The 265,346-nt window shown below is 40.3% G+C and overlaps 7 protein-coding genes across 10 annotated transcripts; 3 read left to right on the plus strand and 4 right to left on the minus strand.

Moving 5' to 3' along the window:
• Positions 1-2,317: 2,317 nt before the first annotated feature.
• ankha (ANKH inorganic pyrophosphate transport regulator a) lies at positions 2,318-17,846 on the plus strand. Its single transcript, XM_049565339.1, has 12 exons — positions 2,318-2,897; positions 3,957-4,173; positions 4,384-4,502; positions 4,770-4,853; positions 4,961-5,131; positions 5,306-5,440; positions 6,169-6,261; positions 6,358-6,450; positions 12,959-13,088; positions 13,226-13,349; positions 13,562-13,661; positions 15,878-17,846. The coding sequence occupies exons 1-12, from the start codon at positions 2,802-2,804 to the stop codon at positions 16,004-16,006; spliced, it is 1,491 nt and encodes a 496-aa protein (XP_049421296.1). The 5' UTR covers positions 2,318-2,801; the 3' UTR covers positions 16,007-17,846.
• A 1,185-nt stretch (positions 17,847-19,031) lies between these two features.
• Positions 19,032-38,740, minus strand: LOC125881692 (uncharacterized). The gene is made up of 12 exons (XM_049564971.1): positions 38,620-38,740; positions 38,427-38,504; positions 36,892-37,229; positions 34,158-34,784; positions 32,523-32,720; positions 31,853-32,200; positions 29,020-29,087; positions 28,769-28,872; positions 28,519-28,662; positions 25,764-25,895; positions 22,976-23,245; positions 19,032-22,394 (listed from the first exon to the last, which is right to left on the minus strand). Exons 3-12 carry the CDS (start codon positions 37,038-37,040, stop codon positions 22,185-22,187), a joined length of 2,250 nt encoding a protein of 749 aa, XP_049420928.1. The 5' UTR covers positions 37,041-37,229; positions 38,427-38,504; positions 38,620-38,740; the 3' UTR covers positions 19,032-22,184.
• Positions 38,741-39,489: 749 nt separating this feature from the next.
• On the minus strand, positions 39,490-43,249 carry otulina (OTU deubiquitinase with linear linkage specificity a). The gene is made up of 3 exons (XM_049564972.1): positions 43,028-43,249; positions 42,677-42,798; positions 39,490-40,953 (listed from the first exon to the last, which is right to left on the minus strand). Exons 1-3 carry the CDS (start codon positions 43,136-43,138, stop codon positions 40,533-40,535), a joined length of 654 nt encoding a protein of 217 aa, XP_049420929.1. The 5' UTR covers positions 43,139-43,249; the 3' UTR covers positions 39,490-40,532.
• A 16,904-nt stretch (positions 43,250-60,153) lies between these two features.
• On the minus strand, positions 60,154-162,047 carry pou6f2 (POU class 6 homeobox 2). 4 transcript variants are annotated; one of them, XM_049564976.1, is made up of 12 exons: positions 161,983-162,009; positions 159,100-159,208; positions 156,312-156,392; positions 153,246-153,433; positions 129,172-129,269; positions 118,163-118,382; positions 98,374-98,705; positions 85,269-85,406; positions 78,765-78,974; positions 76,822-76,975; positions 70,445-70,613; positions 60,154-63,494 (listed from the first exon to the last, which is right to left on the minus strand). In XM_049564976.1, the coding sequence occupies exons 4-12, from the start codon at positions 153,415-153,417 to the stop codon at positions 62,987-62,989; spliced, it is 2,001 nt and encodes a 666-aa protein (XP_049420933.1). In that variant the 5' UTR covers positions 153,418-153,433; positions 156,312-156,392; positions 159,100-159,208; positions 161,983-162,009; the 3' UTR covers positions 60,154-62,986. The 4 variants fall into 4 exon arrangements, with proteins under 4 accessions (XP_049420933.1, XP_049420934.1, XP_049420931.1 ...); XM_049564977.1 differs by lacking the exon at positions 156,312-156,392 and having other exon boundaries at positions 60,154-63,386; positions 161,983-162,047; XM_049564974.1 differs by lacking the exon at positions 156,312-156,392 and having other exon boundaries at positions 161,983-162,047.
• Positions 162,048-162,056: 9 nt separating this feature from the next.
• vps41 (VPS41 subunit of HOPS complex) lies at positions 162,057-189,766 on the plus strand. The gene is made up of 28 exons (XM_049564973.1): positions 162,057-162,269; positions 162,645-162,683; positions 169,396-169,503; positions 170,905-170,982; positions 175,039-175,113; positions 176,106-176,168; positions 177,721-177,786; positions 179,352-179,471; positions 179,551-179,697; positions 179,782-179,848; positions 181,175-181,272; positions 181,694-181,823; positions 181,958-182,073; positions 182,170-182,288; positions 183,733-183,814; positions 183,952-184,044; positions 184,149-184,276; positions 185,073-185,217; positions 185,311-185,352; positions 185,436-185,486; positions 185,570-185,707; positions 185,788-185,842; positions 185,928-186,068; positions 186,170-186,306; positions 188,854-188,953; positions 189,044-189,088; positions 189,186-189,265; positions 189,410-189,766. The coding sequence occupies exons 1-28, from the start codon at positions 162,249-162,251 to the stop codon at positions 189,488-189,490; spliced, it is 2,565 nt and encodes an 854-aa protein (XP_049420930.1). The 5' UTR covers positions 162,057-162,248; the 3' UTR covers positions 189,491-189,766.
• Positions 189,767-191,454: 1,688 nt separating this feature from the next.
• Positions 191,455-203,771, plus strand: LOC125881713 (titin homolog). Its single transcript, XM_049565005.1, has 10 exons — positions 191,455-191,522; positions 192,222-198,711; positions 198,807-198,894; positions 199,128-199,206; positions 199,293-199,401; positions 200,052-200,183; positions 201,538-201,627; positions 201,756-201,899; positions 202,015-202,199; positions 202,293-203,771. Exons 2-10 carry the CDS (start codon positions 192,223-192,225, stop codon positions 202,459-202,461), a joined length of 7,485 nt encoding a protein of 2,494 aa, XP_049420962.1. The 5' UTR covers positions 191,455-191,522; position 192,222; the 3' UTR covers positions 202,462-203,771.
• A 36,091-nt stretch (positions 203,772-239,862) lies between these two features.
• sox17 (SRY-box transcription factor 17) lies at positions 239,863-241,978 on the minus strand. The gene is made up of 2 exons (XM_049565379.1): positions 241,488-241,978; positions 239,863-241,103 (listed from the first exon to the last, which is right to left on the minus strand). The coding sequence occupies exons 1-2, from the start codon at positions 241,786-241,788 to the stop codon at positions 240,199-240,201; spliced, it is 1,206 nt and encodes a 401-aa protein (XP_049421336.1). The 5' UTR covers positions 241,789-241,978; the 3' UTR covers positions 239,863-240,198.
• Positions 241,979-265,346: the final 23,368 nt, after the last annotated feature.

Here is a 265,346-nt window from a genome sequence, read left to right on the forward strand (position 1 = left end):
CAGTGACCCAGGGGCTGTTGGGTCTGTTTGGGGTGGGGGCTGGAGCCTATCCCAGCTGACATTGGGCGAGAGGCAGGGTACACCCTGGACAGGTCACCAGACTATCACAGGGCTGACACAGAGAGAGAGACAGCCATTCACACCTACAGACAATTTAGAGACACCAATTAACCTGCATGTCTTTGGACTGTGGGAGGAAGCTGGAGTACGTGAAGAAAACCCATGCTGACACAGGGAGAACATGCAAGCTCCACACAAAAGGGCTCCCCCACTCTGGGTTTGAACCAGGAACCCTTTTGTTGTAAAGCGACAATGCTAACCACTGCACCACCATACTACCCTATTTTGTTTATAGTTCCCACCTTGTTACAAATCAATAAAAAGGTAGACAAAATCAATACAAATGTGTTTCCTAATTGAATAAGACCCAATGTGAAGTCACTGAGTGAATGTTTACTCCATGAACTTCACACAGGCCCACATTTTAACCCCTGAACATAGTTTGAATGTGCAATTATTTAACTTTTCTAACTTTCAAGTTGTTGTAATTGACTTTTTTTTCTCTTTTTTGCAAAACTAAACCAACTCAATAGCCTACATAAACCTACTGGCTACATATAGTCTATAACCACATTGAGCTGACAGGTGCCATTGAAATAAAGACTTGGGAGACTAATAAATTCCATACCTCAATAATTTATTTAAAAAAAAATATATTAGGCTAATTTTACAAATGTCATCTTTTTCTCAAATAAATGTGTAAACAAGTCACATTGTAAATATGTGGTGTTCAAATTTAGAACACCACATATTACCCTCCCCCCAATCCCTTCCAAGGTCGACATATATAGGCTACATGTACATTAAAATAGCAAAGTTTAAGTCTTCTGTTTTCACAGTCTAGCAAAGACTAGTGAATAGACTGTACATGTTAATACAAACAGACAAACCGATATACAGAACAAAACAACCAAAGTGTGCAAGATGCAACTTTACGAAGTGGTCAGATTATATACTCCCTTCTTTAATGTCTTAACACTATAGATATAGTAGTTAAGGGGACACCAGTATATTGTGATATGAAGGTTTAACTGAAGTGAAGGACAGGGTTCCTATGTATCTTACAAAAGGGGACCAGGTTGTGTAAAACTTTGTCTGAGACTCTCCTAGTGAATATTGTTTTTACCTTTTCTAATTTAAGAGTGGTCATCATCTCTATGATCTGTTGTATAAATGAGGGAGACTTTGTTGATTTCCAGTTGAGAAGGATGATACAGAGGGATGAGGTATGAATGCAGGCTATACTGTCCAGATCTGCACTATAGTTCTTTCCCTGTGTCTTCTTCCCAAGCTTTGTTGTTGTCAGCCCAAGTAAGTGGGTGGATGTTTTGAAGTCTTTCACCTTTTGGGTTGGGCTCTAAAAAAGCTTTGTAAATTGTTAGCTGACACCTCTATCTGTTCTGGGATCAGATTATTCTAATTACTGGTAAAGTGGTCTGTGAGTAATGGATGATCTCATGTCGATAGAAAAATGACCCAACCAACCCTGCTCTCTTCCTCTGCAACATGATTAGGCAAAATAACAACACATAACTCAGTTAAAGAGATTACAGGGTTATTCTTCTTGTTTGTCATGTTAGACTCTGAAAAGCTGGTTCACACTTTTATTTCCAGTTGGCTATATTACGGCAATGCACTTTTTGCTGGTCTGACAAAGCAGACATTAAATAAACTCCAGTTTATTCAGAATGCAGCAGCCAGTTTTAAGAAAAACTAAAAGGTCTGATCACATAACTCCTGCTTTAATCATTAAAAAAAATCACCAACATAAAAAGTAGACTCATTTCATTTCTCTTGTTCTGTCCACCAGGGGTCAGTGTTTCACTAGATATTGCCACCAGGGTTGATTTGTTTATCTGACATATTTCTATCCCCACAGCAGAGAACAGTGTAAACATTAAAAAAGTTTAAGACTTCTTTGGGACCAAACTATCATTTTATGTGGTGGTATGTCATAACTTTTAAGTGTATGGGGGATTGTCACCATGTAAATCCAGCTGAGCGCTGTTTTATTCAGACTTTGCTCCAGAGTCAAGTTAAATTTTAACAAAATTTTGGTGTCTTGTACAAACAGAAATAATAAAAAAAATATATGTTTATTCACCATCTGAAGCAGTACCCAATCAGAACAATAGTGTTTCTGTGTGGCTGCTGCAATGTAAACACACATTATGCAGTGCTGTGTGTTCAGGCAGTAATAATAAAAGCCAGGTTTAGACTTGCTGATGATGTCACGGCCGGGATGCCTGGCCCACGTGCGGGCAGCAGTGTGTTCCAGCCTCGGGGAGGGTCGACAATAAGCGGCACAGGCGCAGTCTAATACGGAGCGAGATAACTAATCCAGACCAGTGTCGGATTATCGTTTTCATCCACAGATATTTCATCGTGAGATACCGCGGGACGCCTCCTTCGCTCCAATCCGGCGCTGTGTTTGATGTCACCTTGCGTCTCCCTCCACCCCCTTGATGATGATTCGCGAGGAAGATGCGCCGGTCTGAAATTTCCGTTGACCTTCGCCTCCGCTCAGCAGCATCGAAGCATTGTGAAGCGCTGCTGCCGCCGCCGCCGCCGCCACAGGAGCGCCCCGGCTCCTGCCGCTGCCCCACTTAACCTCCCCTTGTCTCGCTAGGAACACACACAGGTGCTGTGACTGCCTCCTGAAGCCTGCTCATCTTTGATTTTCTCTTCAATCAATCAAGACCGAGGCAGATGCCCCTCGCTCTCTCATCCCGGCTTGTACTATGGTGGAGTTTCCATCTCTCAGTCCTTACTGGCCTCTCATCCGCTTTCTGGTGCCTTTGGCTATCACCAATGTTGCCATCGACCTCGGGGAACAGGTAACGTTTGTGTTTTGCTAACCGTTGTTTTTCGCCCAGTAACTGTAGCGGTGCCTGTTTGCTAGCAGCGGCTAAGGGTTATTAACGGTTTCTTTTCCCTCGCTGTGGGAATTATGTCTCAGTGTGTCAAACACTGCTGTTGCACAGCGGTCATTTTTTTAACACACACACACACGCACACACACACACACACACACCGTTTGTCCAACACTGACACCGGGAAATTTCCCCGTTAAACACGGCTGGCTTGTGTTTGTAGCTATAGCTAGCTTAGCTGGCAGGCTGAGAGGCACTGTGAAGACACCCATTAGGTTTTATATACATTATTTAGGAGGAGCAGAGACAGAAGGAGGCCCTTGTTTATTCTGAGAAATGTCACTTCTGTCACCAAATGAGCCACTGCGGGTTTTTGTGTATCACCCAGCCTGAACAGGACAAGCAGCTCACATACCTGCCTGTGATTTGTTTGACATTTGATTAATCAGTACATCTGACTGAGGGCCTGTTTTGGGATCATGGCGGATCATGTGCACACATTAAACCCAATGTCATGTTTTCCTGCTTTGGCCATTTCCTGTTCTTTTCTCAGCCATATATGATCTGCTGGCTGCCCTCTCCACAGAGACCCCGAGCAGATAGTGTGAGAGAGTACAAGAAAAAAACACATTCTAGCCGGGAGATGTTGGGATTAAGCTTATGTAATGTCTCTGTTAGCCGGTATAAATAGCACACAGTCCTGCAAAAGGAGAAGGGCAGCTGGAGTAGTACTTGTGAATGGAAATAATTCAGGGATAAAGAGTTGTAGGTGTTTCCTGTTCAGACTTCTGCTTTGCACTCAGTCAAAGGCCTCTTTTTTATTGTGTCTGCAAAGCACATGCAGGCATTCAGTTTTAATGCAGCACCATTTGGTCAGAGATAAAGTTAGGCTAAGTCATGGTCATGTGGGCTGGTCACGCTGCCATACTGAACTTCTCCCCCCCACCCTCCCCTCCTTCCCCATGTGCTGTCTCATTCCCCTGTCACCTCTCCCTTGCACCCACTCTGTAATATCTCTCCCAGGCCCTCAACAGGGGCATAGCCACAGTCAAACAGGATGCAGTGGAAATGTTGGCCAGCTATGGCCTGGCCTACTCCCTGATGAAATTCTTCACCGGGCCCATGAGCGACTTCAAGAATGTGGGTTTGGTGTTTGTCAACAGCAAGAGGGACCGGAGGAAGGCTGTGTTCTGCATGGTGACGGCCGGGGTCATCGCGTTCATCCTTCACATCTTGATAGGTGTGTGTTTAAAGGGTTGTTTGTGCACACGTGATGACACGCTGCGCTTAAACCGCATCCTGTAAAAGTGGAGTTTTGGAGTATTTGTGGCAAACTTGAAGTTTCATTATTGTGTGGCGACCTGTGACAGCTTTCTTTCAGCTCAAAACAACGGGTAGAGACGATCTCCTTAACCTCCACTCACCCGTTGTTTCCTCTTTCTCTCTGTAGCTTACACAGATTTAGGATATTACATCATTAATAAGCTCCACCATGTGGATGAGTCTGTGGGGCACAAGACAAGAAAGGCCTTCTTATACCTGGCTGCATTCCCTTTGTTGGATGCGATGGTGAGTGGTGAGGATGGTGAGAATTATTCTATATGAGAAGTCTGACGTTTTATCATGCAAGCATGGATTTAAACACACCTGACCTATAAATAGCTGGTTTTTAATCCTCTGTCCATGCTGGTGTCAAGTGGTAGTGTATTCACTTCCTTTCATATATAGCCAGCCATCCAGCTTGTGGTTGAGGAAACGGCCAAAATAGAGCTTTTGTTTTTAGTTTAAAGCTTGGTGTCTGAGGATAACATCTCTGTCCATTGTTCTGTTCTGAAGGCATGGATTCATGCAGGGATACTTCTCAAGCACAAATACAGCGTCATAGTCGGCTCAGCCTCAATCTCTGATGTTGTGGCCCAGGTAATGAGATCCATTCCTTTCTTTGTAATGTGACGCAGAAGGCGACTATGGAAGAGTTTTGTAGTCAATGATCATTGGAGTTGAATTGCCGCTGTTCTGTCCCCCAGATTGTGTTCGTGGCCATTCTCCTCCACAGTAACCTAGAATGTGTGGAGCCTTTACTCATCCCGATCCTTTCCCTGTATATGGGTGCCTTGGTCCGTTTCAGCATAGTGGGTCTGGGATACTACTGTAACATTCACGACAACATCCCAGACTCCAGTGGACTTGATGTGGGCGTAAGTGCTGCCTCTTTATTGTTAAACCCTTAAGTCTTTGGTGAGGAAAAAAGACAAATATGACAGAAATAAATTAGAGATATGGACATTTTACCTGCACTAAAAGAGCCAGAAGAATTAGTTGAAAATTGTAGTAATAAAATAAGGAATTAAGCAATGTATTGATCCCTGCAGGGCGATGCCACTATCAAAAAGATGCTGAGTTTCTGGTGGCCTCTGGCCCTCATCCTGGCCACTCAGCGTATCAGCCGACCCATCGTCAACCTCTTTGTGTCTCGCGACCTCAAGGGGACCTCTGATGCCACAGAGGTGGGTGTATCAGGAATTTAAATCCACCAGTACTGTTTATTTAGAAAGCATTTTCCTGTCTTTTATGTATACTAACTAACAGTCATGCCTGATTTAAAAAGAACTAAAGTTTGTTTTTTTTACATTTAATCTGGATGTTATTAATAAAGCTGCCAAAAATCACTTAATAATAATGCTTGTATAATTATAGGCTATTTTCCGAGTGCCAGTAAGAGAGAGACTTTACAGCTTTGTGAAGCCAGTGGACTAATTTTTCCCTCAAGTTATTGCAGATGAAAAGCCAGATGCTAGCAAACTCCCGCTGGAGCTTTCTGGCTTACAGAGACCCTAACTACTAGAGACAATACAAAGCTGTTTACCAGAATGAACTGGAAATCATCGACAACACTGGCTGCCAGTGGTTTGGGTGATTCACCATGTACATGTGGAACTCAGGGCATGATTACACTGAGTGAAAACATTCCTACATGGCCCTACTGTCCCTGCGTAAAGCCTCACACTGCCCGTTGTTGTTTGGGGCACAATGACGAGCTCAAGGCTGTTATCCAATCGTAAACTTGTGAAAAACCACACGCCGCTGGGAAAGTGAGAGACACACGTGTTGCTTTCATGCCTGCTATTGTTAGACACCTGCCATTAATTTAGCTGTGTGTGCCGCGTGCGGTATTTTCAACATTAAAGTAGTGGTGTGCCGATGACTTATAGCTGCTGTGTCTTTGTCATTCCAGGCTGTGGCTGTCCTCACAGCCACATACCCTGTGGGTCACATGCCCTACGGTTGGTTAACCGAGCTGAGAGCAGTGTACCCTGCATTTGACAAGGTAATTCAGACTCCCCCAACTAATGTGTGCTGCACTGCTAACAGTTGATCACAGATGGGTTTCTTTATGGCACTAATGTTGCTCTCTTACCAACAGAACAATCCCAGCAACAAGCTGAATGCTGGCACCCCCGTCACCAAGTCACATATTAAAAAGTTTACATTCTGCTGTCTGGCTCTATCACTTACGGTAAGACGAGGATGAATCTTTGTTTTTCTTCTTATTCGTGCACTTTTTTAACCCTCAGAATGTGGTACGAGTTAGCTCAGAAAGAAGGTGTGGTCAACAGTTTGTTTTTGTGGGCTGTGTGGAAAACAATGCTGAATGTCTGGCTGGAATTTTTGAAGGAAAAAAAAGGAGGTTGGTGATGAAATCCAATTGACATAAAATGAATCAGCAACAATTTTGATGACGGAGTTCAGTGGTTCTCAACCAGGGGGATCATAGAAAAAATAGGGAATAGTTTATTTTTGCTTTTTAGTTCACTATAGATGTGCACTGTGAGTAGGAGTCATAAGAGCAACTACTGTGATCATAGGTTTCAGTTCCTCCACAGTTGCCTCATAAGCTATAGTCGACTACTATAGATTTCTGGTCTTAATCATATCTAATGACCAGAATCTTTTCAGATGGAGGTCCCTGAAGCAAAATCAAATGGGACTCCTTGAGCTATTGTGTATCATTTGAGGGGTCCTTAACACAAAAAAGACTGTGAACCATTGTCACAGATGGGAGGCTTTGACATTGTGCATGCTTGCTCACTGGAATAGCTTACAGTGACACTAACTGGAACTGAACCATCATTAATGTTATCATTTCACCTGTGCTTCTTCTCCTATGACAAATCAAATTGTCAGCTGTGGGAAAAAAGGTCTATTATTAAATCAAACTGCCAACTTTTTTGGCCTCCAGCTTCACAAATGTGAAGATTTGCAGGTTTACTCTTTGTTACATCACCAAAAATTAAATTGAATATCTTTTGAAGAAATTGTAAGCGGTGTTTTTGACTGTTTTCTGACATTTTGTAGGCTAAACAATTAATTTAAAAGTTGCAGCACTTATTACGTTTGCTGAAATTATTTGTTTCAGGCATTGCTGTAATTTAGATGGTGCTATTTAAACATGTAGACCCAAGCTGGAAGGTGATACAGCTAACATGAAGGTCCAGTATTCATTTCATAATAGGCTTTCCTACACTTGCAGTGTATTTGTTTACAGTCTAAGGTGTCCTTCATTGAGACTTGACCTCCCCTACAGTAGGTGTTAGGTGTCAGTTGTCCTACCAAGGTGTCCTACAACAACCTCATATCCAAAGCAAGTCATTTTTCCTTTAAGAAATTCATTTAAAAATGCCTGATTATACAGCACACAGCATTTTTAAGCAGATGTTTTTTTTAGCAAATATTATGGCTTTTTTTGGGTGGGGGTTGTAATTCTATTTCTGTACATGCTGATAATAAGGTAAAAAAAAACATCACCAACAGGCAGAACATTTTCCCCAAAACACAACACGTCTGCTTTGTTTACCTTTTTCTAATCCCATTGTACCACAGATTGTAATGTAAGTGAGAGTAGGTCAGGGTTCAGCTGAGCACTGACACAACCAGTTCAGTGTTGTGCCGAAACATGTCTGACATAGTTTTTGCAAAGCTTGCTAAAGGCAATTCCATCAAAGGTTTCCCACTATACAAGCTCTGAACCTGACTGCTTCCTCAGAAACTATGACAGAACGTGGGGGTTCTAAAAAAAGGTCCCACATTCGAGTTAATTATGATGGTACAGCTGTACGCTAATGTACAAAGTGATGGGGGCTTAAAGCTTTAGTTGCAGGCGTACTGAATGTACTTTTCCTTTGCCGTCCTGTCGCGGTTTCAGGTTGCAGAGAGAGAGACACATTAGGGTGGAATTTGTGAAGAGGCTAAGGGGCTTTTGTTTCCCCCTAAACACTCCCACTCAAGCTTTAAGAGCGTATTAAAATAGGCATTCACGTAAAATATATCAGTTAACACATTCCAAAAGCCGCTCGCAGGTGTATTATGTCTTCTAAGTAATGAGTGCTGCAGTCACACCATGTACGCTGCTGCTTTGTGTTTTTGTTTTTCAGCATACTGTTTAGTATGCCAGCAGACCTGCATGTACACTGTATGATCCAAGTTCTCTCATCATATTTGTTAAGTGAATTTGTGTCAAGTCAAAAGCAGCCTTTGACCCAGATAGTTGTCGTAACAGCCCGAATAAGAAAAACAGGAAGTTTGTGGCCAAGGTTGGGTCTTATAGTAGGCGGGGGAGGAGGATGAGGGTGGCACTCCAGATGTGGAATACCAGAGCTGTACACATATATGTGAGCTTGCGTGTGCTCGACACAGCAAAACAAGCAGATAGGTATGTCCTGTAGCGGCGTTGAAAACACAAGCTGACAGCCCGCATGCCAGGGCTTGTTCTGATTACACACAGAAGAAATCCAACAGAATGAAAAACAGCAGAGGAGGAAGACGAGGTGTATTTGAGAAAGGAGCTGAGTAATGTTCTGTAACAAAATAATTTCATCTTATGAAAGCAGACTGTGTTTAGGATGTCGAGGCAATGAGTGTGGATGTCTCACCTTGTTTAGAGAAACCGCAGCTGAGTCAGGGGAGACGGCGGTTTCGCTTGAGCCAAACAAATTAGTTATTATGTGCCTCCATCTTACTAAAATAATGATAGATGGTAAAGCAATACCAAATGAAATCATCAGTTACAAGTAATCTAGTCCTATATTTTGGGCTACGGATCTAAACCCACAAAACCACATCAAAGGCACATCATTTCCTACTACATGTGTAGTTCTTTAAAAAGGGTGAGATGGCGAAATGTTGAAATTACTCCGTGTGATTATTCTTTCAGTGGACTCAAAATATTGTAGTAGTGCTTTCGTCTTGTGCTGTGTTAGTTTTTCTCCTCCCCTTACCGTAAAGTAATCTCAGCAACATAAAATAATTTTACATTTATCCATTTGCAGACTCTTTTGTCCAAAGGGACGTACAAATGATGTCAAATCCAAGCCACATTTGATCAAGGAAAAGCCTCAGAGAATAAGTAATGCAATACTCCACGTCTTGAAGCGATTGTTTGAAGAGAAGAAGGGGTTCTGCTGACTGAATTGAGTTGCATTTAGCGGCATAATCATATAGGACTGAAAGTTCGTGAAAGTTAGCTGGCTGTCAAACAGATGTCCAGATTTCTTGCAGCCTTTGTTGGAGAGAGTGAGGTGGAGCTGAGGTGGATGCTTATGTTGTGCTGAAAGACTGGCTGGGAACAACAGGAGTGTCATCAGCATAGAGACAGTGCGCATATATGCTACCTCTCTGGTAGATATAGGGTGCTAAAATAATCCTTTGACATGCTGAAATCTAATGTTTTAGCTAGCTACAGGCATTTCATTAGCATTTCAGCCCTTGGTTGCATATTGTGGCGCCGGTTATTTTCCCCTTCTATGGGGGTGGTTTTAAGAGTGTGACAAGTTGCACTTTGACTCCATAGCAATAGTAGGAAAAACCTAGTGAGTGGATAATTGGACCAAGAGAGGGGCTATGTATTGAGGAGACAAGGGGACCAAGCACTGATCCTTGCGGTACCCCAGTGGGGAAGAAGTGATGATTGGCATCTTTCCTTAACACCACTTTGAACAATCCCCATGAGAACTGAGCCCTGTGAGCTAGGACTCACTCAAGAGTAGTGCAGCACTTGAGATGCCTAGTTCAAATGGGGTGTAGGGATGTACCCAACTGAGAATTGTGTCAGTCAAACCAGATTCGTCCCTTTTCTCTGTATAGAGTTGAAGAGTTTGACAGGGTTCAGCAGGACATGCAGGGTGACAGTGACTTTTATAAGATCGTACACAGGCAAAGTTAGCCCTAGCGAATGCAACCAAACTATGCTAACAACAGTTAGGAAACAATATTTTTTACAAAACTAGTCATCAAACAAAAGTCAGAGACTATCTGTTAAGTCACTGTGAGCTGTGAATTCACCACTTCTAAGCAGAAGGCAGAAGATAACGTTATCTCAGAGTCTGGCCGTGCAGAGCCTTTCTTACTCCAGCAGCACCCTCCATTTCACTAAGACTTACCCCGGGTTTGTGTCTGCAGCATGAAAGCAGAGGAGCACTATCTCTGCAGTTTATTCTGGGAATCCGTCCTGTCCCTAGAAGTACACTGAACATTGACTGACAACAAAAACCCAAACAAACACAAAAAACTGCTTAAAGGGATAGTGCACCCAAAAATGAAAATTCAGCCATTATCTACTCACCCATATGCCGACGGAGGCTCAGGTGAAGTTTTAGAGTCCTCACATCCCTTGCGGAGATCGGCGGGGGCAGCAGCTAGCACACCTAATGGCTGACGTCGCCCCAGACTAACGTCCAAGAACACAAAATTGAATCAACAAAGTATCTCCAACATGCTCATCCATAGTGATCCAAGTGTCCTGAAGCCCCAACGTAAAAAGTTGTTTCGAAAAACGCCATATGAACTCTGTTTTTAGCTTCACTGTAGCCTGTAGCGCTGACTGCTTCTCTGTGCTCCGAGCTCACGTGTGCGCACTTGCGTGAGACCAGCGAAAGCATGAGCTTTGCTCACCCGTGTTTACATCACGTGACACGTGCACCGCAGGGAGAGACAGCAGTAACCACAGAGCTAAAAGATAATTTGCAATAAGACTGCTGCTCTTCAGAGATCACCGATCACTCTGAGCGCGCACACGTGAGCTCGGAGCACAGAGAAGCAGTCAGAGCTACAGGCTACAATGAGGCTAAAAACAGAGTTCATATGACATTTTTCGAAACAACTTTTTATGTCGAGGCTTCTGGACACTTGGATCACTACGGATGAGCATGTTGGAAATATTTTGTGGTTTCAATTTTGTGTTCTTGGATGTTAGTCTGGGGCGCCGTCAGCCATTAGGTGTGCTAGCCGCTCTCCCCGCCGATCTCCACAACGGATGTGAACCTTCACCAGGGCCTCTGTCGACATATGGGTGAGTAGATAATGGCTGAATTTTCATTTTTGGGTGCACTATCCCTTTAACTGAGAGGTCTCTGACTGATGATTTCAAACTGTGACTCGAAGGAAGCAGCCCTGATAGGGTGGACAGGATGATTTGGCGGTTCAGTGTCTGAGGCTGCCACCAGGTTTAGCAAGATGAGACCTCAGCATTCTATCAGTGACAGCAGTACAAGTGGAAACCATTTTGATCTGAATCACAGATTATGTTGATGGAGAAAATCTGAAACAGACACCATTTTTCCTCCTTGACACCAATTCTGATACCTGAACCTAATTATCTGCCAATACCGAGTGCCGATGCGATACCATTGTGCTTGGAAAAAAGCGATATACTTCAAACCCTGTATGGATGTGAAATGATTGTTATCATTGTTGTATGGCATTGCTCAAATTAAAGCCTTTGCAAAATATAAGTAAATACATACTTGTATCTAATATAAAACTATTGCCAAATTGCTGACATATTGCTCACAGTTAACATCACTCAGTTTACCAGAAATCAGTTTTTCTTCCCTATTCAAATACAGAAGTTGCTGTGTAGGCCACTTTTTTAGAGCCACAAAGAGGAATTGATTTCTAGAAAAACTGTGGTTTTATCTGATTGTGACACTACTTTAAAGTTTGTCAAAAATGACATGGTATCAGATTGGTGCGTAGACTTGTGTTCAGCATTTTGGACAGTATTGGAGGCCTTTCTGATATTTTTATCAGTTTCGGACCAACTCTAGTGTTCAGGATCCTTTTTTTTTCTTTTCAACGGGGTAACCTGGGCCTATACTCAAAACTTGTGTTTAGAGAGGGAAGATAGCAACATGTCCAACTCATCAACAAAACTGCACAAATGTCTGATGAACAGGAAATTAAAAAAGCGATGTTGATCACAGCTGATTGCATGGTATTCAAATGAGGGTAAATTTCCATGTGTTGGAAATTAGAGAACCTGTCTCACCTCCTCGCTTATATGCATGAGCAGAAAGGATGATTGGTGGAAAGCACAGCTGGATTAGCAGTATTGTTTTTGGATGTATCCAGGTGTCAGTGGGCTTGTGTGTATGATATGTGACTGGACAGCCAAGACAGAGATGAGATTAGGTTTATTGACCGCATACAGGAAGCTCCACTGACCAACTAAGAAGGAGGTACAAGCAAGTGGGGACTGCTGTAAAGTCTGGAGGTTTTAAGGGTAGGTTGCATTTTTGCATCAGAGCGAGATTTGCGTTTGCTTTGAATAACAGAAACATTATTTAAAAAAACACCTTTTATGGGTCTCCAGGCCTCCTGGTGCTCGTTCTAAGTTTGGAGTGCAGAGAAACTATCTTAATACAATTTTAAACAAACTGATGTTTTATTCATGCTCAGATCAGTCGGGTTCATGCTAATGCTTAACACTCACTAACTTGCTTTTAATACAGTAATAGCTCTGAGATGCATCGGTAATGTTGCACATGCCTCGGCAACTGCTTCCAGAAACAATAACATTGTCTGTCATGTGTTTGCTCACTCGCTTGTTTTATGTGAGCTTCAAAGGCCCACATTCAATCCGAAACCCCTTGAGTTAATGAACTAATGAAATCTAATGAGGCGTGCCGGGCAACTCTTTTGTGGTGCAGCGAACGCAAAAATTAATTTGCTTTTGTCCGTTTTGTGTCCAGCTTTGCTTTGTGGTGTTTTGGACTCCTCATATATCAGAGAGGATCCTGGTTGATGTCATTGGAGTGGAGTACGCTTTCGCTGAGCTGTGTGTGGTCCCGCTCCGAATTTTCTCCTTTTTTCCCCTGCCAGGTAAGACACTTGATATTAGATGTTTTTCAGCATCAGAGTCCAGCTGCATTTTCCTTTCTGCTGCGGCTTTAGCCGGGGCGTAACACGGACCAGTGGGGTGATGTTTCCACTTTGTGTGTGTGTGTGTGTGTTTGCAGTGACTGTTCGGGCTCATTTGACTGGATGGCTCATGACCCTGAAAAAGACCTTTGTGCTGGCCCCCAGCTCGGTTCTACGCATCATTGTCCTCATCACCAGTCTAGTTGTGCTGCCTTATATGGGGTAAGTCAACACTTCAGAGAACAGTGTCAGGGTCACAAAGGTCAGCACTGTGACTCAGGCTTGCTGTGTTATTTCATGCAGTATTGTGTGTTGTTTCTGGTAAAATATTTGCTTTTTTATATTCTTCCTTTTTATTCCTGAATAGATCAAACAGGAGGATGCACTACCACACTTCTAAAATAATCGTGTATTTATAATCCTTTGTATTTCAGGGTTCACGGGGCCACACTGGGAGTTGGATCCCTCCTGGCAGGCTTCATAGGAGAGTCAACAATGGTTGCCATAGCAGCGTGCTATGTTTATCGCCAACAGGTGAGCACACCTGTGTTGAGGATGTTGCAAACAAGAGTGTACACATCTTACTCTGTACTTTCTGCAAATTCCACGAGCAACCGGTTTTAACGAGGCACGTCCCTCATGTATTATGCTCATCCTGTTTCGTGTGAATAGGAATTTAACGGAAACTAATCCATCATGTGCAAGAAAACCCCGCTAAAACCTTTTATTTATGACTTCCTATCTTAACTCACACACGTTTGTTGTATTTGACACGTATTCCTCCGTAGTTGAAGAGAGATTGGCACATAATGCTACATGTATACTCCATTTTGGGTCTGAAAAGTCACACGTTTCTGTCCCTGCAGTCCATTGCAAGTCGGGAGTCGATAATCCCTTTTGGTATTCCCAACTTCTAAATAGGTCCCAGTGCAGCTGCTCAGGACAGCATAGACACCAGCAGCAAACTTATGTCTGTGTGGTGAGGTTATGAGGTTCACAAGCATCTACAGAGGACCTGTTACCACAGTGCCGTGAACGTAGAAGCAAGAGCGAGAAACAGCGTATAAAATAAGTCAACTGTTCAGCAGCTCAGAATTGTGTAAACAGGTGTTGCGTGAGATACACGTTTGCAAAGACTTCTGTCGAGCACAAATCAACGAAATCTGCTGGTATTGCTAACAGTGGCTAACCTGGCTAGAACTAGTATTGCTAACAACATCTTGGGTTTCCGACTTGTTGTACTGGAACGTGGTCAACTCAGGTGTGATGTTATTCCCAGCTCCGACCTCTGACGTAATTGGAAAGCAGCATATGACAGAGAACTTGGGCTTGATGGATCTTCCAAACTTCAAGACTTTGAATTCTGACTTGAATGACAGTTCCATTGCACTTGTACTGTCGGTGGTATCGACAGTATAATGAAGATGGAAGACATGACAGTAAAGTTAAAACGTCTCGGATCGCCCCCTGGTGGCTGGCTTCAGTATGGGTCATAAACGCCACCGCCTCTGTTAGCAGATGGGACATAGGCTAGACAAAAAGTTCAAATGTCAAATTTTTCCCAAAGATTTAGGTAGTTCTTGTCACAAGTGTTCCTTCCTATGAAAAGTGGGTTTGATATAATTAACAGCTGTTTGTGCCAATTTGTGTGATCAATGGCGCTGCTCGCGATTGTTCGGGTGGATGTATGGGTGGGAACTTGATATCATGAAGATCACGACCGCGCAGACTTCGGCTCCAAATGATGTCACCAGCACACGAAATCAGCAGCTGTATCCAGAATATTCTGGCTTCATTTTTGTACAACAGGAGGAAGTGGAGACACGTTGTCCATCTTTACATACAGTCACTAGTCAGAGGAGTTCCAAGTACAGTGTATTGCAGCATATGCTCCTACTAGAAAAACAGCCAGAGTAATTATTTGGATTTATTTTTTAAACTTCCCCATAAGAACCCTTCTTAATTTACTCTGAGTGCATATTATTAATTTCCCAGTTCTAAGTTTATCATAATAACATCCAAGTCTTTTAAATATCCCAATTTATGTTTACAGTTTGTAATTAGTGCTGATAAGCAGAAGCGTAACCTAATGAGGTTATTGTGACCAGGAGACTGGTCACAATAACCAATGGGTGGCAGGCCAATGGGTGGCAGTGTAAATTTGCAAAGCAGCACTACGGCATGACGCCATGCGCCTGCGCTGAAGCACCTTCCTCTACAACGCAGTGATTACAAACCAAAACAAAGAAGACACAATGGCAAAAGCACGCACAGATAACTTTGTCTGGACGGACAGCGAGGTGGAGTTGCTACAGTAACAGATCTACACTTCAAATTAACAGGGTGCACAAACAGAGCTCGGCATTGTTGTTGTGACAGTCGACTTTCTCACGCATGCCTAGTGACTGGAACCGTAATGGGCGTGTGTGAAAAGTCTCCGTTTTCAGAGGAACTGCATATTACAAGTTTACATGACAACGGAGACGCTGCCGTTTCCAAAAAATTGCACTCTGGAACCCGTTTTCAAAATGTTGCATTTTCAGGGACCCAAAACACCACTGTCGTGTAAACGGTTGGCCAAAATGCAACTAAAGTTTACCGTTTTCAGTTGAAATCGTTGTCGTATAAACGGGACCTCAACCTGTAAAGCTGTGCTCCTCCGATTAGTCTCAGCTGCAGTTTGTCGCAGTGCCAGTTCTCCGTTTCTCAGGGACTTGTAAGGATTTCTTTCTTGTCTTTTGTCTCCACAGAGAAGCAATGAGATGTCCAATGAGCTGGTGGTGGAGGGCGAGGACTCCGCCCCGATGAGCGAGGTGTGCTCCCGGACTCAGATGGACGCCATCGAGGAGCTCCAGGAGGAGGAGGAGGAACAGGAGTGAACTCTGATTGCAGGGGAAGGTAAAGCCGACCTCCATGTGGAACTTTGCTGAAGAGGAGACGGCCGAGTGTTACAGTGCTGGAGAGGAGAGAGGACCCGAGTATGGTTTTGGTTTCAGAGGTTCTCCCCGACGGACTAAACTTTGAATAAGAGTGACGAGGTCTCCTTCACGTTGATCTCACACACCATTTAAACGCACACTGTAAAGAAAGCCATGCACCTCCAAGTGTTCATCCATCAGTGTAAATACCGTTACGTCTTCCGATCTTCAACATCAGCCGGTGTATTAACCACTATCATGTGTTTACTGGTAAACAAGGGAAAATGACACAGGAGAACTTTTCCTCCTCAGCAGTGAGAATGAAACGTCTGTCGAGTGGTAGTGGAGTTGCCAAAATACAGAGTTCATTATTTTATGTTATTTTATCAAGATTAAGCGGCAAGGCCTTGCTTGACTTCAAATATAGACATGTTGTGGGACTTGTTGGGTTGTGCAATCGTATTTTACACACAACGGTGTACAGATTATTGTTGTTTTATATAGGTAATGCAATGTGTATATTTAATTGCCCAGAGGGGTCAGGAATCCCTCGTTATATCATTGCGTGTGTTACCGAATACAAATATGATTGTTCACTTTTAATGCAGTCTGGGAGTCCATCTACTTTTGTTTTGCCAAGCATTTTCCTGGTAGTATTCAGACTGTCGTACGTACTGTATATACTGTATAGGCATTCTTATTTGGCAAATAAATTGCTTTATTATTAACCCTTGTGTTTTGTTGACATTGGCTGAAGGTGGTTCATTTTTTCCTTTTTAAAAGGTCCAGTGTGTGGGATTTAGTGGCATCTAGTGGTGAGGTTACAGAACTGAAATTTCTCCCATATGCCAACTGTGTAGGAGAACTACAGGGGCCGATGACAAAACACAAATATCGAGAGCCAGTGTTTGGTTTGGCCGTTGTGGGCTAATGTACATGGCAGACTCCTTGGATGAAGACCTGCTCTGTATTGTCACGGCAAACACAACCCTGCGCACTTAATACTATTACTTAAGGTAAACGCTTGACTAGGGCTTCCGGGGCTTGGCTGCCTGTACATATATTAGCAGAGAGTAAGCATGCGGCTGCCAAGCTAAAAGTAAGGGATGTGGGCCTACCTGTTGCTTTGCTGTTTTGGCCCTCATCCAAAAGCTATCACTCAATCAGCTCGCTCTCTGTGGTACTACATTGACAGTTCATTTGTGGACATTAAACACACGGATAACTAGAAACAAAACTTGAGAGGGAAGGGAGGAAACTCAGAAAATGATTTGGTACATCCCAATACATAGTATGTCAAATGCAGTATGCCAAAAATACCAGGATATTCTAACACTACTACTACTGCAACAGCATTCTTTATGGTACACAATCCAAAGTCCTAAATAACATCCAGAACTCTGCTGTCTGTCTACTCACCCGTTCCCACTCCCACAATCACATCACCCCTGTCCTGTCCCTCCTCACTCCTAAAGCCCTCCATAACCGGCCCTCTCCTACCTCACCGATCTGCTCCACCGCCACACTCCTTCCCGCAGCCTTCGCTCCTCTGATGCCAGCCTCCTGACTCCACCACTCAGGACCAAGCACCAGACCTGGGGCGACAGCGTCTTCTCCATAGCCGCCCCCTCCCCTCTGGAAGACTGCACTGACCTCTCCTGATTCAGATCACTCATCAAAACTTTTCAAAATGGGTTTTAATGTGTGAATGATGTTGTGATTGTTTTTATCTCATGTAAAGTGTCTTTGAGTACCATGAAAAGCGCTCTATAAATAAAATGTATAATTATTATAAACATTACTACATCCAGTCCGATTTTGCAGTATACAAGCCAGCATGCTTTTCTGACCCACAATCCTCTGCATGGCAGACAATTTGTTACATCATCTGAGCCACAAAGAGATGTCAGCTTGACAGCAAAATAACTGTCAGAGAATTGCAGATGTAATTTCACTGTCCCAAATATGTTAGAATCTACAGTCTGTACAGTTCTAACTTTAACGTTAAACTATACACATTACAAAGTAACAACAGCAGATCTCCATCTCGAGTGGCACTTGTTTTTATCTCCAAGGTAACGTATAAAAGCAAGAGAAAGTATGTCCTGAGTGTGTGCATACTGCTGGTAACAGTACGTACTTTTTAAGGGCAGCTGCAGTACATACTAAAAGTACAAAGAAAAAGTATCCGACTGGGAACACCCCCCCGGGCTCTATACCTAGCTTAGCCCAACCCACCAACCTGACAGTATAACCCAATATGTAGAGAAGCGCCCTCCCCCCTTTGACACAAACCTGTTTTGCACATTTGATGCAGGTGACAAAAATACATTACCATAAAGTGTTCCTGTTTTTTTTTTTGAGTTATGAGGGCTATGCATGAACACATTCATCAGACAGGCAAAGTAAATACAGTTTGTTGTCCTACTGTAGTCCTACAGTGACATTACTTACTAAGGGTATACTATGCAGGATTATTGGTTGATGTTAATGAACTTGCCTAGCGGCAAAAGTCAAGGTAAAAGCCAACCCCAGTTTCCCTCTCATTTGGCCTTTCACCTCACTGTATTTGCAGCATTTCGGTGCAGTGTTGATTGAATGCCTCCTGCTCAGGGCCTGGCACCTGGTCACTACCTTTTTATAAAGCCAGGATCATCATCTGAGCACTGTGGGTGCCACGTCCTTTAGCGTCCTGAGCACAGAAAATAAGAAAAATGCAGGCAGAGGGCAGAGAAAAATACACCATCACACACTTCTAGTGAGTCGTAAGAGATGACTGAGAGGGGATTACATCTGTATGAGTCTATGATGCATTGTTTTTTAAGGAAAATGCTGCATAGTATATCTGTAAGTTTGGAATCACTTAAGGTCCTGAACAGGTTTAACTGCCCGTTACACGTCCTACTGAACTGTAAGAACAGAATGAGACAGGGATTTGAAAGGAATAGTGCAGCTAAGAGAAAGAACAGTCAACACCAGTAACAGATTTAGAGGATAGGAAAATTGTATTCAACCATGTTGTACAGATTGAGTCTGAGACCCCAAACATTTGAAATGTCATTTTCTGTAGCATACTTCTGAAACGTCATCAGCTCAAATTCCTGTTTATAGTTTTCATAAAATTAGGAAAAGCTATAACAAGCTCAAATCAATCATAAAGAGAAAAAAAGACTTTTACAAAAATTGTACTTTGATTTCATCTAAATGCCGTCCAAAAATCTGACAGAGAGAGAGAGAGCATTCCTGCAAACGGCATCATCGATGTTTTACTGTTAACAGATCACCTTTGCCTGCTCTGGAATTAGGGCAAGAAAATGGCCTCTTAATCACTGATAACCAACATTCATTCTTATTGTGCATTATTTCTAAGGCAACATGGAGGACCAAGCGAGCATTTACTACTGAATCCAGTGGCTGGTGGTTGGGACTGTTGCCAGTATTTGCAGCAACATTGGCACGTTGTTCCCCACAGAACAGCTTGGTTAAAGGCAACATGTTACACATTGAGTTTGACACACACACACACACACACAGACACACAAAACTGTCACAAAACACACCTCTGACACAGAGGCGGCGACAAATCCTCCAAGTCCTCCGATCGGGTGTGAGCTGTTGTTAAACCTGATAAATCATCAAACCCTTCATTGACTGATTCATTCGCTTCACTTAATTTAAAATGACTGATGAATGATTTAAATCTGACACTTTTAAAAACAATAAATTAATAATACACAAATCAAAGTGCCCAAATTCCAGTGTAAACACCAACCATATAATGATTTTGGCGCTGTTGGCAGCTTCAGTTTTTTACAGAGGAAAATGTAAAACAAAAAAAGGTTGCTAAGAAGATCTGGGCTCCCCCCACCCACCTGAACGTCAAAATGACACCCTGCAAACTAATTGGGACTTAACTGAGATGATCCTGCAATATCGGATGCACAAATATGTACACATACCCAAATAGAAAAACTCTGTATACAGTACAGTGTGTACAGAAGTGTGTAAACCACATCTTGTACAGGGTCTCAAATCAGCATATGTTTTTTTTTTTGTTTTTAAACAAATAGAGCGACATTTTGGGAGCTACGCCTTTTTGCTTTCTTGACTTAAGTTCTGCTGCGTTCACATGGAATCAGGAAGACAGTAGATTGAATGGCAATGCCATCTAACATTACTGTTACCAATATTTTTTGCTGCCCTCTCCTCCCTTTACCGTCCTGCTCTCTATCCAGTTTGCCATTTACCATCTCCCTGATTCCATGTGAACTCAGTTTTAGATAACAAAGATCTATACCACTCTGAAGTCTGTGCTCTGAAGCTACTATTAGCAGCCGGTTAGCTTAGCTTAGCACGTAGACTGGTAACAGTGAAACAGCGAGCCCAGCTTTGTCAAAAGCTAATAAAATCTGCCTACCAGTACTGAAGCTCATTAATTAACACATTATGTCTTGTAAAGGCTCACCGTGACGACAAGACTCCGGGAAGTGACTGCTAAGAAATACTGTGTAAAGTAATGTTGAATTTTTATACTTAAAAGTTCTGCATGTAACTTTTGGAAAATCCTTGTTAGTGGTGACCCCTCTCTCTGAGCCCGTTTAGTTAATTGTGGTCAACATCCTGTTGCTAGGTGAGAGGGAGCACCTGGGCATCAGTCACAACAGTGACAAACAAAGACTGACTGTGACTGGCCGACATCTTGTTGATAGATTGCTGGAAACTAAATTACAATCGTATTTAGATTAATGTTACTATCTGTATGTTCCCATATTGCATTTGGACCATTGGCGTCATGATACTAGCTTGCTTGCCATTTGCAAATTACTTTATCAGCTCATGTTGCAAAGCAAGCAACAGCAAATCCATGCAGATGAGCTTTGAAGCTAGTTAGCTAAATTTAGCTTTGGTTATGGTTAGCTTGTTGGCAGCCCATAAGCTAGCTGCAACTTAGCTATTGATCTAGTGTTGGTTGATCTGAGCTGATAAAGTAACTCGCAAACCAGTCCCAGGAGTCTGAATGCATCAGCTGACGTTATCCACTCAATAACGTATGTGCTACATTAGCTAACTAGGAATTCATCTGCGTTAGCAAGCTAAATTTATCTAACGTTAGCAAGCAAAACCCACAATATATTTCACAAAAGTGTTTCCTCTTCGATGCTTTTCAGCACTGAATTTGACAAATTTACTGTTTATCAGACGACAAATGAGACAAAAATTAAGGCTCATTTATGCTCCCTTTACGTACAACAACAGATGCATTCATTTCGCATGTTGTAAATGTCACTGCCCTCATATGTTCATGCTTCTTTTATGATAGCGTAGATAATAGATGGCACTAGAGAGTCAAAAGTTTCACCAAGTTAACACCAACAAACATGGCGACGGTAGAGGGGATCCTAACATTGTACCTTTAAATAGACTGCGCTGTAAAGTGCGGTGGTCTGTGCAGCAATGATATACATCCACATACATACATGGATGGAGAATTCTTTCCACCATTTGTTCCATTTTGCCAATATTTAAATTTCTTCATTTCGTCATTTCTTTCAGTTGCATCTCACGTGAAATATGCTACACTGCCTCCACGATCTCCAGTGGCTCAGTTTCATTTGTATCCGTAAGCTTTCCGAAAATGTGCACAGATACAGACGAAATGAACTCAGAGTGCAGACAGAAGGCTCTGTCCAAATGTGTCTTCGTATCTAACACGGAGCATAAATAAGCCTTTATCCAGTGTACCCTGTGGTCATTTCTGCTGCAAGTCACATCTTTTGATTTTTCCTGGAAAATTCGCTCTGAGTCTCTTCCACTGAAATCAGTACACAGGCTGCTGGAGGAGACTGAGAAAGTCTCAGTTTTTAAGTTACATTACAACCTGTTCACTTATTGGCAACAAAAAGGATGAATACTTGTTAAAAGTAACATAAGGAACCTTTATGTTTCTGTTCAGATAAAACAAGATATAACCCATTTACTGGACAGACATGAGTGGTAGCAATCTTCTCATCTAACTCTCAGCAAGAAAGCAAAAGTCCTAAAATGCTGAACTATTCCTCTAAGTGGCGTAAATCTGTTCATCTTGATCGACCTGAGGAGTGTTTTGTTTGTATGGCAGGAGATTTCTCTGCAGTGGCAATCAGCTTGAGTCGAGCTGCTTCTGCAGTTCTGCAGCTTCTACAACTGGCACATTGTAGTGGCGATCATCCTCTGTGACGAGGCACACGGACGGCCAGTCATCTTTATGGTCGTCTGGGTAGTACGTGACAAACTCCTCTGTGTCGGCCTTGTACAGTCTGTAAACTTGAATGGTGCACTGCAAGGCGTAGCCCAACAGGAACATCTCCACCTGCAGAAGAGCGGTGAGATAACAGCACAGTTACACAAGAGCCGAGATTAAAATGCACGGTGTTAAATAACCCACTCAAGCACATATTTACAGGCGGGGATTCTTTACGGAGACCGTGCCTGTAAAAGCTTTAATCAAAAGGAGTGAAAATAACAATTAAATCACTCAGCAGCTCGTCCTTCCTGAAGTCTCCACACCCCTGAGGGCGATTAAGTGGAGACGCTGTGGCTCGAAAACAAAAAAACAGAACAAGCGCCAGCATGTTTTATAGTTCAGATCTCAGATATAAAGAATGTTATTCACTCCGATCTCATGACATCTGACATTAGCGGTTGTTTTGTTAGTTACCAAGCATGCCACCAGATTATTCAGCAGAAATGCATCGCTGGATTTAAAAGCACAAGACAATCCCTGCAGCTAGTTTGTTGTAAGTGTTGTTTACCATAAAAAGGTTCATGTAAATGCTCCCTACCTGCCAGGAAACTACTGTATGTAGCCTATAAAATGTCTTTATATGCCTGTTAAAGCGAGTCTGCGGTCGGCTGGGCCACAAATAAAAAGAAGCACTGGGTTTCTCCTACCTGCTCCAGCCCGGCGCTGAGGCCCACGTGGCTGAGGTGGTTGTCAAGGAAGGAGCGCGGGCAGTCTGATGAGTCCCGAGCAAACAGCAGCCAGCAGAAGAGCGGGACGTCTCCGCCGGCCTGCATGCAGCCGTGCAGCTCCACCGCTCTGCCCAGCATCAGCAGCTTCAGTGCCTCAAGCAGCCCCAGCTCCTCTTCTCCTCCCTGAAACACTCGCTCGCACAGCTGCTGCCGTTCCACAGCAGAGGAGCAGTCCATTGCTGCCTGCCACTGGAAACAAATCAATGAAATCAATCTATACTTAATTTTTTAAGCATCTAATCATTGGAGTCATTTGGCATGTACACGTGAAACATTTTGCTGGTTATAGCTTTACAAATGTGAGGATTTGCTGCAGTTTTCTCTTCACTTTCACTTTAGACTGTTGCTGTCAGAGAAAATCTAGTCTTGCATTGCCAGAACCACCTCCATGTGCTGTGTCAGCGCTAGAGAAAGGTCTGAAAGCACACATTCTGCTATAGGGGAAAATAACACTCTGACTTGTTTGTCTTCCTTTAAAGCAATTACAGTCATCTTAGGTGGTGCCAAGCACCGGATGCAGCGACTGTGCCCTTGCAAAATAGTGTCAAGAACTTGTTTTCGTTGCACATTTGCACATGGAGGCGAGCGCCGTCGTTAAAATGACTAATTCCCCACAAAAGAAAACAGCACAAAAAAAAAACAGTAATAGACATGTGTCAACTGTGTGATTCAACTTTTGCGAATAAAAAAGATTATTTGATTATCGCACCCTACAGGTGAAGCCTGAATATACGGTGTATGCTCACTGGACCAGTTTAAACCGCGGACAGTATGCTGGCTGAATGAGGCTCTTGATGAACATTATTACGATGCCCCCGACTAAGAATTTTCCTAGTTGACCAATAGTTGTCATTTAAGGTCATGAGTCGACTAGTCGCCCGCATGTTTATGATATCAATTTCATTAATAAATGCTGTATTTTGGGCGGGGCAACACAATGGTTTGAGTTGAAGGTGTGAAAAAGAATAGTATCAGTAACAGTGTTAACACTGTGCTACATTACAGAGAAATACAAAACCGTACTAATGAACCTTCATTAATATAGGCCTATATTTTATCTACAAGTGCACGTCACACACTGAGCGAGCCGCCTGTTAATGACGCTGTCGGCAAAGCAGTAATGATTGTGCTAAGTGGCTAATGGGCATGTAGCTACTTCCATGTTTCAGATGATACGTCATGTTTGTAGTCGACCAATGAAGATGAGTTTACATATCACTTTGGGTTCGTCCTTCACCTTCTCAAAATGATCCCACACTTTGGATTTCCTGCCTGACATGTTATTAATTAGCCTGTGGAATAACCGCAGGTACCAGCCCTGGAAATTAGGGGCCGTACACACATTATGTCTTTAACCACCTCAAAGCGCAAGGTTAGGCGCTGGGTGCTACTCTTGTGCCTTTTCTGTGCCAGCTTTCAAGTGCATGGTGGCAGGTTGCGTCTGAGGTTGCTAAGCAACCTTAACAAGCACCAAATCATAGCCTATGATAGTCTTTTTTTTGTTTTTCTTCCTGGGTCTAAGTGACCAATTAAATCTTGCCGACTAATGACCTTTCTGGTCGACTAACAATTGGTTGACCATTAGGGGGCAGCACTATTACGATGAATTCACAAAAGCTCTTGTTAAGTGGAAAGAATACTTGTATTGGTAAAGTCAATGTCACTGGCACATTGCAATACCAGAGTAACATGATGTGGCAAATTATCTCTGGCTGGCCAAATCAAAATGATGGAGCAATATCTTCCTGCGAGATGGAGTTTAGGCTTTTCTGAGGCATGCTGACAAGTTGTTTTAGTCGTTGTAGATCTTTACAGCAATTCACAGAGAGGAGAAAGCATGTCTTATTGCACAATCCAAATCTTCAGCAAAACTAGCCATTTTTAGGGATTAGGCTGTTAGCTTAGACGTTGTTGTTTCCTGTAGCCAAGGGAATTTTGAAAACAGTAACATACAGATAACTGAAGGTGGTAAAATGCCAGCCTGATAGCAGCAAATAGCAGGCTTGTAGCTACAGTCTACATCCACTGAGTCAGACTAGACAAAATAAGACAAAACTCACAAAAATATTTTGTTTGACTAAACTGAAATTTACTGATGAGCTATTGGAAGTGTCAAATGTGTTTTTCTCCCATTTCCCCATTCCCTACATAAACATTAGTGAACATGAAAAGTGATTTATGTGCAACCAGCTCTGACCTGAATAACAGCACAGAGTTTATTCTGAGTGCAACTGTATGGAATCCATAATGTCGGGCACAAATCCAGCACACAGCAACCTCTCATAAAACAGAAGAGGCCAGACTTTTAAAAAACGCATGTGCTGTAAACACAAGAATTCCTCACAAGCTAGCAGCAGCAGTGAGCGACTATAAATTCAGCTCAGGGCCTCATACTGTTACAGTAAAGAGGCACTGTGGTTTTTACAGTTGAATCGGTTTCTTTGAGGCTGAGGGTGCATCTATCCCTCCAAATCCTTTAGAGCACGACTAGGCGGTGTGCTAATGACACAGAGGCAGAGCAGTGCAGCATTTAGAAGACCACCTCCCTTTAACATATGGAAGCAATCACAACTGAAAGCTCTGTGGAAGACTATCAATACCCTCAGTGTCTACGGACAGCAAAAAATAGTCCTGTGGTTTACTCGCTGTGTGTCTTTAAATACTTTCTCACTGTATGCATGTGTGTGAGCAGATCTGCAGCCAGTACCTTACTACGGAGAAGCTCCATGTAGCCTTTTAGCTGCAGGGTGGCATCTCCTGTCCCATCTCCCTGCAGGCACTCTCCAGGAAATGTCCACTGGCTTATCAGACCTTCCTGTGCCTCCAGTTGCTTCGGGAGCTGTAATTAAAATGATGAGATTTAAAGTGTGTTCAAATGAGCTGAAGCAGTGGCATCATTAATGCATAGACTGTGTATAAATTCATTCACTCATTCACAACTCCCTGCTCACCATCTATGCAGAGGACTATATGGTGAGCTCATCAGCAGATGAAAAAGCACTTTTGGACACTATTCTGGTAATTCTTGACACTGTTGATTACGTCATTGCTGGTGCATGGTAAAAATATGCTATATCAACATCTGCTCGTGGATCATCCATAATAAATACCAACATGCATGTAAAAATAACTACGTACTTTGTTGCGATATGCTGCTCTGCTCACATTAAACATTATTTATTGCACCACAACTCAGGGATCTGGATTATGCCTGTCGTGATAAGGCAACACAAACTATACTCCTAATACTCCGTATAAAACAACAACAGCTACAACAGGCTGCAATCCCGTTGCTGGTTTGGGCACCCCAGGTCAAAGTTTCATGTACTGTGAATAGTTAAGTAAGTAGAAGATGGACTTAAGTTAAGGATGAAACATGCTTTTCAACATTTAAAGCAAGATTAGTGTCTTATTTTTGTTTTGTACAATTTTAGGGTGAAAAAAAAGGAAAGGAGCACTATGCAAAAGTTTGAGCACCCCAAGACATCTTAGTTCTCAGACAACGTTTCCCAGGGTCTCAGACCTTAATTAGCTTGTTAGGGCTATGACTTGTTCATAATCAACGTTAGGAAAGGCCAGGTGATAAAAATTCAGACTCCTGAAACCTTGTCCCAACAATCAACAGCCATGGGCTCCTCTAAACAGCTGCCTAAACCGGCTACAAAAAGTGTTAAGGAGCTGTGATGCTTGCTAAGGAGGCACTACTAGTGCAGGGGTGCACTAACTTTTGCTTCAGGCCCTTTTCCTTTTTTGTTAGCTTGAAACTGTAAAAGATTGAAATTAAAAAGTAATCTTGCTTAAAATATTGAAGAAATGTTTCATCTTTAAACTCCTGCATGCTAGTGCTTGTTTAGTGACCATCAGTTGTACACTGGGCTACTTTTCACAATGCATTGTGGGATACTTCGAGTCCACCATATAAGGCATAATAATTCTCATATCACGATTACAGTGACTAAAATTGTCATAGTTACTGGTAATGTGACTGTATTGTTAAAATGTGCTGAAAAATGCTGACACACAAACTGAAATAATTACACCATGATCTATATTAAAACCACAAAAAAATAATTCAACAGCACTTTTTGACTGCATAAACATTTAAATACAAGCATAACCAACACCTTATGTCAACGTATATAAAACCATATCAAACATGCATTAACATTAAATATAGCCTGTCTCTGAAATGCGTGCTCGAGTGTCTGTATCACTGTACATGAAGACAATAGACCATTAGCATCACTGGGTTTGCCTGCTGCATGCCCACTCTGTAAACAAGGGAAGAGCAAAACAAACATGCTGCAGCTGCAGCTGGGAGACGGCTGCTAACTTTGGTTAATGCTGGACAGTAATTACAGTGAGTTTTTCAAAGCACGGAAATCAAAAACACTTTTAAAGATAATAAAAAATTTGAAAGAGTAAACTGTGAAACCAGTAACTGTTTCATACCTACTTACAGTAAATTTAGTATTTTGGGGTTTGGAAATGTTGGTTGGACAAAACAAGATACCTGCTGAACTCAGTTAAGGCCCTAGAATGTAAGTGTCAAATCCCTTTTACAGCACTCTTATTTTAAAGTCACCTAACTGAACACAGTAAAAAGTCAACGAAAGACAGGGTATTAAAATCAGACAGCTTAAAGCTATAGTGCGTAACTTCTGTCGCCTCCCAGCGGATAATGCGTTATTACAACTAATAAGCCGGTGGCACTTCCATGTACACAGAGTAACACTTGCCAGTCGCCACACACCATACACAGAGTAACACTTGCCTTTGTGGCAGGATCCATTTAGGCATTTACGGACCTGTAGAAGTTACGCACTATAGCTTTAAATATTCAATATGCAACATTTAATATAGCAGCAACTGTTTGCTACGTAAAGATATAGTGGGGTAATGGCATCCTGAGCAGAGAATGAAGTCACGCTATCTCCGTGTGTGGTTTGCTGTGGTAATCCAGCCTGGCCGCATGTTCATGTTAGTGCATGTGTGTATTCCACTGGTTAATTTATCGCCATGGCTTCGCACTGCGTTCATATGGTGGTTACTGCTGATAACAGGACGGCTTCTAAACAAAAGTTTAGCGTCCACCCCTCTGGTTACACCACCACCCGTTAACACACTGTTCAGCACTGTTTATGGAGTCAGCACCAGCAGCTGCTCGCCGCCGGCTCGGCCACCTCTATGTTGAAAGCTATGTCCAGACACTCCGAATTTCACATAGAGACCCTTAACTTGACTATTAAGCCAGTTACAGCTAATCAAATCTGGTAGCAACAGTTGGACTTTTCAGTCATTGTCTGAAATCAATGATGCATTTGTTAAAAAATTACTAACAAATTCGATGGTATATCTTCACGTTTATCAACGAGAATGGAATGCCTGACATGCATAGCAACAGTAACCAAGGGCCATGGGACAATGGTCAACTGATACCAACCCATTAAGTGAGTATTTACCATATTAATGTCCTCGTCCTGCAGCCATGTGGGCAGTTGGGTGCTGTGGGAGAGCACCTGGAACAGTGTGGCTCTGAGGGCGCAGTAGTTGTCTCCCCTCACTCTCCTCAAGCTGCCAAACCTCTGGGACATCTCTTTATAACCCTGCAGCAGCAGCAGCACACCACAACACCATTAACGTGAAAAAAACAACAACACAACAACCAGCTTTAATCTGAAACACTTCTTCCCAGGAGCCACAGACACCGACCTTTCTAATGAGAGCACTTTTGGCAGTATTTCCTTTCCACTCTCTCTCACTATAAAACAGAATATCCACCGCCGGGGCCAAACTGCATCTGTCCTCCTTTAAAACTGAGACAGAGAGAAGAGAGTGAGAGGAAATGAGGGGCAAAACAAAAAGGACTATTGTCTGCGTTTTAAATGACAAAACAAAAGTAGTGTTGTTTGAAAACTGTGGTGCAATTTCACAACATGGATGTGTGATTTAGATGTACTAACGTGTAATTTCTGCTTTATTTTTCTGTGATGCAGACAGCTCCTCCGCTCCTCTGTACAGGTCTTCTTCACTGAAAGGAAAAAAACCAACATTTATTCTGCAAGTACAAAACTTAACCCATAAGACTGGCAATGATTTATATTTTTCTTATTGTCAACACCTCTTACTAAAAGACCAAAAGCATCAATAAACTCATCTGACTAACAAGTGTCTTTGTGTGCAGAAAGACAGATATATCTTACTCCTCTGTGCCATAGAGCTCCATTTTTGTTCCAAAACTGCAAAGCTGCACTGGGTGATGCGTTCCTTCAATTCACTGAACATGGGCAGTGTAGTTTATTTTGAGTTAATCCCACACACACCATCCTGCTGCTGCAAATACTCATTAGCGTACCAAATTGGTATTAATCCACAGCTGTAAATAGTCTCCAAAGAATGCACTATTTACTCCTGTTTATGTAATGCTTCCTCACAAACATAGCGCCAGGCTATTTTAGGAAATAACTTGGACTGTTTTAAAAAAGTGAAAATGTGCTGCATGTTTGTAACCCATGTTCAAAGAGTTACAGGAAACCACTGACAGAACAGGGAAGACAGGCAGTGTGGAGAGACAGGCTTTGGTGTTTTTATGGAATTTGTTGACAATAAAAAACATACGGAGAAAAACACAAACATTTTCCCCTAAGCTCAAAATAAACACAAAAATATTTTTAAATTTGTTAATCTTCCAAAACCATGACAGTAAACACCAAAATATCTACATAACTTAGTATTTTCTAATTACAAATTACAACCACTGTCACATCCACTCTGTAACAACGTGATGATGTGAGAGCTGAGGATTGAACACATGGTACTGAGTCTATGTTGCCACACAGTTTTGAAAATTCTCTTCCTGTCTTGTGTCCCACTTTAACATCCTGTCTCAGAATAACAGAGGCATTAATACATTCTGACAAGGGATGAAAGGCTGACCAGTTTCTCAATAAACCGCTGTTTAACTCCAGATGGTTGGTAATATGATCTTTTAAACAGCGTTTGATAACCGCATGGGGATCTCAGTCTCGATTAATTTTGCTTTTGACAGTCTGACACCCAATAACCAGAAATGTTAACTGTTAAATTTTATCATTCTATCAGACAAAAAAAGAAAGAAAAAGATTTGAAATACAAGACGCCTTTCCTTTTAGTGTGGTGCTGCACTGACACAGTGAGTTTAAGCAACACATTTCAAAACGCTATCCAGTAAGAGGTGGTGAAATTAGGACATTTTGTGATGTCTTGCCTTTTTTAGACAGCCGGCTAGCCACAATAACAAGTGGAAATCCAGTGCCCTCCAGTCTCCTCTGGTTAGCAAAAGTTAGCCTTGACTGCTCTGCACTGCACACCACCCATTTGAAGTGGGATTTATACTTCTGCATTGAATTGACACCGTACCTACTGCATAAGTTCTGCGTCAACGTAGAGCCGACGCCATACTCTACGCCATGGCCTGACGTCTAGCCTTGCATTGCTATGTAAAAATGGTGTTCACCCTCTTGTCACCCCCATGTAGCCTCGCTGAGCAAGCAGCTTCATTTTGAGCTGCAAAACCCCTTTCGCAATGTTAACTATGTTAGCACCACTAACTGTGCTGACACTGCAAATGGCTCTATCAGAGCTACAGTAGTAACCAAAGCTGAAGGGGTTTGCGGTGTTAATTGCCAAATGAGCTGTGCCACTAGCTTCCACCAGACCCTGGTGGTGCACAGTGCAGTAAACTGAAGAGTTACAACATAACTTGAATCTGACATGCGTAACTGGTCAACATATTCTTGGTGGTTAATTTACTAACAGTAAAACCACTGATATCCCATGCTTTGAAAAAGTTTAATACTGTCCAGCATCAAACAAAGTCAGTAACGGTCTCCCAGCTGCAGGCGCAGCATGCAACGTTTGTTTTGCTGTTCCCTTGTTTACAGAGTGGGCGAGCAACAGGGAAACCCAGTGATGCTGCTACTGGTCCATTGTGCACATTAACAGTAGCACTTCAGCAAGCATTTCAAAGACAGGCTATCTTCAGTGTTAATGCACATTTTAATTTGATTTCATTTGTTTATTTTGTGGCTTTGCTATTTTTTTTAGGTTTAGGCAAACAAAAAGTGCAGCTGATTTGATGTATGGCTTTCAAAATAGAACTTGGTAAAATGATTTCAGTGTGTGTTTTAGTACTAAGTGGACATTTTATAATAATAATAATAATAATAATAATAATAATAATGATAATGATCTTTAATTATATAGCACCTTTGAATGAATGAACTAAGAGCTGGAGCTGACAAGTAGCGCCAGATCTGAAGATCTCAGGGTGCGAGAGGGGACATCTGGCAATAACAGATCACATAAGTAACCTGGAGCGAGGCCTCTCAGGGCTTCATATTAAAATCTATTGTAAAAGCAGTATGTAGCCAGTGTAAGGAAGCCAGGTTTGGTGAAATGTGGTCATGTTTCCTGGTTTGAGTCAAAATCCTGGCAGCAGAGTTTTGGATGTACTGAAGGCGGGAGAGGGATTTTTTTTTTTACTGATGCCAGAGAGGAAGGAGTTACAGTAGTCTAATCGAAGGCGTGGATAACACTTTCCAGATTTTTGGTGGAAAAGAAATGGTCTAATCTTTGAAATGTTTCTGAGCTGATGACAGCAGGATCCAAAGCTTTCACCACATTTTAACAACACCATGATAATACTGACATCCGCAATCATTTTTGTGTCTATAGTCATGATATGAAACTTAAACATAGCCAAGACATGACTTGATGTTAACTTTATAAAGCAACTACAAAAGGATCATTACAAACCTGTTCCCTAGGCCATCTTCAGCAGCAGAGTCTTCCTTCTCTGTGACTGGTATCTCTTCGGCCTTTTCATCAGTAGATGTGCTCCCTGCTGGCTGCTCCTCTTCCCCAGTAACCTCCTGAACTTCAACATCTTTTCCAGCCTGAGTCTCGGCCTCAGCGGGAGCACTCTCCACCTCCTCCTTCCTCTCATCGTCCTCCTTCGCTTTGGGAACATCACCATCTTTGTCCTGTCCTTTCGGCATAATTTCCTCCCCAACATCCTGTTTGATGCTCTCCAAGGAAGTGACCTCTTTCCAGCTCGTAGTTGTACACTCACGATCTGGCTGTGCATCCTGATCGGACTTTGAGCTGCAGAGAGAAAATACATCTTTGATACTTTCCCTGACTTATATATAAATCTAAAGTTTACTGCTTATGTCTTAAATGTGTTACTTAGATGACATGTTATATCATAAAACAGTTGTAAAAGGATATAAGAAGGTACAAAGAACAAAAGGATAGTGGCATGCAGTGCAAACAAGAGGTGAGTCTTACAATCATTTTGCTTAATCAACAAGTTGTAGTGTCTACACGCCCCCTAGTGGTCACAGGGAGGCTCACAAACACACAGGTTCTCAGTTTATGTAAACAGGCGTCTTGTTTTGATATCACTAACTCTGAACCCACTGACCTCTCGCTGGCGTCTGCCTGAGTTGTGGTCTCTGGCTCCCTGACAGAGTTGGCGGAGTCTCGTTCCTCACCACTGTGGTTGAGTCCCTCAGGCTCTGAACCAGGAGAAGACTCACAGACATCATGGCTTTTTTCGACTTCAGGACCAGGCTCCTTGCACAATGACAAACTCCCATTCTCTGAATCCTCTGCCGCAGCACTAGACACAGGACAACAGGAGAGAGATATTAATCATTTATAAAACAGGATCAGTCTGCTGATGCACACCTCTGATCGTACAGAAGAGAGGTTGTGTGATATGAATTTTTTATTTTTGTAATATCACTGTGTTGATAATATGGAACTAATCAGAGTGGAATTTTGTTTTTCCCCTTGTGTATTTATGCTCAACAAATCAAGGTACTTCATCACATTGGCAATAATGACATCAGCGCCGTTTAGATTGGTTCCCTATAAGCCTCCCTTTCACTACACAATCCTGTCTGCCACTGGGTACTTTCTCCTGGGAAAATCTATGCTTTGATTTACAGCCCAAAGGAAGTGCGTCAGCCATTACAAAACCAAAACAGGAAGTGGATAATGCTTTTGTTTACCCCGGCAGAAGCTATCCCCTGTTATCAAAGAGTATCTGTCTAAGTTCTTTGCAGTTTCTATCCCCAGTAGCAGAGATGGGAGACGCTCATCATAACAATCTGAGCCTGTCAGTGGCAAAAACGTAAATTAATGGTGCAATCATGCCCCGACTGATCACACTGCAGCCTGTTTCACCGCTGCCAGCTGCAGCATTCTCTCTCAACACTGGACTGATCTAAAAAAAATGTTGTTCCCATTAGTCAGTTAGACACAAAAACTTTAATACAGCAGCAAACCACTATCTGCTATGAAAAGATATAGTGGAGTAATAAGAGAATTAGTCACGCTTCCTCTGTGTGTGTGTTGTAATCCCAACTTCTCTGTCATTTGCTGTTATAGATGGTGCAGCTGCACATGCATGCTAGTGCATGTGAGTCCCTGTGTGTGTGTATCCCACTAGATAGCTAATCACCACTGCTCTGTGCAGTGAACTCACACAGCTGTTATTGTTGATATCATGCTGAAGTTAACACAGAAGTGTAACGTACACCCCCTGGTTTCCTCCTGTTGCTGTTGCAGGTGCTATCTATAGAGACAGTACCATACTGCCAACTCCATCTTAAGAACAATGGTCAGGCGACTCACTCTAAATATCTCATAAAGCTCATCTAAGTGAACTAAAGAGGTCAGAATATGAAATAATTCAACAGTAAAAAAAACAAAGGAAAGTCTGAAAAAATACTCCCACAAACTTGTTGTGTAGTTGAAATGCTTTTTCTTTCTTTTCCTTTTAATCAACCATCCAACACCTTATATTTAACCCGCTAGCAGACCACCATATTTGGAACCACTGTTCTATAGCTGTCAGATTTACAGTACATTGTTTATTTAGACATAATTAAAAATATGAAAATGCAAACTGAATGATATGAGATCAAAATAGCTCAGCCCTAATGACACATATTCCATTTCAACCTCATGACATGCTTTTTAAAACTCACATCTGCAGCAGCAGCAGCAGCAGTGGCAGAAACTTTACAGTATGTCTTGTTAAGTGACTCACCAGCTCCGAGACTGTTTGTCGTTCTCCTGCCTGACCACAGAGATGGACGACACCTGACAAGCTGCTGCAGTGAGCTGAATGTTTGGCACAGATAAGACTTCATTGTTTCGACAAAACTCCCCCGATGGCTCCACGGCGGCGTTTTCAATACTGACTCTGGAGCCTGCTTCTTCATCATCACCATGAGCAGTGTCCAGTGTAATGTACTCTCTCGTCGTGTTCGCCTCAGTGTGGTTTTCAGGGCAAACTGCCTGGGCTGTTAGTGAGCTGCTGTCAGGGATTCTGTCCTGCACCAAGGCTGGATTTTCTTCTTCTGGCACCGCATTTGTTGCAGTAAAAACTTCCCAGTCAGCTGTAGCGTGTTTCTGCAGGGAGTTTAAAGTGCAGCGCACAAGTTCAGCTTGTCCACTGTCGGCAGGACGGTCCTTCGTGTCTTCATCTTGTGCTCTGGTGGAGTTTTCCATGAGTTTGGACCGTTTGCTGGGAGAAGGCGATGCTGTTTGTATGACCTCCTTCTGCAAGGGTCCATTCTCCTGAGTGGTGTTGGGTTCCATCTCTGCGACCTCAGGGATCTGCTTCACCTGCACAACCTCCTCCACCTTTATATTGGCCTCATCAGGCATTTTCCTGAGTGATTTAACACAGAGAGGATGAGTAATGTCACACCATACAACAAAATCATCATTTAAATCCCAACTCAGCTGCACTGGTATCTTGAGTAACAGCATTTTTTACGAACAGGAAACCCAATGAGATACTATGTGACTCAAGATTTTGCTGCAAGATGTTTCAAGGAAGTGGCACATCTATAATCAAAACAGTCATCTTTTATGTAGTTTCTCTGCACTAACCACTAGTGCATGAACTGACAAAAAAACCCGGTATGACATCGGGGAAGTCCCCTCACCCTGTCCTTATGTACTCTTTGATTTGGTCACATAACACACCCTACGCAAAGCTTTGGGGGGAAAAACCAAAATGTTATTTTTTATACCTCCTATCCAGCAGTGTGCCACATCTTTAAAGGAAATTTTATGACCTTGTCTGAGTCAAAACCAGCGTTTAAATACAGACAGCACACACACACACTTCTAAACTTCCTTAAAAAGTTAGTTTGGTGTTGAAAAGTCTTTAGAAAATGTTCCATACATCTGTTACTGAGTAAATTCTAACTCCCACAATAATCCAAGTCTGAGATTAGACTAGAATAACTGCCTTGCAGCTGTGTGCCTCCGCCAACCAGTTGCAGAGTACATACATGTCTGTCCAGACTCATATGTAGCCATGACAGTTAACAATGCTTCAAATACAGATGTTGCTACAAAGAAGCTACAAATTCTAAAACGTGGAAGCTTCACACTCATCTTCAACCCCGCAGCACAGAAGCTCTATATACAATGTCAAAGTGGACATCTGAGAAAAGAGTCACCAATTCAGTATCTGACCAACTGTCTACCCTTCTGTTCCTGAGGTATGACATTGAGTCATGGAAAGAAAAGTGTCCCTGCAGACCATTATGATGTCACAGCAAAGCTGACCTTTGACCTTTTGGAGGTAAATGTCATCACTTCATCATTTTATCCTGTTAGATATTTATGTGAAATTTTGTCATAATTAAAGTATGAATTCTTGGTTTATGGCCCAAAACATGTCTTGTGAGGTCACAGTGACCTTTGATCATTAAAATCTAATCAGTTCATTCATGAGTCATAGTGGATGTTTGTGCTTAATTTGAAGAAATTCCCTTTAGGTGTTGAGATAACATGTTCACAAGAGTGGGAGGGACGAAAACCCGAAAACACAATGCCTTTAGCCAAGGCTACCACTGGCCTGGAGGCAAATGTGTGTTTCCTTGGATAGCGAAGGAGTGGCCCACCCTAACATTTACATCCTACCCCAACAAATCCCACTCCTCTTGCCTAAACCTAACCAATCCAACCAACAAAGGCAACAAGTACTGGCCAATCATTGGGAGAATAGGGCAATTAATGTCTTTGCTATACTTGGATTTACAAATTTATGGTCTACGTCATAAAAACTGCAAATATCTACCAAGCAGTCAATGATGTAAATTCAAATTATCTTTTACCATGTGCATCATGTTAGAGCCACACAAAGCTAATATTGCACAATATTATCATTTATCATTATTTGTGCAGCTTATTTTGAGCTTTCCTCCCTCTTATATGTTTTTTTGCTTTATTTGTCTATATTTTATTACCTACTCTATGTGCCTACGTGCTGCCTGGGGACAAGTTAGTTGTTACAAAATTGAATTGAAAAGTGGCATTAACCGATACATGAGGTATGTTATTTCATTGGCTACTGTTTTTTTTAAACAAAATGTGTGATCTGTTAGCAGCTATGAATGTTGCAGTGTCCTCCTGGTTTCTGGCTTCTTTTTGTAGCCTCATTCTAAAAGTGCAAGAAGTGACAGTGCCACCAGTGACAGTTTGTATTTTTCGTATCCATTGTCTTTATTCACTGGTGTATATTTTTGTATTTGGCTGCTGTCTTTTAACCAAATCGACCTTCTGAAACATTGAAGGTTTACTCTACTTTCTACTCTACGTCTGTGGGATCACGTAAATACCTTTGAGGATGTAACTGACTTTGTTTATTTTCCCCTGAAGTTTGCATAAGGAAACACTATGTCACCTGCAATGAATAAAAATGATGCTGGAGGTCTCCAAACTCCCCCCCAAAAAAATTGTTACTGCAGAAGTATTCTCACCTGATCTCGTCATCTCCATCAGGACCGCAGGTGCCCACCACAGCTGTCTCACCAGTGGGCACCGTGGCCTTCGAGTCATCTTTCAGCAAACCACTTCTTTCCTCCGCACTGCCACAGGGACTCTCAGCGCGACAGCAACTGTTCCCCATCTGCTCGCTCCCTCTGCTTGGGAGGTCAGACGGGTTGTAGGCTGAACGGCGACCTCTGCTCCAAAACAAACGCAAGCGACCAGACGAGTCGCTGAAGCCTGAAGACTTCAGGAGTCCATAATGATGAGGGTCAAGCTGCTGCTAAAGCCAGGAAGCAACCATGTCTATGTCTTGTTACTGGGTTGACACCTAGAAGCACAATGTGTAACATCACCACATGAATGAATGAATGAATGAATGAATGAAAACACTCCACACTGTGTGACACAACAGGCAGTAGTGGAATGCAACTAAGTACATTTAGTCAAGCACTGTACTTAAGTACAAATTTGAGGTACTTATACTTTACTTCAGTATTTCTATTTTATGCTACTCCACTACATCTCAGAGGCAAATACTTGTGTTCCTTTAAGGGTTAAGAAAATCATCCTACTTCTTAAGCTAAGTAAACTCTTTAAAAACCCTCTCGGATCAGCTGGAAAATGCACCGTCACAAAGCTGAAAAGGTGTCTGTTTTTCTGACACCATGAACAGCAGATTTTTTAAAGAGGCATGGTTCTCACAGGACAGTCACGCTACAAACACGAGGATCCTATAGAATACGATGCATTGCTGTAAATTAAACTACCCGCACATATATAAAGGAGTTAATATTTGCAGAACCTTACACATGTGGAGCAGTAAAATGCAACATACACACTAACGCAGCAGCAATATTAATTAAAAAAAACATTATCTATAATACTAGAACACTGACAGGGAACATTTTACTGCAAAAAGCTTCTGTGTTAGTTGTCCGTACCCTATGTGAGCCCTCTTTTAATGTGATCATTCCAACTCCCAGCTATGTATTAATGTTACTGTTTTAACTGTATCCTGTTATGTCACACCCGTCAGGTGCATGTATTACCTTTGAGCATGGAGAGGTGCTCACTAACACAGATACCAACAAATTTGAGCCCAAAATTTAAGAGAAATATATCTATTGAGTGCATTAAAAGAGTTATAGGTCTTTTGCTTTAACCTGTGAAAATAGGAGCAAAAATTAAAGTGTTGCGTTTGAGTTGTTAACCACTATAAATGCTAAACACTAAGGGGACACAATTCATGGTAACACCTGTCGACATACAGTATGTGGTTACAGTATTAAAGCACGTTTGCAGTGACATTATGACTGAATTTATAAACCGGGCCACAGTATTTGGTGTGACACCTGCTGCCATGTTTTTACAGTAACGTCATACATTTAGTGTCGAAATGGCTCAAATCCCTGCTACACCCCATTGTTAATTTAAATACAACAGAGAGAAATACCGACAATGACAGCACACACCACAACGCACATTCAACTGTCACTCCCATATTAGTAACGACACAGAAACATACCTCGGTCGAGTTCAGCTAGAGAAACACTCCGCAGGCTCGAGACCATGTAGCTCCGAATCCTGTTTCACTTTTGGTTAGCTGGAAAACAAGCTTAAGTTAGCTAGCAAGCTAGCTGAGGTAAACTTAAAATATAAACACGCGCTACTAAATACGGACCGCCGCTCATGTGAGTCACTGCCGCCACGCTGCTTACCTTCTAAACTCACTACACCGTTACCGTTCAGCGCGTTACACGTCATAAATAACGGGTATTTGCTGGGTTTTATGTGGAACATCTGTTGGTACGGACCCCTAGCATAGCCGGAGCAGCAGGTCACGGCTCGGTCCGAACGCATGACGTCATACTCATGTGCGCCGAGAGTTTTGCTGCCTTCAGGTGCTCCTCAGAAACTCGTAAATTCACAATAACTCCTGCTTTTTTTGACGTATAGAAAGAAAATTAATAAGGTGGGTTGATCAGGTTTTCGAAAAGATCATTTAAAATTATTCAGTTATGCAAACTAAATCAAGAGGCACAGTTTCCAGCCTGGTAAATGTGACGACGCTGCTTTGCTTTACTTTGTGTTAAATATCTTTGGGCATGGGAACGTTTGTCAGACAAAACCAGGAACATGAAGGCATCACCTGTTCCTCTGGCTCTGAGAATTACACCGTTATCTGTTAAAGACTGAACAATAACTTCAACTTTATTATTATCCCGAAGTAATTTTGCTCTACAGCAGTCATCAAGACACAAAATTACATACAGGACAATATCATAAATAAATGTAAAATTCCCCAGCTCAAGTGAAAACTAAGTTAACTGATTAATTAGTTAATTTAAAATGTAAATATTAATTAGTAAACAATTAATTGATAATAGAAATAGTCAGTTGAAGCCCTACAAGATGTGAATATAGTACATTGTTGGCTAGAAAGTTTTGGGGGATTTTTAGTCCTGTTTTGTGGTTTAAAGTTGTCATTTATTTGTTAAGAAAATGCTGTTTTACAGTATATTTTGCACAGTGTCTACATCATCATGATTAAATGACAACATATATGAGACAATAAGAGATTAGAGAGACTTTATTTTCATCCATTGCAGGTAGTGGAACAAAAATGTGTTTCCCTGGTCCCTGGTGCAAAATAAAATAAACATAAGAGCAAAAACAGAACAAGATACAAGACGAGGTACACACATATAGTGCAATAACAAACAGTTGAAATGCAATAATAGAAAACATTAAATCAAACAAACAATATAAGACTCATTTAATATCTGAGGAATTATTAGTGAGGGAATAAAGTTGGCCATATTCTCCAGTTGTGGGAAAAGAAACAAGTGAACAAATAAACTAACTTAAGCTGTCTGAAAAATTAGGATTTTAGTTTAAATGTTTTTTGCTAAACTGTTCAGAAATCCACGTATCATGTTAATAAATTAGTTATTCATGCTCTGTGTTGTGGTAGGTTTTGTAAAATTTGGCAGTAACCTCAGGTTTCTCATATTTGAATTGTCACTAGTATAAATTGTGACTTCATAAGGTATCTGAGGCTTAACCCTCTCAATGAGTTTTCATGTTAAACTTTGCAAATCTGATCATAGGAAAATAATTAATTTAGATATTTTATTATTACTGCTACTCAACATAGTTGGTGGTAATTGTTTTGGTGCAGCATGGTTGCTCAGCTCCAATGCAAATCTACCTTGTGGTTTTCTCTGGCACTTGCAATACTTTCATATGCCTTTAAAGAAGGATGTATGTTTTGCAAAGGGGCAATATATATATATATATATATATGTTAAAACAAATTAATGGGAATTTCTATTGCAAAAAAAAGGCCAATAAAAAATAAGGGGTGACAAAAATATTCTTCTCTCTTTTCATGGGGAAACAAAATGGGTGTGAGAACAGAAATGCAGTGAAAATAGCAAATCCATTTTTATTTTCAAACACTCTTGAACCATTTTATACAAATCATAACTGCAAAATTATATTTTACATTATTTACATCAAAAGCACTTCATTTCCCTGTAAGGAATTTACAGTAAAACCTGTTTTAAACCATAGTTCATGTGCCTGTCCAGGTATTGTCCAGCACCACTGCGATGCTAATTTTCAGTCACTACAAATTCTTCAGCTCCTGTATATGACTCATCAGCTCCTGCGGCAGTCTGAGCTCTGACACTAGATCCATGCAGTGCTGCACAAGGTCGTTCATGTTTGAGTTGGAGGAGCAGTCAGTGGAACCAGAGCGGAGCTTTTGTTGCTGGTGAGGAATGTCCACGTCCATATTTTCTCCTTTCCTGCAGCAGTCTGTTTCTTTACACCCCTCTCCTCCACAGCAGTCTGAACCTGCCTGCTCCACCTGCAGCTCCTCCATGCTCTCAGACACGCTGCTCACACTGGGAGGAGGATTCTCCAAAGCCCTCCTGATGCCCTCTTTGATTGTGTCCTCATGCTGTGAAACCCGCTGCAGGAGGTCAGTCAGCGAGGCTGGGAGGGGGCTTCCTGGATGTTGGATCTGGCACCAGCACAATATAGCACTGTGACGTGAGACACAAAGAGGCAACAGTGTCAGAAACAATAGCACAGAGAAGTGACTGGGACAGGAATCAGCTGGACAGAAAAGAGTCTCCAATAATGAGCAGAACAAAAGAGGCTCATGATGTTTCTGTGCAAAAAAAGAGACTGAAAGAGTTTTTTAAAAGAGTGTTTTTTTTTTAAAGAAGTGAATAAAAATTGAGAGGCAGGGAAAAAGAGATAATGCTCTTTTACAATATATATGATTATGAGCAAAATCACAATATGCTGTGATTGATGTTTACTAACTGGACAACCACAACAACAAAATCCTTCAGCATAATTTTTAATATTTAAAAAGTGACACAAACACATCAAACAATATACTGAACTGCTCAGCCCTACTACACAGTTTTCAGTTTCTCTCCTCATCCATTATAAAAGGCTTTACAGAGGGGTGCTAACACCTGCCATGAAACATATATTCAATGCAAGTACATCAACCATCATTTCTGTCCCTATTGTTAGAAGCAGGAATCAAACATTTTTTTTGAATCAGCAGACATGAAACCATATTAATATTATATTGTGAGATGTTTGGGATTTTACTTATTGAAATATTGTGACATTGCCTAAATAAAATTTCCTGAACTCACTACACCTTTCTAGCTGAATGGGGCTGTGTTTCAAACCTCAGTGTTTTTATACATGGCACTAAGTGAAAAGTACAGAAGTGTAATGCAGTCATGTTTCTCTGAATGAACAAGATTACTATCTCGAGTTCAGGTAAACAAGATCAGATTTTTTTCTTGTTAAAACTTTTCTCAGATTTCTGAGATAATAATCTCGTTAATTCAGAAAAACAGAACCAACAGATTTTTTTCCTCAAGTGAATGCATTATGGAAAGTGTCCAAAGCACAGAGGATTAAACGCTGTCCACCACCATTTATTGAGATTAAATGTTTGTTCAAATTCATCCTCTTTTTTTAACTTATTCATTATTCATTAGATTTGTTTTAATCTGACATTTAACTTCAAAGATGTTAAGCTCATTTCCTAAAGTGGAAAAAGGTGTTTGTAGAAAAACATGTCTGTAATCTTTAAAGTAGTACACTGAAGAAAGTTTAATTGTGGCGTAAACAGAAACTTAGGTATTATAACACTAGTATCAAAAACTATCAAGTTATACCTGGCACACATAATGAGAAAATATTTTATTATCAGTGATTTACGATCTTATTTAAAACCTTGGTGATCTTATCACTTAGCCCTAGTTTCATTGGAATCAAAAGCACATGGCCATACAGAAAATACTGTCAGTGAGACTTGACTTTTCACCCAAAATTAAGATCAACAATAATCACTCCGTGGCAACAACATATATCACTTTACTGTTCAAAAATGGTTAATATAATACAGTCTATCTGCTCAGATGGAGGTTACTTAAACCAGTGGTTCCCAACATGTTTGGCTCATGACCACTTTGAAATGAAGCAGTGTGTCTCTGTGACCTCTTTTTAAAGACCATGGGGGAGCTTCACCAAACAATGACTGACTCATGTTAAGGACGGTTTATAAGGGACAATCAAATGCAGATATCTTACTAACTTAACATGATTTTGTGTAATATATGTCATGTCTTACACCTTTAATCAAATTGGCACTTCATGGTTTTACCCACTGTCCTGAATCCAACAGTAGTATAAGGATATATCATATGTGGGATACATGATGTAATGGTTTACCTTACAATCCCTTTGAGTCGGCCCACAGCTACAGTCTGAGCCGCTCCTTCCCTGAACCCCAGGTTAAACCCGGCCTGCAGCGAGGCCTCCTCCCCGGCATCAACTCCGTCCACATACCCGTCCTGTCCGTAACATCAGTGAGGAGAGAAGACTCACATTATCATGCTGAACGCAGCTTTATAGCTCTGTTACACACAACGAGTTACTGGAATACAAACATGAGGCAGCAGACTGAAAGTTACTACGACAATATAAACACACAGATAAATATTCGTAATAAAAGAGAGCGAATACATCACATTCAAAGGTTAGTTATGGAGGTACGTTATGCTAATGCTACATTAGCTTTACCCTGATTCGCTTCTTCATGTTGGAGGTCCACTCTCTACTTTGCAGACTGAGTTCGTCCCCATCCTCGTCAAACACATCTACGCTACCCGACACAGCTTTGACCCAAGACATGGTGAGTTTAAAATTAATCCTATGTCTAAAAACACTGTTGATATCTGAACAACACTGACATGCAGCAGTCAACTTTGTTGCCTCAGCAGCAACTTCTAGCTAAACTACGTCATCATCCCGCGCCCGAAACAGGAAATCCACCATAAAACAGAATTCTTCGATGGTACATGATAAAAAACGTTACAGCTAATTAATTTTCTTAAACTTGAGTAGAAACTTCACCTTAATAGTTCTTTTAATTTTAATTTTTAATTTAGTATTATTTATTTATTTCCATTATAGGCTATGTTTGTGTTTCTTGATTTTGCATCGTCTTTGTATCCTCTCCTATTTTTTTTTTAAAGTAGTTTATTTTCATTTCCAATTAAATAAAGAACACAAAATCACAAAATACACAAAATATCCTTTCCATATAAACTCAACTGGAAAAATTCTCTTATGTTTATTGTTAGACACCAAGGTAAATCACCTGAATATGAAAATCTGTTTGCCAACAAATCTGAGTTTTTTTGTTTGTTTGTTTGTTTTTTGCTCATGAATTTGAATGATAGCCAACAACACAAAGCCAATTCAACTGATCTGACTTTAATTGTGGATAAATAGCTCATGCATTGCTGCAGATAGGAGGGTTTTCATGTTTCTTTCTTTCTTTCTTTCTTTCTTTCTTTCTTTCTTTTTAAAAATGCATTTTATCAGCATTATCAAAATCCCTGAGAAATGTCAGTTAAAGACACATAAATAAAAAATAAATTAATTGCCTATTCCAAAAGTTGCTATTTTGCAAGTGTCCACTGATTGACACAATTTAAATATGTAAATTATATGTTTGTTTGTTTGTTTAATTTAATTTTAATGTGTTTTATGTTTACGCTTTTTTTTTTTTTAGTTTTTTTTCCTGTTTTTTCACTGGAATTATTGAAGCTTGCAAAAATAAAAGTTTTGCATTTAGGGTGCACCCTTCTTCTGTGGTGTTTATGGCCACACTGTGAAGTCGTGGTGCACACTGACATCTAGCGTCGTTACACATCAGATAATTAAAATCATGATAAATCCTGCAGGGGGCGCTACTGCCTCACTGTAAAATTGAGTGTGGCTATACAGACAGCCGAGAGGACTTGTAAACATCAAACATCCTCAGCCATCAGCTGTATATACAGAGGATGGGAGAACAATTTAACCACCTGAACATTTACAGCTTATCATCATCATCATCATCATCATCATCATCATCATCATCATCTTCCTGTTTATCTAATTCTTTTCTGCACTTACTCAACACCCTGATTTTGTCTCCTAACATCTTTTATTTTTCTCTTAGAGTTCATATTTATCATCCCAACAACACTGTCACTGTTTGACATTGTTTGTGTTGTCTTTAATCAAATAAAGGCACAAACAATTAATACAGTAAAACACACAGAAGACATTATTTTCATTTTAACTGTGCATACACTGTAAATGTTTATTTTAATTGTGTTCCCCATCAAAAAAAAAAGTCAAAACAGGTGTCAGGTAAAAGATGGAAAATGTGTCATTGTTGTTTAACAATAATGTAACTGTTTATTTATTTATTTATTTATTAGGCTATCAGATAAATTGTAAGATTTAACTTGGGCTCCAAAAAATGCCTGAAATTAAATATCTAAAACAAAACAATGCATCATCTCAAAGCTTTTACAGTGCTGTTTTATTTGTTTCTCATTTCATTATTGACAGTTTGCATCTCAAAACAGCAGCATTAAGACAGTTAAAATCAAATCACAAATTACTTAATTTAAATGTGTCTATGAAATAAAACAAAATAAAAAGGACACAGTTTTGTATTTATATTATGAAGACATATCTGTGGTTTTAAACAATGAATCAAAATTGATAAGTTCCACATGAGGAAAATGATGCACAGAAGGTCATATTTTATATACATACAACTGATAAGCAAAACATGCAATTTAACAAAATTGACAAACAAATGCAAGTTTGATGTTTTGGTCAGAAACATGTTGTCGAGGTGTCACATGTCGAGAAATCATGTCTGCTGTTGTTGTTGTTTTCTTCTTCCATGAAACACTTAGTGCAGCCTGAACGCTCCGGCTGTTCAAATCACTGTCCACTGCATCTTTACAGCTTCCTGTTTAAGTTTTCAAACAAGAAAATGTCATCTGTCATGACAAACACATTATTCACTCATCAATAATGCATCTCACCTTCCTCTTTTCTCTCCTCACTGTTGAGTAGAGAGTTGTTTTATTTTCAGATTTTCTTAATGCTTTATGGAAAACACAGGAGAGAGTGTGGACACGTGCCTCTCAGCTTTGGTGGAAGACATTTGCAGCCGCCGGACAACAATGGCCTTGAGAATACTCGGAGGCCACGGTGGAGTTGTCTCCTGCTCTGGAAATGGAGGCCTCATTCGCGGCAGCCACACCTTCAGTCCCCCCCGCTCAAAGAGTCGAAACAACAAACCGGGGCAATCACCTGACACATTTCCATCCAATTTCCACTGCAGAATGTGTTCATTTTCAGGCTAATGGCATGTCATTTTGCTGGAGCCTTTGGTCAAGAATTAATCCTGGAATCAAAACAGATTTTCCGGGGAGCAATCTTCCATCAAGTATTGATTTTTTTACACTCACGGAGCCTGTACTCCCTAATTTAACCTGACAGCCAGCAGCACAATGGACTGGGAGCACCTTGGCATCTCACAGAGGGAGCTCTCCTCCTCCTCCTCCTCCTCCTCCTCTCCATGAAGTGAAAGAGAGATTGAGAAGGAGAGAAAAAAGGGACTCCCTGATGTATAAAACAAAGAGCATTGCTTACAGAAAACACAGAGATAAAGCTTCCGTCTCACTGTTTTACCTCTAATTATGTTTTCTAGTATAGTGCAACTTGGGCAGGTAAGGCTGAGAGGGAAAAGGGGAGAGTGTTCTGGGGCCATCAGCTATCATTATGTGCCTGTTGACATCTCCCTGTCTTTGAGTGATTCTCATCTGTGATTTCCCCTGGCCATTTTCTGCAGATGCACGAAGAGGGGTTTCATCATGGCCCCCATAAAAAGGGCCCAAAGTGTCCGCACAGACCCCCACTAATAAGAAAGCAAAGATGTGTCCGACCATGTCACTCCTCTCCCATCCATATCTGCTCTCTCGATGCCTTCAGATATGCAATCATTCTCTTTCCTGGCCCCCCTCCTCTGTCTCTTTTCTCTGTGTGCTGTAAGTATGCTATACCATAGGTATAGAGGTCAGCAGGATGAGAGGATGATGGAGGGCAGGCCCAGTTATTTTCCTCGAGCTCTTAAAGCTGCGATGACCCATGAGCAGGAGAGTTGCACTTTGCCAAAGGGTTTTCCATGCACTGCTTACAAACTACCTGACAGGAGGGGAAACAATTTCACTTTTCATCTGCTGCTTTTAACTCATAATCGTCCATTTCAGGCAGAATGGTGGTGTAAAGTTTCTATTTGGTCATGTAGCACATTATTACACATCAGCAGGGCCGTAACCAAGGAGAGCTTCAGAGAGGGCGGACCTCTGAGGACAGACACATAAACCCTGCAACCACCATCACCCGCCCCCTGCATCAGTCCTGGTTGTTCTGCATCTTTTTCTGAGATGTTTTTTGTAGGTTAACCGCAAGCAGTAACCTTGGGGGCTGAAAAATGAAGCCAATGCAGCAAGTGCCAAAACTGCAGTTCCTCTAATGGCCGCTTAAGGCTGGCTCCAAAACAAAGTCAGTCTTCATAGACCCCCATTTTAAAATGCCCAGCTTTACAGCAGGAATAAACATGTTTAGAGCCTGGTACAAAAATAAAAAAATATCTTGAACCAATTGTCCCCTTCATGACAACTGTATGGGCATGAATGTTTGTATAACTCTACTTAAATTATACATAATTAAGGGCACAAACACTTTGAATGGCAGGTGGATGCCGTCTGTTGACAAGTTGCTACCACAGCAACAAAGTTGGTTTGGTGATGTAATCATGGTGTAACCCCAGTCAGTTCATTTTTAATGGTAATGTTTTGGTCATTTAAAAAAGTCGTGTGCACTTGGTTACACAAAAAGACCCTTTAATGCTGCGTTCACACCACAGAGTGACACAGAAACAGGCTACAGGTCATTTTCAGTGGAAAACGGTGACATAATGGTACAAACTAACATCCTACACTTGTCGCTGCGAATGGGCGTAATGCGCTATTAATCAAAGTTTAGCTGTTCTCGACTTTTTTTCAGCACTCCAGTGATGCAGTGAAGCTCCAACCGATCACATGTTCTTGTTTCTAGCTGTGCTAACGTGTTATTTAGCTTGCTTAGCTAATGCTATGCTAGCTTTCTGTGTATTGCGGCATACACAGTTATGCACTGGGGTGGTGAATTGTGACGTTAAAATGGAGCTCAGACATTTAACAAAAGAATAAATGTTTTTTGACCAAATAGAAACTTAAAGAGGACATTTAGCAGAGGTGGTCTGTGGCAAGGAGCAGACACAAGCTAGCCTGGTTTGAAGTACGTTAACAAGCGTTTGAGCAACACTTAAATGGCAACTTGGTGATAATGTAGCTGGTAACGCTGTTGCGTTGTCACTCATAGTGTGAATACAGTTTTTCTGGTGAGTACATTTTGTTTTAATACATGTAATTTGCTGGCAAAAATTTGTGTTAGTATTACAATTATGACAGTTAACGATAGGCTACTGTAAAAGCACCATGCTACCTAAGCTAGCAGCTAGCTAGGGTTAGCTCCACCCTCTCATTCAAAAATGGTCACTTCTGGCTCAAAAAAATTGAAGTTGGTAACGGCGATCATGCCAAACTCAAGGCTTCAAAACAGGAGTCCACAGCTAATGGCTGACATAACGGTAGCTACGTTCATTATTCAATGGTTTACCACAGCCCCAAAACTCTGTTGCTGGTTGCAAATGAGAGAATGGCTTCTCGCCACAACACATAAAATAATATAAAACAGTGACTCCCAACCATTGTTACTTAATGCCTGAAAATGTCTTCTTGGCTGTTCTACACAGGCAGAGAAAATACAGGAGCTGTGACGTTGAGAGAAAACGGCGTAAAAGACAGAAAAGCTGCAATGCCTTCATTTTAGGCCTATTTAAGCCAACATAACACAGGAAACATACCGAGCAGCAGCGAAGTGCAGCCTGCAGCAAGCTGCCATGCAATGTCTGTAGAAAGCCGCTGCCATTTGATTCTGCAGTGGAGTGCGGCCAAACTAAAAGTTACTTATCAAGTAACTTTCAGCAACAAATTACAGCCAGAGAACACCTGCAGTAAATCGCTAAACAGTCCTGTGTGACTCCTGTGACATGTTGACTTGTTACAATAAATTTCTTCCCTGCTTTATGCGTTTTTGGCAGAAGACATAAAAATGAAGACACTGCCTTCGGACAATCTGTACCTATGAACAAAATGTGTTTTTATTTACCCATCGAACATGTTCAAATTGCTTAACAAATTAATAGTTAATTGAATTACTACAACCCTAGTGATGCACAATGCTCTTTAGGGTCCAGTTGGTAATCCAACCACTAACAGTCTGGTGGGAAAATACTGAATTCATTCATCAATTTGTGCTGAAAGAAGTCACATTTAAATATAGTGAGTCTGGAATCAGCCCATAATATACCCTACAATGTAGGGTATATTATGGGCTGATTCCTGTCACCTTCTATAATGTAGGGCCTACATTACAGAAGGTGACATCCTGCAGGTTGATACAACCCTCAGATTCACAGAAAAATCTTGAGGACATGACCTCAGTGTTCTCACTATATACGCCTACTACAGGGGCCCAAACGGTTGGGGGCCCCTGAGCAAGAGCCTCTGTTTGAAGTGACTGGGACTTGTTAAAAGAGGGGATGGTTTTCGTTCATTCTTTTCTTTTTAATTACAATCCTTAAATGGTGAGTATCTGCTGATACAAAGTCCGGTATTTATTTTTACTGAATTTTGTCATTTATTCCCTAACACAATAGCACAGTGTGTACTTAAGCCACAGTAAAGTTCCTTAAAGAATAAGTACCAATAATGCATGTCATCAACTGAAACAATAAGTCTGTTAAGGTGTGTCCTACATTATTATGTGTCTTGGGACTTGTGTCAAAATTAACATACCATATGTGTTAAATCAGAAAAAAAGGGGTCAACTGGGGCCAACAGCAGGTTTATTTGTTTTGTTTTGTTGTTTTTTTAACACGGACCCCCACTAGCAGGTTAATCCATCCATTAGTGCGGCTTTTAAAGCAGCATTAAAATTTACAGATGAAAAATTAATAATTAACTGAATCAATTAAATATGAAAACAAACATAAAGTCCTGACTACGCCCTGCATATTCAGGGATTGTATAAAATGATTGGGGTGGTGTTTCACTTTTAATAAAAAAGCAACCACATCCCTAGCTTTATTAGTGTTTATATATTGTAAAAAATGTTTTCTTTGGTCCTCGCCTCCTTTGTCTGACCTCCTGCTCTCCCAATAATAACTTTCATACAGTCCCTAAATAGAAAACCCAAAGGCTCAAAACACCCACTCTCGTATATACAGTAAACTGCTGCAGTGAAAGATTAGTTAAAAAGAGTTATTGGTTAAGTCAGGATTTATCTTATAAGGTTAATTTATAATAAAAAGTTTCTTTTTTTCCAAACCTAATGAATATCAGGTGAAAACCAGATGAATACACTTTAAAATGAACCTGAGGACATAATGTAATGAGTCGGATAAAGACATATGAAAATAATGGACTTCATGTTCAAGGTCAACACAAAGAGAGTCATAATTTTCATAGCAGCATAGCTATTGATTTAACACACACTCTGCTGTGGACTCTAACCATTAAATAAATAATGAAACTATTGAAACTATTTACTGACAAAGATTTGAATGTTATGATTGTGTCCATCCCGTCCTTGTGCTCCTGTCTGTATGTTCACTGTGTGTTAATAAGAAACACTTTCAGTATGTGTAGGACAAGGATGTGAACTCTTAAATGAAGTGTTTCAGTCGTTGCTTTTATCTTCAAAAATATAGAGAATAAAGGAGCTGTGGAAGAGGTGTTTATATGCTTTACACAAGTAAGATTTGCAATAGCACAGTAAAAATACTCAATTTACATAATAATCACATAATATAACTCAGTTCACAAAATAATCCTGCATCTTATTTAAGTTAAAGTATCATCAACAAAATATACTTACCGCAGAACAACTGACCAAATGAGACAAACATTAACTAGAGAATTAGATTATAACTGCTGATGCAGAAATGTGCATTTCACTGTTGTAGCTGGTTGAGATCGAAATAGGTTAACACTTTATGTAATTTCCCAGAAAGGATCTCATAAACTATATGTGGACACAATGTTTTATTTGTTGTAATTAACTGATTAGTTATGTAATAATAATAAAATTTATAAAAAAAAAAATACCATTATGATTTCAGTTGTTTCTATAAGGAATTTTCTCTTTAAACCAATACCTCTTAAATTTCATTCAACACAATTAACTGTCTCAGGACATTTCCTATAATTCCTTGTATTTGTTCTCAATTACATAAATATTTCTAGAAAATTCCTAGAAATCTGTAAAATGAAAATTTACCTCTACTAAGCTGTTGGTTAGTCAGTGGTGGAAAAAGTAGGCAACAATCTCTTTTTCTGAAGTAAAAGTCGCAATACAGTGTAGAAATACTCTGTTACCAGTAAAAGTCCTGTGTACAATTATTTACTTAAAGGTACACTACGCAGGATTGTCAGTTACTGTAAACCCACTTGCCAACAAAAGGTAAAGTAAAAACAAACCCACATTTACTCTCATTTGACATTTGGACTCACTATATCTGCATATTGTGCTGTGTCTGTGTCCTGACCTCAACGCTGTGTGGGTACATGCTCATAAACATCCTGTGCAAAGAAAATAAGAAGTAAACAAGAAAAGTCTCTGCAGAAAAATGCACAGACACACACCTCTAGTGAGTCATAAGTGATGACTGTGGGAGATTACTTCTGTATGAGTCTGTACAATGTTTTTTAGGAAAATCCTACATAGTATCCCTTTAAGTACAAAAGTATTAGAACCAACATATACTTTTGGAGATTATGCAGAATGGGCTCTTTCAGAATAATATATAGCCTATTATATTATTTGATTATAATTAGTGATGCAGCCATGTCCATGGACAACTTTACTGTTGCATATACTAGCAGTATACTCCAATAATAACATAATTAATTCAATGACTATTTTTCTTTTTTGGAATATGTTTCTGACTTTTTTGATAGAACAGATGGATAGGAAAGGGGGAAGAGAGAGACAGTGACACACAACAAAGGACCACAGGTTGGACACAAAATCAGGAGGCTGCTAAGGACTCAGTCTGCATGGGGCACATGCTCTACCTGGTGAGCTAATGAGACACCCCATTAATTATAATAATTGATTATGTTTCGTATTAACAATCTGAATCTGCAAAGTAACTACAGCTGTCAAATAAATGTAGTAAATAATAAAAAGTATAATATTTGCCCTTAAAATGTAGGTGAGAATGGAAGTACTCAAGTCAAGTATAAGTGCCTCAAAACTGCACTTAAGTGCTTAGATAAATGTACTTTCCCCACCCCTGGTATCGACTGTATGTGCAGGTGGAGAGCAGGTGTGCTTTACCAGTCTCACCTGTGTGTTTGCGAGACTTCTGGGAAAGATTCCCGCGCAGCAACAAGAGGCAGAGTTCGAGGCTGCTTGAAAACGGAGACATCACAGCCTAAAGACATGCATTCAAAAACTGGGCTGCTAGAAAGTTAAATGGACTATGAGCCGATGCAATCAGCTGCTCAAGTCAGACAGGTGTCTCTGTAAAGACCCGGGCTATTAACTCCTCTACCTGCAAATACCTCACAGTGTGTCATTGCTAATAACGCTGGGAAAAAAAAGAAAAAAGAAAAAACACACAGGAACAACGGTGAAAGCAAAAGGGATCATATGCATGGCCAACCTCGATTGCATGTGAGGATTGGTAATTGCACCCCCAGAGGCATCTGGGTGTGCAGAACAGCAAAGTGGGAGACGCCTGAGCAGCTTGGGCTTCACAGTCAGTGTACCAACATCTCAACCTTGAGGAGGAAGTGAAAACAAGAAGGCGGAGGAGCAGGAGGGTGAGGGATACACCGACAGTTCATTTACCCAGAACATCAGCCCACCGCGCATTGTCTGAAAGATAAGGAAAGTGAATGCTTCATGCCTGATGGAAAACAAAGGCAGCAATTTAAAACCATCTGCATCCAACACATGCACTCTCTCTCTCCACCTCTCTGTTTCTGTGTCCTGACTGATATTGAAACATAATCCATTTGGAGCGCCGACATGTCATAATATTTCTATCCGGCCTGCCTCTCCCCCATTCAGGACAATTTCAGGTGGCTGCAGGTTGAACAGGAATGTTACATCGCAGCAAGTCAAACTGGCGTCTTCACTTTGATTCTCTATGGAAGAAGGTATTCTGTATATATAGAGAACAGGACTTATAGTTCACTTTAAATCCTCCCTAAAGAGACTTCAGCTGCTCCTGTGGGTTCAGAAAATGATCATAAACCACAAGATTCAGAGGTCAAAACTCTTCTTTACTGGATTACTAGAAACATCATACACCACAAGGGCTCGGGTGTAAATCCTCTAACTACTGTACTGCGCTCTGCCAAGTTAACAAAAGAAGAAGAAAATGTATCTTGTCCACTCTGCGTAGAAGAAAGCAAGAACTTTCTTCAAAAATATGTTTGTCCCTTGTAAAGCACATTGAACACTTTAACTTTCACTTACTACACTTCATCTTTACTTACTATCATACTTTAGTCAACATGATACTTCATTTGATTGTTCTCCTGCTTTCTTTTATTTGTCCTTGTGTGTGAAGCAATTTGTCCCGATAGTGTTGACAGGTGTTAACATAAATAAAGTTATACTTACTTTCTGTGGGTCCTCTCCTCCATCCTTCCTCTGTTGCTCCTTCTACTGAGATTTCTTCAAGATTTTTTTAAAGTTTTTTTTAAGGTTTTTCTTTTCCAAATCAGGGGTCTAAAGGTAGAGGGTTTACTATGTTTATTTATTTGTTTACAGAATTTAATGTTTTTTGAGTACAAGTGCATAGTGTGGATTGATGCCACACATCGTAGCATTTATGGCTTAATCTAGTTTATAATATGAAGTCCGTTAAATGATTTGATAATGGTAAATTAATCTAGCACAACGTGAGCTTGTCCCCCCATCCCGAAGGGGGGACCAGAGGGCCATGGTGACCCTGGAAGTTTACAATTGCTTGTCCCCCTGGCAAATATAATTGGAGGAGGATATTAGTGTCTTTACAACCCGGTCTCACTCCGAAGTCGTCGAAATCCAGCGCTTGTGCAGTGACTTGTGGCATCAGACATAGATGAAAAAAGCCGTCCTTTAATGTTGACATGATACGCAGCTGGTCGCCATTATGGTTGAACAGTGAAACCCAGTGAGTGAAAGGCAGCAGGACAAGGACACATCCTGTAAGATTATAAAACCAAACCCTGTTCTTTTTTTCTAAACCCAACCACGAGTGTTGGTTCAATGTGTCAATTTGTGGTGTTGTACCCATGTAGTGCATTTATTTTGAAAAAGACTGTATGTCAATGATAAATTTCCTGTGAAGTGTATTTTGTAACAAGACAATGCATGTAAAAGGCAGAACTTGACACAGCATCCCAGAACGTCAACAATCAATGCACCCAGGGTACCTTACACATTGCATCTGGACGTGGAAAGTCCATGACCAAATGTCAGTATGTGACGAGGTTGGAGTGAGAATGTGCTAGTCTTTAAGAGGCTGTGGCACACTGATTTTTTTAAGATAGCGTTAAGATGGTGGTATCTTGTGAAACTAGACAACCTAGGGCATTCACTGGTACCAACCATAGAATGTGCATAAAGTTGGACAACGCATCTCCACTTATTCCCACTACACAAACTAAAGCCAAATATCCTGGATACGATCTCTGCCATCTTGCACTGGTAAAATCATTTGGAGCCAGAGTCTACTGAGTAGTGATCTCTGGGGTTTCAAGTTCCTGCCCATACACCTGTCAGTCCAATTGCAAGCAGCGCCATTGACTGCAAGACGATTGGCACACAGCTGTCAATCATGATGTCAGAACCCCTTTTCATAGCATCAAATAACTAATTAAAATCAAACTTAGAAGAAAATTGAACACTTTAACACACATCAGATCACTGTTTTGCAAGTCACAAATAAGTCTCAAGTCTTTGCACTCAAGTCCCAAGTCAAGACTGACAAGTCCCAAGCCCTAAACTGAGTTTCGAGTCCTAATGAAGTCATAATGGGCTCTTTGCCAAGTTTAATGCCAGTTTAAAGACTAATAATATATAAATCAAAAAAAAGTTATATATTAAAAAAATATTTTCATTTATGATTTTAAAAATCTAAGTTTAAAATTTAAGTAAAAAGTTAGTGAGCTGTTAAGCTAACATTAGCTTAACATTGGCTTGTTAACTATTTAAACATTAGCCTTGACTGACCATTCTTTAAATGTCAAACAATGTTGGAAATTATTGTGTGTCCGTCTGTAATGTTTGACCCCCATGTGTTGCAAATTGCAATCTGTTTTCTGTTATCCACTTGTAGTTTTTGTACGCAAATGAAATTATCTTTGGTATCATTTTTTTTAAACTGGGATTCAGTAACGTATCGTTCATGGTTCTCACGTGTAGCTTGACTGGACGTTGTCGCATTGGTGGATCTGAGGAATGAAGTGTTAGCTTGGTAGGAATGAATAGCGTTAATGTCATTTAATTCGGGAAAAGAAATGTTCAGTGTTCCACTTTTTAAATAACATGCTACTAAATCTTTGGACTTGGGGGAAGTTATCACCAACTCAAGACTCTAGTGCCAAACCCTGTTCTTTTTTCCTAAACCCAACCATGTACTCAATTGGTGTTGTACTGACAATAGTGCCTTTATTTTGAAAGAGACTGTATGTAAATGGAAAATTTCCTGTGAAAGCATAAGTGTATTTTGAAAGAAGACAATGCATGTAACAGGCAGAACTTGACACGGTGTCCCAGAACGTCAACAACCAACGTACATCCAGATACGTCGTATCTGGATGTAGAAGGTCCATGACATCGATATGTGACAAAGTTGAAGTGAGTGTTAACTGTACCGGTATTAGTGTGTGCACATCAGACAATTGATCATTTAACTGAAAAATAAGAAACCAAAGTATGTCAGTATGCGATTTCTTGACTCTCATGCTGACAAAGTTTTAAACTAGCTTATACCTTAACAGCATAATCAAATTTCGGAAATTCAGTTAGGGATTTTAGTTTTGGTGTGCCACCCCAAGATTTTCAGTGGCCCCATCTGGCCACCCCTATAAAAGAAAAATCTAATTTTAATGGCTTTATTTTACTTTATATTTAGCTAATGGTCCTACATTAATTTGGTATGAGGTGACTCAGAAATTCTATAATCATTTACATTACCACGAACTAACTGCAAATGAACTGGGTGCCTTGAACCTATGGGCCCACTGATTTAAATTTCTTTACATTTCTGCAGGTTAAAGTATGACAAGGACGGTTTTTGGAATAGGCTACGACTTTCTTGTATCACAATCTTTCTGGGGATTTAAGCTGTTAAATCTTGGATACTATAAAACTTAAAAACTTGTGCACAAAGAGGAACTTTTTTAGCATCTTATCAGACTCACATCCAAGAATGATTGATAAAAAGCTCAAACCCTGACATTTACTCTATAATTCTGCACCAGGATTCCTTTTTAACTGTGCTGTTAAACCTGCCATGCTGCTGCAGACAGAGAATAGAAAGTAAACTTTTATCAGCTGCAGAATACAAACAGTTTGAGAAAACAGATATGGGTCAGGCGCTGCATCTGCACAATTACATTGTTAATGGGGAAGACAATGAAGATGGCGCGGCTGGAAAACAAAAGAACATCAAATAACTGACTGGAGCTGTGTACACCTCAGCCATCACCACTCAAAAATACATCCAGTGTTTTGAAATGAAGGGGGGGTAGAGAGCTGAAAGGAAGACGAAAAAGCATCTTGAACATCAGTTTTCAGTCTAATGTTAATAATTTATGTTGTCTGTGCTTTTTATTATTATTATTTATTTATTTACTACTTTCTTTTCAGCAGCCTGCCCGTTTTTCAAAGGCATCATGGACAGGGAAGCCGTATCAAACTTTTGAGTTTAGTTTCAAAAGGCTTTCTCCGCGTTTATTTATATATTTCTTCTTCTTTACACTTGTCTTGTTGTTATTTGGTGAGGCAAACACATGAAGCTTTGATGAGAAGCAAACCTGACATGTATTCTTCTCGACTGACCCCAAGGAAATCTAAATAAATAGCTAAATATTGTATGTAAGGCGCTTTTTGTAGCCTCCTCTCTCATTAAACACATCAAATAGTCAGTTCATCTATTTGCCATCAATAGGTTAAATGTCGAATAACACCTTAAATTCGAAGGTGTGTACAGGATGATTTAAGATACACTTGACCATGACCTCACAGAAAGTGAAAGTCAGGACAAGTTTGATTTTATCTGACGTTTTTCAATCACTGTGTTTATGTGTTTAGTTGAGAAAGATGAAAAGAGAAGTCAGCGATGTTTGAAGAATATTTGTGTTACTGAAACCTTTGAACTCCACAGCAAACACTACCTGTGTAACTTACAGTTTTTAAACCAAATACAAAATATAAACTCAAATCTTGATTATATCTCAATCAAATATCTATCTATCTATCTATCTATCTATCTATCTATGATTAGCAGGCTTAGATTAAAATCAATGATAAATGAATTTATAATTTAACACATTTAAATGCCATTTATAGGTTACCCATACCAAATTGCATACATTTCATTTTGAAAGATGATCACTCCAACACATTCTCACTCCGACCTTGTCACATATCAGCGTTTGGTCATAGATTTTTCACATTCACATAAAACGTCAAAGGTACCCTGGGTGTGTTGTTTTTTGAAGTTCTGGGACACCGTGTCAAGTTCTGCCTGTTACATGCATTATCTTCTTCCAAGATACACTTCCATTTTCAAAGAAAATTTACCGTTTACATACAGTCTCTTTTTTTAAAATAAACGCACTATGTCGGTACAACACTCAACTTGAGGTTTTTTTTTTCCTTCAACAACTAATGCATGTGTTTGGGTTTAGAAAAAGAGAAAAGGGTTTGGCTTTATAATCTTACAGGATGCAAACACCGCTCTCACGGGTCAAAGTCAGTGTTTGTTGGACCCACCCCACTTGAACTTTTGCCGCTTTATCTTTAGATCTTGTCCCACCATGTTTGCCTCTAACGTATAACTGTGACCGGCTGCATATCACGCCGATGTTATCATCGGTGTGTGACGCTGCAAGTCACTGCCCAGGTGCCGGATTTTGACGACTTCGGAGTGAGACCAGGTTTTTAATCATGATTGAATTCAGGTACAGTAGGCTACTGCATTTTTTAGTTTGCCTATGTGGACAAACAAACTGGATTTCCAATATTAAATTTATCTACAATTTGATGCATTTTATGTGACTTAGAGGTATCTTAACCAAACCACATCACATAATTTTCACTACAGTCAAAAGCTGAGAGAGCTGTTACTGCTACTCTACTAAGCCGTTAGCATGAGTTTAGCTTTTTTTCTTTCTCGTGCATGATTTCATTTAGCTTCTTTTGCAATTATGCGGCCCAACATGGTGCCCCAGGGATGAGTCCTAAAAAACTGGAAATGAGTTAGCATTTCACCACTCACGGTTCCCTCGTGAACGTTTTGTTCTACAACATAAAATATGCCAGTAAATACCCCGCTTGTAAACTTTAAAGCTTCTATGCATCTTAAAAAAGGTGGTTGCTACAAGTGGCGAAATGAGACGATAGAATGTCATCATGTCGAGCCGTGTTGAACACAGCATTACGGTCTTGTTTTGGTGGTGACGTTCATCATGCAACCATTGTGTGGTTCGTTATGTTAGCTATAAACTTCTGGCAATTGCATTTAGACTTCAATAATCATGAAAGTGGTGTTCATTTGTGAAGAACATTATCTTATTATCTATTTAGTTAATAACACATTGACTTTGCTCGGCGCTCTGCTCTGTCTGCCCAGACAGCATTCCCAGAGTACGCTCTGCTGCTCGAAGAGTGTAATGTCTTGAATAACTGGACAATACATTCCAGCAGTGCTTTGAATTTACAAACAGTCCAGCGTGCGCCAGAGTGGGCTCCAGCTCTCACAGTGAGTATTTCCGAATGCACTCTAAGATGGTACTGCTGCTACTCTGCTAAACTAGTTAGATTCAGCAGCCCCCCCAATAATTATTCAATAAGACAGCTACCTCATTTAGTCATGTGGAATAACAATTTATGTACAATATAAATATGTGATTTAAAGGCTGCTTAATCACTCCAAATCCTGTGAATTCCACTTGAGTCAAAGGGCAGTTCACGTTAGCCTACTGCTACTCTGCTAAGCTGGTTAGCTTTAGCAACATCAGTTATTGCTACACTGCTAAACTAGTTACCATTAGCAGGAGTTTTTTTTTTATCGTAAAAGATAATTTTATGATAATTGAATTTAGCTGCTATTGCATTTAGTTATAGCAAATAAACTGAGTGACTAAAATTCTAATTAAAAAAAACTTAAAATACAATTTAATACATTTAAATATTTGATGTGGGCCGACAGCTAAAACTAAGTTGGTAGTTACTGCTGCTACTCTGCTAAACTAGTTAGCCTTAGCAGTAGTTATGTTTATTTCCATCATTATTGAATTATCTATTGCTTCATTTACTTATGTAACAATTACTTTACAAAATAAAAGGCTCAAATATATGAATTTAATGCAGTTTAATCACTCAAAATGCTAAGAATTCCACTTTAGTCAAATGGCAGTTCACATTAACCTAGCAAGTTGGATTTAGCAGTCAGTTACTGCTGCTCTGCTAAGATAGTTACCGTTAGGAGTTTCGCTTGCTTTTTTTTTGTCTGTACATGATTAAATTTAGCTAGTCTCTTTTAGTTATATTAAATAACAAATTGAATGACCAACATTGTAATCAATAATAATTCAAACTACAATTAAATACATTTAAATATTTGATGTTGGCCTACAGTTAGAAGATGGTAGTTAGCCTACTGCTGCTACTCTGCCACACTAGTTAGCTTTAGCAGTAGTTAAGCTAAGTTATCTCCATCATTATTGAATTTAGCAATTGTTTTATTTAGTTATGTGGAATAACAATTTATTTCACACATAATATATTCACAAAATGTCATTTAAAGACATTTTTAATTACTTAAAATCCCATGAGGTCTGCTTGAGTGAAATGGCAGTTCATATGCTGCTTCTCTGCAGCGCTGGTTAGCTTTAGCAGGAGTTTAGCTGGGTTTGTTCCATCATCACATCGTCTTTTGTTACTGCCTCATTTATGATATGGAATAATAAACTAAATACTATGAGTGTTCATATTTTTTAATTGCAGATTACAGCAAGGGAAAAATTGGTGGGCCACATGGCTTATTTCTAGCTTACGGCTAGCAGTGGCTATCTCCCAAGCTAGTTGTCTGTCTCTTGACTGTTGTACATATTGTAAATTATACATTTCTATGTCGTAGGCCTAATAATTTTTTATATGGTAAAACAGATGCCAACACGTATTTTGGCTTAATGGGGCTGAATCTTTAAAAAGTAATTTCACTGATAACAGGACACAAAGTTCATGTCAAACAATTGTTTATTACTAATTATGGTACAAATCAATGTGACAGACTTGAAGCTTTTTTTTTTTTTTTTTGGGAAATACACAAAGTGCTGCTTAACTGACCAAACAGATATTGCTCTATAGATTAAGTACAGTTTTCAGTCTATAAAAAAATGAAAACCAACCTCTGCAGGCTCTTCAGCTTTGGTTTCGAGTTCTTTCGACTATTAACAAAACGTCAAACCAGTTTGTTTGTGTTAGTAAAATTTCACAAAAACATTTAAAGGTGATTAACAAATCATCCAAATTGGGTTAAGAGCAACATTACTGTAATCTCCTTTTCCTCTACTCGGGTCTACAGGTCTGTGAAAACTGAGAGGTGAACATCACAACGAATGAGAAATAATGCAACGATAATAAAAAACTGATGACCAGAGAGTCACACGTGGCTCGGGCAACCACTTCACAAAAATAAAACAATCATGTGTCACATAATAATAAATAAAACACAAGCCTCTCCCTCCACATTGAAGGTGAACATCGACACACACAGTGCAGAGTAACCATCTGTTTTTTTCTCTACTGACCTGCTGCTGCTTGTATGGCGTTTGTATGATTCTCACAAGAACAGTACTGAGGTAAACCTTGGATGAACTACTGTACATTTCTACTCTTCAATTATTTTATCTCAGTTTTTAAAGATTGTCAACATCATGAATCTATTTCTCTGTACAATGTGCATAACTATAGAGCTTTGGTCCAGCATTGAAAAGTTGAGCAAAGGCGTAACTCCTTTCTGTGTCTTTTTTTATTTATTTCTTATTTGGTTTTGGTTACAGCTTTATTGATAAGCCTCAGAACAGATCCATAATCTACCTGCAGGAGCCTGCTGCTTTCTCACGTTTGTCTGGTGGGTGGGTGCAGACATGTAGTTTCTTGGCCAAAGATTTGCCTGAATGAAGCAGTGGAAGCAACTTAATGTGAAAATACAATAAAAACAGAATTGTGAAGTAGCTGTTGCTGTGGATGAAAATTTAAACACTTAAATATATCATCAAAATTATATTAAACATCTCTTTAAACCAGAGTAAAGGAGAGTCTGTAGTTACATTTCCTGCAAACCTCACTTATTTCTTTAAAAACACAGACATGTAAAGCTTGCTCATGTGTTTTTTTCTAACATTTACCGAGTGTGTGTTGTGTGCGTGTTTTCCAGGCAGTGAAGAAGAACACAGCGGTGCACAGGGGAATGAAAGACTGAGATAACCAATGTGACATGGAAGGACAGATATCGAGCAGACACATGATTCTGAATAAATTGCATCATATTTCGCCTCACTTCAAATTAAGTTCACTTGTTCTGACATGTGACACTTATTCTCAACATTCACCTCTTTTTTTTTTTTGTCTTTTCCTGTGAGGGTTTTTGAGCCAAATATATGTAGGGACGTTCTTGCATGGAATATTGACAATTCTTCACAACCATATAAAATGAAGAGTTTAGTACACAGTGATGGAGAGTCAAGTAATTTCTACCCCCAAAATAACCACAAATAAATGAAATCTTGGTAATAATCTGCTGAAATAAACATTATAAAGCATTTTACTGCAGTAGAAAGCAATTCATGGGTGCAGAAAAGAAAATATTTCCATTAAAGTGGCTGATTGTAACATCTGTAAACCTTCACTTGGTTGAAAAGAATGACAAATATAAAGGAAACAACATTTATCTTGGCAGAATAGCAAGTTGAAATATAAAACAGCTAAACTGGAATGAGCTCAGTAGTTTGGTCAGTGGCAACAAACAGGCTTTAACCACACGTTCACTTAATTTCAGGGCTTAATTAAAGGGTTTATCGTGTAAAATCATGTGTTTTCTTTCAGTTAAATTTCGGGTTGCCTGGCGAAATTGGCTGTAAATGATCCTACATGTGGTTTGAGTTGAAGCATGCAGAGAAAAATTCGTTTAATAGAAAATTCAACACATTTTGTATATTGCTGTGATAAGTTACAGCAGACACCGTCGCAGCTGTTTGACATGGTCATGTTTTTTTTTCCTTTTTCGTTAAAGGTGACCCACAGAGTAAAACACTTTAGAAAAAGGGGGGGAGAAAGCCGTGTGAACGTGTAAATAAAAAGGTAAAATCTTCACCAGTCCTTGAGCTGAAATTTATGTGTTCTTTGGCTATCAGGCTTTGGCAACAGAATGACACAGTAGCTCAAAACAAAGCTGCAGTCGACTTGACAGACACTGAAACCCCTCATCATCATCATCATCATCATCATCATGTGAATGTCCTTAGTTTACTCTTGCTCTGTCCATCCGTCCGTCCGTCCTCTGAAACAATCTCATGAGATTATTAATAAATACCTGTAAAAGTTGTACAAAGTTACACTGTGACTGAAAATATTTGCAGATGAAACACAAATCAGAGGCAAACAACATTATTATGCAATTGTTAAACAGCAAAGGTTCATTTTTTTTGTCCAAAAGAGAAACTTTATCAGTGTGATTTCAATTCGAAGACAGCATTTTTTTTTTTTAGATATTTACATACAAACAATGAAGAAAAAAGTAAGCGAGACAAAGATAAAATGTATACTCAACCTCACACATATAGCTTAGATTTGCCAGTACAAATGTAAAAATTTAGAGCACATTTACATTACAAAATTATTCTTAGTACTCAGATGCAACAGACTTTGGTAAATAGTGTTTTGATTTGGTATGATCTCTTTACTAAATCCCTCCTCATGGGAACCAAAATTTGGGCAATAGTCTGGTCTGTAAGGCCAGAATCTAAAACTCTTTGAAACAGCACACCGTATGTTTTTACATAATTCTCAGATATTAATCTCTTTTTTCATGTTTTTGGTTTCGCCAAGGTCATTTACATAGCTGTGGTAATCACACTGACAACACATAGTTTTTGTTTGCAAACTCATGACTGTCCATCCAGGTGACTTGGGAACATTTTTCATTTCAAGATGAGTTCATCCACCTTTGTTGTTTTTAATGGCTGCCACTTTTCCACTCCACTGTTTGGCCCGAGAGCTCGTTCATTTCGGGAGCTCCTCTAGAGAATCAGTGAGAGGGTCCATTGGTGCAGCCGGGCCGAGGTCTGGCTGTTTCAAACGCTTTATTGTGTTTTTCAAGGCTTGCCTCTTGTTGCAGAACCACACACGCACCACCTCCCTGTCATAGTTCAGTTTCTCTGCGATTTCCGTCATTTCCTGTCCGGAGGGGTGTGTGTTCTTCTCAAAGTGGCTGTTGAGGATCTCAAGCGCCTGTGGGGTGAAAGAGGTCCTCCGCTTGCGTTTTTTGGAGGGCTCGCTGCCGATAAACTCAGTCAGGTTCTGCATGCCGGATCGGTGGCGGGCCTCAGCCTCGGCCATCCAGCGCTCCAGAACGGGCTTAATCTTCTGGGCGCTTTTAGGGGTGATGTCCAACTTCTCAAACCTGGCAGGATATAAAAGGCCAGGGTTCAGTTTGCCTGTCAGACTGCTACCTATAGTGTTCTCTTGGGCTTCCTGTGGTAGGAAAAAGTGGCTTCTCAGGATGGTGTGTCTGGGGAGAATTGAGAAAAAAGAATCTTACTTAGGTGCCCTGCCAGAACAAGGGATAAGCTGCCTGCCTTTTAGTCTCCTCAACCAGAATGCCACAGGGACTGAGACTAATGTCCAGGTACACATCCGAGCCAAACTCCTGAATTCTGCACCTGGAAACACCTCAGCTGCAGCAGCTGGAGGTGACGGTTGCCAGTGGTGTGTTAATTTTCTGCAGGAAGCTGTGCCTCTGTCCCAAATTGGCAATAGTGGAGCAAGGAGATATTGCCAAAGACTAAAATCAGGTCCAGCTGAACCAAAAACATACCAAACATCTAACTAAATACTGCACTTCAAAATTCTCATAAATCAAAAAAAAAATAAATAACACAACAGGAATTACTTCCAAACATCCCATTGCTTTTCCTCAGGTGATAAAAAACAAAAATCCACTAATGCATGCAGTTAAATATGGCACCATCATTTATTTACAAAAAGAGCTTGAATTATTAATCAAAATGTACATTTAATACATTTTTCAAACTTTCTTTCATCCTCTAACAACGCCTCATTTTATATTTAATAAGAATACATTTACACACTCTAATCCTGAAAGTTCCTGCAACTTTACGTGACACGTAATTCTGACTTCACATGTACTCTACGCTTTTTAGCAAGTCACAGTAAGAATGGAGAATGAAGCTTTTTATAAAAACACTGCTGGCTGGCGGCTCAATGACTCTGTCAGGTGCTTTGGTCTGTGATAGGAGCAGATACTGTGGATGCTATTAGAATCAGATATGACGGAGATGATTGTTCTATATTTGACAGTAAAAAGATTCCTCTCATGTCTGTTACGTTTGTGGTTTTTGGCGGGCTGTCCTGATGCACTGCCACTTTATCTTTATTTTATTCAGATGTTTTTATGACAACTGATACTAAGATTAATCCTCGTGTGCTGAAAATGACTAAAACTTTGGTTCAGTTTATTGATTTAATTTACTGTTACTGAACTGACCTCACCAAAAGTGGATTTTTGAAATCAACACCAACATTGATAATTGAGAGTTTAAAAAAAATCTGCTAATGATATATACATATAGAAGCAGATATGTGTTCATCAATCACGTGTACTCCGTGAAACTTTTAGTGCCATCACTTTACTGAATAATTTATTTAGGAAAAATCTTTTAAAATAACTGTGTATCTCTGCAAAACCTTGAATGAAAATTTCTGTTAATTTAATGTTTTTGCATTTCATTTAAATTAGGATATTTGACCTTCATTTCCAGTTTGTTATTTTACTGTTTTTGTTTTGTTTTTTACAGTGATAATATCAGCACACATTTTTGATAAGGATCCATTACATTTGATTAATGATTGTAACTTTGACAATGCAAACGCACCAAAGTTCAGGCTTTAATAAGTAAATGTTTTTTTGTAAATATTTCAATGCTGCTTTGTATTTCTGGTGATTTACAAGTTACATGACTAATTAATGGACTTTATGAACACCACCCTGACAGTTAATATTCACCAGTAATGTCTTCAAAACTTGAAGTGATGCAACCTAATCCGACTGAATAGATTTTAGTCTTGATTTGTTTTTGTTTTTTTTGCTTGTTGTTTGGCAATTTTGACACTGAACACATAGATTGTGTATATTCTATTTAAAGTATAAATACACCATTACCAGCTGCACTTTCTGACTCTCTCTTATCGTTATTGTTTACTACAGTCATTCTATGATGCTACTAACCAAGAAAAGTCTTTCATCGTTGTCATGTTATAGCCTCATTTTATTTTCCTTTTAATAACAATTTTAAATTGTACGTCCTCAAATTTTTTCACATGGTAGAGAAAATAGTACTGAATTTTGTTATTTTTCCAAAGTATTGTATAGACGTTGGCAATTCAACTATCGTGACAATGCTATTTGACAAGCTGACAACAAACATGGGAAGAAAGATTAAGGATGATATGTGATAAAGCTTCAACACACGCTGAGTACTTCAACTTTTTTAATGAAAGGACTGCTTTTTAATGGGTGTCTCTGTGTGAGATTCCTGTTTGTGAGACTAAGTCGTCTTGCTGTGACCTTGGTCGTCTTGTATATTTGCAGTTCATTCTGTAGTTTCTCTCTCTGTACTTTGTCAGGATTTTTTTCTCTTATTTGATAGCAAATAATACAGAGGCAGCATAATATGAAGGGAGAGAAAAGATTGATGACAGAACAGAGGTGGACTGCACCCAGGGACAATGTGACTATACGGTCAGCGTCTAAGATGCCTAGGTCATGAGGACCCACCCTCAGGTCTCTTTTGCAAATCTTGATCTAACAGAGATGTCCAGAATAAATAGCAATTAAATTTAAGTTAAAATCTTCATTAAACATTACGTCAGTTAACAGAGGAAGATTTCTTACAATAGCTGCTTCTAAGCTCTGATTTCCAAACATTTAAGCAATTTTAATATTGCAATAATACAATGGTTACCAACAATATAAAAGATATAATCAAAGTGCATTAATAGTGAGAGGTGATTTGCTCTCTAAATAAACTTTATGCCAGTATAATCTCCATTTCCATGGTAATCCATGGGGTCTGTCTGATAACGTCAGTAGACGTAATGAACCTAGTTTATTCCTCCAGCAAATAGGCCGACCCTAACGACCAAACAGAGACGATTTCTAGTCACTGTAGAGTCTGACAGCTTGAGCTAACATTAATGCTGTGTAGAGATGGTGGAATTTCCCAAACTGAATAGACATATAAATATAAAACTGCCTTGCAAACTCAATATTGTTGTAACAAAGATATTTGCTGATTTTTTTCTCTATGACAGATTTAGCTACTTTAACTTCACATGGGCTATTTTTAAGACAGCGCCTTGTCGCTGATTCACCAGCACAGTGGATGTGATCAAACATTTCCAATACCAGTTAACTCCAGAGCACTGTAAAGCTCCAAAGTCAAAATGTATTGAAAAAAGACGGATGAAAACATTCTCGAAAATTCATAACATGTTTTTATCTAATGAAATATTCTACTTAGATCCATATTTGTTGGCGTATAGGCTTTCAAAGACAACATTTTCACTGCGGTCACAAAACTGTTTGCTCTCCGGCTTGCTGCACACGAGGGAGACACACGCCTGTATTAACAGAGCGGTCTAACAGCAACATAAATGATATTCATTAAAGAAAGTTGATTTAATAATAATAAAAAAAAGAGTTGTGTTAATATCATAGCTCCAGGTTTTTGATTCAGCTCTGGGAGTGTTGATGTTGCCAGTGAAATGGAGTAATTGTGATCACTATCTAAATGTTGTGCTTACCAGTCAGATTACCTGTTTGGATCTACTTGTCATATAATATTAAATAAATAAGTGAACATGAGTTAGCTGAATGTGTTTCTGGGACAAACGTGAGTATGTGAATGCTTTTAGTAAAACAACTCCTGAGCTGACAGCAGCCCTGACGGAGAGACAGCAGAGATCTACTCTGCTCTCTGTGGAACAAACAATGCACACGAGACGTTTTTAATGGCGAGGTGAGCTGCTGCAGACAACAACCGTGAGGGAGAGATGACCAATGCGTGCACGAACTTCCTCTGCTTCTACACCTCGTTTGGTGCATTCCGACTTGTCGACAGGCGGTATTATTTATAACCTCCTCCTAAACAGTGGAAAGAGGAGGGCTCCATACTGCGGGGAATACATTAGTAAATATGAGGAGTCACCAGAGACAGGACATTTCATGGATCAACAGGAACCGCAGATACTAAAATGAGTTGAGAGCTGCTCAGCTGGGGTATGCACTCCCTCCTCTAGTGCATCAGCGCGTGGGAGAAATGGCCCTGAATGCACCTCCAGCCTCTCTTCTTAAAAGTACCTCAGGAGCCTGCTTAGACATGCTGTGTGTTTAGGCCTGAGTTACAGTTTGCCTGAAGGTCTGCAGCGGTGAACCAGAGACTTTAAGAGGTATGTGCTTAAAATCAGGGCTGGATGATACGCATCCCTTAAAATCTACAGTGTAATTATCAGATTTAGCTCAATAACAATAAAAATAAATTTTTATTATTATTATTTTTTATTATTATTATAATTTTTACACACCTGCACGTCACTTTTCTAATGTTGGTTCACTTCTGATATGTTTGTACTGCTGATTGGTAAAAAGTCACTGGTTCATGTAGCTACTGTCTGTTTATAGACATTTATTTAAACCTGTCAGGAAGGAATACCTGATATAAAACACAATAAGAGAGAAATATATCTTTTTAGCTGTAAGAGATTTTGCGACACTGTTTAAATTGTGGTGTCTATCCTCTTAGTATCTCTGGTTGTTACAGTAAAGACTTACGGTCCCTAACCTTTTTCAATAAGGGCCCCTGACTGACATATTTTATAGATATTTCGTATTATATTCAATGCTTAACAACAACAGTATACAGATCAACTGATAAACTGTAAAATGAATCCAACAGTGAACTGCAGGATGTTTGTGTAAAACAAGCAGATTATTTCCAGTGAATGTCACATCAGAGATGAGTTTTTTGATAGATTTATGAACATTGTAAACAATTCTCTGTATTTTTAGGTTTTATTTGTAACAATCATATACATTTCATAGGCCTCTTTTCGACAAATTCAGTGTTTTCTTCTCCCTGACACTTGGTCATTGTCCTATTGTTGTTTTAACTGCAGGACGAGGCTGTTAAGCAGACACAGACTGAGACTGAGAAATTGTTTCTAAGTTTAGGTCTACATCTTGAGTAATGCTCTAAACTTTAAAAAATAACGAATTTAGTTTTCTTCACATACGTGAATGAAATGCTGAGATATAGGCCTACTGTATATTTTTTTAATACGTTTTCTTACACCCCTTAAAGTCAAAAAGGTTTTGCGACCCCCCGAGAATCCTTGGTGACCCCTAAAGGGGTCCCCAGTTTGGGAACATGTTGTATAGACTATTGTGGGAAATGTCATTGATATTAAATGCTATTTATTGACATAAGATAACATATACTGTAATATTTTATCCATATCACTTAATCAGACAGTCACATACTCATGTTAGATACTTGATACCTGATTTAGGTATTAATTTTGATAATTTTAGACTGTATTTTATCAGGCAAAGTTCATGTAAGGCCTCTGTTTGGCTTATTTTTGTTTAATAGAAAAAGAACTTTGTAGAAAAGCATTTTTAGATTGTGTTGTTTTAGTACAATATTGACAAATTCTGAATGTTAACCTGTCTGATTGAAACATTTGGATCTGTAAAACATTCATAACATCAGTGTGTTTATTGTCTAGCTCAACTTAGAGCTGCTGATAAAATATAAGATTATGTTTTTATAGGCTGGTCATGTTTATTTATGCTGGGTCAAATATGTCTGTTCAAGAGATACCTGATGAGGACATTTATAACATCTTTATAATGGTGCACTGAATCCTGGCAGTGAGAAAACACTAATTATGGTGAGTTATTAACATTTTTCATTTTCAATTGTGTAATTAAAATGAGAAATGTGTGACAGTTTCGACATTTTTTATATTCATATTAGCTAAACTGAGCCAGATTTGAGCCAGGAGAGGACACACTGGCACATCATTGGTTTGATGATGCCCTCTTGTAATGCCCGTGCCTGTTAAGATAAACTAATAAAGTGCCTGGAAACATACTGAGCAATGAAAGCAGACAAGATGGAAGCATCTGTCAGTGTCTGTTCACTGTCTGGGTTCAGAGCTGGAGCCCCAGAGCTAACGTGACGTCCCGCTTCTCCTCAAACTTCATGTCCGTGTTGATGTTAACTAAACTAAAGCATGTGAAGTTTGCCCCTCTACTTAAAACATCAGGATGTCATGTCCAATGTCATACAAACAAAAAAATTGTCTTAACGGCATGAATAACAGCCCACAGAGTGTTTATTTTTGAAGCTAATGGCTTTTAATGTATGTTATAAATATTTGAATTATGCCTGGCCGTAAATATTTCATGTGTGATTTCAAGACTTTAAACATTAGTCAGAGATGGCTGGGCCTCATAAGAACCCCAGCTCCTGTACTGTTTCACATTTTATCGGCTGTTTGATGTTGATGTGATGAAATTTTTAAAAGTGCGTGGCAGCGCCGTGTCACATAAACAGTACAGGTCATCAGCAGCGCACATGTAGAGGGACATTAAAATTAATACAGGACTGAGAACTGAAAACAGAAACGAATAAAGATTGATGCAAAACAGGCCACGGTTAGATTTTACAAGATATTTAACATTAACTTCCATTTGTCAACTTAGTTATTAACGTTAGACTTTAAATTGTTTTTAGCATTGTAGAATAATTTATTTTACTATTTGGTTCTCTTTAAAAATAATATTTGGACATGATGTAGCCCGATTATTCTGACTTGAAAGGGAAACGTGGCTCATTTGGCGTTTTCATGCAAAACGTAAGTCAAGTGGAAAAACAGGAGGGATGAAACACTGATTGTCTGATTGTCTCATGAATATATAATGCCCCATTTATGACTAAACTGTCCTGGTGGCAGCTGTAAAACATGGCAATCTTATTAACAGATCATTGCCATCAAGCTCTCTCATGTTCAGGCGGAGTAGGTGGCGTCGGGCCTTAGTAATAATTAAATGCTTTAAGTGCTTCGTGTAATACTTGTGTATGTATTTTGCATAAGTAACGCGCGGCTGTCATGTCAGCGAGTGAAAGAGATGGGAGAGGCAGAAGCGTAAGTACAGACATGAGAGCTTCGTTTGTCAGGGTGGTAATAGTCAATTATGTATTTTAATATCTTAATAATGTCTGTTAAAACACGAAAAAGAAAAAGAGATGGCACCAGACAGCTCAGTGAGGCTGCATGACTTTATCTGCTTTCATCTGACAGATTTAGGACATGTTGATCAGAAATAATGAGCCATTTATTGTTAGAGTTTTTCCCCTCTTTGTTTGCTCTTACCTGCAGATGGCAGACTGGCTGTATGCCGGCCCCTCAGCGGCACTGAGCGCCTGGCCCACCTGAGTCTGTGTCAGGCCCAGGGACAGCCGGCGGATCTTGAATGCTTTGGCGAATTCACGAATCTCCTCCAGGTTGACCCCGTCCACCTCGCTGGGGGCGGTCTGCGGGTCTATAATACAACACACACATCTCATTTTATTAGCCCTCTGCTCCTCTGTCGCTTACCTCATTTTCCAGAGTGAATGAAGCAAACATCCAGACATATGTGATCATGAACGTCTCTAAACAACTTTAAAAAAAATAGTCCAGCTCGGGGTCAGGATTTATTATTTCTCTCTGCCCCTCTGCTGTACACTACATGTATCTAAGAGATGTTTGGAAGACTAAATCCATCTGAGGTGTGAATGCAGGCGTGTCATGGCTCTGACTTGCAAGTGTAAATCTTTAATCTCACATACAAAAGCATATGGACAAGACCACATGACACAGAGCTTGTTGATTCAATAGATGGATCGATGTTGAGCAGATAGATACTGTGTGTCTGTTTCTTGTATCTCATCTGTATGAATACACATATATTCTAAAGTTGGCGCTCCGAAATAAACATTAAAGAATATATAAAGACATTACTTCATCCATCTGACCCTATGTGAAGACAGTTCGGGCCTTCAAACCTCCAGCGAGCCTCAAACACAAACGATACCCGGCTCCAGCCCAACAGAGAAAACTCTTTATACAAAGAAATGCTGTTCGTGAATCTCCCCATTTGAGCAGATCTGAAAAAACTTCAGTGAAGCATTTTGAAGAATTTCCCTGCTAATAAAAAGTGATTTCACATTGTACATCAATGTCAGGTGCCCTGGCATCCTGCTTACTAAAGCAAAGTTTGTGCCTCTGAATTATTCATCTTGGTCATTATCAATGAATTATTAAAGGAATCCTCCAAGCGTATTTAAGCAAAAATCTATGGGGCTGCCATCTCGTTGTGCCTCATAAGTGACGTGTAGCGTATGCGGCGTGCTCCAGACGTGTGAACACTTGGAAGATGAGGGACTGGAGACGACTAAATGGGAGGGATGAGCACTCACAGCTTCGGGTCCCATCATCTCCACATTGATGAGCATCTCTTCATCATTCCCAACAGAGTCTATTTACTCAGTGGTTTGAAAGACTAATGGCACTCTCCAGCAACTGGTCTAACCTCTGGATCCATATTTGTCTTTAGACATGAAGTCACAACCCAAACATAATTTAACATTTAAACCCTTCTAATCTATTTTGGAATAATGAACGGTGGAGTAAAGCCTGACAAAACAAACAGAGACGTAAATAAAATGTTTGAAAAGCCAAATTAAAAAACAACTGAAACAATGGAGATAAATCAATATCTCCACCTCCAAAAGCTACTTTTCTTCACAGCAATAATACGCTAACAAGCCTAATAATTACAACAGGACAATAGCAAGTTAAACACTCAATTTATCTGCTGAAAAGGAATATGAGAGAGAACACTGACATAAATTACGGGCAAAACTCATGTTATTAAATGCGAGTCCCACAATGAAGTCAAGCTTTTGTCTTTTTGTTTTCTTTTGTTGAAATGTTCATAATCAACCTGAAATAGACTAAATGAAGTTTGAAGTTGTGACCAACTATTCTAGAAGTTAGAAATCTCAACCCAATCAGTGGAATAAATGTTGGCATTGCACATTTCTGCAAAACACAGTAACTTTTGTGCATTATAATGTAGTGGATATGTTGGTAAAAAACAAAACAAAACACTTTTTGTGGTAGTATCCCTGCTGGAAATACAGCGATGTCTGTAAAAAACAACCGCTGTTCGTGGTGCTATCCCCGCTGGAAATGTGGTAATGTCTCAGTAAAAAACAAATGCTTTACGTGGTGCTATCCCTGCTGGAAATGCAGCAATGTCAAACTAAAAAACAACTGATTTTCGTGGCACTATTCTGTCAGGAGATGCAGTAATGTCTCTGTAAAAAACACCCATTTTGGTGGCTACAGATCTGCTGGAAATGCAGCGATGTCTTGGTAAAAAACACACCACTTTTTGTGGCACTACCTTGTCTGGAAAAGCTGCAATGTTTCAATAAAAACGGCTGCTGTCCGTGGTACTATCCTGGCTGGTAGACTCACAAGTCAGTCTTTAGACGCTTTTCTTAACTAAAGACTGATGTCTTTCTCCCTGATTTTGTGTTTAGATGGGCGGTTTAAAAAAACTCCTCACGTTGCAGAACCAATAGTAAATCTGCAGGGCGGTCCTTCGGTGGCTCGCTGAACTCTTGTGCTCGTAAACATAGTCTGACTGCATTAAAAGTTTTAAACAAAGTCGCTGTAAGTCCTTCATTTCCACAATCTTGTGGACTGAGCACACGTTTGATAAAACGGAGTTAAATCTCTCTGCATCCATTTTCAAGCTCTCTGTGTGTTTGTTTCCTTGCGGACGAGAAATGGGGGAGCGCACATTTCCAGGAGGGCGTGTCCTTTTCAAAAATGCAAGAGGCGTTGCTTTGTTGCTGGCCGTTTTCTCCGGTGTGTTAAACACACTTTAGAAAGGAGTATCCCCAGACTATCAGAAGGCGGAGATCTCTGATTGTCTGGTGGCGAGACTACCTGGCTGGAAACATAGCGATATCTGTAAAAAAACAACCGCTTTTTGTGATACTATCCCCACTGGAAATGCAGCAATGTCTAACTAAACAACAACCGCTTTTCGTGGCACTATTCCATCAGGAGACACAGTGATGTCCCTGTAAAAAACACCCATGTTTGATGTCTAAAAATCTGCTGGAAATGCAGCGATGTCTTGGCAAAAAACAACCACTTTTTGTGGCCCTACCCCGTCTGGAAAGCTGCAATGTTTCAATAAATACAATTGCTGTTTGTGGAACTATCCTTGCTGGAAACGCAGCACCAAACCCACGTTTGGTGGCTAAAAATCAATCAGTAAAAAAACAAACATTTTTTGTGGTACTATCCCTGCTTGAAATACAGTGATGTTTGTAAAAAACAACTGCTGTTCGTGGTGCTATCCCCGCTGGAAATGTGGTAATGTCTCAGTAAAAAACAAATGCTTTACGTGGTGCTATCCCCGCTGGAAATGTATAAAACATCAACATTAACACCTGCTGGAATCGCACCTCTTGATGACAAAGTCAGCTCAAACACTAGGTCACTTTAAACACAGTGATATGTAGGACTGCACAAAATATTGAAAATTTACCTTCGTTGCGATATTAAGATGCACGATATAGGTATCACAAAGATGGCTTGAACGGCAATATAGTATATTTATAGTATATAGTATATAGTGTTTTGGATGTTATTAACATACATACATATTACAAATCTGACACCTGTCCATCCGCTCACCCGCTCTCATCCCTGGCTCTCTGAAGCTCGGTGTGCCACAGTTTCCTGGTATCGCTGGTAGACAATGACCTTGTATTTTAAGGTTCATAAAATACATCTAAATTCACAAATATGTAGAATATTACCACAGACAGTCCTGTTATCTTACATCTAGGATGGTGTTTTACCATCCAGGGGATGCGCCACGTGTTTTCCCCCTGATAATGCTTCATTGTGACAATGTGACTGTGTTACTGATCGATGCTGTCCTGACTCATGTCTGATGATATTTAACTGCCAACAGAAAAAGAATATTCTCACCGGCAGCTGCCATTTTCTTACCATATATGTCATAGATGTCACACGAGACCTGTTTTGTTGTTGTTTCCTGTTTTGGTCATAGCTTTAATAAGTGAAAAGAAAACAAAAAAATCTTCTCAGAATGAAAGAGTTTAAGTATATCTCTGAAAATGTTGAACTATTACATTTTTTTTTTAAATTTTAATTGATTATCACATATTATAATATATATCACATCTGATTGACCTTATAGTGGGTTGATGATGTTGGTGCTCTCTAAACTCGGTTAAAAAACACAAATGTTATTGGAGACCCACTCAAACGACCAACACCATCAACATCATTGCATTTCTTTCTTTTTTTTATTCAGCTTGCATACATTGGCTATTCATTGTCTGTTGTCTATGTTGGCAGCGCAAACCTAAAGCAGAAAGACATCAAAGCTGTATCCTTCAATATTTATCACAAGTCATATCGTCATCCCAATATTCAAAGTTATCACATATCACATGCTTTTCTGAAACTGTGCAGCCCTAGTGATATATGTATGTATATATATATATGTATGAAATGTACATATGCAACGTATTTATCATCTCCTGTCCCTCTGCTGTGCTGTTTTAAAGCTGGTATTAACATACGATCTGTATCTGTATCCGTTATCTGGATGTGGACATCAGATTCAAGGTTTTGTTTAATTTAAACTGGGTATTAATGTGCATCCTTGTTATGTTAACTCTAATCACATGAGATCAGATATCACTGTAAATGTTTAGTTGCATTTCTCTGGATAAATAAAAGTTAAAATAAAAACAAAGCCAAAGCAAAACACTGCTGACATTCCTCTTTCTCATTGACATTTTCCCCATCTGATTATTTTTAAATAACAGTAACAGACATTCTCAGCTTTTTAATCTGTTTCTGGCACTTTTGTTTGTGGCCAGCGAATGCAATGACATTTCATCTTCTCTGCTCGGCAGACGACTCTGATTCTGTCATGGGATTTTCCTTTGTGTATGTATGCTGTAAGTGATATTGAGAGGAAGTGATATGGCTCGTACTCAGCATAAAGCATTAATTCTATTTACTGCAGAACAGAGCCACCATGATTTTGTGCAGACTCAAAAATGGTTTATAAGATATTTTCCGAGCTACGAGTAAACACAAACTAAACACGGTGTCTACAACAAGTTGATCAATGGCGACTTGTTTTTTTATTAAATTCAGTGGCATTGTAGCTGCCTTTGAAATGAGTTTACATGGAGTTTAGGGGAATCGACTCTGACAAATGAAATTTATCTGAATAAAACAGAGTTTTTAAAGGCAATAGCTGCATGCTGACAGGCTGTGGCCCAGTGATTTATAAGGTTCTGCCAAAGGCCCACGCCTTGGGAGAATGAAACCTATGTTCATTAAACATAACACACGCCACTTTGGATCGTCTAATAAACCAAAGAACTGACAGTCAGGAAAAAATAAAACAATCGTAGGAGGCAGGGATCAGTCAAAAGCTGTCCACACTGATAGTAATGGAGATACTGGGTGTCCGCCATGTTGGATTTTTTAAGGGACAGTTCACTGAAATTAGAAAAAGACATTTTTATTCTCTTACGTCTGGTGGTATCGAGCCATACAGATGGTTTTGGTTTTATTTTGAGATACCAGTCTCTGAGACTTTAGCCTCCAGCTCAAAACAGTGGAGCTAGGACTAGGCATTACACCGATATCTCAATGTGAGACTAAATATCGCCTTAGATTTTGGACGTCATTATATTGTATACTGTGTCCAATCTCTTACCATTAAATCAAAAATGATCAGAAGCTCAATTCTGAAATTGTTGTGTAAATAGTTTTCTAATAAATAATAAATAAAGCAACTTCTGATCAACCCATATCAATGTCAGGTTGAAATATAAACGTCTGGTTTGGCCCCACCCATTTTTTATTTAAACCCCTCCCACTTTGGATTAAACTCTGCCTATTCCAAGTTTGAATACAGATAATTTAGTTGGCTAAACAGATATATACAAACAATATACAGATAGTGGTGTACTCGCTCATCCCTATCTTATGGCCAATGTAGCCATGTCTTGATATGTCTTATTCCTCTGTTCCATAGAGCGCCATTACTACGACTACCATTTATTGTGAGTAAATACCAATACCACATGCGTACTCCTGCTGCTGTACATTATTCGCCAGAGCATCATTATTAATCCGCTGTTAGCTCCTAACAAATCCACTATTTCCTCCTGTCTAGATAAAAGCTAAAAGCTATAGTGGTTTTAGGGAAATTATTTAGCCTTCTTTAAAAATGAAGGTATATATTTGTGACCCTTTTTGTATTTACCTCTTCACTAGAAACAAATTAGTTTGGGGCTGCATGGCTGGAAATCATGAGAGGTAAGTGAGAAAATGGGCGACCTAACCCTCTTTTCATGTGTTTTCTGTCTTTAACTACGTGTTTTTATTTATGCTGCTGCCCATCTTGGCCAGGTCTCCACTGAAAAAGAGATTATTTTTCTCAAGGGGACTCTCTTGGATAAATAAAGGTTAAATAAAAATAAATAAAATTTCATTGCACATTCGCTGTCATATGATCATGATACAAGAGTCAGTGGACTTGTATAAACAGAGGAGGGTTACGGTTCTTTCTTCCGTGTATTTGAGGGCATGTTGTGTTTTTGTGAGCTGTGTCGGACACTTACTGCTGACCAGCTGCCCCACGCTGAGAGCCGAGGAAGAGGAGGAGGTGGAGGAGGAGGAAGAGGCCTGGTGGAGAGGACTCTGTCTGTGGGGCATGTGGAGCAGGTTGGGCTGAGACGATGCGGGGCCTGTCTGACCCTGCTGAGCCTGAGGCAGCTGGACACACACACACACACACACACACACACACACACACAGCTGATGCAGTATATTGACAGCATGTAGTACAGAAAAATATCCATTATTCCCTCCCTCACATCATCACAATAATCATCATTTACAGTAATCATGTCATTATGGTGATTGGGCGATAATATTAAATCTCATCAACCAATCAACAGCTATTAAATTAGCCACTTAGAAGCTGACTCTAATGTAATTTACCTGTTACTTGATGAATAAATGTTAATTACTGCCTGCAGTATTTAAACTGACAGAGCAGAGTGTCAATAGTCTGCTCAATAGACTACAGCAGAGGTTTACCATTGCAGGAGACAGTGAGAGTCAACTCAGGTACTCCTCAGCTTTACACACGCTTCTCTGCAGAAATCAACTAGAAAAAAGGAATACTGCTCATGACAATTAGAGCCTTCTCCCTCGTCATCAGACCTGTGAAGATGCTAATAATGGCAGCCTGAATCTGAAATATAAACATGTGGACACAGCAGTCCCCATATCAAACATAATTCATGATCCACAAGCTACGTGCTCTGATGGCGAAAAAACGATGTATTTTCATGTTTTATGCACATTTGAATTGCTTTTACAAGATCAAGATGGTACGTCCTCGCTTTTAAAGCGAAAAGCTGTCTCCGCCATGAGCTAGGCCGGCTTCTCCTCTCCTTCTTTGCTATTAATTATTTTCTCTGTGGCATGTGTTTGTTTGGTTGGTGGGGGGTGTCAACAGCGATGCACACACTGTCAGGACTGTTGACAGGCTCGGAGAATTATCTAGCTTCACTGGAAATATTCTAGACTGCAGGCTCTGACAACCGTAAATTATGCCTGTGGAACAATGTGTACATGCAGGCTTTGAAGTGGAGACAAAAGCATAAACATTATTACAAATGCATTAATTCATTCAAGAGTATGATCTGGTGTTTCAGGGAGCCGCAATTAGGTGTCCATCTACTGAGAGTTCATCCATTCCGCACTGTACGGGCCTTCAATGTGAACTTTTACCCTGTAATTCTGCGCTGACATCGTCATTATCAAGTCAATAACATTTTCATTGTTGTGTGCATGCATCTGACTCCACAACTGAATACTGTATAGATCTTTGAATTGGGTGGTGAAAATGTTCGAGAGTTTCTCGCAGTTTAAACTCAAATGTAGCGTATAGAAGAGAAAGAACTTTTGTGTTTTATGCGGCCTCCCCTATATCAAAACAAAATACTTGTTGTTCAGGTCAGAGAGAACAAATCATAAGGCTGGAGAGTGTGATTGAGGAAGGAGAGGTGGAGAACAGAAGCATGAGTGTTTGAGTTTTAAGTGGGGTGATGAAAAGTGTGTCTTTGTTTTTTTTTTTGTTTTTTTTTGGTTTGGGCTCTGCAGGGGCGCAGCAGGCTCCCTGAGAGAGAGTCTGAAAGGTTGGGTGACAAGTGCCTCCCAAACATGCACAGACACACACTGAAACATGGAAACACACATATATTGTGAATAATTTTACCAAAAGCTACAATTTTCCAAGTGGGATGATGCAAATGAGCGTTATGAGTGTTGAAGCAGGAGAAAAAAGGGGGTGTTTAGCATAAAGCAGACCTGACTAGCGGAGCTGGAGTATTGCTTTCATGAATAAACAGAGCTCTGGTGTGACTCCACTAGGTGTTGCTCATTCAACAGTTTTAAAGTCAGCTCTTGATCATTGTTGAAATATCAGTACATAATAAGCTGCTCTACAAGATATCTTCTTTTGTGTGTGTTTGTGCATCAGAGTGTTTGTTACCTGCTGTCCAGGCTTGATTGGTGACAGCGTGATTCCCTGGGTGTTGATGACAGGCAGGATCTGATTGCCGATCACCGTGGCGATGATCTGGCCTTGAGCGTTGGTCAGAAGCTGAGGTGTAATTGGCTGTACCTGCAGTGCTGGGTTGCCACCCCCTGATTGGCTGGAGGGCCCTGCAGAGTTGGGCATCAGTGGGATTGTTCCAATTATCTACAAAGGGGGTAGAGAGGAGACGAAATCAGCTGGGCAGTTTTAAAAGGAAGATGGAGCAGTGAGGGTAAACGCTACTGGAGGTATCAGTCTTAATGATCTCTGCTGGCTGCGAGTCTTTTTGTGGCTTTTTGCATGAAACAAAGCACAAGCCGGCCATTTGTGTAATGAGGTTAATCAGAGTGTTAAAATCAGTCTGTGTGTATTTTTGAGAGACAAACATGCACAAGTGTCCACTGATCATCTGTCACTGAGGTGGTTTTACAGGCTTGAGCGAGTGAAGCCAAAGCAGACTGCTGGGAGCGCACTGCAAAGGTCAGCGCTGAATACCTGTGTGTGTGATGGTGCACACCACTGACTGTATTATCCATCACCAGGCCAAGACCGGGATGAGTGTGCGTATGTGTGACTGTGTGTGTCTAAGTGTGTTTGTGCCTAAGTGTCTTTGTCTGTCTCTGGTGAGAAGGAGTGAGGCTGCTGAGAGACACAAACCCCCATTTCACCCTCTCTCTCTTACACACACAAACACACACACACACACACACACACACACACACACACACACACACACAGGCAGAGAGGATGAAGTGGAAAGAAAGAGCAAGAAAAGAAACAATAAGGGGGAGAAAAGAGGAGCATCAGAGAGTGAGACAGGACCCTGTGTTTCTAATTCAACTCTCAGGGTCCCAGGGGTACTTCACCCCTCCTCCACCCCCCCTCCAGCCCATGCTTTCCTCTCCTCTGTGGCTGTAATCAGGAAGGGCAGATCAAAGGGGGCGGCAGAGTGTCACTGCAGCGTTTTAGCTCTCAGAGCTGCCAGAGTGTGGCCAAGAGTGGCGCTTTAGGGGGGACTTAGCGCCTCTTCACTATGATGAAGGTTAATGTCATCTGGGGACTGGTTCTGAGCAGCCGTCGCCCCGTCCCCCCGCTGACATCGCTCCTCCACCAAGCCTCATTACACCGGAGAGCAGCTCAACACGGATGAGACGCCCATCATTCCAAATTCTGTTATTTGGCATCTGGGCAAAGAGCTGCTTTTGCAAAAATTGCAACTCTCCTTCTTTAACTTTACATTTTAGTGCAAGATTCTAAACCTCAACACAAAACTACAAACAGCTTCTACATAGCATTAACTGAGCCTCGTCTGCCTCCCTAGTCCCTATCGTCACCAGTGATGTGTTTCAGTGCGTGGTCCTCCTCCCCCTCCTCTCTCCCCCCGTCTCTTTGACATAATAGGGAGGGATCAGCGAGAGAAAGGTGGGCCGACAATCTGTAATTCATCCCTGCCACGGCTCATTTGCTTACGTTGCTTCGCATTAGGGGAGAGATAATTTATCTCTCTCTCCGCGCCGGCTTTACAAATTCGCTGTAATGCTCTCCTGCCACTTAGCATATTTTATTGCCCTGCCTGACGCTCTTGTCTCCGGAGTCCCACTGATCCCGCTTTGCATGCCACTGTGGCAGGGAACTTGTTCCGCTCAATTATTCATCGTCATTGGACTAAGTGGTTGTTCTATAAGCATAATAAAAGAGCAGGCAACTGACAGCTTAGCTCTCATCCCTGTCCCACCATGCATCGCCTCTCCATCTGACTATCTCGGGCAGATGTTTCATGGCAGTGTCTCACAGCTCTGCTCGGGCTGGACGAGTTCTTGGTGTAGTCAACTGTTGGAGCGCTAATTTATAGACAGAAGGGACTTTATTATTCACTTTTCTAATGGGAAATATTGACTTCATTAATGCTAAGGTTTACAGAGCAGGGCCATCATTTATGAAAGTGTAGGCTGGGTATCAAACCGCAGTACTCGTTGAGTACTACAGCGTGTCTGCAACATCAAAAAGGGTTTATTATTGAAATTATTTCAACTTTAGGAATTCTTTTAATAGGAATTTTCAGATCTAAGTCAAGACATGTCTTTAAACTTTAGCTTATATTTCATTTTGGCATTCATTACGTTCATCATTTAACACTGATGTATTCGTCAGTTTGAAAACATGTTTATATTCTCCTAATTCCTATCAACAGATATCTGCATATATGTGCATAAAGAAAGATTTTGGTACAGGAAACGTTCTGGTTTCTGTTTTTAGTCTGAGCAGTTTTGACCAATCACGTTTGAGCTGCAGGTAAACAGCCTGTGTAAAGAGCAAAAGAAGTGGAAAGCACTCGATCTTGAAATGTACTGGCTATCGTCTGATGACAATTTAGCTTTTTATTACTTTTTAAAAATATATCTGTATTCATATGCAGATATGATCGGTGCACCGAAAAGGAAGTCTGGGCCCACATATCTGCTGTCTACACTGGAACCCCTAAACTATTGAGAATGTATAGCTGCAGCCACATTTCGTTTAGGCGTACATGACACCCCTACAAACAACACCCACAACCACACAAGACAAACCCACCAATGTGAAGGCTATTTGAACCCTGCTACAATGCAACATATTAGTTAACTAGTCCATACTTGGGGATGTGTTATGTATAGAGGAATAAGACATCAAAAACAGTATATTAGAGAAGATGCAAAATCAGAGCACTGTAAATGCACTGTGTAATAAATATTAATGTAAGACAAACAATGCACACTGTATTTAGAAACATGCTTTATGGCAAAATACATGGAGCATAGTTTTGGCTGACAGCACAGAGGCACGCACGTGCAAGGGGCTGTGTGCGGGCACACAGGTACACACATACAGGTTTCGATCTGCAAGTGTTGGAGATAAAGGCTTCCCAGCCAAACTGTGGTCCCAGCGTGCATGCGCAGCTCACGCCGCTGATGGTGCGCACAGCATGAATGGGTAGTGGACAAAAACGTGAATATAAACAGTAGAAATGTGGGAAAAATGCAAAAACGGCATTGTGGCTGTCTGCACATGACCAAGATGAAAGCCTATGTAAGTTCAGAGAAGTAGGTCAAAGCAGTGAGGAGGAAAACGGACGATGACGGACGGATGGAGGGATGGACGGACGGAGGGAGGGACAGAGGTTTCTCCATTTAATAGTAAGATAAATGGGGCCAAACACAGCAATAATCCACCTTATAATTAATTATGCATGAAGACATGAACCATAAGTAATGAGATGTAACCCCAACCCTTACCCTAACCTTAGCCACCTTAATTTTACCCTTACACTTCATAGCTAGCATTTTCATCAGGGGGCTGACGTGTAGGTTTGTATGTTTGTGCATAAAAATGCTTCTAGGCAGCTTTTTAAAAGAAGTACAAACTTATGCAACACTTCTCTAATATTTAAATCTCAACTTACTTCTGTGAGACAACAGTGACTAATGGTAGCAATTGCCAAGTTACTGGTTTTCTTCTTCTTAAAGCTGAAACACATCAGGCCTGGCTCTAAATCCTTCAGGTTATGTACACCAGTGAGATTACTCTTACGAAGGCTGCACAGCTAAAATTTGGTAAATGTGTGCTTTCAAACCTGCAGTACTCCAAATCAACCAGCACTCTCTGGACAAAAAGTCCAAGTTTGATGGTGACATGCAATCATTTCCATTTCTTAAGGTGCAATTTCATTGTGCCGCTGTTTCATAAATAAGCAGCTTTTAGGACCTCCTCTAATTCACTGCTCTCCTCAGTTATCTTTCAGTTTGTTCTCCTTTATTTGGCTTCCTGTGTTTGCTTCCCACTCTACTTCGTATGGCATGTGAGTAACGTGCCTCTCTCCACCCAGCAGAACTCATTAAGATTATGCTGCTCTTGTTTCCACAGAAATGTCATCTCATCTCTCCAGCCAGGGCAATCTGTGTCTTTAGCCATGGTCGCCAGGCAATATCTCTGCCCATTTTCTCTCCTCCACTGTTCATGCGGTGAATTGAGACCCGAGAGGGAAAATGTTTGGGAAGTTTGGACTCGTGTCAACACACAAGTCCAAAAAAGCTAACATTCAGAGCAAATCAAAGGCTAAAACAGCAGACTCATAATGGTGCACTGGACAGAAGATATTTCCTGGGTAGGGTGGCAGGTATTTCCTATCCATTCAACAGCCTTTGTTTTATTTTCTCAAATATACAAGATGCAGATACAGTAAAGTAGATTACAGTGATTAGTTGTTTATTTATCCAACAAAATGTCAAACATTAGCTGGCTGCAGCATCTAAACACAAGAATGTGCTGCCTTTCTTTGTTTTAAATCATTAGAAATGTAGTATCTTTGGTTTTTGGAGTGTTGGTCGGACAAAACAAGCAATCTGGGAACTTGTAGAGCATCGACACAATAATTAATACTGAAAATAATCAATAGCTGCAGCCTCACAGTAGATTTACAATTACAAGGGTAACAGCAGTTTACACTGTGGTTACACTTGATCTAAGGGCTAGAAGCTTCCATCAATACAAAGGGCACACTTGCTTTGCAGGTTAACCGTGCATGTGTTCTTCACCTGTTGTTCTCTGTATTAGCGCCAACAGCATCCACCCTAAGGGCCAAACTCTCACCAAAGACTAGCAACGCTGAGAGTAAGGGGGGTGGATAGCCTGACCACCCAAATTCAAGGAGGAGAGGGTTTCCATACACAGAGCTAAGGCAACTGGGTTTACCAAACTGGGGTTTGCCACACACACAGACCATTTCAGTGTGTCTAAACCTGCTAAGACAGACGGTGCTCTCCAAGAAACAGCCCTTAATGTCCTCATTTCCCAACACCGTTTTACTGCCATATTGAAGCTGTAGGCAAAGTGAGAATTTGCACTGAATAGAAGATGTTCACAAAAATGCCACAGATTCACAAAGGGGAAAAAAAAAATCAGGAGTGAGAGTGACTTAACAATATTCTGGCTTTTATCCACAGCCTTAATCACTGTTGTAGAGGCGGTGAGGATAAAAGAGCCTCATTGATTCTCCTTGGAGAATAAAAAGACTGGGGCCAATATAATTAAGGTTTAAAAACATATTGAACTCCAAACGTCCATCAAACCCGGCACTTTTCAAGGTCCCCAGAGCTCTCGCTTATGAAAAGGTCTTTTGACAGAGTTGTAGAGGAAATTAAGAGGTCAAAGACAGTATATCGTGTTTTAAATTCAAGAAATGGTGACTTTTACTCATGGAGCCCAGTGATGATAAAGATTATTCACTAAATTCCAATGAAACACTACACTAACGGATAAAAGCAGTTCTTTTGTAAATACACATCATAATTGAATAAAAGCTGCCTCCTGCTTTGTAGCTTTTCCATGCTGACATAAGTTCTCAGAGTGTGTCTGGTGGACCTCCAGCCTTGTTTGAGGTATGTATTAGCCTGTATAATCTCCTCAGTGCAGGGGGAGAAGGAGGGGCAGGACCTTCTGATATGGTAGTGCATGTTTCAGAGCCCTCTGTCTGAATAATGCTGTGGAATAATGAGGTGGGGAGCAAAGGCTGTAGCCCACGGCTTTGACCGTCTCTGTGACCTGATTATGTCAGGGACTGTCAGCCGCCAAGACACTACAAAAGCACAGAGCATCCCATCAAGTCCATATCCACAGTGATCTGTCCCCAGTGCTCCAGGCACCTTGTGAGCCAGGGAAGTCCATACTGTCTCATTAGCGACGTTTAGCATCAAGCGCTCGCACATGGACAACACTTTACTGACTGACTCATTTAACAATGAGGCATGGTCACGCTGGTGGAACTGAAACCTAATTTCAGCAGGCTAAATGTCAAGTTTAACAAATACAACCAACTGTTTTTCTTAGTGCTAAGACATGTCACCCCCCGCTTCCCTTTCACCATGTTTATGTTAAGTCTACACTAAGGACAGTGCAAGTGTTAAAAGATGAAACAGGGGTTAAGGTAAATAACACAGAGTGGCATGAAAGGGCACATTGTCCATACAATTTTCCTTTAATATGTGCTGTGTGCACCTGCGATAAGATGATTCATTAGATAAGGTCCCACAATGACAAGCATCATCGTTCAAGCCTCTGGCTACTGATGGAACAATTCTGCAGCCACCCTGTAAATATGACAAGGTCAGCGTTTTACTGCGACAGGCGCATGCGGATAAGAGAAAGAAAGGCTTTGTTTATTCCCAAAAAGCTTAATATATGGTGGGCTGGTTACTAGAGTGTGGCTTCAAGTGAACACACAGACCCACCACTAGAAATCTATGAGAAAAGATCAGAAATACTATACAAATGTTTTATTTGAAGCTGCACATTTGTACATGATAGATGGTCCGGCAACATCTCTTACAGATCTGCTACCAAGGAAACTGTAGTATTTAATTAGCTGTATGTGTAATACATCATTCAGAAAAGTGTTTTTTTTGTGTTGGCGCCCACAGTACTCACCTGTCCTTGTGCATTGGTGACCAGCTGTCCAGTAGCTCCTTGCAGGTTTGACAGGGCGTTGCCGAACACCTGAGAACCGGCAATGGATCCCATGGCTGCTGCCGCTGCTACCGCCGCCTGGCTGGCCAATGGATTCAGCTGGTGAGGACATGGTGAGAAATCATTTGTCAAAACTGCATCATCACTCCTGCTAATGTTTATTAGTGTAATTAAAGTTCCTAAAAAAAAACAGGGTTAGGAGAGCTTGGTGTGGGGGGCTTCATTGTTACAGAGGCCAGAATAGGCTAGCTGCAGAGGGGCCTATATAGTCCAGCAGACTGGGCTATGCAGTCCATCATACAGTTCCCAGAGGTCTTTGCTCCTGGACCCAGTGGGAGGCTCGAGGGTAGGGAGGAGCAGTGAGAACGGGAGGGTGGTTGTGAATAAGTGGCCATTTTACCACTCTAAGTGCTTCCTCTGGCCCCCGGGGCTCCCTACAGGCTGAGCCGAGTCTCTCCACCCGCAGCAACGGCCTTTCACAATAGAGCCGAGCAGTGTGGCCATGCATCACTGTATCGCCAACCCCTTCAATACACTTCGACTAAGAATTCCTCCTGCGTCATAATGCACTAGCACACTGCTACTTTTGAAGGAGAGGAGGGTTAGAATGACCATCTTTACCCCCGCTGTAATGGACTCATCTGGTCTGGCCTGTGGTTGTGAAAAGAGGCTCCTTGCATCGGGGACAGGTTGTAGAGCCCCGCCACATCGCCAAGATTACCCATATAAATCAAGCTAACCACTTATTAGGGGGCTGAAAATGCACTGCTGATTTGGTTGTAGTGCAGCAGAGCAAAGTCTTATTAGGTTGAGTAAGTAGATCAAAGACCAAGAAGAGATAGGAGACCTCCCAATTACTCAACAGAATAGAGAAATAATAGAAACACTGCTAAGAAGCAGGCTGCCTCCTCCCTGCTGCTAATACTGGTTGGAAACATATTCAAACAAAACTGCTAAAAATTAAAAGTACAGTTTAAAGAAAAGGTTTCAAATAAAGCATTGCATGTTTTATACACTATTACGTTCATATACTGTAAAGAAATCTTTTCCTAAAGCATCAATGTTTCCACACTCTGTGCTCTGCGGGGAATTCAGCGTTGTTCATCTGAAATCATTCGGTTGCCATTCATCTTTTATCTTATCCCACCACCATATATTATTACACTTTCTGAAATCAAATGATGAAAAAATGCCACAGAGCGATCAATACTTTTTCATTGACAGTAAAGGTTAAGCACATTAAGAATGACACTGCATTTGTCTTATGAAATCATATTTCATGTAGGTGGCCTCAAATTGGCCGTGATTGATATTGCCTCCCCTCGTCTGAAAGTCATCCAGTTTTTCCTCGATAATCGCAAGATTGTCTTTTATGTGTCCAGCGGTTGTCCTTCGGAAATCCGGATGTCTCAAATGTTAGAGAAGTACAATCCTAAGTCTGACTTTATATGCAAAAGTAACAAGATTACAGAACGTCAGTCAATCTGCAACATTTGATAGTCAGTTCCCTAACCTTTATGTACTACAGGATATGGAAGATAATTTAGGTGCTCCAACACACAAGGTAAACTGATATATATGTCAATTAAATTCAGAGATCAACAGTAGAAGATGCATGGTGATGTTTAGAGCTAAAAATATTACCCAAGTAATACAGGGTTTCTGTTTGGAAAAAATGGAGCTGGTCTTCATGAACTGTAAGATTTTAATTCATGATATGGCACAGGATTTATTCCAAAATATGTGATTCTAATAATATTTACTGATGTTTGATCCACATCAGAGAGTTTACTTTTGTAACTTGTAAAATACTCTGCTGCAGATTCTCCTAAAGATGCATCTTTAACAAACTTTCCTTTACCCAGTATGCTTTGCTAAATAGCACAGTTTTGATTTGTTTAGAGATCTGATTAATCTGACTACAATATACATGGATGAAACAATAACTGTTATTCAGTCTGGTTAATAAAGCAATTGGTTTGGTTTGATGCAGTGACCATGATGCAAAGTAAAATGTCATTTTCACTATTTAGCACGTAATTTACGTGTGGTTTTGCAAACATTTTATATATAATATATATTTTTTAAATAATATGTGAACATATTTCAACCATGTCACCCCATAACTTATATTTTGATAAATGTACAAATCGTTGTTTTATACATTTTGTTATTATTATCATCATCATCACAATTGCCAAAATGTGCACACACTGTGGTGATAAATACAGATTAATTATGGTCAAAAACAGCAAAACTAAAATTGTGTTGTAAGAGACAGAGAAAGAAACAATCTTTTTCTCCACTCAATACAAATGTGAAGTGATACTTTTGTTTTTGAAAAGCCTTTACAATCAGCTGAAAATGTTTTTAAAAAGAGCAGCAGAAAAAGGCAGCAACACAACAAAGCTGACACATCTTGCAGTGCACATTGACATTTTAAAATATGATTTAAACAGCGAGAGTTTCAAATTTTCAGGTATCACAATTATATATCAGGATAAATTTAGCAAAGACATATTAAAGGAAATATAATGCACATTAACACATGTATCTTCAAAATCTTTAAAGTGACGGACTTTTCTTTAGACAGAAAGTGCTGAACTGGTTCTCAGCAGATAATTCCCCCTTCACTTATGACTGGAGAAGTAGTAGTTGAGAGGGTGAAATAAAACCTTGACCAGCTGCTCTGGTAGTTTTGTGAATATAAAATACATTCTTAAGTGTTGATAAAGGGGGGGTCTTTGAGCCAGGTTGGTAAAAAAAACGAGTATTATGGATGTTGTGATGGTGAATGGGGACACAGAGAAAAGCCAACACGGCCAGTTAAACAGAGTTAAAAGGAGGCTACAGATCAACACACAGATAATGTGATCTGCTTGGGTGAGCACACCCAGAGTCTCCCTGAAAATCTGCTGTGCTTGGTGTCATTGTGTGAGTGATGGGTTGTTGGAGAAGCTTTCAGATTTATTTGAAATATTATCATTGTGTTTCATTCGATGATAGCCCTTTCAGGTGCTATGTTATTCTGGTAAATCTAGGTGAAAAGAGAGCAGGCTTTATTGCTGCTGCATCTTCCTGGCACTGGGTAATATGGATAGCAGTTGGAAGGAGAGCCAGGAATAAGGAGAGGCGAGGCTGTGTTCAACACCTAAACAGGTGATTTTCCGCCACGGTGACTCCTCTCAACACCTCGGCGGGAGGCACAAAATGACAGACCTGGCCTAGCATTTGTACTGATTGCATGTGTTGGAGGAGATAAACAGTGATCTTCCAGTTTGCAGAGCCTGCATGTTAACCATTGTGTTTCATTCTTTTCATTCCCCATGAAAAGGGGCGTCATGAGGATTTTCAGCAGTGCAGACTGCTCTGGTCAGTGTTGAGATAACAACAATAAACTGAAGTCATTTGTTAAAGAAATGTTAAGTTACATTTAAGTCAGAAATGTAGAAATATGACATGTCAGTTTTGTTTCTCATTCTCATGTGTAGCAGCAAACCTAAGCACTGCTCAAGCCTCCATCATATCAGGTGACATCATCTTGTCACCTTTAAGTCACCACAACTGCTATCACTCTCTGAGCTATCACAGTTTAATATAGCCAAATATAAAAGGGCTACATAGGGATCAGCAAATATAAAATAAGTGTCTCTGAGAGGACAAAAAAAGCCTGCAAATTGTTAAAAATACATCTTTTCTCTGGACGGTATGAAGAGGAGGGAATCTAAACTCCACCAGGCTCTCCGTCGCCTGTTTGACCATGAGGGTCACCTGGTGCAGCAACCCGTGTAATCTCAGGAATAGAGGGAAAAATAGCGTCCCCGCAAACCGTGGAGAGTCCCCTGGAAACCAAAATTGTCTGACACAAACTAACTGGAGTTTATTCTGGGTTTGCTCTTTTCATGTGGCCGTTTTAAACTTAATTGCTTTTTTTTTTTCGGGGGCCTGCACAGGACAAAAAAGAGCAAAGATAAATGGACAAAGTGTTGCAGACACCAGCAGGCAGGCAGATTCGTCTACGCTCAGGCTTCAGCGGTGTGTAAAACTTATTTTCAGCTCATCTATGATTCAACAACAGAATCAAACATTTATCTAATATATCAGAGAAAACTGAAAGAGAATATGAGACCACAGGGAATGATTTAGCAAATTAGTAGCAGCTATATGTAAACTAAAATCTCTTCCTTTTCAAAAAGTCTCTCAGATAGATTACAGGTGGAAGTAAGTATGTTTGGGAAAATGTGAGACGTGTCAAAGTCTTCATGTTTTACTCGCTACCACTCAACCAAAAAGCATCAAAGTGGGCCAAATTAACAGTCAATAGCACTACTGTTTCTGAGGAAAATGTCCTTTATCTGTGGAGCAACATGGAAGTTTCCCTAGTTCATCCTGGCCCCACATCCTCCCTGCTCTTTTCCCACTTCGGAGTGAATGTAATCAGCTGTGACATGAGAAAACACGTTCTCTGTCTGTCAGGACTCTGCTAGTCTTCCGCTGACAGTCCTCTGCTGACTCTCCTCCTCCTCCTCCTCCCCGAAAACGGCCTCCCCCACCACCTCCCTGTCTCCCCTCCCTCACATCCGCTGTGCTTATGAACATCAAAATGCCATTAGGCCCTCCAAAACACCTCTGGTCCCTTGGTTAGCGGGGCCTCGCACTGCGGTCGTGCACTCTGAGTCCTCCGAGCCCCGACTATTGCTCACCACTGGGCCTCTGCTCCGGCCGTTGTGAAAAATAAACCCCAAAAAGAGCCATTCTTGAGGAAAAATATTGGGAAGTGAAAGACAGATAGAACAACTGGGGCAGATAACACCCGGCAAAATACAATAACGCTGCATCCGGAGACAGTCGGACATTGTAATTGCTTAAGGCAGTGGAGGGATGGTGGTAGCAGCGGGTGTGGATGTGGAGGTGGCTGAGGTGGCATGGCGGGGTGCTAATGGAGTGATGTCATATGAAACGCCAGAATGACAGCTAGTTAACTGAGGAGGTTTGGCTGATCAAATAAAATGCATTAACTCCAGGAAATGGATATCGCAGGCAGCCTCAGAAATGGCCATATCTAATGAGGCAAAATGCAAATGAAGGAGGAAAAGAGTCGTGAAAACGTTTAAACTAACTATAAAGGGATGATGGAGTGTCGGACAGTGGCCGTCAATCTCCCCACTCATTACCCTCATGTGAAATTAACAGCAGCTTTAATCATTACATAAAATCTGCTCCAGCCCATTTGTTGATAATTGTGAGGCACAGAGGTTCAGAGTGGGTTCTTTGTCATCAATCACGGCAGCAGTGTATTTCCTCTGGTTAGGGGACACTCTGCGAGTAAAAATATAAGTTATACTACATTCCTCTTACACTATTTCTCTTGCTGAGGAATGATCTATAATATTTAGCTGTTTCCAGATGTATTAAATTTGAAACTACTTGGTGATTAAGTATCTACAGGAAAGTGCTGACCATTTCAGCTCATGATGTGACATATTTGGTGCAGTTATTTCTGTACCATACTAGTGTTGGGTTGGAAATCATAGCAGCGTTAAACCGGTGTTGCAGTAAATCTACTGCTGCTCGGGCTATGACTTTAAAGTGGATACCTGGCTACGTTTTGTAGTCACTGTGAGAAAATGAAAAATAAAATCATTAAAGTCTGGAGATCAAACTATAAAGAAATTATGAAGACTATTATTTTAGTGTATTATCCAAGAATCTCTGCAGCCTTTGGATTACAAAATTACCTCAATTATTCAATACGTAATAAAACATATGTCTTGATTTTAGGAGTTCCATTGCAGCAACTACTTCTCATTCGTTTTCATTTAGTTGGAAATGGCTTCTCTTTTCACTCTGCTGTTGTTTGACATATAAATATAGCATTTGAATGACTTTAATATCCTTCTAATCAATGTCCAGTGATCTTTTGATGTCCTCAATTCAATATAGGAAGGGTCATCCATGCCGCAGCTTTATAAACACAATAAAGGTAAATGATTACTCTCCACTGTGGTGTCCAAAAATACGGCCAGTAATGAAGAGAAATGGAGGAGTTTGAGGGGGAGGCCTGTCATGTGTCATTGGCCAACTCTAAGCCTTAAGATTAATCACGAGAGAGGGGCTCTGTGGCTAAGATGTGGTCACCTTTGATCGATAAATCCGCCTCCCTCCCCTCCCTCTATGTGTCTCTGCTTCACTGTCTCTCTCTCTTTTTCTCCAAAATATACACAATTGTTGGCACAAGCTACATCAGCATAAGTGGAGAGATGAATTGATGACATTTACAGCCGTATTTTGTATTGATTACTCAAGTTTTGACTTCTGAGGCTCTCCTCTTTGAGGAGTTGACTTAAGAAAATGCACTGTTCTTACATTCTAGTTGAGTCCATTTACAAAACCATCAATTGCACAGTCCCATAATAAAAGAGGGCATGAAATCACCCACAAGGAAAAATATAAAAATGCAAAATGCTCCTCATAGAGTTCAGGGCAGCAGGGCACAGTTTAGAGGAATTTCAATTTACACAGCAGCACCCTATACATTGCAAAATATATACCAAATCTAGTGTCCACTAACCACAACTGAAAACACTGTGGAGAAGAATTTCTGATAATATTCTGCAGGGACCACAAATAGGACTTTTGACTTGGTCTATGAGGAGGGCATAATGCAATAACATTGCATTAGAAGGGTCTTTTTACAGCGTGGCAGTGCTGCACGGCTGTATTCCTTGTGTGAACCGGTGCTCTGTTTGCGGTCACTAATGGGCATCAGAAATTACAGGCAGTGGAATCGCGCCCCGCGGGGGGACTGGCCTTCTCAGCGGAGCGGAGCACTTAGACAGTGTCTGGGAGCCTGCTGGAGGAGGAAGGGGGGAACTCAATGTCACAGCCCTGCCTCATAATTAAAGAAACCCTATTCCTTATCCACTGTTAGGTGAGCCCTAGCTTGGTGCTCCATCTGAGGGCTCCCCTGTGGGCGTCTAATGCGTGTTGCCCCCAATGTGCATGTGGGCTGATCAGGGATCTGCGCCTTTCTGCTGGGTGTCGGAGCTGGGAGCCCTCTGACCACCACGGGAGTAGCGGGGCCACGTTTAGAAGAATCGCAGACCTCAAAAAGCGAAGAAAATATCAACTGAGGTGACGTCTGACAACCCAAGAAAACCAGAAAAGCCAAAAAGTAAGTGCAAAGGCAGCTTGCAGGTGTAATTTTAAAAGTGAAAAAGCCTTCACAGTTTTCCACATGATCCTTCTGAAATATGATAAATTTAAGTTTCTCTCTGTTTATAAATTCAGGGCTCATCGTTGGTCCTTAAGTCTGTAGATTTTCTTCCTGCCTAATCCCTCATTTGAAGTAAATAAAAGTAGTAGAGCTGTCATGGTCAGGTTGTTTTCCTCATCTAGCTCCCATGCTTTATAATTATTCATATGAAATGTGGTTCTGTTGATGGGCAACAGTCTTATTTTCTGCTTCAGTCAACAGTGCACATTTGTATTTCTAAATTGTGGAGCGCTTGTTATGTAAGGCAATTTTCTGCCTTCTTAAGAGCCGGATCTCCTGTGCATTAATAAGAGGCTAGGCTGAGCTGCTGGAGAGCTGAGGGCCTGTTCATGCTCTAAACCACACAGCCAAAAACTAGCAGCACACAGGCTGGCACCACATACCATTTATACATATTTAAAAGTTTCAGTAGGAAATTGTGATTTTTAAAACAGGTGTTATCGTGGATAATGGTCAGATGTGAGAAGTCTTACAGCTTAAGGGAACACAGATTTTTTTGTACCTTCACTTGAAGATTAATGTTAATTGCAGGAATACAACTTTACCAGAGCTGCAGCCAGGATTTTAAGAAATACTGAGATCGTAAATCCAGATTCCCACAGCACCACCCCAACCCCTTAAGACATTCTCCACTTTTGGCTTTACTTTTTATTTATTTACATGCCTTTATTTACCTGATTTATTGTGTTTTCTGACAATTAGTCTCCCAACATGACAGTCTGGGTGTTTTCTTTAAGCCTTGAGGGAAAACTAAAGACATTTATTTAATGTGCATTTTTTGCCCCCAAAACAGTCAAAATGATTGTCTAAAAAAATATCAAAATAAGCAGCACATGAGTTAAGTGCCCTCATTATTAGGTATTGTTGAGTGCTTTACTCCTACAGTTCTCTGACTGAACAACCTTGTAAACTGAACATTGAACATAATTTTGTGCCTTTACAAAATGAAAAACGGACCTACATGAATTTGCTTTCACAAGCACTCAAAATGTATTTTTAAGTTGCACAACGAATTTTGTGGCAAGAAATCAATTAAAAAACATCTGCAAAATCACATTTCTATATTAAACTCTATGGTCTTTGTCCAAACCACAGACACCACAGCTGAGTTATGAGACATTCAATAGATAATGGACTCTTTCCTCAACTTAAGCGTTGCCAGTTTCATCGACAAGCCACAGTATGAGCCATTGGGTCTACATTTGAGCATGTCATTTTAATTTTGATTTAATACCCCGTGGAATGATGGCGGCCCGTTTTGCTAAATTGAATAGACGTGGAGCTGATCTGGAAAATCAATTAATCGATGTGCAAGGCTCATTTAATACACATGTTAATATAATGGGAGAGACACCCACCGCCCATAAAAAAAGACACATTTGGAGCAAATTGGACAGTAGTGATTTTAACAGCGGTTGACATAAGTAAAAGTGCACTGCAGCGGAAAACAGTGACATGAGTGTCTGAAGGGGCCTCAGCTGGAGACAAAAGCAGCAGAGATGGGCCCAAGACTTGAGGAGGATGGTGGAGCGAATGGGGGGAGGAGGAGGAGGGGGAGGAGGGGAGAATGGCAAGGAGGTGAGGAGAGATGGAGAGTGCAGACAGCCAGGCCTCTGAAAGGCCGTTGTGGTTGGCAGCCGCTGACCTTGGTGACGATGGGTTTTCACCAGAGGCTTCTAATGAAGGCTGATTGCCAGGGAATAGTGAGGGAGCCAAGGGGTAGAGAGGGGAGCAGGGGGGAGGGGGGAGGAGAGAGAGAAGGAGAGAGAGAAAAGGATAGAGGAGAGGCTCAGGTAATTGCAGCACTTGTGGGTCTGAGGCCCTGCGGTCCTGTGATGTCGGGGTGCAGTAGGGAAGAAGAGAGATGTCTGTGGACGCTTTGGTGGTAAATTGTGGAGCACAGGGATGGGAGGCAGGCCCCTAGGCTGTAATTACCCCTATGAGTGTGCGGATGGAGAGTGGACAGGCCCAGTGTGGGGCTCTGACAGCGATCAAGGAGACGACTGCGAAAGGGGAGTAGAGACAGACACACAGACAGACGGCAGGAGTCTGACGGAGGAGGAAGACAGGACGCCTCCATCTCCGCCAGGCCCCCCGAAAACCAGCCAGCCAGACACTGGACCAAGGTCAGAGGCTATTAGCTAACACACAACATGCCGGTGACAAGACAGCCATGACAGGAGCAGCAGAGATACAGCTCAGCAGTGTTGAAGATGCTGCTCCTGGATGGAGAAAGACATAATGTAGAAGGATTTGGCTAAAAAAAAGGCATTAAAAGACAGATAATTAGATTAGAGCCACTGAGAGAGAGATGTTGGGGCACCACTGGATGGCGCAGCAGGGTCAGGAGGGTCTGGGGCATACCAACTGGAATGAGAGAGTTGATAGGCTGGCCTAAGCTTCCTCGCTGCCACGGATCAGTATGTACTACCTCTCCTCTCCCTGCCTGGGCTGATGTAACTCACTGGAGTGGCAAATTACACCAGACCTACAGCTGTAGCCCGACATTATGATTAATTTGATCAGTAATTTCTCCTGTTTTTCATTTTAATCGCCGCGACCATTCTGCTGTGGCAGGTCTTTCAGATCTAATTAAGATCAATTCCGGTGTAACAGACTTGGCGAGCGCCTTTACCCCGTCAAATCCCTGAGCTCTCCGGGCGTGGAGAAAACCCGCAGCTCTAATCAATCAACTTCCAGCAAAATCCAGCGGGCTCCCGCAATCAGCCCATTAACACACTTAAGCAAATTTCATAATCTCCCCCCGTCTATTTGTCATCACTGTGGTGGCTATTTCAGGCAGCCACGGGCTGCATCTCACTGTACTCCGCATGTTGGGGAGCAGAGAGGCAGTGGGCGGGGTAGAAAGGTAAATTCTTACTCCGTTTAACCAAATTAGCTGCAGTAATCTGAGTTCAGGCCATTGACTCAAGGGGACACAGTCTGTTGTGGTGTGATTTGTATTCTAATCGGGATATTAATGAGCCAATTAATGAATTCTGTTTCTCAAATTAAAAACACCAAACTCTAAAAACACCAGGGATGTAATGAATGCTCAGGATTTCCTCACTATGGGTTTAGACGAAGATCACACACCTCCCACGAGAAGAGAATTACAATGGGACATTAATTGGAACATAATGAGTGTTTGTCTCTCTGTGCTGTATTTTCAGCAAATAGTTGAATGGCTGGGTGATTCTGCACGTCTGAATAATGACGCCAGGAAATAGGGGTGTTATCTGTGTAATGCTGATTGTATTATGGTAATTATGACTCGACTTCACTGCACAGACCAGTTCCTCTGGGTGAAGCATGGAAACACCAGAAATGCCCTTCTGTGTCTTCAATTAAATATACAAAAGGAAGATCACAGAGACAATTCACGTGTGTTTGTGAGAAAGTCTTTGCTCAAGGAATCCCTCCCCCTCCAAATTAAAAACTTTTGTGAATCAACCAGCGAGTTGCTCGGTAATTCTGGGACTAAAAATCCAATCACTGACCCAGGTGGTGGAGAGAGAGGGGAGCTGCTGTTTAAATCCTATTGCAGCCTTGAGTGGGTGCTGAAGCTGCGACCTGTCCTTGGGCGAGCCCCTCGCTGGGTGACACACTCTTTGACAACACCAGCACTGACCCAGAGAAACTAAACCTTTTACGGCCATTCTGCTTCTCACACACACACACACACACACACACACACACACACACACACACACACACACAAGGTCCATAATCCTATTTGATGAGGCAATATCTTAATGATACCTGATGTGGCCCCTTTGGCCCCCCTCAAGGGAGGTCTGTCCTCAGTCATCATAATCAGCCTCGCTGCTTCTTTTAGAAGAAGACAATGTGTATAAAGCTAAAAGTCTTATGCAGTGTGCTTTATCTAAAGGAGCTGCTGTCTTTGTTGAATTTCCTAGAATCTGTGAATAGTTTTCTAAGGAGCAGTTTCCAAGTAAATCGGAGGCTTATGAGCTGGATAGTCTGATTGTATTGTACTGGTTATCCAAGGTCTCTGTACGTCGCCTGATGCAAGCTTAATGTGTGAATCTGTATGTTGGTCAGTAGCGCTTGTATCCACAGTGAGACTGGACAGTGTGTTTGGTGCGATGTAGCGGCTAGCCTTTGGAGCCCATTAAATCCAGAGGCTGTTTTTCCTGCTGAGTCTCACTAGGCCGTGACAGGGCCGGAGAGGGCTGCAAGGGGGGAAACAAATAGCCCAACTCATCCTGGCCATAAAGAAGGTTGCACCACAACCCAATAAGGGTCTGACGCTGATGAATGTGACCAGGGACAGAAAGGCGACCCTGGCCAGTCTCCACCAGAAATGAAACCACAGGGATATAAAATAGGTTATTATCGTCACACAGTGACAGCCAGACGGACAGAAGGGCAGAGATGGATGGACGGACAAAGTGACTAAAAAGGAGGTTGAGTAGGAAGAGCAGCAAAGATTAAGGGACTGATTACAGCTGGAGAGCTCAAGGTTAGATAACCTCAGAATCCCTCCTGAGTCTGCCGTAGGAGGATGTGAGTCGTGCTTCTTGTCCGGTTGTGAGGTTGGATGTGCTCAAGTGCATCAAAGCTTTAGCAGCTAGATGCATATTCTAACAGCTCCACATAGACATAACAGCTGCCAGCATCCATTCAAAGGCTGCCACTTGATTAAGATCAAGTGTCGACAGAGAATCAGGCATTGTGTGTATTGCTTAAACACTTCAGCTCTTTAAGTGGAAAACTACAGAAATTACAAATCTAATTTAACTAATTAGCTGGTAATATTTATGGTTCTTGTGATGCACTTCAGTGTGTCCATGAAAAATGTTTTGAATGGGCTAAAGTAAGCTGAGAGCCTTGTATCTGTGTACAACGGCGGGCATTGAGACAAATAAAAAGTGAATATGCAAAAGAAGTGAAGCACCACTCTGATATATAATATACTCCATAGGTATAGAGTGCTGCAGGGATGTCATTTATTTGTAGGCCAACACAGAAGCTAGCGTCACTCTGGTTCCCTCAACAAAAAGCCAACAGGATTTTTACATTGGATTTTGGATTATTACAGAAAATAAGCTCTGTGGCAAACAAATGTTCTGATACTTACACATTTTGTTCATAATAATCTTCACAAATTAACACCACTTTTATGGTTTTTGAAGCGTAAATGCAATCACCAGAAGTAAAAAGTTACCTTAGGCTAGAAACAAACTACGCCATGGTCACATGACGTCATCATTGCCACTGCAACTAGTTTATAAAGCAGTGTTCAGTGCGGTTAGGAATGATGACACTCTGTAGTCTAATCTAGCCACTTGTTAACAACCAGGATTGACTCATGCCTTCACCATTTGATTGCTATTGATACTAACCAACATATTGGATTAATGTAATCAGGCGTTAGACAGAAATAACCAATCCACATTAAACACCATTTTTTTTGGTGATTTTTTGATATAAAATTTTGAAAACACAATTAATAAATCTTCCAGAAAATAAACTCAGTGGTGTATGAACACCTCAAATTACAGCTAAAGGGTGAAATGTAGTGCTCCCCTTGTTTTTAAGTGTGTTTTGTGTCCGGTTGACACATATGTATCACTTTGTTTTCTGTGTTCTTTAAAGAAAAGCTAATAAAAAGTAAATAACAACAACTACTGTTGCATACAGTGAATTTTAAATTATATAACAAAACATAACAAAACAAAGAGAATCAGTGCCACATCAATATGAGACTGATTCTCAGAGTTTACATATCACAAAGAGTTAGTTTGGTGCAGTTCATAGACTCACCGACAAAGGCATGGGTGGGGTGACGGGTGAAGGAAGGCTGCGGGCCGGTGACTGGTTGGGCCGATGCGGTGGGGAGTGCTGCGGTTGTCCAGAGGTGGAGGAGCAGGTGGAGCCTGGAGATGGAACGGAGGTCTGCTGCTGGCTGGGTGGGGTCATGTGATGCTGGGATGACAGCTGGTTCTGGGTGTGGGAAAGGGTCTGTTGGTGATGATGTTGCTGCTGTTGCTGCTGATGCTGCTGCTGTTGTTGCTGCTGCTGTTGCTGCTGGTGGTGCTGCTGCATCTGTTGGAGCTGCTGCAGGTGTTGGAGCTGGGAGTTCAGTGATGAGGTAGCTGTTGATGGAAGAACAGTGACTTGTTTGATTCTGCTTTGTGCTGGAGACCTGAACTCCAACAAACACAAATGAGTTTGGACTGACAACATGACACCTTGTGTTTTAGCACATTAACAGGAAGCTCTCATTATTTAAGGAAAGTGCTGACACCTTAGATGCACATGGAGGTGTGGGATGCATAGGGTGAACGGTGAGAGACAGATGTAAATTGCATGGAGCCACAACAAGGTCCTCCAGGGTTTTTAGCCTGCATGATAGAGTCTGTGAATTTAATTTAGCTAGTTGGAGGACAAAGCTATCAAGCCTGACTGATATAATTGCTCTCTCTGGAGCCAAAAGTCTTCATTGTCACTTGGAGAATGTCAGAATCTTTGGTTTAATGGCTTAAAATCTCATAGGAAAGAGACATCCATCTTCACTGAAAGACTTCAGAAATAAATCCATTAACTAATTGGATTCAATAATGGCATGCCATTAGAACCTAATTTCTACATTTAAATGCTTATAAATTTTTATGCTGTTTAAAAAAAATGGTTAACACTTAAGCCGAGCCAGTCTGCAGCCACACCAGCATGCAAATACTCCCATGGATCCAGAATGTCCACCTCAAATTTAATATGAAATAATTAGACAACTATGTTGTGCATCCAGTGGTGGGTAGTAACGCATTACAAATAACAAACATAAGCAAAAAAACTTGTACTTTCTATGTTCCTTTTTATTTCTTTTATGTTCCTTCCATGCTCAAGTATACTGAGACAATAATTTTACTACATTTGCCATCGTTGTTACAGATACTCTCCTGTAAATGCAGGGAAATTTGGCGGGTGTGGTGGGGAGGCATGCAAGGAGCACTTCCACTGCAGATGCCAAGTTTCCACCTGCCTGGAAGAAAAAGAAGCACCCCCTATCTTTTGACCATGATGTAGTGATGACAGAGCAACACCCAAAACAAGATGCAGCTCCCAGTGACAATCCCTGATCACATCTGGCTACACTTTTTATATCAAAATCTAAAAAAAGACATCAGTTCCATGATAAAGAACTGGCTCTACCTCCTCAAAAACAACAACTATCTTTCAGGTAACAAAGTGCTGCAATCAAGTATCACGTAGCCTTCAAAAGGAGGTGGTTGGGGAAGGTGGTGTGTGTATAAACTGCAGGAGCTTGACACAAGAACCTTGGGTTTGTGTCCAGACTCCTGTCTTGGGTTTAGGCAACAAAAGCCCTTTGGTAATGGTTAGGGAAATATTGTTACTTCCGTTAAATGTAATAAAAAATAATGCCTTTATCACCACAAGTGGATACTGTAATGCAAGATTGCCTGTTTTTGCAACATACTGGGTACGTTTATTAGCATTTCCTCATCAAATGAGCAAAATCATAATTTGCTTGGCATTACATTTCCCTCAAAATATATTTGCTGTGTCAAAGTAGTTGTATATAACCTTAATTTTTAGGAGACAGGCCAGAGATTTTCAGTACTCCGCCCAACATTGGTGCATCTCAACTTCATGGTAATTGTCCATGGCAGTTCACTCAAAAACATCTGAATACAGAATGTGTTTGATCTTCTGTCAGTTCACACATAAATCCATACCATAACACAGTGAAAACAAAATAATGTCTACTAAAGGTATGAACTGTAATACTATATGTGGAGAACTGGGCTAAAAAACAACATCTAAACTGACCTTCACAGCTCTTTAAATAGAAAAAAGGAGGAAAAAAGTGTTTTTATATCTGTGCTCACATTCAGAAAACTCTTGACAGCTATTTTTCAAACGCAGCAGAAAGATCCTTAAAGGAAACTATATCCTACATAGAAAAACTGTCTGATGTATACAGTGACACCAACAGTTTAGTTGCAGATCACGTTAAATGCAGGGGCATAACATAAATAAATAAACATCAATGACTTTAAACTTTAGAATATGTTTTCCCCATAGTACAATGACCAACAGAGAGTTAATCTGTTGCCTCTGACTCTGTGATGTAACAGCTTTGGAGGATGAATACAAGAGATGACCATGACAGGATTCAACATGATTTTCTGTGGATTAAAAGTTAATACAAGCTTGGAGGGGACCAGACCTGATCTGTATGTTGATATCTGACTGAACGTCAAAGACTGGGCCTCACTGAAGAAAGCAAGCGTACTGGAGTTCAACAGATTTTTCTTAAACTGAGGCCAGACGAGGTTACGATAATGAATAAGTCCCTGATCACACAGAAAGTTTTTTAGCAGGCGGAGGCGGCTTTTTGTAATTCTTCTTAATGAGAATTAAGCTTTTTGCTTGCTTTTTGTGTTGCTACTCGCCTTGTATTTTTGCGCTTGGCACCTGGCCTTTTTGCCGGAGTGCTCTGAACTTCTGGAGGTGAAAATTTTTTAACTCAAAGCAGAAAAGTGCACCCACGTCATCTCTGCTTTTTCTCCCCATTGTTCAATCAGATAATCTGAGAGACGAGCCTTCTGTGGTGGTCACGACAACAAGTTTACAGTTGGTAACTGAAAGAGGAGAAATTGATGGTGCTCAGTTGCTTGGGAGGACCAATGGACTCCCTGTGGTCAGTATCAATTTCTGTGATAGACAGCAGTGTTGTCAAACTCCTCATGAGTCGTCCTAAAATATGCTTGGAAAGGGTCATCATGGAGGTGAAGCTCCTGGACCAACTGGTGGTACCCTCCATGGCCCAGCCTCTTTTTTAGGGTCTCATACGCCACACAGATCTCTGTTTCCCTGTGCCCAACAAAATATTTGCAAACAGCCTCTCACCCTCAACCAGAGCTACAGCAAGCACCATTTGCCTGAACATTTCAGTGAGAAACTACTAATTACTGTGAAATAAATAAAATAAAACAAAATAAAAGTAAATAAACTGGAGATTGATTGCAAAACAGTAATGCATACTCTATATATACTGTCTGAAGGTAACTAAATTAATACAATTGTTCTGATATACCAGTATCGGAAATGCCTCTGATACTGTCTAAAATGCTGGAGCACCCAGCAAGCAAGTCTACGCATCGATCCGATACTACGTAATTTATAAACTTTGAAGTAGTTTCACACACAGATAAAACAGCGTTTGTTTTTTTTTAACAACAGTTCTACACAAAGAGTTGCACTGTGCAGCCACTAGCAACTACTGTTTTAGTTAGCTGTTGATAAAATGTCAGCAATTTGGCAATATACTGGGAGGTCCCACCACTTTAGCGTCTCATTTCAGCCATGCCATATCACAATGCTTATAATCATTTCACAACCACACAGGTTAGGGTTATACAGCTTTTTGTTTATTATTATTTTTACACACACACACACACACACACACACACACATATATATATTACATACATATATATATATATATATATATATATATATATATATATATATCGGCATGGTTCTCAGTATCGGCCAATATGCAAGTGTAAGGAAAAACTGGTATCGGAACACCTCTATAAATTAATCAAACGTCCTTACTGAAAATATATTATTTATGCATTATCTAATAGCCAGTTTGATAAGAATTGTCAAACTGGTAAATAAAATAAACCAAATGTCCAGTTTAAAATTAGAACAGATTAAACTGCACAAAATAAACTACCATAAATTCCCTCATTACAGATGTAGTTTAATATGATACATTGCATGTAATAAATATATGTACATTGAAAAGACCTCTGACTAATATCTACAGAATTATGAAAAAGCACTTCCACAATAAACTGAAATGACTTGAAACACAAAGGACTGAATAACAAAAGAGTGTTTGTGAACATCTATTGATAATGCAGCCGAGCAATCATGAACGCAGGCGTAGACAAGCTTGTATACATACAGAATCAATGCACTTAAATAATTTAAGTATGGTTGCCTCATAAAAGATGAATAAAACATCAGGGCAGACAAGTCTTTGATTAGTGTGGCCACTACGACTGCAGGACAGGCACATATGAACATTTGATGAAGATCAGATCATCCTCCTCTTTCCTCGCTCGGCAGCAGCATAGCAAAAGAAAGCCAGCGTTTCTTGGCCAGTAAACAGCACACTTTTACATTTCTTCTACCTCCTGACACATTGACACCTCTCTCACACCCCCATCATGAATTATATATCACCTGTGCAAACGGCAAGAGTCCAATTCTCACTTGAAATGTTTGGGGCAAGTTGTCTAGCGAGCGCCGAGCCCCTGACAGGACCGGCTCTTTTCCTTTGCAACTTCACAACGACAAAAATGTTGAGCCCTATTTAAAGATGGAATAAAAGGGAACAAAGACGGAGAAAACAAAAGGGGGGTAAAATGAGATTTCTGTCAAAAAATTATCGAAACCAGGCGAAGATCAAAGACAACTGGAGAATTTCCTGCAGCGCCAACCATTACGCCGAGGAACAAGAGGTACAACAAAAAATATGAGGCAAAAGAAAACAAATACAGAGGGAATATGGAAGAAGCCCCATGTGGCCTTATTATAAGGGCTACACCGCAGGTACTATATTCTTTAACAGCAGTGCTTTATAAATTCTGTCATCTTGTTAAGACTGTCAAGACCACTGACCCTCCCTTCCCCTCTAACTGGGCAACTGGCATTTTGAAGCTCATTCTTTTAACCACAGCTGTCTGATTGCTTTGGTTGAGCACATAATCCAAACGGCTTGTCTCAGCTAATTGTTTGTGCTCCTTCCTCGAGCAGACACGGGGCCGAGGACGAGAGTGGGAGCTTCACTTATGATGGAGAGAGGGCAAAAGGGTGCCAGGATCCTATAGTGCTCATTATATCTCCCACTGTCTCTTTGTTGTGTTTCATATTCACTCGTTCTCCGCCTGCGATGCAAGCAGCGCTCCCACTTGATCATCACGCTCGAGGGGGGTGTAAGAGCAAGGGGTCCCACTTTCACTGTTGTCACAACTCGCCTATGTTAATGTTTATAATGAGGAATGATCACAGAGGAAAGTCATGCAGCTAAATGATCAGATACAAGCTGCACTGTGGCATTTTGTGCTCCATTTAACCATTTAACAACGATCATTTGGGACCATGAAACACAAGCACTGAGGAGTCTACGGCCTCCAACCTCAGTGCTTTGAGAAACTGCCTGCCATCTCTCTTTCTTTTCTTCTTTAGTGCCACAGCAGAAATCAACTGTTATCTCTGACTGTCCCAGCCCCGGCTTCTGAAGTACTGGAGGACGAAGCGAGACTGATTGTCAGAGGTCGAAAGGCTAGGTCAAAGACGGCTCATTCGTCAGACAAAATGCTATTTTTGTTTCCCGTGCGGTTGAAGAGTGAAGGTGGGGGGAAGCAGACCGCTCTCTCATTACCAGCGCTATCTCAGTAGTCCCTGCCAACCCCCCTATTACAGCACTTTTCTCTCTGGGGCTGATTCAGGCTCGACTCCTTGTTTTCCTCTCAACACCTACGTTTACAACTATTCCCTTCCAGTTATCTTATATATCGTTTGGGTGTGTGCATGTTTGTGTAGAGGCAGAATCACGGCAGGAGCTAAACTGTGTACAGGAGTCCTGCATGGGTCTCATTTTCAAGAAATGTTCCTGCCTCCTGCACATATGACCAATAAGTTCTGAACCCAAACCCACCTGCAGACAAAAGATCTGAAGCCTGACCCAAAACCACAAACCCTACAATGACCATGTGCTGTTCAAATAATTTGATTAGGCAGCATGTTAAAAGTGATAAAAAAAAAAACAGAGGCTAGACAGGAAATACACTCTTGTATAGCATTTTGACTCACGATATTTGTGTTTTTTCGGGACTGTATCTCTTCGATGCCTGCTCACGATCTGGCCCCTGGTCAGTACCTTTTTTATAAAGCCCCGACCTCACCTGACCACTTGGGGGTACACAATCATAAACGTCAGGCAGAGGGAAAAGTCTCTGCAGATAAATAGTGTACACCACCACACACTTCTAAGAAATCATAAGTGATGATTGAGAGGGGTTATTCTGTACGAGTCTATACGTTGCTTTTTAGGAAAATCCTGCATAGTACACCTTTAAGGCACCTGAGTGAAGCGGCTCTCAAATTCCAGTTGGCGCAGAAGACAGAGCTGAACTGGAACATGCAGGGCATTAATGCTGAAAAACTACCACAAATGCGCAATATGTGTGATGCGCATGTATGAAAATTTGTGTTTCGGACACATTTTTTGCCCGCTGCACTAAAGAGAAATACTGCATAACTGTTTTATGTCAAACCAACTGACGCTGAAAACTGTTAAAAGAAATATCTATTGATGCATTTTGGCTTTCTAGATAGCCTATACAAATAAGTGTCCATCATATTATATCTCTCAGAAAAGGCCCAGCCAAGGCCAACACAAAGAGTGACTACAGTCATCACATCTACACAAAAGGACTCTGACTATCTTTCACTGGATCAAACTGTGTGTGCTCCACACAGAATAATGTACAGTCAGAAGAAGGCGAACGACGAAGGATTCAGGTTTTCTGGGCATCAAAAAGGAAAACATAGCGTACAAACCTTGAGGAGACTGTATTGAGTTCACAAGTATGAATAAAATCGACCGTAGTTTTTATGTAAGATCAGTATGTGTGCACTGCATGCTTTTCTGAAAGTCTATTGGAATATGTGCATTGGCTCCTCTACTCAGCACTGATACATAATTAAACTGGCAACAGAAAATCATCGCTAACTGCTGTTGTAGCGTCTGAAAATCTTTGGCATCATTTAGGCGTGCTGTAAATTTAGAGCTAATCAGAAGCTGCGGAGAAGCCTGTCAGGAGTTAATGAAACTGTCCAATGTGACCCACCCTGTATTTTTTAGGGACTTCCCTAGTCTAAACACAGCTGTCATTCTCTAACATGAGAGGTGAGAGGGGACAAACAAGCTCCCCATTACTACTCTGCCTCACGTTCCACTATGGGAGTCCATAAACCACTGTCTCAATTGCCTTTTCAGAGAGTCACACTGATAATTACTCCACTGGAGGTAAGGAGATTTAGCCTCTATGAGATCTGGTAATTACAAAGGTGGTCAAAGGAAGGTCATTTTTACTCTGCGGATTAGATCGGAGCACTCGCACACTGATGAAGTGGATAACATTACTGTTTCTGAACTCATTTCTTTAGCTCACTGTTAACTTTTATCACTGCTGGTCACTTTGTGTCACTTTGATAACTGATTACAGGGGACCTATTATGCTTTTCCTTTTTCGTCATATATATGTATCATGTTACAATGTTGAATGTTCACATTTAATGTGGCCAAAGTAAGTAAGTGTATTTAAAAGTATTCCCTGTGAACAAAAACCTCAGACTTCAGACTGTTCTGAATACTCTGAACCATCTTTTTTCTACTTTTGAGACAAGCTGACATCAGCTCGTGACAGACTTCTTTACATGGTCATTTGCTCCAGGCACGCTACTGCAAGTATTTATATTACATACACTGTTGCTAAATGTAGCTATATGCTAACACATGAAGGAAATATGTAAAGCTGGTTGATGATGTTGTTCATTTCTCCCTGATTCAGATCATATTCCTGCTGGAACATGTCCGGTTGTGTTTCAAAGCTTTAACTGGTGTTTTTTTTTACAGTAGAAATTCTCACTATACTCTATCACAATCATTCCCCTGGCTGCAGTAATGATGCAGACACCAACATACAGAAGACCCCGGAAACTCTGACCAATCAAAGCAAAATGGTATGAATACAGGTGTTCCAGCACAGACAGTATGAGGAAATTAAGTGTTTTTTGAACATTAAAACATGTAAACATGTTTCTGTAGATACCCATAATACATGTATAAAACCTGAAATTGAGCATACTAGGTCACCTTTAATAATCAATCCATCAATTATGTTTTTGTTTTTCACAATAATTGTTGAGCCTATAAACTTTTTCAAGTAACTAGACTCAAAAGTGACTCAAAAGTATTATTAGCATAATGTACTTAAAGTATTTAAAGTAGAAGTATCATGATTCAAAAAATGGAAACTACATAGTGTTTGGAGGTAGCTAATGAGCAAGTCATCTCACTTTCTTCTCATCTCTGTTGAGTTACATGTGTGCAGTACTGATCAGGCAGGATATATGGATCAGTATATCAACACCACCAATCATACCTCTCACAAATAACATATTCTCATATGACACAGTTCCAACCAAGTTTAGTGGCTTTTCAAAACATCTAGGCTGCAGTTGAAGACTCAATTTCCTGAACACCCTTCCTTGACCTCCATAGAAGACGTCATGAGGTGAGGTGTGTGTGAGAGAGAGGGGAGAGGAAGACACTGGTAGAGAGAGCCAGAGTGCATTAGTTCCTTGACTGTTAACATATGTACAAAGTAGAAATTAAAAACAAGTACGGAACAAAATTGTTTCTTTACACAACCTGGAACAGAAATTTGTGTTAAATTCCTTTTACCAGCAAGTCCATGCACTTTGTTATCATGTTAAAGGAATGGAAAATAAATTCCTGCCTTGGCGACGGCTGGAATAAACATGGAGAAAATGAAACGTTAAAGGAACTAGTGAACTACTGAATAAAAACATTACTCAGAGCCACAGCAGGCAATATCACTGTTTCAGTCCTGCTGCAGGGGGAAGTCAGCGACTACAAAAAAAAAAAATATAGGCAGTTAAGATTTGAGTGGAGTCGCGGAGCCACAGGATTTTAGAGAGTAAACCACATCGCTTGTAGGGATCCAGAGATAATGCTTTCACTTTGTGATGCAAGGCAATATCAAGCTGTGTTGTAGAATTCTCACTCTGGGGGAAGCATTTCAAAGAATCAAATCCTCTCCATGGAGATGTTACACATACAAGAAAATCCCTGTGTGCTCGATAATGTTGCCCTTTTGTGTGTTGCTTACGCGGGGTTATTGATTTCCAAAGTGTGGTCTAGGGACCTCTGGGGGACCTTGAGAGAGTTCCAGGGGGTCCCAAGCAAAGTAATGTCTGGTTTAATTTAATGATTTCCTTCCTGGGATAAAATATATAAAGAAGATTGTAGCTTTTTCTCCCCTTTAATACTGACCTGTGCTATCAAACTTTGAGCTAATGAGGCCGGAAGTAAACATGTTCTTTCCAAATAAAGACTATATAAATTAAAGACATAGTTCAGATTTTTTTAAAAGTTGGATTCTATGAGGTACTTATCTATAGTCAGTGTATTACCTACAGTAGATGTCAGTTGGCACGCTCCCAGTTTGGAGAAGCAGGCAGAAGTACTGCCACAGAAGCTAAGCAATGTACTTCTGTGGACAGGGGCAGCAGCAAACTTATGATAGTCACTTACAAAGAAAAAAAAAAAAAAAAAAAATCAATATCTGTGTAAGTGTACATTATATTTAGAATATTTTCACCTTTACCTTGCTGTGAGACAGTGATTTCCAACATAGGACCAACGCTCTCTTTAAAGCCCCCTGACTCATTTGACAAAAGCATTTGCATTCTACCTCACAGAACACGTGGAGTTGCTCTACCACTGCCTTGATCGGTTAGTTTGTTTTATTGTGTGGATTTGTTGAATTCGAACTAACCCTTTCAAAAGCTAAAGTCACACAATAACACAAACAAACTGGTTAAGACAACAGTAGACCAAGAACTCCCATGTTCTGCGAGGTAAAATTACTGTTTTTGTCAATAGAGTCTGGTGGATTTGAATGGCCTTAGTTCCCTGTTGAGAAAGGCTGTCTGATGGCAAGGTAAAGAGGTAAATATATTCTAAATATAGCATACACTTAAACTCATATTGGTTTTTTAGGTTGTTAAATATATTTTGCTGCTGTCCCCACCCACAGCAGCAGCTTAGCTTCCATGGCGGTACTCCTGCCTTAGTCTCGCGTCACCAGACTCTTCAAGCGAAGAGCCTGGTGTCTATTCACTCTGAATTTTGTCTGGATTCTGGTTCCGGTCTAGGGAGCGGATGCGGTATTCACCAAATTCACCAAACTAAAAGTGTTCACCATAGTAAAACTTTAAATTCTGGCGCACCATCGATTTGGGGTGATGAGGGGTATAAGAAAATCGATTAACTTAATGGCTTGGGGCTTTTCTGGTAAATTATATTCTTTAAATTAAAAGTTTCACTGCATTTTTATTAGCTTGGTGCTTTTATTTTTACGGAAAGGCATATCCATTGAATTCCGGATCCTGTCTCACTCGCCCTGGTTCCGTTTCCTTACCAAAACAGCCACGAACGGCCTCAGACTACTCCTGCCTACATCTCCAAACTGGGGGTGTGCCTACTGACATCTACTGTAGATAATACACTGACTGTGATTAAGTACCTCATACAACCCCACCTAAAAAAAAATTGAACTATCCCTTTGATTTTACAAATGAGTTGAACTCTCTCTGCTAGTTAATCAGTAAAATTAGTTTGTTCACTGTCTGATATTAAAAAAAAAAGGCAGACTCTTGGCTCTCCATGGAACAAGGCTGCTGTACTGTTTTTTATTTAGGTCTTAAATTAAAAATCTCCTCCCATTAAGACAAAACATTCAATCACATGATGCCGTTTGGTAAATTTTCATTCTAGGAATGATTTATAATTAGAAACCTCATTATGTAGGGTGATGAATGCATTTTCAATAAGTTTCAGTGTTTTATGAATGTTCAAGAAATCTCCCAAAGGGAAAGTGTTTAACTATACGGCTAAATATGACGCCTCAAAGCAATTGCTTAAATCAAATTAATGAACACACAAACTAGATCTCCCCCTGTTTTTGGACAACGAGGAGTTTCACTCTTATTTCAAATACTATGTGGGCAGTATGCAATACTGTGGTGCCCAGCAAGGGGTCCCTCACTTTTGTCCTTCAGAGACCAGAAGGTGCCGGACCCCCCTGCCCTTCCCTTCTTTGGAAAAAAAAGAGCCCGTCTGCCTGGCAGGACCGACTGGGTTATTACAGCGTGTTCATGGTCCCATCATGTGTCGTCAGACCAAAGCGGAGGCCACGAGTAAAAGCCTCATGCAAAATTTATGTTCATGCGGCTGTTTCAGTGGGTGGAAAAATCAATATTGCGGGCCTGATGCACGGAGATGACTGAGTGCTCTCTGACTGACAGTAAAAGCTGAGAGAGATTGAGGGGCTACATTTACTGCTCTAGAAATGGAGTGGAGTAGAGTTGCTCTAATAGTCTAGTTCACCTTAAATTTGAATTTCATTGTGGATTATTTTGGTAACAACTTGGATATTGAGGGCTTGAAGAAATTACGCCATTAGACAGAGAGAACAAATGAACAATGAGCAAGCTTGTTTTCAAATTGTCTAAAACACATCTTGCATTGTGGTTTCTGAGCAGCTACAGTATTGTATATTATGGGGTTATTACGCCTTCCCTTCCTTTCCAACTTACACAGATATAAAATGATTGTAGAATAATCAAAAGACAATGTGGGTATGAGGAGGACATCATAGGGATTTTGTTCTGTGCTGCTTCGCTTACATATGCTTTTGATAGTGTGCCACATACCCACAGTGCATTTGGGGAGGAATGTGAGAAGAGAGCAAAAGAAAGTGAGAAAAAGAAATTCAGTGGGATGAAATAACCCCAAACAATGGGATTTGCTTTCCATTCTTCTGCCTCCATCTTCTGTCTTTAATTATTCCCTTTGGTTGTCTGAGGGAGCGTGTAAGCACTTTCACACAGCACAACATGCCCAGCAGCACAACACTGTCTGCCTTAGTGATGTGGAGACTTCTGAGTGACACTGAGCCTCTTGTGATTATTAATGCTGTTTAATACAACACAGGGCAGCCACTATGATTGAGGGAAAAAACAGATTTCAAAATGCATGCATTCAAAATGCAATGTGAATGGAATTATGTACAACACGAGCACTGCACTTGAGATACATTTTCCCCCTGCTACATAAACAATGTGTACACCATGAAATGAAGGCTAATGTTCTGTAGATGCAACACTGAAAATGTGTATTTGATAACAAGTACCAACTGTGCTCTATTTTGTACACAGCGTTTAATGGAACCTCAGCTGATCCTGGTGGGATCCTTTGTGCCGGTTTAGTAGTTTCTTCCTGAATCGCATATGAGATATTTGAGAGCCCAGAACGATGTATGATGAATGAAGTAGCATGCTACTTATACGCTTATCGTGCTCACTGACTAGCAACAGGTTCAGCAAAGGGCAGCGGCAGTAAATGAAATTCCGCACCGGGACAATATATCATCAAAAGAAATGTATGCACCTGAAACTTACAAGCCTTCTTCAGATGCGGACAAGGTGCCTGACGGGGTTGGGGGAGGGGGTGAGGATGGGATAGTAGGGGAAAAAAAGGGGGTGGGGGGGGGGATAGGAGAATAGGGGAGGAGGGTTTTTTTCTGGATGGGTGAGGAGCAAGCAAGGGGAAGCAGCAGATTTTGTTGAATCAGTTCTATTTTCATACTGGCTGATCTGTGTCTTTTAACCATTTCACTGCAGCTGGAAAATGAAAGTACCAGGGCTAATTTCACAGTGAGAGCTCACTGAACAAAACCCCCCACGGTCTGTGCAAAAAGGTGCTAAGTCTACTTTGTCATTGTGAATTACGGCAGTGTAATTCAGGAAACGGGGCACAAGTGTATGAGAGAGAAAAATATGTTCAGAAATAAAGGCAAGAAAAGCCTTTTTCCTCTCTGGCCCGAGATGTACTTAGTGAGGTTTACTTATGATCTGTAAGTAACAGATATCTCTCTCCCCAAACATGCCGTCCTGTACTGATGCCACAGGATCCATCTGTGATGTGTCTGCAGTTAGTCCAGAAATAGCACCCACGGGAGTTAACACTCTCCTCAGGCCTCCTACGGGACCTCTTAAGCTGCACTGATACTGATAAAAGCCCCCACAAATCTGGCCCCCAGATACCTCAGCCATTAATTAAGGTAATTAGGCCCTGGTCAGCAATTAGTAACCACAGATAGCTTTTAGCAGCGGCTAAGACGTCCCCACTGGTGAGGGGTTTGGTTCCATACCATCTGCTGACAAATGTCACCACGGACTCTTTGGTTTCACAGATGGGGAACTGGAGAGCCGTGTTTAAAAATGACCTCTGTGTGATCCAGACTGGTTCCCAGACTCCCACAGCCTCTGTGCTGCTGCTGCATGATCACTTCGTTTGTTCTTCTTACTTCTTTGGTTCTTTCCTCTTTCAAACATGCAGGAGCGAGGTCTATGAAAATCTATACATACTGTGCACGGCCAGAGTGGGAATAGGAAACATTCACTGCACAAGGTATCGATCAAAATTAGAACATCTGGGCTGAGTGTAAGTAGTATTGATTAGAGCGTAATGCTACATTGATTTGCTTGTATTATTAAGTCCATGATAGATCCATATTGATAATGTGTTACATTATAATGTTCTATTGAAAGTTCGGATGTATCAAAATTATGCTGTACATAATAGTCTTAAGCAGGTTTTCTCAGTCACTATATTTTTATTGTAGTGTAAGTGCATTATTTATACCAGTACATTCCTCTAGACATAAAAATTGAATACCAACAACTCAATGTGAGGAAACAGCCATTAACTTCCTTTTAAATCTTTCTTTAAAGCACCTGTGATACACAAATTCACAGGAAAGCATTAACAAACGCAAAGACCTACTGAATAAACGTGAGAAACCTTCTCAAACAAATTTGGCATTTATACTAATATGAAAATACAGCAGTGTGTGTATTTCATCCTGTGGCAGAGGTGTGTGATTTAAGGCGCTCCGAGTAGAAACACTGATAAAAACACGCTGAATACTCACATTCAACCTTAAAGAACAGATCATGCAATAACTCACATTACTGGGGAATGGGAAATAAAGGATGCAGCTGTGCTACTTTACACAATTCCACATTTGAAGCAATCGGTGATAACACCATTTTCATTCCGGTTCAGTCCCATAAAATTACCATTAACATTACAACTCATGCAGAACACAGATAAATGTAAAATGTCACCCAGTTCTGCCAGGCGGGAATTCCAGTTCCACAAGATTACCATCTCTGTCTGCTCTCTCCCACTGCACCTTGTCTAATATTTCATTTACAACATTTCATAAGTTCATTTTCCCCTCACTGACCATGTAAATCACAAATCAATTTTCATTTAAAATGCTTGACTACAGATTGTTGCTGAAAGCCTCTGAATTGCGCCTCAGCAATATGGCAGACCTTTAGCAAATCTTTCGGAAACAGTCTGGCCGGAAAAGAGGGGGAAAATAGTGAGATGTAATTTCTACAAAACAACTCCGGGGCCAAGTGGTCAAGGCATTTACTGGAAGCATTTTACAAGTGTTGAAATATCATAGAAACAATACACTAATACGTATTGTAATTTGTATTAGATCCAGTTCTCCCCCCCCAGTTACTGAAGCTTCACACGTGTGATCGACTGGTCTGCTCAACAGGAACAAAAGACTGATTATTAATATGATGAAAAGATGAACACTATTGATTGGGCATAATTGTTTGGGACATCTATTCAATATATGCAGCAATCTTAAATACCTAATATTAAGGATATCATCATGAAGAGGATTTTAGAAAGGTAATTGAGATTAAAAAAATATCTACATAACTTGTAATATTTTTCTATGGTAAACTGTTAATTTGGTTGAACGGTGACAACAGCACGCATGTTTCACATTTAAAAACTTAATTACACCAGGGAGAAGGTTATCTGTTATAGCTCAGGAGCTAAGGGAATAGAAAACAGCTGGATTAAAATGGAATAATTCCGCATGTTCCCAATTATTCATTTAATTGGAAGCTAATTTGAAAATTTGTCATGTTGGCATTCTGATTCGAAAACCCATCCTCTCCTACAACACTTCTACTACAAAATGCATTTAAATAAATGCATTACACTCTGTGCATACACAGTGCAGACAGACACACTGTGTAATGTAGAGAGACTGTGTTTTAGATTGTGTATTTATGGCAGGAGGTTTGCAAAAAGCCTTCCTCAGTGTTTACCAGTGAGGGCAGATGTCAGGGTTTGCTGTGGAGGAGCAGACACAGCCACATCTGATTAACAATATTATTGTCCTCCTCCACACCGCCATAAAGACTCACCCCCCCCCCCCCACCCTTCTTTTTCTTTTCTTTCTTTCTATTTCAGGCTCTGGCAGCGTGCTGTCCTGTGGCATGGCTGAGCCAGAGTGACACCGCCACCATCCACAGAAACAAAACACGAGTCAAGAGCCAGAAGGTTAAGACAAACAGCACGGCTGCGTTTTACCCGACAGGAAACATAAAAATATCCAGGGATACATACTTTTAAAAATATCACTGCGTATTCAAACACGCTGTGCATCATTTGTACTGTTATTTTTGTGCAATTATGAATATATGTAACTTGAATTCAGAACAAATCATTAGCATGTCTGCAACAAGTGAAACACCAGGGGGTAAAATTTACTTACATCTCAGCTTCAAAAAAGACATCAGAGTATAAATCATGAGTCTCATGGGAGTGTCTGTGTGTTCATATGTGCAGGTACAGTAAATCTGCGCTTCAGCTTGAGTGTAAATTTGTGTGTTTGATTCCAACCCTCTCATCGCTCCTCTGTATGTTTTGATTGGTGATTTTTTTTCTTCTTTTTCCGTCGCCAAACTGTCACAAAGGCAGTAACCCCACACGTTTCCAAGCTGCTTATTGAAGACAAACAATAAACCACTGGCAGATATCAATGGCAGAGATGAGAACCCGGGTGCCATATCTGCTGGGACTGCCTGGCGAACCTGCCTCTGCCTGCGCTTCATCTCCAGCAGCACCTCTCACTCTCAATTATTTGGCTGCTGTCACAACAAATCAATCAAATTACCGCTCCAGGACTGTGTGCAGCTGCTCCTATTGCACCGCTAGTTGCATTAGCTTTGAAATGTATGAGGTCTACATTTTATCACTGTTATTTATTTAATGCAGCTCTCTCCCCTGCGAGTCATCTTACAACCACAGCAAAGTTAAATCATTAAAGGACGACGTGGAATACATACTGCTTGAGAACACTTCAAATTAAACAGCGATAAGGGAGAAGGGATGGGTTTGGCCTCTATTGTGTTAAGATGGCAGATGTTGATGTGAGGAAATGTGGACCGCTTGCACTGGGTCCTCTTAATGCACTCCTCTACCGGCTGAATGTGCACACGAACAATGGCTTATTTCTTTTCTTATCCCAAAATGATTCAACAAATACACACAGGAGAAAAAGCAGCCTGCAATGAGCAACTAGTGTGGCTGTAACAAGCCCAAAAAGGATGCTTAATTCTCTAGCTCCGATAATGTAATGGGTAAAGGGACACAGAGGCATTCCCACAGCAGACAGAGGTTAAGTCAGTGGCCCGGCCCGGTGATCTAACCTCTTAAAGGAGCAGCAGTCAGCTGAGGCAGAAGAGATGCAGTCTGACATGTCTTACTAGTGTGGAAACATTTGGCTCTTCCCCTAGGAGCCCACCCTTTGGTGGTGTAATGAGCAGAGTGATTTCCCTAATTTGTATCGCACCAACACCCGCAACCTGCGAACGACACCGCTGAGCGTTTTCATCAAAACGGCAGACATGTCTTTGATTGGCACTGACAACGGGTCTCATTACTGCAGGTGAGTGGGATGCCGACCTTTATCAGGAAGCTTGAGTGCTGTTTTGTGTTTCCTGCGGACGAGTACAGAGGAACAATGCTCTCACCTCACCATTAGAACTCAGCTCTCTGATGTGATGCGCTGCCTGGCTTTCTGCTGAGAGCAAATAAGATGGGATGTGCTTATTAATATGAAAGAGCTCCAGTAAACTAGCTTCTTGCATTACCTTTGAGTGAGTCTTAGAGAAGAGGAGTAGACAGATGAGACTTTGTTCTGCTTCCTCCCATTGGGCATTACATGTACAGTGCTTTGATACAACTAGTTTTACAAGTATGGTAATCATGCTTTGCTTGTTATAAAATCATGTGAAATGAAAACCTATTAAAAATGCATCAGAAAGTTAGCATCATATCTAACAACAAACAATACCGCAGATGTTTTGTCTGCATCAGTCTTGCACACTTACATTTGAAATTGTGAAAATCACATATGATTTTTTTTATTCATATGAGCCGTCATATTTACAGACCTCTAGCATGACCCAACCTAGTTTTTGCCTCTGTGAAGTCAGCTAGAATTTTGTGCACTCTGTCACAAAAGATAACTTTCTCCCTTGTTTAGTTTCATTGGGAATTTGTTTTTACTGCATGTTTGCAGGCATAAATCATTCTGACAAATAACCAGTTACACTGGTGCCTGTGTTTACTGAGTCTGCCACAAGATGCTGCTCAGTTTTATTTAAGCAACCGCTCCAAATTTATAGCACAACCCCATTACAGTGATAGTTATTCATCACAGTCGGAGAGAGCTGCCCTCCTAAGGCTCACAGCACTTCAGCCAGTTCCCCTCTGTCAACATTCACTCTCACAGAGCCAGCTTTGATTAGTATGATCAAAACGTGTGATCAAAGATGCTGTTGTTACTATTTGTTCTAATTTTATCCTTCAATTTAAATCCCCTCATTAAAACAGAATATGAAAATGTACAAGACGCAATACAATCTGGACTGAAGAAAAAATTTTGATCTTATATAACTTATTAAATATTGCATTCTTTAAAAGACTATGACGATGAGACTATAAGCATGCTGGCTCTCATGTAAAGAATACAATCCCGTAGGTCCCACTGCCCATTTCCCAAGACAAACAGCCTTATTAGTTGGTCATTAGCCGCCTCATTACATTTAAATACAGCCATTGGCTGGGCTCCTCCTGGAGTCTCATTACTGTGCCTCACAGTTGTCTTGTGTCTGATCTGACGCTAATTAGCTAGCAGCGTGAGTGCTGTAAAGCACACTTGCTCCTGAGGTCGTGAAATGAGCTGAGTGCTCCCCGGCGACAATGCGCTGCTGTATTATATGTGTGATTAATCAGGCCTGGAGACCCGAAGGGGTGGGGAGGGGAAGCGAGGGGGACGTGGGGGCAGAGGCCAGAGCTGCAGTTGTCTGACAGAGGTGCTGTGCCAGCAGGCCTCATTCAGTGGAGCTGTGATGAACTCAGACAGGGGAGAGTGGAGGAGCGTCGCGTGGCCAGAGGGGCCCGGACACAGTCAAGACATTTAGCTTCACTCGTGACTTGTGTCACTTTCTCTCCATGGAGGTCCCTTCAATGCATCCCCTTCAGATAAGAGGACGTGCGAACAGGCAGTCTGTCAGTCCACACGCTTAAAAAAAGATCTGCCACAGAGGCATTTCTCCACAACAGTTTTTTTTTTTGCTATCTCTCATGGATGGGGAATTTTATCAGGACACTGGATTCCAGACTGTCTATTGGTTTGTTTGTCAGTGGACAATAAGGATGACTGAGAGGTGTTTGTTTTGGCGTTCTGACACCCTGACAATGTGTTTGTCGATCAGTTCATCAGATCACTGAAGCCTCTGGGCTGTTCCTCACACACCAGGAGGAAGATCTGTTGAAGTGTGAGTCAGACGGGCCTGCTGGGCCCATTATCGTCCACCACTGATGGATACATTGAAGGGCTTGCTGGATAGATGCGGGTTTATTAAAAGCTCTGCCCACAGTGATGGCTGCTGTTATTTATGCATGTTTGTGTCCATTAGGCTTCTACCTCCACATTTCCTCACTCAGGGCATCTGTCCATCCATTTCCCCACATGAGGGGAGCCTTCCCTGCACTTTGTGCTGCACTGGCATTATTGTAATCTCCATCCTAAAAACACACTGCTTTACATGTAGCCTGGCATCTTTTTACATTAGTGCAGCTCTCTCATCCAAGATTTATGACTGATGGTTTCCCCATCCATCCCTCAATCTAATGGTATAAAAGAGACAATGTTTTAAACATTAAAATGAAAACCATTTACAACTATGATCAAAAGAGAACACTTGGGCATTAAAGTTTAAAAGGCAAGGATAAGTACAGCCATGTGGATGGACAGATGAGGTGGAAAAGAGATAAAAAAGTGAAGTACAGTGCACTCTTATGCACAGGAAAGAGGCATAAAGTGCTTTTGCGCTGCACTGCAAAACGTTGACCTGTAATTAATATGGTTGTTTCTCCGGGCAAGTTGAGGATAGCGGCTTTTTGGGATACAAACCCCTGAAGGATTCTTACCTGGTCAAAAGCTCTGTAAAGCATTTCTATTAAAGAAAAAACAAAAACTGTTTTTTGTCATACAAAGGACGTACAACAAACTCTTGTTGGGATCAATATTTGTTGCATTTATCACTAATAGTTCCTGGTGTCTCATGTTTTATGAATCTTTTTATCTTGTAATACTGAAAAACCTTCATTATTGTACATGAGCATTAGACAGAACATGCATCAGCCTCCTGGAGTATCTGAATTATTTTCTCTCTTCCCGGGACATCATGTTGACCCTGTTTTGTCATAGAAATTAGTTTTCACTGCCCTCTTTCTTACCTTGCAGGTTCTGGAGGGGGAGCGTCATGATGCCCCCTGCAGCAGCAGCAGCCACCAGGCTCTGGATGTTGGCAGTGGGCAGAGAGAGAACGAGACCCTGTTGCCCGCCCAGGTGTCCGCCTGCATTGAAGGGGATGAGGATGGGCTGGTTCATGCCTGGTGCCGCCCCGGACATCACGCCGCCTACTGCGTTGGCCAATTGCTGGGCCACCAAGAGAGACTGTGGCAGATACACATAACATGCATAATCAGTTTCATCGGTTATAAAATCACAGATGGGAAGTTTTACTTTTTTAATGTGTTTTAGATGACAAAACATAATCAATAATGTTAGATAGAAAAAAGTCTTAGCCTTTGCTCATAGCACAGAATCATGGACGCCAATTCTCCATCATGTGAACATAACTTCCTATTTTTTTCTTTTTTTACTGTTTAAAATGAGTAAAATCTTATTTCATTGTAGAGCTACATAGAGTGTATTGTCTCACTCAGCACGTCCTTGCCCCGCTGTTTCTCGCTGTTTATCATTAGACTATGGCTACAGTGGTGAGAGTCTGCTCGCACACACAGGCGCACAGTGACAAGGCTAACTGTAAGCATCACATGGCTAACACTACCCAACCGTTATTAAATAAGTATTTCACTGCTGCAAAGATGGTCTCTTCATAAAACTGGGATGTTGATGCAGCAGAGAGACAAAAATACTTTTGACATTGGTGCTACATGACCAGTAAAAACAGAGAAAAAGGACTGCGGCGTTCGCTGTTTTTCAAAAGATAGAAAACCTACAACTACCAGAATGCACTGCACCACACTGGACCAATAAACACTCCTGCTGGTGGATGACGTCATGCACACTTGTTCGTTTAACACAATGAAGGCTGACTGGCAACAAACAATCTCGTATTACAGTTAAACTGTAAGGAAAGACATGTTTGTGAAAATATTTTAGGCAACACAGTGACAGAATCTTGGTTCATATTCGATCAGCGCTGCTTAATTTTACTGTTTGATATCGTTTTTTCTGACTCAATTTTCACTGTTTAGGAAACAGTATAGCGCCTACTTCCTGTTCACAAACTCTTGCTATTACAGCCAAACAGTGCACTAAAATATATTCTGAAGACATTTTACACAAGAATCAGACATTGCAGTAACATAATCTTGATTTTATATTGATCGACACTGCCTGGTTTTACCGTTTGATCAGATTTCAGTCCAAGTTTGAGAGATAGGGAGAGAGGCGAGTCTGCCCTTGATCTGCTTCTATACTGTTTGTGACTATAATGGCAGTATGGGTGGCAGACAAAGCAAAAATGAGGAAGTACAACCTATAATTCAACAACAGCCTGGGAGAGCCAGTGAAACACAGCTGAATGACACGATTTACATCATTTACGGCATCCAGTGGAGTTTTGCTGAGGGGGAAGAGGGATATCTAGGCACTGGTTAGTTGGAGGGAAATTTACCACAGGTCATAATGACAGAGTTGAGATGTTGCGGTGTGAGTTTGTTGGGACTATTTAATGGCTCTGTGTTAGATGTTAGTTGATGCTGCTATGTTAGCTCATGCTAACTGGGCAGATGTTGAACTGACCGGGAGAGCGGCTTGAAGACGATTTTTCAGCACTGCATGTAACCTATGTAATGACAGCAATAAAAGTGTGCTGATTTTTCTAATGTTAACTTTAAATTTATGGGTTAATATGCTAATTGAAGCCTGGTTGATCAAATTGCACTTGTTTTCGGCTGTTGGTCAATTAACATTCCTATTCTCAGGTACTTTACTAGCCTGAGTGTCAGACTGAAGCTCCCAGAACCTTCAGTCTGACATCGCCTCCACTGAAGGCGATTTACAAGGGGGAGGGAATTTGATTTTTCCCTAACCAATCAGTAGAGATAAACGACTCACCCAGAATCTGACATCATTAGTAGCCATGCCTCGGGGGTGCCGAAAACAAGCGAGCATTGCCCGTTTAAAATGTCTCCGTCGTCGTGCACGCCCAGCTGCATCGCCGTTAAATCCAGTTTAGCAGCTTCCTTAATTTGGTCCTCCATTAACACGAGTAGTGGCGAAATACCTCGATAGCATCGTTAATGTGGTCTGTAGGATCTGTAGTGGTCGCCATTGTTGCTATCCTCACCTGTTACCCACCGGTGTACAGCAGCTTGACATCAGCGTGGCGCTGATTGGCTAATCGCTAGACCTGCCTCAACCCCCGGCGTTCATTGGTTCATCCATCGTTTGGACGAGGTAAATCGCAAATTCATTGCAGTATGCTAGACCAGAGATGAAAGCCTACTCAGTTGAGTGGGCGGGGTCTATGGTCTGGAACCAGGCTAGTACTTTACTGTACTCTACAATAATTTAATGTGAGTACATTAATATGGAAATTGCTTAAAATGCCCATCCCAAGTTATAATCCTCTTTTCCTGTGTAATTGTTCGCAAATATCTTGGCACATACTACAAAAATCTAATTTTTTATATTTTTTTATCAAAATGCCTGTCTTTTCTCTTCCTCTAAAAGATAAAATTACTTTTGATGCATTGATACTTTCAATCTCATCTTGAACTTGGGCGCTGTTACATAAATTTAACTAATCAAATAACAGTTGGGGCACCTAGCAACATACTTGACTATCAGCTAGTCTGGGTAGCTAGCAGAGAAATATGATAGGCGGTGTGTGTTTGCTGGTAATCCCATGAAAACAAAGAATGTGTTTGAGGTCTAATTTGTTTGTACTGCATTGCCGTTTTCTCTAAACAATGCCCATCTTGTAGTGATCAAATCACTTATTAGGGCTTTGATTTAAGTCCCCTAATTTTTAGGTAAAGTAGTGGAACTCAGTAATCTTTTTTCTATTTTTTTTGAAGGCACAATTAATACCATTAATGATAAATATCCCATTACCAAACCAAACTCTAATGTAATGCTGGACAATATGGTTGAAATCATTACCGCAATAAAAATCAATCACAGAATGGCAAATAAATGAAAAATCATTTGAAATAATCAAACAGTTGTGTATTACATTAGACTAAACTCTTCATATGTGTACAATGACTGCTTACATAGATAATTTTGTTGGTTTTAAGTTACAGTTTTAATCAAAATCAATAATTTCCTATTTTTGTAACAATAACATAAGATTCATCTGTAGCTAATAAATAATAACACTGAATTATAACGACACTTCTTGTGTGCAGTGCAGAATACCTGTTTCAAAGAAGATAAACACAGAGTGTCTACTATACATTATTTTATATCCTGTGACGCTTAATTAAGAAAAGCAGGAAAGCAGATGTCACCACAGTGACTGTATGACTAATCAGTGTGTATTGATGAATGCAGTTGTTTTGCAGATGAATTCTTTGCTTTACTGTGTCACAGACTAACAGTCAAAACACACTGACGTTGGTACTGACAGAGATCAAATCCAATCTTTGTGAAAGGGCTGAGAGTTTTTCTTTCACAGAGATGCAGTGATTTATGTTTCATCCCACTGAACAAATCCCTGGTACCACGGAAATGTGCCTGAAATACACAGTGCTTTTCGAAAAAAAAAAAAAAAAAAAAAAGTAGCAGTACTTTACTCTTTTGATGAGGGATATAACACATCACTCTCAACTCTTCATGTATCCATTCATTCACATTAGTTCAAGTGGATTCGGTGCAGTCATACCCATAGAGGAAAAGATATGTTATCAGAAGTATCGCTCTGAGATATTTTGCACAGTAGAAGATCTCTTCAAATGTATTTTCCGAGGAAGTGGGTTCGGAAATACACCAACACATTTTTCGTCGAGAGCTTTGAGCCCGAAGTGGGAATGTTTGTACCGTGGCTGAAATCTCCATGAATACACAGGGAATGACATCTTAAATTTCATTCATTCAGATAAAACCTTTTTCAAATTATGTCAGCGTTTGAGCACGTCAAACTGAATTTACACAGGAGGTTGGAGACAGGAGATACTGAGGATGCTGCAAAATCCAACAAAATTACTGTTTAAGCATTGAATTGAATTGTTTGGAATAAAATAATAAGAGTACACTGTCAGCTTGTGTTGTGTCCACAGTAAAGCAGCCTTTCGACGTTGCTAGGTAAGCCTGGCTGCACTGTGTTGACTCCTCCACTGTGACTTAAGTTCACAAGCCTTTAACTCCAATTGTCAGCTATCTGCTTCTGTTTTGCATGGTGTGTCTGCAGCTTGCACAGGATGCAGAGCGGGCTGACTGGTGCGAAGACCCCACCATACTCCCAAACCTGGTGCTTGTAGGTGACAGGCGTGTCACTGTGATAACCCTGCATGGTGCAGAACGCCTGCACCCACTCCGACATACATGCGATCACAGTTTAAGAGGTACGAGGTCATGTGGGTTTAAAGCCACAACACACAGAGAGATCTCAGGGCGAAATATCGGCACTGAGAGACAAAATGAATACCTGTTTGTGTTTCTAAGCTGTTAAAAGGATAAAAAAGCACAGATAGGTGATTGTTGCTGGCAGGAGTAATCACACACACTATATAGGATTTCTCTTCCTCAACATTTGCTTTGATACACAACAGCAGCGCATAACAAATGACAATATCTGATGCTTCTGAGAGCATCCAAAATGACATTTGCCATTAACTTTAAAAAATGAATTAATAATTCGGGAGCTCAAAGAATCCTCAAAGGACAATAACAAAGGCAACCCGTTTGTTAGCTTCAAGTGACATATGTTTAATCTCGCGTTTTAAACTAAATTTAATCTCAAATCGAAGCGGCATATAATCAAAGACGCTCTTTGAACATTTCATCTCTGAGTCAAACAAAATGAGACTGCCAGGCTTGACAGCAAAGACAGCCTCACATAGAAGGGAATAACATTAAAAGACAATTCTGCAATTATCAGATGTAGCCCTGATTTATTTATCATTACAGGCAGCTTTGGAGAAACAGGCAGCTGTTATAGGCACATAGGCAGCTGCAGAGAGAAAGGAGAGGAGATTTGTTTAAAGCATCTAAAAGCTCTTGGTCTTTAGGTTGTTTGTTGTGCCAGTTCACGACTGATTATGATCTTCATCTGAGGTGAGAACACTGTATATGCACACATCAAAATCAGAGATAAGAAAAAATGTAGCATCTTAACTAAAATGCGAGAAGTCTCTGTCTGATTGTCTGTCTGTATGGCTGTCCTTTTCTACACAACTGTTTGTCCAATCAACCTCACACTTGGTGGGTGTATTGCCAAAGACACACGGAAGTGCAGTGTTGAATGCAAGTTCTTGAGATCTGCCGGACATAATCATTAGTAGTGCGTTATGTAAACACTGTACGGTATTGAAAGGGCACCCCTATTAACTGTTACACTCCAAATGGCATGCATGGTGCAGCTTGATCTACGTTGCTCAATAAAGTACATTCAAACAGATGAAGAAAAAGAGACCAGTTCCCATAAGTAACCAGTTTTTGACTTAATTAATGCCACAAAATGTTAGTGTGAGCTTTCGCACCCAAATATTTGCTAGGGGACGCAACTGTGTCATAGGAAGTGTATCGCTCAGGACCCAAGGAAACACAGTGTGGAGTGTAAAGTTGTTTGGATGAGTCATTCTTGAGAAAGCTGCAAGTGGCAATGCTAGAGGATGAGCAATCGGTCCATTCCAAACAGACACGTTCTGAATGAGTACTGCACTAGTGAACATAATTAGCTCAACTCTGTGGCCACTCAACAAGCTTTTACTACTAGAATCCCCAGCATCACTCATCTAGATTTACAAGCAGTTCACCTTCTGCCTTTTCACTGATACTCTCTCCATTTGCCCGAGGCCAGAATCCTTTGAATCCGCCCATTCCACCAAGTCAACTGATTCGTCTGGCATCATGACATAAAAGAGAGGTTTTTCAGTCAAAATAAATACCGATCCAATGAGTGCTGCTGCTAACAATTAGTCCATCAGTAATAAAAACAATGGACTGCACTAGGGCTGTGAACTTCTGGTCAGTCAGTCAACTGTATGGTCGTTAAGCTCTTGTCCGACCAAATTCTCATTGGTCGGACAATCGCTGGGGTTAATTTAATAAGGGCATGTGTCCACCAAAGCCTTTCTTTACATAGCTGAAAAACATCATCTATTGTATACCACTTGTATTTGTTCTCTGTGACAGCTGTTCTACGCTGTGTTTGTCCCACCCCTTCCTCACTGTAATTGGACAGCTGGTGACAGTGACGAGCGCACCGTTTTACCCAAAGTTAAACATTTTTCAACGATGATTTTTGATCTAAAAATGTATAAATAACCGCAGAAGACATTTATTGTCAGATTTATCACTATAGATTGTTGAAGTGGTGGAATGGCTTACGTTAGCTTTCTGGGCTAAAAATGATAAGTCTCTCTCTCGCATGTAGCATTACAGAGATATTTTTAACGTGATAACAGTAAGTTGTATATGACATCTTCATCTCTAGAGTTACCCTTCATAGTGTCCAGTATGTCAGATTTTTGTCATCAGCCCTGTTCAGCATTTAGTGGTGGGACAGACTGGCACAAGGAACTCATGTGAACAAGTGTTAAATGTGTGCAGATTATTTTCAGACATTATTATACTGGAAATCACATTTAAATTCCACTAAGGGCTTTCCACTTGCCTTAGAAGAGAGTTAATTTGCCCTGGTCAAGTGCTAATGTCAAACACACAACACTACCAGGGACTGCAGCAATTTAGTTAATCAAGAGATAACCCATGCAGATTTATTTCACCCACTGGTTGATCACAGCCCTAGAGTGCACTACAGACAAGACAGATGCTGCTGTCTAGGCTGTTCTAAATCTACATGCCTTTATAATGACACCCAACATTGTAGTTTGTTTAACTTTGCTCCCCTCCACTCCGAAAAGTTTTCAATAAGCGCTGCCAGATTCATTTAACCATTTCACAGACATTCAAACATTTCCAGCTGACTACTTTCTCACTGTTTCAAGTTACGTCAACATCAGTTTTTTTTAGATACTACTCCTTTTTAACTATAACTTTTAGCCAGATAAATATAAAATAGATATTGGACGTATAGATCTTACGTTATCAGACAAACAAGCTGAGTAAACATTAGCGGCAGCTGAACTCGTAGTCCCCGCTGGACATCCTGTGTCAGCCAAAGAGCATTGGTGAGATGTTGATTATTAACGTAAAACTGCTTTATTTAATGTTTAACAAGATCTCTGCGCACCCCCCTATTTTTACGTAGCTGGATGCTGTACGCATTTTTGGGAAACATTGGTAAATGCCAATATGTTGGCATGGCTATACATCAGTGTGGACTTGAAATGACGTTAGATTCAGGTGGATACGTTGGTCTGTGGCGATTGGTTAGGAAAAATCAAATCACCCTCCCCCACGGAGGTCGGTTAAAGTGGAGGCAATATCAGACTGAAGATGGAAACGGAGTGTAACGAGTTGACAATTCTGTGTGATATCAGGCAACCTCTCCATACAGTAGGTGCGGCTGGAAAGCTGTTGTACAGTGCTTGGCAGGCCTGACAGCTGAGTGTGGAGAAGTGGTCTCCTAGGGGCCACACAGATGCACAGACTGGGTGTGTGTTGGACTCTGGATGGGGAAGCAGCCCCACTCAGGACTGGATGTGGTACCCAGCCTCTCTGCCCATCAGGGGAGAATAGGCCCTTCTATCTGCTTGGCAGCTCTGGCACTGAGAAATTGCCCATAATCACCCAGATAGCAGACTTTTGTCATCCTAACTGCGAGTGGGAAACAGAAGGAAGGTGGATTCATGTTGGGTAAACTACCATCGGATAATGGTTGTTCGAACAATATCCGGCTCTGGAGCGAGAATCTATCAAAACATATTGATCCTGGAACAAGAGAATTGGGTATGGCATGCGGAGCGCCTTTGTTTCTGAAAAGTGTTAGCTTCACAGAGACTGTACTGACAGCATTAATATATTAGATGGTGACTGTTGAGAGCCGCCTGCTGAGGCTCAGACTGTAACTGCTGCCTGCTCGAGATGCTTTCCTTTTGTGTTTATTTCTTATCTATTACAAAAACAGTGGCTCTGACCAGCCAGGGTGTCTGTAATCAGAAAAGTGCTTTTAATTAGCTCATTCTTCATCTCCACTTACAGCAGATTGACTCTTTCACTGGGGATTTCTCACCCTACAAACCTGCCCAACAAAACTGAATGACTTTCCTCCTCTCATGTTTCCTCTTGTGTTTATCCTGATGAGGATTGACTGTCATTGAGTAACACTGAGTGCAGGGAGAATGGCCTTATTAAAGAGGGTGGAGGAAACCTGACGCTGTGTGCGTGCGTGCGTGCGTGTGTGTGTGTGTGTGCGTGTGTGTGTGTGTGTGTGTGTGTGTGTGTGCGTGTGCGTGTATGTGTTGAGCGGTGACATTGAGCAACACTAATGAGATAGATGTTCATTAAACATCCCAGAGCCACCAGGCCAATAAATCCAATCAGATAGGACAATGCCTGATTGAGCTATTAACAGGGCTGCAGGCTTGGGCTCTTTGCTCCCCTGCTTGTTTTGACAAGGCCTGTATTGTGAGCTCATTAGTGCTGCAGCTTGATTACATTTGATGTGTGGTGACAAAATACTTTTCACATTTTAGCTGAAAATGATTCACGCTGCAGCATTCAGTGAGGGTGTTTTAAGTTTTTGTTCCATTCACCACATGCTCTGAAAGAACACTGAAACTGTCATGCAAACACCTTATTCTTACTCTCATTATGGCTGTGATCAGAGTATATGTAGCTTAATTAACAGAGCTGAGTTTAGGCCCTTGCAGACTAAGTCTGTATTTTTTGTACGCGCTTTTATTCAAACTTTCATCCGATAAAAACAGTTGCACAGAAACCTTACACACTGAGTACGATGTGTTTTACTGCTCTATTCGTTGCAAAAATTTATAAGACAAAATTGAGTTTTCAAGTAGTAACGATGACTGCCATCCAATCCTGAGGAGGCGTCCAGAGCAATGAGAATTTACCTGCCTATAAAAGAGCTCCCAGTCGTTTCCTGGTCTGTTTCAGGATGTCAGTGGTTCACCTTGCTATGCTGCTAGCAATGTTGCAATCACAAATTCAAAAGACGTTCACCAATTTCCACAATCCCACTGATCCTGAAGACCTGAACCTGAGGTCCTCTGTGAGGTCTTTAAATTCATGACAACATGTGGATGCAGAATTCTTTTTACTATATTATCAATTTGTTCTGTTCCACCATTTTTTTTTCTCCTACGGTTGTATCTCGCTTGAACTACGCTATACTGCCCATACGATCTCCGTTGGTATTGCTCCATTTCGTCTGTATCTGTGATGCTTTTAGAAAACGTGTAAAAATAGAGAGTACAGACAGAAGGCTCCAGCCATGTCCTTATACATATCTAACGTCAGGACATAAACGTGATTGACACAATGTTTGCATTTATATATTAAAAATGTTAATAATAATAATAATAAAAATAATAATAATAATAATTTCAGATGAAAAATACAGACTTAGTGTCCAAAGGCCTTTAATCGCCAATTTTTCAAATTGCTCTTAGTGTACTTAACTTAGTTTGGCTCCTTTGAATCACTCCACGTGTAGAGGCAGAAAAATATACGATGAAGGACCTCACACTAAGCACAACACGGAGACTGTGGACTATGTTGGAGCTGGGGTTTCAGTGATATACCGTGAAACTGTGGTATGAAAAATGACAATTAAACTGTGTACATTTGCTTTTCTATGATACTGAAAACAAATAAAATGCAACCAGATGGAGAATCTCACCTGCATGTGTGCATCTCCTTGTCCACCTTGACTGCCTGTCATACTGTATATGTATATGTATACGTCCACTAAAAAATGGTTTCAAGATTCAGTTTTGATAAAGTGTTTGCATAACCACAAAAACCTCTGTTTTTACTCCTTTAAGCATCATTGTGACTGATGATAATAATAATAATAATGATAATAATGATTGTGTAATACCTTATACCATGAAACTATGATATTCTCTGAGATCGTACCACGAAAATCTCATACCCCTGCAATTCTAGTCAGAGCGCTCATCATCAAAAAGAAGGATACTTATGGCAGTCAAAGAACGCAGCCCTCCCATGACTGACTTCTCCCAATTTGTCTAATCATTTATCATCATTACAGTGTCACTGGTGGATACAGTATGACACTGCTACAGCCAAACCAATCAGTGGATGTTGTTTAAAGCCCATAATAGGAATAGAAAGTGCTGAATATTTTGTATACCTTCCACACTGTTCCTGTATTAACCAACATAACTTTGAAATCAGAGGTCATTTGAGGGGGGATACGGACAGGAAAGGGAGGCATTATGACTTAACAGCTGTATTTTTACCTTCTAGGCATAAAATGTTTTGTCAAAATCCTCACTGGACTTGATATAAGTATTGTAACCTAATGTCTGGTGTCACCTGTGTCCCCTTCCTTATTCAATCCTCTGGGTGAAGAACAGGTGGCTGAAACCTAATGAGGCTGACAGCTCTCTGCCTCAGTCACATCAATTTTTCACAGTAATTTTTACAGTTCTTAAGTAAGAATAAGGTGGAGACACAATGGGCTATCAAAATAGTTAAAATCAATAAAAATGCAGTATGAATAACTGGACAAACAAATCAGGGGATGAATTGATTCTTTTTGGTCCTAAATAGCATCTTCAACTTCTTCAGCATACCTGACTGCTGCTTGAAAAGACTGGGTTCAAGAGTCCAAACCCTTTAACACTTTTTGTTACACTTTTATGCCAGTTTTCTTTTAATGAAATCCCCCCAGGCCTCTTGGCGCTTGACAAGAAGGAGGCTAACTTAATGTTTTTAGTTGACTATAGGTGTCACAACTTATGTAAATTTGAGTTATGTAGGGCATTTCAGCATTTTTCAAACTTCCATTATGCCTCCATCAAGATATTATCTTACTCAAAGTGTTCACATTATCACTGACTAAACAGACAGTGTTTCAGATCTCCTCACTCACCTGTGGACCCATTGGGTATCCTGGGTGGGACTGGCCCAGCTGACTCTGCTCAGAAGGACTGCTGCTGGTGTCAGACTGGACCGAACCGTCACGAGCTCCTGGGAAAGAAAAAGAGACAACAGAATCCACCTTAGATCAACACAGACACTGTAAGTAGATAAACACACAACACAGACTGCTCTGTGATATTACAACACAGAGTATCGTACGGCGCAGAGGAGGGCAGTTGGGAAAGGAGGGGAATTTGTATTTAAGTGCTTTATCAATAACCGCTGTAGCGCTGAATAAATTACCAACCAGTGGAGAGGCTCATTGATGGGGGATGATGCATACTGGCGGGTCCCCGATGGCCTAGATTACCGCTGAGAGATAGAGCTCCACCACAAACGCCGGGGCCATATTATTCAGCCATTTACATCGCCGAGTATCACTCATCTAAACCCACTCCCCCCTCCGCTCTGAGCCTGCAGCTACGAGACACAATTAGACCTGTTTGCTATGAGGGCAGAGTGGAGTGGAGCAGACAGGGACATGATAATAAGCTTGCTGATGGCTGCAGGGAAAACAAAGGACACCGACGATTGGATATCATAGCAATCCCCATCTCACAGAATCTCTCAGCAGTGCACAGAGTGTGGATGGCTCTGAAAGGTCAGGGAGGCTGCTTTGACCCTCACCCTTTGACCTCGATGATATCAAGATCACATGATGCCTCACTGTTGACACAAAGGCTTGCTGAGTGCAAAGACGAGTAAATCTTGCAGAAAGAACTGTCAGAAAGATTAAATGTCTCTTAGATGTCTTTCACCAAACCGACTGTCCAGAAGAAAAAAAAACCCACCTGACTAAAAATTACTTTGTTAAAATTTCTGGGACTATTCGTTTAAAAGAACTGAAAACTAAAAGCTGGAAGAATGTGAAGGGCACTTCAATTTTACTAAAGGAAGAATGGGCCAAAAACTTGAACAAAACAAAAGCCTTGTGAACATGGACAAATATCTAATACTGGTGTTGAAAAAGAAAAGACACTACGGTAACATTCAGGTTGATTTTCCAACAATAAAAGGGATTTTTGTGATTTCATAATAGAACTTTTTTTCAGAGATTTGAGAAGATGTTGGTACAGAAGATGAATGTCTTTTAAATAAAGAGGTGAAGGTGCAGTGCCATGGAAACCACATGTGGTGAAACTATGTCCCATTATAAACAAGGACCTCTGTTCCTTTACCAACATCTCACTGATTCATCTCATTCAGCTGCACCAATGGCAACTTCAGGATTCTAACATTACCCTTAACCTGTGTGAACATGCTGTCCTTGATCGACCTTCAAGCCGTTATCCAAAGTATTTAAGCCTTTTCTTTGGAGAATCTGGATTAAGTTTTCTTTTCTGTGCACTTTTTTTTTTTTGCTTATTATGGAGAAAGTGTCACTAGTACATCTTCGTCCTTAGATTTTCTACTCTGAGCTTCGAGTTTAAAATGCACACTTTTTTGTCTACTGAAAACATTGATTTTTTTTTTTTCTGAAACACCTCACAAAATTAGTTTAAAGGCCCCAAAAACCTATTTTCTCAATTGGCCTCTTATTACGAGTGATGGGGTCCTACATAAACTCAATATTTTCTGCCACAGTTACAACGGTTAACTTGAGGCAATTCTGTTTTTGTTTCATTGTTTTGTCTGTGCTCTCACCGGTTAGTAGTGGGCGGGGCTCAGTTGGAAAAACGTGATGTCATATCCTTCTACTGTATGTAATGTTGTAGTGCTCCAGATCGGTCTTGGTCTCGAGACCGGTGTCAAGACCACTATTTGAAGGTTTCAGTCTCGTCTCAAATTCGACCACATGTTTACTGGGCCTCGTCTTGGTCTCTAACAGAGGACTCAGGATTTTAAGACCGGTCAAACCCACAACTGGGGGGATATCACTAAACTTCCTGTGCAAAAAGGGAGAGTTGAGTAAAGATGGTTGAGCTGATTTCAGCTCCTTCGTGTTTGTATTTGTTTGCTCATAGAAAACAAAGGAAACTCCCACTTATAAGATTCACCTCTGTAATGGCTTCTAATTATTTTATCATCACATTTCTCATAGTTCACTTATACATACACACAAATATATAAATGGCAATCATTTATTTATTTTATTACATTTGTTTTCTGTGGGTGTTTTTATGGGAATGTAGATCTTTCAGATGCCTATGATTGAAATGTTCTATATCTAAGTGTATCATGCAGTATGGGGCTCGTACTGGTCTGGTCTTGGTCTTATCTCAGTCTCGATACACTCTGGTTGTGGTCAGGACTTGGTCTCAGTTTAGGTGGTACTGATTACAACACTGCTTAATGCACCAATCAGGATTCAGCAACATCTGACTTAAAATTTGGTGATTGCAGGTGGGTTTTTGCTTGTGTTGCAAGGTAAGTTTTTCAGTGGAATTCCTGCAATAAATATCAGAACTTTATTTGCTGCTCATTTAATAATAGGGTTCAAAAAAAAGTTTTCAGTGGCTTTAAAAATCCAATTATTTCATTAATACTAGCATAAATCTTGCTGTTCCAGAGTGAAACACAGATTTGAGACATGTTCATTTTCAAAAAACATACATTTCAGTAATACACTGGAAGTTTTATTAATGAAGAGTTATTAATGAAGTGCACAAAAAGTGAATAAAGCAATTTTATTCAATTCTCTCAAAAAACACGATTGAACTTCTCCTCTTTGGTTGATATTTCAAACTTAAGGGCTTTATTACATACAGATAAATGCCTGCAACCTCTACCAGTTAGTTTTTAAGTAAATTTACAAGCACAATAAAATCTGGTCTTAAGTTTGTTTTTTTTTTTTAAGAACACCAATATGAGCATCTCACAGAAAGGTCATGTGCCATCTCTAACTCAATGAGCATGGCTCTGTTTTAAATGTATGAAACAAAAGCCCTCACAAAAAGTTCATAAAATATCTTTTTAAATGTAACCTCTCCTTCATACAACAGCTATTCTCTTCAATAAGGTGGATTTTGTAGATGAAGTCAAGCTAACTATATAACATCATTAAACCACACAATGCTGGCACTGAATTAAACAACGGGTGACACTTTCTATGAAGGTCATGTCTATAATGCATTATAACCACATACATGCGATACTATAATGCATTTATAGGGCTCTATATAAACTCTATAAATGTTTATAATCACGAATCACAACTTACAACAAGGTTGATAAAGAATTATAAGTGCTGGACATTATGTATTAGAAGTTCAGCATTCATAATGCTTTATATCGCCATGACAATGTGACCACACTGTTTGAAAGAAGAATCCTGGGTTACACAGCACATCATAACTACCATAACTTTAGCCAGTTATACAGACACATAGGCCCTGTCCAAATACCCGCACTTGCAAAGTGCACTTGCCAAAAGTGCAGTTAGGGGTGTAAGTGCGCAAGGGACCGACGCTGTTTAAAAAGGAGAATTGGGACAGTTGTGTACACGTCGCTTCCGTTTGGGTCCAGCTGGTCCGTCTCCTAGGAGAAGAAACATGGCGTTAGAGGAAATAACATTGTTCGCAGCACTGCTGCTGCAAATGATAAATAGATACAATCAGCGAATGATGAGGAGGATTAGGAGCCGCAGGAGAAGGCGGCATCTACATCAGATCCAAGTATTGATGCTGACGCCCAACCAACAGATAAATTAAATTAAATTTTACTCTTGAATTTACCTGTTAATAATGCATATATTAGCTGTAACGTCTTTTTTTTTACTCTACCGTTAACGTAGCCTAGACTACCGTTATTCCTATTAAAACGTTTTTTTGGATAAATTGTGGTAAATTGTGATATAAAATAAACTATAAAGACATACGGTAATAAAAATAATAATAATTAAAGACACAATCAAAACTGTAAAGTGACGTGGACTGTCATACAAACCTCCAGTCAACTGTAAACTGTATATTATTTCATTATTAACGCCCTGTCATGTATTATTAAGTCCACACAGCGTGTTGTTTGACGTTATGTTCCTCTAATGGTTGTTGTCAGTCGGAGTTAACGGCTTGCGTTTTACCGGCCAGCTGTGCAGTGTTAGGCGTCATGACGCGACACACTGAGGATTCTGGGTAAAATCCTTCAGTGAAGTGATGTCTGATGCGCACTTTCGGAAGGGGTGCATTAAGGGCGCAGGTTTGCACCCCTTGACAACAACAGAAGACAATTGGGACACCCTATACACTTGCACCCCTTAGCGGGAGCACGCAATTAAGGGGCACAAGGGCGCAAGTGCGGGTATTTGGACAGGGCCATAGACAACTGCTCCCTCATATCATAACAGATTATAAGTTATATATATATATAAGTTTATATATAAGTCTCTGAAATGGAATCGTGTTTTAGAAACATCAAAATTACATTATAGCATGACACTGAGCTTCAAAGTAGGGATGCACTGATTTTAAAAGTCTGGTCAAATTCCAATGTTTAAAGTAACAATTTGGCAAATAATTGATGTTCTTATACTGTTGTTTATTTTGTTTTTGTTATTATTTATTCCACCCTTTTTGCCAGGAAAACAAAAAGCACTCTTTGAATGAGCACAAATTCAATCACACAAAAAACAACCTTTAAAATATCTTTAAAAAAAACTTTTTACTATGGATAATATATTATAATTCCCTGTGAAAACATAAACAAATTTATCCTTCAAACAGCTGTATCTATTCAAGTTTCTGGCTACTTGCCATGTTGTAACACAACAGAAAGATCACAGAGCCCAACAGTCATTGTATTCCTCTTGTACCTGCTCATTAATTTAACTTTGAGGCCGTCAGTCTCAAGCTCTGCTTTAGCCTGTGCAAAATTTATGTGACACAACAGAAAGACAGACATTGGCCACTGCCATCAGCGAATGTCATCCTATTCGCTGATAGGCTGATGGTAGGCAATAAGGCGAATAATGGCCAATAGCTCTGCTGATAAATCGGGTGCATTCCCAGCTTGTGGTGCTCAAAATAAATAGATAAATGAATAAAATGAAATACATTTTTTACTTTCTTTTTAAACCAGCAATGTCTCTGTCTAGAAACCATGACCCAAGAAAATCTACAGATCTTATTGTGAGCAGTTTAATGTAGGAACTATTTTCATTCTACGGAACTACATAGAAGAAAGTGTGCATCTACTGGTAGCTCACCGAGCATCACTGAGCTAGCTAGCATTACAACTCAACCAAGAACGACGCCATTAATGTTTACATCTTTAGATGTCACGAGCACATGCCTCTCATCATGAGTAGATGCACGCTTCCTTCCTATGGTTGGCGGTTGGAGGTTGGCGGTAGAAAGAATAATAGTACTATTAACAGTAGTAGTACTCCTACTAGTAGTAGTAATGGTACAAGACTGGGGTGGTAGTGGACACAGGACAGGTGTGAACATGCAACAGAGAGTGAAGCATGGTGTTGCTGTAAGTGGGCATGTTAAAATGAAAATACCAGAATCCCGATTCAAGGCTTTTATTCCCCATTGCAGAAAAGGTTGCAAATAGGTACCTCGCTTTTAACAATTCAGAACAGCACATAACCTAACATCATTAAACTGACAACAGGGCCACACAATACAGTATATTGTAAAAACATTTTTTGAGATTTTTTGAATAAGCTGAGACATTATCAGAGAATTCTTTTTTACTGGTGTCTTTTGAGCATAGGCGTAGGATTGGGTAGGGACGGTAGGGACACGTCCCTACCAATATTCAGCCCCTTCTGTATTGTCCCTACCAATATAAACACCGGCTGTCAGCGTCCGCTCAATATGGTACACAAAGGGTTAACAATCGTTGGTGTCTACCATACGTCCCGCCTCTAACCTCATATTGCTCATCGATTGGCTCTACCGTTATTTTGGTAAAGTGTGATTGGTCCTCCCCAGCACCGCTCTCTCCACTGACTTTGTGGGTGTGCGTCACCATACAGCTCACGGCAGTTCGCGAAGGAATGACACATGCACGCGCGTCACCGTTAGCGCTCCACAGCGGACTGCCGAGTGTGAACAGTGAGTTGGTTGGTTCAGTAAATAGGCTAAAAAAACACCTGTTGATGTTAGGCTAACTGAATGGCGTTCCTTGGCAACTCTTTGCTAGATAATGAGATGCTAACGAGCTAATACTAGCTGAGCTAAGTTTGGCAACTATTAGATCAATATTATATGCCTGAGAACATGAAATTCCACTTCACATGCTCCATCAGCAATCATAGATGTCATGTAGTGATGACACAGTTCAAATTAATGTTTGTAGTAAGATGACATGATAGAAACAGTCTCAATAGCCTAAATAAAGTGTAAACACTATAAATAATAGCTCCTTCATTGACAGTCTTCAGCATCCATGGTGTGTGAAGGAGAGACTTAGGAGAATAGAGATCCACTGCTCCCAGTAAAAACACCAACACTGAGTCATAGTTATGTAATAGATATTGGGTGTAAGTGCAACATTTTGCACACAGTTGTATTATAATGATTTTGGATCATTTACATTTTTATTGATTTATTTTATTTATGTTTATCATGATGAAGCTGACTAACTTGTGTGACATTATGGCTGTTCTTTAGCCTATATACATTCAGATGTTGTTTAATGAGTTACACAACTGTAAAACATACAGTATGTTTTCCTCAGGCTACAACAATCAAAATCTATGACTGTTGCATCTCAAATTGTCCCACTGTTCACATGTCTTGCATCAATATATTTTTTGGTCAGATGACAAGCAGTAAAGAGACTGGAGGAGATGGAGTAGGAGAGGCAGGAAGAGAGACAGAAGGAAATGGAAGAGAGACAGGAGGAGATAGAGGAGAGACAAGAACCTCACAGGTGAGATTGAATCATGAAGGATATATGTTGATAGTGAGATTCAGCATTGTGACTACGGGTAAGTAAAAATATTGATTCATGCATAATATATGTTTTTACCCAATATCAATATCAATTCGGATCACTGTTACCAACCCAACTGCAGACCGCAGGCTGGTACCGAAGTTAAGCCCCTTCGGAGTATACTGTTATTGTTATTATTATAGTTTACCCTGGGAAGCACATACGGGCAGATGTGGTAAAGTTATCAGTGTATATTCATGTAACTGATAACATTAGAGAATACATTAACTAAGACATTCTTGTATTTAGTGTAGATATCTAAATATGCATTATAAAGCAGTGATCAGTTTCACATGATGTGAAATTGCATTAAAAAATCATCAACGTACAGGTCACTGCTATGGAGCACTTTTATGTCCCTGCCAATGTGAAAATCAAACCTACGCCCTTGCTTTTGAGTTCAATTTGTTCAAGAAAGTTGGAAGTAATCATTTTTTTCAATTTTCTAATTAATTCAACAAGCAATTTGCTTTATTTTAGCACAATACTGAAAGCAGCAGAAAACAGCTGAGTACACTTTAGTATCGTTTTTTTTTATTGCAAGTTATGTTGTTATCCCAATATTCAACATCATCGAATATTTTCCTGATATTATGCACCCCTTACCAATAGCATGGGATCTGTGACTCATGCCCTGCCAGTATTCCAAATCAATCAGGCTTGATAATCAAAGAGTTACAGTAGTTTTAAAGAGCTGGGTAAACCAGCTTGATTATCTTTGATAATCAAAGAGTTACAGTAGTTTTAAAGAGCTGGGTAAACCAGGACTTCTCAAAACAAGATGGTGCATCTTAAGGAGTTTATTCTAATACAGTGTAATAAATTTCTATATATACTTTAAACCTTGTTTAAGTTGTCATGCATGATAATAACCATTAACAGTTTCATAATGCCTTATATCTAATCATTATAATGTCTCATGAATGTGCTTATAACAGATTGCACACATGACCTTCAAAAAAAGAAAGTGAAATGCAATCACAATTCCACTATTAGATTGATTTTCTTACATGGAATATTGCAGCTTTTCAATAAAAATAAAGCCCTGATGTATCGTGTCGTTTTTTTTCATGAACAGGATGAATAGGCTTTTTCTTGTTAAACATACAGTGCATGCGGTGGTTTCTAGTCCTTGTATAAAAGCTTCATACAAAGCGCACTATTGAATAGCCTTGCCAGAAAGATCTCATTGCCTGTCAAGTATATTTATGCATTACATTTTAAACTCCCCTCCGCCAACTAAAATCATTTCATCTTTACATAAAATCCAAATAATTGGTGAGTGGCATGACCTAACAAACCTCAAGCATTTGATGGCGGATGTAAAAGCCCAAGGGGGAGCCTGCTTTTCTAACTGGTTTCTACCTCTGGCTGGCTGGCTGGCCCTGCTCCTCGATGAAGGTCCACATCCTCTCGCTTATCAACCTCGCAACGTAGTGGATATTTTGACAAGCCAGTCTCTTTTCACCAATTATTTCACCCATTATGGATCACGCTGTGCACAGCCCCACCCTGTGCACTCAGTATCCGGAATTAAGATCAATCTGAACATACAGGAGAGACTTTGTGGCTGTATTAGAGTCGATATAAAGCGACAGACAAAGTAAAATATCATCATAATCTGCCGTATAATTTCACATTTATTTTGGAGGGTGGATATTATGAGGCTGTGATGTTTTTACTGGATTTCATTAGCGGTATTGTCTCTACCCACTTTGGATGTGATCAAATTAAAGCCTTCCAGTGTGATTTTCATTTACAGCAACTCAAACTTCACACCCATCTCAAAGGCAATTCTCTAAATGCAGCTGCCACACTGTGATAGTATATGTTCAGTGGGTTTATTCCATAATAAACCCAGCAGAGCTACTTTACAACTTTTACACCTGTGAAATATCTAGTCACATCATAGCAAAGCCAATTAGCTAAATGAAGATATTCAGCCATAATGAAGGAATGAGACTTTACAGCATCATCAGTAAGCTCCAAACTGTTTGGCTCATGACAGTAGTTAAGATATTGGTTGTGAATAATGTATTCTATCTGATAAACAGTGTGGGAGACTTACTGAAAAACGATTCCTTGATGCCTTCATTTCACAATAACTTAGAAAGCTTCATCCCCTTGCAAATATTTGTAACGTTAACACGTTTATCGCAGGGGAAAAGATCGATAATAAATAAATACACATGCACATCTTTCCCCAAAGGATTTGTGTAATTTCTTTAACTAAATTAAATAGCTGACAGGAGAAATGCCAAGGGAGTCAGTCTTCAATTCTTTTTTATTACCAAAATCTTTGTACATGTTTTGCTTTTCTTTTCTTTATCAGAAAAATCTACTTATCCTATGTGATATGGAGATTAATACTATATGGGGGGGGGCAAAAAATATCTTGATGAAACGGTTACTAAAAAATATCTTGATGAAACGGTTACTAAAAAGAAAGTCCTTTGATGCCGTGATTATACACAGGTTACACAATGGGTAAAATGGAATGAATGGATGTATTGATGTGAGGAGAGATGAAAGAAAAGGCCAAACGGATGAAAGAACAGGCGATGCACATTCAACATAGCTTTACATTTATCTGGGACATTCAGGCTTCATCTTTGTGAGCGGTTTAACTGCCGATGTAACAGTACAAGTGCCCTTAAATCAAAACTCTTTAGTCCTCAAATGTACCATTATGTAAGTTTTTCACAGCCTTGACCAAAAAGAAGAGGACGAATTTAATTACATGAATCAAGTCTTTTTAATTCCAAACTCATACTGACAATGACATGATATTTTCAGTAAAAAGTGAAATAATTTTATTTATTACAGGGCAGAGAGTGCAATTTGATGTGACTTATGTCATGGAAATATTGCCAATATCCACCACTATATAAATTCTGTATTATTGATCACCAAAGTGGCCACTGGAGAGCGACTTTCAATACCACACAACGCAGAAGGTCTCTATGTGTGTGCGTGTGTTGGGTGGTTGAGCAGGGGTGGGGGCATAGAATCATATTTATTTGACTTCGTTCGGCCTGTCTTAATGCAGGGTGCCCCAAGGACTACACCACAAAACAATTAGCCTGGATTTCATAAAGCAATCAGCATGCCACCTTGTCTAATGCAACCGCTTCATACATTGACAGTCTGAATAAAATGGGTGTTATTGAAAGCTTTGTGTTCATGTTAGCTTTCGCCTCAAAGCATTCATGAATCAATTTTTGCCCATAAAAGAAGCTTTAACACTTAAGCTATTTTAGTGGAAATGCATTATGTAAGTTGTCAAATGTACGAGAGAGGCCGGGTAACGATTCAGGCTATTCAGAACGAACAGCCAACCCCCATTTTTATAATGGTCCTTTTGAAAATGTCTGGCTGAGTGCATGTGTTTGCTATTAAGATGGTGTCAATCATTTTGCCACTGAAATCTAATCCATGGAAAATAATTTCACATGTGAACACATTTAAAAAGACTGAAGATTAAGGAATAATTACTTTCTTAATTGTTATGATAAATTGAATTATTGAAGTAGAGATAATCATAGCATAAAAACATGCAAAATAGCAATATGATGATGATGATCATCATCGACTGTGTTGTGCTGTTGATTGAGAGCGTTTGTTGGACAGCGATCTGTGAGCTGTTGGAGCGTAAAGGATGGGCCCAGATAAACAACAAACCACATCATACACAAGCTTTAATTCCATCAATACACACCCAATTGTCCCAGATTGTTTGACCATTGATTTTGTTAATACCGCTTGGAAAGTTGATGTGGCGTTGCGGAGAGAGCTGAGAGAGAAACAAATGTGGAGCGACAACTCATTTCACTTTCCTTTTTCTATCTAAAGCAGCCTGGCACAAAGTCCACAAAGTAATGTTACATACAAAGGCCTTGTCTGCGGGTTGGGGTGTAACCAAATCTAAGTAATGGCATTACGTATTTAAAATACAAAATATGAGTGACTCTATTTCCGTTACAGTCACAATTAGTGGTATTGTGAATACAGTTGCTGTCTTCAAATTAGATTACTTGAAGGCTTTTGAAAGCTTATTTGCTCAGTGTCCTAGCTGAATGCCACGTAAGCAAACATCAGTGCGACTGCATTGTTTTCTGCTGGAATGATTCAAGTGGCTGCGAGCAACGTTGTTTTAAGCTGAACTTTTGTCAGACACCCTGTTTCTTTATTTATTCATCTCTGCTGCTTGCTTTGTAAGATGCACAATAAACAAGGAACAGCTGATTTGTTAGGTTGAAATGAGTGGTATCTACAGAGCATCTTCTCATTTCACTACAAAAACCTAAATAAGGAGGCAGCTGGCTGGAGGGAGATAGCCAAGGAGCTTAAAGTTTCTGGTAAATAACCATCGCTAATAAAAACCTATTGGCTATTTTAGCCCTGTCTCGTGGAAATTACATTCTACTAATTTGAAAATGGAAATACATTTTAAAGGAGACACAATACCAAGGAAATTAATATACCTGGCAAGTCACAAAAAATGTTGATACCAGCGAAATGTTCAATGACAATGTATTTCAGTTGTTTTCCCCAGAAATACGCAATCTGTAACACACTATCCACTTGCAGTGACTACGCTATTTTTTTTTGTATTACCTTTTTTAATTAACAATTAACCAAAATCATGGTCTTTCCCTAACCTTAACCAAAGTGCTTCTGTTGCCTAAACCTTAGACTGGAGTCTGGACGCCAACCTGAAATTCAGGTGTCAATGTCCTGCAGTTTGTACACTCGCCATTTTCCCCAACCACCTCCTTATGAAGCCCACGCTGCACATGAATGTAGTCTATTGTTACCTGAAAGAAACGCTCTCTGAATACAACCTAGACAGTGATTACGTTGCCACAAAAATGTAATTAAGACATCAATTTAGCAACATACAAACTTAGTTTCCAGGACACAGGCTTGCTATATTGTATGTCACTTTCAGTAAATATCACAATATAAAACGTGTTTTCTATTTAAAACGTAAACGTAGCAAGATCGGAGTTACTTGCACATCTTTTAAGTGACTATGTCTCCCATGAAGCGCACAGCAGCTAAGTAGCCTATGTGCATATTTCATGGATTCATGGTGGACAGAAAACAATGCTCACTTGCTGTTGACATGGTGTAAAATTCAAATGAGAATGCATTTCCCAAAAACAAATTTTTTTAAACAACAAAAAAAGGTAGTGTACTGTGCACATGCCACATGACGTCTGCAGAGGAGAAGCAAAGCCAGGACACTGTTGCGTATTTCTGGCATGGAAATATAACCCCCAGAAAAATGAGCACAGCAAGACAATCCTGAAGTATTTCAAAAGTAATCCAAAGGATTTAGAATACTTTACTTAGTTTGAGTAATCTACTGGAATACTTTACAAATTACATTTTGGAGCTTGGATTCAGTAATCTGTAGTGGAATACATTTTAAAAGTAACACTCACACTGTACAAGGCATGGTGCTGTATGAAAGAGAGCAGCCTACAATATGCAGTGCTGGCTTTATAGTGATTTACTTAACTCCTTGTAGAATGCATGAGAGCCAAAATCACCAGTGATTTAGCTCAGTGTTTCATTACTCCCACCAAAGCCCTCAACAATAACACAGGGCATAATCTGCTGCCAATAACTCCAGGTGCTCTTAGTCAGATGGCTCCCTCTGGACCGGCAGGGAAGTAATACTCTGTTTAGAGGCTGGGGTGGAGAAGCTGCTAAGGATAGGTCAATAGTGTTTCTGGGGATAGAAAATCACCAGAGACGGACTTTTGAGTGGCTGCCTGTAACACTATTAGCTACATTATGGCTACTGCTGCAGCTAGGAGAGCTGTCATTTCCTTAATTAAGAGCCCAGCGCAGGGCAAGAGGGAGAAGAGGCCACGGCACTCTCTCCGGGCCTCTAACATTAAAGCATGATTCCTCATCGCACAAGGGTGGAGACCTTACAGGGGAGAAAAAAAATCTATCTCATTCATTATTCTGGCATAAAGTGGAATTATGGAGTTAAGGAATTACATAGGAGGTGGTGCCGTGGAGTGTGCCGAACAGAAAGGATTTTACACCTCAGCAGTTGTGACTATTTCTGACGTGACTGTTAAGCCACGAGCAACAGAGGGAAGACTCAGAGGACAGACAGAAGAAGACGAAATGGATGCGATAGTGTAATAGATGTCTCCGCTGGCTGGAGGTTCTGAATGTAAACACCAGAAAATACACACTTCAGGTTGTAGAAGTAAGCCCCTGGTGAATGGGTGGAGAATCTGCATGCAAACGATGCTTAAAGCAGTAAGGACCCTGTGCCCCAACACTTAGGCTCTCACTCGTGGCCGCAGGTCTTCACCGAAAGGCTCTCTGGTATGAGAGTGCTCTGCTCCAGCTCTTACCTGTCTCTCCCTTGATGCTGGAGTGGAGATGGAAGCAGCACAGGCACAAGAGGGACCAGAGGGAGGTAAATTGGTGAGAAGAGGCAATGCCCATTTCAAAGGTCAAGAAGGAGAGATGGTGTGATGGAGAGAGGAGGATGGAGAAGGGGAGAGGAAAGGGGAGGGAAGAAGAGGGCTTTTGTGTTGCATCTTCACAGGGGGACTTGGGACACTTTGCACATGAGCATCATCTGTTATGGAGCATCCTCCTCATTCCCAAAGCAATGTCAACCTGATTAGCTCAGGGTTGAAAGAGGCAAATAACAATCCAAATTATTCTTCATCCTTTTACAGGCATCAGCAAAGGAGGGTATGCTGAGATGAAGACTAGCTTTAGAGAGCTGTAAGCCTTTTAGGAGATGCCTGCTTCACTATTGCTCCTCCTCCTAAATTACTTAAATGATATTTGCTGTAAATAGGATTCTGCTGCTGCCAGCCTGCAACCCTGTGCTGAATAAAGGCCTTCCTCTCACTCTGTGTCATAAATCTTTGTCCTTACTTTGTGTAGAAACCTGGGGTTCTTACGACTAAAGTTGAAATGATTACCAGTCAGTTAATTAATCAATAGAAAATGTATCTATTTTTAAAAATAAGTTCATTTTTCTGGAAAAATTCCCAAAATGTTTTGATTCATGCTTCTCTGATATGAGCATATGCTGCTTTTCTTTGTTTTATATCATGTAAGGTAAATATATTTGGGTTATGGACTGTTGGTTGGACAAAACAAGACTTCTGAAGACTAGAGTTGCAGCAGTAAACTGTAAACCATGGTATGAAAATTGACAGTTAACATACCATGTACATTTGCTGACGGTGAACTCACTTGCGCATTCAAATCTTTTTTCCTCCTCAACTGTCCGTCAGACTTTTAACACATACTTCCATTTAAACAAATGTTTCAAGTGTTCATTATTACAAATAATTTGTTCAACCTTGTTTTCATTCCTTTAAGCGTCATTGTGACTGATGATAATAATAATAATAATAATAATTGTGTAATACCATAAACATTGAAACCGTGATATTTTTTGAGACACTTATCGTACTATGAAAATCTCATAGCATTGCAACCCTGCTGAAGACATCATCTTGAGGATTTGAAAATGTTCACTATTTTCTTTTTTGCATTTATAATGTTTAAATGATTAACTGAGAAAATAATAGGAAGATTTAAAATAATGAAAATAATAAATAACTGCAGCCCAACTTGGGATTTCAAGAAAATAAAGAGTAACAAAATCTAATTGCCAAAGCTCCAAAGTTAAAAAATTATGTGAAAATGAAAATTTCTTATCAATAATTTTGAAATGTTGCATCAATCAACAGATAATTAATCAAAAACAATATTTACAGTTGAATAACCATTTGAAGTTGTAATTAGGCAAAAATGATTTGGTGATTTTTTTCTGTTTAAATCACTGCAAATAGGGCTGGGTGATATAGAGAAAGTAAAATATAAAATCACATATTTTTTTTTTACCACATACCTTGATATCAATATTGCAATGACTATGATTGATGATGCTTTCAAAAAATATTTACACAATGATATTTTTGATAAATAATCATGACTAAAGTGGATATAACAACAGTCTGTCTATAATGCAGCCTCTAAAACCAGGTAAAGCAACACTTGTGATATTACAATATCCAAAATCTAAGATGATATCTAGTCTCATATTATGATTAGGAATGTTTCTAACAACTTACTTCCCTGATGTTTAGCAAAAGTTTAAACTAAGATTGGTCAACTAGTCTAAATGTGAGAAAAAACTATACACAACACAATAAAACACAATAAAACAGAGAAAACCGTCAATATTGAGCATAAATTCATCAATAAGGTTTAACATTGTCCAAAAATATATTGTGTATTAGAGCCATTTGAAATTGTTATTCACATTTTTCAATAACCAAATCGTATTTAAATGCAGTTGAAATGTGTAACACTTTGCACATTGCCCTACAAAACACGACAACAACTCACTAAATAAAAATTAACAAGCAACAGTTATTGAAAACAATATTCTTAAGGAAATTAACACGCCCAGTTATTACAATGACATTTTCACCAGGTAAATGCAATCCCATAAAATAATAATCATTTTACTAAAAAGTTACCTGACATACTATTTTGGTGCCAACTGCTGGCGGTAGAAATGTTTAATTGACTAGTCGACTAATCGCATGCATCCTTAATCACGGTATCAATGTTGTATCGATACATGGTCCAGCTCTTACTGCAAATTATATATCTTTTAGTTTTGTACTGTTCTTATGTCTGGAAAGTGTAAATTATATATAATTACCTGATTAATTGATTATAAAAAATAATAATTTATTACAGCTGATCTTCAAACTACAATCATGTTAAAAACAGCATCTTTTGGATTGTTGTTCATCCTGCGTTGTGTCTGGTCAGCTGCAGGACATTTAGAAGTAGCCAGTGGGGTGTGAGGACAGTCCGGGGCGGAGTGTGTGTGTTTGTGCGTGTGTTCATGGGGGGCTAGACACCCACATGTCATGCCTGACACATCAGCCTGGGCCCCCCAGGCTATCCGGCACTAATGCTGCCTATGTCCCACTTTCTACCCCTTGCCCCCCAAAGCCTCCTCTCCTCCCCCCTCCCTTCTGTCATAGAGGTATAATAACAATGGATCACACCAGCGCTGCGGCACAGGCTCAATCACTATAGGATAACATCAGGTGATACAAGCCGCACAAGACTATATCTTACCTCCAGTGAACCTGAGCTAAACGGAGTTTATCTAGAAATGAGTTTATCTGGAAAAAGTCCTGTATTAGTTGTTACTGTATTCCCGTGTTGTAGTGATATTTACAGAGCTGAGTGGGTAAAGGTGGAAACAAGCAAATAATCATGTAGCTAAAAGACACCCAGCCCACCCCATCACACCCCACCCCTCCCAGCACATTATTCTGGTGGTGCAGACAAATAGTGGAAGGAGGGACGTCTGGAAATAGTATTGCTTTGAAGCCCATAACTCTATTCTGGAGAAAAGAATCATCACAGTGTTATTCCACATCCTCAGATATAAAGGGAAAAAACATAATAACTTCTCGATAGCCTGGATCTCCACTGCTCTATACTAGCTCCCCCCCCTCCGCCCGCCCACACCCCTGCCTCATCCACCATACACCCACTTCTCCTGCCTCAATCTTTGGTTTCAAAGGAAACGAATCAGCCAGAAGGACAGAAGGTTATGCATTAGTACTGGTCATTGCTCAAAGAGCGAGCGTTATAAATAATAAAGGCTTGTGAAGGACACAAGGGCTGTGGGATGCATCTCTGGTTCACGCCACACAAGTCAAAGACAAGACTGTAATTTCTATTCCGAAAATGTGACCCTTGCAGCTTCAATTACATCTCAACAACACCAACCGTGTCCGTGCCAGGAGATGTGATGCCTCTTTGTTAGCTCTACATGAAAGCCTTATTGATATTGGTTATGGAGTGCATGCTACACAACATATAAGTTTTGTCGAAGATGATTTCCCAACTTAAAGACAGTGTATAACTAAAATAAATGCATATTGAAATTCAATTTATTTTCTCCACAGCCATCCACCTACAGGACTTGTGATGTGCTTTTGTTTTGGAATACTTTCTTGTCAAGGCAACAATAATCTTCTTAACTTTAAATATACAAAACAACAGGGAGAATTATATTGTCAGTTATTTTTTGAAGTTCTTTGTTTTGGTCAAAGTCATTTCTGCATAACCAAGCATCCGTGAAACCTGATGACCTTTACTGCTGTTTGCATCGAAAACAAGAAGTCCGCCTTGTGCTCATTCTCCCTATCCTCCATGCCATGCAGTGATTGTGTTGCTGTAGCCATGGGCACTGCGGGCACATTAGCAAATGTGTAACACCTGCTTTATAGGCATGCATTAAGCCTGTTTTCAAGTTTGCGCAGACAGCTGAAATCCCCATAATGAGATCCACCTCCTGGGGAGAGACTTGTTCTCCCTCGGTCTCCTTTATCCACTCTTATTTACTCAGCATGGCCCATTCAGCACTGGTTTGCACCACTTTATTACTTAACCTCACCACACAACATTACGAGGCTCTTTGCATCAGCAAGCAGCCTATCCCACCATGCATCCTGCTCACTAAGCTGATTACACAAAAATAATAAGAACTCGTGCCTCCAGCAGTGTGTGTATGTGCGTGTCTCTTTGAGTGTATACGTGTGTATGAATTTGCACGAAAGACAGTAGAATTGTCCCACAGCTACACTACATGGTAACACTGTGAGGCATGCACTAAATTTGTTAATATACAAAATTAGAGTATTCAGTTGTTAGAAATTATACAAAATGGTACGAAATCAAATCAAGTCAATCAAAGTCAAACTGAGACTTTTGATGGTTACTGCAAATGTAGAATTTAGAACTGAACAAAGACAAAGAAAACTGTGCAATGATTCAATACTTTTTCTGTGTTTTAAAGGTATTCTTGAAGCTGTCTCACCACTGTCAGTTTGGATTAATTCTATCTTTGAGTAGCTCCATCTTTTCCTATGTCTACCACATTATAAAACAACAATGTCCAACAATAGTACACTCAAACATTAAAAGCAAAGCAAAGAAAAACTGACATTTTTCACTTTCAGTAAGTTGAATTTGGTCACTTTTACATGAATATTAGATTAAAAAGGTGGAATTTCGGACAAAGCATGGTCAAACTCAAAATCTGTGACACACCCACTAAGTAAAAAAAAAAAAAAAAAAAAAGGGTTGATGAAACTTTGTATTGTAAAATTGATTTAAACAGGGTTTCTACAGCTTGAGGCAAATTAGATCTAAGAAAAAGAGCAGACATCAGTTACTATAGTTAGACAAGATTTCGACCAAATGTATATTCAATCATTAAAACAAGACTTTTTTTGTCTCCTGGCAGAGACGAGGGTAGAATTGAACTGGGAAATACCTGTCATTTAGATTTCTTGGCGATTTTGTTTTCCTCACTCAGCACGTGGGATTCCACTGTCTTGATTTCAATTGTGCCAAGTTTGTAAAATACGTGTGCATTGCCTTGTGCCAGTTGTCACAAAATCTTGTTTTGAAAGCCAGTTTTCCTACAATTTGCACTTCCCCATGCTGTCCTGGGTTCAGTAACAGCTAGCTAGCAGACAGTGGATCCATTGCTTAGCATTCTGGTTGTAAACAAAATATGAGTGTTGATTGTTCCTCTATCCTGATCTGCATGACATCAATGCAAAACACATTCTGTATTTTTTTTTTTTTTTTTTTTAAAGACATGTTACCAATTATTTTGAGATTTTACAATGCAAGGTCAGAAAGAAAAAAAAACAATTACTAAAGTCCTGCTTCCCATGTATTCGCATTTTAAGACTTTTGGAAGATTGATTTAAGACGTTTTAAAACCAATTAGGGACTTATTTTTAAATGAATGAATACAATGCCTTTTAAGACTTTTAAAGGATCTGTGGAAACCATGTTTAAAGCTCAGTTTAAGAAGTACTGCAACTTAACTAATAAGGCAACTCTATGTACTCCCCAAAAAGTCTTGTGTAAGTGACCGGGACATGAATAGCATAGATTGTCCAGATGAAATTAATTTCACCAATCCAGGACACAATCTCATTGTAATGGAAGTCAAATAAACCTGGAAATACATAAAAGAGAGAAGCAGCATTACGGCAGATGTTGCATTCGGTGTGGACTTTTTGTTCTGAATGACCTCCAATACCAGGAATCAATGAAAGATTCATTTTGCTCTTTTGGGGAGGGGGGTCTCTAGGTGACCTTTGTGAAAATGTTCCACCATTTTGGCAGAATCCGAATAAGTGCAGACCATTTCATGTAGACAGTAAGTGTATGAAATGAGTGCTCCTGTCGTTCCAGCCTGGCTCTCTTTGACAGCATGATGATAGAAGCGTCACATCCTTGGGAGAGTAAATGCAAACTGACAAGAGATGAGCCTTTGGTTGCTGAATATAATACGGAATTGTGCTCTGAGTGTCTTATTATCTTGTCTGTTGATGTCTGAAAGGGGGAGATTTGCTTGAGAAGAGAAGACAGAAACTGTACGCATCCAACACCATCCCGTCCTTTGAAAAAAAAATTGCTTGCCCTACTAACCACAGCTTTCCCACCTAATGTCCACTTCTACTTGGAATAAATACAAGGCGGCAGGATGTTTGTGGTGCCTCGTAGCCCCTGTTAGCTGAAGTGGAAGACTATTTGCACAGGCAAGCTTTTAGGAGGAGAACGACCCTTTCACCACTGCAGTAAGCATGTGGTGGGTGTAGAAGGTGGACAATTTACTGTAGACAAACATGACCGCTACTGTCATTGTCTCCAACTGACTTCTCGTTCTCATACTGGCACAAACTCTTATACATAGTATTAAGGCACTAAAGTCATACATCAACTCTGCAGGAAAGAAAAGTTTATGGCAAGCTCTACAAATATGAAAATACATATATGGCACATGTAATCGCAGCACAAAGTACACATGCAGCCATATCAGCGTTCAGTGATATTTCAAAACTGCTCAATATCAATATAATAACGTGTACATGAATGCACACTGCCAAACATTGGGGTTCAAGGTGGCAAGTTTATCACAACTTCTGTAACAAAAAGCCTCAGCGACAAGAGATGACTTGCAGGCTCACGACTCAATCATAAACTGTGTATGCATGTAAAAAAAGCATACTAAACTTAGTAAAGATGTGTTCAGTTTTAATGCATTTATGATATTTTTTCCATCTACACGTTAGATACAATACTACTTGAATTCTAGAAGAGCAAACTATGTCTTAACATGATTTGCATTTCCTTGAAACTGTTAAGTGTGTGCTCTTACTCTGTGCATGGGATAAGCGTGTTGGTTTGTGTGAAAATGTCACTCATGAAATTGGAGCACTGTATCAGAGAGATTATGCAAAATCACGGCCGTAAAACTGAACAAAGTTTTCATTTTTCTATACTCTGAAACTGAGGAATCCAAAGTATTCTTGCTTCTTTACCACAATGCAAGTCAGGGAGAAGAATCTTAATGTTGTGGCTTCTGCACCGTTCTGAACCACATAAAGAAAACCTCTGAATAATGTAAGGCCTGGTTTTAAGGCTCAATTCAGGGTTGTTTTCATATCAGTGGCTTCTTGTTGATAATACAACAGTGAGAATTGCAAACTTAATACAATCTCCCTGCAACCACGAGAGTTCAATGCAAACACGTACACAAGCAAATGCGGCTCAAATAATGGCAACATAAAATCCAAATGATGTACCAATAGGGCTGCGGCGATATACCGTGAACCGGTACTAAGGAATTGACAACCTACCATGTACATTTGCTAAGGTACAGTACTGAAAAAATGCAACCAGATGAAAAACTTCACCTGCACATCACACAGCTTTTCCCCCTTTTACACACACTTTCATTTAAAAACGTGGTTTCAGGTTTCAACTACATCATTCCTTTAAGGGTAATTTTAATTGATTATAATAACAGTAATTGTGTAATATGTATTCCGTGATATTTTCTCAGAGGATAATCATATCGTGAAAATCTCATACCGTTGCAACCACATGCACAAAATCTAGAAATCCTAATTGTTTAAACTGTTTGCTGTTATGAAATAGTTCAGCCACTCAAAGGGTCAATACACCTTCAGATGCCTCTCACTGTGTGGAAATGGTGCATCTCCAAAATGTCAACTTGTCAGGAATTAAGATAAACAGGATAGCTTTTACCTTTATGGCCTCATGTATTACGCTCAACTGCTTTAAGAGAGGTTTCATGGACCCGACTCAACACATAGCAGCTCATATAATCCATCATCTGCAGGTAAAACAAAGTTTCCAAAATGCTTACTTAAACTTCAACTTAACACCAAAGAAAACAAGGACACTTCCATCCTAATTTTAGGCTGAGAAAAAAAAATGTGAGTGACAAATCAAACATTTCCGTACTGTCTGGTAGCATTTAGAAAAAATGTATAAAAAGATGCTGAGTTTGTCTTCTTCAGCTCTCTCTTCTTCTTGCCTCCTGTCTTCCCCAGCAGTAACACAACTCCACGTCTCCGCCACGGTCCGTGCCTTTGCCTTTGACAGGTCATGTGGGCAGCGGTACCCAAACCAAGCCTGCCGCTGGCACAGCCCAGGGCTCCGCCACCGGGCAGCGAGAAACCATCCCCAAAAAAATTCTCACTGGGAGGCTCCGACCAGCCATCAGCAAACACCAAGCACAAAACACACAAACAAAATCTTAATTTATGGTTCAAGAAATACAACAAAACAATCTGTTTTTTTCCTGAGTAATTTCTCACTGATGAAGGCACGTCAGTAATGTAAAACTAAAAGAGCGTACAATATAGACAAATAGTGAAGCTTATAACAAGATTTAAGTGATTGTGCACATGAGAAAAAGAGAAGCAGAAAGTAGCAACTGAGCAGCAGGAGAGGACTCAGAGAGAGACTGATCAGAAACGAAGAAAGAGGGAGAGACTTGATGCTTATTAAACCAAATTGCAACACTTCTGAGACAAATCCTGCAGTACACAGTCCTTGTTTAGAAGACTCTCGCCTCGGGTTATTCTTGAAAAAAGGATTTAAAAGACAGCTGAACTCTCACTGATTAGGTTTGAGCGTAATATTTGGCTATCCCTCCTACAAATTCTTATTTTATTTTGTTCACAAATGTTTGGCAAGCTCATTATATAGGCAATATACTAAGCTCCCTGCCACTTCCCAGGAAACACACACACACACACACACACACACACACACACACACGCACACACACACACACACACACACACACACACACACACACACACACACACACACACATGCACAACATCCAGACATAGTCATATTCTATTAACAGCTCTCATTAAAATCTTGAGCAACAAAAAATATGCACTGTTTACCACAGTATAAATTTATAACCAGCAATAAAACAAATATGCCAACATCTCACACACATACACACTTAGACATGCATGTACAAAATAAATAAACACAAGCAAAAGAGACAAGATAGTTTGTATAAATATACAAAACAGAAACCAACATCTAAAGCCATTAGAGAGGGATTTTTGTCACCTTGCATCCATATAAAAAAATCAAATACTATAATAATAATAATAATAGCAATATTAAAGCCTAAATGATGATGATATATTCAGCAAATAAGCTCTTCATGTGAAGACCTTCAAATTTGTTTTGCACAATATTAAAAATGGATTAATATTATTAAATATTAAAAATATAAAAAAAATAGAAAAAATATTAAAATAAAAAATATTTAAAAAAAATATTAAAAAGAATATTAAAATATTTATATTTATATATTTATATTTATATATTTATTATATTAATATTAAAAAGAAGCTTATTGCTGAAATTAAGCAAATTTAAAAAAAAGTCTTAGAAATCATTTGTTTAGATGATATGAATACATTTAATAAATATCAAGGATGAGAGCACATTATTTACTTAAAATTAAATATATAAATTAAAGTGTCAATTCTGTAGCATTTTCCACAAGGACAAATCTGTTAAATCTACAGTTAATAGACACGGCAGTTTAATGTATATACAAAAACTCAGTTTGTAATTATTTCTAATTCCAATCATTATAAAATCTCTTTACTGAAAGCAGTTCTGAGCTAAAGAACTTTATAGCTACATCGCCCTTCTCATTACACCAAATAATTTGAAAGTTTGCTAAAATGGTAATTCATATCATTATGCTTATTGAGTCATAATGAGGCCCAATGATTGAATTAGTCCACACGATTGAAACTTATCATACTAAAAAACTCACACAGTGATTTGAAATAGAGTATGAACACTCAATTAATGAGATAACTGCAAAAATAATGAGGCATGCTGATATAGAAATTGGCTTATTTTGAAGGTAATTTGCAACTGAAGATGCCAAAAGACTAAAAATGACTTAATAAACTGAAAAATAAATAAATATAAGAAGAAACGTCTCTGCAATAAACTAGAAACAATACTATAATATCTGATGTGCTGGTGAGAAATATTATTTTTGACATTAAGTTTTTTTTATATTACTTAGTTATTATTTATCCACATTAGTTGCTATTTATTCTAACATTGAGATAAATATAACATTTTCACCGTCTGAATTCAGAAAAAAAGTTGGGATTGAAGCAAAATATCTTGACAGGGAAAATCTGATTTTTCAATTAAACTTTTCAATATATTTTATATTAAGGAGAGTCATGCAACAATGCTGCTATAAAATATACAGCAGTAATTAAGTATTAAACTTATCCACTGTTGCTTTTATTAAGTATTTAAGACAGACAATACAACAAAAGTGTACCGCCTCTTCAAAAGGAACATTTCTGCCTGTTGTATTGTCAATGCACTTTCAACTAACTAGACTGTTCCCTAAAAAAATGAACTGGTTTTATAAGAAACTCCGAGTTTGAAAGTGTATGAAACATCTTAACGCACAACACTGACATAAAATAGAATCTCCCCGTAAAGATATCCAAGCGTTAAAGATCCAAACATTGACTTTGTCTTTGCACTTAAACTTAGTTTGCTGCCTGACACTGCTGACACCTGTCCCAGCACTGGAAGCTCTCTGCTCTCACCTCACCGCTGCCTCAACCAGACCTCAGCCAGCACCTTTATGAAGGAGAAGGGACAAACGGGAGGCGTGAGCCGACTTACCATACAGCTTGTTGGGAGTGCCCTCTCTGTCCGTGGCCTCGGAGGGCAGGAGCAGGGGCTCGTCGTTCAGATCGCTGTCTGGGGTGGCCGCTTTGTCGTCCGCCCGGAGTTCTGCCGCGCTCATGTCGCTGCGCAGGGAGAGCAGCGGCTTGCTCAGCTGCCCTGTAATCATCGGATCCTGGAGGGAGCTGGGAGCCCAGGTGGGAAACAGAGGAGAAAAAAAAGAGAAAACACCCCTGGTTAGATGTGCTTCGGCGTCTCACCCTCACCGGCTCCTTCTCTATGTCTCTACTCACTCTCTCCTCACCCAGCTTCTCCTTTCTATCGCTCACTCATCACTCTCCCTCTCTCTCCTGCTCCCTCCCTCTCCAGCTCTCTCTTTTATCTGAGGCTGGTGCTACCCCGCTGATACTGCCGGCTGCTGCCTGGTGAAGAACTGTTACGGATCGCGTGGCGTTACCATTATACCCTGCAGTCCTAAAACGGTGATACATCCATCTCCAAGGGCTCATTACTACCTGACATGTGCCTCATCTTCAGCAAACACTAAGCTGACAGCAGTCTAAAAAGAGGTCCATGGGCTGTGCGCTGATAAATAAATATAATTCTACATCTAGAAAGAAGATACGAGTGAAAATACACACCAGTGATTACACCAATTTTCACATAGTTGGGGACACAAAATGTGATCAAAGGTGACATTTCGCTGCACAGCGTAAGGCGACATGAACTTAAGGCCTGATTTAGACAAGAGATGAAGGCAGTGATGCTCCCAAATTTTTGTCCAAATTATTTTAATTTTTTTGTCAGCACTTAGAAACAAAAATGAAGAGCATCAACATGACATGATTAGAGCACTATCTGCCTGAGCAGCTTGGAAGAGAATAAATTCAGTGAAGTGAAGAATCAAGAACTTTGAAATAAACTGATTTAAAAATACAAAAAGAAAGCACTTTAAGAGCATTTTATGAATGTATCAGAAATTCAAAAGCTTCCATCAATACATTTTATCCGAGGTAGATGCAACACAATCAATAGAATCCACTCTATGGATATTTTTTGACTTAAACAAATATCAAAGTAAAGTTTTTTAAAAGCCGTTGCTCTTACCTAAACAAAGCTCCAGAAGAAATGGGTAAAAAAAGAGTTTTCAGGAAGTCCAAATGTTAAAGTCAGTGAAACAGCAGCTAAAACATGCCACCACAGCGCAGAGACCAACTAGTACATGTTTCTACTGAACCAGAAGCAGCCTCCTTAACCTTCGTGTATCTGAATGGCCACCACAGGTTCAAGCCTGAGGTTGCTTCCTAAGACAGGCACTGGAGATGTCACCTCCTCCCTCTCTCTCTCTCTCTCTCTCTCTCCCTGCCTAACACACACAAACACACACTCCCTCCTGACTTTACTCCCCCCTGTCTCTTCCCCCTTATGTCCTCTGACTGGAGAGCTCCTCAGACAGTGTTCACCCCACCTCAGGCTCTGAGACACAGACGCAGAGCAGCAGGACTACGGCCCCCTTCCTTATTTATGAATAAAGTCCAACCTAAATACATCTGAGCAAAGGACAGGTGACCAGCACATATAGGCACAGAAAGGAAAAAGGAGTCTTATCTTACCCATCAACTCCCCCCTCGCCCCCACTTCTATCAGGGTGGTCGATGAGTTCCTGCCCAGAGGGGCATTTTTAATGTGCTCATCACGGGAATCAGCCCCCTTTGATATGACACATGATAATCTATGAAAATGTTAATCAATAGAAATAGTTTAAGCTGTCGTTAAAAACGTGAGCCGGCTGGTCAATACTCATATCCCTGGTAACAATGTCACTAGTCATCAGGGCTTCATTTGTGGAGCACTTAAATGTGGGACACTGCGCATCAATGCACCTCTCTGCCCGCCGAGGTAAACACATTTTCCCCTCTGTCTGAGCCTGGCCACACTCTGCATGCATTTGGGTCCACCCCCACCTCCTACCTCCTCTCCTTTGAGTTGCTTGATAGGTCCACTGGAGGGCAAAATTAATACCTAATTGAATCTTGCAGTCATCAAAATAATCAATAGTTTTTTATTATTTATTCTTCACAGTCTGTTGACTGTTTGAAAGCTCAGAGGGACAGGGGAGAGCACAGGCAGCCCTGAAATTTCTACCGTTTCACAATGTAATTTTCACTGGGGCATGAGAGTTTGCAAGACCTATAAAAAATGAGAGCAGTGGTTTTTGTTGGGAGGTGAGGGGAAAAAATAAAGGAAAAATGGGAATCTTTGCCCCAGCAGCTACGATGAAAAATAGAATAAACAAGCTACTGACACTTCAGAGAAGGGCAGGGTCCTTTCTGTCCATCCCTCCATCTTTTTCCCTTTCCCCTTTTCTCCTTATTTCATCATATCAGGAGTGTGGCGGTACCTCTCTAATGCTGGCATTTCTCTTCCTGACAGACTCCAAACAAGTGCTGGGAATGAGATCAGAGCTCTAATCTTCCCCTGGCCTCCGAGGCTCGAGGATAAGGGGGCAACACATCTCTCACCATCTTACGCAGCTGTTAATTACCTCATTTCAAAACGGTTTGCTTTACCTATTTGCAATCATGCCACCAGATTGGTCGTGTTTATCAATTTAAGCTCAGTGAGTAATGGAATTACACATAATGGGATAACTGTAATCTTATTGTAAAAATCCGTAATAAAAAGGGATGTTTAAAAATTACCATAAGAAATTACATTACTGATTCTAAGCAGTGGATGTGTAACGGATTAGCTTCATTTTTTAAAGTAACCCTCAGACCTCTGATTAAAGCAATAATGTGAGTTTGTTCATGTGTGTGTGTGTGTGTGTGTGTGTGTGTGTGTGTGTGTAAGAGGGGTGGCGGGAGCAGACATGAGGGAGTTTTTTTTTTCTGTTCACTCAGTCTGGCCACAGCTCAGGAACAGGTTGCAGGAACAAGAAAAAGCACTTGATCCCCCTCTTTGCCTCCCGCTCACCAAACTCCCCCAGTGGCCAAATAATCAGTGGTAAGCGGAGAGTCCAGCGCGTCATCAGATACCCATGCTAATAGCTAGTGGTCTTACCAGTGCTATAGCAGTGTGAGGGAGACTGTGTGAGGGGTTTCAGCCCGTGACTGACATGCTCCACTCCAACACTCTAGGCTCCTTTGGTTATCAAAGAGAAAAACACATTAATTATCATTATAATTGTCATAATATCATTTTACCTTATTCACAGTGACCTCTAATATGTATGCCAGTGTTCAGCATGGACTGCCCAAACAGCTGGAACAGTACAACTGAGTATCTGTAGCTGTGTTCATACATACTAAGTTAGCAGTTACAAAAAATGTATGTACTTCACTGGTTTGTATCAACAGGAAATGGTTCAGTGCACTCAATAATTATCAGTAGTGTGATATTAATATGGACAAATAGAAGTCTGGTTTTGGTGATGTAGTCATAGGCCACAGGAGTACTTGAAGACGATAATCAACATTTTTTTTAATAGCAAAAACAGAAACTTTTGCTAATTTGGGCTAAAATATTGTCTGAATATCTTTGGGTTTTGGGCTGATGGTAAAATGAAACTAGCAAAGTGAATACATCACCTTGGGCTGTGGGATACGGTCGTTTTTTAATATTTCCAAAGAATTTATAGACAAGATAACAGGCAGATTAATTGATTCACAGAGCACAAATGGTGCACAACAATAGTACATGCAAATATCAGCCCCTTTCAATATGCATACTTACTTATGTAAATGTGTGTGTTAATGTGTATACTTAATTGTCTTGCTTCCCTAGGAAAATCCTTCTCCGCATTGGCATGTAATATGGAACTGGGACACAGCTTGTCAGTTTTATAATCTCCATAATGCACTGGTGACCTGCCCATTTTCCTGTTTTGTGCCCAATGCATGCTGGGATAGGGCTCAGCACACCTGTGACCCTAGACTCAATAAGCCGGTGTGAAAAATCTTCCCAGAAGTAAAATCTTCCCAAAATACACCCCATCATGTGTCAGACTGTTCTTATAAACATTACTGTTGTCAAATCATGTGTTTGCCTCGCTTGTCTGCCTGCATTCAAAACACTACACAAATCATCTATTGTCTCATTAAACTCATTATCACTGTTCTAAGTGGCCTACTGGCTAAAAAGCAAATAAATTCATACTGTCATTAGCTGATTAGTTTTTTCTACTGAAACCTAATGAGTTAGTGTTCCTTGTAATGCAATCATAATGACCTGCGTAATGAACGGACACAGATACTGCCAAAATTAATATCCAATATCAGCCACAAGAAATTAGTTTTCATTGCTGCAGTGAAATTAGTTAAATCTGTCACTTTTTCCAGTCACTCTTTAATTTACTTTTCCAGGAATAACTTTGAATTTGAATGGCTCATTGGGCTTTAATAATGTATGTATGAATTTAAGGAATGTTTTACGCAAAAAAATGACTGTAAACATGTAAGACTAAATCTAATAAAGAAGACAAACATTCCAGTCTTTTGAAGAAAAACCTCTTTTCTGAAATGTATAGTGTTAAATGGACTACCTTTAATACAAAATTTTCAAAAACTAACAAACCTGCAACTTTATTTCAAGAACTACACACTGAACATTACATGTATGTGTTAATGTATCAGTCAAAGGCCAACAATAATTGTGAAACGCATATTTTGAGTAATTGTTCTGTTGTTTGATCCCACTGAATTGGGCAAATATCCCAAGACCTAAATGTCTAATGTGGTATGGTAGATGATGATTTGTCTCCCCCTTAGGGTTATTAACCAAACTGTTCCCCACTCCCATGGCAGATGGATCTGTGTGTAGTTTCACCAAAGCCCCTTTACGCATGCAGACATCTATTAGTGCTATTATTTAACTTGTGATTTACTCGTAAAAAAAAGTAGAAGGTTCCTATTATTTTATCTGTTACATTACTAGCTAATATACTTCCTCTGTACATATTCTTTTGGACTAGAAGGCCAGTGTTTAAGTAGTCAAGATTTGAAAAGATTTTTTTTCCACCTTCATTAATATGATCAGCAGTTATTCCTCTCTACTCCAAAGCTAAAATGCTCCCCAGTGGATGGTCGGTGGGTCAGTGAAGGCTGAGGGCTATCAAAGCAGTGTATTAAAAGGAGCTCTTTGAAGCTTGTAAACCACGGTGCCCAGCAGGTCCACAACAGATAGACGCCTCTGATTGGTCAGGTGTGTGTGTGTTTTTTGCTAGATCGATCCACGGAGCTGACATTCTGGAGCATCAAAGCTTTCAGCACACTAATCTGACTCCTCCTATGAGGGCAAGGGTTGTTTTTATTATTTTCCTTTTTTTCCCCTCTCTATGAAATGCTTATACCTCAGAGGGGCTCCTGCATGCTTATGATATGAGAGTGGGCGAACCATGTGTTTTAAAGGTTTGAAAGGGAATGAAAACATATTGAAATCAAGCTCGGACACTGTATTTATCAACCGATAAATAATGCAAAACTATAGAGAGAGAGATGGGGAGAGCAGCAGAGAATCACAGGGCCATCCATGGGGCATAGCACTGGCAGAAGAGGAGTGACACCACAGAGATTCACACACCGCTGCTCCTCAAAGTCAGTTTCCCCTCACACTGTCTCTGGAGACCTGCGCCACATACACACTCATGAAAGGTGTGAAAATCAGATTTCCCAAAAAGGATCGGTAATTCTCTGTGAGGGTGGAAGCCGCAATCAATAAATCATTGCTAAGTAGATTGTAAAGAAAAAAAAAATTATTCCCCCTTGGTATCAGTGCATTAGGATTCTCCTGAGGATGGATGAGGCAAGATGGGGGTGTGAGACAATCTCAATAAAGAAGAGGCAAATCATACCTTTGGCATTCATCTGGACTCTGGCAAGCAGCTGTCAGCTGGGTGAGGAAGGACCAAGAGAGTTGACTTATATCTGAGGGATTCATTTGGCCATCGACTCCAGGAATGTCTGGAAATATACAAAGCAAATGAGCAAATACTGTAGGCTGCCTTTAGAACATGCATGAACACTGTCTTCTACATTGTTTTAATATTGATTATTGTGACATTAAAACCATTCTTTTCTCTTTTTTTTTTAAGCAGGCACTGTAGAGATTTGTTCATCACAGAATGCACAGGTGACAAGTCCAAAAATATCTACAGCAGCCATCCAGTGGTTAAAACTGCTGTACTGTATAATGTTGAAGTAAAGTTGCATTTAACACATCCTTATTTGTCTATTCATCTGTCTACTTTGTAGAGGGAAATATTGTTCTTTCAGAATCAGAGTTTACATACAAAACCATATGAGTTCTACAAAAAAAAAACATATTGCATTGTTAAAAAGAGCTCAACCTTGACCAAACATACAGTAACAACACAGCACTCTGAAAGGAGGCATTTTTCTGCATAATAAGTACTTTTACGTTTCGTATATTTTGCTAATAATACTTCTAATTATGCAGGGCTTTTATTTGCAATTAAATATTTTAATATTGTTGTACTGCCATTTGTAGCTACTCGGTGGTGAAAAAAGTATTCAGATTGTTTCTTTAATGTAAAAAGTACTCCATTACACACAGAAGTCCTGCACTCAAACTCCTTTATAAAAGCATTACCATTAAAAGTAAATGTACTCATTATGCATTAGAAATACAGCTCAGCGTGTTTCATGTCTTAAGTAGTACTGTAACGTTGTTGCTGGCTGGAATGGTGCTGTTTTAAACTACTTTCTGTAAGCCTGCTGCTGTGTAGGGCTGGGAATCACCAGAGGATCCTCGGTACGATCTTAAGTCATGATACAATATTATTGTGATTTTAAATATGTTGCAGTGTGCTGAGTATTGCAATAAAATATATTGTGATTTATGACCTGTTTTCAACTGTAAATTATGTCCCCAAAGGAAAACTTTTCATCATCTGTTTTGTCTATGAGATATAGTTTTCAGTCTGTTTATCTCACTTCAGCCATTTTTATGTAGCAGCAAAATATAGGCTATCCTGCTGGTTAAAAAAAGCAATTGATTATATTATTCTAGGAGGCTACCTAAAGTTGCATTTGTCACACTAATAATTTATTTAATAAAAAAAAACAACACTACAATATTGTCACACAAATATATTGTGATACTGGACAATCAAACATGTTGTCATGATCTGAATTAGTGGTTATGTCCTCATTTCATTCCTGTATGTTGGGGCTTATGTGCTTTTGTATAGTACGTTTTCCTCAGTGTGCTTTGGTGTCATAGTTATGTCACTGTCTTGCAAATTGTGCTTGTGTGCTGTTGTCTTTGCTTATGTGCTTCACTAGTGTGTTTGTTTGTGGCTATGTGCTTTGGTCTATGTTGTGTTGTATGCCGTACCTCTGTGTAGTACGTTCTTAATGTTTTAGGTTATATGGTTTTGTCATTGTTTTATTAATAGTGCATATGTCTTGTTTTCGCCTATGTGCCTTGTTATGTTCTTTTGTCTATGGTTAAAAGCTTGCTCTGTGCTCATGTGCCCTTCTATGGACATGCCATCAATCCATTTTTATCTGTGCTTATGTGTTTCTGTTCTTTTTCTTACATACACTTACATCATCAACAACCTGCCAGGGACTGCAGATGAAAATTAGCCTGTATGGCTAAATCTGGCACATTTATGTGACTTAAGTGATCATGTTCATTAATGTGCACTGCCCCCTTTCAAAATAAAATGAACACTAACATAAACTCAAGGAAAAGTATTAATACCACACTGTAAAAATACTGTGTTACTAGTAAATGTCCTGCATTAGAAATAGTACATAAGCAAAAGTGTGAACGCACAATGAGGATCAGAATACAGTCAGTATTTAAGTATTAAAAGTAAAAGTACTCATGCAGAACATTTTAAATCAATTTAATAAATCAAGACAATTAAAAACAACTAAAAGTTAGTTACACACAATAGTTACACCTGCACTTTTATATTTTCTAATAAATTATGTGCAAAAAAACCCTTAATTTGTAGAGTAAGTGACGTTAGTATTAAAGTTATTAAATAATTGTGGTGGAAAAAAATACAATATTTCCCTCTGAAGTGTAGTGGAGTACTGAAGTAAAGTAAAAGTACTCCAAATTTGTAACCAAGTACAGTACCTGAGTAAATGTAGCCTACCAAGTTACTTTCCACCACTGGTTAGCTGTCAGATAAATGTAACGTTATAGTTAGTGGAGTAAAAACTATTTTATAGCTCAGTAAAATATAGTAAAGTATAAAATACCATAAAATGGAAATACTCACGTACGTTAAAGTACCACGATAGTACTTCAAACACTACTGTAGTTGAGTAACTTATATTTATGAAGTTAAGTTAGTTTTCTGTCACAGTAATGTTAGCAACCAGCTATTGTACCGACTAAGTTAAAGTCTGGAGAATTAATGTTTAATAGCTAACATTAATTTACTGAATTTGGCACTTGTTAAAATTGTTTAAATTGGAGTAATACAACTTATTTGAAGATATTATTTCTGGTTTAGAGAGTATCTACCTGTCTTGTCGAACTTAAGGACTTCGAAGGACCTTTACTTTACGTTATCCCACGAAATAAGCTAACGGCCACTCTGCCGGAAATTTGCTAGCTTAGTTAATTAACTGTCTCAAATATAAACAGAAGTAACAAAAACAAAGTTTAAACCAAGCAAAACCGAGTTACAATGGCAACAATAATGTCGTTAAATATGAATACCTCGTTAAAAACACATTTAAGCTCTCACCTGTCGTTAATTATTGTCACCTTGTCCACTCTCGACGGCTATCGTTTCTCTGCCAGAATGACTTCAATACCCATAATGCTTCACGGCTTTGTTTCTGTCATGTGATGTCCTTATGACAGAAGGAGTAGGCTTCGACAACAAACACAATTTTGTGGATATTCTTGACATGAAGCAAACCTAGCTGCGATATTGTGGACCTTTATCATGTATTCTCTGAAAACGTATTGAGATAGTTTAACTGTTTTACTCGGATACAGCTAATAACGATGGCGGAAGTGGAGGAGCAGGTAAACACAGCATGCTAACGTTAGCTGGCTAATGTTGATGTTTTATACGTGTATGTATGAAAATGAATATGAACTGTGATCGGTGAATGCTGTCAGTGGCCTTTTGTTTTGGTTTAGCTTGTTATCTCATGTTTTCAGTTGTAGTGAAAGCTTAAATTTGTGATGTCATCGCTTTGTATTGATTTGATGTGTTGCCTTTTGTATGTAAAACATTGTAGCTGCAGTGCCTAATCTCTACAGTCTATGTTTGATTTAAATTATATCCTCATCCACACATGCTTTAAATATGCTACTCCTGTGTGCTGTGGTGCTTGACTATAGTAAGGCATTTAATGACAGACTGCTGAAACCCATTATAAATGTCTCTTCATTCAGGGCAGAAAACAAAGTGAGGAATTCACAGATGAGTCTGAGGTAAGAAACATCACATTGTGCTGCCAATACTTTCTCCAACAAACAGACAAATAGTGAGAGGAAGTTTATATGGAGGTAAAAGGGGGGAAAGAATTACATCTGAAAGTGTCATGCAGTTGCACCAGTCTGTCCATACTGAAATGCATCAACAGCAGCATATTGTCAATGACAGCGGTGTGCATAGTTCAGTCAAGCATGGGTGATTTTTGAACTCAAGTAAAACTCACTGCCTACTGAAAGGACTTTAATACATAGCCAGCCTTTATCAACCCGGCTTGATCCCGGAAGGATCTTTGTCAGGTTTTGAGAGGTGTCAAACACTCATGAATTACAGATGGCTTTCGAGATCCATCAATATCATGACTGAGCTTCAGCATGTTACAGTACACTTGTGCTTCCGAGAATCACAAGTAGGCTAAATAAAATATAGCTTTATACATCAGTTTGGCAGGAAGGGGAGTGTCTTTATAGGAAGCAGAGAATTGAATGAAATATCAGAGAACGGCTCTCAGAAGAAAACAGTTACAAGTAAGCGATAGAAAAAGGGGAAAGTTCCTGGCTTGCTATAGAAAGAGCTCCTACATCCTGTTTTCTGTCTGTGCACAGTGTGTTCAGTACTGCAGGACATGAACACTCACAGGGAAACAAGCACTAAGGACTGTGGGATTGTGTCTCTCCTTCAAGTGGCTGCAAGCAGCTGATTATTTACTAAGAATACTGCAGAATAATGTAGCTGCTGCTGTTGTTACCTGGTTGACAGCAGACTCACTGGATAAAGGAAGTGAGGGCCTGTGTGCTCTACACTGCAACTCACAGAGGAAATGAGCAGGATAACAATTTGATCTTGGAAGTAAGAGGCATGCTCTTCACCACATTTGTAATCTGGCCAAACTAGTCTGATTTGTTGTGACCGAAATACAGCAGTAGAGCTGGTTGTAAGTGTTTTATGATTGGTCTTGTTTTGATGCCTCACATAGTCAAGAAAATAGGTTTCCATTTTAACTTTGGAGTACGGTGGTGACAACCCTTTTTGGAACAGATGACACATAATACTGCTACAGCACATCCTTAGAAATAAGTGTTCTTCTTGAAGGGCTGAGGTTCCACCCAGAACCACTTTCTTCTGATGAAACCTTTTTAAAGAAAGCGTTCTCCAAAGGTGACTTACAAGACTAAGAAAACTGACTTGGCATGGGTGTTAAGATATCCTCACCCTCAAATATTAAAATGTTTACCCATTTCATTTATTTTATTTTATTTGTAAGTATAACACCCATTAATCAACATTCCTGTAAATGTGCCAGTGTTAGCCAGCTGGCTAATTTTCAACCGCATGTTTCAAATGGTATTTTTAAATGTACGTGTACCAGGAATCCCCTTAATTATTTTAGTTAATTGTGTTCTGCCATAGTTGATATCTTTTCCATCAGTTCATTCCATACAATACCCCATGGTCTGCAGATTTTGTTTTTTCGGGGATCTGGTGCGATGTATTAGGTTCTAATTTGAAACCAAATTTTAGCTCCTAACCCTACTGCATAATTCAAATAGGAAATAACCCTCAATTATTGTAGTATTTCACAAAATCTCCATCCCATAAAAACGGGATAGTGACCATGAGTTTTGTTGGTCGCACTGGGGCCAGCCCCAGACCTTTAGGAGCCTCATGAAGCCCAAGCAGCTGCACGTGGTTCCCTTGCCACCAGGCTAACCTGTTAAACCAAAACCATGGTTAATGGGAGAGGGATCATGGGTGATGTAGTCAACTACTATTTTTGAAGCCCTCTGGGTGCGTTCTAGATGAAACCTTTGAAACAGGGTTGCAACAGTATGACATTTTCACTGTACGATAGCCATATTGCGGTTACACGGTATCAAGGTTTTATAGAATTTTTATTATTATCAGTCAGAATGACCCTTAAAGGAATGAAAATGGGAGGTTTGTTTTTGGATGAACAACATTTTATTACTACAACTGAAACATGAAACCATTTAGTTAATGGAATTATGTTTAAAAGGTTCTCCCCTTTGAAGATAACTAAAATAAAGGGGAGATTGCCTTTCCAGTTGCATTTTTAAAAAAAAAAAAAAAAATATCATAGATAAATATAAATATCATAGCAAATGTACACCGTATGATAACCGTCAACTATCATAGTAAACCTTGAAAGCAGTATATCTCTGCGACCATACCTTGGAATATAAAAGGGTTTTTGGTAGGCACCCTTCGGTGGATCCTTGTTAGCACTCTTATATTAAAATGCATCTTAGGTGATCTAGTCACAAGTCGACAGCACTAAGTGTAAACAACCACCGAAATGCATTATGATCTGATCACTTAAACCCCTTGCCGAGGTGGTCTGACATGCATTTTATCACATTTTTGTATCATAAACCCTAATGCATCCTGATGTGTCCCCCGACAAGGACTATGTTATCAGTGCAGGATGTGTTGGTTGTTTGGGCGACAGTGTGCTAATGCTCTTTAACTTGCCCATTTTATGACAAGTTGGATGAAGTGTTGGAGGAAGAAGGTGGAAAGGTTCTGGATCATACCCCAAGGGAGGGTTCTGGGTGGACCCATTACACCACAGAAGGGCTCTCTATAGAACCTCTTATAGAGGGTTCTGAGTAGGACCTTTCATAGGTGGATCAAGGTATATCCCTTTATGTTGGGTTTTAGGTAGAATCCTCTGAAATGGTCCCAGGTGAAACCTTTATAAAAGGTTTAGGAAACTAAAAGGGTACCTACATGGTTCTAGTTAGCACTTTATTTCTAAGAGTGTAACAGACTAATTGTACATCTTTTTTACTTTTGCACTGGAACATAATAATCAGACTTACTTGACAAATTCATACATAGGGAGTCAGGAGAATCAGTCAGGAAGTATCTGACCAATCACCTGGGTCCTAATCTGATGATTTTTTTGTGTATAAAATGTGTGCTCAGTCCTAACGTAATTTAGAGTCTAAGACTAATTTAATGTCTAAGATTTAGTCCATGTTTTGTCATATTATCTGCCATGATATGACAGCTACGGTACCAAAAAAACACAAATAGTTGAAGAGTTTGAGTCTGACAAACATGCTGATGTGGGCACAATCTGTACACCAATCGACACCCTCTATTCTTACTCCCTCAAATTATTTGTAACAAGTGTATTCTTCCTTGAGTATTTGAAGAATATTGTGGGTCAGCCTATTGTATTTCAAATGCTAATAGGCAGAAACGGTTGTAACACAAAAGTCAGCTCAGTAGTTGACAAAACACAGAGGAGGTTTGCAGAGGTTTAGTCACAAAATGTGCTTTAATCTAATAACTGTGGCCCTAGAAAGCATAACAGATAAGTGGGAAAATTAAAGAAAAACAAAACAAAACAAAAAGAGTCTTAAACAAGAGATGAGCCACCACAAACCTCCAGAACAGCTTCAAGAAGAGCATTGTCTAACATGTCTCCCATTGTAAAGGCCGTAGCTCAGAATGCACATTGTTCTACATTTATCGCATTCATCAAGTTTCTTTACTCATTTATTCTGTTTTTTTTCTCATTATCCATCCCCCATCTGTACATTGTATTTTAGATGAAAAGAAAGAGAGGTTTGGGTGGCAGGATGATTCATTATTTTGTCAATATTGAAGAGGACATGTCCTTCTTTCCCATCCAGATAATAAGTTTATGACTACTGCCTTCTTCACAGAAAGCTTAGTCCAGGCTGTTGTATCTTAACTGGCAATTGGCAGAGAATATGGCCAAAATGGTAACAGCACAAAGGCCATCTCAGTAGTTGACAAAAACAAAAGGCAACTTAGAAGAGATGCCAAAAGTTTGGAAATGGGTAGTTTCTCCCTGGGGATGAAGTTTGCCTTTGTTTTTTGATACACCTTTGAAACCCGTGACAAATACCCCTGCATCAGAAATCTCACAACCAGAATACACAGGAAATAGCCTAGATATGGCGTTGTTGAGTGGGAAAGGATTGTTTTTGAAAATAACATTTTTCCACGCTATTGTCCCCCACCTCCAACCCAGTAGCACATAATGGCAGACAATGTTTTGAGTTGATGCACCCTCTGGGCAGCCACAGACTGTGCAGCATTGGTTATAAACTGAATTATGAGTAATATTCAGGCTGTGACTGGCCGCAAATGTTGGCTCACGCTGGAAAGTGTAACACAGTAGAATACCTTAAGTTTGCTTTATGAAATGACTAAATTCATGTATGTCACTGGGGATGAACTGTCGCATGAAAAAATAAAGATTACTTTATGCTGCATTTCACGCAAGGTAATGGAAATTTGTCTTTGTGCATACATCTCCTGACACACACATGTGAGACATATGAATTTCTTTGAAGAGGCCAGAATACATGTAGGAACGGGCATGAGTGTGGTCCTGCTGGGTTCAGTGTCTTGCTTAGTGACACTGTGTTTATTCTCTAGTATTATGTTTGTATATTTGTAAATAGATGTAGAACTGAAAAAAATTATTTGATATCAAAAGATGATTGATCAGCTACTCTGATAATTGGTTAATCACTTCAGTCATTTTTCAAGCACAAATATGTTCTTAAATGTGAGGATTTCATGGTTGTCAGTTATGATAGTTAATAAAATATATTTGGAAAAAATTATTAATGCAGAAAATAGTGAGCAGATGAATTAGTTATGAAAAGAATTGTTAGGTGCAGCCCTAAATTGATGTTCAAGTGAAGTGAAAGCAAATTGTATATTCTGCCTTGTGTGTACCTAAATTGGCTCATGTGATTTCACCTCAATGTAAGCAACAAAACCCTAAAACATATCACCATGGAGGGCTGGGTAATGACGTGTTCACCAGCTGTGGCTTTATTGCATTGTGATGATAGGTTGGAAGTATAATTCTCAGCTAAATGTAGATAAAAACCAACAACATGCCAAGTCAATCACAGATTTTACTCAAGGGGCTTTACATTTTTAGTTATACATGATGAACAGAGGAACACATTATTTGTGTTAAACATCAAGTCAGTTTAGGTCATCTTATGTGATTGTGCATGCATTGATATTATTAATGGTCTTATATGTATTTTTAACCATTTCACCAGCCTTATAATTGTTTTAAGCTTATTTCATGAGTGATAGACTTAAAGGTGCCCTGTGGAGTTTGTTTTTTTAACATACAAAAAGTTTTTCTGTTTATCTTTGATGACTAAAGGTACGTTGAATGCATTTCTTTGTTTTTGCACTGCTGATTTTTTTTTTTTAAAGTATTTAGAATTATGAATGATTGACATCCATGTTTATTACCTAGCAGCAGAGGGGAGAGTAAGTCACGCATGTGCAAGTCTCAAATTTAACCTTTAAGAGTTATGTTGTGTTCACACCAGGCGCAAATAAAACAATTAATGCAAGTGATTACAAGTAAAGTCAACACTAAGACGCAATTTGATGCAAATTCTTGAGGGCATCTGTGATCACGTGAAATACATGAATTAAGTGAGTAGTGTGAGTTTGCATCATATGCTTATTCGTGAGAATTGAAAATCTAAACTTTGGCAACCAACTTATGCCGCGATAGCCAATCAGCATTGAGATCCTCCAGGGACACATGATGCCGACGATGTACTGTTGGAAGTTTATTCAGTGATTTCACGCATGTATGGCGCGAGTTATTCTGGCATCAACACAAAATATTCTAGCGTTTAAACTCGCGCGAGTACCGTGATGCAAAAATTCGCATTGTGTTTGGACATTAAGCAAGTCCCAAATTACTGTGGTGAAAATCAAGCAAGTCAAGTCGAGTCAAGCAGGACAAGTCAAAACGTTGATCAGGTCAAGCAAGTCACAAGTCAAGTGAAATTCTGATAATTAAACGCTAGCATTTGACCAGCCAATAGGCTAACAAGTTAGCTAAAAAAAACATGTTGACGCACCTTTCTTTGTGAATTTTGTAGTTTGGTGTTGCTGCGGCCATTTCGCTTATTTTTGACCTGCAGGCGTTGCATACCGCTGTTCTATTCTTACTACTGTCGTCTACAACATGGTAGTTGAATCCAAATTATTTTTGGACAAACCCCCCCCTCCAGGATAGCCACCTCGTGCATTGGCCTCTCCTGGTCCGCCATGTTCTAGTAGGTTGCCTGGTTTGCGTGCAGTGCACAAGAAATCACCCAATCGTGCTTCAAAAACAAAAAATGCTAATATTTGATTTAAAAAAGTAAAGTCCTTTTGAGTCATCTGTCTCAAATCTAGGTCAAATAGCCCCAAATTTGTGACTATATGTATGACTCGTGTCAAGTCACGTGATTTGAGTCCTTCACCTCTTCTTAGCAGTCTTCTTCTTCACTGCCTGTGTTGGCACATTGCTACGTTTTGTGGTGCTTTACCTCCACCACCTGTCATCCAGTGGAATAGTGGGAAACCAAAGGCAGAATGTGTGGGGCCTTGAACATAAAATTATTGCTCTATAGTGCCACTAGTGGTGAAAAACTCTGCAGGGCACCTTTAAGTAGAGATCTGAAGTCATGAAGTCATGTCGCCCCCTTCAGATCGGATTTACAGGATTTAAATGTCTTGAAGTGGACACTTTGTATATTTGGAGTTTTGTCATTGCCTTTCAAAGAACACTATGAATTATAGCGTTTGTGAGAGGACACTGTGCTGTTGTAATGAATACCTTTTAAGACAATGTTACAGTGAGAGCCCATCTTACTTGTCTACTTTCTCAACCAGGAGGAGGACAGCGAGGAGGAGCCCAAGCTGAAGTATGAGAGGCTCTCCAATGGGGTGACAGAAATCCTCCAGAAGGATGCAGCCAGCTGTATGACCGTCCATGACAAGGTAGAGGTTATAATCCACCATCCACAAGGGCATTTCAGTCTTGAGTCCACCCATCTCAAGTACAGAGTTCACATAGTTTATGTGCACATTCGAGAGATGGCAGCCCATTCTTTTCTCACCTTCCTCTGCTTTCCCTCTCAGGGAGCTACATTAGAAGACACCAGGCGCCATTGTCTTCCCTCTTTTTATTCCCACCCTTACATATTTTTCACTCCTCTCCTCCGTTGGTCCAATGTTGATATTTTTAAGAGCGCCACTCTAGGTGAGATGGTTAATCGTTGTGGCACCAGCAGCACACATGCACGCCTGAGCAGAGCAAAAGTCATACCCAGTTATGTCTCCTCACCTGATGTTTTATTAACCGCTATTGATTTTCATTTATTTATTTTTACTTTGAGGATTTGGTCCCTTTTTTTTAAACCTCAAAATAGTAACGGTGCCACAGTGAGAGACGTTGCTTTGCTGAAATTCTAAATTTGATCTGACTGTCTTTCTTCCTGGGATTTCTGTGCTTGTGTACCTTCTGCCAATGCAGCTACCTGTGTGGTCACACCAGCCCCCCTCCACTCCCACAACCTTAAAGCCACCAACGGCACATATTGCCCTATGTTGCCTCATATTTTAAGTGTCTGAATCGGAATTTCATTTGAACAATTCCATTCTGATAAATCCCTTTAAAAGTCGCTCCGCCTCACAAGGTTGAACCCTTTATTTATTTATTTTTGGTTATTTTATTTGGGGAGATTGCAGGGGCTCTGTCTGACATGCTCAGCTGTGCCTGTAAATATAAGCATTTCATTATAGACTGCACTGAAGCATGGTGGGCTCGCCGCACATCCACATGCTGGTCGAGAAGGGAGGGGGATTAGAGGGAGGGCATGGAGCAGGGGCTGGGGTGGAAGAACACACACTTAATCTAATGCCAAAAGCCCCCAGTTTCTATAATTTTTTTGTCCCAGTGGACTCACGTACACACACATATGCACACATGCACTTCTGCTGAAGCACAAAACACAGAAACCAGTTGCTGCTCGGGAGAAATAATAGCTCTGTGCTGGGCAAGGAGGTGATTGGGTTGCATGGGGAGCATGGGAAGAAGTCAGATGTACAGTGCATTTATTATGCTTAAGCATTTTAATTTGAGAAAAAAAATGCCATTTCACACTGTATGCTTTAATAAATAGGGCTTTTCCACCCCCTGCAATTTCACAGTTTTGCCTCCGAGCCCACCCAATCCCCACTCTGCCCATGTCGCTCCAGCTCCAGGAAGTGTTTTTTTATTTTATTTTATTTTTTTTTATCCTCTTCCACAGCCGTCATCAGCACAAGATTTTTTTTTAAATCTTGAATTTGTTTTACATGTCTTACGGTTTAATTTACATTACATGTGTCCCTTTTCAGTTTCTTGCTTTAGGTACCCATTTTGGAAAAGTCTTCCTGTTGGACATCCAAGGAAATGTAACTCAGAAGTTTGAAATTGTAAGTACATTAAATTCCTTTAGATCATGGTGATGAAATTCCTTAAGCCTACCGTGATTAACTTTTTAGCCACGACAAAGACTAATGCCAATATAAGTAATTATATGATATATTATTAATAATATTAACACTAGGTAATGCTAAGGACTTTTTTGACTTTTCCTCTAGCATCACCAGCAGGTTGATATATGTGTTCTTTAATTAAATGTCTTGACAATTATTGGATGGAATTCCATTAAATTTGGTACAGACATTAATGTTCCACTCAGGATATTTTTTAATCACTTTTCATGATTATACTTACTTTTCATGTAGCGCCATCTTCAGGTCAAAATTTTGACTTCTTGAATAATTTTGACCAAATACCTGCAAAACTAATGACATTCTCGTCAGCCGCAGCTGCATGATGAAATGTTAGCATGCTCAAACACTCAATTATGATGGTAAACATGGTCAGCATTATACCCATTAGGTGAAGCCAATCAACTGCTGGCCATAGCCTAATAATAAACAGACAGATGTGAGATATTGGTCTTCTTATCTGACTCTTTGCAACAAAGCAAATGAGCATATTTCCCCAAAATGTTGAAATATTCAGTCCTCAAGTCATTTTTCCCCAAAACACATGCCATTTAGATATACCATTTAATGCAGGGACAATAATGGGGACCTATTATGCTTTCCTTATTTGCTGTCATATAAACGTAGCCTATTTTAAATAATGAGGTAAACATATGTAAAAGTAATCCCTGTGAGAAAAAACTCAGGCTTCAGACCAATCTGAAAACTCTGTTTCCAATGGATTACATGTTGATGTACATGACGTTTACGCTAGGAGCTGTACAAATACCGAGTCTTTAACCACCTGGAAAACACAAGGTCAGGTGCTGGGCGCTACTCTGTGCCCATTTTCAAGGGTGTGGAGGCAGGTTGCGTCTGTGGCTGCTTAGTCTGAGTGGGGGGAAATTCGCTGCATAGATCAGCCTCTCATTGGGCGGAACGAGCCACCCGCTGAAGTCCCACCCTGCCACCTCTGGTTGTGTAGCAGTTTTCAATCGTTTTCAACACGTCCTTTACTAACTTTTGCGGTGTTTGGTCTTGCGGGGATGTAGCCATTTTTCTGCCATGGTTCGCATCCTGTAGATGATATTTTTGTGGGCGTGTTACACCAAAACCTGTTTCCCCCCGGCAATATTTTTGCAAGCGCACCGTTGCTGTGGCACCGCCCAGAACGATTGTGATTGGTTGAAAGAAATACAAGCAGCCGGGGCATTTTTTTCTCCAATCTTAAAGTGAGAGTCGGCCCAGCCAGACCTTTCTTTTCTTGAGAAAGGTCTGGTGAGCGAGACTAGTGGCTGCTAAGCGACCATAACCAGTACCGTATCATCGCCTACTTAACGGAAATCCCTAGTGCAGAGCTGATCTTCTTCTAGGTGTTGTTTTGGAAGTGTGTATAAGGCCACAAATATTGTCCGTGGGACAGATGTAAAGCTCTGATTAACTTCTCCTCCATATTTACCATGGACGGACATTTACAGAAGAAGGGAAAGATATCTGCCAGCTGTGATTGGTTGGTGTTTGTCACATGACATGCGGTGCACGCTTCTGCATTCGAAATGTTGAACTCATTGAAAACGATTGATTTTAGTGCGCCAAAAATTCGGCATGTGTACGGCCCCTTATGTAGCTGCATGCTGACGTTAGGAAAATGTATCTTTTGGTTGCTGATGTTATTAATTTCTCCCCATTTTTTGATCAGATTCCTGATGGAATGGTCTGGTTGTGTTTTATTATCAAGCTTTTATTGATTATTTTTCTCAGTAGAAAGTGCTGCTATTATCCATTACAGTTGGTCAGGCTGCAGTGACAGTGCAGCGACGCCAAGACACGGAAGACCCCGAAACACTGACCAATCACAGCAGACTGGGCTTTTTTTTAGGAAGGGGGCTCAAAGAGACGGGTGCCAGAACGGAGCGTTTAAGACAGAGGGTGAATACAGGTGTTCCAGCACAGACTCTATAAGGAAAATAAAATGTTTTTTGAGCATTAAATCATGCAAACACATTCTAATAGAAACCCTACATACAAGTATGAACCTGAAAATGAGCATATTAGGTCCCCTCTAACATTAGCTCCAGTAGGGATGCATGAGAAGACGTTTGGCGTGTGTTGGATTTATAACCAGCAGCGATCTTGACATAGACCCTTTATTTTACTTTCCCTATACATTTCTGCTCACCTGTTCTGGAAGGAATGATTTCTAAACTGTAATTTAATTTGCAAGTCAAAAAAAATCAGTAATCAAAGCTGATTTGGCCAGCACAACGGGGCTTTTTGACATTAATGTACCTGCACTTGTGCTTCTAACTGCAGTGTCCCTGCTGAGTGCATTGATTCAAGTGCTACTCACCTAAGGAACTTACTGCCAGTTATCAGTCATTGCCTGAAAGAAACAAGGAAGCTATTTCACTGAACAGAAGAAACACTGCTGAGTTCTGGCCTATGGATTTGTGACATAGTTTCAAAATGAGCTGGTCAGAATTCAGTGAAAAGCAGAATAGGATTTTCTGTGATAATGTATACCAAATGCCTAGTGACTGTAAAGCACTGGAGAAACTGTAAATATATGATAAACAAAAAACGTTTTCTCCTTTGGTCTACACAGTCAGACCTTTAAAGGAATACTTCATCAGTTACTCACCTCGTGTTGCGCTGAATTATTGAAGAAACGAATGAAGAATTCAAAAACAGGCAAAATTCTTGATGAAGTGGAGAAAAAAGGAGCTACATTTAACAACAGCAAAACCATATCAAAATAGCTGTTTACAAACTCTCACACAACTCATGCAGTATAATCCAAGTCTTATTTATCGAGTTGTGCTCGGTACATCCCAAACACATGCATTTTTGCTAAAAGCACAATATTTAAAATGCTTCTGCATACTAGTAACACTCCTGGCCAAATGCGTGCATTTGAACTCTGCTTGTGCATTCCAGTAACCAGAGTTCAAATGCAGTCATTTGCCCCATAAACTAATGATTGAATGATGATGAATGTAACAATAATGAATGTGGCCACCGAGAAGTCACCAATTGGTTTGTGGATTGTCATTTTGAAGCCTCAATTCAGCATTTTAGGTTGCCACCTTGGTTTTTTTTAGAACCAGAAGTGACCATATTTGGCCCCACCCTTAGCTATAGAGACAAAAACTGTTTCGTACCAGGTTGTAAACATGTTTATTTGCACTGTACAGTTGGGCATTTTAACATGGGAGTCTATGGGGATTGACTGGCTTCTGGTGCCAGCCTCAAGTGGCCATTAGGGGAACTGCAGTTTTTGGTTCTTAGGCATCGGCCTCCTTTCTCAGTCCCAGAGGCTGACGCTTGCCCAGACGCGCTACTTGTCCGTACATAAGGCAGTTTATCTGGTGTTTTAGATAGTAAAGCTTTAGCAAAAATGCATGTGTATGGGAAATAATGAGCGCATGACTGGATGAATAGCATTTGGATTACACTTCACAAATTGTGTGGGAGTTTGTAAAAAGATGTTTTGATTTAGTTTTTCTCTTGTTAAAGACGGCCCCCTTTTACTCCAAGTCCACTTTACTTTTTGCATTCTTCGTTCACCATGGAAGGATGCGAGAATAACAAAGATTTCTTTACAAATCCAATGTGACACGAGGTGAGTTATTGATATACAGATGATCATTCTGCAGGTGAAATATTCCTTTAAGGATGGTTTTTAAGCAACATTTGCTATAATTCATGCCATATGCTCGATTCTTTTATGTAAAGAGCCCTATAGTGTCATGAATGTGTAAAATTTAAAAGCATCAGCAGTGATATGAGACCCCCTAACCTTCACAGTATTAATGCCACGCTCTATACATTGACACATATGGGACTGTGCATCCATTACCTACTCAAATTTTTTTGCCGTTCGCTTTTTCTGGCATTTCACTTAATGGGGTAAAATGTCAGCCAGCAGCATTTGGCCGGCCGCAAAGATATTCTGCCGCCTCTAAAAAAAGATGCCATGATATTGTGTCTCCGCAGAGTTCAGTGAAGATCAACCAGATCAGTCTGGATGAAAGTGGAGAGCATGTGGGCATCTGCTCCGAGGATGGGAAGGTGAGATCTCTCTGCTCATCACCGCTGGTTACTGATCCTTGGGCCTGCAGCGGAAAAAAATCACTGTTTTTCATCTTCCATAATTCATCCTCAGATTCATATAAAACTCATCTTATCAGTGTTAAACTTTATGCTAATGAAGTGGAACTTGAGGTGTTTGGCAGTGAATTTTTAGAAGGCAGTTCTTCCACAGTCAGAGCATTAAGTTGAAGTTTTATCTTCACCATATCTACACATATTTTTTTCATGATGCGTGAATTTATAAAAAGCTTGTACCTATTTTGAATAGTAGGGGAAAGGATTGCACTCAGATCCGTCGAGCTGTCAGTCAGCCATCAGCCGTCTATGGATACCCTCTCCATGTTCTCCACTTTGCTGTTATCTTGTCTCTTCTCATCATTACCACCATCCTTCATGGATTTTGCAGTCAAGATATGCTCTCTGATATCACCCTCCCCCTACTTCTAGCACTCTGGTGGCAAAAACAAGATCTTGTCGCACAAAAAAAGTGGAGCAGACAATTAAAATCAATGCTACAGCAATTGTTTGCCCTCAACCAATTCAGTTGGCTGTTAATCCTTTGAAAATCTAACTTAATCCTTAATCGCTGGTGCGCTTCGAAAAAGGAGATTACATCAGAGTTTTATATTATTCCTCTACTTTAAAAAAAAAAAAAAGTCTTCTTTTTTGGGGCCTCAAATGGAGAGGAACTGGGTGTCATGTACTCTAATGGTACATTAGGGTTTGTTGTAGCCAACGGAGGCTGTGGTCGAGTCCAAGATGAGGACTCCTGTTTCTAAACCCTGCGGGGTTCGAAGAATCAACTTGTCCACTAATTGGTGACCCAGCGGAGAAGCAGGGAGCCAATCAAAGTCTTTTCTGACCACAATTCCCCCCGCTGGCCTCGGATAGTTGCAGAGGCAGCAATTAAAGAAGAAATTTTGAGTTATTCACCTTTTGCTTGTTGTTCTGCCGTCACATCTTTGCTTCAGGTTCAAGTGTTTGGTCTCTATACAAGAGAGGGCTTCCATGAGAACTTTGACTGTCCCATCAAAGTAAGTTGAAATCAGATTTTCTGAAAACTTAAGTTCCTCAGCATGCGTCTGTAACTACAGCATTACTCAGGTCTGGGTATCGATATTTGATACATTTAAGGTCTCATCTGAAATAACCACAAGTAGTATTGAAACTTCACCAATCACACGAAACCTGCACTCAACCCTTTTTGTACCAATATCTAAAGAAAATGACTATTTGTATGGTTTAGCTTGAAACCAATCACAGCAAGTGTTCTATTCTATGTGAGGCTACACTTCTGTAAACATCATGTTTTGTCATATTTGCTGAAACTGTCACTCCATGCTGACAGCATTACATAAGATAGATAAACTGAAAAAAATCATGTTCCTCTGCCCCTTCAAATTGCTCCCGAAGGCCTTACCACACATGAACAAAAACAGCCAATCAAAGGCACAGCGCTCAGCAGCCCTGTTCAAATACAAATCAAGATTCACTAACTGCATTGCCTATTTTTTGCCTCTAACGTTTTCAGAAACATAGATTAGTGTAATGTTTAGCTGTAAAATGAGAATGTTTGTTACCAGGCTGCCATGTTTGAAACTGTTCAGCTTCAAACAAAGCGCTGCCCATCAGCCTGAGCAAACGTTCTCTTTCTACAGCTAAACAGTACACTAAAATACGCTCCTGAAAACACTTGAGGCCAGAAATATGCAATGCAGTGACCGAATCTTGATTAATATTTGATCAGCGCGGCCTAGTTTGACCGTATGACCGCAGAGATTGACATTATTGACAGCTGCGTTTCAGACTCCTCATCTCTGATTGGTTATTTTCATTCAGCTCTAGGTTCTAGCAAATGCCATTAGAAGCACTACGAAGAGGCAGAGGAACATGAATTTTCTACAGATTATCGGTCTAATGTACTACTGTGTGGATATTGTGACAATGTCAGCAAATATTACAAACAGATTTTATAAAAGTTACAAACTGTACTTTTAATGCAACATGTGATTGTCCCACTACTGCAGCAGCTACAACCCACACAGTCTGTGATGTGTTGAAGTCGAGCATGGTGTAATTGACAGAGTTGACAGGTCAGCGTCCTGAGATGCCACTAAAACATTCAAAAATACGGCTATACTACACGCCTGTTGTATCGCCTATTTTGTGTTTCTACAGCTCACAGGACTCCTTAATGTAGGCGGGGTTGTTACCACATGATTAAAATGTTATGCTAAACATTTAAGCTTAAGTGTTTGGAGTCGAGTTTGTGCGTTGAGTCCCTGTCGAGTAAGAGTAACAATTCTCTCTTGACCAATCAGCAGACTGCAGTGCTTCTAGCGCCACCTTTTAGTATTTGATCAGTGAGCTATGTGCAACTTTTTCTGATGGAACAGAAAATAACTTTAATGTGTAACAAACTGAACTAAACTGAACTGGACTGCTTGGTGGAAATGAGACATAAGGGTTCTGGTATTAACACTGACATCTTAACTTTGTAAATGATACCCAGCCCTAGTATAACCTGCATATAACATAAGGTTTTGACAGTGTAGTCTAACCTGCCCCTCATGGATTGTTTTGCAGGTGGTGGCATTACACCCTCAGTTCACCAGATCAAACTACAAACAGTTTGTCACTGGGGGCAACAAGGTAGGTGTGAGTTGTACTTTTTTACTGGTGCAGTCATTATGTACAGTTGTTGCAATTCCCTGCCACAATAATTTGTCCTGATTGCGTCCGGGTGAAACTGAATGCTGCACACCTTCTCACTTTAGCTCGGCTGGTGCCGGCGATGCACAGGCCTTTGTCTGGCGTGAAAGGCTCTTAGTTTTCTGTCTCTTTGCTGGAGTGCTCTCGGGAGAGCTGCCCACTTTCACAAAGTGCTGTTCGCTCAACAGTGTTTGAAAGGCAATGCTTCACAAGCACGGCAAGTAGATGTCATTATCAAGAGGGTACATAGTCTTAGGATTTCCGGGCGCATACAGCGATCTCTGGTAGGTATGTCTCTATTGAGGGAAGGTGAAAACCATCTTAGACATTAGTCATTTTGTTTTTCAGAAAGTAAAACCACCTACATATTACCACACGCCAATTTCTGTACACACAGCTATAAACTGCGAGGAAGTAGCGTCATTGTAAAACCAGCCATAAATAAAGTATACTGACATTTATACAACAGGGGTGAGGAAAAACAACTTTTTTATGAAACCCCATTGTTAGTGTTACTTTGCCATTTTCTTTCAATTGGCGCTGATTCCTCTCAGTTCCAAGTTGTGAAGGCCTCCACAATGTGCCTGTGATGAAAATCAATAAGCCTCAACGGGAGCCACATCCTGTCAAAGGAAATTCAATTTTGTCTCCACAGTTCTTTTGTCATATCATCTCTTTGTAGAGCAAACTGTTTATTAACATCGCCCAACCGCTGAATTAAAGAGCCTATACAACCTTCTCCCGGCATCCTTGGTAATATTATGCACATTTTGTATCAGTTTATATAGTAAGGACAGTAACAATGCAGGGAATGTGAATAACAGGCTTTGTCCTCCATAGTGTGTACAATACAAGGCCTGAACATTAAACTGCGGTTGATGAAGTAGTCCAGCGGCCGCCTTGATACCACATTGCATTGTGGTTAAAAACACAACACCCTGGCTGAGCTTCCACACCTCTGAAGAAATTAAATATGCATAAGGACATATGAGTTTGTGTTGAAATACTTTGTGTCTATACTTTACACTTCCCACAGTAACTAAAATAAATGGCGTGTATCCTGAAGAAGTCATTAGGACGAGAGTTAGACAGATGTATGAAATCATCCCTGTAATGCGTCAAGTTTTTCAGCTCTTTCTTTATGGCTCTCACACCATCTCCTGCTTGAAAATGACGTCAACCATGTGAGATTGTAAAATCACTTGAAGCTCTTTTCACTTAGATGGAGTCTAATGAACAATCTGTCTTCATGGTCTTTGTGCCTAAATGCTTTGAAGTGGAGTTAAGATCTTTAAATAAGGACTAAAATCTGGTTTCACTTCATCATTTGCAATATGAATGAGAAAGTTCCCTACAGTTTAAGTTTAATCTATAAGGCTATTTTACCCTTCTATTAGACACAGCGCCTGACTGTGCAATGTGGTGTTCATCTACTGCCCTCTGTAGGCCAGGTTGCACAACTGCACACTGTGTAGTGTTAAATGGTTTACTGTTTTCTTTCTCAGCTTCTCCTGTATGAAAGAAACTGGTTGAGTCGCTGGAAGACGTCTGTTCTGCATGAAGGCGAGGGCTCAATCACAAACATCCAGTGGAGAGCTAACCTCATCGCCTGGGCTAACAATGTGGTGAGTGATCAGTCACTTGTACCATAAAAACAAGTACAATACTGAATGTGTAAAACGCTGAAGTTTTGGTTTCTTTCAGGGAGTTAAAATCTATGATATCAGTACAAAACAGCGCATCACAAACGTGCTGCGGGATAACGTCAGTCTGAGGCCTGACATGTACCCCTGCAGCCTGTGTTGGAAGGACAACAGCACTCTCATTGTCGGCTGGGGTACTTCCATCAAGGTTTGCTACTTTTTGATTTAAATTCATCACAGACAAGCTGTTCCAGTGTTTCGGACTCTCTGTAATTTACTTATTTCTCACCAGATCTGTGTTGTGAAAGAGAGAAACCCTACTGAGATGAGAGATCTGCCCAGCCGCTACGTGGAAATAGGTATAAAATACACCGCTGCGCATTATAATAAATTATATGATAATAAATCTTTTATAGAGCACGTCTCTAAACCATGGTAACAAATTGCTTTATAGCCAGTCTTTCTCAAATGGGGGTACGTGTATCCCTAGGGGTACTTTAGATAACTACATTGGGTACTTACTTACTACTTATTTATAAAAAATATTATTATTAAGTCAGCCACTGATGGTGCAGAGCTGTATTGCGCCTATTTATAAAGGCATTATTTTCCCACCAAAAGTGTTTTGTGAAAAAACACTTCAAAGGGAGTACAATATTGAAAAGATCCACTGACATAAAGTCAGATCAGGCAACCGTAAAAGTAAAATTAAACACAACATAAAGCACATATTGATGTCAAAGTCCTGTATTTTGGTGCAATAAGGGAAGATGTGATTAATAAAAAAGATTGGTATCTGTGTAAAATACTGTTTGTTACCAGCAGGAAAGCAATTACAAAGAACTGGTACAAATCTGAGCCTCTGAGCCTTAAACAATGGATGGACATAATCAAGGAAATCTTTAAAATGGAAAAAAGCCTTTTTCTCTGAGGTCAAGAGGAGCAATATTCCTTGGAAAATGGGAGAAATTGACTGTTTTTATTTCAGAAGACATTGATGCAGCTTCACTGTGAATGTCTGTGGACAATAAAGGGACATTTAACATGAGGACTCATGAATACTCAACCACACAGTGTTCTCTATGGTGTTTAAGTGTTGTCCTAACATCTAAAAATACTTCAAATAAAGGGTTTAAAGTAAGAAATACAACATGAAGCAATAATAAAACTAGATGAGAGGCTTAAAACATGGTAGTTAACATTGGTAAGATAAAATAACAGACAGCCAGAATAACTAAAATCAAAGTTACATGATAAAAGTGTGACTAATCCAGATGCAGATCACTTTGTCTGCCCACTGTGGGGAACGGACGGGAATTGCTGTCAGTGATAACGATGCAGGGACATACTAACATCAAGGAAAGCAGCAGAAGTCGATAAAGTAGACCTCACATTCTGGTTGGGTTGTTAATGTGTTCATCAGGCTAAAAACAAATGGCTTTTTAGTTCTTAAACAGCTGAAGATGCAGTGACAATATAGCATACTTGTACTGTGATGGTCTTACTCACAACTCAGAAGTCCATCCAGAAACATGAACAAATATAAAGCAGCAGCCATCAATGTAAGAAGAGACAAGAAAGGACCAAAGTACAACGTGCAAGTTAAGAAGTTATGATTCCATGTGAGAAATAAGTGATTGATTGATACTTCTTTGAACCTTTGTTTGGTTTCTCTTTTCAAACAGTGTCTGCATTTGAGACCGAGTTCTTCATCAGTGGCCTGGCACCTCTGGCAGATCAGCTCGTCACCCTGTATTTCGTGAAGGAGAACTCTGACCACATGGTAACAATACTGTTTTTAGAGCATTAAAAAAACATGGGACAAACAAAGCCAACAGGCAAAGCACATCATATGTAACAGTGGCCACAGTCAGAGTGATTAGTACTGTATTAGTAGTGAGTAGTAGTAGTCAAAATATACACAGCAAGGTGCTTCATCTAAAAAATATCATTACATCAGCCATCACTCCAAAAGAATTTCAGTACAGGGTCCCAAATCTTAGCAAAGACAAAACCTCTATGTTCACTATAGAATCAGTCTCTCCAGATGTAATGTGTTTGCCATTTCATTTTACCATAAATCATATGTAGGAACATAGTCCCTCTTCCACACTTCTTTGCACATTTTAAAAATACTTCCTTCACATATGTGTTTTAAAGGGGCAAAGAGTTTGTATTCATTGTGTGTGTATCTGTGTGCGCAGGATGAGGAGTTTCGTGCGCGGCCTCGCCTCGACATCATCCAGCCTCTCCCTGAGAGCTGCGAGGAGATCTCCTCAGACGCACTGACCGTGCGCAACTTCCAAGACAACGAGTGCCGAGACTACCGCCTCGGTGAGACTATAAAAACAGCCCTCAGAGAAATGTCGCGTGGCCTTTTGCTGCACTCTGATTTCATTATGCATCGACCGTCAAATGTCAGCTGTAATGCGCAGTACGCAGAGGCATAAATGTATTTTCATTAACAGAGCATTCTGAGGGAGAGTCACTCTTCTACATCATCAGTCCCAAAGACATCGTCGTGGCCAAGGAGCGGGACCAGGACGACCATATCGATTGGCTGCTTGAGAAGAAGAAATATGAGGTTTGTGTTTTTGATTTTACGTATGTTGCAAAAGGTTACGGTTTACAATTATATAGTTTAACTGTGTGTCCTGTTACTGTGGTTTAACTGTGACAGGAGGCACTGATGGCTGCAGAGATCAGCTTCAAGAACATCAAGAGACACGACGTCCAGAAAATTGGGATGGCGTACATCAATCACTTAGTAGAGAAAGGAGACTATGACGCTGCTGCCAGGTGGGTTTAACTTCGGCATATGTTCAGTCAGTCAGTCCATCTGGTGAGTTGTACTGTGAGCGTGTGTGAGGTATTTATAATCTTTCCTTTTTGCATCTGCGGGGTCCAAATCACAAAATCTTAATATTTTAAATGCAAAACAGGCTACGATGTAACCATTGGTGTTATGTTCACACTGTCAGTTAAGCTTGACTAAAAGTGCTTGTTTTTGTCACTGACAGGCTCAGATTGTTATTATAAGTGTCTGACAACATTATAGAAAGGATCCCCACAGAGACAGACCTTTATTTTAGAGTGAGAACTTATTTGTTCAACCAGATGCAGCCCCAAATCACCATCGCCAAATCCAACAGACTCCATTTAAATAAACACTAGTTTTAGACTGCCAGCAGTTTTTTCACATCTAACTGGGGGAATTAAGTATTTATTTCAACCAAAGTGCAGTTGGAGATTGTTGGAACAGTGGAAAGACAAACCAAGATATCTTTTGTGAGTTTTATAATGTTTCTGTTGACTTTGAATGAGGTGTGTTTTACGATGATAAAATTACTGTTTATTTAAATGGAGTCTGGAGGGTCTGGTGATAGCTACTTCAGGCCTGTTCCTGGTTAAACAAAAAGGATCTTTCTCTTTAACAGAAAAGTCTGTTTCTGTTAGAGATGCACCAATCCAGCTTTTTCAGTATAGACACCGATCCTGATGCTGTGGCTTTGAGTATCAGCCGATACCTGATACCGATCCGATAGCATGGTCGACGTAAAAAGTTATATACCTTTACATGTAGAACAGAAAAGACTAGAGGCATCAGGCATTGATGACTACACAGTTATTTCCTAAGATAAAATAAAACAAGATGAAACAGATGAATGCAATGATGAACTATTTATTTTTAACAAAAATAAACAACTGTGCAACAGCAGGTCAAATAGTGTGAAATATCTCCACACAGCAGATTCTCAGGTTGCATTTTCCGATACCCGATCCATCTATTTTGATGATATCAGGGCCGATATTTGATCCAGATATCGGATCGGTGCATCCCTAGTTTCTGTAGGGATCCTTTCCGTAATGTTGTCAGACTCTTCGAATAACAATCTGAGCCTGTCAGTGGCAAAAACAAGAACTTTTAGTCAACGTAAATTGATGGTGCAAACATGCCCCTAATGGTTACATTGCAACCTGTTTCGCTGTTGCCATCTGCAGCTGCCTTCTCATTCAGTACTGGAGCAATTACCAAAATTGTTGTTCCCATTAGTCAATTTGACAGAAAAACATGTTCGAACAGGGACATGGTTGAAAAATACCAAACTTACCCTTTAATGTCATGAATAACACACCTTATTAATTAATGTGACTCTCCAGCCACAAGCAGGTCCATTGATAACAAAGTCAAAAATCAGTCTTCGTTTAATTTGAATGATTAATGAGGTTTTTTCTAATTCAGGAAGTGTCAAAAGGTTCTTGGAAAAAACATGGAACTATGGGAAAATGAAGTTTATAGGTTCAAGACCATTGGACAGTTGAAGGTGAGAGAACTTAATTATCAAAGTGATTATGGTAGTGAATTGACAATGAAATAATGATGCTTTTTCTTCAGGAAGGTTCTTCTCTCCCCCCAGTATCAGTCTCTTATCAGTGTTACTCCACCTCTCTCCATGTTCAGGCCATCAGTCAGTATCTGCCCAGAGGAGATCTGCGTCTCAGACCGGCCATCTATGAAATGATCTTGCACGAATTCCTCAAAACTGACTACGAGGTACTTTGTCTATTACTCGTCTTGACTTCCTGGTACAAATTCAAGAGTTAATCCACTGGTTGAACGTCATCTTGTCCCACTTCCTGTGCTGCTGTCCACAAAAGGGTTTTGCCACACTGATCCGGGAGTGGCCTGGAGAGCTTTATAACAACATGGCCATCGTTCAAGCAGTCACTGATCACCTGAAAAAGGACCCCACCAACAGAACCCTGCTCACCACGCTGGCTGAACTGTAAGTGATTGTAAAGGAACAGTTCACCTCAAAATAAAATACATATGTTTCCCCTTACCTGTAGTGCTATTTATCAGTCTAGACTGTTTTGGTGTGAGTAGTCGAGTGATTCCAGGTGAGCTAGCAGTAGATGCATGCTTCCTTCTGCACAGTGATATGGTTGGCTGGTGTAGTTCAGTCGAAAGCGAATAGTTCCCACATGAAACTGCTCACAACAAGGTCTGTGGATTATCTTGAGTAACTGGGTCATGATTTCCATAAAGAGACACTGATGTTGAGTTTTTTAAATGTATTTTTCCGTGCTCTGAGCACAACAAGCTGAGTGGCATCTAGTTCCATTATATTGGACAGAGGTCAGACATCTATACAGCCGATATCTCCAACACTCGGCAACTCACACCAAAAAAAAAAATCTAGACTGATAAATAGCACTGCAGGTAAGAGGAAAAATGTGTATTTTTGATTTGGGCGTGAACTGTCCCTTTAACATGTGCAATCCTTTAACAACTCAAGAAATATTAAGTGCAGTAATCAAATACTGGTTTTTAATATAGCAACAAAATGGAAAAAGTTTATATCTTATGCATACTTTTATACGCATCTGCAAGGAAGTTAGTGTCACTTATTAGAAACTCAAACAACTGTGTTTGAAATCAATTTCTGTGTATTTATATGCTAGGTTGCACAATATTTGTCTGAAGGGCCTGTAGGGTTGACAAAGTAGGGCTTTTTTGCACTTAAAAAGCTGACACAGGCTCCCATTTTATAAAGTAACTTGTCTTTGGTGCTGTTGCAGGTACACGTACGACCAGCGGTATGACAGAGCCTTAGAAATCTACCTGCGACTGAGGCACAAAGATGTTTACCAGCTGATCCACAAACACAACCTGTTCTCCTCCATCGAGGACAGGATCGTCCTCCTCATGGACTTTGACAAAGAGGTAAAACCTGACAACATGGTAGTTCGCATATTTAATTATTACTTGTCATTTCATGAGAGAGATGTTTGAGTAATAAATTCTCTAAATTCACAGAAAGCTGTTGACATGCTTCTCGACAATGAAGACAAAATTTCGGTGAGTGTACCCTCCCTCTCCTTCTCTCACTCTTTTATTAAGGATGTGTGCTGCCCACTGATCCTGCTTCTCTTCTCTAATAGACAGACAGGGTGGTGGAAGAACTATCAGACAGGCCGGAGCTTCTACATGTGGTGAGTTGAAATAACTTTAAATGTAATCGTATTTACTCTTAAAGTTTAATTCAGAACTGATGTGACTCATCTTCTCCCCACAGTACCTCCATAAACTGTTCAAACGGGACCACCACAAAGGCCAAAAATACCACGAGAGACAGATTGGCCTGTACGCTGAATATGACCGGCCCAATCTCTTACCTTTCCTGAGAGATAGCACGCACTGTCCGCTTGAAAAGGTACTTACACGTCACCCTGATGCACATTCAAGTATCCAGAAGCTACAAGACATGACTTGTGTCGTCTCTTTTTCTCTCAGGCTCTGGAGGTTTGTCAGCAGAGGAACTTTGTAGAGGAGACTGTCTTCCTGCTCAGTAAGTCAAAGTTAAAGTCTGTTTTCCTATTTTTAAGTGTGTTTGAATGATTAAAAGTTAACTAACCCGACATGTTGGCTCCCAGGCAGGATGGGGAACTGCAGGCGGGCTCTGCAGATGATCATGGAGGAGCTGGAGGACGTGGACAAGGCCATAGAGTTTGCCAAAGAACAGGACGATGCAGAGCTCTGGGAGGATCTCATCTCTTACTCTATCGACAAACCACGTACGATACAGTCTCCTACTGATCCTGTAGTTAGTTGGATTCTGTTTTTGTAGTCATTTTCTCACTTTCACAATAATTCTTTGCTGCTTCTGTCTCCTCAGCATTCATCACTGGACTCCTTAATAACATTGGTACTCACGTGGATCCGATCCTGCTCATCCATCGCATCAAGGAGGGCATGGAGATCCCGAACCTCAGAGATTCTCTAGTGAAAATCCTCCAAGACTACAATCTACAGGTGTGATATCTTACTTTCTTTTTCGCTTGGCCTCTTCATAACTGAGAAATCAGTTTTAGCAGGTAACAGATTATCAGTACAGCTATAAACACTGTTCTGAACTATTAGTCCAGCTTGTGTTCAGCTGAAATAAAGGATAAAAAGGATCAAGAGATAAAGACAGATATCAAAGCAGCAATAAATAATTTAATGCACAAGTATTGGTGAAACTAAAAGTAAGTGAAATATCCACAGTTGCTTAAATTTACCATGATACACCAGTATAGTCAGTTGGGGGTTGCATTAATGCTCAAAAATCAAGAAAAAGAAATTAAGTGATTCTGTTTTATATCCTGCTGCATGTTCAATCTAAGCGGAACAAAATATTTAAATACTTTTTTTGCAAACTATGTCTTACTGTGTTTATACTCACGGATAATTAGTAGGGGAAAAATATATTTGAGGGTGTCATAACTTGGCTCCTGGGCCATGAAATAAACAACTAAAGAAAAAACTGAGTATGGATTGTGGTCAGTCAGTATTATCAGTAATGTCCATGTCAACAGGTGAACATAGTGAAGTGTATTTGTGAAGCAAAAGCAAAACAAAAACCAAAGCGTGCTGATGCCGGATCAGATGAGTCTATGTGCAGAGAGACAGAGCAAAGCTGGAGTTGGGCTTTATTCCCCGGTAGCGCTCTGTCCAGGTGCTCTGAATTAGGCAACCGCATTCCTGTGGTACCTTCAAGGACACATGAGATAAACAGTCACTGGCAAAGTATGCCCATCTCAGTACGTACACAGGGGCTGTCCCAGGGGAAAATGACTATTTATGTGAATCATATAACCTCATTGGCTCCATCTAGTACCTAGAAGGGCACTTAGACAGTGTAGACTTCCGTCAAGGCCAATAGCCCAGACTTTTTTGATATGCAAATCAGCAAGATCAACCACTATATGTTATATGATATGTTTCCAGAACTATTAAAATGACATCATAATATAGTTGCTTAGCTGAAGACTTATCATCTCAGCTGTGTGTTTATTGTGTGATCCTAAATTGGAAATACTTACATACATTTGTTAAAAGCAGATATGTACAAATATCAAACACTTGGACTGAAATAACATCATGAACATGGCAGCTTCATATCAAAAACACTTTAGTCAAAGTTAAATTAGGTAGAATTAGTTGCATATTATGTGTCTATTTATGTTTCGAGTGTTACAGTTGAACCAGTTCTCCCATGAAACCACGGTCCCAGAATGCTTCATAATGACTGCTCTCTGTATGAAGTTTGAGCAAGTACATGTGTAGGCATAGGCCCCCCCTTAATATTTAGAACATGTGAGTTTGTTGCCCCCAGTACAGACATGAACGCAGCAGAAGACTTTTATTTTGAGAAGATTAAAGACATTTACACCATAAATTGATGCAACAAAGACACAAATTGCTGCCTAAAAAATTCACCAGAATGCAGGAAATTAAGTGTTTGATGCTCCAAATGTTCTGCCATAGCACCACCAACTTATTTCATATATGTGTCCCCCAGTGTTGACAGGAAACCTGCGCCCTTGTATTGAGGCTACCCCAGAGGATTACTGGTACCTGAGAATATGAATTGTGGTTTAGAGTCACCATGTTTCTACAGTTGGCTATGTGTTGTCACTGTTGAACTTTACTCCCATCTACTGGATTTTAGGATGTATGACCTTTATTCAACAAAAGCTAAATGCCCTACTTCACAGTGTTAGCAAAAGTGAAAAATATTCTGTGTCCAAAATTTAATGGGTTATGCTTTATGCACATAGAATCAGGCAGAGAGTAGACAGCAGACAAAAAAATGAACAGACAGTTTAACTGAGTGGCAGTGCAGTAAAACGAAACATGCATGGCAATATGTTGCGATGGTGATGCTGTATTGTAATAACACATATTAAATTAAATAAATGTTTATTATTTTTGTTTAATTTTTCTAGTAATGTCCAGTAATTGTTGAGATCACTCATGTTTTTGTCTTGTGTGGAGGAGCTACCTCACACCCAGTTGTAATTTCTGTCACGGAGGAAGGCAAAAAGTTAAAATATCTTGACTTTGAATGGCAGTGCAGTCTACCATTAACATTTCAGGTGCTATGTCAAAGACTCTTCAATATGTTTTTCCCCATACCTAAACCTAAACGAACCCTTTAGCTCTAACCCAAACTATCTAGGAGGAATGTTCGCATTAACGGGGGGAGCACATTTTGTTACAACAGATATCTTCTGCCAGCATCACCTAATTTTACCGCACTGCTCTAGTCCACTAAAATGATATGCAGTCTGCCGTCTCTGTGATTCCATGTGAATGCAGCATTGATTCATGTTACACCCTTCCACCGAGTCTTGAGAGAATGGGACCCGTAGTTTTTCTGTAATCAAAAACACAGTATACTTTGCGAAGGTAATAAGGTTTCACTCAAGCAATAATTAGGGTGATTTTAGAGGGGGAAATAACATGACATTTTAAGAATGATTAACCTATTGTTGTTTTGCTTGTTAACCAGTTTTCCCTTTTCTTGTTTCTCAGATTCTTCTGAGGGAGGGATGTAAGAAGATCCTGGTGGCAGACTCCCTCTCTCTACTCCAGAAGATGCACCGAACCCAGATGAGAGGAGTCAGGGTTGACGGTGAGTGAATAATCTTTGCCTTCATTCAGAATCGGGGGAGATGAAGTCATTGTTAAACTGCACTCACATGTGGGTTTGTTTTCTTTTCAGAGGAGAACATTTGTGAATCATGTCATGCTACAATATTACCGTCAGGTGCGTTTGCAGTGTTGCTGTATCCAAGTATTTTACCGCTGTGTTGCATTTGACAGCAATTCATCGCTGTCTTTTTTGCTTCACACCTGTGTTTCAGACATGGCCAAACCCTTCAACGTGGTGGTGTTTCACTGCAGGCACATGTTTCACAAGGAATGTTTACCATCGTCAGGAACAGTAAGTAATCTGTGTCACTCTTTACACAACATATCACATTATGTCTTTCATTTGGTGTTTAGTTTTAGGCATTATTCTATTTTATCTGAGGATGTCAAACATGACTTGGCTCCTCCTGAACCTCTTCTCTCTTTCCTGTCTCAGATTCCTGTGGTGCAGTTTTGTAACATCTGCAGTGCGAAGAAGCGTGGGCCAGGAAGTGGAATCCTGGAAATGAAGAAGTAAACACGGATTTACGCACCCACAGTGTTATTATTGATGCTTTTACCACCCCACCCCCTCACCCCCATTGCTTTCCCTTTACTGTCAGTGCGTTGATCAATGCATATCACTTTTCATCACCCACTGAACTGTGCACTCGCAAAAATGCAAACCATTTATATTGGATTGTCACTGTATAATCACATCTAACAACTACAAAGAACTTGTTCGGCTTGCCACTAATGTGATTTGTTGATGAAATGTCTGCAACTTCTGAAAAATAAAATCACATAAAAACTGTTTGTGGTTTGTGTCTGATAATTAGGCACGTCAGTCAATTGTGAGGAGAGAGAAAATTCATTTGCTTTTCAGTGTTAGAGCTTTTGTGTTCTTTTCACTGTGGCATCTGTAGTTGAGAACACATTTGCAGCAGTATACTGTAAATATGTTCGTCATAATTGCACAAAATACTCCCTGAAAAACATGTCAAGAAGGTTGTAAATACAGCAAAATCGAGTTGGAGTGACTTAATATTTGATTCTGTCAGACTTCTCCCTGAAATTACTGATATTACAGCTTGAATTGGTGCACGCAGACAAATAACCACCTTCAAACCTGGTGATAGGGTGTACTAGGACGCCAAAAGGATGACTCATTCAAGGAATTTAACGAGGATCTACTAGATTTTAAAATATTTAATGGTTTTGCTCCTTTCATATGCACAAACACTTGGAAGAAAATCAAAACTATGTACACTAGAGCGGGTAATAATTAAAGTTCACATACACAAACATCGACACTGAGCTGACTTTTTGAAACCTGACATGCAGAGGTGGAAGTATTAACATTTTTTAATCATGTGGAAGTAGCAATACTACTGTGTGTTATTTTATTTATTTTATATTATTTTATTTAACCCATATAGCCAAGACAGCAGCATACATAAAAGTTACAGCCACACAACACAATAAAAAACATAAAATACATAAATACTCAGTTACAAGTAAAAGTCCTGCATTGAAATGCTTGAGTAAAATACACAATTATAAGCATCAAAATATACTTAAAGTGCCAAAAGTAAAAGTTGACTCTGCAGAGTAAGCCATTTCATTATATTGCTGGATTAAAATTATTGATGCATTAATGTGTTCATCACTTTAATGTTGCAGCTGGTAAAGGTGGAGTTAATTTAAATTACTTTATATACTGCTGGGTAGCTTAACCCATAATAACAGATCATCATTTATTAGTTTCTATTTTATACAAATGATCAGAATCTGCATAGTAATCATATCAAATAAATAGTTGAGTAAAAGGTAGAGTTGGAGTGGAAGTATAAGTAAGTATACACACACACACACACACATATATATATATATATATATATATATATATCTTCTATATGGTGGCATGTGACATATATCTTACATACATCCATCTCTACCTTTTTGCCTGTATAATATAATATAATTAAGTACATTCGCTTAAGTACAGGTTTGAGGTACTTAACTTGAGTATTTCCATCTTATGCTACTTGATACATCTACTCCACTACATTTTGGAGGCAAATAATGTACTTTTAACTCCACTGTATTTATTTACCACTACATGAGCCACTATTCACGCTACTTTGCAGACTCCTTTTATTATTACTACATATAAAACAACTAATAAATTATGATGTATTATTATAAGTCAGCACTATTTATGTGAAGTTATTAAAAGTAAGCCAGTAATATAATATGCATTGGTCTGATATGAGTACTTTAATTTTCCTTACTTTTTTCCTGCCCGTTTTCTTGAGTACAATTATGATAGCAGGACTTTTATTTATATTTAAGAAAAATATATGATTATGTCTTCCACCACTGATTATTTGTTTCTGATAATCTGTGATAAATAAACAAAACTAAAACCCAATTTTCCAAAACTTCGATCTTAATCTTAAACGTGCCGGGAAGCCCGCTACGTCACATCCGCCGTTTCCCTCCGGAAGTACAGTTAATTTTTATTCACAGGGAAAAAAACAGCTGTTGTTGAGAAAGAAAACATCAAAGTGAGTTTCATTGACGGATGTCTTGGCTTTATCTTGTTGCAGACATTAGTGCAGTGATGACTAGTCTGTCCACTTTGTCCTCTGCGTGTCTGCCTGCTGTTTTTACTGACTCGATCAGCGAGTCTTGTTTCGCTCATTTGTTGCGAGTTGGCTGCTGCTGCTAGCGTTAGCTCCCTTCACTGTGGACTTCCAGTTAGCAAAACTAGCCACCGCTAGCTAGCTAACTCACCGTTTCTGACTGTCTGCACAACTCCTGGTGACAACAATCTCTGTCGACTGTCAGGCAATCAGTAAGATAATTTGCGTAGATGGTGCGTAAGTGAGTAAATGTAGATCGTACATTGTGTGACTCGCTCGCCACCTAGTTTAACTGCGATTTATCACTGTTTATGTCCAGCGTTAGCCTTGGTGTTTGTTAGGAAGACCAGGTAATAGTTAATGCATTTGAGAAAGGGTTATAGTTCATATTAGTATAACACTAGTGCTGAATTTACTTACTGAGTTTGGACACATATTTTTTTGTCTCCTAATCTACCCTACCCTAAAAGGGAGAGAAACTGCAGGATGCCTGGATAAATGTGCTAATTCTAGCTTATTCTATTAAATTGTAATATTAGGGTTAAGTTACATCTGCTCTGTTGTTTTAGCTTCATTATGCTTATTTATAATAACGCTATTTTTGTCTCTTATTTTTGACAGAATGCCAGCTCCAAAGAGAGGATCATCTCCTCATGATTCTCAGCCCAAGATGAGGAAGTTAGATGAGGATGGGGAGGCTCTGCCATCCAAAACTACACCAGCTACTAATAATAAGTCCCTTAAAACAGGAAATACGCAAGATAACACAGCAGCCCCACGGACTAAGAAAAAACTGTCGTCTTCAGCAGAAGGGGGGAATAAACCAGCCAAGTCATCCAAACAGAGTTCCCCTCCAAAGGATTCCAGCAAAACCATTTCTGACCCACCTGTCAAAAAAGCCAAGCTCCTGAAAGCCACAAGTGCCTCCTGCGGAGAAGCTCCCTCACAGAAAGCTAACTCCAAAGCTTCCCTGAAGCGAACAGCCTCCACAGACTCTGAGGACGAGTTGAGTAGTGATGGTAGTAAGACTGACCTCTTCAGAGAGAGGGGTGACGGCGACAAGGCCCGCTGCATCAGAAAATATTCCAATCGAGTCAAAGCTAAGCGTAAGGCTGAAGAGTCAACGTCGGACCCACAGGAGACAAGCCAGGGGTCACCAGCTGCACCTGGAGATCCTGTTCAGATGGACCACAATTATGGCAGGTTTTCAGATTCAAGTACGGGAGAGGCCGATCAGGAAGAGAGAAAAGGATCTGCGCAGTCTGTCGCTGAAGGAGAGAGACCGGAAATTTCAGTTAATGCAACACAAGCAGAGTCAAAAGAAGCTTTAGTCTCTGTGATAGGGAGTTCAAAAGCTAGCATTGATTCTGAGTGTGCAGCTAAACACGAGGAATTTAAAAATGTAGAAATTCAAAAGTTCATAGATAACGAAGCATTAGCATCATGTAGAGAAAAATTAGATTCTCTCACTGCAACAGCTGCAAGGTCGCCTTGCTTCATATCTGAGGCAGGGGAAAATAAAAAGAAGAATGTTGCCATCAAAAACCAAGAGGGTGTAGATACTGAAACACTTGAGACATCAGTGCAAACATTACATTCAGGTACTGAAGAGGCAAATCCGGGCTGTGAAGGTGAAGTGCAGGTAGATGAAAGGAGAGTTTGTAGAAATCAGACAGGTGTGAGCAGTGGAACTGAAACAAAGGAGACCACAGAGTCTGTTTCTGAGGAGATAAAGCTGGATATAACATATAACAGTAAGGAGGGAGAGCATAAAGTGCAGGGAGTGATTGAAGCAGCCTGTGTCTCTGCAGACCGCAGTGATGTAGAAGATAAAATACTGTCAAATGAAACAAACTCTGCACCAGAAGAGATCCTGGTAGGAGGTAGTAATCCAGAGACTGGGGAAAATCGAACAATGACAGAGTCTGTTGGTAATCCAGAGACTCAAACAGACCTAAGTGTTAAAATTCAAGTCACTTTCAAAGAGGAGTCAAAATCTGAGGGTCGAGTGAGCCATGAAGTGCCAGTAACCATTACCAACTCCTGTGAGGGTGTGAACAAAATAGTCAGAAAGACTGAGGAAAAGCTTGAAGAAAGTGAAAGGAAAGGAGTGGAGTTCCTGTCGACGCAGACTGTTGCTGGTCCTCGGTCTAATGCTGAGCTACAGCTAAACCAGGAGGTGATGGACAAGATGACTGACAGCTGTGCTGAAATACTGACACCCGATTGTGAGGCTGTTCCTGAGCAAAAGCGATGCAACATGCTCTCCGATTGTGTCACAGTCTCAGAGGGTCAGACAGATGTGGAGACTAAAATAACATCAGAGGAGAAGTCTGACTCAGCACCTGAAGAGGTTAAACAAAACCATGAGGAGCACAAAGGTGATGACCACAATACAGAAATACCTGTTGACGTCAAAGAAGATGCAATGACAAGTAGAGAAAAAGAGATGAACTCTGACTGTGCCACTGCAACACCAGGGCAGGAGATTTCTTATCAAGTGGAATTACAAAGCCAAAAGAGCCAGGAAGTCAGTGAACGTGCCACAGACATATCTACAGAATTTAATAAGGATCATGTGTTAAATTCTGTAACAGTGGAAAATGACTTTGAAGGTACCAGTGGCCCTGAGAGACAGACCACAGCGGCATCAGAGATTTCTTATCCTGCATCTACAGTGGAAGTACAAAGCCAGGACATTCTGGGAGACAGTGAACACACCACAGACATGTCGGTTGAAGCATATGAATGTCCAGTTGCAAATTGTCAGAGCACAAAAGATGAAGGCAGCATTGCTGTATGCGCTACTGCTGCTGAGAATCAAATACAAGTGGACATGCAGACTACAACAATATCAGAGATATCTGACGTCACACCTACAGTGGAAATACAAAGCCAGGAAGTCAGTGAGCCTACCACAGACATATCTACTGAACTTCACATGGACCATAAGGGTGAATGTATGGAAAATGAAAACAAGGTGGACTTTGAATCTGTGACTGTACCAGAGAGTCAAATCGAAATGGAAATGCCGACTACGTCAGTGTCAGAGGTTTTAAATCCAGCTGCTTCAGTGGAAACACAGAAAAGCCAAACAGAAATGGACGTGCAAACTACAGCATCAGAGGAGATATCTAACACAGCACCCACAGTGGAAATACAAACTCAGAAAAGTCTAACTGAAGTGACTGTAGAGACTGCAACGACATCAGTGGAGATTCCGAACATGGCACCCACAGTAGAAACAGAGGGTCAGAGGAGCCAAGAAGTCATTGAACCTGCAGCAGGCATATCTGAGAAAGTTCAAGAAGGTCTAATGATTCAGACTCCTGAGAGTAATGGAAATGACAGCAAGGTTATCACCGAATGTGTCAGTGCAACTGAGAGTCAAAGAGAAATGGATTTACAGACAACACCAGAGGAGACTTCTGATCCGGCAACTACAGTAGAAACACAAAACCAGCAAGGTAAGGAGGTCAGTGAATTCACTACAGACGCTGAAGTACTAAAAGATTTTATTGTTGCCGGTACTGAGAGTGGAGAAAACAAGGACGAGGTTATCGCAGAATGTGTGGATGCTACTGAGAATCAAATAGAAATGGATGCGCAAACACCAGAGGAGATTTCTGATCCACCATCTATAGTGGAAATAAAAAGCCAGGGGGCCAGTGCAGTCAATGCAGAAGTTCAGAAAGGTCTAGTGACTGCAAGTTGTGAGAGTAAGGAAAATAAAGACAAGGTTGCTGCTGAATGTGTTGCTGTTCCAGAGGCTCGAATAAATATGGAAACTACTACAATGCCAGAGGAGATTTCTTATACAGCAAAACAGGGGATGGGGGAAGTTGATGAACCTGCTACGGCCTTAACTCATAAACCTCTTCCTATGGCGGAAAGTAAGGATAATGAAAACATGCAGACAGAGCCCAGTGCTGAGGAGATCCGAGGGGATATGAATGTAATAAGTGGATCAATAGGAAGAGTAGATTCTGCTTTAGAAGAGGAAACAGACAGGCAAGAGATTAATGAGGTCAAAGAAGAGGCCACAATCATTTCCTCTGATAAGTCTGACAAAACAGTCAGTAATATTGAAGGACAAGAAGAAGGAACTGGAAGCAATGAAGTAATAGTTTTTGTTTGTGGCCAAACAGATGACGTTGATATTGTAATTCAGGCATCAGAAGAACAGATTAAGACGATTAATCAGCCAGAAGTGGAGATTCATGAAAACCAGATAGTGTATGAACCAATTAGTAGTCCAGAGAGTAACGATGATCGAGAGATTCCTACAGCATCAGAGAACCACGATGGCATGTCTTTACTGGACATACAGAATGCACAGCAGATGGAAGGAGATTCATCCACTAATGAAGAAAACAGTTGTAACCAGCAACTGGAAAAAGAGGAAACTGTAAAACAAATCTGCATCTCAGTCAGCCAAGAAGTTGAAATGGAAGCCGCCAGAGTGCTGGAGAGTTGTGTCCCTGCACAGTTGGAGCAGGGTAACATGAACATGAATGTGGATGTGAAGCAAGTTGCAGTGATCAGCTCCAGCGATGACATCAGCACGCCAGATGGACAGTCAGAAGTTGAAACAGAAAAAAGTGGAACTAATGGGTATCCAGACTGCGTCAGTGCCACAGAGTTTGCTGAACAGGTGCAGGAGGGTGCAGGAGTTCAGGAGGTTGCAGATGTCACAGTGACAACAACTACAGCCACAACTATAGTGGAAATACCAGACAGTACATCTGAGGAGTTTGTGATCTTAGAACCAGTCCCGCAAAGTGAAATTCACTTTGATATTGTCACTCAAGCGGCGGCTGAATCGGGTTTGTCAGCCTCACTTACAGAGCAGGTGAATCACGACGGTGCTTTGATAGGTGCAGAGGAAAATCAAAGGATTTTAAATGGCTCCCAACAAACCGTCTTCCCTGAGGCAGAAGTACAGCAATGTCAAACAACTGATGAGATCAAAGTGATAAATTCAAGTGAGACATTAGATCAGGAGACACGGGTTGGGATGGAAATCGCACCTGAGGAAGGGGTTGAAGTTATTCAAAATTCTGACCACAGCCAGCAACCATCCTCTGACATGATGGAGGTCAATACCTCAGAAATTGAGATGGCAAACTCTCACACTCACGTCACTAATGAAGACTGTAATGCACGGGTGATAGAGAACGTTGAGGCTAATTTGGACCTACAAGAAGTGCAGATTCTGGAGGATATAGAAATCGGTCGCGAGATCGTAGTAGCAGAGGAAGAGAACGATGAAGATAGTGACATTATGATAGTAGAAAAACCCCAGGAAACACCTGAGGCAGTCCCTCCTAAAAAGCCTGAGCAAAAAGTTGATGAGAAAACTAAAAACGACACTTGTGGGACCAGCTTAAAGCAAAACAGCACAGCTGAAAATACTAAGGATGAGAATAAAGAACAGGAGGCAGAAAAACCCAAGAAACAAGAGATGAACACTCAGGCCAGAACCAAAGCCCGGCTGGCAGCTCTGGCTGAGCAAAAGGCTGCAGCGTCTAAGAGAACAGCAAACAGACAGCAGCTGAACCTCTTAGCTTTGTGTCAGGAGATTGCAGAGGACATTGCTACCGACAGCATGCTGTTGAAGAGGATAGAAGAGGAAAAACAAGCAGCAGCAGCAGCAGCAGCAGCAGCAGCCAAGAGTGAAGCCAGTAAGAAGGAGAGTCCACCTGTTAACACGCAGGAGGCAGACGCTGTTGATGTTGCCACTCCTGCTGGGCCAGAAGGGAGCTCTGCTTCGGAGACCCCTGCTGAGGAGGAGTGTACAGCTCAGCCCTCGACAGATGATTCAGCTGAGGCTAAGCCTGCTGCAGAGCCTCCAAAAAGGCGTTTCTTTGTCACACAGATTGCAGTGCCACTGAAAGCCCATGAGAAGAAGAAACTTACTAGATATCAAAGACTAAGACAGGTTGAACTGCAGAGAGAGAAAATGTCTTGGGCACGTGTGAAGAAACTTAAATCTGACCAGGCAAATCAAATGTTTTCAGACTTAGATTGGCAAGTACCCATGACTGCGTCCCCTCTATTCTCAATGAGTCCTGTGACCACGGCTCCTCCACCTGCAGGCAGTCCATCAAAAACCCCTCTCCCGAGTCCCTCCTCAGCGAGCAAGCCTGCAACACCCAAGGCAGAAGCCCCTAAGGTCGATACTCCTAAAGCTGAACCCAGTAAGAAAGAACCCCCTAAAACGGAAACTTCCAAAACTGAAGCCTCTAAACCGGAACCTACTAAAGATGAAGCCTCCAATACCGGGACTCCTAATGCTGGAACCCGTAGATCTACAAGGCAAACTAAGGCTCAAGCTTCTAAAGAAACCCCGGCTCCAGGGCCGAAAGTGACCAGATCAGCAGCCAAGAGGACGCTCCCAGCAGTACCCCCGCCTATGCCCAACGGGCTTAACACTCAAAAACCGAAGCCTGTTGAGTACAAGCCATACAGACCCAGGCCCAAGTATACCTTTGCAGACTTTGAACTAGATGACGACCCGTTACCAGTAGCTCCAGCAAAGCCTGGCCCTCAATCAGCACCCACACAGCCAACACGACCTGTCGTTCAGCCAAACCCCGCAGCTCAATCTAAACCCACAGCTCAGTCAAAACCCACAGTTCCATCACATCTTGCCAACCAGGCAAAGCTCAGAGCTCAGACCACACCTGCTGGACAGATCTCAGGTCAGTCGAAGCCCACTGTTGCAGCTGCAGCTCAGTCAAAGCCTGCTGGTCCCACTGCTTCTCAGTTAAAGCCTGCTGCTTCCACAACACCCCAGTCAAGGGCCACAGCTACTGTCACAGCCTCTTCCAAAGCTGCTCCTTTAGTTAAAGCTCAATTAAAGTCCCCAGTTTCGACGACGCCTCAGTCAAAAGCTGTCTCAACTCCAAATCAGTCCAAGCCTGTTGCTACTGCCTCACCTCAGTTGAAGCCCACTGGTAGTGGAAGGACAGCTCAGATCAAGCCGTCAACAGTGTCTGAGACTGCTGCTTCAACCACATCTGAGACAAAGCCTGCTGCTGTGAAGGCCGATGGTTCAGTGCCTCAGAAAACCCCAAAACCACCATCATCGGATGACAGCAAATTAAAGGTAACTCAAAAAAAAAAAAAAAATTGTGCCATGTGTGTCACAAACAGTGTTTTTGAATAAAGATGTTACTCAGCTTCTGTCTCTTTCTTATGTAGGAAACAGCTGATCCCACCTCCTCCCTTCAGTCTGAAGACAGCTCCAAAGTGTCTGATGACAAACAGAAGTGTGAAGAAAAGCCTGCAGGTATGCATTTATCTGCAGTTGGCATTATTTATTCAAACATCTGCCGTGTTGTTGTCCCATTACTTAATACAGTCTAGGTGAAAAAAGTTATGATATTAATTATCAAGAAGACTGTTGATTTAATAATGTGTTAACAGTTGCTAATTATTATATGACAAGGTAGAGCTCAAAGACTTTATGTTCTTGATTTAGAAAATGACACCAGTGTATAAGCCTTTTACCTTTTCTCATAGTCACTGATGCTGATCCGTCTCCGGTGGATAAGCCCGTAACAGTCAAGACAGCTGACAAGACGTCGGAAAAACCTGAAGAGTAAGAAGTTTCTTTCAAGTAATTTGACATGTTTTTCCTCATAGCAACAGGAATCTGAAGTAATGTGATGTGTGTTTGTATCACAGCGGAGAAGAGAAGCCACAGGATGGCAGGACTCCTCTATCTGAGGCTTGTCTGCAAAAAGAAGTCAAGAAACTAAAGGAGGCTGACAAAGATGGCACCCAAACCATTATTGTGAGCATCTGTTTGTTATTATTATGCCGTGTGCGGCCAGGAAACTTTTAAGTAGACATTACCTTGTGGGCTATTCCGCATCACCAAGGATATTTTAAGATTTTTTTTTTTTTTTTAATTTTTTTTTTTTTAATGCCACAGTTAATTACATTTTCAGGGCATACATGAATCAGTGGTTCAGTTTCCAAGTTTCAGTGTCCATTTCTGGACAAATAATCAAAATCAGAATCGGTTTTATTGCCAAGTAGGTTTTCACATACACGGAATTTTGCTTGGTGTATTGGTGCATAACAAAGAATATAAAATAAATATATGTAGGTAAATACCTCTATAGGTAAAGAGATAGCGATAGTAAAAGTGATGATAAAATTAGGTCTAAAAGAAAAAAAAACACAATAAAATAAACTAATAATAATAACAGCAATAATAATAATAATAATTATTATTATTATTCTAATAATTATTATTAACAAATAAGTAGCATAAGTAAGAGAATAAAATAAATAAAGATCATAAATGTATCTAAAATAGAGAGCTAATTAAATTCAAAAAACAATTTTTACAGTAAAAAAAAAAATTGAATTTTTTGTATATACTTGCAGGATGTATTTAGATGTACGAAGTGATCTGTTGTTTTCTTTGTCTCTTAGGATGCAGGACAGAAGCACTTTGGGGCAGTGGCCTGCAACGTGTGTGGCATGCTGTACTCTGCTGCCAACCCTGAAGATGAATCTCAACATTTACTCTTCCACAACCAGTTCGTCAGCGCTGTCAAATATGTGGTGAGAGGACGTTTCCATAAAGTACACATCATATTATTTGTCTTGCCTTCCATCTCACAGTATTGACTCATCAGGGAATATACAGATGCATCCATGCACAGTGTTTTGTCTGAAAATACACTGATCGACTATCACATCAAGTGTGTTGTGTAGTTGAATTTACCAAATAAATCACAAATAGTTAGACAGTAGTCTGAACCAATTACAGGAAACAACTGTAAGTGTGTGGCACATACTGCAGGTGTGAGTGTGAGGGAGATGCCTCCTCTGTATTGGCTATGGAGAGCATTTTCTCACACATTTGTCTTGAATCTCAGCACCATTAAAGTGAATAGCACTTTGTGTATAAAAATGATTCATAAATGTCATGGCATACTTTCACACCTACCTTGTTAGCTTCGGACTTTTGGACTTTTGGACTTTTGGACTTTTCAGTCTGATGTGAACCAAAATTATAGGTATGAAACCTCCCCCGAACCAAACAGCTGAACTTTGGTCTGATAAAGAGGTGGTCTCACTTATGATCAAACTGAACCATGATTTGGTTGTTTCTAGTGTGAGATTTCTTTTGGATGACTCGGATTTGGGACTAGTTACAGGAAGTTTTGGCAGCCTGTTGTCAGGTGTTAAGAGTAGTGTAGTGCCTCAGTGCGGAGGGTGTGTGTGTGCTTTAGCAACAGACAGTGACGGTGGCTTCGCTCAGAGTAAACAGGTGTTGGCGATCGCAGCAGAGGAGAAATTACCAGTGCAGTTGTTAAGCAGTCTTAAATGTACTGCGTAGGTTTCATTTTGTCCATGAACACATCATGACAAAATGAGGCACAGTAACACGTGGGGAGAGGAGGAGACGACTTCATAGACAGTTACTTGGAAATTTTTTTTTCAAAAATGGGAACCTTGGTTTGAACTTTCAGGTGCTGAAAGGCCCTTAAACATTACTCTCTCAAAAAGAGCCACTCAGTATTCTGATAGCTGATACTCTCACTGCTCAGTACACTTCACAGTCACCTTTATTTAGATATCATTTATTCATCCAGCTAAGAAAACAGTGTCACTGCAGCAGCTCGCTAAAGGATGAAATGACGGAGCAAACAATATAACGGAGCAAACAATATAACTGACAATATCAGCACTGAACCAGATTATATGACCAAATGAAGTAAATAAAAGTAGGAGCTAAGAAATTTAAGAAAGAACATTTACAGTATTAAGTATAGTAAAGTATGCATATTTGCAATATTTCTAGCACAAAGGAAGTTACTGTATTTATCAAATGAAGAACATGAGTGCTTCAGCAGGACAATAAAAAGATTTCTTAAGAGTTCCCATTTATAAATGCACCTTTTATTTCCAGGGATGGAAAAAAGAGAGGATTCTGGGAGAGTATCCTGACGGCAAGATCATTCTTGTCCTGCCAGATGATCCCAAATATGCTCTGAAGAAGGTACAGTATATTCACAGGGACTAACCTAAAGTAGAAAGACCAAAAAAAACACAAGATTATTGTTTCTTTGTTCCTCATAAGCTGCATCCACACATTTCTTCACCACACAGTATCTGTTTGTGTCTCAGGTGGAGGAGATCAGGGAGATGGTGGACAACGACCTCGGCTTCCAGCAGGTGGAGACCAAGTGTCCCTCTCAGACCAAGACCTTCCTCTTCATCACCAATGACAAAAAAGTGGGTGGATGCCTTATCGCAGAGCACATACAAGAGGTAAGAGACTGCAGTCTTCAGGAAGTGTTTAACACACTTTGATGTACGTTTATTATGTAAAAACGTGAACAGACTGAATTAGTTTGAGTAAGCTGAGCCTTGTGAATGCTCACAGGGCTACAGGGTGATTGAGGAGCCAGTGCCAGAGGGTTCAGAGGGAGAGAAGGTGATGTTTGAACGCCAGAGAGCTTGGTGCTGCTCCACAACACCGGAGCCAGCCATCTGTGGCATCAGCCGCATCTGGGTGGTCAACATGATGAGACGCCAGGGCATCGCCTCACGTATGCTCGAATGCCTCAGGTCAGTTCATCTTCAAACCTGCCAAGCTTTCATGTCACATCCCCTGAAAACAAATGGACATAACTCTAACTTGTTTTTGTTTTCCTTACACAGGAACAACTTCATATACGGTTCATACCTGAGCAAAGACGAGATCGCTTTCTCCGACCCCACTCCTGATGGAAAACTCTTTGCCACACATTACTTTGGCACTTCTCAGTTTTTGGTTTATAACTTTGTGAGTGGAACACGCTCGTCCCCGCCAAAAACTGACGCTGTATGACAGTCTTCGGGAAAGACAACAGTGGATATAACTGAGACACTCACTGGCCAACGGGACGCACCATCACTTAATGGTCTTGCAGAATCCGTGTTTGCATAACGATTTAAAAAAAACCTGTAAATTACTCCTTGGAGAGGACACACATTGGTTTTAAATCTCAGGATGAAAACAACAAGGTGTTGTTGAAAAATGTTATTAATTCACCCTTTAATCCTTCCCTGAATAGTATTTTGAAAAAAAAGTATTTTCTTTATACATTTTTAAGTAAACAATTGGTTTTATTAGAAGTATAGAGTTTACATGCATGACCTGACAGCAATAGGAAACAAGGAGCATTTCATTGGGTTTTAAAGTCGGCCGGCTGCATTGAATAAAATTATTTTAGAGTTTTGTCCTCATTCTGTTTAAGTGTTTTTTACTCACACAGTGTAGTGAACGATATGTACACTGAGGGGTTTTACATGTTCACCTATTAACAGTTAAAGCGATGCTGCCGTTTCTCGAGTTGTCTTTTAAGCAGCATTGGTGACGCTTAAAGGTCACAGTTTCTACTGGGCGGTTGAATATTTCCGCATCGGTCCCCCTGACTTCACTGTCATGTTTTATTGTAACATTTCAAACTGATCATCCAAACTAGAGGATGTAACCGGAGGGACACATTTCAACGATGGCGTTGAAGAGGTGTGGGTTAGAACTGTAGCTCGGGCATTAATCGCGTGCTCTGATTTTCTGAGATCGCCCTGTCTGAAACGTTTAGTTTTCCAAGCTGAGCCATAAACTGTTCACCGTTTAGCAGGGCATTGTAGCCTTTACTGTATGAGTGATGTCTTTTAATTTCACAGAGGCTGTCTATTGCTTTGTTTGTGCCTGAATGAACTCCGTGTGACTTAAGATGTTGATTTGTTTTGTTTTTTATGGCTTTTTATTGAGTTAGTGTAGAGTATCATCCTCCTATTCCTTAGTAACAACAAATTAAAATGTATATCAAATTATCATGTAGAGTTATGCATACTATAACAACATTTATAATGATGAGCAAGGTCTTAAGGCTCAGGTATTAAATGGTATTTGAGTGATGGTAAATGTCATCCAGGTTCAAACAGGAATATTTGCTCAGTGATCAGCATGAGGGGTTGAGACGAACCTCTGCCTCTCTCAACACAGATTTACAGTATCATCATACTACATCCCTTATTTTCTCCTTCCCTCTTGGTAAAGCAGTTGCTTTTAGAAAGATGTGTCGTGTAAGAAAAATAAATTTGATTTATACGAAGCCGTTATGTAAATATTTATTTAAATAATAAACGATTTAAAGCAGTTTGGCTTGCTCGGTTTTCTTCTGCAGGTAAGCGTGGGATTTTGTGCTTTCTGAGCTTTCAGGTAAATTACATCTGACCCCTCAGCTCCTGTTGACCCTCTTCAGTCTCATAGTGTTGTACTGGTCACTAATGCCATCTAGTGGACATTGCTGCAAACATTTCTGTGTCAGTGATATTTAAGGTGAGCCACCCCAGATGATAACACTGTTTTTTTTATGCACTACATCAGTTTTGAGATTTTGCACTGTCTTGCTTCTATAACACTTCCAGAAAACTTGTGATACAGAAAATAATAGTCTTAATGTAAGTAATCAGCTAGGGAAGTTTCATGGTGATATCTATGAACATTTTATCCTGTTTAGCCGTAGTGTCTTACATATTTTTTAAATTTTTTTTTTTAATGTATGGAATTTTTCTGATACACATATTTAAAGTCCATTTCCTGAGAACAAGTTTTTTCTCACACCCTGAGCCAAAATTCTCCACCTCACTCGTACTTACATACACCGAACTGTCCAGTTTTATTCCTATCTACACTAAAAAAATAAAATAAAATACAGCACTTTTGTTTTTGCCACCATTTTCAGAGGTTTAAGACATCAAAGACTTTGCTCTCTAGGTATGTATTTATTTTGGTGTCATTTTTTAAAAATAAAGATCCGCACATTTTAGTGTCCTTTTATCGTGACCACCCAAAGGCACACCTGTGTAGTACTGATGCTTTTTAATCAGCATGCTGATATGCTGCACCTGTCAGGTGGATGGATTATATTGGAAATGGAGAAGTGCTCACTAACACAGAATTTTAAAATTTGTGATCGAAATTTAGGACATTTCGCTATTCATTGCATGTAAAGTCTTAGATCTTTAACTTAAACCTGTGTGAAGTGAGAGCAAATCCAAAAGTGTTGCATTTAGATTTTTGTTCAGTGTATATTTTGATGCTTTTTTTTTTACAGAGGGGTTTGCTCATACATCATTCATTCATTCATAGCCTGATTTATAGAACATTTTATTCCTAAAAACATGGTGAAAATTGAATTTTTTCATGGCTGTTTTCTTTTGTGTGGAGTGATAAGAAGAGATGAACAAAATCCTCCCTGTAAAGACCTTTGACTTTAATGTGTCAACAAGATGAAATAAGGATTTTTAGCTTTTATCCAATGTTCAGATTTCTGATCTGGGAGCATATGTAAATCAGTGCATATTCAACTAGGGGGGCAGAGGCTACACATACCTCTCCCTTACCCCAATAAAACCATGAAAGTAGCAGAGGACTTCTATTTTGATTAAACTGAAGACACTTACATCAACTGATGCAGAAAAGGAGAAAGAGAAGCAACTGGTACGTAAAAATTCAGGCAGATTACAGGAAATTAAGTATCTGAAACTCCAAATTTTCTAGTGGAGGACCTCCTTTATATGTGTCCCTCTGAATGTTAAAACCAAACCTACGCACTTTCTCATTTGCATATTTAGACATAGCACTTCAGAAAAATTGTAAATACAATAATAAGATTTAACTAAGGATCATTTCTATGTTAAATCGTTCATTATCACCAGAATGACAACATAACTTGCTGTTTTTTATGCCACATATACACACATTTGAGATACGTGTCAAATGGCTGTCATGTTTTCTCTCTGTAGATGCAGATGTAAACACTCCCCTCTTAGTGCATTCCTCGACACTCCTGTCACAACACGGGCCAGCTCGATGGCAATTTCTGAGAAACAAAACAACCTTAGAACAACATGGATACTTCCTCAGGCCCAGAGTAAGAAAACAGAGGTCTCCGCTCCTCCTCGAAGATCTGATACTGATCAGCAGGGGAAAACAACCCGAGCTGAGCTTCCTAAGGTATCTTTAACACCACAGTCACCTTGGCCTGTTGACTTTCACTGACACTAGGATCATCTCTACCATCTGATTATCAATGGTATTATAGTGAAGTAAAACTGAAAACTGAAAGTAGGAAACATTTTCGTTCACTGAAATAAAAATGAAAATGACTTTATAGGTAAAAACTAAAAAGATATTGTGTACTTACAAAACTAACTACACTAACTAAATGTCTTAAGTTTTGGTCTGTTAATTAGGTCAAACTTGTCAATACAACAAGCATGAGGAAGCATTGGTGCATATGTGAGTCGATGGTCAATTCACTAAGTGATGTGTTTGTATTGTAATACCTGTTATGAACTTCTTAAATTTTGTGCCTGACAAATACCCCCATAATGTAATTTTAAAAAAGTAAAGCAGACACTGAAACTAATAAAAACTAAACTATAATGAGCAAACTCACTCTGGAAATTAACTAAAACTAAATTTAATTGAAAACAAAAAATTAAAAACACAATCAAAAACTAATAAAAAATACAAAACTGTAATATTTTTGTAAATCCATCATGATTTAGTTTGGAAAAAAAGGTCATCACAAAATAGAAGAGGAAACGCAGCATTTGTAAACACACAATTTTATTCTGACACATCAATTTAAAGAGACAAAAATGTCACAGCTGCCACATTGAAACCAAAAAAACATTTATCCTAATTATAAAGTTCAGGTTATTTTAAATATATTAAGCTATGGTTAGTGAAAATCATTAATGTCTTATTTACACTTTAGAGAATCACCACACAAAACACCATTAAATCAATTCCTACAATCTGCACACAGCCTGTCATTCAGGTTTCTTTTTTCAGCACGTTTTTGACCTGAACTTCATCCCAAACCTGAGCTGCAACAACAAACTGACCCGTTCACTCAGTGCAGTGCAGATTGGCCTTGTTGCCTGACATCTGTGGGGACCTGATCTGTTTTAAGAGTTTTAAAATAAGATTACAGTAATGCTCTGGGTACTTGATCTGTTGACAGGCAACCTATAAGAAGATAAGAGCTGCTCTGGAGTGTGCGTGGCAAATACACAATCACGATGTTACGAAAAAACATTCACAAACTTCACATTAAACAAGGAGCATAATCTGACAAAGTGATCACAAGCTCTTGACATTCATGGTAAAATATGAAGGTTGAATCCATTGGCTTGTAACACATTCGGTAGTTGGCTCAAATGAGTTGACATATGATTGTGTATTATGCCAAGGTTATGGCAACATCAAAGTGTAGGCACCAACAACAAGCAATGTACACTTATTTAGATGAAAAAAGTTCTTGTCTTGATTGTGTGTTAAAAAGCTAAAATGTCCTCACAGGATGGGACAATTCTGCCCACAAAAATCATACAGTATGTCCAACATATCAGGTTCCTGAATCCTCCTGCTCATGACACCCTGACCTTTCCTGGGCTGTACAACTACAGCCTCGCCATCAGGTGGAGGCTCTACCAGCGGGTGCACTTTGTTATCCATCATCTTAAAGTCACTAACACCAACTCCGGGCAGCGTGCCGTTCCTCTCTGCCCACGTTTTGGTGTCCTCTGAAATGTCCTTTGTATCCATGATACTGTCACCATTCACACTGCTCTTGCTAACCATGCTCACCTCGTCCTGACATGCGTCTGAGTCACCTCTAGAATTGGGCAACGAAAAGTAGGTGCACTTCCTGGAAAGTGACGACTTCTTGTCTTCCACTTCAGACTTCGTGCTGAAAAGGGAATATGGGGTGTCCTCCTCTGTGTCCTCACACATTCCTTGAGAAGAGCTTGTGAAGGTTTTGTTGATACCAACTGGGTCTGAAGCAGACTTTCTGATCAGTGTGTTGTCTCTAAGGAGCCACTGTTCATGATCAATAGGGACACCGTCTCCAGGCCCAACTTGTGCATTAAAAGCAATGCAACGTGCTGCTTCACTTAAGGTGTCCATTGCATTAGTAGAATTAAAGTAAGACAACTCAGACATTGCTTTGGACCCGGCTATGTGGAAGGGAGAGAAAACGCTTGATGGCTCTTTCTTTTTCTGTTTTGGCGCAGATGGCGGCCTTTCACTCACTTCCTCATCGGGATCTCTTTTGCCATAAAGTCTTTCGATCGTTCTTCTCACGAAGCCTTTAGTGATGGATTTCCGTGCTGAATCATCCTCACCACTGGACAGTTCACTTGATGTTTGAGACTGATACCCACCACTAGCTGAGGTCTGTGCTCTTAACTCTGATCTTTTCGGGCTCTGGAAACGTCCATGCCCATGCTGAATATCTGTGGCAGTCTTTGCCAGGAACATTTCCCTGATGTTTCTGACCCTGCTGCCTTCAGGCTCTGTGGTTATAACCCCGCTGGAATCATAGCTGAAAGATAAGGACGACTGAGGAGGCGAACGAGCGCAGGGAGCCGACTGAGATGTGGGTGATTCAGAGGGTGAATCTTCGACATCTGACTCAAGAGGGGCATTTCTTTGTGAGGATCGTCTGATGGCAGAACTTTCTGTTGTCTTCTGGGCATCAGCAGCTTGTTTTTCCAGAAGAATAACTCTCTCTGCCACAGATTGGGATATTATTTCTTCAGAGTTTTGCTTGAGTTTTTCCACAGCCTTTTCATATTTTGCATCTTCAGACTGTGCTGCTAGTGCAGGAGCTTCCTGGTATTCTGCACCACTCTCTTCTATATATCTCCCCATATTGGCATGTTCCTCCTCTGAGCTGAACTCCTTTTCATCATAGCTTAATTCTTCTTCGTTTGAGCTGCTGATCTGTTCATCTTTGACCATTGGTATCTCTAGCTCTACATGCTCGTCACAGCTGCCGTGGTCATTCCCACTATCCTCTTCTGTATTCATTAAACTGTCAGTCTTTTTGGGATATGAATCCTGATTCTCAATCAAATTGCTTAGATCCCCTTCTACAGGACTTTTTGTCTTATCACAAATTTGTGTTTCGTCAACATGGTAGTCCTCATCATCTGAGCTGACCTTCTCTTCCTCTGTCTCTTCTATCAAAGCCTTTAACTCTCTACATTTTGGTATTTGTTCCCTGTGATCCGGAGGATTGCCAAGGTGTTCTTCCTCCTCTTCCTCCAAGCCAGATGAACTTTCCTCAATTATAACATTTAGTCCCTTACATTCAACCTCAGGCTGCTCTTCCCCTGAAGATGGATCATCTACATCTGAGTTACACGTGCTTTCATCAACACTGACATTTGGTCCCATAGAGCCTACCTCACATTCAACCTCTTGCTGCTCTTCGTCTGACAAAGAGTTGTTTTGGCTATCTGGGCTGGATATTCTTTCCTTTGCATTCAGTTCTACGTAGTAATCAGAGCTTTGTAGCTTTTCCTCTTCTTCCTCAGAATGACTTTCACGGTTGGACAAGTTGTCACTTCCCCTGCTCTCCTTTTGTACCTCCTCCCATTCAGCTTCTGGTTCCTCCTCTGAACTATGTCGCTCACCTGACTCTGAGCTGGATACCCTTTGCTCACAGGTCACATTCTGCTCTAAATCTTTAGTGGCACTTGACATGTTCTGCCCTTCCTCATCTGAACCTGACTCATCACCAAGGGTAAGCTCATTCTCAGGGATGCTCTCCTCACCATGCATGGGAAGCCGATTACCTTTCATGTCTTCCTCCTCTACCTCCGAGGTACAACTGTCTTGTTCAAGACTTTTCGTGCAGCTGACTGCTTCATTCATGGTAGCCTTTTCATGGCTTGTTTTGACTTCATCGTGGCTTTGCTGCCCGTTGTCTTTTACAAACAACACTGCACTGTCAGGCTGCCTTTCTTCAGGTATCTGTCTATCACGTTCATCTGATGGACATTTGGCCGAATCTTTGTGCCCATATAGGCTATCCTTGTCTTTAGTGTCTCTAGTTATACTACCTGTGCTGGATTGTTTTGGTTGGGCAATGTCTGTGAATTTTTTAATGATGGAGCTCACGTCAACATTAGCTTCTTCATCTTGAGTAACACCCCTGACATTAACAGCATCTTCTGTGGAGAAAGTGGATTCCTTCGCATTACTGTTATCTTTTGCTTCCACTTTTTTGATTGTCCTTGCAGGCCTCTGTTCTTCATCATCACTATCACATACGACACCCACTGAAAGAGAGGCCAATTCCACCTTGAGCTCCTCAGGTATGTCAAGACTATCCATGAGCTCATCAATGACATTTTCATCAGTGCTACAGTCTTTTTCAGGACCACCCTCAGTCTCGACTTCTTGCTCTGAACCATTTGGTGTTGAGCTGCGACTCTTGCATTTGTCACCAAGTTCCTGAAAACCCTTCCAACTTTGCAGGAGCTGCTTCGAAGCAGACTGCTGCAAATTGGACAAACTAGCCTTCAACTTCTGGGAATCCTCGATACTGGCAATTTCTCTTAGAGAGTCAATCATTCTTAAAGCCTCGGCACAGCTGACATTGTTTGCATTCAGCTCATCCATGTTCAAGTTAGACATGCCTTCCTTTAGGGTCATGACAGACAAGAAAGCAAGAAGAGCTTTAGATGATGAGCCGAACGTAGAGGCCACATGAGAGGAGAAGTCCGGCAGGCTGTTGGACTTTTCCAGACATGACGGTCGTTTGTTCTGGGTGATTTGTCTGATTGACTTTATTGAGTAGCAAATCTTATCAAGGACAAGTTTCATGTTTGGCTGATTTGAGGTGTTTAGTGGCTGTGGAATTATTTGAGTTATAGATTTCTCTTGATCTGCTCTTAAAAGGTCATCTGTCCCCATATTGTCATCACTCTGATCAACTTCTAATGGCATGAGAGGGTTGGAAATTGGTGTTTTGTCCAGTTCAGATATTGGTTTTGTTGACTGTGGTGTTTGGTGGTGCTTCTTTAGGGATGATTTCCTTTGTATTTGTTCCTTTGCATTGTCTGAGGAGAGATTTCTGGAGAGCAGCTTTCCACTTGACTTATGTCTGATGGGTGGTGACACCATGTCCAGAGACTGAGAATATGGAGATGGCCTCTTTCGTATTCTAGATTTATAAAGCTTTCTCTCAGTGGAGGGGCTAGCAATTGGTGTTGGCTGCCTTCGTATTCCTATATTTGGTGACCTAGTTTTATCTGGAGGGTGGTTATGTAATGCTTTTGGAGAGTTTTGAGGAAGCTCAGAAGAGAATTTTTTGGTTTGGGATTTTCTCTCCATAGATGGACTGCTAAAAGGTTTTTTCACCAAGGGTTTCGGTGCTGATGTGTCTTTTTGTGTTAAAAATTGTGTTTTTGTCTCTTTAAATGGAAGATCACTCAGTGCTGGAGCCTCACTTGATGAAGTACTGGCTGGTGACATCCTCTCTTCAGTTGTTAAACTAGCCGGAGATACAGAACTTGACGGACTACTTTTCAAATCTAACATGCTGTTTGATTGGTGTGTCTCTTCTGGTGAGGTTTCACTTGGCCGTTGTATCCCCGTGGAGCAGACGCCATTTGGCAGCACATTATCAACCACTATGCTGACGGGCGTAGATGATGTCTCTGAAGTGGCATCGCTACATAAAGTATATTTATCCAGACAAGCCTTTCTGAGAGACATTTTCCTGTCAAGAGATGTATTACTAACCAAAGGGGCCCTTTTAATGGATGGAGTTCTTTGTAATGGTGCTTCTCTCTGCGTGGGAGGAACGTCAGTCTGAATTGATGTTGTTGTTTGCATTGTGTGGTCGGTTGGTGATACGGCCTTGTCAGATGCAGGACTGATGGATAATGGATGATTATCTGACACTTGACTGCTCACTGATGAGAGCCTGTATAGTGGGCTGCTGGCCACTGAGGATGCATCCATCTCACCATATTCAGCACCTGATAGCTCAGTATTTTCAGCAGGGGGTGGTGGTGGTGGTAGCTCCATGGAAAGCGTATTGGAAGGTGTTGCTTTTTTAAATGCAATTTTGACTGGACTTTCCACTCCACTGTCTGGTGGCATTTCTGTTGACATCTCATTAGTTGGTGGAATTATTTCAGAGCTGTTATGATCCGAGGGAGGCTTAAATTCTTTAATATTTTTCTGAGCCAAACTGTCACAGTTTTCTGTTTGCTGACTGACTGTGGTTTTTGCCACTGACGGACTTGATGATTTATTTTCAAAGGACTTGATTCTTTGCTTGACAGAAGCTCCTCGCACATGCTCAGGCAGTCGATCAGTTTTGAGAGTTTGTATTTCTGATGTCTCCTCCAAATGCTTTACCTCATCTGCCACAGTTAAACCATTCTTATTTTCAGACTCCCCGCACCTGTTTTCTGTTTGTTCAAGCACTTCTAATATTTTACTTTCCTGATCTGGGTAGGCTGTGGGGTTAAGATGGGCTTTCTCCAGCCACTTCTCCACATATTCATTAGTAACAGAGCTGGCAGAGTTAAAAGCAGGCAGTGACATGCTTTCGCTGACATCATAGGACCCGTTTTCGTTCTTTTTCTCCTGATGCACTGATGTCTGCCGTGTCAGTATTCTCCGTGGCTGGCTTATTTCACTGGGAGCAACGTTCAGGCTGCTTTTTTCAAAAGAAACTGTCTCATTCGTGGCTTCTGTCGATGCTGATGGCATGTTTGGATCTGTGAGAATACATTTTATTGTGTCATCTGAGTCTTGTGAGCTCTTTGTTGCAACACCCCCGTCTCCTTTTTGCATTGGTCCCTTTTTAAGCTTCATCATGCTTTTTGCTGATTTTGATTTATTCCCATAAATTTTCCTAATGAAGCCAGCACTGGAGAAAGTTTTCACTTCCTTACTTTTCTCTGTTGCAGCTGCAGAATTTTCTTTTTGTCTCTTCCCTGGTGACATTAGACGGCGAACACGTTTGTTGATCACTTTGGGTTTTGAGGACACCTTCCTATCTTTATTGACCTCTCTTTGTTGAGGCTTACCTTTGCCTTTAGTTGGCTTTTGGTATGGCTGCCGAGCATTTGTTGCTTGAGTCCTCAGTGAAGGCAAGGTTAAATCAGATGTTACTGACATGCTCTCAGCTCTCCAGATGCTAATTGACTCTGAAGCTGTTGATGGTCTCCAGAGCTGAGGTTCAAACTCATTATTAGAGGAGAGCTGTCCAGTTTCTGAAGTAGCTGGCCTGCAGAAAGGAATCCCAGCAGCAGCCTGTGCACAAACGTTTGCAAAGAAATTCTCCTGGCAGGTCTGCTGTTCATATATGTGGAAGACAGTTTCAGTGGCCTCCTCTCCGCTGGAATCAGTCTGTAGGAATTCAGTCATCCCTGCTGATTTTAATGTGGATACATTTCTACTGTTAATATTGCTTGCATCCACAGAGCCAAGTCTTCTAGGTTTGGGCACTGGTCTGCTCTGTTTGACCATGCAGTACTGCTCAGTCATGGCTCCATTTCCTGTCTGCTCCCTGTAGGAGTAAGAACCGATCATACCCTCCTGAATCCCATTTGCCGTCACTGATTTTATGCTTTCCACAGAGGCTTGCTTTTTTCTAATTTGTTTGTGCCCTGGTGTAGGAGCTCTCCGAGGGGACATCACTTCCATCTGTTCTTTGATATCATCGCCCTCATTACCACTTTCACTGAAAGCGCCATTGCTCAGCGATGGTGGATCCTCATCATTATTATCCTGAGTTTTGTCCCGGTTGATGGTGTCAATAGAGGAAGCAGGACTTTGTAAATCCAGTGAATTTGATTTTAGTGAGCTGATCTGCTCTGCCTCAGGCTCTGGTAAACTGGCTGCATTTAGCTGATTGGCAACACTTGAGCGTGACAGAGTGGTCGTCCAGTGGATGGTTTCCTCCTCCTTGATCGTCAGCCGCACCTTCATCTCCACTGTCATGCTGCCATCTTGGTTCACTCGAAAGGACTTTTCAATATCGTCATCTGTGGGCAGCAAGCTTCCCTGTCCTTCAGATCCAACACCAAGGCAGGTGTCAGGTGTTTCTGGTACTGACTCCAGCATACGACCCGACTCCAGCTCAACGGAGTGACTGGGTAGGTCACATGAACTTTCTGCGATGGAGTCATGGATCCGATTCACGATGTACATCTCTGATGAGGGGGAGAAATTTCTTGACTTTGAAGTGTATAATAGTGGCTTCTTTTTACCTTTTAGGTTAATCAAAAAAAGCCAAATGGGTGCAAAAAAGATTTGTGTTGAAAAATGAAGCAGAAATGTCCAAAGATTCCAGGCAAGGATTGAAGAGGGAAGGCAGGTGGTTTGAAGAGGAAACCCAAGAAGCATGAAAGGAGAATAAAGAGAGAAAAGAAAAGTTAGAAACATAGTAGAACTATTCACAGCTCATGAAGAACAATAGCCGGCAGCTATGTAGACAGCGTATGTAGGTCATCCACAGTATTACGCATAATATCATTGCCTCAGCACTTTCCCAATCTTCATCCCATGAGAGCAGGTAGATTACTGCTCACACCTCTATGTGTCCATCATGAGAATAAATGTCATACTAAATTAAACAAAATGACTGCATACAGATCGCCCCCCCAAAACAACAGATTTTTATGTAAACTTACGTTTTAATCTCCTGTGAACCATTCCTTTTGTAGGCAGCATTATTGGAGCTGGTGATTTCTGTGCATTGTAGTTTGCATGCCTAAATGGCTCCCTGCCTGCAGCCACTACAGTCCCAGAGCACAGTATCAGGCCTGGAAGACTGTCCACCTGCAGCAGACAGAAACATTTGTCACTCTAATGGCATTTGTCCAAGTTAGCATTAGGTACAATAGGTAGAATAGAAAAACCTTGAGTCTAGATATATGTATGTGTGTAATTGCAGAGTACAAACACGTATATGTTTAAAGGTTTAAAGGTATACTATGCAGGACTTTCAAAAAATAAATCAACGTATAGACTCATACAAATTTAATCCCTCTAGATCATCAGTTTTGACCAACGAAAAGTGTGTGTTTATGTACTTTTGAGCCTCCCTCTACCTGTATTTTCTCCTTATTTTATGTGTCCAGGACATATGTATGGGTGTGTAACCCAACAGGGTGCAACTGAGGTCAGAGATTTATAAAAAAGTAGCAGCCAGGTGCCAGACTGTAAATAGCACGCAATCCAAGAGACACAGCACCAAAAAGAAGAAAATATAACGAGGCGACATGCCAACTGAGAGAGAATCTAGGGTTGGCTTTTACTTCCACTTTCACTTGTGAGTGTGTTTACAAACAGTAACCCACAATCCTGCACAGTATACCTATAAATTAAATGAACTGTTTGTTGAAATGTCACCTTGCCAGTACCAGCAGGCTTTGAATTTACAACAGATCCTTGACCTAAAGCCTTTCAGGGCAGTATCCCAGAATGCCTTTCTGCGTATTAGGGTGAGTTGGTAAAGAGGATTAAAACTTTCTCTCCTCATGTGACGGTTATTTACAGGCCAGGTTCAAGCCAGTCCTCTATGGGACAAGAATGGTGATGCCAAAACCTAAAACATACATATTTGAGTTATATTTCAACAGACTATTTTTTTTTTAATAAATTAATTTCTAACAGTCTAATTTCTTTAGTATTTCTTAGTTCACACAATTTACAAAGTAATTGGCAGTTGAACTGTAGCTATTGCGTATCCCTATTATACACACAGCACACACATGCAATTAAGGGCTAGCGCAGAATCAGCCAATGGTACAGCGCTCCTGGAGCAGTTTGGGGGGGTTGGTGTCTTGCTCAAGGTCACCTTGGTAGTGCTCTGGAGGTGAACTGACGGTGCACACTCCATACTTGGTACATCCAGGGACTTGAACTGGTGACACACTGGTTCCCTAGCCAGGTCCCCACAGACTGATCTACTGCCACCCCAAGTAATAATATAATAATTTGGGGGTAATGTACCTGGCTGGCAAATTTTTAGTTGGAATGAAAATGATTTTGGTAATTTAACACAACTTAAAGCCAACAAAAATTAACATAATCTGTTGTCAGTATTCTATGTTAAGTTGATGCTGGCACTAGACATTGTCCTGACAGTCAGTATGTTGACAGGACATAAGAGAAAATCAGTTTATTGTGTTAGTCCGACTTAAACCAGGATGTTAAAATACGTGTAAAAAAAACACATCGAAATTTTCAAAGATGGACTAACACACCCAGATAATGTGACTGGAAGTCAAATTATTCCTGCATGTACACAGTCAAATGGACCCAAACCAGCCGAGGCCTTCTATGCATGCTACACAGTTTCTGCCCTGGGCTTTGACCCAGAAGTTAGATAGCATTAAATGCGTAACAGAAGAAGAAGAAGCCCGTAACAACATGGCGAAATCGATATCCAGAGCTGTATATTTTTGGATGGATAAGGAGACAGTTAATGCTGTGTCAGCGCCAGTTTGTGACTAGCTAACCATAGATAGCTTGTTTGTTGATTGTTTGGTCAGTGATGTAATACTGGAAAAAGGTCCAGTACTAATAAGCTGAAAGGAGGCATATCACCACCTATTGTAGTGGGGTTAGGCATACTTCGGTCAATAAATCAATTCCCCTCCTGTGTTTGTACACTGGGACAAGGACAGTGGTCCAATTAAATGGCCCAGTCATGCTATAACCGTAGCTCAACTTAACTGTGCATGTAAACGTTCTGACTGTTACACTGAATTTTGATCACCTGGCTTCACAACCTAAATTCAACCAAATATTTTGCAGTCTTTGAATCTGTTCAAATATACTCTTGAGATATAAAATTATTATGTAATAGTCATGATCATGGTCTTACAAGATGAGGCTACACTTGAGTTTGCTCTTAGATTTAAGACTACACCTGAATAACTTTGTCATTCTGTTTGTTAATCTGTGCAAAAGGCTTTCAGTTTTCTTTGATTCCTTGGCACTGGAAGGTAAAATTTATAGAATGTGTTATGATGGGGTTTGTAGGTTGTCAGTGTATAGTGCTTGCAAAGTCCTATTTCTTAGAAAGAGATAGTTGTGTATGTGTCGTGAGGAGGACACTCACACGTCTACCATCAGCTGTGTGTAATTTCACGACATGAAACTGGACCAGCTCTGATATATATTCCAGGATGGACGCAAACGTTGGCGTAGTCCTCTTGTTAAGCACCACAGTGTGTTTTACACTGGGGTCACCATTGCGAAAAACCAGCAGCTTCTTTGGAGTGCGCACAAGCACAGGCTCCTGCTTGTGAATGTTCCTGCCAGGGAAAAACCTGGCCTGCTGCACAGTCCGACGACGGGAACTAACAGGCCTGGCGTGGTACCAGGGTGGCAGCTTCTTCCTGGCCAGCGCCAGATTGATCGGTTTTACTTTACGGCTGTCAGAGCAGATGTAGGATTTGCCATCCTCCAGTTCATCCAAAGTGTAGACTGCATGAACCCCCCGCGGAGTGGTGATGTTTCTCACCCCAAATGGCAGGGGAACTTTCTTAGAGAGACTGTCCAAGAGTGCATCAAATGTTTTAAAGGTGCGGTTGTTGATAACCATGCGCAGGCCATTGAACTGAGGATCTCCACTTTTGTAAAAGCAGACTCTCTTTGATAGAATAGGGTCGATGATGCTTGGGTGGCGTAGGGTGCCAATGGTGTGCCCGCTCCCTGATGACTGGACAGGGAGGACCCTCCGAAACCCTGTCTCATTCATCATTGGTGATTAGCTGGGAGAAGAGGAGTAAAAAACATTAATTTGGTCGAAGCATAAGGGTTTCCCGTTTTTTTTCACTTCTCAGTCGAGAAAATATTGATTCTGATTTCTGATGGCAGAATTAACACATTCTCACTACCTACTCGTTAAGTACCGTCACTCGAATTATGACGCAGGTACCCCTCTAGCGTCAGTTTTGGAGGCTCAGGGACAGCGTTTCAATTCATGCTGACACTTGTTACCTGCATTTTGTTGTTTCAAAATACACTAAGAATGTATGGAAAAAAAAACTTCTGCTTATGGTTTACTTCCTTGGGTTTAGGTAAAGTACATGGTTAGGTTTAGAAAAAAAAATATGGTTTGGCTAAAATTAGTATGTTTGTTACTCACTTTATGTAACGTAATGTGGCATATGTCACATACAGTACCTGACACGTCACTAGAGTATTATTCTACACAAACAAGCACACTACATTATTAAATGCAACTTTTTTGTTTCACACGGGACAAGAACAGCAGGCTCCCAGGTGAAAGTCCAAGTTTGTTTGACCAGCCTACCCTGTGAGTGATTTTCTTACTCTTTATACTACAGAAAAAAAATTATCCCGCCGTTATGTGTCATATCACTGCTCTCAAATGTGCCTTGGTGCTGGTTGGTATCTGACGCTAAGGGCCCCTGACCAAGCATCAGTTTTGACAAGTTAGTGAGGCCGGGTTGGTAGAAAAGCTTTCTCCTCAGAATCAATAATGAGAAACTCCAAAAAGTTGTTTCTACACATAAAGCATTACACATTTTTACAATAAACAATGATTTTCACACATATGTATCATCCATTTGTATTCTTGAGTTTCTAGTGATGCAGTATCAAAATATCACGAGAAAAATACAACATTGTTTTTCACGTAGCATAAAATTGTCAGAAGAAACATCTGCACACAGACTTCTGCAACTGGGTCAACAAACATAGCTTTAATGATTCGTGATGTGTTAAACATCTGATGTGCATGTAAACAGCTAAATGACGTCTTGCAAACATATGTTGTTTACTTGTGGCCATCAGGTAAGTGGCCTGACTTCTTGGAAACTTGCCACGTGAATGGATTCTTCCATTATTTGATTACTGGGTTTTAACAGCACAGTGGAGCACTTAGCAAGTGATACAGAAGTGTTTGACAGATCTTTCTCTTTTACCAACATTTCTTTTACCATAATTAATAGGTTATGACAATAATATTACACCACATTGCAGTATTATGTTTTTAATATAGAAATCCAAAAATATGTTATCATTTATCATGTCCAGAAACCCTATCTTGTATCACATAACTCACTATTGTCTCATAAGTTTTTGAATATTGAATTACTAAAATCTTGTACATTTTATATGATAAATTAACATTACATTTACATTTTTTATCAATTGTATTAAAAGCATGTGTGATAATACATTTTAAAAGTTGCTGAAAGGTAGTTTAGATTTATTAGTATTAGTGGTCAGTATAGTTTTAGTAGTAGAAGTTTTTCTTATTAGACCAACACAAGAATATTTTTTCATTTTCAGGAAGAAATACTTGCAGCAATTGTTGGAAACAAAATCAAAACAAGATCTGGTTAAAGTGTATGGTCATGACGTTTCTACTGCTGCAAGTGTAACATGGAAGAACAGATTGTAACTGGAGGCAGCGAACAAACAAATAAATACACAAAAATAACAGGATCTGAAAGTAAACTCACCTACGTCAGCATCATGAAATTCCCAAGCGATCCATGAAATGTTATTCCGTGCTCTACATGATGACTGCTGTTCAACTGACTGCACAGCAACAGTTTATTTCTGGAGACACCATCCCGGTTAATTTGCTTAATCTTTGCACAAAGTTAATCTCCGCAGCAAGTGCATTGCTTGGAAATCCTCTTCAGAAAGGTGTGTCACACAGATGCACGTAGAGCTTTCATGGCAGGCTGAGAAGGTGGACTAAGAGCCTGAGATTGATTCATTATAATGTTAAACAGGCCTGAAACACATTTCTGTATTGTCAGTTGGGATTATTTCGCTTAAACAAAACTATTTTAAAACAAAAAATAATCCCACAAATTTACTCTTACAAGTTTGACAGTGATTTAGACCAGTTACATTACATCACAACAGAGAATATTTTAATGTTTTCATATTTGTGTTTTTGCTCTTATTTGAGACGTAAAGGCCTAAGAGCACGAGGCTGCACCTGCAGAGGGTTATGGGAACTAGAAGAAGAACAGGGTTTTCTTCATCAGTGACAGCAGATGGTAAATTGGTGTCCGGTTGTAATATTCGTGCGGGGTTGTAATCTCATTGAGGACCTCTTTAGATAATAAGGATTAAGGAGCTCTCCATCGCAGGACCCTCAGAGAAGCGCACTTGCTTTGAATGAAAAGAACATTCACTTTAATGCCTCTTAATAATGAGAAATAAGATTACTAATAAGGTTTGTATTTGACCCTGTGTGATCTGAACGCATACAGTGCATTTTAGTATAAGACATTTAAAAATAACATGGACGTTCCTTTAACCCTCTGAACCCAAAGACTTGATTTTAGTGAGTCCCAGTCACAGCATACAAGCTAACATTTGTCTCTGTATATATCCGAATATAACCTGATAATAACCTGAGCTGCTGCCTTGATGACTGACAAGGTGCACCTGCAGAGTATCCCACATAAAGGGTGACTCATCATGCATGTCTCATTTTGCACTGAGGAAAGTCCAACATAGACTGAAACGTTTCCACTTTTGCACATATTTTCCACTGTCTGTAGCCTAAAGATGTAAAAGGAGGTGTTTGAAAATCCAGACTGGTCTGAATCTCTTTTGTTCTCATGTGCAGTCCCCAACTGCTGCATTATACCTTTTCCCTGACTACTCCACAAGAGAGGAGGACTAACAAAGGACAGTTCTTTAAGGTGCAGCTCAACCCTTGTGAACTGCTTACAAAATAAAGTCCATAGTTTTTCACCACTGATGATTCAGTATTATCAAAATATGAATCTTAAAGATGAATTTTATTGGCATAAATTCAGCACAGTAAAAAACAAATTAATTTAACTAGTTAAAATTGAAATTACAATCCATGTAAAAAAGAATTGTAATAAAAAATATTAGAAAATGACTTGTCACTGGAATTTTTTTTTCACCTTATATAATATGAATTTCATTACGTAACTCCTCCACAGTTTCTCCATATTTACGTAGGAGAAAATTCAGTTTGAGTGATATCATGACTCAATGATGAAGCCTTTTGTGTGAATAAGTGATGGTCATTGAAGTCCAGTGTTGCTTTTTTGCAACATTGACGCCAGTTCTTTCAAATTATATGTTATACTGTTTTTTAAAATTAACTAAGTTTTCTATCACTAAACTTATTAAGAATTAAGGAAAAAAATATTACAGGTCAGATACTTACTCATAAATTAAATTTCTGAAACTGTTAAAAAAACAAAACAAACCAAAAAAAATTGAGAAAGCTGTTCACTGTATAAAAAAAAATAAATAAATAAAATAAAAAAGGAAAAAAATAAAAACAACAACAAAAAAGTAAAAAAAAAAAAAAAAGAATAAAAAACAATGCAAAATTAAAGTGAAATATCCTAATTCAAATAAAGTGCAAAAACAATAAATTTACAGAATTTTTCATGGAAGGTTTGCATAGAAACACTGTTATTTTACATGTTTTCCCAAAATTATTACAATCAAACACCTTCAATATAGTGATGTGACTAAAAGTTCACCAAAAAAACAAAACAAACAATTTTACAGATCACAGTTACAGTTATTACTATCAGATACCTTCAGACTGGCTGTCGAACAAACAAAAGTAAAATATCCTGTTACAAATTAAGTGCAAAACAATTAATCCACAGAAGTTCTCATTAAAGGTTTTGCAGAGTGGGGTCAGGTGGAGACGGCTATGTTGTTTGAACTTTAAATGTGGTCTGTCTTATGTCTTACAGTTTAACAATTTTCCTGCCAACAATGCTGTTAATATAAAGTTTAGAGTCTAGGCTGTTGGGATATGTAGCGTTTGTCTACATTAGGTCAGGAATAGGTGGGCCCACTATCAGACAGTTTCAAATAGATGTTGCAGTCTCACAGCTGAGGGCTTCCATGGGTTAATAGCAAACACAAGTGGAGACGTTTATAGTCCTCACAGAAATATACATCTAACAAAAGAGTGCATGTTCTAGAAATACAATTAAGTTTAGCAGGGTAGTGGAGTCCAGTAGATTAGGTTGAACCGTATTACTGAGGGCATTAGCTGGTCATGTATATGCTTAACCGTGAACTATCTCGAGTTGCATAACAGTTACCAAAACTGGACTGAAGTGAGTCTATTCCTGTAGTGAAAGGGATTAGCTGACAAGGGATGACTTCATGCCACAGTAAACCTGGGGCTGAAGTCAAGGAATCAAAGGAATATACAAAAGTTATCAGGTTTCAGCTCAGTATAAAAGGATAAAGTGATGACACTCGTGTACTGTTTAGTTTACTGCTGTAAAAATATCCCAGGTGTGTTTGAAAGGGACGATATGTGCTGTAGGAAAGAATTCCAGCTGAGCCTGACCAGACGTAGATTCAGGAATGCCACAGGAGGCTCCCATGTGCCGAGCCCATGACCTGTTCCCAAAACAACAACGAGCACAAAAATGTGAAAAATCCTTCAAAGGAAGCTGGTGGGGTGGGGGACAATGGAGGAAGCCCTCAGAGTAAACAGGTAGGCCTGAAGCCTGCATGCCCCTCATTCCAGCCCTCCGCTCCAGAGATAAGAGACAAGCAAATGTTGAAACCAAAGCGGGTAAAAACGGCTGGCCGCACTGATACAGCAGCACAGATCCTGCCAAACATACTCGAATCAGTCTGAAAATAGGCCTGTGCCGAAGCTCTGCACTCAAAGCAGCATGGCAGGTAATAGCAACAAATGTCTGAAGCTCCATTTGTCACATAACCTTCCACGTCACAGAGTTATAACGAACCAGCTGGTGATATGAATACTGTTATTTTCCCTTCACATGATTACACGTGAAATCACACGCCTCCATGACAGAGATATCTGTCTCTGCGTTCCGGGTGTATTGCCACCCCTGCCATACGCTATTTTTAAGTCCTTGCGCCTATACTACAACTAATTGGCGCCAAGTTAGATTCAAACCTATGCTGTTAATGGGAAAAAATGTGTGATATGTTTTGGCCCTTGTCCCCTTTCTATATTTGGCCCAGCGTCCTCTATGCAGCTGCTCCTCCAGATCTGTCTGCCTGTGTTCCCATCAAACACCTCTCTTCAGTCTGCATATATTACCTCAATTCGAGGGGCAAAGAGTGCTGCTGCTTAAAGGGCAGAAAACACAGTGGAGGCTACATAGAAAATAACAGCAGTTTGCTCTGATGTAGCGCCACGTTTAGCCTCTTTACTGTCATTTGAAATAAAATGCCCGGCTTGTTTTGTCGCCCTTGTAAGAACTGGTTAAAATTCCAAGCATTGCAGCTGTCAGGAATTCAATTAGAAGTGATACAGCTGCACTGTGACCAACAGCAGTTTAAAACATTCACTTTAATTAAAAGTAAAGCAGCTGATCCTGCAAAAATGATCTCTTTGAAACTTTTCTTGCACCCAATATCTCAATTCTTTAATAATTATTGATACAATAATGTTGATAAATTCCATTTTTCCTTTGAGGGCTGTTAAATGTGAGCTAAAAAAAAAAAAAGAAGAAGAAAAACTTGGCAGGCCAAAAATATGCTTACTATTCAAAATTCCATTCAAGTGACATGCCATATCTCTTTTCCCCTGTTAACTTCCAGTGGAATTCCCAGATTTTGAATGAATCCCTGCCAAACAGGACTCACACTGTAAGGTCACACCACCGCCCGTCCCCTCCCCTCCAAAACCCCTCGCACAGCAGTCAAGAGGTCCCCACCCCGTCCATTTTGAGCCCTCCGTATCAGCTGTGCCAAGCTTTTAATCTGCCTGGTGACATCCCAGTGTTTCCTGCATGGGACAGAAGGAAAGATAAGCATGCTTCTCTGTGCGGTAAATCACTCCGCACTCCCACTCGTTCACTGATATGACCATTATTCAATTAGGCTGCGCTCAAACTGACCACATTTCTTAGTAATTCCAATCAGAGGCTTGGTGATTGTTTTCACATATTTTCTTAGTCTCTTTCTTCCCTTAACATCATCTGCTTTCTTTGTTAAACGGCAAACAAAACAATGTCACTGCCAGGAAAGACAGTAACACATTCTGAAGTGTTGTAGGTTAGTGTATGGGGCATACCTTATTAAAGTAAAAGCCCTCTGCAATTTAAGAAACAAGAATGCAGTGATATGACACAAAGAAAAAAGTGTTTACTCCTAAACTACATTTATTTACTAAAAAGTTACAGCTTGTCAACCCCTGACTATCTAAGTCTTTGTTTACACAACATGTTTAGGTTATAGGCCTATAGTGGTGCAGGAATAAGTTCCAAAACCCGGAAATGAGTTAGCATTTTAGCACTCACGGTTCCCTCCTCTCAGAGTCAATGTTTCTTTGGTTAGACCCCTGAAATAAGGTCTGTGGTAAACACAAGCTCAAGAGACTTTAACATTTTGTTCTATGAAATGAAGTACGTCATTAAATACCCCACTCCTGAATTTTGAAGCCTTTAAATGTCTTTAAAAAAGCGGTGGTCCACCAACCATTTAAAAATAAGGTATTCAAACTGATTTTTTTGCACTTCGACATCAAAATATGGAGCTTGGGGAGTGACTTCTAAAAGTGTGTCCTTTAAGTGCGTCCTTTAATGTCAGCATGATACAAGGTCTGTTGCCGTTATAGTTTAGCAGTGGCCGGCAGCGTCAGAGGGAAACGCAATGGGAAGAGGACGAAAGTTAAGGTGGCAAAAGTCCGTCTGGGGCAGGTGGGAGTGGTGGTGGATGGATCAAACAAACATTGACCTTAGCCCGAGAGAGCGGTGTTTGTGTCTCATAAGATAATAAAGCCAGACTATGTGCTTTTGTTGCCTAAACCCAACCATGTGTGTTAGTTGTTGGAGGAAAAAAACATAAGTTCGCAGTATTGTACAATGTAGTGTGTTTATTTTGAAAGAGACCGTATGTAAATGGTAAATTTCCTGTGAAAATAGAAGTGTATTTTGAAAGAAGACAATGCATGTGACAGGCAGAACTTGACACGGTGTCCCAGAATGTCAACAACCAACGCACCCAGAGTACCTTGCACGTTGTATGTGGACGTTGAAAGACTATGACCAAAATGTCGATATGTGACGAGGTCGGAGTGAGTTGTAAAAAATGCAGAGAAGGCAGACGACTGTACTCACTGTGTGCTACTTGGTGACCCACTTTAGGGAGGTTGAAATTCTTTGCTGCCTGTGACGCTAACTAACTGACTAGCTAATGGTTAGCCTTACTGACATGCATATTTTGACTCATGCACATGTTTTTAATTTTTACTTCGTATTATTATTATTATTGCTTAATATTTTTATCTAATGTACATCTACATCTCAGAGGGATATATATTGTACCTTTTGCTCTATGACAGTTATTCAACAGCTAGAGAGAATGTTGGGACAGGGGTGTCCTCATGTGGGGCTCGCACTCTCGTTGCTTGTGCCTGCAACGGTTGTCAAGCAACAGGTGGCTATCTGGACAAACAAGTCACGATAAGCAACATAGATCTATATGACTTGGCAGCCCCAGGCTGAATTATAGACCCCAGACCACTCACATACCAGGAGTACATACACTTTGAAAATAGTAATAACAGAGCACGTACATCACAAGGTGGCACCCGTGCCCCACACGGCATGCTGTACCATCACATTCTCTATAGTTCTGCCTTTTTAAATTAATATTTTCATCAGACTAGTTCATATAAAATGATGCCATTTTGTAGATAAGACTGAACAGTTAAATAGTTTGAATTAAAATGCTGCTTACTTGTTAATGCATCAGTCATAACAATCAATTAATATATAATTTAACACAGTTAATGAGGCCATTATTTTATCACACACACATTTCTTTTGATACTTCAAGTACACAACGCTGCTGCTACTTTAACTTAAGCTACATGTTATGTCTAATGAAGTATTTTTAGATAGTGGTATTGCTACTTTGAGTAAACTGGCTATTGATAGACACATAAACTCTTTGTCTTTGCCGAAATGGCAGCACAGAATAAGACAATAAGCACACACACACACACACACAAACACAGACACGGACACACACACTATAAAAACACAGTGTATTTTTAAAATCATAAAGGCTAAAGAAGTGAGACAATGTGGACTGACAAAATAATTACACAAGGGGAACAAAGACAAAACACAATGGCAGATTAAAAATTGATGTGTCTTCTGAACATCTGCAGATTGTGAGGATACAGTGTATCAGCCTCTCAGCAGCAATATAAATACTGATATGCACAGAATGTGGACTATTATTCTCCAGAGGGCAGTGGCAAGCGGGGTCCTCCACACCAAAGGGCTCAATACCACATGGTTGTTAGCTTTGGAGGGCCCGGGCGGAGGGCCAGTCCGCTGACGGGACAACCTGGCTACGCGCGACCCAGATAGCAGCCCCGGGTGAGGAGTGATTTATCCGTCTGTGCTCGCATCAGACAACCTTCCTCTGATTAAGGGTCAGTCACTGAGCGACAGAGCTGAGTGGAGTGGAGAGGGGCGAGACAGGCAGCCTCCCTGTGTGAGACACTGGCATCCTGACCGCCACACAAATGGACTTTCCAGACGCTGCGAACAGCACATGTAGCGTACCGTGTGCCTACAATGAACACACACATTAACCAATGGGCATTTACACAGGAATGTGCACGTAGTCATTATTTCTCCTCTCTCTTTTATTCATATCCACTGGCTGACTTACACGCACGCCAGAGCCAAGATAAAGACTTATTGGGCTGGCCTTGACACTTGCTCAACCCAACAACAAAAGGATGTGGTGAATCTAAGTCGCCCACTGTTTGACTTGTCTCTGTGGGCTGTTAAAGACCAGTGTTCCTGCTGTTCAGGGGTCACAAACAGGTTACCGCCCTCATCAACTTCAGCAGCAGTGGTGCCTATTGTATGCATACATTGTGAGGGAATTCTGCAGGGTGAGAAGTACCCATGGCATTATTGTTTTTAAGGAGAGACACATGGTGATAACACATTTCCTGAACAGAAATCTGAACATTGGATAAAACCAGGTTCAAAACCTTATTTTGTTGACATATTAGAGTCAAAGGTTAGAGGGACATTTTGGATATCACTTGGTAAGTCAGAAAATACTGACATAAGATAGTCATAAGAAAAATCATTTTTTGCCATGTTTTTGGGAATTAAATGTTCCATAAATCTGGAATATAGAAAGGAATAAAATTAATTAAAGTTAGGTGCATTTAAGTGCTGTAGCACAAGACAAAACATTGCAAACGTCTTTTTTTCCTGCATTTCTGTACATATTCCACAAAGTCTGGAGGTTACTGATGCCAAAATATCCCTCAGGAAAGTGCCATTAAAAGATCCCTTTTGCTGGAACAGCAGTTACAAACTCCTAGTAGCAACAGATCAGATGGATTTTATGGCCCAAAGCACACAGTTATTCTCAGACAACTTGCAGATATTCTTATTGCAATCAGCACCATTTCCAGTATGTTTAGTGTACGCAGCATCATATGTTTTATCTTTTAAATATACTTCTAAGTATCGTACTATGACAATTTGTGAATACAACTTTCATGACTACAGCATAAGGCAAATAACACATATGTATGTAAAATTCCATAGAAACACAATACATGTGAAAATGGGTACAACTTTTATCTAATAAATATCACCATGAAACATCCCCAAGTTGTTACTGACATTAAGACAATTATTTTTTGAGTTAAAAGTTTTTTTTTAAATTCATTGTTTAAATATGCAAATTAGGTGTTATATTAATAAAGTTCAGTATATTGCTGATCTTCTCTGCCCCTGCTTCAAACCTAAACCTCTTAGATCCTCAGATCAATGTCTTTTAACTGTCCCACGATCAAGGATGGTGGGAAGGGTTGATCGTGCCTTTGTAGTAGCTGCTCTAAAGCTTTGGAATAACCTTCCACTCCCAATTAAATGCTCCCCCTCCACTGACACGTATAAGACAAATCTTCAGACGTACATGTTTTCAATGGCCTGTAATTCCTTGTAGTGGTTTTAATATTGTAGTACTTCATAATCTTGCTACATTTTTGTGTGTCATTCTTTTAATTTGTACAGCACTTTGGTCAACTGGGATTTGATCTGATTTAAATATGCACTGATTTGCGTACATTTCATTAACAGAATTATGAACTAAAATAAACTAAATGTGTACTTCTGCGTTTTCTTTCTGCTTGTCCACTTGAAAATCTCAAAACTGACCAGTAAATTAAAAACATAAATATATGTTTGCACTTGTGTTGACTGACATGAAGTTAATTCTCAGATGAGTACTTGTAGAAAATACTGTACTTAACTCCAGTTTGCTCAGATCAGGAAGATATTATAGTCAGGTTTGGTTTGAGCCTCCTTTTAGTCGTGGGGAAAGCTACTATGTTGGTAAGTTTATGTCATATTACGCTCACAGTCTCTTACAATATGAAAACATCTGTCGGTCCCGTTAATTATTTTGAGCCCTGTTTTTGTTGCATCTGCCACACCTCACATATTTAAATACCTCACACTTTCAGCCTGTCTTAATGACACAATGTGTCAGAATCACAGCTGCTGTTTCATGCATTACCTCAGTTTGTCCATCCTTTACCACCCCCTGCACCCTGTGATGTCCTGTGTTGCTTTCTTTTTCTTTAGTTTCCTTTGTTGGACTTATTGTTGCTGTCTTCCCATGTGCAGTCTGAGCCACGATAGCACTGTCACAGTGAGGAAGGAGTTGTTCAGAATTTTCTTTCTACTTAACTAAAACTTAATTCATACTTCTGCTTGAGCAAGAAATTCAACTTCTCTTTCCAGTTCAGCTGTTGAATTATGTGATGAAGGAAAATATGCTTACAATATTGTTGGTGTACTCAGAATTTACATTAAAATAATAAGGGAATGGTTTGTGATACTTGCATGAAACCTATATGAACCTACATGAAACCTTCATCACAGATGAAGGGGCTCTTTAAAAATTGTTTGAATAATTTGTTATTGCAGAATTTATTAAATCTGAGGATGCAATAATTTGCATGGTAAATATTTGGACATCAACAGTACTGGGAGAAGCAGACAGGGAGATTTTTATAAAACAAACGGACAGAAATAGAGTCACAGCCGTTAAGGGAAATGTTAAATGGTAAAGATCATCAGTACAGATTAAAGATGTAACAATACACAGTATAACAATCTGTCCATGAATTGCAGGGCTGCAACCTCCCTCTGATTTTTACAGCATTCAGGAAAACAGAACACAAAACCTGGAAACATGCTTCATGATGTCAGATGTGACAAATTTAGGAAAATATTCAGAGGACTTTACTCCACATTTCTATCAACAGTTCCACTCATATAGCTAAATTAACTATGTGATATATCTAATATGATAAGAAAACCCAACCAAAACATTCTTTTATCAGCACACAGTGTTGCCTACCGTCCTCACCGTAGATCGAGCCATAAAAGTGTCATCGGACAATATTCAGACGCAGCCTGAGTACACACCCGCCCAGTGACACAGGCACACATATACACGTATCTGAATATTATATTAATAAAGTAGTGACTCTGTAGAGGACCTCTGTAGGAACAAAAGAAAGGCATTACAGTCTGTGACGGGATAATGACTCATTTGTTTTTCGTATGAGCCTCACAAACACCGCAGCATTGAAACTGCATAGAAATATAATAGTGTTACACGTGTAAAGTAATTAAAAATTACAGATAAATAATATAACACAGTGTTACAAGAGACTATTAGAAAAAAAGATAAACAGAGTGAGCATTATACACACTGGACTTTAAGTAGATAATTGCATCATGTGAATTAGAATAAATAAATAGCTGTAAGGCTGTTTTAAATGATTCATGTTTATAAGCATGGTGCTTCTCTTTGTTCACCATATATCTGAAGCTGTAGTAATATCAATCTTATAAATATTCCTGAAATTAAATTTAGTTTTACGAAAAAAATCTTACATTTTCCTCAAACTTTAAATGTAAATTATGATTATTTTATAGTGCACCTATTATGTAATTAGGATAATAGTTGTCATGTGTTTATGATGCCTTACAGCGTAACATAACAAGCCATTTTAGCTACGTGTTACGCCACAGGTAACGGCAATAATGACAGCAGAGCTGGAGCTTGAAATATCTCCCCGTGCGTGACCACAGCAGGACTTCTGTCAGGGATTACTGGGCCACACCACCTCACCTGGATCCATATGGGACTCTCAGCAGGCTCACGTGCTCTAACCTTCCCACACTCTCTTACATTTTCACAAGGAGTCTGGACTCTTTTGTAAATGCAATAAAAACCTGTCTTGTGTTTTTTTTTTAAATACACATTTAACTATAACTACAACTCAGGTTGAACTGAAGGTTATTTAAGGTTAAGTAAGCAGGGATTTTACTGAGGAAAGGTTGCTTAAGGTCCGTTTATGATTCCCGTGAGAGGTCAATAGTAAATTCCAAAAAAGGGACATAATGCATAATCACTGGTTATGTAATAATTAGCCAAAATATAAAACAATTGTGGCCGACTATAATTGATTATTTTCATCAATAAGTCAACATTAAAGAAATCATAGTTTACAGGTTAAAGCAATTATAGATTTTATCTATCATCAGGCTTAAAAGTTTTACACCTGTGATAGAATTATATTTGCAAATCAATCAATAATAAATAATTTTCTAGGATTTTAGATGCTCACATTAAATGTTACAGTTTACACATTTGACTGACTACACATTTTTTACATTATAATTCTCAAAGCTATCACATTAACTGTTCATTATTACATTATTATGTTCAAAGAGACCCACACCTGGTAAAGGTTTAATCTCACAGTGAGCTTCATGTAGTCCTGTGCACAGCTGACCCCTGGTGGCAACAACTGACAGTACAACCATCGTCTTTACAGCATCTGGAAAACCCAACCACACCAGCAACACTCAAATTAAGAAAATATTAAATCAGTATTTCACTTCCTGTAAACTTCCTGTAGGTACGGCTGTGTTACAGATTGTACAGACCTGACAAGACCACAGAGAGGAGACAGGACCTGTGGAGGGAGGAACACACTGTCAGCTTTTGGGGAACTGGAAGTGGACTGTTTGCTATTTCACTGAAAATGTGTTTGATATTTGTTTGAAGCTCATAATCCAATAACAAGAGCACAAATACACTTCCTGTGTAAGAGACAGCTTTCAGACTGCTTGTGTTATTGCAAAAGAAAAATACCAAACAGTGTCTAGACTATGTGTCCTGACTGTAGGTTCACTCAATTTAAACATATAAAAATGTGATACGCAACCTGGTTTATACGCATTTTTTGACCCCATTTTAAGTCCCAAAAACAGACATTTGGAAGTCTGAAAATTGTCGAGTAAATTGAAGATGGTAGACTTCTGGTTTTTGTATTTAAAAGGATGAAATAGCCACAGAATTGCTTGTTTAGTTAGTCAAAAATATTAATAAATATCAGTGTATTAGTCTCACAAACACCCCATGATCAAACAATGTTGAAGGTGGAAAAATATTTAGAAAAATTAAACATTTTCAAGTTCAGTATAACTCTAAATAATGCCAAACACATGTTTACACAAATGTGGTGAAATGTTCATTTCTACTAAGCACATGACATGTACATGCACATGTAGAGGAGAAGAAAAAACAATGTGTCAGCTGCTCACATATAAAACACATGCACATACAGACTCATTTACACACACACACACACACACACACACAATGAGACAACAAAGGGTAGTTGACCTGGGTCATGACACTCTGCCCCCTACCCGCTTTATTTAGACTATATTTTTATGTATTTTTATTTTTAAGGAAGTCCTACTGGTGATTCCCAAAATGGTGCGAGTGGTGTGAATTTCACAGAGCATGGTTTCCTCTCGGATAGAGGATGTTCCCAGCCAATCTTTCATGGATGGAGCAAACAGGAGTCATTGGAACGAGGAAGTGGAGACAGGTGCTCTGTGGAAGATTCAAAGATCCACTGAAAGAAAGAAAAAAAAACCCTCACCAACAGACAATGGTCCACATTTATCTTGTGAAATGCACCTCAGCTGAGCGTCGGAGTAGCCTACTTTTACTGTCACTGAGTTCATTCAGTTTCACCCAGTCTTTCATCAAATAAATTAGTGATTTCCAAATGTTTTGTCAGATGTACCTTGATTATTTCACACCACCATTTGTTCAACTATTTCCCCATTTATTTTAACCTACAGTTTCAACTTTTTATCCATTATTTTTGCTTTTTCACCATCTATTCCAACCATTTATCCATTAGCTAACTATTTTTCCATTAGGCTACTTTTAGGTTTCAGTTAAATATTCCAACCATTGAATCAGAATGAGTCATTGGCTTTTTCCGAAATCATTCACTCATTTGCTATTCCATACTCACTTTATAGGAAGCTCTATATAGTGCACTCTATAGAGAGTAGTGAGTTCGGACACAGCCTTTCTATGATTCCAAATGTCTTAGCTATTTCACCATACGTTAGCTGTCTATGGGTGCGTTTGTTAATCCAAAATGAGGCTCTACACTAAAATGAGAGCTTTGTTGTTCGAAGAAACTGAGCTTTCTATGTCAACATGAATTAACAAACGGTTAAGTCAGTCGGACATTAACTTTTACTTTTAGCTATTGAGCAATTTATCAGTAACTGTTAGCTAGCTTCCCTTTTTCTGTAGGCTGATATGGGAGTTAGTTTTGTGCTGGTTCCCTAATCAAAAAGCCTATGGGATTTTTTCATTTGGATTTTGGATTATAGCCGAAAATAAACTCTGTGGAAAACAAGCATTTATGACAGAGATTTACATATTTTGCTCAGCAAGATAACCTTCACAATGAACACCATTTTCATGATTACTGAAGCCTAAATACAATTCCCAGAAGTAAAAAGCTAACGTTAGGCTATAAACAAACTACCCAACGGTCACATAACCAAACGTCGCCACCACAACAAGACTGTGTGGCTTGGCGTGATGACTTTCTGTAGTCTCATTTAGCCACCTGTTAGCAACCACCTCTTTAAAGATACATACATGCTTAGAAGTTCATGAGAGGGGTATTTACTGACATATTTTATGTCACAGAACAAAAGTGAAAGTTTCCTGAGATTTTGTTAACCACTGTATTTCAGTCATCTCACCAATAACCTGGTCAAAAAACCCATTGACTCTGAACTATTTCATGACCTACCAATTACTTTAGCAAGCTTTAATCACTGGCTAACAGTTTCAACAGTTACATGTTAGCTACTTTGAACTATTTTATAATTTAAAAAATTGTTTGTTTTTTTAGCTAGCTTCAAATATTGGCTAATGGTTTCAACAGTTTACCTGTTAGCTAACGTTACTTTTAACTATTTCATAACTTACCAATTACTTTTAGCTAGCTTCAAACATTGGCTAACGGTAAAGCAGTTTACCTGTTAGCTACTTTGAACTATCTCATAACCAACCAATTACTTAACGAGCTTCAAACATTGGCTAACGGTAAAACAGTTTACCTTTTAACGTTAGCTACTTTGAACTATATCATAACCAACCAATTACTTTGTTTCAAACACTGGCTAACAGTTTCAACAGTTTACCCATTAGCTACATTTAAGTATTTCATAACCTACCAATTACTTTAAGCAAGCTTCAAACATTGGCTAATGGTAAAATAGTTTACCTGTTAGCTACTTTGAACTATTTCATAACCAACCAGTTACATTAGCAAGCGTCAAACATTGGCTAACCGTAAAACAGTTTACCTGTTAGCTACTTTGAACTATTTATCAGTTCCTAAGCTTTTTCCAAATGCAAGTCTGATATACTTTTACCTATTTCAGCTGTTTACCCATAAAATATAGCTGCTACAAATGTTATACCATTGTCTATTAGCTAACTGGATATATTTTTGTAATCAAATTGTGATTTCTCTACATATTTTTAATGAGTTGAGGTATTTTGCCACCTTTCTACATATGCATAGAAAATACATTATCTGTAATTATAGGATACATCTGTGCTTTTAATTCAAATTAATTTTTTTGTTACTTTCCTCTTTCCTTGGTAATAAACTTAAATTAGTCATCAATGATGTTTAGTTAGTCACAGCACACCGTGTCCTTGGTACTAAACAGTGTTGCTCACTTTTCTTTCATGTTTCCTCAGAAGGGAAGGTCCACAGCCAAGAGGGAGTCCTGTACCGGGAGGACACGAGACGTAAAGACAGCAATGTGTGGCTGTACTCTGCCTACACCTTTTAGCCTCCCAAAGAAAAACACAGTGGAGAGGAAACTGACTGCTGATGTAGTCATCTTATACTCACTACCCGCCTGGACACGAGCTAAAAATTGTCCTGAATGCCACAAGGGGATTCAAACAAAAGAACGGAGAGCGCTGAGCTGATCAGGAGAGGCCTGGAGTTGATTCAGCTCCCTGAGTCAATTCCTGACTGTGAAACAAATGTGCCAGCCAGCTTGAAAAATGTTCTCTGGCACCAGACGACCATTTTATAATCAGTCCTAGCTTCTCTTTGTTTTATTGCTCTCATTTGTATCACCCCTGTTTGTTATATCTCCATGTATTTTACACTTTTATTCACCACAAAGTCTGTTATTTGTTGAATTAAGTCCTGTATTGTTCCTATTTATCATCTTTATATTTCCCCTTAAAAAGCAACGTTATACTAAATGTTTGACTGTATATCACACACTTCGGCCTGTTGTGTGAAATATTAAAATGAATGAATGAACTTATTAGTGATTTTTATAACTTAACATTACATTCAAGACAGAACTATTAATGTCTAATGCACAGTTTTACACAACTTTCCTTGTATTTCATAAGACGTACTAATTATACTGAAAGTCTGTCGATGTTTGGTATCTAAATTCAAGACTATGAAGCAGAAAGATGTCTAACCAATGGTTTCTATACGTTACCTGTCACGCTTATGTACATTTCTTTAGCTACCGAAAAATAAAATATAAGTAAATGTATGTTTAATGGTTTCTCAAAAGACAAAAAAATGCTTTATGTGTTTTGCTTTTCACCTAATTGCTAATTTTGTAAGGATTTTGAGATAGATCTTAAGTAAAGTAAAGTAAAGTAAAGTAAAATGTCCCGGATTTCTGATTAGTTCTTCTGGTTAGATGATGAAAATCTGAGTTGTGCTTCAGAAAAGGAACCTTTTCTAGTGGCAGGGTAAATTTTATTTGTAAATCCTGGGAGAGAAAACAAAGGTCTTTGTTTGCAGTGTAAGGTTTCATGTCCATGTAGGCTGGGCACTTGTATGTGCACGCACACAGTAGATAAAATAACTTACGACCATGCTGATATTGACCACAATTTAAAAGAAATTCAAGCCTCAATTCATTGTCAGACTTTAAAAATAAGGACTGATGCAAAGCTGTTAACCTGTGTTGCACCTTATGTGAACGAACCGTTGCAGCCGTGTAATAAAAACACTCAAAAAACCATTTGTGAATAATCCCTGTGAATTTTGACACAGCAGCTGACATGTTGGCACAAAAAGTGGGGGTACCTGTTCAATCTTTCATCTCACGAGACAACTATTTATAACCGAACGTGTGACAAAAGTGGAGCTGAAATCAGAAGAGAAATAAACTATTGAGTCACAGCGTTGAGTGGAGATTGACTGGATCCACTATATATAGTGGGAGCACAACTGGACGGTGGTGTGACTGGCAGAGACCATAAAAGCGATCAGGCCAGAGAGGGACAGCATATGCCTGGGATTATGAGCAACCAGCCCTGCTTTAGACAAGGGACACACCCTCTCCTGCAGCTGTCTCACATGCTGTATTTGCAATCTACTATCAATGACTTAATCAGTTTGGGCCCTCGCAGCCTCTCTGTGTCTGTCTCTGAAACTGGACAAAGGAATCTTCACCTCCACCAGTTTGCAGAGAGCATTTTTTAATTTATGTGTTGGGGCCATTTGTGATTAAACCAAACACATTTCAAACACAGATGCAGATTTTGTGTTATGCGCACATGTGCTTTGTTGTCATAGTAACTTGAGACGAGGCTTTGTTGACATTAACACAAAGAATGCATGAATAATCAGACTTGTGCCTTATTTGCTGAAAGTGCTCGCAATTTGGGGTTTGAGCTGCAGCTAACCTTATTTTTTTACAATCGATGAACCTTTTAACAATTGATGGATTAATAATTTAGCCAGTAAAATACCAGAAAATTGTTAAACATGTACTTCATACATTCCCAGAACCTGATGAGATGTCTTCAGATTCATTGTTTTGTTCAGCCAGCTGTCCAAACCGAAAAGATTTTAATTTACAATAATACGAAACATAAAAAAAGCAGTGTATCCTCACATATAAGAAGCTGATGGGAATGTTTTTCCTTGATAAAATAAGACTTTCTAATAAGGCACCATTTATAAAAGATTTAGAAGTTGTAACTAATGGATTTATTAATGATTTATGAATAGTTTAATTGTCAAGGTTGAGTTATAAGCCATCGCTGGAAGCAGATTTGGGGTTGCCAGGTTGTGGAAAACCCCTTTGACTAATTGATTTTGTTTTTTTGGAAATAATGTAGCATTTAATGTTGGTCAGTGCTTAACAGATATTTATTAAGTTGTTAATAAGTAGTCCAGATCCTCCGCAGTCCTTTTCCAGCAGTGTTCCAAGCAGTCAAAGGAAGTTTTTACAGCCTGGCAGCCCAAAATTTGCTTCTATTAATGACACATAGCAGCTTATATTAACGGTTAATAATGGTAATACTCTTAAAAACGGAGTCTTATTAAAAGGTTATCAGCATGACTGTAAATTGATTTCCTTTCATTTGATTAAAAGCTTAATTAAGTAGGCTAATTGTTACAACACGAGTCTTGTTATCAGTCTATTTGTCTATTTTTACACAACCCACATATCCCCTGCACGCACAATTAAAAATCATTGCTTGAAAATGGCTGTTTATTTGCTCTTCTTGTTTCTGAATGGTGGTAAATTAAGAGACAGAGAAACCAATTAAGCATAATTGCTTGCACCTGGATTCAGCTCATGACGAGGTGGTAAATTGTCTTTACAGTCAGTGTTTGCTCAGGATGTACAGCACATTCAACCACGCTAACTGTATAATGACTTATTAACCCTCTAACCGAACATCACTGTGTTTGCATCCGAGCTGGTCAAATGAAGCTGATATTGATGGTTTATTGGAGGCTGAATGAAATAAATTGCCGCTTGCTTTGTGGGTAAATGAAGCTGTGTTTGTGAAAGGCAGCTACCTGAGATGAGATTAGGGCAGTGCCATGATTAAGTGCTGCTGTGTTAATGTAGCCGGCCGTCCTGCTGTAATCTCTGAGTGGCTCTCTGCAGACCGCTGGCAGCTAGGCCCCGGGACACACACACACACACACACACACACACACACACACTACAGCAGCGATGGGAACACCATGAAAGCCCAGATTTCCTGAGCTTTGAGCTGCTCTGACTGGATTTCTTGCTCTTACCTGGAAACGTCTTGGTGCTACTGCTCACGTAATGCAAATGACAAACACTACAAATATCAGCATGGACTTATGTTTAAAAAAATCTTAATTGTATTGTCAGGAATATATACTGTATATTTTATACAGGCCTATAAACCTACAATATTTGCATGCATTTGTGTTTGTGCTCCTTATACTAATAATGTGTTATAGATGTGCAAGGTGTCTGTGCCTGTTTGATTTGTATTTATATGAAATTCGTATATAAAATATTTGGTAAACACATTGCAAACAAAATATATATATATGACTAAACTGTTAGATGCAAAATATATATTGTACTGTATATGTCATATGAAAGTATCATGATTCTTTTTTGTAAATCTTATTTGTGACACTGGTCTTTGGAGTAACCTTACTACATTTCACTATTGTTTGTGTATATGACAAATCAAACGTACCCTTATTTAACAGAACAAAGACAAAACCAATCAAAGTCTCATATTAAAGAGGACTAATTATGCTCATTTTCAGGTTCATACTTGTATTTTGACTTTCTTCAAGAACATGTTTATGTTTAAAAAAAACCCTTTATTTTCCTTGTACTGTCTGTGCTGTAACACCTGTATTAGCTCCAGTCATTTTAAGTCCCCCTCCTGAAGAAGCCCAGTCTGCTCTGAGTGGTCAGTGTTTATCGGCTTGCCTGTATCGACATCTCTCGATGTAACCATGACTATATCAGAGAATAGCGGTACTTTTACCATGAAAAATCACCAATAAAAGTGTCCAAACATAACTAAACATGTTCCAGCTGAATTATAATCCAAAATCGTGGAGAAATTAACAACATCACCAACCAAAACATTATGTTTCCCTGACGTTAGCATGTAGCTACATGTTCGTTAGCAGCGTACTTGCAGCCAGGGAATGACTGCAATGGAACAACAGCCAGTCATTCTAGCAGGAATAAGATTCAAAAGCAGGGAGAAATGAATAAATAGGCAACGGAATTTACATGGTTCCCTGATGTTAGCATGTAGCTTCATCTGAAATCCTGCACACTATTATGTCATAGTAGGAAAAATGCCAGAGTAGGGAAAATGTTGGAAACAGAGGGTTTGTTCAGAAATTCTTACTTTGAGTGCCGGAGTGCATTCTGGCACAATCTGGAACGGTCATAAATTCAGAGCACTCTTGAAATGTACCATTCGGTTATTCAGAGCACCACATTCTCGGAGCAACAGAGCATGTTGGGCACTCCGTCTGGGGAGAAGCCAAGCGGAGTAAATGTGTGATTAACTTAACTGTTTGTTAATTCATGTAGAAACAGAACGTTCTGTTTCTTTGATCAGCAGGTTTTTGCTCCCAGGGTCTACTTCTACCTTTGTTTACCTCATATTTTTGAAACTTTGGCGATATTTAAAATGAACATTCTCCATTGTAACATGGAAAAGCATAATAGGTCCCCATTCATTTTTAGAGTTGGGGTGGACACACTATATATTGTTACCCAACACCTTCCTGTGTCTTAAGATAAAACAGTGAGCTCTTCCTCGTCAATTAGCCCTGATCAGTTAGTCTGAGGAGATAATATCATGGCTGACATGGGGGGTCTGCCTCTCCCTAAGTCTGCGCAGGTGACCACCACCCACTCTGCTGAAGCCTCGGGGATCGTGGCCTGAGCCTGTTGTTATGCACCCATTAGTTGTAACAACAGAGAGGATAAACCTGCCACTCAGCTGCAGACTGAATTTAAACACATTCACACCAATTACAGTGGATTGCTCTGCACGGCCTGAAGGGAAATAAGTCAGTTTGTGTGTGAGGGAAGTAAAAAGACATAACACCTATCAGATCAACAGTTTGGAGTGAAAACAACATGTTGATGTTAAAAGAACTGTTTAGACGTGAATAAGACCAAAAACTTATTGATTTTAACAAAAGCTTGAATCATTATTACGACCGTGGGAAGAAACAGATATTTACCTTGTGGCCCAACCACTACTTCTCCTACATAAGAGAATATTTCAAAACATTCAGCATGAACAAAGCACATGAATATATACACCTCTGGAACATGTTTCCTCTGAAGTGCTAAAAATGGATCGTGAGGTCATGGTGATTGACCCCACAGAGAAGAACCTCTTCCTTTTAGAATAGGGAAAATCTTTATTTATAAAACGGGACTCTTTCTCAGCTATAAATACTGCAAATCATCCTCAAGGTTTGACCTGATCTCTTAAAGACTTTTACCTGATAAATGTGACATATGATGAGGCAATAGCCTGGAGTAAGCAGATAAATATATCGTACCCTTTCAGAAATAAAACCTGATGTCATTGCTATGTTATTAGCTGGAGGGTGGTTATTGAATTATACCTCATGTTCAGCTGTAAAAACACAAAAAATATAGTATATAGTATATTAATATAATATAGTGTCACCATTGTTTAAAAGAGGTGTAGTGGACCACTGTGAATTTTAATGGCCCCTTCCATTAATCAGAAGAGACTAAATCATTCACAGACAGGATGTCCGGAGCATAAACTGCGCTTCCATGCTGCGAAAACAAGGCGCCATGTGTAACACAGACACTGAGATTACCTCCACTCTGCCCGGGCCAGGAAGCTGGGTCACAGCCCTCCGCTGCCCTGCTTCCAGGTGAGCGACTGGTGCTGCTGGGAGCCCATTTGTGGAAGTGGGGAAAAACCAACAGAGATCGTGCCATGTAATACAGAGCCAACACTATGTAAACGGCAATGTTGTGGAAAACATCTAAAAAGTGGATCTGTTCTTACATTTTTTCCTAGTAAATTCACAGTTCATTCAGCGTTTTCTGAAATTTAAAAGAAAGTGAAATAATAGAAACAAGACAATATGAACATATTTGCAAAATTTATTTCTCAAAAGTGCAAAAAGTATAAAAAAAACACCTTCAGTATATACATAAACTTTAAAATAGTGACTGTACAATATTTATTATCACAAAATGAATTCATATCCCTGCAACAAAGGAAGAAAAAAAAAAGTTAAAACCAGTGTTTGAAATATTCTATGGCTTTTTCTCAGACAGATACAGTACAACAGTCTTCTCCAAAGCTCCATTTTTAAAATCTCATGAGCCTAGCAGTGTAGGCTGGTAGTGGAGAATAAAATTTAAAAAAAATAAAAGACATTTTTGTTCAAATTTAGCTACAGAGATTTGAGGTCAGATCATGTGTCCTTGCAGCAGGGTTAACAGGCCAGGCAGGAGGTTAGGAGTTGTTGTAGCTACAGTAATACACAGCTGTGCTGGCGTCTGACAGCACCGATGATATGAGGCTTTCAGGTCCTTGCATGCCAGCCTCGTGTGGCCCGTATGGCAAGCCTGTCATGTCCGCACGCGCCGACGAGGAGCTCAAATATTGCTCGAACTCGCTGCGGTCAACCTCGGCCAGCAGCTCAGAGTGGTGCATCTGCTCCACGCTGTCTGCTGAGTGAGGGTGGGAGTCAGGCGGAGGGGAGAGCTGTCCTGCCCCACCGGGATGCCGTTTGGGGTGGCTGGGACTGCAGTGCTGGGTGTAATACATGGCCAAAGGGTTGGGGCATCCCATGTAGGAAGGGGGAAGGGTTGCAGGCTGAGGGGGCTGCTCTGGGGCTGAGGCAGGGAGTCGGTGCAGGATGGGGTTGCTGTGGTGGTTGGAGAGGGGGTCCTGGGGCTGGTACTCTGACGCCTGGGAGTGGTAAGCGTATGCAGGCATCATGTGGCAGTCCTCCTGTGAATGTGGAGGGAAGAACATGGAGTCTGACTCTACAGCGTCCAGGGGAGACGTGTCAGGCGTAGGGAGGCTGTAGGCCTCATAAGAGGGGCCCCCAAGAGCTTGAGCATCTCTGTAGTGGCTGAGCGGCTGTGGAGGAAGCTGGAAGCCGTGCTCATGGTAGCCCAGGCCCAGACTCTCCACACACACTCTGCCGTCGCCAGGCATCGACGGGCCCTGGTGATCGGACACGCCATGGACTAGAAAGCCAGAGTCCAGCCTCTTAATCCTCTTCACCTGCTTCCGCCGCCGGGGCCGGTACTTGTAGTTGGGGTGATCCTGCATGTGCTGAACCCGGAGCCGCTCGGCCTCCTCCACAAAAGGCTGCTTTTCTGTGACCGGAAGGGCTTTCCATGATTTCCCTGCAGGTCAAGAGGAGAGTGCACATCAATGATATGTCAGCAGATACTGTATGCAGCTGGGTGATGCACACAAAAATAGCTTGTTGCCATTTTAGGGGGCAGGGACAGGTTTTTGAGGTTACATATGAAGCTTAACTGAGACACAGTAACTTTCAATAACAGGGTAACATCACCTGCACTGACTGAGAAATAACTATTAATTGTTGTTAGAGAATAAAATTTAAAATAAAAAATATTTTAAAAAATCTATTTGACATAAAACATGAAACTAAAGTAGCCTATATAAAATTAACAAGCACCTAAAATTAAAATCACACGGGAATAATAATCTGGAAAATAGGGGACCAACATGATTTATTTAAAATAAAGTATGAAATTACTTACCCAACATTTTGCTCAGCTCCGCGTTGTGCAGGTCCGGGTTTTGCTGCGCCAGTCTCTTGCGCTCATCCTTCGCCCACACCATAAACGCGTTCATGGGCCGTCGGATCCGCGGTTCCGTCTTCCCGCGATTCTGGCTGCTGCCGGAGCTGGAGGCGCACGGCTCGTTCTTCACTTTGGTGTCCCCGAGAGGACTGAGGGGGTCGGCCCACTGGCAGTGTCCCATTCCAGGCATCATGACTGACATCGTACACCTTGCCTGGGTCTGATCGTCGCTGGCGTAACCCGCATCGGGACTACTCATCTCTGTCCAGCTGGGAGGTTTTGGAGAGCCACCGGGCAGCAACACGCCACAGCCGAGAACCAACAGACAGATCTAAAGAACTTAGAAATGTTTCTTGCTTTTAAGTTGGAAAATTATTTGTCACATCCATAAGCCACTTCCAGGAGTCGCATGGACTGAACTGTACCGACTACTCAGCTCTGGATGTGAAGGCTGGTGCGCTATAAACTCACAGGCAGCCAATCACCAAGTGGTGGGAGTGCCCACTACTACAAAGGTGTAAAAAAGTTGGAGTAGCCCGCCTCCGACCCTTGTTTGAAGAGCTGAGACCCTCTTAAGGATAGACGCTGTGACATTTCGAATAGATGCAAGCTGTACATGATAAAAATAAATGCTCATGTGCACATTTAATTTATAGCGAGATTACAAACTGAGATATAAATCCATGCATTAGTGCAGCATTGTAAAAACTGGCAATGTGCGTAATTTTTATCTACTTTACGCGCGAAAAAAAGGGTGAAACTAATGAACTCTTAAATCCACAATGACGTTTATTTGCTCCAGTTTTAATTCAGACTGACACTGATGCTCAGACATCAATACACTTGATGGTCAGTCTGTGTATTGGGGGTTAACTGTGTTAAAATCTTGAATATCAGGTTTACGCGCGGAGTTAATGGCTCACTCATTCGCAACTTTTACGCACGGTCGTCTCGACTGTCTTTGATTGCAGCCTAATGAGACGCGCTGGACAAAAGGGCGTTAATTGAGGATTTAAAGTGAAATCAATAAGAGCGGGGAAAGCTTAAATAAACACCCATGACATTACCTGTGAGGTGAGGAGGCCTCTGGAAAAACAAAAACTGTAAAATGTTGTGATACTGGTGCGCTTTTGTCTCCGGCTGTGACGCTCAAATGTCAAAACAGTTGTAGCTGTCTTTACCCCACTAGACGTCGGTCTGGGATGTTAATGAGCCAAACAAACAGCTGATTGATTAAGCTGAGGGCGTAAAACACATTATATGGTATCACATTTATGAGGAGAACACACATAATGTCTGGGGGAAAAGCCCAAATTATTATTTTTTTTACCAGGATTACATCATACAGGGACACAGTGGGAGCAGTGCCAAGTCTGCAATGACTAAAAATAAAACAGCACATGTGTAAGAACCAGAAAGTATTTTATTATTTATGTGAAGTCATCTATTGTTCCTCTTTCAACAAAGCTTTAAGGTGCTTTTAATCTAAAATATCAGAACTATTGTGTTTCAATCAAATTATTTTTCCCTCATTAGATGCTCATTCACTTTATTGTTTTAAAACCTTTGAGTTTAAAAAGTTCTAAGCAGGGGCGTAGGTTTTATTTCTGCATTGAGAGGGACACATGAAAGGGGGGGTTGGGGGCCCTCCACCAGAAAACCTTGAACATCCGCTTATTTTCCTATGTTCTGGTGACTTTTATGCACCAATTTGTGCATCTTCTACATCAGCTATGGTGCAAATGTCTTTAATCTTGTCAAAATAAAAGTCTATTTTCATGTTTTTATGAGTTGGGGGGGCAGCATGTTCTTAATATTGAGGGGGGTGTATCCCCTGCATCCCCCCTGAAATCTATGCCTACATTTCAGCATACAAAGAATATATTCGCCCTCCCTGAGACTTAACAACATGCAGTTTCACTCTGAATTTGAGGTGAAACTTTTGGACTGCTTCCTTTCAGCATTCATACTTCATGAAATATGTGTAGATGACATCAGCCGGTAGTCAAATATAAACTCCATTAACTCTCTGACACACGTGCACGCTACAGAAATGTGTGAGAATGTGTTTCCTTGTTTTTGGAGCAGCTGTGCCGGACCAGGACAGTGATACAGAGGGGGTGAAAGGTTAAAGCAACCTGTTGCACCTCAAATATCCAGACTTTGGGTGTTTATGTAGCGCAGAATGAAGCCACTGTTGAACGCAGACAGGCTGATGCTGGGTCTTATCAGAGCCGACAGACCTTACTCTGTCAGCTCCGTCCTCTCTTGGACTGTTCCCATCTTGTTGTGGGTTTACGGCCGCTGTGACACGGCAAAAGCGGCTGACAGAAATATGAGAGATGCTTATGCAACCTTTTCGTGCTCCCTGTGCAGACACCAGCGGGGACTCCAGAGCACGCCGGGTGACCCTCTAGGGGTTGGTGGGAGGGTGTTTTGGATGGAAGGTCCAGCCAAGCACTGCATGGGACAGGATCTGGACTATAATACTGTCATCGTCTATTTTACCGCTGATGACCTGATAAGGTTTCCCCCCTATGATCCGAAGAGAGCGGAGAAAGAGAGACTGTGTGTGTGTGTGTGTATGCGTGTGCCGACATGGGCGTGGGTATGAGTGTGCCCCGGCCACCTCTCTCTCCCTCGCTGTGTGGGAGTGAAAAATCCTGGCTTTTGATGGGAGAAGTCATAAAGTCTGGAGTCGTAGCCACATTTCCTCTACAAGGTGAGGTTCAGAGTCAACCCAAGGATTGGAGGGGAGGTGGTGGTGGTGGTGTGTGACACGCCTCACACCCCCCCTCCACCTCCTCCCTCCATTCCTCCCCCTGTCCCTCTACCAAGTCCCCCACCCCGTGCCTGGGGAGTCTGGGGCTGGGTGGGGGCCAGGGCTCTCGACGCCAGCCTCTGGACTCTGCGCTCAGGGAGAGGTCACTTGGCTTGCTTACACAATGGCATTATCTCAGTTCCAGCCTCGGCTACTGCAGCGGTGAGCACTTCCTGTCCCTCTGCAAGCACTTCCTGTCCTTGGCGTAGCAGCACAAACTGTCCGCCTTCCAAGTGAGTTCTGAAACGCAGTTGAGCTGCTGGTCGCCAGTCTCGCTGTATAAATGTCTGCGGGTGGCTTTCTTGGGAATTGCACAATGTGTTTGCTGGCTCCTTTGTGCCGAGCTGCGAGGCAGTGGTGTTAGTTTAAATCACAGGGACGGAAGGTATATATATGTTAGCACTCTGCACTGATCCCCTGAGCCACTTGAACTGTGAAGGCCTAAGCTGCCACAGAGGGGAAAAGTGCTCTGAGTTAAAACAATACTCTGCTAATGTTTGGGTATTCTATTCTTAAAAGCTTACACCTCAAACATTTTTAATTTGCAATCAACAGATGATTAATTTGAAATCATTTTGATCATCAGTTCATCAAGCAATTCATGAAAAAATGCCAAATATTTTCTCTTATCTTACAAAGTTATGGAAAGAATCCCTATTGAGATAGACCTTTTGGTTGAAGAGTAAGATTCTTCTTGTCTAAACAGAAACAGCCCCAAAAGCACTACCACCAAACCCACCAGACTCCATTTAAATAAACAACAATTTTATCATTGTAAATCACACTTCATTCAAACCCAACAGAAAGAAAATAAAACTAAAAAAAGCCACATGAGTTCATCTTCTTACTGTTCCAATAATCACTGTCTCTGGTTTGGTTGTAATAAACTCTTATTTCACCCAGTTATATGTGAAAATATGCTGGCTCTACACATGCTAAAATTACTGTTTATTTAAATGGTGTCTGGTGGGTTTGGTGATGGTGATTTTGGAGGTGTTTCTGGTCACACAAAAAGGATCTTACTCTTTAATAAATGTCTCTGTAGGGATCCTTTCCATACTTTTGTCAGACACTTATAGTATAAATCTGAGCCTGTCAGTGGCAAAAACAAACACTTTAGTGGACACACATTCAGGGTGCACAAATGCCCCACATGGTTACACTGCAGCCTATTTTGCTGCTGCTTGCTGCAGCTTTCTCATTCAATATTGGAGCAATTTCAAACACTGTTGTTCCCATAAGTCACTTAGACACAAAAACTTGGGAAAATAGAGTCCAGGTTTTTAAAATACCAAAGTTACCCTTTAAACCTGACTTTATGGCCACCTAGGAGCTGCACAACAAGCTGCAACCACAACACTGACAAATTATCACCTTATAAGGGTGATGTAGCCAACATATTGCTTTTTTACATACCCATTAAAATAATTTGGAGTTGTGTTTCAGTCCAATATTCACTCTCTTTAGCTCTATTTTTGGTCTCCACCATTTGGTGCTGGGCTGGTAGTGTTCAGTGAGTTTATCAGAGGTTTTCCTGAAAACAGCTGCTTTTAGAGTTCTTCTGTCATGTGTATTGTTGGAAAATGAAGCTAAAGTGTCAGTGTGTAGACCTTTGTGATTATCAGTGGTGAGATAGTGATTGTTTAGATTATCTGATTAGACTGACTTCCTCCAACACCTGCTCTGGAGAGCAGGAGGTGTTTCACGATGGGGGAAGCGGCAGCGTCATGAGGAGAGAATAATGAGGAGGTTAAAGAAGGGAGCAACATGACAGGTGTGCAGGAGAGAAAGGAGGAGTGAAACATCTCGTCTGAGATCGATTCTGTGAATAGAAATCACACCTTTTTTTCCCCACAGCTTCAACACTGATATTGTCACTCTGGAATTTAAAATGAGTTTCTGTTCTGCTGTCAGCTGTCTATCAAACTCCACAGAGGACCCGTAATGGGAGTATATGTCATGGAAAAGTTTACAGCCTTTCTTTAAAGGCTTGGCTTTTTGTTGGTGGTTGATCTGTAGTAAGTAGAAAATCATCCCATGCAGGGAATTGCAGATATGAGAGATCATTTACAGGTTAAGGTGGTTTAATTATGCTCACAAAAAGGATGTGAAAGTCTGTGTTTGATCATGTTTTTTCCCTGGGCCCGTCTTTGGTCACAGAAATTGGGGACTTGAAATTCTAGCAAGAAACAAGACAGAAACTGATCACGCTGCCGACAGCTTTGGCTTTCACTCACATGCACACATACATGTCTCACACAGATGTTTTTATGGTGGTCCAGGCTTCTCCCTCCCTCAGGAGATTGCTGGGAAAGTGTCCTTGCCCGAGAGCACACACCCGAACCCTGCAGAAAGGGTTGCACTGCTGGGATGTTGTCTGCCTCAGACGAGCAGGGACACAGAGGAAGCCGTCTCCACTCTCGTCTCATTGTTCTGGAGGCGTTAATCTGTCGGGAATCTGCTGGGAATCAGGTGGGAATCTACTCTGCCCTGGCGTGTTTATTGGCCAGCTCATTCCACGTTGAGCAAAGAATACATTTTGATATCTTCACCCTGTACCCCCTCTGCAGCACCATCCGGCCCCCGCCTCATAAAGATGCTCTGATGATAAAACTATTTCTTGTTTGTCTCTGGCGCTCAGTTTGGAGATGAGCACGTCCGTCTTATCTCCTCGTCTTGCCCTCATTCTCTGTCTGTTTGACTAAACTCAAGCCTCGGTTCCAAGACAAATCTTAAATATGCCTTTAGTCATGCTAACATGAGGATGTTTGGAAACATTTTCACGGCAAGTTGTGGTGACCTCAGGGTTTGTGCGCTGCCAGGGGTCAGCCAACAATAAAACGGAAGCAACAAGTAAAATAATCAAAGTCTCTTTCCTGAGAACATCCATAGGGCTGTAGTTTCACTCAGGACGACTGAGAGGACACAGCAACACAAAATCATAATGTCAAGGATATCTTTGAATCAGTGGCATTAAATGTAGGAAGAGGCCTTTCCAAATGCACCATCTTGGAGAAAATGAATATACACACTTGTGAAATTTTTTAAAGTAGCAGCAAACAGCAGCAGACCAGTGTTTGAGACCAAAATAAAAAACGGATACTTTTTCATTGCAAGTTCGAATCATTTCTGGCCATTTCAAGCCAAAATATGATTTTCCCCCCTATGAATAACCCAGTGATATTTCTGACTAAAACTAACGAAACTTTAACGTGCAAAAATGTACAATGCCAACATTTATTCTGGCAGTTGTGTTAAAGGAAAGCCAGGCTAGCTGTTTCCCCTTGTTTCCAGTCTTTATAAGCTAAGCTAACTGTCTAAAGGCTGTACCCTCATAGATCACAAGCATGAGAGTGGTATCAAACATCAAGAAAATGTATTTCCCATAATGTCAAATACTGACTCTGTGACAACTATTAGCTTTATATCAATATCACTTTATTTTTATATATATTAAACATATATGATGTAGAGTAAGTCAAAGGTCAATCAGTGAGTCAGTCTGTAATCAGTGATGGAAATTCAAAATGGAAAGTTATAATAATATCACTATACATTTTTATTTTCTCTTTTATATTAGTGTTCATAGTGTTTTAGACAAGACAGAAGTAAACAACAGAATTTTAAAATACATCCTTCTCCTGCAGCCCCTCCCTCTCTGCCATAAGCCCCTCCCATCAGATGAGCACAGGCACATTCATGTGTTTCATACAGTAAACCACCAGTGGGCTGGTGACCAGCGGCAGTGCCAGGTCTAACCTGTGTAACAGCAGCAACAGAAAGTTTGCTGATACAGCAGGAAGCTGGGATTTGGGCTGGCCTGCTCTCCTCCTGGCAAGGGCATCCATAGCAGTGGAGAATGAGGTTCTAGCTAGCTACAAGTACATTAACTTGAATTAGCCACAGCCATGAGCCTTTTTAGCCTGATTAGCAGAGGGCAAACTGTTAGCAATGTTTTCTCCTCATCTCTGAAACGAATCGCGAAAATTAATATTTGGTTTGCTTTGCAGTGATGGCAGTTGTTGCCCATGTTGGAATAGTATCTTTCTTTGCAGGACTCTCTGCCTTTGAATAAAGCTTTAACCGAAGATGTGCACCCACATCTGCATTTGTAGAACAGCCAATAGGAACACCCCCCCTCTTAAATGACCTGTGATTGTTTAAAGTCTCCTGTCACTGCCTGAAAACAGAGCCAAGAGGAGGTGCAGAAGTCTTCTCTCAGTCCACTTGAACTACAATATGCTCAAAGTTCATCATAGGATTTTTGCCCAATGGTGCCAAAGTAAAATTGCCTATTCCAGCTTTAAGTTAACCTGGGGATTTTGTTTTCCTTGTCCCATCAGACTTTGTAGCAGCAGTGTCCTCCCATTATTAATCTGTTGTGTACCTTGTTATTGAATTCAACAGAAACAATATGCAAACCTTTCAAAATAAGATCCAAGTTGTAGTAAACACTGTAAACTTACACTAAGCCAGCCCCTTTACTCTCCTGGTGACTTTCACTCATTTGTAAATCTGCTCCCACTTCTTTATTCCAACACCACAGGGAGAACAAAGTCTATTAATAGAACGTCTTGATTGACTGATGAATCACCATTAGTAAGCGGGGAAAGGGAAAACCCAGGTTTCCTCAGTGGAGCGAACAGGGAGGTCAGCCACACGGGAGAGCTGACTCTTTCATCTCCTCACTTTTACTGGCCCGACCTGAGTCCTCCCTGCCGCTGACCGGCACATTGTCCTGACGGAGGCTAATCGAGACCAGTGTTTATCATTTTTATGACTTTATCCATGAAGACAGAGGTACGGTGGGCTTCCTGTTCTCCGGGTTCCTTGACAGGACCAGTCGCATTATTAGGGTCAAGCTCAGCTCCCATCTCGCCACGCCATTGTTCCTACTGGTGCTATGACCATTCCCAAACTGATAAGACTTGTCTATTTTGGGTCTTTCTTTTCTTTTTGCCCTTGACACATGAGTATGAGCCTGAAATAACTTTTTTTTTTTTTAAGGAACAAAACATGCACACGAAACATTAGAAAACACTTGAAAATGAACTGAAGCTATATAGTAAAGCACCTATCTCTCTTATCTATTTTTTCACCATCAAAGGGATGAAATTGACAATACATTGTGTGCCAACAATACTTTGGTCCAGCCAAACAGATAAACACCAAAGTCTTTTTTCTCATTTCCAGCTCTTACACAATCCCTGCACTTGCTTTGTATGGCAAAATAAGGAATTGCTTCATAAGTATTGGTGAGAAAACAAATGATAGATTATGTCCAAGCGGCATTATTGTTTTCCTGACAGCCACCAACCACATAAATACTACTCCCCAGCACCTGACCTGCCTTTGACCCCTCCACCCAAAGAAGTCCCTCAATTCATCTAATCTGTTTTGCAGAAGCATGATGATGCACGTTGAAGAGATTGCACCTTCATTCCAGAGAACATGGAAATAAGAACAATATTTAGACTTTAAAGTTACAGTGTGAAAGATCTAGGGGGGTTTAGTGGCATCTGGCGATGAGGATTGCCGATTGCAACCAGCTGAAAAAAATCTCCTTGTTAGAATTCCTTCAGTGTTCATGGTTCAGTTTTTTTTTTTACTGAACCACAGAGGTCTCTTCCTCTCCAAAACAAATGGACCCAATGATTTGAACCGACTGAAATCACTGAATTAGGAAAGCCACTTAGCCTTGCTTCCAATTTTCTCCAGTGGCCACTTGCAGTATTGCAGCAAAAAAAAAAAATCCACTGTGGCCCAGGACGACCACCATTGACCATTATAAAAGAGACGTCTGTAAAACTGTTGACAGGACACCTCAAGGTCAATTATAAATCTTTATATTGTCAAGTTTTGAAGCATGGAGGTTTTAAATTTGTAAAAATTTCCTTGAGCCAAGAAAAGCAATTTAAAAATTCATGAAATCATCACAATGTAAAGTCAATGAGCCAATCTAGAACTTCCGGGTGGAGCCAGTGGGAGATGAACTACTGGACATTTATTCAATGGGTTGCACAGCATGAAAGTAAATCCGAAAGCTAGAAGTTTTTTTTGGCGTATACACCAGGTGAGCAACTCCACTGGAATGAATAGGTGCCGTATTGGCGTCCAGTATCTAGTTATTATCTTACATCTATGAGCAATCTCCATAGATGAGTGCCCGCTCCCTATGTAGATATAAATGGCTCAATCTAAGGTATTGAAAACACAATGATCTTATGTTCAGTTGAATATACACTAAAGAAAACATACTTATTATGTTATAGTCCATTTCTGCCAATATATCCCCCTAAAACGCACACACTGGACCTTTAAAATCAGCATTTGATGCCTACATAATGAAAATTGATAAGTTAATTACTGATCAAACTCAGCAGACTATGATTTTTTTGGAAATGAGGGAAAAGACAGTGAAGTCTTTGTATATGACAATCAGGGTGTGAATTGATTCCTCAGTCGCTCAAACACTCTGAATCCTTTCATGTTTGGCCTTTGCCTGGTTGAGGCGCTAAATTGTAGAAGAAAAACGCAGATGCCCCCGAGGGTGCTAACAGGACACCATGTAGGCCCAGGGTGACCAATGGCGATCAATAACAGCGTGTGTGATCAGTGGCATCGCACCTAGCAAGAATCTGGATCAATAGAGGTGAGCAAGGGAGCTGCAGAGACACAAGATAAGAGAGACGCTCACGGCTCCAACCTATCCCGAGCTGTGGTGGAAACAATATCATAAGACACAGTTAATATGGGACTTTTTAATAGTTTTTTTTCTCACAGTGGAATAATGTGCTGTCATTCTGGGGATTACAGAACAAATACTCCAAAACTCATTGCTGGAACTTCCTCATAGATGCAGCAACTTCTCCTTTAATAGACTGCGGTTATAGCTCCTTAAAACTGTTTTTCCACAACGACTCCGGCACTACCTATTGATGCTGCAACACTTTTATGTAATCTTACAATGATTGCAAACTTAACTGCACATATTTTAAAAGTGCAAACATGAGTCTTAAATTGACTCACAGACTACAGTGCTCTGCAGACCGTGTTGTCCTTTATTGTACTAATGTGAGAGAAATGGCCGAGGAATGTGTTGTTTTCACACAGCTGTGGTTTTATGGAGGAAATGCACTGTGTGTGTGAGGGCTTCCTCCCTACGTTGTTCCCTTTACACTAACGCTGTATAGAAACAAGCAGTGCTGATAGGAAGAACCACTTTTAATCAGATTCACACATACCTGTATTTTCTGTCAAAAAGTTTCTTCTCACTCAAATTAATGTCCTGTTAAATTTACCAAATCACAAGGCGGATGAATTGGTGTCAAGTTTGCGACACTGTGGGGTGGAATCAAAACCAACCTCAGGTGTGAAAATTTAGCTTTCACCTTTTTTTTTTCACATTTCCTATTTGAGAGCAAAGTGATGGCTGATATTAACATGTCACAAAAGCACATTGTTAAGATGAAACATGGGTGTTTGTCATGTCACAGTGAATGGTACGCTGTGAGAGCACTTTATCAATACACTATCTTACATATCTGGCCTATCTTTCACTTCAAGGAGTCCCTGTGTTTGACTAAACTTCTCAGTGTCTGAGTTCAACTGATGGAGATTATCTCCTCAGTTCATTTACACACAATGGATCATCAATATACTCACTTCTCTCCTGAGGTTGTGCGCACCAAACCCAGCCCTGTAGCTTCAGTTACACTTTAGTACATATGCTTCTCAGTAAGAGGTTGCTTTCTTGCAAAGAGTTCGCTGAGAAGATTGATACCACTTAAATATGAATCTACTGTCAGCGGGTGGTTAGCGTAGCTTAGCAGAAAAAACTTGAAATGAAGAAACAGTTCAAGTATTGAGCTGAGGCCAGTAGTCAGTTAGCTTAGCTTAGCATTAGGACTGGAAGCAGGGGGAATCGAGCTAGCCTGGCTCTATCAAAGTTAAGAAATATACCTACCATCCATAGGTGCAGAGGACTAGCCCCCCTCAATATTTTGAACATGTTCCCTTCAATGTAAACATTGAAGTAGTAGAAGACTATTATTTTGATGAAAATAAAGACATTTCTAGCATACACTGATGCAGAAAAGGCACAAATTGGTGCAAAATTCATCAGAATGCAAGAAATTAATGCTCAAAATTGTGTGGGTTATAACCCCCAAATCCTCCATTTCATATGCAACATATCCTCATGCAATGGTTGTGTGTGATAAATTACAAATATGCACATACAATGGTTCATGTGATATCGAACAAATGGCCGCTCCAATGATCACATTACAAAGGGAATGTAAAGTCAAGTACTCAACATAAAGTTACGTTTGGTTTAGGCAAGTAGAGTTTGTAGATTAGATTCAGGAAAAGAAACATGATAACAACATACTTTAAAATGAGACAAAGCTCATCTGGTGTCACACGGTTCTGGGGGAAAGTCCTGTGTTGTTTGACCCATCCACCACCCCGACCTGCCTCTTAACGTGGACTTTTGGTCTTAATACTATCTCTTTCTTTACTCCCCTCAGTGCATTGGTCAATGGTTACATGGGCTATACACGAATTACTGGCTCATGATTATGTGGGTTATATAAAAAAAATTTTCCCCTGTGTGTACGTACGAACAGTGCATGAAAACAGCCTGTCAAATGAGTCCCTCCTAATGTTGAAAATTAACCCTACGCCCTATAAATTTATTTAACAAACTACATGTAACGCGATTATTTTAAAAGCAACTACATGGAGTTTTTAACTGGTTATGAAACAGTCTCCATACTGATACCCTCTCATTCTCTTCCATTTATTACTAGCACGGAGGCGAGTAAAAAATTGGCCTGCGGTGGTAAAGCAAATTTGCATCTTTGCATTGGTTGGAATTCAACTTTGGTGAACTTTGATTGTTGAAATCGCAGCCTCATCCAATGGCAAAGACGTTTGTGTGAAGGAAACATTGAATGTTGCTGTATTTAACCAGTCAGTACTGTATGATATTGGCTATGGAAAATATAAACATAAGAGATGCTTCCTAGCTGGCAGTAAGTCAGGAGACAGGCACTGAATGTAAGAAAATGGAAAATGGACCAATGACATAATATTTGTGTGTTTATGTATTTATTGGCAAACTAGCTAATATTAGCTAGCAAGCTAGCTTTCCTGGTCTGTTACATTAAACACTGCCCACATTCAGCACGAATATCTTCTCAATAGGTGATGGTCACTCGTTCATTTGCTTGTGTGTGATTGTACCCTTAAGCGTATGAAATGTTGATAGGTGTATTTTTTTTACCTTTAAGCAGAGTCAGACCAGCTGTTTCCAGTCTTACTAAACTAAGCTAAGGTCCGTGCGAGCCTATAGCTCCGAGAAATGAGAGTGATATTGATCTGGTCATCTCAGCAGGAAAGCAAAATCATGCATTTCCCAAAACGTCTAACTATTCTATTAAAGAAGGTGAGGAATATGTAATTACTCATACTTTAATGAATGAAAGGCATGATTGACATAATTACATCAAAACAGATTTATAAAAAGAATCTATCCAATCACATTTTAGCAACCAGTGTCAGCTGATCAGCATCCCTCCTGTGATTATTTCTATATGATAACATGGGAACCGCTCATGTCAGGAAACTCAGGGGGGAAAGTCCCTCCTGATATCATCACATACTGCATCCAGACAAAAGCCTGCTACTACCTACACTGACATGCTGCAGTGTGTGGAACAATGGGGACCCAAGAGGACGCTATCCGCAGCTGAAAAATGGCATCCAGATTTTCTGATCACTGCCCGTGGTGCGGACTTTGAACTTTGCAGTAATTGTTGCATTCTGTGCAGTGGCAGGTTCGGCTGTTTGGCTCGAAACCATCCAAAACATGTGTTATCGCTACAGGCTGTGGAGCATGGGGCCTTATCAGATGGCCTTGTGGCCTTACAATAACACAGGCTCTATCATGCCTTAGCAGACCCGTATCTGGCAACGGTGTCACAAAATAACAATAAATATACAACCTGCAAGCCATGCATATAATGTTAGCACACATGCATTTCATTAAATCTGAGATGACATACTGAGAAAACACACCAAACTGAGGAAGATTTTAAATGAGTGTTTGTATGATTTTACTTTATACTGAAATCCAAACCCAAGAATTATTTTATTCTTTAAGGATATTCAATAAAAGAAATCAAGATTCTGTCAGCTTGAGCATGATTCTGCACATTTTTACCACAAACCATGCTCCACAGCCTCAGCCTCGTGCGGGCTCCTCCTCACCTTGCTGTGTTATAAGGCACAGATTTACAGAGTAAATCAAAGCAGACTATTTCCTCAGCTCAGAGGAAAACCCCTCAGAGGAGAATGAGTTGATAAAGTCCCAGTGTGCCCACGGCTTCCTCTCAGATAAATAAATACATAAATAAAAACACGCCTGGCCACTTCAGATTTATTGTTCCTCTGTAGGCTGTGAAGTAGAGGCTATATTGTTTATAATAAATAAGCCCATTAACAGATTTAGCCCAGGTGGGTGACATGGCCTCTGTGATATCCCTTAACCCCCTACAGGCACCTAAACCCCAGCGGGGCCACAATACTTCCATTTAAGGCAGTGATGGCCAAGGAAAAGGGGGCTTCAGAGGTTAGTGTTGGTTTGACTGGGCTGAGACCGTGTCACGTTTTCTGGAGTGATAAGAGCCGGAGCAGGAAGCTGTGAGAGGGCAGGAAGGAAGAGAGCTTAGGTCTGGAAGGAGAGAGGGGAGCTGTGGAGACGGAGGATGAGGGTGAAAGAGAGTGGAGCAGCAAAAACAAGAAATCTTTAAGAAATCAAACATGATAGACGGAAATGCAGAAAATCCTCAATACGTGCAGCTGTATGTGGTGTTTGAGGTGTGTGCTCTCTGCACGGTGCTTTATGTATGCATGCATGCATGCAGGCAGGAGGGAGGGAGGGAGAGAGGGGGGGCCGAGCTCTGCTGGGAAACGCAGAGGGAACCTGGGGTCCAGGGGGAAGTGAGTGGATGACTAAATTTGGTCTGAAAGGCCACACGAACATACACCTGCTTCCCGCAATCAAACAGGCTACACAATGATGACGATATCAAGCATCGGGCTTTTGTCTGTTAACACCAGACTGAGTAGTACACCAAGACGAAAGTGCTGATCTGCTGCCTTCACTAAAATCTGCACAAAATGAAAGAGTAAAAACAAGTGGAGCTCAAAGGGTTTCTGATTCTGAGTTGTGCACCAGCAGCCGTGTAGTTTTGTGCACGTTTGCACCACATATTGCCTTTTTGTCCTGTGTCTGTTTCTTGTTTCACTTTCAATAATGATTTTGGTGTCTTTGTATGAATTGTTGAAATCAAAGGAGGGACTGTGATTAAGCCCTCCTGTCCTCTCTTATCACTTGCACATTTCTTTTGTGTGTGTGCGTGTAAATACCACATGCAAATAGTAAAAAGAAAAAGTATGTGGATGCATGAACCCAAAACAGGATTGCAAAATGCACTGCTTTTGTTCAAGGGCGAAAATCATGACAATACAGGGAAGAGAGAATCAGACTTTCATCAGAAGAGGGAGAAAAAAAAAGCATGTGTGTTCTCTCTTGCAGTTACTTGATGAGAAGACTAATGGTAAACGGTAAATAGCAGCTCAGTGTTACCAACCCTCTTCAATGAAAGGAGGTAGCACCAGCTCCAAAAGCCACTTAAAATCACAGGATTACTTCATATATGCTTTTGCATGTTGGTGGCATCATTGCACATAATGGAAGCATTAAAACTTTGCTGAATTAGATTCCATAGAGTAATCTTCAAGACAACATTTGAATGGAATAAGAACTATTGGCACCACTTTCATGCACAACTGAACTACCATGGCAAGTGGCGTCTCTTCTCTTCCGGCCTGTCCCACATCTACCACACAGCGCAAGAGGAGAGAGGTGGAGACACCTTGGGATGATGGCGGAGGAGCCGATAATTTAACAGCATGCATGGGAGCAAATTACAATCTAATGTATTGATCTCTTTTTTCTCTTGAAATCGCTTAATTTGTCACTAGTTGCTTTGGACCTACAATTGTATAGCACCTTTCTAGTCTTCCGATCACTCAAAACGCTTTTTACGCTACGAGTCACATTCACCCATTCATACAGACATTCATATACTGGTGGTTGAGGCTACCCTACAGGGTGCCACCTGCTGCTCAGTTTTTAACACACTCACACACTGATGGAACAGTCATCAGGAGCAATTTGGGGTTCAGTATCTTGCTTAAGGAAACTTCGACATAGGGACTGGAGGAGCCGCAGATCAAACCGCTGATCTTCTGATTAGTGGACAACCTGCTCTACGTCGTGAGCTACAGCAGCTTTTTAGAAATGAAGTTGCTAAAAGGGTCAAAAGGTTGCTAAATCTAGTGAGAAAGTTGCCAAGTTGGCAACAATGTAGCAGCCAGTTAGCTTAGCATAAAGACAGTAAATCTGGCCCCCAGGAGCAGAACCAGGCTTTGGAGCCACTGTGACATAGTGGCCAAACCAACTAAATCTTCTGGGTCCGTCACATGATGCCATTTGCACCCAAACAGACTTTTTCCCAGACTTACATTGTGAAAGAGACGTCTATGAATCAGTGGATACATTTTTTTGAGCGTCACAACCCTCTGCAAAATGACTTGTTGGTCTATTGGGATTTGATCCATGCGGTCCTGTAACATTTTTAAAGTCTAGATGAGCAGCGTGATTAAATCATTTTATCCCTATTCCATTCCACTAAAAGGTAGCCGCTCAACCAGTGGAGCATGCTTGCTTTACAGGCTCCATGATATGGTCATTTCAAACCTTGAAAGTCAAACTTTTTTGACTTCATGCACCACTGAGCAATGTTCTTGAACAGGACCCCGCCTCCAATGCTGCGTCCACATCGCTTTATACATCCATGCCGGAAACAGGGAAAACAGCTAGCTGAGCTTTAGAGCTGCTGGCTGGTCAATTTAGCCTTGTACAATGGTTCATATGATATCTCCAGAAAATGCACATACAGTGGTTTGTATGATATTCAGTGGATTAGCACTCCACAGATGACGTTACATACACAACATAAAGTGATGTACGTTAGAGTTAGGCGAGTAAAGTTACATGGTTTGGTTTAGGAAAAGAAACATGGTGACAACATATCTTAAAATAACTGAAAGTTCACATGGTTTCACGTGGTTTTAACCAATGGTGTCTGAGGGGAATGTCCTGTTTTGGAAAGTTTTGTGACCACCAACCTGCCTCCTTACATGGACTACTTACTTCTTTACTCTCATCAGTACATTGGTCACATGATTGCAGCCTTCCTGATCATGTGGGTCACACGAATTACTGGCTCATGATCACATGTGGTGCATTACTTTTCATAAGTATACGTACAAACAGTGCATGTGTACAGTCTAGGTTGGTGGATCATGTTATCTTTGGGTAGCAAACCTGCCAGGCTAGCTGTTTCCCCCTGTTTCCAGTCTTTATGCTAAGCTAAGATAACCAGCTAACTGCTAGCTGTTGCTCCATATCTTTTGGCTATATTACAGTAAGATTGTCTCATCTAACTCTCGGCAAGAAAGGGAATGAGTATATTTCCGAAAATTATGACAGCTGACAAATGTATTGTGCAAATACTTAAACAAAAACCTTAACAAGGCCACAGGACGCAAACGCAAGCATGCAAAAAATATTTCTCGTACACCGTTCGTTCATTCTTCCTACCAGATTTGTTGAGGGACAAAGTTCATGCAAAATACAGAGAAAAGAGAAATCAGACTGTCATAACACAATGAACAAACTTTAAATTGATTGAAACTATTTGGTTGAAGTTTGAATTCATCAAAGGTGAACACACATTCTGAGTTTTGACTGAGCACCAAGTGGACTTTGGCCGTTGGAGAGCTCCCAGGTGATAATATCAGCAGCTCAGTTCCACCACACACTCATCTTTTCCCCTTTTTAATCAATCTGTTCATCTAAAAAGGATTTCTCTATTTTGAGATTTTAATCCAGTGTCTGAGTTAATCTCTGAAACTCAGGGATTGGAGGAGGGGACGGACGGGGGCATCAAAGCCACTCAACTTCAGCCCTGCTCTCACAATTACACCCACAAGGCATCAAGGCAACCAATAAATCACGCTGCCATAATGCCTCTTGGAAAATTAATTTTTTGAGGCTTGGGACTCGGTCATGTAGGTCAGATAGTCGGCACTGGTTTGCTCGTTTTCCAGGCATTTTTCAGTCAGATTAAAACATGGAGGGAAACAAGTGTAAATGATGGTCAAGCCTGTGTCAGGCTGTTTTACTGAAAACAACAGATCAGCTGGAAACTGTGAGGTTTAACCTTCAGTCTAAAATAGTGAGAGTATATATGCAGCATTCTTCATACTGCATGTGGATATTTAAGGGATTTGCAGCCTGTCTGACATTACAAAATAAATGTTTATCCACAAGTTCTGCTTTACTGTGTTTTACAGATGGATTATGAATCAGTACAACAGAGGGAGCCCTCCATTGGAAGTCAACGGTATCACACACAAACCTGGAAGCTTTACTGCTCATTCCCACAGCTCCTAATGACACAGTATGCATTGGATAAATCTGCACACATGCTCTGTCTCAGTATCAGGTTGGTATAACTTAATTCTAACATTTTAATTGTAAACTCCAATGAGTTCCCTTTCAGGAAAGATCATGCCTGTGATCAGAAGAACAGGAACCTTTTTCATGTTCGGGCTTCTGCAGAAAAACGTGGACTTTGATGGCAGAAAATGACAACGTGGACATAAAATACACATAAGACAAAGCACTTTTAGGTGCAAGAATAAAGCTGCACTCCTGCCTAGAGTATACACACATTTTATTTTCATGTAATAGCGTAAACCTCTTATTTTCCCACCACTTCAGGATGGATTTCAATATTTCCTGCCTTTTCCATATTATCAGGTTGCCCCTCTTTCACCTATATATTGTAAATAAAAACAATTTCTTTAATATAACAGACGAGGGCTTTTCCACTGAACAGCCTGCAGCATTTTGGCAGCTTTCAGACCTGTAAAATCTCTTTTTTTGAGACCATAATAATGCAAGCTGAGGGTTTATTCAATCGATATTTGACAGATTGGACAGATTTCCTGCCTAAAATGTTAAGATATATGCTGCTATCCAAATTGCATACTTTCTCTTTTTCTCTTTTTTTTCTTGAAATTTTGCACTATAGACTGTGATGGATATACAAACAAGGTGGTCAGAGTTTAAGGCACAGTGTTATGACAAGTAGTATGTCCAAATTATGTGCATGACAGTACGTATCTGTAAAGGCAGCTGCACTACCTACTAAAAGCAAAAAGAAAAGTATTTGGAACGGAGTGCATATTGTGCTTGGCAGGAGGGATGAGCGAGTTCACCATTACCTGTATCTGTGTCTTCATCTGTTTGACTAAATTTTCTGTATTTGTACTTGGATACTTGTTTCATCCAAGTATTCAGCTCAACCCTACTTGGCATTTTCCAAGACATAAACACAAACTGGCCTCACCAAGCTGTGTGATGTGGAATGAAATGCCCCAATACAACATAGTGGAGCATAGTTCACAATTTGTAGACAACAGCAACTTCACCTGGTGTGATGTACAAGAATAATTTGAATGCACTTTCAACATTCTCACTGTACTGAATCACACCAGGTGAGAGCTACTGTACAAACAGAAGACGTTGCAGAAATGATCTGATGTGATGACTGTGCTGTTTGAGCCTAATTCATTATCATGATTAAACGGGGGGAAAACTCATGTCTTCGTATCAGATTTAACATTTCATTGGTTGTGTTTGAAGTGGACCCGGGACAGAGCCAGAGTGTCTGGCCTCTACTTGCCCTCTGAGGTCTTTATTAGAGGACTATTACTGTAAAGCTGCTATCAGCTATTGAAGGAGAGGGGGGTCTCCCTGGCTGCCACTAAGCAGTAAATAAATATGAGCCTATTGTATTCTTGTAGCCTCACTGTCCTTGCTCCTCCATGCTGAGTAAACGCTCATATACAATAGGAGGCCGGACTGCCTTGTCATTCTTGATCCCACTAGATTGCTCCTCCAGGTCCTCTGCCTGGGAAAGTGGCAGCAGAGGAAGGAGGAAGCAATGAAACGAAAAGGGCATCTGAGAGAATATGTTAATGTGTCGCATCCCAGAAATTAAATCTGAGGACTGACGTGATATTAAACAATCCCGATCGTGTATTCATTTTGACATCAGAGGTGGAAAGTAACTGAGTGCATTTACTCAAGTACTTTTTCAAGGTACTTGTATTTTACTATATTTCAGTTTTCTGATACTGAATACTACACTACAAAACAAAAAGAAATCACTATTATTGGATTGGTTTTCTTTTCTTAAAACAAATGAAAAAAGTGACATAATTTCAACCTGTTTTAATAGAGGTCAATGGGTTTTGTGAATTTTCTAGGATAAGGTGTCATTTTTCCTATGATTTTACAGCACCTCTTATTCTATTTACTTTTAACATTCTCATAAACAGATATTTAAAGGAAAAACACTGAAACAATCTGACGTGAATGGTAGATTTTTTTTACCTATTATTTTAACAATTAACAACTACTAGGAATTGAATTAATGATAATCACTAAGACTGATTTCTTAAAGTGAAAAATATAATATGACCAACTACAACATTAAAATGGTGTTTACGGATGATTTCACAAGTAATAAATGAAGCAATTTTACTAAAAGGACTATAACTTTGGATACCTCCGTACATTTTGGTGATAATACATGTTTACTTTTACTTTTTTTTTTAAAGATATTTTTTGAGGCATTTTTAGCCTTTAATGGATAGGACAGACAAGTGTGAAGGGGGGAAGAGAGAGAAAGGGAGTGACATGCAGCAAAAGGCCACGGGCTAGAGTTGAGCCCAGGCCGCTGTGGCAACAGCTTTGTACATGGGGTGCCTGCTCTACCACTAAGCCACCGACACCCTGTGTATACTTTAACTTAAATTGAGACTTTGAAATGTAATTTTTGCACTAAGAAATAAAGCATTATTTCTCTTTCAAATGAAAAGCTGAGTTCATAAGAAATGAAAGACACACAGATTTAGGACCCTGACACACCAAGCCGACACCAAGCCATAGGCCAGTGGTCAGTCTTACAGTAGTCAGAGAGTGTCTGTCACCCTAGTATTTGTATTGTGTCCCACACAGCTGGCACCATAGTCAGCCCTTTTGCCTGCTTTCTGGCTTATACAGCGTGTTGAATCAACATCAAAGCCAGTGGAGCCCGTCAGTGAGAGAAATCACTCTAATTGGCAGTTCAGCTTAGTGCACGAGAAGAGAAATGGAAGTGTTGAAAGTAAACTAACAGCTTAAGTCAAGAGGGTGCGAGATCGAAACAAACTTGTTATATAAGATAAGATTTTATTTTTCAGCCAGTGAGTTCTTTAGCAGAAATGGTTTGTAATAGTTTGTGGTCGTGTTCATTGCGACATGGTAAATATCCTTTGTTCTTTTAACATTGGGTCGTGTTATGAAGGTGCTAACTGGATAATTAGCGTCTTGAATCCATCCTGTCATTCTTCCTGTTTCCCTTTTTGAATGACGAATACAGACAACCTCTGCCTGCTGGTATGGAGAGTTATTTCCTCTCACGCAGGCGCAGAACATACATGCTAGTTGGCCGCTGACTGTAGTCTTTGCGGTGTGTTCAAGTGCAACTTTTTGAGTGAAACACAGACATTGTGAGGCGATGCAACAGTAGACCTTCATTGTCACGAGTTATTTGATGTCAGTTTGGTTTGTCTGTGCCTTTACGTGGTTTAGTGTGACTGGCAGCTTATGTTAGCAAACTTTAGCTAGATAACCGACATTACTGACTCAGTTCACTGATTTAAAACTATTTTCCACTTCTGCTACTGCTATGTTAGCAATTATTATTATCCCATAATTGCCGAAGTTGGAAAAACTGTCAAGACCTAGATTCAAGATTTGTTTGCTTGTAATGGAGTGTTTTTACAGTGGGTCATTCGTCCACCACTTGTTGATGGTTTATGTGCAGCAGTCATTTGTTTTTACTGCAAAGAAAGAAATTGAAAGTTGTGGAGGTTTCGGGCCACCTCAGGCTGCCTGGTGGAGCTTCCTCCTCAGTTTCTCCACAGGAAGAGTGCTGACAAGGCTGCATAAAGTTACTTGCATGGAAGCAGAAGCGAGGCCTTGAGTGAGGAGGGGTGCGCAGTGTCGTCCTCATGGGACTGCATTATTCAGGCCTGCCCCTGCCCTGCGAGCCGGGGCATGAGGCTGCCAATATGAGGCACAGGCGGGCGCTGCCGTCCTGTAATCACCGATGACATACATGAAGTAGTTTTCCAGATCGGTTTTCCTGTCCCTCCAGCTGCGAGTGGGGCAAATAGCACAGGAAGAATAACACAAGTTGCAGCCAGGCTCAGGGAATGTGGCCTTAACAAACACAGCACAAGTATAAAAAAGTTAAAAGGCACACTGCTCTCCTCCTGAGAGCCTCTGAGCAAGGGAAGTGAGGCTACGTCCTGAGAGAAGGTCCCACCTTCCTCAACACCCACACAGACTCAACAATAACCTGCCAATCAAACCAAATACTGTTTACTCTGCATTACCTGTCAGGGCCTCAAATCAAGACCACTTTTCTGACATGTTATCTTGTATGTATTATGACTCAGATTTATCTTGATCTCAGCAGCTTCTGGGTGTTGAATCAGCTTTTTCCTGCGTATCTTAATATCTGCAGAGAAATCTTTAACCACGAGTAAAGTCAGACACCTGCATAGACTTGGAGTGAATTAGTCAGTTTTGCTCTTGAAACAGACATAATTTGCCCCCTGGCTTTACTCTATCTCAAACACCTAAGCCTGGTTTTGTGATGTTATTTTAACTTTATTTCTGACATGAGCTTTAATATCACTCCACTGTTTCCCATCCTTTTTACAGTGTGACACATTTAGAGGAAGCTTGTGACCAGCCGTCACCACTTTCATATGTCTACTGGTTGTGATCAGTTCAACCTAAGACAGATTTATTTCCCTTGTTTTATTTCAATGCCTTTAAAGGTCTGACATGGTGTATTTTTCTGGTTACTCACAAGAGAAAAGCAAAAATTAGAGGTAAGTCTGAGAAAAATATGTTCTTATCTGCTTTCCCAACATGCCAACCATCTCATGACCCCTCAGATAAATCTCCCGTCAGATTGTGAAGACAAGATGTTAAATTCAAGCTTTTTCCCACCGTATCAGAGCATTATAACCAAAGTGATTTTACAGTAGCAGCTTAGCACACAATGTGCTGCTCTCAGGTGCTACCAGTTTGCTGTATGCACACAGTGTGCTACCTGCTGAGGGGCCTGGTGAGCTGTTAGGATTTTACCTTGTTAAGTCAATCAGCAGAGGTGTTAAAGACGCCACGTCAACACAAACTAACAGGTGTCCACTGACAAGGCTGAGGTGACGGATCGACTGTAACTTCAACACAGAGCCACCGGTGCTGTCACTGTATGATAATTATGTGAAGTTAACATGCACATGCTCACATTACATGTAAATTTCAAACAGCTGCATACAAGTCATTATGTTGTTGTATAAATTTACAATTATATAAATGCACAATTATATTATTATGGCTAGACTACTATGAGAGTTCATGTCAGTGTTAGTGGCTCTGTCGATCATGCTCTTTATTAGATTTGGGGAAGTTATAATTTCAGATAGCCCAGCCAATTCTACACAAGATAGGCCTATTGTTATCTGACAAAATCATAGTTTAGTCGTCATGATAACACCTTATGGTAATTTTAAAACGTAACATAGCCTACAATTTGAAAATACGAACAATGTCATAAATCTAACCTCTTTCTTGTCAAAGTATGAAAGCTCTACACTATAATACAAAAACCAATTCTGTTATGTATTTCCACACTCATTTTACTATAAGTCAGCTGAAAATATGGCCTAATAAAAAGTCAGAGGGAAAAGCCTATCAAGCCCATCAAGCTCATGGGGCTAAGGTTAGCTTAATTAGCTATAGATTGACGGTCTTCATTACAGTAGTAAAAATTTTGAGTAATTCAATTGGCCCTTGTTGTTATTGGAAAATGTGGGCTAGCTGTGTGATAACAGAAAGCGTAACCACAATAGCTAAGCAGCTTCAGCTGACATATTCATTCCGACATGATTATAATATTTTTCTCAGGTGAAAACATTAAAAATCAGATGACAGCAGCAATGCTAATGTTAGCTTGGGGCTAATGTTAGCTTTATTAGCCAGCTAGTGCTAATAAAATCTGCTTGCGACAGTTTTCATTTTTAGCCAGCAAATGCAATATACATCTAATATCTTTCTCATTATGAAAAATCAGCTAAAGACATTAAGACGGGAAACAGCATTTTCATCCAGCTCATGGGCTAATATTTGCTTTAATAGCTAGCTAGCAATAACAAAGTCTGCTTACGACAATCTTTATTTCAACCTGTGAGGTCAAAGTTCACTGGATAGAAATAGGAGGCAGGTTTTGTCTTCCTGTGTCTGAAGGACCCATTGTATCAATGTATTTTGAATTTTGAGTTGTAGCCTAGCCTAAATCTGCCTCTGTTGTTAATGTAAACTGTAAGCTAACATTAGTACAGTATGAGAAGAGTTAACAACAATAGCTAAGCGGGGTCAGCTGACTTATTCATTTTATTAAAAGTTTAATATTTTTCTCATTTTAATATGAATCAGCTGAAAACACTAAAAAGTCAGATGAAAACAGCTCATGGGCTAACGTTAGCTTTATAAGCTAGCAACGATAAAATCTGCTTGCGAGAGCTTTTATTTCAGCCTGTGAGGTCAAAGGTCACTGGATAGAAATGAGAAGCTGCCTCTGACTACCTCTCTAAGAAGAACCCATTGTTTCAGTGTGTTTTGAATCAGTAATCTGCTTCTGTTATCATTATAAACTGTATGCTGT

This window comes from Epinephelus fuscoguttatus, linkage group LG21, assembly GCF_011397635.1.
Source record: "Epinephelus fuscoguttatus linkage group LG21, E.fuscoguttatus.final_Chr_v1".
NCBI classification, from domain to species: domain Eukaryota; kingdom Metazoa; phylum Chordata; class Actinopteri; order Perciformes; family Serranidae; genus Epinephelus; species Epinephelus fuscoguttatus.

Bases quoted from the DNA above. Each gene is read 5' to 3' on its own strand.
- LOC125881692 (XM_049564971.1), bottom strand. From the start codon at position 37,040: ATGGGGAACAGTTGCTGTCGCGCTGAGAGTCCCTGTGGCAGTGCGGAG. The intron at 28,873-29,019 runs GTTAGTACATCT...TCTCTGTCTCAG, and splicing joins AAATAAAGCAGAAATTACAC to TTTTAAAGGAGGACAGATGC. The intron at 28,663-28,768 runs GTCGGTGTCTGT...CTGCTGCTGCAG, and splicing joins AAAGTGCTCTCATTAGAAAG to GGTTATAAAGAGATGTCCCA.
- ankha (XM_049565339.1), top strand. From the start codon at position 2,802: ATGGTGGAGTTTCCATCTCTCAGTCCTTACTGGCCTCTCATCCGCTTT. The intron at 5,132-5,305 runs GTAAGTGCTGCC...TGATCCCTGCAG, and splicing joins CCAGTGGACTTGATGTGGGC to GGCGATGCCACTATCAAAAA. The intron at 13,662-15,877 runs GTGAGCACACCT...TTGTCTCCACAG, and splicing joins GCTATGTTTATCGCCAACAG to AGAAGCAATGAGATGTCCAA.
- pou6f2 (XM_049564974.1), bottom strand. From the start codon at position 159,185: ATGAATCCCTCAGATATAAGTCAACTCTCTTGGTCCTTCCTCACCCAG. The intron at 129,270-153,245 runs GTAAGTCGGCTC...TTTCTTTCCCAG, and splicing joins CACTCCCAACAAGCTGTATG to GAGCTCGTGACGGTTCGGTC. The intron at 118,383-129,171 runs GTGAGTGAGGAG...TATCTGCCACAG, and splicing joins GATACCCAATGGGTCCACAG to TCTCTCTTGGTGGCCCAGCA.
- otulina (XM_049564972.1), bottom strand. From the start codon at position 43,138: ATGTCTTGGGTCAAAGCTGTGTCGGGTAGCGTAGATGTGTTTGACGAG. The intron at 42,799-43,027 runs GTAAAGCTAATG...TGTTACGGACAG, and splicing joins ACATGAAGAAGCGAATCAGG to GACGGGTATGTGGACGGAGT. The intron at 40,954-42,676 runs GTAAACCATTAC...CTCACGTCACAG, and splicing joins CGACTCAAAGGGATTGTAAG to TGCTATATTGTGCTGGTGCC.
- LOC125881713 (XM_049565005.1), top strand. From the start codon at position 192,223: ATGCCAGCTCCAAAGAGAGGATCATCTCCTCATGATTCTCAGCCCAAG. The intron at 198,712-198,806 runs GTAACTCAAAAA...TTTCTTATGTAG, and splicing joins CGGATGACAGCAAATTAAAG to GAAACAGCTGATCCCACCTC. The intron at 200,184-201,537 runs GTGAGAGGACGT...TTTTATTTCCAG, and splicing joins TCAGCGCTGTCAAATATGTG to GGATGGAAAAAAGAGAGGAT.
- sox17 (XM_049565379.1), bottom strand. From the start codon at position 241,788: ATGAGTAGTCCCGATGCGGGTTACGCCAGCGACGATCAGACCCAGGCA. The intron at 241,104-241,487 runs GTAAGTAATTTC...CTTGACCTGCAG, and splicing joins GGAGCTGAGCAAAATGTTGG to GGAAATCATGGAAAGCCCTT.
- vps41 (XM_049564973.1), top strand. From the start codon at position 162,249: ATGGCGGAAGTGGAGGAGCAG. The intron at 169,504-170,904 runs GTAGAGGTTATA...GTCCCTTTTCAG, and splicing joins GTATGACCGTCCATGACAAG to TTTCTTGCTTTAGGTACCCA. The intron at 186,307-188,853 runs GTGTGATATCTT...CTTGTTTCTCAG, and splicing joins TCCAAGACTACAATCTACAG to ATTCTTCTGAGGGAGGGATG.